The 253200-nt window shown below is 38.0% G+C and overlaps 4 protein-coding genes across 5 annotated transcripts; 2 read left to right on the forward strand and 2 right to left on the reverse strand.

Annotated features, from left to right (window-relative positions):
- Positions 1-57557: 57557 nt before the first annotated feature.
- SAP18 (Sin3A associated protein 18) lies at positions 57558-62203 on the forward strand. The gene is made up of 4 exons (XM_036747265.1): positions 57558-57761; positions 57999-58108; positions 61462-61584; positions 61827-62203. Exons 1-4 carry the CDS (start codon positions 57633-57635, stop codon positions 61981-61983), a joined length of 519 nt encoding a protein of 172 aa, XP_036603160.1. The 5' UTR covers positions 57558-57632; the 3' UTR covers positions 61984-62203.
- A 20280-nt stretch (positions 62204-82483) lies between these two features.
- SKA3 (spindle and kinetochore associated complex subunit 3) lies at positions 82484-104943 on the reverse strand. Its single transcript, XM_036747528.1, has 9 exons — positions 104749-104943; positions 103585-103646; positions 103313-103478; positions 101857-102271; positions 92147-92253; positions 89550-89734; positions 88938-89141; positions 86519-86640; positions 82484-86382 (listed from the first exon to the last, which is right to left on the reverse strand). Exons 1-8 carry the CDS (start codon positions 104849-104851, stop codon positions 86563-86565), a joined length of 1320 nt encoding a protein of 439 aa, XP_036603423.1. The 5' UTR covers positions 104852-104943; the 3' UTR covers positions 82484-86382; positions 86519-86562.
- Positions 104944-105059: 116 nt separating this feature from the next.
- On the forward strand, positions 105060-105839 carry MRPL57 (mitochondrial ribosomal protein L57). The gene is made up of 2 exons (XM_036747529.1): positions 105060-105162; positions 105288-105839. Exon 2 carries the CDS (start codon positions 105293-105295, stop codon positions 105599-105601), a length of 309 nt encoding a protein of 102 aa, XP_036603424.1. The 5' UTR covers positions 105060-105162; positions 105288-105292; the 3' UTR covers positions 105602-105839.
- Positions 105840-110619: 4780 nt separating this feature from the next.
- Positions 110620-221656, reverse strand: ZDHHC20 (zinc finger DHHC-type palmitoyltransferase 20). 2 transcript variants are annotated; one of them, XM_036747530.1, is made up of 14 exons: positions 221239-221576; positions 192074-192100; positions 169041-169144; positions 150539-150659; positions 142960-143029; positions 140571-140603; positions 140096-140216; positions 130898-130933; positions 128978-129110; positions 127532-127658; positions 123139-123225; positions 116461-116552; positions 115016-115082; positions 110620-114109 (listed from the first exon to the last, which is right to left on the reverse strand). In XM_036747530.1, exons 1-13 carry the CDS (start codon positions 221354-221356, stop codon positions 115045-115047), a joined length of 1107 nt encoding a protein of 368 aa, XP_036603425.1. In that variant the 5' UTR covers positions 221357-221576; the 3' UTR covers positions 110620-114109; positions 115016-115044. The 2 variants fall into 2 exon arrangements, with proteins under 2 accessions (XP_036603425.1, XP_036603426.1); XM_036747531.1 differs by lacking the exon at positions 130898-130933 and having other exon boundaries at positions 221239-221656.
- Between the last annotated feature and the right edge of the window lie 31544 nt (positions 221657-253200).

Here is a 253200-nt window from a genome sequence, read left to right on the forward strand (position 1 = left end):
TTGTGTTGATTAATTGTGGCCTATTGTGAAAACTTTTATGTGTTTTCTGAATTGGTTATAGGATCCTGTGATTCCTTTGCATCTTTCACATTTTTGTGGGGTGAAATAAAGCCTGCCTGCACTCACTATGTGCAAGCTTACTTTGGTTTTCACAAGAGCCAGGGACACCATTAACCACATCTTTGGAAACTGAAATACCAGATATAGTCTGATGTTTTCCAAAGTAAAGCTTGGTTGGAGACAAGAGGAGCCAAAGAGATAGTAATTTTAGGATCCCCCTTTTCAAGGCTTGGCCCAGTCCTTGTAACACCAGAATAGGAGTGATAGGCCATGGCTTAGAGGAAGTAAAACAAAATGGTAAAATGAGGCAAGATTGCAGTGAGGGAAGGGGAAAGGAAGTAGTAGTTGTTGAGTCGTTGAGTAGTGGTTGTTGAGAGAAAGGAAAGGGAATTGGTTGTGGCTGTCAAGTTGTTTAGAGGTGATAAAAGGGAGTAAATTGTGAAAAGAATAAAGTAAAAGGAGGAAAAGTATTAAGAAGTGATAAAAGGATATAAATTAGCAGTAAGAACTGTGCAGTGACTTGCACTGAGTGAGCGATATTTGTGTTTCTTTTATGGCCAAGTGACAGCTACCTACGCCCAAAATACAAACTGGCCTCTCTTCTAGAAGGGGAGATAAAGGTGCTAAAGCAAAGATTTGGTTTTTCTTTTTTTCTTTATTTTATCTGTCTATCTATCTATCTATCTATCTTTATCTATCTCACCATCAAATTAGTTTGCTAGAACAACTAATTGGCATTAAGGAAGATAGAAATTTACTAGCCAAATTTTCAACAAAAATCTTTGCACAACTGGTGATTGAAAAAATGAATATCATGAGTTAACTATCTTTGTGAGGTCTTTTTTTCAGGTATAACTGCCATTTGTCAAAAGAAACTGAACTTAGAACCAGAACTTTGAATTGCTGCATTACACAAAGTTAAACTTTTCTAGTCCTCATACCCCTTGAGTTCCACTGCTAGAGCCCTCCCTCTGAAATGACCTTCTACTTACACATTTTCCCCCTATTAGACTGTAGGGACTATTTCTTTGCCTTTCCTTTTTGTCCTCAGTGCTTTGGACAATGTTGGCACATGTTAAGAACTTAATATTAAAATTAATTATTATAAATATTTATGTAGTACCCACTATGTGCTGGGCATTGTGTTATTCACTTTACAGATCAGATGTCGTGTGATCCTCACAACCGTCCCGGGAGGTAGGTGCTATTTTTATCCCCTTTCTTCAGAGGAAACTGAAGCAGATAGAGGTTAAATGACTTGCGCAGGGTCACACAGCTAGTAATTATCTGAGGCTGTATTTGAACTCAGGTCTTCCTTAACTCAGGTCTAGTGCTCTATCTACCCATTAGCTGCTTGTTGAATGACATTGCTCTCAATACAGATATTATTAATAATATTTTTACTGAGAACAAAAAAAGTTTTTTGGCCATTAATAAATGTTATTTTCAAAATTTTATTATATCTTTGGGTCATCCTTTTAAATGTCTATTTTTGCATTTTATAATTATATACTATAATTTATGTCAACAGAAACAATTACATAAATATAATTTTATAATTGTGATAGCAATATATAATATTTATAAATAAATAACAGACGAATGTTGGAGATTCATGTTTAAACATTTTTTACTTTGGATCAGGGTGTGTGATCAAAAGGAAGATCATTTTTGTTGTTGTTGTTCAGTTGTTTCAGTCGTGTCTGATTCTCTCTGACCCCGTTTGGGGTTTTCTTGGTGAAGATACTGGAGTGGTTTACCATTTCCTTCTTCAACTCATTTTACAGATGAGGAAACTGAGGCAAACGGGTGAAGTGACTTGCCCAGGGTCACACAGCTAATAAGTGTCTAAGGCCAGATTGCCCTGACCTGTTTCCTATAAATAGGAGACTGTATTAACATAATCCATCATTTTTATACTCCCCAGACCTAACGTAGATAAACCTTTGAAGCAAATGAAAGCCCTGGAAGGATAAATCTTATGTAGGGAGCTCTGGTACCTTTTTTTTTTTTAAACATCCCATTCAGATGATGAAACAGGCCTAGAGAAATGTCAGTGTCAGGATTCAAACCTGGGTGCGCTGTCCCTTGAATTTGCTCTCACACTGTCCTCTGCCACCACCAATAGTCCCGTGTAAGTCTGGAGATACTGCAGAAAGAAGGGGAGCGGGTGGATGGTATGTCTCTGGGGTAGTGTCCAAAGTTGCCAGCAAGGTTTCAGAAAATCAGCTATTTCCCATCACCACTAGGCTATGGTGGTGCTTGTCTGATTCTGTGCCAGTGAAAACTCAGAAATAGGGAAATCAATCCTGTCCTATATTCCCAGGTTGTTCTGATACCTTTGTAAATAATAATAATACCTAACATAGCCCTTAAAGGTTTGCAAAGCATTTCACGTACGTTAACTCAGCAGTTCTCAGGTTTTTTGGTCTCAGGACCCCTTTACACTCTTAAAAGTTACTGAGGACCCCCAACCACCCCCACCTCCAATACACCCCAAGGGTGTGCTGAAGGCAACTTGAACCATTCTCAACTGCTGATTGTAAATTTTCAGTGTGAACATTTACACCAAGGAAATCTGCAGAATGCCACAAATCAGGGCTTGATTGTTTCTTTGTCTAGACTTAAGAAAGTGATAGAGAAAGTGTCATGTATGCACATTAAATTTAAAAGTGCATTGTCTGTACATTTTTTACTTTTAGAAATCCCGGTGTTGTACATTTACCAGCCCATCCCTGAGTAAATGTCTTAGTATGATTATGAAAACAATAATAATCATAAAATAATAATGATAATTTGACCTAGAGAGCCCCACGAAAGGGGGTCTCCAGACCACACTTTGAGAGCCACTGTTTTAACTAGTTAATTGGGGGCTATCTCCAGTCCTCCCGATCTCTATCTTGCCTCTGTACCCAGATGGCTGTGGAGGAGAGAGTGAGGCTGGTGACTTTGCACAGGCCTCACTCACTCCAATCCAGTTCACTTGCACGTCATGGCATCATTCTCTTGATGTCATGGTCCTCTTTGAGAAGGAAGGACAGACAACAACAACAAATTAACTAACTTTGCAATATACCTTGTGGGGAAGGTGCTCTTCTCAGCCCCATTTTATAGATGACTAAATTGTTAAAAGAAAGTAAACGATCTGGCTAGGATCACGCAGTGATCGTCTGAGTTGGGACTGGGACTCGGGTCTCAGTCAGCTTACGCTAAGTCAGCCTTCCATTCACTGCCTCGCTCTGGGTGAGGAGCTGCTCTGGGCTCCTCCAGTACGTTTACCAGCAGGAAAACTTGAAATCCAGTCTTAAATTTGTAACTTACTAACTCTCTGGCCTTGAGAAAGTCAATGAATCCTTCCGAGTCTCAAATAAGAGAGTTGGACTTGGAGCTCAGAGATTTTCAAAGGATATTGGGGAGGAGGAAGCCTGGTGGGGCTTATTTGGGAGAACATACACAGGTCACCTCAGCCAAGAAGGGGCCCGGAAGTTCCAGGGAAAGGAGAGTCGGATCAAGAGTAGAACTTTGTTCTTTTAACATATGTGATTTTGTGTATACATGTATGTGTAAGGAGGCTTGGACTATACATTGAATTAGGGAAAATTATAGATACTATAATAGAAATTCTAATGGATAATATTTAATAGTAGCTAAAATTTATATAGTATTTTAAGGTATGCAAAGAGTTTTACATTTTATTTTCACAACAACCCCAGCGGATAGGTGCTATTATCCGCATTTTACAGATGAGGAAACTGAGACAGGAAAAGGTGATGTGCCCAGGGTCACAGAGCTAGAAAGTGTCTGAGGCCAGATTTGAAAGCAGACCTTCTTGATTCCATGTCCAGCAGCCTATAGTCTGTGCCACCCATGGCTTAAAGCAAGAAGAAAAAAATTGGTTTATGTAAAAACAACGTGGTGGGGGGGTTGGGGAGGGAGAGATGCTAAGACGCAAACTGATGCATGCCCTTTCAGATGAAGTCACTGTGTTGTTCAGTTTTACTTAAGCATTTTACTTTATTTCACCAAGTGGGAGAGATCTGTGAATGTTTGTAACATAAAAACAAAACACATGAATAACACTTTAGAAAAGAGCAATAAGAATCTAGTGACATTTATAGGAACAGTTTATCATTTATGCTTAATTATCATGCCTTGCAATAACTTTCATGTGTATCATAAAATGCATCGGATAGTTTTACTGTGCATTTTATTTTATTTTATTACGATACTAAATCTCTGTTCATATATTCTGAGCCTTCGTGACTTGCTACTTATATAACTGTTTGCTCACAACTTTAAAAATTAGAAGAAATATTGCCCTACGCCAGCTCTTGTTGCTTTTCCTTTGGGAAATGCTTTAAATAAAGACATCTATTTTGAACAGAGTTGAGGTTTTTGGAGTTCCAGGCACCCTCATTTCCCTCTGTTCTTACCTTTTTATAAATTACAGCTCTGGTTCATCTGGGAGGAACAAAAAAAAACCTAACAGCCATAGCACAGTCACTTAGGAACGAAAAGCAACGTAATTTTGTAGATACAGTGCTAAACCTTTGGAGTCCAGCAAATGTGGTTTGCGTTCAAATCCAGCCTCAGAAACTTTCTAGTTGTGTGACCCTGGGCAACTCACCTCCGCCTGGATTCAAATCCTTAGTACCCACTGTGACTGAGGACTAGTTACTTAAATTCTCTGACTCATTTTCCTCATCCATAAAAGAGAGATTATACCTGTAGTAAGTACCTCGCCAAGCTGTTTTAAGAGTCAAAGAAATAAGTCTACAAAGTGCAATGTAAATTCCAGATCCCTATTTGAGGTATCTCACAAATTTTAGTGCAGTTTCAATTTTTAGAGCATAAACTCAAGCTGTCCTGACTAGAACTTCATTAAGACTTTTGGGTTACCTTGTACTGGCATGTCCACTATGTTTAGTGGCGTCTCAGAGTATAGATTATAACTGTCTTTATATTTTAGAAGAGGCAGTGTGGCTTAGTGGATAGTAAGCTGACTTGCTGAGTCAGGAAGACCAGGAAGGGTTCAAGTCTAGCCTCTGACATATAGCACTGCATCACCATGGTCAAGTCACTTGACCTTTCTAATGTCAAAACCATGTAACAGAGGGTCGCTGGTATGCATTGGTGGAGGGAGCTTCCACTTGGTTCTTTATACCCATTAAAGAACAGGTCTGAATTCAAAAAGAAAAAGGAATCATTAGCACCAAAACCTCAACAGACAGACTGAATTAGATCCCAAGCTGGGTAGAGAAGCTTTACTCTTTATCAGAACATAGTTTGTGGTATTTGAGGAAGAGTTCAGGAAAGTGGAAGAGGAAAAGTAGGATTCAGACAGAAATTAAAAGCATGAAACCAAAGTGCCAGTGACAGTTATGGGAAGTTTTCAGAGACTAATTTAGAGGTATAATAATTATAGTTTACAATTATATAGTGCTTTATGGTTACAAAGGGTTTTTCATATACATCAAACCAAGGCAACAAGAATTTATTTATTAAGCATCTACAATGTACCAAGCACTGTGCTAACTGCTGGAGTTAACTAAAAAAAAAAAAAAGATGAAAAAACAGTCCCTTCTCTCCAGGAACTCACAATGATGGGGTGGGACAACATGTTGTTGCTGCTCAGTTGTGTCTGACTCTTTTTGGACCCCATTTGGGGTTTTCTTGGCAAAGATAGGAAGTACTTTGCTATTTCCTTCTCCAGCTCATTTTTACAAATGAGGACAAGGTTAATTGACTTGTCTAGAGATATACAGCTACTAAGTGCCTAAGGCTGGATTTGAACTCAGGTCTTCCTGACTCCAGGACCAGTGCTCTATCTACTGTGTCACCTAGCTGCCCCAGGGACAACATATAAATACAGGTTAAATTGGAGATGATCTCAAAGGGAGGCAAGACACTGGCAATAAGCAGGCCTGGAATAGGCTTTGCGCAGAAAGTGGGATTTTAGCTGGGATTTGAGGGAAAGCACAAGGCGAATATAAGAAGGCAGAGAATTTCAGTCATAAAAGCATCATGCTATCATTGAGAGAACATGGCATTTGGGGTGAGAATATGTGGGTTGGAATCCTGGCTTTGCTACTTATTACTTGGAGTAAGGATGGAACAACCAGTTAATGGCTGATTGTGTGCTGAGTACCGTTCTACGTCCCTTTTTGGGGAGAACCTAGACAAGAGTCAGAACCTAGACTTACAATTGTCATTTTTGAAATTTCTTTTTAAAAAATTTGGAACTTTAAAAAATACCAAATAAAGTAGAACAGAAAAAGAGGATTATACATGAAACTGAGAATCTCTATTTCATATAGCTTTTTAAAGCAATTTTTCAATCAGGCTTCCGGGTGTGTGTGTGTGTGTGTGTGTGTGTGTGTGTGTGTGTAAAGAGCCAAAGAGTTTGAGAAAAGGAACCTAATTCCTTTGCAACAGGCCACATATTCCCAAGACTGAACCCAGTCTCCCATACATGAGTCCAGTAATGAGAGAGACCATTGTCCTCTCTACCCACACACTCCTTGTGAGTCTTTGTCTTTCTCTGTAAACTTCAGGGCTAAGCACGGGGTCTGGAACAGAGTAGATACATGATAATTGTTCATTGGCTGACACAGGTCCCTGGGCTTGAGAGTAGGCTCAAATTAGAAGCACAAAGGTGGTGAGGCGCACAGGTAGGCAACATTTGGAGCTGAGGAGTACCTTACAACCCTTGGCTCTGTTTACCCTTTTCTCCCTTCAAGGAGCCCTCATCAAGTTTGCTTCTCATCCTGGTATCAGTGATAGACCAGTTGATTGGTAGGTAGGCTGGCTCCTCACTGGATCGAGCTGCCACTGGCTCCAAGGATTTCTGTTATAGACTTTGGTGTTTGAGGGGACCACTGATTGGTTCTTCTGACATTTTGAAGTTCACAAGGTCAAACCTGGTCAGTTCTAAGTCTGGATATTCATTCACCTAAAATCAGGGAAGAGTAAACAAAAGAAATAGGTACCAAGAACTCAGGGACATTTGGCAGTCAGGTGGGGTAGGGAGGAGTAAAGTAGCTAGCTGCCCCTCCCCCTACCTGGTGACTCACAACAGTTTTTTGATTGCTTGTGGTCTGGAAGGAAAAGCATAAAAGGGCCTGGAGAATGGCATGCCAGTAGTTTTGTATGGAAGTTCAGTTTTAGTCCTATGCTTTCTGAGTCATCAGTGCTCCTGGATCTGAGACCAATTAGAAGGTTTTTAAAATAACGCTGCACAACATGAACTTCTAAGTCTTCATGACCAAAACCAGCTTCTGAAGGTCCATGTATTCGATTGGAAGCAGGCAAAGAATGTCTGTGCAGGCTTTGAGGACTGACCCTTCATTGCCGGGTCCTTAAAAATGGGCCAGTCCCCATTAATATGCATTAATACAATATTGACAGACTTGAAACCTAAAATGCAATAAGAGGAAAGCCATAATTTCAAGTCACACATTCTTACCCCAAATCTCATGCTCTTTCAATGGTAGTATGATTTTTCTGTTCCTGGAATTCTCTCCCTCCTTGTACGCCTCTCATGTTTTCCTTCAAATCCCAGCTCAATTGCATAGTACTAAGACTTTTCTCCCACAAGAGACAAAAATGAAAGAGTCTTGACTCTTACGGAATTTATATCCATTGGGAAATAGCTTATGACATATATGTGTAACTCAGATTTCTAAATGACCAGAGTAATTTTGTATACTGTTGTTTAGGTGTGATTCTGAATTGATAACTAGCTGAACATCTCTGGGCAGAGTTGGGAAAAGAGCTTGGGAGAAGAGAGAAATTCTGCATTCCTCCTTTGAGAGAAGACATTTCTGGGTCCAGGCTCTCTTAAATACCAACTCCAGACATGTGTAGAAAGAAAAGACTTTAGTTAGTGACAAAAATGTAGAGGAAAGCAGGTTCCTCAACAAATCTATGATTTCTAGCTTGCTTCCCTAGAGACTTGAGGCAATGCCCGTGGGTTAGATTAGTGCCTCTCTTGGTTGTGTGAGATTTCTGCTTATTCCTATCTAGAGGACTCATTCACTCTGTGCATTCTCTGGTACGTCCTAATCTGTAGAACTTCTCTGATTTGTCTTTGCTACCTGCTTGGTTTTATTGGGTTAATTTAACCCTCACTATCTGTGATGGATTTTTTGTGTAACTAGGTTTTTGTGGGAAGAAGTTAAGCCTATGGGTTTAAACTTGGACTTGGTTCTCCCTTTAAGGGGTAGAAATAAGGAAAGTAGCTTGAATCCCCTAGACCAGCAGATATAATCCCATTCCTGTCTCCCCTATCAGATGAGAACAGAGAGGCCAGACTCATGGCCTCTTCTTCTGCTCTCCTCCAGTCAGGAATCCTAGTCTTAGGAATCATAAGGCAGCTAGGTGGTACAGTGGATAGGCTGCTGGGTCTGGGGTCAGGAAGACCTGAGTTCAAATTCAGCCTCAGACACTACCTGTGTAACCCCAGGGCAAGTCATTTAACCTCTATTAATCTCACCTCAACTGTAAAAGGGGAAATAACAGACCTGCCTCATGAAGTCATGGTGAGGATCAAATGAGATATTTGTTGAGAATTTAATACAGTGCCTGGAACACTGTAAGTGCTATATAAATGCTTATACCCTTCTCTCCCTTGAAAAAGGGAGGGAAAAATTACAGAGATAGCTATAATACCTCCCTGTGACTGCATTTATACAACCCATATGTGCATGGGCGGCACAATCTTACATTTACATAAATAAATATCAGGGAATTTGGAGAGAGTATCAAACCATTGAAGCAATCAGAAAAGACTTCATGGAGGAGGTGGTACCTAAGCCTTGATGGAATATAAGGATAGCAAAAGATGATGAGGGAAAAGTATGTTCCAGGCATTCATATTATGCGAACGAATGGAGGCAGGAAATAGAATTTCAGGTTTGGGGGAATATTTAGTTGTCCAGTTTGGCTGGAACTTAGAGATTTTGTATAGGACCATAATGTGTGAAAAAGGCTGGAAAAGATACATTGAAGCTAGATTATGGAGGGTCTTAAATGGCAAATTAAAGAGTTTCTCATTCGTCCCAGAGGCAATAGAGAGCCAAAGAAGGTTTTTGAGCAGAGGAGTGATGTGGTCGGTACCATGCCACAGAAAGAAGATGGCAACTATGTAGAGAATGAATTGGAAAGAGAAAATTGAATAAGGGAGCCCAATTATGAGACTCTAACAATAGTTCTGGTGAGAGGTGGTAAGGGGATATGTGAATGGAAAGAAGGAGAGTGATGAAAGAAATGCCACAGAAGTAGACCCAATGGGACTTAACCAGAAATTGACTATGATAGAGAATGAAAAGACAGGATGATTCTAAACCTGGGCAAATGGAAGGATGCTGGTGCAGTCAACAGAAACAGGGAAGTTTAGATCAGGGAAGTTGATGGATTCAGTTTTGGACACGTTGAGTCTAGAAGTGAGACATCCAGTGCAATGTCCAGGTGGAAATGCGTGGCAGGCGATTGGAGAGAGTGTATACTAAAAGTCATCAGATTACATCAAAGGTTTTTGCTTTGTTCTTTGTCATTTGGATTGATAAATGTTGTAGGAATTAGCTGAAGACTGCTCTAATGTGGTACACTGTCATATTTTTAGAAACCAGATGTCTAATTATTAATTTCTGATTCTTTGAGAATAATAGACAATTTATGAACCATTATGATTGCTCTGTCCATTTCTTTCCACTCCCAAGTTTAAATACTTAAGTGGAGTTTAAAGTTCCTAGAAGAGACCACTAATGCAATCCATTTGCCTTCATAAATGTATGTTTCCAATATTTACTCTGAGAGAGAATCTGAATACATTTGGCAGTCCATTACCTGGTATTTAGATAATTTATGATATTCAATATGTCACTGTGTCTGTTTCACTTTCCACATAAAAAATTCCATCTTCATATTAAAATTTGAAAGGAAAACAATGAAGTTAGGATTTCCTAACAATGAGCTTAAATGAAGCAGGTTTCGTTCCTACAAAATGGAAAATTAGTCATTTTTTTTTGCCTTTTTCGATGATTCCACTATTATTGATAGTTACCTTCTAATTTAATCACTGGATTATACATGCCCACCCTACTAGAGAGACAGAGAACAGCTTGTTCTTAAGCTAAAATGCTTTACTGACTATCGCTATAACAACTTACTAACCATTTTGGTATCATTAATTTAGATAAGGGGGCAGCTAGGTGGTGAATCAGATAGACCACTAGGTCTGCAGTCGGAACGACCAGAGTTCAAATTTGACCTCAGACATTTATTAGCTGCATGACCCTGGGCAAGTCACTTCACCCTGTTTGTCTCAGTTTCCTCATCTGTAAAATGAGCTGGAGAAGGAAATGGCAAACCAGTCTAGTATCTTTGCCAAGAAAACCCCATGAACAGTTGTTCTACAGGATCATGAAGAGTCAGATATGACTGGATAATGAAACACCAATTCAGATTAATGGAGAAGAAAGCAAACTTTCTTTTTCCCCCAGTCCAGACGAGACCTGTGTTTCACTGGTGTAGTGAACTCCAGGGTAGAGGGTACAGGGAACTTCCTCTTCCGCTCCATATCAGCCCCTGCACTGAAATTTATAGTCTTAGAGAGTTGCCTAAGGCACTTTGCCAGGATCACACAGCCTATATATATCATAAGAGAACCCATGTCTTTCTGAGCCCAAGATTGGCTCTCCATCCATTATGCCAGGTTACCTCCAAGATATATGTGTGTGTATACACATACATATACATATATACCTACCCACCTATACACACACACATACACACACACACACACACACACACACATATATATATATATACACATATCCATATCCATATACAGCTACATACCCACATATACATACATAGCTACACACCCACATATACATATACCTACACATGTAAATATACATGCAGGCATATACATATACATACGTGCATACATGTGTGTGTGTGTGTGTGTGTGTGTGTGTGTATAAAACCTGAAGCACCAGACAAGTGCTCACTAGCGGGTTTGAGGCATGTCAGTTACCCTCAGTCTAGTTCAGCCATCTGCCGAGATGATGTTAGCAGTATGTGGCCACGTGCTATAGCTGCATGGAGCCACGGGTGAGGGCTGAGAGCCAGGTAGACACCGAAGGTGGATGAGCGGCCCTGAAAAGGGCTTGGCGATCCTCACACCAGAGGCGCTAGTCCTCCCTCAATACCCCATACACCCCAGCATCTAGCACAGTCCTGCTCATACAGTAGCCACTCAATAAATGTTCATCGATTGATTTATATCTTATGAATATGCGAAGTTTGTGGATCAGGATCATAGAATTTAGAACTGGAAGGGATCATAGAAGGCTTAGAGTTCAAATCCACTTACTGTGTGAACCTAGGCAAGTCCTTTCGCCTCTTTCAGACTCAGTTACCTTATGTGTAAAATGGGAGTAATAACGGCACCTTCCTTACAGGGTTGTTGTGGAGACCAAATGAGAGGACACCTATGAAGCTCTTTGTAAACCTTGAAGTTCTATATGTGTTAATTATTTTTAGTCATAAGATCAGAAAATTTTGCCACTTACGTACCTTAGCCAATCCAATCTCTTCATTTTACATCAGATGGAGGCAAATGGTGGATCAGTAGAAAGGGAGCTGGATTTGAAGTCAGAGAACCTGAATTTAATTTGTCTCCTAAGATTGTAGGTTCATAGACAACGCTGGAAGAGACCTTGGCAATCTTCTGGTTCACCTATCCTATTTTACAGATGAGGATAGTGAAGTCCAGAAAGAGTCAGTGATTTACCCAAAGATATACAAGTAGCAAGTAGCAGTCTGACCTCAGAAAACAGCCTCTAAATTCAGAACTAATAGTGCTTGTTCTAAAAAAAAATTATTATTATGAATTTGACAAACACCAGCAAACATCAACATTTCCTTACATGAAGAACAGAAAAGGACTCAATATGAAGTCGTAAATCTCCACTAGGCATGGCATGGCAGTTTTTTTTTGTTTGTTTATTATGTAGAATTATAAATTTAGAGCTGGAAGAGACTTAGAATGGAATCTTCTCTTGGAGAAGAAATGCCTACTATATCTAAGGCTCTGAGAACTGACAGACTCTCTTTACTGGGAGAAGAGATGTGAAGGGTTTTTTCCTATTCTAATAACTGAGGTACTAGTGACCTTCCCTTTTAAAAGAGCTTTAGTTTGGGTCTCTGAGATTTTTAAGTTAAAAGAGAGATAAAAAAGCCCTTTTTCCTCTTAAAGGGAAAAGTAGTTCCTCAGCTATGCACCCCAGTGAAAGCAAGAAACTGGAAACAAACACCACAATTCCTTACCTCAAAATGACACTGTAAATTGAGTCACACCTTTACTTGGCAATGACCAGTGGTGTCAGTGGGACAGGTGGAGGAATATTCTACAGAACCACAGACTATAAGATACACTCGTGTATCTGGGAGAGACTACATATCACATTAAGCTAAGGAATAGGCCCAGTGAGAAAAGTAGGATGACCACCTCACCAGGCGACATCAGCAGCCTTGAAGTATCAGAGGCCCCTCCATATGTGTGACCTGGCTAATAATGTTCTCTATATGTGTGTCCTGAAGTGTTCTCTATGTGAATAATCTTTCCCGCCTGTCCACTCTTTTCTGTTAGCATATGTGTTTGTGGGAGAGTATATCCCAAGGTTATGAGGAGGGGGGATTTTTTTTCCTTATTGCTTGCTTTGTGGTATTTCATTAAATAACACTGCTTTGATTTGTGTTCTATTTCTAAAAGATCAAAGTGTGAGCACCAATAGGGCCTTGGACAGAGCACCCCAAACCTGGAGTAGCTTGTCTGAGTGGATCCACACGCAAGGAGAGTGTTCCCAGAGGCTTTTACTATGGTTTTATTGTGCTGTTCCCTCTTTCTCCCCATAACATACCTACTTGTTTTTTGGACTAAACCTGTGATTTCATTGGTATTGGGAGTTTTCCAAAGAGGAAGCTGCATCTATCACCAGAGGTCAGCAGCTGCTCTGCAATTTATAGTCTTAGATCTCAGTCTTAGATCTTTACTCTCAGTGCCACAGGCATTGAGAGGTTAAGTAACTTGCCCAATGTAACACAGTATGTATTAAAAGAAGGGGGGGACTTGAATCTAGGCTTTTTATTTTAATTTAGTTTTGTTTCCCACATTCTGTACATTGGGGGAAAGATTTTCTGTGGTTAGGTCTGTTAATCCCACAGTAAACAAAGACTTAGAAAAAGTGAATATTTTCTAGCTCTTTAACTCTTCGGATGACTTTGCCTAACATCTGCCACCCACTCTTCCTAAGGAAAACTGTTATTGATATTGGTGTCAGATAGTTGGGTGAGATTGAACATAGGTAGAAGGCGAAGCTCACATTTGTCACTTTTACTATTATTTCTGGCAAACATTTTCACCAAATATTTAATCATTGGCTAGAATGAAGTTTTGAGTTGGAGATGCTAACAAGCTCTTAAATGGACAAAAGGCAATTGAAGGGAGTATGTGGAACTAGCCCCTAAATAATTAAGAGTTTTCTTAAGGTAGGAAAGTCTGATTATAAAATGGCTCATTCTTTTAACCAATGGAAGCTCATTGCACAGATAGGTGAAGATTTCTGGGGAATATCAGGAGATAGGAAATACTTTCTTACTCTATGCTTTTACTAGTTGTGTGACTATTGGTAACTCACTTAATCTCTCCAAATTTCCACTTATGCATGTATGAAAAGAGGATAACTATATTTGCATTGTCTAACCTTACATTTGCATCATCAAACCTTAACCGTCTAATGAAATGATATACAAGTGTCCCAGAAGTCTCAGTGCAGTTTTAAGCTATTAAAACTATTAAAGCTTAAAACTGTACTAAGACTTCTGGGATATCCTGTATGTTAAAGCATTTTGTTACCATAATCTGATTCTTTGAAGGATCTGTAACCTCAGTGACACATTTCCTCCCACAATGTAATTAGCAACCAATCCTAAAGTTTGCCCATCCTATGTAATTATTGTCCCTTGCCTCCTATAAATCCTCCATAGTTAGCCAACTCAATGGCCAGGGACCTTCTCAGCAAAGTATGGACACCAAAGGAATAACCAGCATGTCTATCAGTTATTCCTTGTTCTCACTTCATGACCAGCCACCTTTTATTTTCTGCTTATGTATCTTTCTGATACTAATCCTCTGTGTTGCTTCTCCTCATAATCTATAACTCTCCAGGTGAGCCTTAATTTTGTTTCTTCAGAGAATATGTTCCATGATTTGCAACTATTCAAGTTACTGAAAATCCCAATAAGAAAAAAGATTGTTAATACTATTATCATTACTTATCACTTAATCAGCTTCCCTATCTGCCTGCTACTGAAATTTGTAAAGCCCATTGCAGTCACTCTTAGGTTAAGGTGCTTTTTAAAAAAAAAGTTTAATAAGCCAAAAAATAAAAGACTGGCCTGGCTAGTGAAGAATAATGAAGAATGGAAACAAAATTAAATGACCCTAAAGGTTGTTCACATCTTCTTCGACTTAAGAAGGAAAAGCAACAGAATTCAGTAGGATATTTATTCATAGATTAAGGATTATGGACATCATGCTTAGTATTTCCTCTGTCTGCCAGCCATATCATTGAACTCAGCCCTGACCTGTTGGGACCACCCTCTCCAGGAATGGAGATTATTTATTCTACATCCTGTTTCAGGCTCTCTGACTTCTCCCACACAGCAGCTGCTCTATTGTAATTGAGCATACTCACACTTTTTCTGCCAAAGAATGAGAGCTTTGCATTATCATCATTAGAGGCCGCTGGGAGCTTGTCTGGACTAAAGTCAAAGACTGGGTTTGAAAATAATGAATGTGTATAATTACAGTTTGTCCCTTTAACACTAGTTGGCCTTTTAAGCACTGCCCAAGGAATTAGTGTATTGTTGTGGGCCTAAAGCTAAAGATGAATCAGCTTCCCTTGGGAGTGGAGACAAATTCCTCTTGATTTAATTAAATTTAAAATGTTATGATGATGGCAATGTGGACTAGTCATGGGTGTCACAGACATTCTTTGTATGGTTTGAAGTTCAGGGGCCTTAGTTTTAGTCATTTGTTTTCTACCCCTACAACTTTAACCCAATGTAGAGCTCAGTTGAAAGGATGACCTTATTTTATATTTTTTCTTGGAATTTATTTTTTATTTTAAATAAATCTTTTCTTGTTTTTTGCATTGTTATCACTTCCCTGTGACTTCTTCCCTCTGCACCACACAACCCTCACTTGTAACAAAGAGGTACAAATTTAAGCAAAAGAAAACAACAGACAGACATCTGTAACAACTGTAACAACGCATGCCTCATTCTGCACCTGTAATCTACCATGTCTCTGCAGAGAGGAAGGGAGCACATTCGACAATTAGTTCTTTAAAGGCCATATATGATCACTGCATTAACCACAGTTCTAAAGTCTCAGAATCAGAGGGAGCCAGAGGAAGTGGTATACAACTATAATCCCTGACCTAGGGAAGGCTGAGGCTGGTGGATAGATGCAGCTGGGGAGTTCTGAGCTTCATTAGGGCTAAAGCCAATCAGCTTTCCACACTAAGTTCAGCAACAATAGGGAGAGCCCCTGGGACATGGAAGAATACCAGGCTGCCAAAAGCGGGATTAAAAGACCAAGGACAGAGAAAAGGAGCAAAGCTTCTGTGTCAATTAGGAGAGGGATCAGGTCCATTTCCTCCTGGGCAAGGTCTGGAGTTGTTCAGTTGTTTTCAGTTGCGGCTGATCTTCATGACCCTATTTGGATTTTCTTGCCAAAGATACTGGAGAGATTTGCCATTTCCTTCTCCAGCTCATTTTACAGATAAGGAAACTGAGGCAAATAGGGTTAAGTAACTTACCCAGGGTCACACAGCTAAAAAAAAGTGTCTGAGTCCAGAAAGCAACCTCTAACAATCTAGTCTAAACCATACACAAAAGGAATCCCATTTACTTCTACCTAACAAGTAGTTTTTAAAAAGCTTATGTTTGAGAGACCGTCACCCCCTCCACCCCCAAAGGGGGAGAACTTGCCTCATCCCACTTTTGGAAAGCTCTAATTGTTAGGAAATTTTTCCTGACCTCAAGCCTAAAATTTCCCCTTTGCCATTTCTAATATTTGCTTCTGGTTCTACCCTCCAGGCCAAATGGAACAACTCCGGTCTCTCCTTTCCTTTATATGAAAGCTCTTCAAATAACATCCTGCTGAGTCTTCTCTTCTCCATGCTAAAAGGTCCTTTAACTGATTGTCACGTGGCACAGACTCTGGGTCCTTTGCCATCCTGGTTGACTTTTTCAGAACACTCTACCCTTCATCAGTATCCTTAAACTGTGGTCCCTGGGCTGAATTCAAAATTCCAGATGATGGCTGACAAGGGCAGAGTATAGTGAGAACATCACTTTCTTCTCAGAGTGCAGCCCATGATGAAATTTGCTTTTTTGGGTACCACTTCATACTGCCGATTCCTGTTTATTTTCCTTGACATTTTGTATACATTGTTTTCATGGTTCTGCTTACTTCTTTACATCAGTTCATTCACACTTTTCTAAGTTTCTCTCAATTCTTCATAGTCCTCACTTCTAATACCATCACCATATTTCACTATATTCACATACCATGACTTGGTTTGCTATTCAGTTAATGGGCACCCACTTTGCTTCTGATTCTTTGCTATCACAAGAAGTGTGTATAAATATGTTTATTCACATAGGACTTTTCTCTTTGCCTTTCACCTTCCTGGTGGATATGCCCAGTAGTGGTATTGCTGTGTCAAAAGGGATATCTAGATTAATGACATTTCTAGCATAATTCCAGATTTGTTTTTCAGAAAAATCAGACCAGTTCACACCATCACTATTTGTGCCTATCTTTCCATGACTTGTCCAACATTTACCATTTTAATCTTTTGTTATATTTTCCAATCTGATAGGTATGAAGGGAAACCTCATGCTGTTTTAATTTAATTTAATTTTCCATAGTTCCAAAAAGATACTAGTGAAAACTGCATGATAAAGGAGAAAGATCATTGGCTTTCGAGTCAGTTGTTGTTGAGTCATTTTAGTCATGTCCAAATCTCTGTGACCTCATTTGGAGTTTTCTTGGTAAATATACTGGAGTGTTTGCCATTTCCTTCTGCAGCAGCTTTTACAGATGAGGAAACTGAGGCAAATGGGATTAAGTGACTTGCCCAGGATCACACAGCTAGTAAGTGTCTGAGGCTGGCTTTGAACTCAGGTTTTCCTGACTCCAGGCCTGGTGCTCTATCCACTGGACCACCTAAGTTTAAATCCTGCCTTTCATCCTTACCACCTGTGTGACTTTAGACAAGTAACTAAGCCTCTCTAGGCCTCAATTACGACCTATGTAAAATGAGGGGGTTGGATTGGATGCCTTTGAGGTAACTTCCAGCTCTGAAGCTATGATTCTATGGACTTTCCCACCCCCACACCCCACTTAGTGAATAAGATCCACAAACAGCCATATATATGTGGTGGTGGTGGTGGCGGTGGCGGTAGTTCAGACATATCTGACTCTTCATGACCCCATTTGGGGTTTTCTTGGCAAAGAAACTGGAGTGGTTTGCCACTTCCTTCTCCAGCTTATTTTACAGATAAGGAAACTGAGGCAAACAGGGTTAAGTGACTTGCCCAGGGTCATACAATTAGTACGTTGTCAGAGGCCAGATTTGAACTCAAGAAGATGAGTCTTCCTGACGCCAGGTCTGACACTCCGTCCACTGTACCACCTTAGCTGCATATGTATATATGCATACATGCATGCATATATGTATACACACATATGTATCTGTGTAGATATATATATATATATATATATTTATATTTACATACTTTTTCCTTTCCTTCTTTGGTCCTCAGTGATACCCTTCTTCCTAATTCACCTAATCTTATTAGGATATCATCAGTCCTGTCTTCCTGGGCCTTCTCATCTGTACTCACACAGAGCAGGGCTTTCCAAATAATCCATTGACATATCTATGTCATGTGATAACAGCAGGTACTCCAATTTAGTGCAGGAAGAGTTCCTATGCAAACTAAAGACTTTCTTATCCAATTCCCCCACTTTATGACAAGTCCCTTGTGATTTCTTTTTCTTGTTTACTTTTCATGCTTCTCTTGATTCTTGTGTTTGAAAGTCAAATTTTCTATTCAGCTCCGGTCTTTTCACTGAGAAAGCTTGAAAGTCCTCTATTTTATTGAAAATCCATATTTTGCCTTGGAGCATGATACTCAGTTTTGCTGGGTAGGTGATTCTTGTTTTTAATCCTAACTCCGTTGACCTCTGGAACATCATATTCCAAGCCCTTTGACCCGTTAATGTAGAAGCTGCTAGATCTTGTATTATTCTGATTGTTTCCACAATACTCAAATTGTTTCTTTCTGGCTGCTTGCAGTATTTGCTCCTTGATCTGGGAGCTCTGGAATTTGGCGACAATATTCCTAGGAGTTTTCTTTTTGGGATATTTTTCAGGAGGCAATCAGTGGATTCTTTCAATTTCTATTTTACCCTCTGTCTCTAGAATATCAGGGCAGTTCTCCTTGATAATTTCTTGAAAGATGCTATCTAGCCTCTTTTTTTGATCATGGCTTTCAGGTAGTCCAATAATTTTAAAATTATCTCTCCTGGATCTATTTTCCAGGTCAGTGGTTTTTTCAATGAGATATTTCACATTGTCTTCCACTTTTTCATTCCTTTGGTTCTGTTTTATAATATCTTGATTTCTCATAAAGTCACTAGCTTCCACTTACTCCAATCTAATTTTTAAGGTAGTATTTTCTTCAGTGGTCTTTTGGACCTCCTTTTCCATTTGGCTAATTCTGCCTTTCAAGGCACTCTTCTCCTCATTGGCTTTTTGGAGCACTTTTGCCATTTAAGTTAGTCTGTTTTTAAGGTGTTATTTTCTTCAGTATTTTTTGGGTGTCCTTTAGCAAGTCATTGACTTGTTTTTCATGGTTTTCTCGCATCATTCTCATTTCTCTTCCCAATTTTTCCTCTACTTCTCTAACTTGCTTTTCCAAATCCTTTTTGAGCTCCTCCATGGCCTGAGACCAGTTCGTGTTTTTCTTGGAGGCTTTTGATGTAGGCTTTTTGACTTTGTTGACTTCTTCTGGCTGTATGTTTTGGTCTTCTTTGTCACCAAAGAAAGATTCCAAAGTCTGGGTCTGAATCTGAGTCCGTTTTTGCTGCCTGGCCATGTTCCCAGTCAACCTACTTGACCCTTGAGTTTTTCGTCGGGGTATGACTGCTTGTAGAGCAAAGAGTACTTTGTTCCAAGCTTGAGGGGATGCGCTGTGTTTTCAGAGCTATTTCTATACAGCCAGCTCTGCCACACCAGCACTCCTCCTCCCCCAAGAACCACCAACCTGGACCTTACTCAGATCTTAAGCAGGCTCTGCACTCCTGTTGGGATTCACCACTTAATTCCTCCCACCAGTTGGGCCTGGGGCTGAAAGCAACTGCAGCTGTAATTCTGTAGCTGCACCGCCCCCGGCTGAACCAAGAACTTCTTTCACTCCCCGCAGCATTTCCCACTAACCTTCTCTGCTGTCTTTGGTGTTTGTGGGTTGAGAAGTCTGGTAACTGCCACAGCTCACTGATTCAGGGTACTAGGGCCTGTTCCGCCAGGCTTCTGGTCTGGTTGGTCTGTGCGGCCCATGCTGGGCTCCACTCGCTTCCGCTCCCAGGTCCGTGTGCGATAGACCTCACCCAGCGACCACCCAGGCTGTCCTGGGCTGGAGCCCTGCTTCCCTCTGCTATTTTGTGGGTTCTGCAGTTCTAGAATTTGTTCAGAGCCATTTTTTATAGGTGTTTGGAGGGACTTGGCAGGGAGCTCACGCAACTGCCAGCTGCCATCTTGGCTCCGCCCCCTGGGGGTATATTTCTAAATTGATTTTCAGAATGTTTGTAGTAATTCATAGTTCCACCAACAGTGTATGTCTGTTTTCTCATAGACCCTCCAATATCTGTCATTTTCAGTTTAGGGAAAAAGGATCTTTGAGGTGTCGACAACCTTCCCTTCTGGCCTCTCTCAAGTTCTTTGAGATAGAACACAATTTTTTTTTAAGCAAAGTTTAAGCATAATAATTGCTTCAAAATAAATACACAATATGGGAAACTAAAAGAAGAGATAACAAAACCAAGGCTAAATTCACAAGCTTACAATGCTCTTAACGAATCCAGGTTCTATTTGGTCTTATTCTACTTGGCTCCTTTTTCTTTCCTTACTGACTCTTCTTATCCAGGTCTTGTCCAAAGGCTTTTTTTCTGTGTTGCTATTCTTTCTAGTTAGTTGGTTTGTTTTGGCAAAGTGATTGGTGAATCAACCCTCTGGCCTCCTTGCTGTTCCTCTCGTACAATACTCCATCTCTTGACTCCCAGTATTTTTTATTGGCTGTGTCTCATGCCTGGAATGCTTTCCTGCCTCATCTCTGTCCCCTAGTTTCCCTCTCTTCCTTCAAGTCTCAGCTAAAGTTCTACCTTTTGCAAAAAGACTTTCTTAGTCCTCTCTCTAACCTTAGTGACTGCCCTTCTGAGGCCACTCCAAATTTGTCCTGTACATACCTTGTTTATAGTTATTTGCATGTTGTCTCCCCATTAGATTCTGAGCTCCTTGACAGCAAGGACTGTTTTTTTTTTGCCTTTCTTTATATCTTTAGCACTTAATACAGAGCTTGATGTATGATAGGTAGGCGCATATTATAGAGTAAAAACATATAAACAAATGCTAATTGATTGATTTTCCTTTTTCCTCAACTTTGCCAATCCAATTGTTAGTGATTTAAGCATTTTATGACTATTGATAGTTTGGATTTCCTTTTCAGAAAATTACCTGTTTATATCCTTTGATCATTTATCAATTGGGGAATAGTTCATGTTCTTAATAGGTTTGAATCATTTCCTCATGTATCTTAGAAATGAGATTCTTATTAGCAAAAGTTGTTACAAACATTTGTCAGTTACCTCTTTCCCTCCTAATTTTAGCTGCATTAGTTTTGTTTATGGAAAAACTTTTGTTATTTTAAGTAATCAAAATTATACATTTAATCTTCTGTGATCCTCTCTATCTCTTGTTTGGTCATGAACTCATACAATATCCATAAGTCTGAAAGGTAATTTCTTCCTTGCTCCTCCAATTTCTTTATAATGTCATTCTAAATGACTAAGCCACGTATCTATGTTTAGCTTATTTTGATATATTGTGTGCGATGTTTACCTATGACTAGTTTCTGCCAGACTTCTTTCTCATTTTCCCAGTAGTTTTTATTGAATAATGAATTCTTACCTCAGTGTCTTGGGTCTTTAAGTGTATCAAACATTAGACTGCTTTGTTCATTTACTTTTGTGTAGTACACTAATCATCCTTTCTATTTCTTAACTAGTACCAAATTATTTTGATGAATATTGTTTTGTAATATATAGTTTTAGATCTGATATTGCTAAGGCCCCCTTCTTTCTGGGGAATATAGCATGAACACAAGTAAGCAAATATTGTGTGTGTATACATATATATAGACATAGATATATAATGTATATACATACGTATATCCCCCCAACACACATATATACACCAGATAATACAAAAGAACTTCAAGGAGGAAAGTGGGCATATAGTAGGGAGTACTCAAGCTATGCTTTAAAGGGAACTAGGGATTCTTTGAAGCTAGGTGGGGAGCTGAGCCTTGCTAGGGCAGAAAGTACATGCTGCCTTTTCAGGTACTTCCTGCCAGACAGGAGACGAAGGTCTCAGCAGCTTCTGACTGTTGAAAATTCCACAAAGCTCACTTATGATATGACAAAGACACTTGGTAGTTTCTAGTCCAAGATCCAAGTTGTATTCCGACATCCTGCCAAGTAGAATTGGCTCTCTCTATATAAAAGTGGCAGCCGGATGTGTTCACCCTCCCCACAGTAGATAACCTGGGTGGTGTATGTACAATTTAGTTTCTATAGCAAGTAAAAGTCTCTATAGGGAGGTGATAAGGTATAGTAGGAGCTTAGCATCAGAAAGAGGTTCAATCGCAGCCTTAACACTTATTAGCTAGGAGACCCAGGGCAAGCCATTTCTTCTTCCTCCAAACCTTTATCCAGTTTGGGGTAAGGGTGGGAAGGGGTTGACTTGACAGATCCAACTCTGCCAGTACGTCAGAGTCCTGGCAAGGACCAGAGAGCGGCACTATTCCACTTACCTGTGTATGAAGGACATATTTTATTTTATTTTTAGGGGGAGGCAATTGGGGTTAAGTGACTTACCCAGGGTCACATAGCTAGAAAGTGTCTGAGGCTGGATTTGAACTCAGATCCTCCTGACTCCAAGGCCTATTCACTGTATCACCTAGATGCCCTGAGGACACACTTTAAAGTTTAATCTGTATTATAAACATTTTCCCCTAAGTCTAGGAGTCTATAAGCACTTTCTCTTAAGTCTAGACAATCAACAGAACAATAACTTAAGCCCTGATTTACAGTGATTGCCAATTTCTGAGGTGTCAATGCTCACACTAAAAATTTAACCACGAAAATTTAACAATTGGCTCCAGTGAGCTAGGTGGAATTGGCTCCAGCACACCTTTGTTTTATTGCCCTGTTTTTTTTTCTTCTGCCAGATTTCTTTCCAGTTTTCCCAGTAGTTTTGGTCAAATAGTGAATTCATACCTTGTTGTCTTGGATCTTTGAATGTGTCAAACTCGAGGCTGCTGTGTTCATTCGCTCCTGTCAAGCATCCCTAGAACCCAGAGGTAGTGGGATATCTGGGCTTGAAGTCAGGTTTTGTCTTCTTTTCCTCTAACTAATAGTGTGACCCTGGCCAGGTCACTTAACCTAATTTAAATTCTTTTGTTGCCAATAAAGCTCTTAGTCTAGTGTCTGATAAATACTAGGTGCTAGTATGTAATAAGAAATTCTTATTCCCTTACCCCTTTCCCAATAGAATTTAAGCTCTTTGAGGTTAGGAACTGCCTTATTTTTGTTTTTATATCCCTGGCACCTAGAACAGTAACTATTAAGTAGGTGCTTTAAAAATTATTTTTGATTGATTGCCTCAGGCAATTCCCTAGGATTTCCTTTACTAAGTCATGGACAAGATTCTATCTCTTGATAGAGCAAATTCCTCTACCTGGGACCACTATGATCAAATTACAGATTCTCCCAGGATTCTGTATTTCTGGTGCCTTGCACAGAAATGGCAGTTAACAGGTGTTTTAGTTCGTCCAGTCGTTTTTCATTTGTGTCTGGCTCTTCACAATCCCATTTTGGGTTTTCTTGGCAAAGATACTTGAGTGGTTTGCCACTTCTTTCTCCATCTCATTTGACAGATGAGGAAACTAATGTAATCAGGGTTAAGTGACTTGCCCAGGGTAACACAGCTAGTAAGTGTCTGAGGTCAAGTTTTAACTCAGGAAAATAAGTCTTCCTGACTTCAGGCCCAGCATTCTATCTACTGTGTGACCTAGCTGCCCCAACAGGTGTTTATTTACATAAATTAAATTTCAAGATGGAATATCTACATACTTTTTACATAGGTTAGGTTGCTATTCCTTTGCAATGATATCCATGCCATGTCATGAACTGTGCTAGGATAGGGACTGTGTTTTCTCTCTTGTACCTCTTCTCATGCTGGTCCTTACAACAGCAGGAAATGTCTTTAATTAAAGAGAAATTGAATTGAGCTGAACTGTGACTTGGGCCATGGTGATTACAAAGATTAGAGCAAAATGTTACACTTCAAGGTACAAAACTTAGTAGCATCATGTTTTAGAAGAATATATAATTATCACTTCTAAGTGGAGAAAAATAGCACAGATCGTAATCATGTGGAGAGCTCTGGCCGTCGAGTCGCTGACGCTGAAGCATGAAACCCACCTTAATCATTTATTGCTCAAGTATGACTGTGGACAAGTCACTTCACTGAGGGGCTGCTTCCTCATTTGCAAAAAAGGGGGGTTGAACTAAAAAATCACCAAGATCCCTTCCAGCTTGGATGTTCTATGAGTTTGGTATTTTACCTACTCCAGTATCCCAAATAACTCCATCCTCAAAAAGGAAAATCACTGTGCTTTAAAGTTAGTGTATATTAGGTTTCACTAAACAAAGAGGATCTCAAAGGTCTGACCCTTCCACCACCACCACCAATACCACCACAACCACAACAACAACAACAACACAAACCCCAGCTTTTTTCTCCTAAAGCCCAGTTGTTGGAACTATCAGTAACGATGATATTTCAGAGGCCAGAAGTCACAATATGAATATAAAATATAGTGATGTTCAAAAGCAGACAGCTACTCTCTCGTTTTATTCCTCACCCACCCCTCAAGAATTATTTCACCATAATAATAAGTTAGCAGCTCCTTTTCCTGCTTCAGGCTGGACAACACAACATCCTACCTTTCTGCCAACTGTAGTTGTTTTCACCTGGCATACAACCACCTTTTTTTTCCTTCTTTCAGAACTGTTCTAATTTAGAATGACTTTTCTTTAACTGCAAGTCAGTAAGTGGCCTTGAGCAAAACAACTTGTACACTGGAGTTATTGTCTTTTTTCTTGGCTGGCCACTTTGCACTTTCTTCCCTGCATAATGAATACCTACTCTCTCTCTCCCTCTCTCTCTCTCTCTCTCTCCCTCTCTCTCTCTCCCTCTCTCTCTCTCTCTCTCTCTCTCTCTCTCTCTCTCTCTCTCTCTCTCTCTCTCTCTCTCTCTCTTTCATCCCCCGCCCCTCAGAGGAAAATGTTCAAAATAAGCATTTATGTGAACTTGAACCTGCCTGCCAAGAATGTAAGTGATTCACAACACCCAGCAGAGAAGCACTATTACCTAAACAAGAGATAGAGGTGACCAAAAAAGATAAAGCGGATGATTTCAATTATATAAAATTGAAAATCTTTTATACAGGCATGATAAATGCATTTAGAATTAAAAGGGAAACAATTGGGGAAAATCTTAAGAGAAAATTTATCTGCTAAAGGTCTAATATCAATGATATATTAAGTATTTATAATGTAGCCTTTATAAAATTCTGGAGGTCCTTATCCTAGCTCTTACTCACACTGACAAGTTGGAGCCTGCAGAGTAAGGTTGGCTCTTCTAGGAGTATCCCTGAGGGGATGCAGTGTCTTTCTAATGCCATTAACTCAACCCACCATTCCAGTGTATTCTCCTCAATATATAATCACTAATTTAATCATCAGTGCAGTTAGTATCTCCTATCACTGATTGGTCCATTAATTATCAACCTAGTGTCATTTAGCCGGTTGGCATCAGTTAGCTTTTACAAACAAATATTTTCTGAGAAGACATAGCAAGAATAGAAGCACAAAAAAATCCCTCCAAACCTGGGGCACACTCTCCCCTATACCCTAGTCCCTGCGGAGACTGGACTCAATTTAAAAAGGCTACTACTAAGTATTTACTCCACCATGTTCAATTCTCAGTGCTCCCTTGCTTACAAAAAGCAAATCTGATGTAAAACCACTGTTAGGCTTGGTCAGATTCCTCCCTAGCTGCCCATAAATTCTGGCATTGACTAAAGAAAAGCCTTTCTTCAATACACTGTGCACATGGACCAGAATTATTCATAAGTATATGAAATCGAAATCGGAGATTGCATCAGACTGAATATGCTACACATGGTCATAAGGACTGGAATTTCATTGGCTGGTCTACACACACACACGCACACACACACAAGTCTGTATATGTACATACATTCACGTACATACATACCTACATATCTATACATATAGATATGTATGTATGTGTATATATATATATATATATATATATATATATATATATATATATATATATATATATATAAAACAAGAGTCATTCTGTAATAGATAAAGAGTCAAAAGACATGAATGGGCAGTTCTCAGATGAAGAAATGCAAACTATAAATAATTATATCCCCCCAAATCCTCCAAATCACTAAAAATTAGAGAAATGCAAATTAAAATAACTTTGACTTTCTACCTCATACCTATCAGATTGAAAAAGATTACAATAGAAGAAAATAACAATTGTTGAAGGGGTTCTGAGAGAATTGGCACACTAATGCTTTGTTGGTGGAGTTGTAAATTCATTCAACCATTCTAGGAGAAGGCGTATATCCCAAAGGGATCAAAAATAGAAGAAAAGGACCCATAGGTACAAGAGTATTTGTAGCAACACTCTTTTTGGAGTAGCAAAATACTGCTTAACTAAGGAATGGATTAATAAATTGTGCTATATATAAAAGAATATTGTGTTTTGTGCTATAAAAATGATGAATATGATAGATTCAAAGAAACATAGGATGACTCATGTGAGTGTATACAAACTGAAGGGGACTAGGTGGCTCAGTTAATAGAGTGTTGGGCCCGGTATCAGGAAGACCTGAGTTCAAATCCTGCCTCAGACTCTTGTTAGCTATGTGACCTCATGTAAGTCACTTAACCTCTGTTTTCTTTAATCTCCTGGAGAAGGAAAAGGCAAACCACTCCAGTATCTTTGCCAAGAAAACCCCACGAACAGTCTCTGGGGTCATGAAGAGTAGGACATCACTGAACAATGACAACAACATGCAAAGTGAATTGAGCAGACCAGGAGAATAATTTCCATGATTATAATGATAATAATATGAAGAAAAACAACTTTGAAAGACCTTGGAACTCTTATCAAAGTAATAAACGAGAGCAATTTCAAAAGAGTGATGATGAAACATAGCTTCCACCTAGTGACAGAGAAAACAGGCTTCAGAATGATATATGTATTCTCAGACATGGCCAAAGAATTGATTCCTTTTATGGGGCTCTGCATATTACTTACAAGAATGGTTCTCCACCCTGGTAGATAGAATGCAGATAGCGTGTTATTGTGTTGCAACATATACCCCCCAAAAAATCGAAAATTTTTTTCAAAAAAATGCAGAGAAGAAAACAAAAAAGTGTAAAACATAAGAAAAAGAAGATTTTTATGCTACTCTGTTAAATTACATATATGTATGTATAACTGTACATTACAAATTCAGTTTCTCATGTAAACCTTTCTCGTTTTGTACGTTGAAATGTTTAAACTTGTTTACAATTTTCACAATAAAAAGAAATGTTAAAAGATAAATATCCTTCCCCACCTAGCTCCCAACCCTTCCTTGAACACAGCAAACATAGTTATTCCTCTGAGCAAATAAACTTAGCTGCTCAGAAAAACTGTGCTTTCAATTTCATACCTCCTAAAATTATTGGAATACTTCATAGTAGTTATTCTTAAAATAAGGCAATGTTACCATCACAGACAATTTAACTATTAAGCTGTGTGACATTTGCTGTCCCTTTATATTTAGATTTGTCGGGCAAATACACATAAAGCTTTTTTTATTTTATTTTCTGTAGTATGTCTGCAGTTTTGGGGTTAGATACTGCCATGTGGACAGGAGCACTTGAGTTTGGGTCTCATGATACAAAGAATCTGTCACAGCCACGGTAAACTGAATTGAAGATTATAACATACTTTTCCACTCTCTTTTCTTTTTTCTATTATAAAGACATTTATATTTCAGAAACAATGAACAAATGATTCCAGAATTCTTTTCTTGAGTCATAATGAATAACTCTTATTAGTGGAGTTCAGATCATTTTCCCCTAAAAACATGACTCTATTGCTGGTGGGTAGTTGGACTCTATGACCTCTAAGGGAACTTCAAAGTCAATGGTTCTTTGATGACCTTATATTTACCCTTTCCATATTTACCACTTCATCTGCAACTTTTCTGTTTATTCACATAGCTTTATAGCATCTGCTTATAGTTTATCACCCTCCTCTTGGCACTTTATTGTCTTCTTGGAAATTCAACTTTATACTCTTCTTCCAGATCATTTATAAAAATGTAATATGACCTGTCCTAGTACCCACTCCTAAGGGATCCATAGTATTAACACTTTTCTACACAGAGATGGGCCTACTTATAGCTATTCTTTGTTTCCTGTTTCTAATTCCTGTCTGTGATAGACATTGCCTTCATCCCATTATAATAGAATTTGCAAAACAGCCTTTGGTATGTGTCATTGTCAAAAATTTCTCCAAAGCCAAAATACGTCCATTTTGCCTAAGCCTTATTTACTTTCCTAAAGCATAATTAGCAGACTTATTTTGGGTATGAACTACAAATCCTAACAAAAATATCAGAGCTAGGATTGGAATGAATGAATAAATAAGTATTTATTAAGCACTTGTTGTGCTAAGTGATGGGGATACAAATAGAAGCAAGTTAGACAGTCCCTGCTGTCAAGTAACTTACATTCTAATAGGGAAAGTCAACACATAAGGGGAAACTTGAGTTAAAAATAGTGGATAGGAGAAGATGACTGGGAAATGTCCTGGTACAATAGTGCTGGGCAAGATAAGATGAAAGCTCACTTATCTAAGATTCCAGGGATGGGAATCTAAATTCTAGTGGGAGGTAGAGGAGGACTAGAGTGCAGGTGGCATGGTTCATAAACAGCCAGAAAGTAGTATGGTGTTCTGGTTCCAGATAAGGTAAAAACTTACCTATAAGAGACCAAGGTTTATATATTTGTACGATAAAAAAAAATGTTAGTTGAAATAAACGAGACTAGAATGATATTCTAGTTTCACGAATGACAAAGAAAAAGGGAATAATGACATACAGAGAATTATTTCTACAATCATTATTTAATGTAATTCATTACATGGGGCAAAGCCAAGATGGCAGCGAAAAGGCAGCAACTCCCCTGAACTCTCCCCCAAACCCCGCTGAACACCTTTAAATAATGCCAAAAAACAATTCCTTGAGCAACAGAACCCATAAGAGGACAGGAGAAGATTGGCAGGAAAGGTGTGTCACACCAGAGTGAGAGTGGAGCTGAGTCCAGCACAGTTTGCATCAGCACAGACTAGGCCTCAGCAAACCAGCAGTAGGTCTTGGGTGCCACTGAATCATCAGTGGCAGAGGCTGCTTCTGGAGCTTTCAGCCTATAAACAGCAAAGGGGTTAGACAACTGATCAGAAGGAGATTACAGGGGTCTCTTTGCTGGTACTGGGTGCAGGACTCTGTTGCATTGCCCATACTCAGATCTGGGTCACAGTCCTGGTGGTAGTCCCAAGGCAAGGAGGAGCAGTAGCACACTAGAGCTCATGCCCACATGAGAGTAGGGACCCTGGTCACAGTTCCAGGTTGGAAAAGAGTGTTTGTGGTTACTCACAGACCAGTGCACAGTATAGAAGAGTAGTAAACACACTTCTTCTTAGCTCATACCACCTTGGAAGAACTGAAGATTTATGTATCCCTAGAAGTATTTCTGAAAACAGCTGCACAAAACCCCTGAAGCTTGGGACAGTGTGCCCTCCAACCTAGAAGCAGGGCCCTACTTTAACAAAGAATTAAAAGTCAAGAAATAAGTTGAGAAAATGAGCAAACAGAAAAAATTCTGACCATAGAAAGTTACTATGGTGACAAAGAAGACCAAAACACACACTCAGAAGAGGATAACAAAGTCAAAGCTCCCATATCCAAAGCCTCCAAGAAAAATATGAATGGGTCTCAGGCCATGGAAGAGTCAAAAAGATTCTGAAAATCAAGTAAGAGAGGTAGAGGAAAAATTGAGAAGAGAAATGAGAGAGATGCCAGAAAACCATGAAAAATGAGACAACAGTTTGGTAAAGGAAATACCCCCAAAAATTACTGAAGAAAATAACACCTTAAAAAACAGACTAGGCCAAATGGTAAAAGAGGTACAAAAACCAATGAGGAAAAGAATGCCTTAAAAAAGCAGCTTTGGCCAAATGGAAACAGAGGCAGAAAAATTCACTGAAGAAAAAAGAACTCCTTAATAAGTAGAATTGGGCAAATGGAAAAGGTGGTACAAAAGCTCACAGAAGGAAATAATCCCTTAAAAATTAGAATTGAGCAAATGGGAGCTAATGACTTTATGAGAAACCAAGAAACAATAAAACAAAACAAAAGAATGAAAAAATAGAAGAAAATGTGAAATATCTCATTGGAAAAACAACTGACCTGGAAAATAAATCCAGGAGAGATAATTTAAAAATTATTGGATTACCCAAAAGCCATGATTTAAAAAGAGGCTAGACATCATCTTTCAAGAAATTAAGAAAAACTGCCCTGATATTCTAGAACCAGCAGGTAAAATAGAAATTGAAAGAATCCATCAATCACCTCCTGAAAGGTCACTAACCCTGAAAGGTCACTAACCCCAAAATGAAAACTCCCAGGAATATTATAACCAAATGCCAGAGATCCCAGGTCAAGTAGAAAATATTACAAGTAGTCAGAAACAGCTCAAGTATGGTGGAGCCACAGTCAGGATTACATAATATTTAGGAGTTTCTACATTAAAAGATTGGAGGGCTTGGAATATGATATTCCAGAGGGCAAAGGAGCTAGGATTACAACCAAGAATCACCTACCCAGCAAAACTGAGTATAATTTTTCAGGAAAAAAATGGACATTCAGTGAAATAGAAGACTTTCAGGTATTCTTGATGAAAAGACCAGAGCTGAATAGAAAATCTGACTTCCAAATACAAGACTCAAAAGAAGCATAAAAAGGTAAACAGGAAAGAGAAATCATAAGGGACTTACTAAGGTTAAACTGTTTACATTCCTACATGGGAAGATGATATTGGTAACTTGTAAGAACTTTCTCATTATTAAGGCAGTTAGAAGGAGTATATAAAGACAGAGGGCACAAATGTGAGTTGACTATAAAGGGACAATATCTAAAAAAAAAGTAAAATTAAGGGGTGAGAGAGGAATGTATTAGGAGAAAGGGAAGGGAAGAGGTAGAATGGGGTAAATTATCTCATATAAAAAAGGCAAGAAAAAGCTTTTACAGTGGAGAGGAAGAGAGAAGAAGTGAGGGGGAGTGAGTGAACCTTACTTTCCTCAGAATTGACACAAAGAGGAAATAACATACACACACGATGGGGTATAGAAATCTATCTTACCCCAGGGGCAGCTAGGTGACGCAGTGAGTAGAGCACCGGCCCTGGAGTCAGGAGGACCTGAGTTCAAACCCAGACTCAGAGACTTGACACACGCTAGCTGTGTGACCTTGGGCAAGTCACTTAACCACAATTGCCCTGCCAAAAAGCAAAAAAATAAAAATAAAAATAAAGAAATCTATCTTACCCCACAGGGAAGTGGGAGGGGAAGGGGATAAGAGAAGGAGGGGATGATAAAAGGGAGAGAAAATTGGGGGGAGGGTATAGCAAAACATTTTTGAGGAGAGACAGGGTGAAAGGAGAGAGAGAATACAACAAACAGGGTAGGGGGTGGGGAATAGGATGGAGGGAAATAACAGCAATAATATCTGGGAAAAAAATTTGAAGAAAGTTTCTCTTATAAAAGCCTCATGTTTCAGACATATAGAGAACTGAGTCAAATTTATGAAAATAAGAGGCATTCCCCAAATGATAAATGATCAAAGGTGTGAACAGTTTTTAGATGAAGTAATCAAAGCTATCTACAGCCATATGAAAAAATGCTCTAACTCACTATTGATTGGAGAAATGAAAATTAAAAGTATTCTGAGGCACCACCTCATACCTATTAGATTGGCTAATAGAACAGAAAAAAGAAAACGACAAATGTTGGAGGGGATGGGGGAAAATGAGACATAATGCACTTTTGGTGGAGTTGCGAATTGATTCAACTCATTCTGTAGGCAATTTGGAACTATGCCCAAAGGGCTACAAAACCAGGCATACTCTTTGACCTAGCAACACCACTACTAGGTCTGTTTCCCACAAGAGATAAAAAAAAAAACAAAAAGGGAAAAGATATATGTGTGTACACACACACACACACACACACACACACATACACACGTATGCAAACGTATTTATAGCAGTTCTTTTCTGGTGGCAAAGAATTGGAAACTGAGGGGATACCCATCAATTGGGGAATGGCTGATCAAATTGTGATATGTGATTATGATGGAATACTATTGTGCTACAAGAAATTATGAGCAGGATGATCTCAGAAAACCTGGAAAGATTTACATGAGCTGATGCAAAATGAAATGTACCGTGTATAAAGTAACAGCAATATTATAAGATGATTAGCTATGAATGACTTAGCTGTTCTGAGCAATACAATGATCCAAGATAACTCTGAAGGCCTTATGATGAAAAATGCTGTCCATCCCCAGAGAAAGAACTGATGGTGTCTGAATACAGATTGAAGCATACTTTTTAACAACTCTTTATTTTTCTTCAGGGTTTCTTTCTGGTCTCTGTTTTCTTTTACAACATGACTATTATGGAAATATTTTGCATTACTACACATATATAATCTATATCTAATTTCTTGCCTTCTCAATGAGAGGTGGGCTGGGGAGGGAGTAAGGAAGAGAATGCGGAATTCAAAGTTTTAAAAATGAATGGTAAAAATTGTTTTTACATGTAACTAGGGAAAAAATAAAATACTAAATAAATTTTAAAAAAATAAAGGCATTAAAAGGCAAAAAATATATAATCCATTACACCATTCATACTTTAACTCTTCAATAGTTTTACTGTTTCATTGATACAAGAGCTCTTTTCAGGAGTGCAAACCATAATCCAACCATGGCTTTTCATAATGTGCAATGTTCATTCATGGTCTCCCATAGATCTTTGCTCCCTCAAATCATGGTTTTGAATCTTTTTCTCCTTGAAAACCTGGTGTGGTATAGAAGTTCCCCTTTTTTCCTTAGAAAATAGGTCTGAGTACTCTTTTTTAAAAATTGTTTTATGATTTAATATTTTTTAGTTTTCGACATTGATGTCCACAAGATTTTGAGTTACAAATTTTCTCCCCACTTCTACCCCCTCCCACTCCAAGATGGCATATACTCTGATTGCCCCTTTCCCCAGCCTGCCCTCCCTTCTGTCACCCCACTCCCCCCCCATCCCCTTTCCCCTTACTTTCTTGTAAGGCAAGATAGATTTCTGTATCCCATTGCTTGTATATCTTATTTCCCAGTTGCATGTAAAAAACAACTTTTTTTGAGCATTTTTTTTTTAGAATTTTGAGTCTCAAATTCTCTCCCTTCTTCCCTCCCTACCCACCCTCCTTGAGAAGGCAAGCAATTCAACATAGGCCACACATGTATCATTATGCAAAACACTTCTATAACAGTCATGTTGTAAAAGACTAACTATATTTCCCTCCAACCTATACTGTCTCCCTTTATTCAATTTTCTCCCTTGACCCTGTCCCTTTTCAAAAGTGTTTGCTTTTAATTATCTCCTCCCCTGATCCGCCCTCCCTTCTATCATCCCCCCTCTCTTATCCCCTTCCCCCCTACTTTCCTGTAGGGTAAGATACCCAATTAAGTGTGTAAATTATTCCCTCCTTAAGTCAAATATGATGAGAGCAAGATTCGCTCATTCCCTTTCACCTGCCCCCTCTTCCCTTCCAATAGAACTGCTTTTTCTTGCCACTTTTATGGGAGATAATTTACCCCATTCTATCTCTCCCTTTCTCCTCCCAATATATTCCTCTCTCACCCCTTAATTGTATTTATTTATTTTTAGATATCATTGCTTTATATTCAACTTATCCTGTGCCCTTTGTCTATATATATATATATATATATATATATATATATATGTATGTATGTATGTATGTATATGTATATGTATATTCCCTTCAACTACATTAATACTGAGAAGATTTCGTGAGTTACAAATATTATCTTTCCATTGTAGGTATATAAACAAAACAGTTCAACTTTAGTAGGTCTCTTATGATTTCTCTTTCCTGTTTACCTTTTCATGCTTCTCTTGATTCTTGTATTTGAAAGTCAAATTTTCTATTCAGCTCTGGTCTTTTCATCAAGAAAGCTTGAAAGCCCTCTATTTTATTGAAAATCCATATTTTGCCCTGGAGTGTTATACTCAGTTTTGCTGGGTAGGTGATTCTTGGTTTTAATCCTAGCTCCTTTGACCTCCGGAATATCATATCCCACACCCTTCAATCCCTTAATGCAGAAGCTGGTAGATCTTGTATTGTCCTGATTTTGTTTCCACAATACTCAAATTATTTCTTTCTGGATGCTTGCAATATTTTCTCCTTGACCTGGGAAGACTGGAATTTGGCTACAGTAGTCTTAGGAATTTCCTTTTTGGGATCTTTTTCAAGAGGTGATCAGTGGATTCTTTTTTACCCTCTGGTTCTAGAATATCAGGGCAGTTTTCCTTGATAATTTCTTGAAAGATGATGTTTAGGCTCTTTTTTTCATCATGGCTTTCAGGTAGTCCAATAATTTTTAAGGTATCTCTCCTGTAGTGACTATGATGAATATTTACAAAATATCACTATTAAAATAATTGCAGCTATTTGAAATTGTGCTAAAAAATTTGACTAAAATGTTACTCTTTGACCTAGAGATCTTGTTGCTAAGCATATGCCCAAGAAATCAAAAGACAGAAAAGTCCTATAAACACCAAAACATTCACTGAAATACTTTTTGTGGTATCAAACAAGTAGAATCAAAATAGGTACCCATTAATTGCAAAAAGGCTAAATAATGATCCATGAAGGTGATGGTATTACCACAATGTCACATACGAAGAATTCATGAAAAGATATTTAAATTGATGCAGGGTAAAGTAATCAGAACCAGGAAAATCATACACACAGTGATTATGACAATACAAACAGAAAGACCAAAAAAAAGTAACTGAAGACTTTATAATTATAATAACCAAGTTTGACATTGAAGAAGGGATGAAAAAATGAACCTCCTTCTCATCCTTGTAAAGGTGTGGGACCACAGATATGGAATATTACATATACCAAGGGCTAGCAAACTCTGGCCAAGAGGCGCATTCCAGCCCACTAGTGGTTTTTGTATGGCCGTGAGCTAAGAATTGTTTTTATATTTTTAAATAAAGTTTTATTGGAACACAGACACACTCATTTGTCCACACTCAAGATCTAAGGTTGCTTCCAAGCTACAACAGTGAAATTGAGTGGTTGAAACAAAGACTTGGCATCCTCAGAGCTTCACACTGCTGCTTAGCACACCACAAATCTCAGTGACACAGTTGTAACTCTGCAGTGTTTCAAGTGCCAGGCACTTCGCTTTACAATGATATTTTTTTATTACCAGTACATACCATGTCAAAGCAAGAAAAGCTGACAAGAAAAAAGTTGGTTTTTTTTAAACAATTTTTGAGCTCAGGCCAACACTGGAATATTCTAAATGAGAACTGCCCTCAGCCACTATCATCAAATTCTGAATGGCTTTGGAAATTAGCTTTTGCTGCAGACTTGATAATGTTTCTTAATGAATTCAACATAAAATTACCAGGCAAACCAGTATTTATATGAGAAACATAATGCGGCAAAGTCAATTTGATGACAGCTAACATATGAATCACAAGTAATGTCCAATTATTTTACATACTTTCCATACTGTCAAAAAGCTGCAATTTTTGGACCTTGATGCAAGTGCAAAATGAATTTCCATATTTCAAAATACATTTAACTGTGCATTTGAGGAAATTCCACATAACCTTCAATTGGAAGTAACTGATCTGCAATGTAATGACATGCCAAAAGACAAATATCAAGAGAAGACTAGTAGAATTCTAGAAAAGAAGGAGTAAAAAAAACATTAAGTCAATCAAACAAGTGTTTGTGACACTTGTATAGACACACATATATATGAATGTATGTATGCATGTATATAGTTAGTAGTGACATTCAAATGAATTAACAACAAGTTCTCCATGGAACTGAGCCGAGGCACTTACATGGTGGGCACAGGCCCCACTCCCATTAACAATAGGTTCGCAGAACTCAACCTAAAATTAGGCATTGGTTCCACTGAACCGTTGCAAACTGGCTGAATCCCACCACTGAATAAACCAAGTTATGTAAATGCTAGATATTATTATGTTAGAGAATCTAATAAATTAAATCTGTAATCACTTTAAAAAGTTTGGCCTAAATGCACAGGAATAACCAAGTGGATGAAGAATGTCTTTTGGCCAAAGTATGATATACAGGCATATGGCCAACCCTTTGGGAAATTGTTCAGTGCTTTTAATGACCCTATGTTTCTCTTTCCAAAAAAGGCCCAAGTGTCTAACACCAATATTGTTCTGGTGATGGCATAAGCTTCTCCATCATGAAATAACAAAACCCAAAGAAGCAAAAATGTGAATTATTCACAAGGCAATGGAGTAGCATATGGTGGGCATGTGGAGGGCACATTATAAATTAAGAATTCCTCAGGAGAAGCCATATAAAAACTATAATTGAAGAGCTATGTGATCAGGAAGAAAAAGAAGTTAATCATGTCTCAAGACTGAAGAATAATCTGTCTGTCTGCACCTGGGGTATATAGAGCATGTCAAGAAAGCTAGAGAAAGGCCTTGAGAACATTGGGTGGGTGGCTAGTGGAGATTCTGCAGGAGGAAATAGACAAGAGTCATAAGGATGGACAAGCACAGATGGCTTCTGATCTGCATTGTTTGGATGGACTAGAGCCTAAATTTAAACAATTATTGAAGCGTATTTTAACCATATCTTGTGGGAAAACATAATTTGTCCATTAGGTATAAGCAGAGGGAAGGAGGATGAATTAAAACACATGCACACTGGCAAAACATCTGAATTCTTCCTAAATATACTGTTAGCCCTTGGGCTGTCTGTAAATAGTTAACATTTATATATTGCTCACAAAATACTTTACATACATTATCTCATTTGAACCTCAACTATAAATCACATTATCCTCATCTTACGAAAAAGGAACCTGAATCTTGGAGGGGTTAATTGACTTGCCTGTGGTCACCCATGGTCACACAGCTAGTCAGTTTTGGAAGTGAGTCTTGAACTGACATCTTTTTGCCTCTGATTATAACACTTTCCCTCAGGATACACTGCCTCTTAGTAAAAGTTTCTTCCTGTAAAGGTATGGGGATATCTGGTTTCTATTCGAGTCATTTTCACTCTACTTGGGGAAGGAAATAATTGACACTTCTTGAAGACCTTTTATCTGGTATGTAAATGATGCTTGGGTCTCCCTCTTGGATCCTATATTTTCTCCTTTAGTAAAAAGACATTCTTGTTTTTATATGGGCAAGTGCCATAATGATGTTCAAACCTAGGTAATTCAATGCTAAGTATGATGGGGTAGAAACCAAGATTCCATAAGTGGAGTTTCGACCAAGTTATAAAATAATTTTATTAGTCTGTGGAGTACCTAAAATTTCTGCAACACGCAAACAGATGTATTTTTATAGGGAAATAGCAATCCATATTAATGAATTCCAGGTTCATATTTTGGCAATATTTCTTCTTAATTTTATATTTTTGTAACTCATAGTCTATTAGTCCACTGGGAAAAATCAACTGTATGTTTAGTATGTTTAAGCAGAGGATCTTAATGTATAATATAGAACTGGTATTTTAATGGACTTTATTCTCCCCAGGGCCTAAGTCATTCACTGCCTTATAGTAAATGAAGTACTGGGAAAAATAAATTAACTCTTTCAGGGCAGCAGGGCACCATTTAGGATTGCTTGGAGGATATTTTGAGGGATCTATGATCTCATTGAGGTGGGCAGAGATGTACTAAGACCCCTCGGGAGAATCTGCCTCTTTAAAAAGTGGGACTAGTGACTATTTTAAATAAGACTATCAAGTTTTATATTAGATTTACTTTTAAAATTCATTATTTATACAATCCACTAGAACTTCCCTATCTTTAGAGGTTTTCTTTAATTTGAATTGCTGTTTTTAAGGTTACTGAGATATTTAGACAATCCTCAAAGGCTCACAATAGAGGCAGCCATGATGCAGGAACAGAGCTGCCTTGGAGCCATTGTGTCACCTCTGATACATGCTGTGTGATTCTGGGCCAATCATTTAACCTCTCAGTGCTCTAGGCCACTCTTTAAGACTCCAAGCTGTGGAGACAATGCTGACCTACACTGGTAGAGGGAGTTCTGTATATCAGTGAAATCAAAAATCCAGTTCCTATCTATAGGCCTACAGAGGATGTTTCATTAGAGTGTTTACCCAGAGGATTTTGTTTATTTGTTTAAAAGTGAACATTTATTGAAAACTCAGTTACAAAGGACATCATTTTTATTCGACAAACAAGCTGAAGAAACTAAAACAACTATACTCACCATAAAATTTTATATTTAAATGTCAATTATATATGAATAAATGTTGCTTAAAATACAAAGTTTTCAAAGAGCTCCTTTTAATCAAATCCTGTTTCCCCTAAAATTCAGAATGACCCTTTCAGTCATTCTTTTTTTTTTGGCTAAAAAGGTATCTTTCCAACTGGACCCTCCTTAGTCATTCAAAAGAGTTTATCCTAATCATCCACACAGGAAGGACCAAGTAGAGGAGAATATGTATTGCCAAGATAGGACATCTTGCTTCTCTTGCCATAACAACCACAATTTCTTTTGCCCTGGGTCCTCCTCCTCCTCATGTCTCTCTCTTCAATATTTTCTTTTTTTCAGAATGAATTCTCCTCCAACTCAAGTTACCTTCTTTTGATGATTATTCAGATTTTCCCAAATCTCTCTTTCCCAGTTTCAATTTCTGGTCTTCACAAGTCCAAAGACCTACAAATGACCTTTACATCATCCTTCTTCATTTTCAGTTCAAGTGTTTCTCCATCTCCAGCAACTTTGGCCACATAGACTTCTTCTCTGGAAGGCAGAAGTCTTTCATGACATGAAACACAGTTTTTTTTTCTATCCCAAGCTAATGGGCATATGTAAGGACTAAATCTGTGACCTTGGTGTCATTAGCACATAATCAAATTAACTAAGCTAGCCAGCTGGAATTACTGAGTATTTACTCTTTGAAGGAATAAAGCTTAAACCTTTTTCAAAGACCCTGTGATGAATGCTTTTCCTAGGTATCAGTACTTATATCTGAAAAGCAAAATTTTAAAATTGCTTCCTCTAAACATATCAGTACGCTCATTTGTTAAAAGCATTTTCAGGGCTGAGTATAACAATATCTCTTCCGGGTAATAACTCTGCTGCCTCAAGGTTTGATTCTCATAGGATTAATTTGTAAATATATGTTTCCTTTTCTTGGTAACAAAACAGGTGTTTTGCTGATAGTATTTCTAACACAAACCTTTCCCAGACAGAACCCTAGGAAGTCAATGTCTACAACTTCCATAAACTTGGCCTGCTTGCAGATATACCTGAAGGAAACCAAGTGTTTCTAAGAATCTGAAAAAAACTTTAATAATTCCCTAAGGAGGTTCAAATGTATAACCCAAAGCAGTTTCTAAAAAGAGGCAGAAAATCCCCTTGAGCCCCCTTTGGGGCTCTCCAGTTATTGAATTTGGACATATTTTCAAGAACCTCAATTTCTTTACTCAGGAAGGCACTCTTTTTGATCAAAACAGCAAGAAAAGAAAAAACCCTCAAGTTGTTAATGACAGACTGAAGAATACTCTGGAAATGTTCCCATGACATTTTTCTAATTTTAATAAGACAATCTGCCTTTTTTCTTCCCTCTTGTCCCTTTCATAATCCAAAGGCCAGGAAAGAAAAGGGGGAGAGAAAGAGATAGCTTTCACAGGGCTTATTTTCCATTGTCACACATCTCAGCATCCCACATTTACTACCATTTTGGAGGTTTTTTCCTACAGAGCACAGCAATATTGTTGTAATTATATAAAAGGAGTCTTTCTCATATTCAAATGGCTTTTGTATGACAATATGCTCCCAAACAAAAAACAACAACAACATCATTCTTTTATGTTACCTTCAGTAGGGTCAGTAACTGGGTAGTAAGTGCCTACAGAACCTCAGCCTACCAGTTTTGTTGGTGTTCAATCATTTCAGTCGTGTCTGTCTCTTTGACCCCATTTTTTTCTTGGCAAAGACACTGGCGTGGTTTACTATTTCTTTCTCCAGCTCATTTTGCAGATGAGGAAACTGAGGCAAACAGGGTTAAGTGACTTACCCAGGGTCACACAGCCAGTAAGTGTCAGAAGTCAGATTTGAACTCAAGAAGAAGAATCTTCCTGATCCCAAGTCCAGCACACCTATCGTAGATAAGGCTTTTTGTTTTCTTTCCATTTCAAGTATAACTTTTTTTTACAATCAATTTTTATAAACAATAACAAAACATTAATTTTAATTTTCATCTTGAGAACTTTTTAGTTAGTGAAAAGAAGCATGGTAGAGTGGAAAGAGCATTGTATTTGGAATTCAAGGACCTGGGTTTGAATCACCACCCTATCACTTACTATTTATGTTAACTTCAGCAAATCATTTCTCTGAGCCTCGGTTTCCTAGGTGATTCTGGGTTTAGAGTCAGAGAACTTGGGTTCTAGCCCCACTCTGCTACCTTCTACCTATGTGACCCTAGGTCACACTTGGCCTCCCTAGCTTTAGTTTACTCATTTGTTAAAAAAAAAAACAAAACCAAGCATGGGGAAGCTGGGTGGGGCAATGGATAGAGCCCTGGGCTTGGAATCAGGAAGACTCATCTCCCTGAGTAGAAATCTGAACTCAGACGCTTACTAGCTGTGTGACCCTGGGCAAGTCACATAACTCTGTGAGGACATCTGTAAAATGAACTGGAGAAGGAAATGGCAAACCACTCCAGCATTTTTGCCAGGAAAACCCCAAATGGTGTCACAAAGAGTCAGACACAACTGAACAACAAAAGGAAGGCACTGGGCCAGATGACTTTTGTGATCCCTTCTAGCTTTAATTGTGATTCTATAAACTTAGGACTAAGTGCATGGCACACAAGCAAATTCACCCATTCTCCCATTATTATTTAACAACTATTTCAGTAGTCCAAGGCAACAGAAACAGCCTCTAACAAGATCTCAACAGACTAGAATATGGCCAAAGATGAAACTGAGCAAGGGCAAGTTATTATTAACTTCTGCACTTGGTAAAAAATCAACTACACAAACATAAGTTTGGGGAGAAATGTCTAGAAAGAGGTTCCTGCATTAAAAAAAAAAAACAAACACCTTAGGAGTTTTAGTGAACCATAAATAAGTTCATTATGATCCAACAATGTGTGGTGACAGCCAAGAGAGTTAATGACATTGTCAGCTGCATTAATAGCAGTATATAGTTTCCAGTATAAGTCAGACTATATCTAAAGTTTTGCAATATGCCTAGACATAGCATAGTAGGAAGATCATTAGTAAGTCAGAGTGCATTCAGTAGAGATTGGTCAGGATTGTGAGGAAACTGGAAACCATTCCATAGGAAAATTAGTTGGAGAAACCAGAGATGTTTGATCTGTAGAACAGAAGAATTAAATTAGGCCCAAGCTATTTTACTTGGCCCAGGAGGGAAAACTTAGAACCAAAGTATAGAGATTAGACAGAGGCATATTTTGACTTAGTATCAGGACAATGTTCCTTAGAATTTCTACTGTCCAAAATGGAATGGGCTATCTTGGGAAGGAGTAAATTCAATGTCAGTTGAAGTATTTAAGCAGAACTTAGATAATATGATTATTAGGTTTGACATACTATTAGATTTGATTTAGGATTTAGGTTGGGATCTGATTAGATGATCCCTGAGGTTTTTTTCCTAATTCAAAGAATGTATAGGTCTCTTAACTAGTTTAGAAGCCTATCCTAAGGTGAGGCCTTTCTGGCCTCACTGGCAACAAAACCCTTCATTCTTTTAAGTTTTTTTCTTAAAATTCACTTTTCCCAAGGAAACTCATTTTTAGCTCATCAATATGGGCTAAATATAAAATATAATATGGGCTAAATATAAAATTCAATATGGGCTAAATATAAAATTCAATATGGGCTAAATATAAAATATAGTATGGGCTAAATATAAAAATTAGAAAAATGAAAAGATCAATATACTTTACTCAAATACTCTAACTTGCACCCTGTGCCACCCTAATCATAGGCAGAGTAGGAGGTCTGAGGTATGCTGAAGAGCTTGTCTGCCCGAAAACATCTCCCCAGGCCTGCCACTCCTTTGAAAAGTCTGGCTATGAAATGAAGGTCAATAGGACAATGGCATGATGCAGTAGCAGTTTTAAGTGAAGGCCAGAAGATTGATGATGTTAGAAAGAGATTAGATAATTGAAGGAGCAGGGTCCTGGAACGTGTTATAGGAAATGAGGCACAAATAGAGGTGGCACCCTTGACGAATAACTTTTTTTTTTTTGAAATAGGAAGAAAGGGAGAAAGCATAGGTGAAGAGAGAACTACATTAAGGTGTAGAAGATGAAAATCAAAGGAGCTTATTCCTGATAGCCATGATTTTTAAAAATATAATATGAAGCCACTACCTGAGAGTAGAGATGAAGGAAGGACGGGGGAATTGAGGATGGTGGAGAAGGTTTGAACTACCCATTTAGAAAGTATACTATGAAACCTATGAGAAACGAAAAAATAGAAATTATTGCATAGTATTGAATACAGATGAAGTTAGATAACATGAATTGTTGTGAGCCAGGTCAACACAGTACCTGATTTTTCCCAACATTGTAGCCAGGATGTAGGAACAGAGAAAGCAGATGGTAGATAGTGCTGTTTGGTGACTCAGGGGTAACCAAGGCAGCTATTTATCAGCCTGATAACAACAACAGAAAGGTCTGTTGTCTTCCTGGGACATGAATCCAAGACATAACATGCAACTTCTCAAGACTTGTCAAAACAGATGACTGCTACCCACTTCTGGCGGTATGTGTGGGCATAAATGATGCTGCCAAAAGGAACCTAGAAAATATTGCCAAAGATGGCAAAGTCTTAGAGAAAAAACTAAAGACCATAGGGACAAAGAGTTGTGCTTTTGCCACTGCTGCCCATTGACAAGTGACACAGGAAAGAAAAAACATTCATTTGGGAAGGGGATAGCAGGTTAAGAAGATGGTGTCTGAGAATATGATCTGGCTTTCCAGACCATCATGTACTGTAAAATGTAGGAATGAAAGGCTCCTGGACAAGAAGAGGATGCACATAACAAAGGCTGGTGAGAATGTATTAGTCTACTCCCTTTCAAACCTAATCAATCGACACCGGTTTACTAAGTGCTTACTCAGTCAGCTATTGTGCTAGGTATTACGGATACAAGTACAAAGAATGAAACTGCCTACTCACAATGAGCATAATATTCTAATAGGGGAGGCAGGAAATACATATAAAATAAATACAGCATAAATATAAAGTTAATACATACAAATATATCCCAAATAGTTAAATATAAGATAGTTTGGGAGGAAGAGTTCTAGCAGGGTTTGTGTGTCTGTGTGTGTGTGCCAGATAAGGAAAGATGAATGTAGAAGATGGTGCCCAAGTAGTAGTTCAAGAAAGAGAGAAGTACTCCGTGAAGAGGAAGTAAGGAGGAAGAGCTTTCTAGGTGTGGAAAGTGACTAGTGCAAAGTCATTGAGAAGGGGCTGCAAATTTAAAAAGAATGGGGGAGGGAGAAAACTGCTTTTGTATGAAGTCTGTCCTCCACATATAGCAAGAGGACAATGTGTGGCTCCAGGGGAGGCAGAATAAACATTGCTAGCCTGCTCTCCATCTACGCACTTTCCAAAGAAAGACTTTATTTCCTTCCAGGAGGGGAAGCAGTTGGTTGAGTCCAGAAGATGGCCATTCTGGTCTCTCCAGGGGCCTTAGGCTAGAATTATATTTCTCTAGCCCCTTAAATACTATTAGTCCAGGAGATGTAGTTAAGCTAAACTTTTGATTGCTGTTCATTAATGCGGAAAGGTCTATATCACAAGCTTTATATCCAAGGCTTAACTGTGTTCCCACCTTTTGTATTACAAGTCAGTTCCACAATGAACACAAAGGAAGTAGCAAAAAAAACCATTTATCCAAGTCAATATCAAAACAGAAATCAGAGAAAGCCTTCATTACATACTCCCATTGGGAATGAGGTAACAACTCAATCAAGAGAGATAGACCCAGATCTCACCTAAGTAGAAACTCCCTAAAGTCTATCTAGTGTAGCAAGCTAGGGACAGGGACATAATGAAGACTCCTAGCTCCTCTCATGTTGGCTCCTTCCCAAGAGTCTTTTCTCTTTAGCAACCTGAAGTGGGGTTGGCATTGTCCATCTTCTCTCTTGAAGCTGGAAGCCAGAAGAGCTTGAAGCAATTGGCAGAGCCTGAGGAGACTCAACAGACCTGAAAAGACTCCAAGGAACTACAGAGCATGAAAAGGCCAGTGCTCTTCTCTCCCTTGTATGAGACATTAATCACCACCAATGAGGAAAAAGTCCCATACCGATGAGCTTTGGGATTCAATTTACATAAAATAAGTATGATCACATGGATTGTTTAAATGTATCACTTGGTTTATGGGTGTCATAATGACATATGACATGGGTTATGGCCTGCCTCTGAAGAGAGGAGATCATTCAAGGACAATGTCTGCAATGCCAGCAGCATGCTAACTGAGGTAGGGGTGGGGGACGCAGAGAACCAGACAAATCCCAGGAGTACTCCTGAGACCAAGTATTCTTTTCTCCAGTCTCTGAGAAGGGTGCAGGGAGATTTATATCTGTCACATTTCAAATATCTCTCTGGTCAACAGGGCGTGAATCTGATTTCAGAAGGAAAGCTGTTTCCCTGGTCACTCTTAAGAAGGAGGGAAGTCTTAAGCTTATACTTGTCACCTTGTTGTTCATTTATATGAAAACTCAACAACTCCTTTGATTATAGATTATAATTTACCCAGATTTTATTTAGCAGGTATCTCAAACCATTTTTGCAGAAAAGATGGAGAAATGTAGGCTAGATGATGATCCAGTAAGATTGATTCAAAACTGAATCTTCTTCAAAATAATAATCTTTTTAAAAACATTTTTTGGTTTCAAATTCTCTCCCTCCTTTTACCCCTTCCCTTACCCATTGAGAAGGCAAGAAATGCAATAACCAAGTTGGAAAAAAAAGTAAGAGAAATAAAGTAAAAAAAAATATGCTTCAACCTATACCCAGAGTTCATCAGTGTTATCTCTGGTGGTTGATTTTCATTACTCTGTACAATGTTCTCCCAGTTTTGTTCACTTCACTTTGCATCAGCTCATAAAAGTCTTCCAAGGTTTTTCTGAAACCATCTTCTTTGTCATTTCTTATAACAGAATAGTATCTCATCACAACCATATACCATAACTTGTTCAGCTATTCCCCAACTGAGCATCCCCTCAATTTCTAATTCTTTGCCACCATAAAAAAGTTGCTATAAATATTTTTGTACATACAGGTCCTTTTCCATTTTTCCTTTAATCTCTTTGAGATACAAACCTAGTATAGTGGTATTGTTGGGTCAAAGAGTATGCACAGTTTTATAGCCCTTTGGGCATAGTTCCAAATTGTTATCCAGAATGGTTGGATCAGTTCACAGCTCTGCCTACAGTGTATTAGTGTACCTGTTTCTACATCCCCTCCAGCATTTGTTATTTTCCTTTTCTGTCATGTTAGCCAATTTGATGTGTGTGAAATGGTACCCCTGAGTTGTTTTAATTTGCATTTTGCTAATTATTAGTGGTTTAGAGCAGGGGTGAGGAACCTGTGGCATTGAGGCCACATGTGGCCTTCTAGGTCCTTGGGTACAGCTTTTTGATTGAGTCCAAGTTGTACAGAATAAATCCTTTTATTAAGGGGATTTGTTCTGTGAAGTTTGGATTCAGGTAAAGGGATGCCATTGAGGACCTAGAGAGCCACATGTGGCCTCAAGGATGCAGGTTCCCCACCCCTTACTTAGAGCACTTTTTCATATTATTGATAACTTTGATTTCTTCTTTTGAAAACTGCTTATTCATATTCTTTGGCCATTTATCAAATGGGGAAGGGCTCATTTTTTATAAATTTGTCTCCGTTACCTACATATTTGAGAAATGAGCCCTTTATCAGAGAAACTTCCTGTAATTTTTTTCCCCAATTTCCTTCTTTCTTTTTAATTTTGGCAGCATTGCTTTTGTTTGTTCAAAGCCTTTTTAATTTCATGTAATCAAAATGTCCATTTTTTCTCCTATGACCTAATCTATCTCTTATTTGGTCATGAACTTTTCCCTTATCCATGGAGGTGACAGGTAAAACTTTCCATGCTCCCCTAATTTGCTTATGGTATTACCCAATATGTCTAAATGATGTACACACTTTGAACTTATTTCGGTATATGGTATGAGTTCTTGGTCTATGCCTACTTTCTACCAGATTCCTTTCCAGTTTTCCTAGAAGTTTTTGTTGAATAACGGGTTCTTGCCCCAACAGCTTGGCTCTTTTGATTTATCAAACACCAGGTTACTGTGCTTATTTACTTGTATATATTATGTACCTAATCTATTCCACTGCTCAACCATTTTTTTCCTTATCCAGTACCAGGTTGTTTTGATTACCATGGTGCAGTATAATCTGAGATCTGGCACTTCTAGGTTGTCTTACTTCATTTTTTTTCATTGATTCCCTTGATATTCTTGACCTTTAGTTCCTCTAGATGAATTTTATTATTTTTTTCCAGTTCTGTAAAATAATTCTTTGATGGTTTTGTATGGCATTGGATAAGTAAATTAATTTAGATAGTATTGTCATTTTTATTATATTGGCTCAGTCTACTCATGAGCAATTAATAGTTTTTCCAATTATTTAGGTCTATCTTTATTTGTGTGGAAAGTATTTTGTAATTATGTTCATATGGTTCCTGTTTGTATCCTGGCTACCCCCAAGTCTTTATACTGTATGCAGTTATTTAAATGTAATTTCCCTTTCTAACTTTTCCTGATGGATTTTATTGGTAATACATAAAAATGCTGATGAGATATGTGGATTTATTTTATATCCTGCAACTTTGCTAAAGTTATTATTTGTTTTAATTATTTTTTAATTGATTCTCTAGGGTTCTCTAAGTATACCATGATGTCTGCAAAAAGTGATACTTTTGTTTCCTTCTTGCCTATTGTTGTTCCTTCAATTTCTTTTTCTTGTCTTATTGTTACAGTTTGTCTTATTGCTTATAGCTATAGCATTCTAGTGTAATTTTGAATAATAGTGGTGATAACGGAGATCCTTGTTTCATCCCTGACTTATTGGACAGACTTCTGGTTTACTTTTATTTTTCCTTGTTACTGATCAATATTACCCTTGGTTTTAGATAGATACTACTTATCATTTTAGAAAAGCTCCATTTATTCCTATTATTTCTAGTATTTTTAATGGGACTGGGTATTGTATTTTGTCAAAAGCTTTTTCTGCATCTATTGAGATAATTATATGATTTTGTTGTTGTTTTTACTGATATGGCAAATTATGCTGATAGTTTCCCTAATATTGAACCAGCCCTGCATTCCTGGTATAAATCCCACCTCATCATAGTATATGATCTTTGTGATATATTGTTGTAGTCTAATTGCTAGTATTTTATTTACGATTTTTGCACCAATATTCATCAAGAAAATTGGTCTATATTTTCTTTCTCTGTTTTTACTCTCCCTGTTTTAGGTATCAAAACCATATTTGTGTCATAAAAGGAATTTTGTAGGACTTCTTAACCTATTTTTTCAAATAGTTTACATAGTATTGAAATTAATTATTCTTTAAATGTATGGTAGAATTTGCTTCTAAATCTGTCTTGTCCTGGGTAGTTTTCTTAGGGAGGTCATTTATGGCTTATTCTAGTTTGTAATCCTAGCTCCTTTGCCTTGGAATATCATATTTTAAGTCTTTTGCTCCTTTATAATAGTAGCTGCTAAATCTTATATGAGCCTGACTGTGCCTCCATGGTAATTGAATGGTTTCTTTCTGGTTGCTTTTTGTTTTTTTCACCTTGACTTGAGATCTCTGGAATTTATATTATTGAAAGTTTTCATTTTGGGATCTCTTTCAGGAGGTGATTGGTGGATTCTTTCTATTTCTATTCTGCCTTTTGGTTTTAAGATTTCTGGAAAGTTTTTCTTTATAATTTCTTGAAATATGATGTCTAGGCTCTTTTTTTTAGCATGGTTTTCGGGTAGTCCAATGAATCTTAAATGATCTCTCCTTGATCTATTTTTCAGATCAATTATTTTTTTCCAATGATATATGTAATGTTTTCTCCTTTTTTTTCATTTTTGACTGTTGTTTTATTGTTTCTTGATGTCTCATGGAATCATTAGCTTTCACTTGAACAATTCTAATTTTTAAGGAATTATTTTCTTTAGTGACCTTTTTTGCCTCATTCATTATTTGGCCAATTTTGGTTTTTAAGAGGTTATTTTTTTCAATATTTTTGAACCTCTTTTACCAAGTTATTATTTCTCTTTCTACAATTTTTTTTGCATCACTCTCATATCTTTTCCTAATTTTTCCTCTACCACTCTTATTTGATTTTTAAAATTGATTTTTTTTGCTCTTTTCTTATCTCTTTCTTTAGATATTCTAGGAATTCTTATTGAGCTTGTTTCTAATCTTCATTTTTTTGAGGTTTTACTTGTAAATATTTTCAAGTTATTGTTTTCTTCTGAATTTATGATTTGAGTTTTCCTGTTACCATAGTAGCTTTTTATGGTCAGGTACTTTTTTGTCATTTGTTCATTTTTTCAGCCTACTTCTTGACTTTGAACTTTATATTAGAGTTGGTCTCTGCTTACTTCTGGCAGGGAGAGGGTGGTGACTGTCTCGAGTTTCAGGCTTTTATGCCCTGCTGTTTTCATAGTGAATTCTCTTGGCCTGTAAGTTTTTGGTGCTTTCAAGGTAATGTGACTTGGAAGTGAGGTGTGGTTACTGCTCTCCTGGTCTGTGCTTTGGTCCTTACCCAGGTAGGTCCTCTGCTTCCTCATTACCACAACTCCTCTATGCCCTGGAACTGTGACCTGAAACTGGGCAATGAGCATTGAAATTGCCAAATGGAGCCAAATCCTAATTCCAGTGCTAGCACAGTGGTCCGCTGTAATCTCTTTCTGATTAAGTGTTCAAACCCCTCACCATCTCCGAGTGCTGAGTATTTCTGGTGTCACAACTGCTGCTGTTGCCACAGCCGCCAAGGTCCACAGTTGGTGTCCCTCCCCCTGCTGCTCCAGGCCAGCCCCCACCCCATGCTATAGACCTTTCTTTTCATCCTTCTATACTGTTGTGGGCAAGAATTCAATTTGACACACTTTTTAAAATGTTGTTTAGAGAGGAACGTCGAGAGAGCTCAACAAAAATACTCCCTTTACTCCATCATCTTAGCTCCACTCCCCAAAATAATACTCTTAATGATTTGATGTCAACTTGGCAGGGGACCCTAGTAGAAGGTTCTGGGATTCTGTGCTTGTCTCTCTACTGTTGAACATTTTTATCTTGGATAAAGGCCTAGGTAGCACACTTGTCAAATTTGTGGATATCAAAGAGCTAGAAGGGAAAGCTAATATACTGAATAACAGAGTCAGGATCCAAAATGATCTTGGCTGGCTAGAGTATTGGGCTGAAACTAATAAGATTAAACTCAATAGGGATAAATGTAAAGTATTCCGTCTGGGCTCAAAAATCCACTTTGCATGTTCAAGATGAAGGGGGATGGTTAGGTAGCAGTTTGCCTAAAAACGATGTGGAGATTTAAATGGATGGCAAGCTCAATATGAGCTAGCAGTGTGATGTGCCAGCAAAAAAAAAAAAAAATCTAATTTGATTTTGGATTACATTAATAGTGCTACATTAACTACATTAATTAACTACATTATCAATTATATTATCAACTATAATTATTATTATGTTATCATTGCAATTATCATTAATCATATTAACCTTCTAGAAATAAAATGCTGTACTCTGCCCTAGCCAGATTGCCTCTGGAGTATTATATTCAGGTCTGTGCATCACAGAGGGGCAGCTAGGTGGCACAGGAGATAGAGTTCAGGGCCTGGAGTGAGGAAGAATCATCTTCCTGAGTTCAAATCTGAACTCAGACACTTACTAGCTGTGTGACCCTGGGCAAGTCATATAACCCTGTTTGTCTCAGTTTCCTCATCTGCAAAATGAGCTAGAGAAGGAAATGGCAAGCCACTCTAGTATCCTTGCCAAGAAAACCCCAAAAGGGGTCATGAAGAGTCAGACACAGCTGAAATGACTGAATAACAACTGTGCATTGCAGTATAGGAAGGGCATTCATAAACCATATGGCAACCAGAGGAGGGATAGTCAGGATGATGAAGTACCTCGATATAATATTAAATGAGAATTGATTGAAGGAATGTAGAACGTTCAAATCTAGAGAAAAAGAGACTCAATGGACACATGATAGCTATGTTTAGGTATTTGAAGAGCTATGGGAAAAGATTGCACTTATTCTGTTTTCTTCAAAAGGCAAAACCAGGATCACTAGGTAGAAGTTGTAAAGAGGCAGATTTAGGCTGAATGTCAGGAAAAATATTTTAACAATCAGAACTGTACAAAAATAGAATGGGCTACCACCTCAAAAGGAAGGAAATAAGCGTTTGTAAGTGCCTACTATGCAGCAGGCACTGTGCTGAGTGCTTTACAGGTATTATCTCACCTGATCCTTACAACAACCCTAGGAAGTGGGTACAATTATTATTCCCATTTTATAGATGAATAAACTGAGGCAGACAGAAGTTAAGTCACTTGCCAGGTTTACACAGCTAGGATGTATTTGAGGCTGGATTTTAATTTGAGTCTTCCTGACTTCAGACTCTATCCACTGTTCTAGCTAGAGGTGGTTTCCTACTCCTTGGAAGTCATCAAGCAGAGACTGAATAACCACTTACCAGGTATGAAATTCCTTTCAAATATGGCCACTGAGGTCCCTTCCAACTCTAAAACAAATTTGTGATTCTGTAGTAAGGATAATTCAGAGTTGACTTTTAAGGAGTAAGGGAGTGTAGGGTGTTGCTGAAAGTAGTTTTTAAAAGCTTGACAGTGATGTTCAAGTTGTACAGGAGAGATTGAAGTGTACCCAGAAGGGAATTAATGAATCTCCCCTATTGAAATGTAAACCTGCTCCTGGGTAAACTTAATACAAGGCATAAGAACCCATGATTAGATGTAGAAAGGATTAGTTTATATGATAAGGTAGCTAACACCTAGAAAAGAACAGGGCTTTAAAAGAAACCCCATCAATAGATTCTGATAAGCATTAGGGGTTGAGAAACTTCCCAGTTGTGCAAAGCCTACCCTGAGCAAAAATACTTGCCCAAATTCACCGCTATCATCAATAAAAGACAAATCAACAAAACAAAACATTGTTTTGCCCAAGTTTCAAAACCTTGAATGTTTTCGCCTCTATTGTGGTTGGTTAGAGTGCCCTCGTGTGTCTCTTTGTCTGAATGTCCTTGGAAATCTTTTGAAGGGCCCATTCTTAAGTTACAGAATAGAAAAGCTAGAATCCTCATTTTACAGAGAAAGCAACTGAAGTCCAGAGAGGAGAAGTGACTTGCCCTAAATTAAGCAACCTCATTAGGCCTCTCACTTATTGGAGAAGGTCACAGTTGGCAAGAAAGGCAGCATCTATTTTCTTTGTGGTCTTAAAGCTGCTTTCACTTGTTGCTGTGATTAAAGATTATTTTCAGATACATCATTGGCCAGAAACACGCATACACAGAAAATGACAATCAAATTCTCAGCCAACAGTGTCTATTTTTAATAGTTGCATCAATGACATTTATATATCTATATCTATTTGTCTGTCTGTCTATCTATCTATCTATGTATCTATCTATCCATCTTAGGGCCATGGGGAAGCTCTAAGAAGCAGAATGAGGAAGGATCTCTAGTTGTTCTAGGCTGTGGGACAGAGGGGACCCATGAAGAGGGAGCAGCATAAAAGTACAAGTTGCCTGGGAGGGAGGTATATCAGCTGAAAACTAAGAAAGGGGCACTGAAATGGGAGTTTGGGGTGAGGGGGAAACCAAAGAAAAATGTCTGTTTCATAGTTTTAAAAAAAAGCACATTTCTGTTTCTACCCTATCTCAAAATGGGAAGTTAATATGCACATATTGTCAACCAATACAATTTGCAAACAGTTGCATGGTATAAAATCACCAGGTGTAGACAACAAGATGAAACCTAGACAAATAAATCGGTCTTTGTCAGTGTAAGTACAGCTTCAAGGTCTAATCTTGTATGATTCTCTGTACTGGAGACCTTATTTTGGAAAGTTTGCCAAATACAGCTACAGTGAAAGTCACTAGGAGGTAATGACCTTTACTTTGGGACATCAGAAAATTCTGACAAATATAACTAGAAAAAGATGAAGAAAGGGGACTGGCCTCCTGGGATGGCAAGTAAATGACATGTTTTAAAAATACATGACATACTTTGAAGGAGTTCTTTTTAAAAAGCCCAGGAGTTGTGAAATCACGTGCCATTATCATAATTTTTTTCAACCCATTATACCCTTTTACTTATCTCAATTTAGGTTCCCTCAGTTCTATTAAGTGTAATAGGATTAAGATTGCCCAGAGTGAGCCAATTCTGTCCCCTTTCATCCATTTCTCATCTGTGCCAGCAAAGATGAGCTTTTCGCTTTGTTTCAAGGAGCCAAGCCTCCACACCACATCCCATGGTTGCCCTGCACATCTACTCACCTACCACCAGAAACTGATTCCAACCATGGCTCTCTCCAACACTGATAGGTGAACTTTTTGCCTTATCTGGCCCAGAAACAGGCCTCTATCCCATTTTGTGTACTCTCCTCACCATGTTCCCCAACTCTGGCACCCTCTCTACCTCCTTCCCAGCATCCCTTTGTCTGTTGTGTTTTCTCATTTTAATGTAAGTCTTGAGAGCAAGGATAATCTTGCTTCCACTTGTAGCTACACAGCAATTGCTTAATATATGTATTATCTATCTATGCCTCAAGCATTCAATCAGTATTTATTAAGATCCTACTATGTGCCAGACACTGTGCTAAACTCTGAAGATACAAAAAGAAGCAAAAGACAATCTCTTCCTTGAGGAGGTCACAATTGAATGGGAAAGACAACAAGCAAACACATATATAAACAAGCTATATACAGGATAAATACCAGTAGTGAGCATTTAGTGGTGAGATTAAAACCCAAGTCACCAGACTCCAAGTTCCTGGCTCTTTTCAAGGCATTGAAGCATCCCACATGACAGGCAATTAATGCTTGTTTTTTTTTCTATTAGGTTGAATTCCATTTATTGACTGCTCATTGTCTGCCAAGTCTCAGCCTTGGATGACTCCCACCATTTGCCACCTTCTTTTCTATACATGGGCTGCTGAATGAAGGTGGAGTCCACTACAAATTCATGTTACACAGCTTGAACTGGATCCTCACTGCTACTAGGCAATCCTATTATACTTGCCTTACCAATTGTTTCAACACTCCGGCTAGCAGCTGCCGTGGGGGTGTAAAACCAACAACAACCAGCTCACAGAATGCTGAAAACCCAGGTTCTTTTGATCTGGTTTACTAAGGAAAGCAAAGTTAAGAGGTTAACAATCTTACTTTAATCGAGCATACAAGGATCATTCACTTAGTTCAGGGGAAAAGCCAGCACCCTGAACTTCAGAGCAAATACAAACGAATTACAAACATACATTTGTAAACAGACCAAATACAATTCATAGTTATCAACATCCGGGTTCAGCCAGAAGGCCCTTAGAGCGGCTGCCCAGAGTCCTGCGCCTCCAGGAGTGAGAGCTTTAAGCAAATAACTCTGTTCTCTCTTTTCAGACATCATCAAACATCATCTGAGCCACCAGAACTTAGGCTCTTACTATTGGCTCTGGAGTTAGCACCTCCCTTCATTGGTCCCACCTGGAGCCCCACCTTAGTTACCAATTCACACCCACATAGCCTTAGCACCTAATAGATAGGGGTTTGGGGCCTGGGGTTTAGCACCTAGTAAGGCTCAAAGGCACCCAACTTAATTGCTATTATACCAACTTGCTATCTCACTCTCCACAGTGTTTCTTCTAAACCTTTTCTTCCCTCAATTCTCTCATGGCCCCCTTCCCTTTCTCAGCTGAGATCCTTGCCTCAGACTTTACAGAAAAAAAAACCCTAAGGCCATTAGCCTCTTCTCCCTCTTCCATTTCTCCTATTACTCAGGTGCCTTCCACCACTATCTCCTCCTTCACTCCTATTTCACATGATGAAGTGGCTTTACTCCTTATTAAAGTTGACCTCTACTTGTTCAAGGATCTCATTCCATCCTGTCTCCTCCAAAAGATTGCCTCCTCTGCCATCACTTATTTTTAGTCTCTCCCTGTGAAATGGCTCATTCCCTACTGCCTACAAACAGGCCCATGTCATGTTTTTTCCATCCTGAAAAAGCCTTCATTTTATCTTTCTATCCCTGCTAACTATCATCTTGTATCTAAATTCCCCCAAAAGGCCATCTACAATAGGTTCTTCTACTTCTTCTCCTCTCATTCTGTTCTTATCCCCTTATTATCCAGCTTCTGACCTTGTTTTTCCATTGAAGTTGCTCTCCCCAAATTCACCAATGATCTATTAGTTGCTGGATCATATGGCCTTTTCTCACTCCTTATTCTCCCCACCCCCTCGGCAGCCTTTGACATTTGCTGATCACTCTCTCTTCCTTGATACTCTCTTTTCTCTTAAGTTTTTGGGACACCATTCTCCTTATTCTCCCACCTACCTGACCCCTGGTTCTCCTCCTACCTATCTGACAGCTCCTTCTCTGTCTTTGTTGGATCCTCATTCAGATCTTGCCTTCTAAACTAACTGTTGGTTTCTCTTAGGGTTCTACCCTGGGTCCTCTTCTTTTCTCCCTCTATACTTCTTCACTTGATGATCTCATCAGCTCCCATAGATTTAATTACCATCTCTATACTATGATTCTCATATCTACCTATCCAGCCTTAACCTCTATGCTGACCTCTAATCTCACATCACCAACTTCCTTTCAGACATCTCAAACTGGATGTCCAGTAGACATCTTAAACTAAACATGTCCAAAACAGAACTCATTATCTTTCCCCCTAAGACCTTTTCCCCTTCTACTTTCCCTATTACTGTAGACAATTACACTATTCTCCCCGTCCCTCAAGCTCACAACTGTAAGGTTAATGGGGAATAAGATCTTCCCCGCCCATCAGTGGGCCTCATGTGGAGCCCACTGAGGGAAGTTTGCTTGCTTGTAGGAAGGTTTACACACTTTTTGCTAATTTCTAATTAGGCACTGAGCCTACTAGCTGAAAGAGTATATATTCTGAGAGGTGAGCTTTTGCTTTGGCAACTCACAAGAAGTATCTTGTGATTCCCTGGTTCAGAATCTGAGTGGCCATATGTTCAAAGCTCCCTAAATGCTCAGAGATAAAGGCTCTCTAATTCAGTGGTGGATGTAAAACATATAGCAGTATTGCCCTGTCTGTTCATCTTTATTTCTCTATCCTGTATTTTCTCTGTTTTATGTAATTAAAGAAGATTGTTGACCCATGAAACAGCTATCTTTCCTAGTAAAGCAGATCTAAGAACACGTGCTAGCAGTCATCCTGGGTATGCCAGTGTGGTTGCCATTACAACAACCTAGAAGTCATCCTCATTATCTCTCACCCTCCCTCCTGCCACTCCCCCCATGTCTTGTCTTTTGCCAAAGCCTGACAATTTCACCTTTGCAACATCTCTCACATATGCCCCCTTCTCTCCCCTGATGCTGTTACCCCTCTGGTATAGGCCCTCATCACTACATACCTGGATTATTGCAATAGCCTGCCGGTGGGTCTGCCTGCCTTAAATCTCTCTCCCCTATCTTCCATTCACCACCAGAGTGATTTTCCTAGAGTACAGGTCCAACCATGTCACTCTCTTACTCAAACTGCAATGGCTCCCTATCATATCTAAGATCAAATATAAATTCTCTATTTAATAATAATAATAACTAGCACCTATTTAACACTTACTATGTGCCAGGCAACATACTAAGCACTTTATAATAATTATCTCAATTGATCCTCACAACAACCTTGGTAGGTAGGTGCTATTATTGTCTCATTTTACAGATGAGGAAACTGAGGCACACAGAGGTAAGTGGCTTGCCCAGGGTCACACAACCAGTAAGTGTCTGAGGCTGAATTTGAATTCAGTTCTTCCCGACTTCAGGGTTGGTGCTTTATCCATATTACCACGTAGCTGCTTGTATTTGGCATTCAAAGCCCTTCATAACCTAGCTCCCTCCTACATTTCCAGTCTTCTTACACTTTACTCCCCCTTTTACTCCTGACTGTACTATGAACAAGACACTCCATTGGCTCAAGGCATTTTCTCTGGCTGTCCCCGGGGCAACTACCCCTACTTCTCGATGGAGTCAATCAAGACAGGCACAACTTGTCCCTCCCCTATGTCCTCTCAAGCCTCAATGGGGGCCAGTTGAGGCAGGTACATGCATTCCTCTATGTATTATCCGTGGATTCCCCATGGACTCCCCAACTCACTGACCCGTGCCCTGTTGCTTTATAGGGCAACAGACAAAGAAGGCATCTTACCAACATCAAGCTTACAAGTTAACTTTAGCAATATTGTCATTCTGTGCAAGTGCAGTAAATATCAATTATGTCACCCCTGTATCTCACGGCACAGCCTCAGTAGGACTATCTGTCACTATGATTCTAAGAATTACTTTCTAGGATCCTTGAGACTATTCTGGGAGTTATTATCTAACCCCTGGAAACTAGACATTCCCATGCCATGGATCCTGAGAAACTAAACTCTAAAAGGATAACAAAATCCTCCATAAGTACATGCACCAATTAGATTGTAATGTTCTTGAGGGCAAGGACTGTCTTTTGCCTCTTTGTACCCCTAGTACTTAATACAGTGTAGTGCTTAGCACAGCGTAGGAGCTTAATAAATGTTTATTGATTGATTGACATTGACCTCAATGAGGGTTGAATTCAATTCATTAACTGACCAGTAGCCAGAGGCTTTAGGGGACCAATAGATTAAAACAATTTTGGCAATGTCCTTCTATACAGAATTCTTTATTATATACATTACATGATATTATTTATATAATGTCAATTATTTTCAGTAAATAGGTTTAGGTTTTCTGGGCTACCTGTTCTTCCCAAAGAAACCTTTAGAATCGCTTGTTACCAAAGGAGAAGACCAGTTTCTATCTCTGGCTCCTTTTCATCCCAAGAAAAGGAGAATCTGCAAGAATAGAATAGCTTATCTTTCGGACTAGGAGAAGAGGAAGGTACTGACCGGGTACTGTATTCTTTCATTTGTTAAGAAACTTAGTTATAAACTCAGGTTAGCAATTCACACCTCCAGAAAAGGCTTCCGCATTCTGTGGATTTTGTTATTTTCTCACTGAGGGTGAAAACTGGGTCATTTAAAAAGGACCTGTAAGAACGAAGGGCGGGGCGAGAAGGCGGGGTCAGAAGAGTAAACGGGACACGCCCTCGCCCTTGACCCCGCCCCCAGCACTGAATTCATTTACCCGCCCCTCCACCGACTCAAGGCGCCCGGAACCGGATGCGCACGCGCCGTAGGGAGGGCCTGGTCATATCGTGCGCCTGCGCGGAAGAGCCGCCTCGCCTTGCCCCGCCTCTTCCCTCCCTATAAGTCTGTCGAGATTCTCCTCGCGAGAGACTTCGTTCATTCATGCTCGCGGCCGGGGTCGGAGGTCACAGTGAGCGTCTAGGAGGCCGAAGGAGGAAGATGGCAGTGGAGTCCCGCGTCACTCAGGAGGAAATTAAGAAGGAACCCGAGAAGCCCATTGACCGGGAGAAGGTGAGGGCCCGGGGCCGCTGGGGTTCCGGCGGAGGCGGAGGCGGGGCCTCCCTGGTGGGTGGGGGTGGGGAGCTGCGGCCTGCGGCGGGGCGGGCGGCCCCTGCTGGGGAGCTTGGGGGCGGCCAGGGGGCTCGGGGGCGGCCGCGGAGCTCGGGGGCAGCCGCGGGCTGAGGCGGCCGGGTCCGGAGCCTCCCTCCTCCCTCACTCGTGTCTCCGCTTCTCCGCCCCCGCACGCAGACGTGCCCGCTGCTCCTGCGGGTCTTCACCACTAATAACGGCCGACACCACCGAGTGGAAGAGTTCTCCCGAGGAAACGTGCCTTCCAGCGAGCTGCAGATCTACACTTGGTGAGTGGTGGTCCTCGGGGAGGTGAGGCCCCTTCCGACCCCCGCCCCAGACTGCTCAGCGCCTAGCCCACGTTACCAGTTTTATTACCGTTTTGAGGGAGCCCTCTGAGTAACCCCTGAATGGTCTGGGTGGTTTGCACCATCAGGGCGAGAAGAGATGCGCCCGTCTTGCAGAAATCTCTTGTGGCCTGTGACTTAATCAGTGTGGCCCCCTTGACCAATAATAGTAACCAAAGACGCTTACATTTGCAAAACTTTTAACATTTGAGCCTCATTAACAAGCACCTGGCACAGAGTAGGCGGTTACAGATGCTTGATTGATTGATTGGTTAACCTTTGAGGAGGTACCCCTGGTGTATTAGCATGAAGGAACCGTTTGGTTGGTTTTAAAAGTCAAAGTTGAACCCAGGTCTTCTGAACTCCAAATCCATAATTCAGTCCTCGGTCTCCACGTCACAACCCGTCCCCTGTTTTATAGATCTTAGTCCCCGGTTGTTGTAGCAGGAAAACTTATCCCCATCGGATGGAATCTTGGTATCTTTGAATATTACTGTTTAAATACTGGTTTAGTCTGGGGGTGGGGTGTTGACCCATGTAATCTCACCTGCTTCCGACTGAAGATTTAAGCTTTTTGAAAAATGTGTTTGTTTATGCTCTGGGAGTAGGGGAAAACTCAGGAAACTAGCTTTCAATTGATATAGGAATGGCTGAACAAAATATGTTATATGAATGCAATAGAATATCAGTTTTAAAGAAAAGATGAATATCAAGTATTCAGAGGGGCATAGAGTTTAATATTCTCATTTTGACTCACCAGAGTTCACCCAGATAGCAAAGGTTCTCTGACTCTAAAATTCAGCACTTCCTACGGTAGACACATAGTTCCTTTTCATCGGGAACCCAAATGGAAAAGGCTGATGTCCTTTCGTTTGTGTTTGAGTAGGGCACATTTTTATTACTTACTGAATGGAGTTAACTTTGTAGCCTGTAGTCTCTGTTCTATAAGTTTTACCCTTCCATACGTTAACTGTGAAGTTTGGTAGTGATTACTTTGTGAACTAACATTGCAGATGTTTGAAGTATTAATAACTTAAATTTTCTCAGTGTCGTGCATCTACCACAGACCTCAAAACACCTTTTGTAATTTAGATTTTTTCTTTCAAGTGTTGTTGTTGCCCCCAAAATTCATCACCCTGTGTCTATGGCAATGAGTCTATCTCACTATCACACTAGAAAACTGTGTTTAGGGGGAAGAAAAGCTGAATGTCTGATAAAAGGGCATTATAATAATGAGAGCTTAGTGGGGGGCGCTCTCCTTCTCCCATTTGTACCTATGCCCTTATGGCAGCCTCCTCTGAGTTGTTTCTGAGCAGTCTCCCTGATTCAAAATTCTCCCCCTTTCCCCACTAAGGTTATTTCCAAGTGTTGGCAGGGTTGTGGGAAGGCGGGCACAATAATGGGGTGGAGAAAAAAACTAAAACAATGCAAAAAGAGTGATCCCATTACTCCCTAGGAGGTCAGACCTGTGTAGGTGAAAATATTCATAGCAGTACCTTTTGTGTCAGCAAAAAATGAGAAATTAAGAGGTTGCCAATTGACTAGGGAATGTCTACACAAATTATATATATATAGAGAGATTATCATTTTCCTGTAAGAAATGACAACTATGAAGACTTGAAAGAAACACGACAAGACTTGTATGAATTTATGCAGAGTAAAGTTACAGCTAGGAGAACAGCATATGCAACTACAGTAATATGAATGAAAAAACTAAAAAGAAGTTGATGTGAATAATTACAATGACTAAAATTTGTCTTGAAGAGTCATTGTTGAAATATTTCTTTTTGGTAAAGGTAGGGGGACTCAAGGTGTAGACTGTTTCTTCCGCTGTTGAGCATAGTTTTGCTACTGTTTTTCTTTCTTATGGAGGGACCCAGTATTTTTTTTGAAGAAATTACATCTGGAAATAGCTGATATAAAAATAAAAGGCATCAGTGAAACTTTAAAAATATATCTTTCCTAGTGTGCTTCTGAATTAGCTGTCACAGAGAAAAGAGATCTGAAAATAACTCTCACAAAGATTGTTAATACAGGTTATTTTAGAACGATGGATTTGGGAGATAAGAAGACCTGAGTTTGAATTTCAGTCTCATCACTTAGTGCTCTGTAATCATGGTCCTCTCTGAACCTGTTGTGTCATCTATCAAGTGGAGATAAAACTTGCCGTCTAGCGATTTATCAGATGAGAACTAATTTTGAGGAATATCATAAGATTTAGAGCTGGAAGGGACCTTAGATTATCTAGTCTAACCCTGTTCTGCAGATTAGGAAATAAGCCATGGAGAAGTGTGTGATGGAATGGAAAGAACATTGAATTTAAGTCAGAAGATAAAGGTTAAAACTTTAGCTTTTTCAGCTTGTGACCTGTGTGATTATTGTGCTTTTCATTTCACCTTTCTGGGCTCCAGTTTCCTAATCTTTAAAAATAAAGAATTTGAGGAAATTGACTCTAGAAGACTGATGATGAAATCATCTACTCACCTCCTGTGACAAAGGTGGTAGCCTTGAAGTACAGAATCAGAGAGTGTTTGTTTGCTTGACTATACTTATTTGTTACAAAGGACTTTGGAAAAAAATGGCAGGGAGAGGGAAAAGATAGTAATAGTGATGGCCAGAAAGAAGAAAAGAAAGATTAGAGGGTTATTAAAGGCCTTTTTTTAAACAGGAGGAGGTTCAGAGGAAGACATAGAGAAACAGGACAGCTTTGAGAATAATGTGTTGAATTTATAATATTCTTCCTAAAAAAGCAAACTGTACATGATAGAGATTCACAATTTCATGTGCAATCCCTGTTTTCTGTTTTTTCACCATTATACAAATGCTCATGGTTAGTGTTTTAAGTTCAGAACAACAAAGAAAAATTACTAAAAGAAGAGGAGGCTTGGATTTGATAGTCTCTAAGGTCCCTTCTAGCTATAAATCTATGATTCTGAGTGATTTGCCCAGGGTCACACAACTTTAAATAAGTAGTACTGCCAGAACCTGAAATGCATAGAGTTGTTGGGAAAAGTGGTTTGTTTTTTAGGCCATGTGAACTGTATTAAAAAACGAAAAACTTCCTTCGATACACTGAGGGTAAATTCATTAATAGTTTTTCCAATATTTCTCAAACTATACTTGTGTTTAAGACCCTGACTGTTCAAAGAATTGCAAAGCTGTTTAAAACAAGCCTGTTACAAAGCAAGAACAACTTAAGATCTCTTCAATGTTTACCTTTTGTCGCTAGTTTAAAATAAGTGGCTTTAGTATTATTTGTTACTTTATTCAATTAAATTGAAATTTTCTTCACTTAGGATGGATGCAACCTTGAAAGAATTGACTAGCTTAGTAAAAGAGGTCTACCCAGAAGCTCGAAAGAAGGGTACACACTTCAATTTTGCTATTGTTTTTACGGACCTTAAAAGACCTGGTTATCGGTAGGTAACTTCTATAAATGTAGTTACTAAGCTACTGTTATTATGTTTATATATCAACATAATCGGGGTTAAAGGCTTATCCAGTGCAGAGATAAGATGGCCTAACTCATCTTTGGGGTATTTTAAAGATATGTAAGAGCCAACTTTGTCTACCAGTGAAGACCCTTAATTTTTCTACATATTCTAAAAGTAGTTAAGTATAAATAATTGACACTTTAAATAATTTGTTTCCCTTTCTGCAGAGTGAAAGAGATTGGCAGTACTATGTCTGGCAGAAAGGGGACGGATGACTCCATGACCCTACAGTCTCAGAAGTTCCAAATAGGAGATTATTTGGATATAGCAATCACTCCTCCAAATCGGGCACCACCTCCCTCAGGGCGCATGAGACCATATTAAACTTTGTTTACTATTTGTTGCATTTGTTTGACATTGTGTCAATATCAGCTCTTCTCTTTATTGCCTTTAAGCTTTGGAAGCCCTAAACCTATTTTTAAATCATCAGTTTTAAGAATTAAATGTTGGCTATGTTCTGGTCATTATCGTGTAAATATTGACAGATAAGGGGCCATGGTTTAAATCCTTGTATAAAATATAAAGAACGTAAAAGTGCTCTTAGTATTCTGATTGAAAGTGTCTTGCTAAAATATACTTATGCAATCGAACTGATTCTGTAACAATGTAACCACACTGGGGAATGTGGGATATTCAAAATACTTAAATTGCTGTCACATGAAATACAAGTCTGACAGTCCTTGCTCTCAAGTCTCACATTTTAGTTGGAGAGACTATCAGGTCCTAGATAGGAGTTACAAGGAAAGTAAGCCAGTTACAGAAAAGTCTGAACTGGGACTCAGGACTCGAATGGGTTTCAGTTTTGAAAATAAGATTAGTAGAGGCTTAGAAAGGGCAAAGGAACTTAAAGAGGCCAACCAAGGATACTGAGCATAGTATGTGGTGTGTGAGGAGAGAGGCCTTGAGAATCTGATATGAGGTGTTGGGAAGGTGGGCCAAATTATAGATGTGGTAATATATGCAAGATTAGAAGGGGACAGACTGGGTGAAGGAGCCTAGTGGACTTACTGTAGTAATTCAAGTATGGAAGACAGCATGGTTCAATGCAGCCAGGGCCAAGTCCCTCAACTTTTATGAACATTGGTTTCCATATCTAAAATAGGAGTGAGAAGTCCTGTACTAACTTCCTCAGGCTTGTGAGGAAAGTATTTTACAAACCTTAAAAGTTTTCTATACGTGTTAATTGTTATGAGAACCTCAACTAGGAAGATGAAAAAGGATCAGAGTGGTGAATATCCAGATGGGAAAATAAGAACATAAAGATGGTTATCTGGCAAAAAAGAGGTTAGATTATATGTGACAGTTGAGAAGTTTCTTTGAAGAAATGAGTGAGGGAGAGATGGTAAAATGGTGGAGGGCATGTTATATATTTAATAAGCAACTTTTGTGGGTAGTTGAGGTAGGGATAAGACTGGGGTAAGGTTTAGGGGTCATATAGCTTGGAGAGGTGGCCTTGGAAGTTGGGTGATGAAGGGACAAGAAGGAAGAGCGTGAGATATTAATAGATAACACATAACTGGAATTTAATAAGTGCTTAAGACACTGGGAGTATAAAGACAAAAATACTCCCTGTCCTCAAGCAGTTCACATTCTAACAGGAGATGTAGGTACAAAATCAGTAAAAAGTAATTTAGGAAGAGATACTCTGGGTGCTACAAAGACTTCGCTGAGAAGGTATTTGAACTGAAATTTGAAGGAAAGCAATTGCTGACAGTGAATAAAAAAAGACAGACAATATTTAAGGGCTGGAAGGGACTCTTGTTGGAGATTATTTAATTTATACCCTTCTCATTACAGATAAACTGGGATCTGGAGAAATGACTTGCCTAATGTAACATTGTAGGTGGCATGGGTAGGATTTGAGGTTCTCTGACTTGAAATACATTATTTTCCCACTCTTACCATATTGCTGCCTTCACTGTTTTCCTCAGACAGGTCTGCAGCCCAAGAGTGAATCAAGCTAGTGATTCAGGGTTGAGGTGATCATGGAGTCAGCATTGAATAGGAAGTCTTCTGTAGTGGTAGAGGACAAATGGTCTGAATGAAGTTGAAAGAAAGGACCAGGAAGTTAAAGAGCCGGTGTAATGATTATGGGTGATAGTGGTCATGGTGTAAGATTAACTGACTTTACTGTATTTGATACCTGGCTCAGGCAGTGGAGAATACTAAGACACCCTTCAGGAAATTAAAATCTGAAGATAAGACTGGAATAAATTATTGCACTACAGTGTGGTATTCCTACAGAGTGCCATTTGCATGTCATAAGTCCAGAAGAGAAAAAGATGAGATCGTAAGACTGGAATAAATTATTGCACTACAGTGTGGTATTCCTACAGAGTGCCATTTGCATGTCATAAGTCCAGAAGAGAAAAAGATGAGATCATTTGAACATCATGCATGAGCTTAAGAACAATTTGTGGAGGTGTATGTAGGTTTTACTGAAGACTGAGCAGCACCCTTGTCATGAAGCCTTCTGTTTTCAGCTGTAGTCTGAATTATATATATACACATATACCTCTTGTCAGAAAGCCTCAAGAAGTATTATTACCACTGATTTAACTATATGGTTTTGGGTCACATTTCTTTTTCCAATGGATTAAGGTAAACAGGTTTAGTGACTTGCCTAGGGTCACATAGCTAGTGGGTAGTCTGAAACTGGATTTGAACTTGGGTCCAACTGGACTCCAGGCTTAGTGCTCTGCTGCACCAACTAGCTGCCAAAATAGTTTTATTTTTCCGAAGGTAAGAGTGTGGAGGAATGTGACCAAAGGGAAACTGAGACCTGGCCAGAGCACATTAGCCTCTTACCCCACTTTCCACATGCTGCACCACCACCTCTATCTCAGAAGTTTAAATTTGCAACTTCAAAGTTTGCTCTGAATGATACTGTCCTTATTGTTGAAGATATCTTCAAAATGTGCAAAGCTTCATTATTGGTTGCCCCAAATATCAGGTTGTTAGGGGTAGAGGTCCACAAGTGGTATATACTCACCAAGGTAGGCGTAGATCAGAAAGAGCTACTCATGTTCGAGCCCAGAATAAGAGGCATTCTAACCCTGAAATACTCATTGAACACAATGGTGTTCCCAATTGGGACATGGGAGACATCTGACACCATATTTTGTGTGATAAACTACATGTGGTCCTTGAAGAGCACCTTGTGTCGTTCATGGGAACCCCCATGCACCCCAGAGCCAGCAGAGAAAAGCTGACATGTTTGAGACACACCCCAGCCATTTAACACTGTGCCAGGCTCAAGTGATGATGTAAGACACACTGTACCCAGATAGGAAGGTTATCTTCTTTTTCATGCTTTTCTCTGAGTCTGACTAGCTGTGATCTGATAGACCACCTCATAAAGATTCTGACAGAGAGGCTACTGCTTCAGTACCACTAAGAGGGAAATTAGGCATAGCATCAAGGAGAAACTGTTAGTTGCTCTAAGCTTCAAGCAGGACATGGCCATTGCTGCATCTAAAAATCAATGGAAGTTTGCTTAAAATAATAAGTAGCATCTATCTAAAACCATCAATCAGCAAGCATTATATGTAATGGGGATAAGCTATAGCATTTCCAGTAAGAAACAAAGATATCCATTATAACCATTGTTATTCAGTATTGTACTAGAAATGTTAGCTTTAGATAGAAAAAGAAGAAATTGAAAAAATTAGAATAAGGCAGTGAGGAAACAAAACTCATTCTTTGCAGGTGATATGATGGTATACTTAGAGAATCCTAGAGAATCCACTAAAACTACTTGAAATAATTAACTTTAGCAAAGTTGCAGAATAGAAAATAAACCCACATAAATCATCAGCATTTCTGTATATTACTAACAAAGCTGAGCAGCAAGAGATAGAGAAATTCCATTTAAAGTAACTGTAGACAATATGACATATTTGTGAGTCTACCTGCCAAGACAAACCCAGCAGCTATATGAACACAATTAGAAAAACTTTTCACACAAATAAAGTTAGATCTAAATAATTGGAGGGAAAAAATTGCTCATGGGTAGGCTGAGCTAATATAAAATGACAATTCTGCCTAAATTAATTTACATATTCAGTGCCATACCAATCAAACTACCAAAAAATTATTTTATAGAGCTAGAGAAAATAATAAGAAAATTCATCTGGAAGAGCAAAAGGTGCATCATATAAAGGGAATTAATGAAAAGAAATGCAAGGGAAGGTGGCCTATTTGTACCAAATTGAAAATTGTATTATAAAGCAGAAATCATCAAAACTACTTGGTACTGGCTAAGAAATACAGCAGTGGATCAGTGAAATAGATTAGGTACACAAGACACAGTGGTCAATGACTATAGTAATCTACTGTTTGATAAACCCAAAGACTCCAGATTCTGGGATAAGAACTCATGATCAGGCAAAAACTGCTGGGAAAACTGGAAAACAGTATGGCAGAAACTAGGCACAGAGCAATATCTTACACCATATACCAAAATAAGGTATGGGCACATGATTTAGACATAAATGGTGAAACTAAAAGCAAATTAGGAGAGCAAGAATAGTTTACTTGTCAGATCTATGAAGAATAGAAGAATTTATGACGAAACAAGAGACAGAGAACATTATGAAATGCAAAATGGATAACTGATTACATTAAAAAGTTTTTGCACAAACAGCCAATGCAACCAAGATTAGGAGGGAAGCAGAAACCTGGGAAACTTTTTTTATAGTCAGTTTCTCTGATAAAGGCCTCATTTCTAAAATATATAGAGAACTGAGTTAAATCTATGAGAATGTGGAACTCAAAATCATGCGGAACTGAGTGTTGTAAACTAAAAAAAAAAAAATGCTTAAGGAGGGGGGAAAGAATCTATAAGAACACAAGTCATTCCCCAACTGATAAATGGTCCAAGGATATGAACAGGCAGTTTTCTGATGAAGAAATTAAAGCTATGAAGAGTTATATGAAAAAAAAAAGGTCTAAATCACTTTTGATTAGAGAAATGCAAATTAAAACAACTCTGAGATACCACCTCACACCTATCAGATTGGCTAACATGACAAAGAAGGAAAATGATAAATGTTGAAGAAGTGGGAAAATTGGAACACTAGTTGTATTGGTAATTAAGGTGGGACCTTTTTTTTTTTTTAACTGTTTTCTCTTTTAGAATGCTGAAGTAATCAAGTGCCTTTGATTAAGTCTTACTTAAGCCCCAGGCTCACACCCTTTTGCTGATTAGGTGTGAATCCTTTGGGCCCTGAACAGGGTATAAAAGCTCAGAGGTTAGCATTTTGTCTGGGGCTCTCACGCACTTGAAGAATGTTGATGTGGAGACTGAGTAGCCGTTATTAAGAGGCCCCTCTGCCACTTCGGTCTTGAAGAAACCCAGATATTTTGTTTTGGGGCTCTCACTGGAAGAGTGGTGTGTGACTTGAAGAGACTCTGGGCAGCTGTTGTTAAGAGCCTCCCAGCTTGTAAACCCAGATGTTGATGCTTTCCTGGTAACTCTGAATTGTGATTTGAATCAGACAAGGTCTGTCTGTTGATGTTTGTAATTTCTATTTGTACTTGTCCTGAAGTTAAGGGTGCTGGCTTTTCCTCCTGAACTAAGTGAATGATATTTGTATGTTGGATTAAAGTGAGATTGTTAACCCCTTAAAGTTACTTTCCTTAGTAAAGCAGTTCAAAGAACCTGTACTGGCAGGTCTTGTTGCTGGTCTTGTTGGGTCTTACACCCCTACATCAGCTGCTAGCCAAATTGTTGTTACACTAGTGTATTGTTGGTGGCGTTGTGAACTGATCCAACCATTCTGGAGAGCAATTTGGAACTATGCTCAAAAGGCTATAAGACTGTGCATACCCTTTGATCCAGTAATAGCACTACTAGGTCTGTATCCCAAAGAGATCATAAAAAAGGTTAAAGGATATATTTATAAAAATATAGCAGCTCTTTTTGTGGTGGCAAAGGATTGGAAATTGAGGGGATGCCCATCAACTGGGGAAAGGTTGAACAAGTTGTGGTATATGACTGTAATGGAACACTATTGTCCCATAAGAAATGACGAGCAGGTGGACTTCAGGAAAACCTGGAAAGACTCGTATGAACTTATGCTGAGTGAAATGAGTAGAACCAGGAGAACACACACAATAATAGCAACATTGTGTGATAATAGACTTTGTTAGACTTAGTTCTTCTGAGCAACACAATGATCTAAGACAATTCTGAAAAACTCATGATGGAAAATGCTATCCACGTCCAGAGAAAGAACTATAAAGTCTGAATGCATATTGAAGCATACTATTTTCTCTTTTTTTTTTTGTTTCTCATGGCTTTTCCCTTTTTTCTGATTCTTCTTTCACAACAGGACTAATGTGGAAATATGTTTAATATGATCATACATGTATAGCTTATATCAGATTTCATGCTGTCTTGGGAAGAGGGGAGTGCAGGGAGAGAAGGAAAATTTAGAACTCAAAATTTTATAAAAGCAAATGTTGAAAACTAAAATTAATTAAAAATAAAGAAGGAAATTCAAGTTTCAGTGAACTACACAAGACCTGGCAGCTTCTAGTATAAATGAGAGCTCTTGCAATCTTTGGAATCCCAAAAGGCAAAAGATACAGGCTTACAACTAAGAATAATTTACCCTTCAAAGCTGAGTATAACTGGAAATGGAAATGGAATAGTGGGGTTTTTTTTTAGCATTTCTGATTAAATGGCTAGGGCTGAAAAGGAACTTTGAAACACTAACATAAATCCAAAGAAACACAGAAAGGTAAGTTTATTTGAGTATTTGGAAGGAGGTGACTGATGATGTAGTGCTAACATCTAATAGTGGGAGAAAAAACAAGTTTCCCTTCAAAATTTTAGTTTCTTCAAAGAAGAGGTTGATAAATGTAAACAAGAAAAACAGAGGGTCTGGGGGGTGAATTTGTTCTTACCTGAGGGGGAGAAAAGAAGGGAAGGTAAAAGAAGGAGGAAGAAGGGGATGAAACTTGTTATTCTCATAACTGGGATGTATGAAAAGCCTGAACAAACATAGAGGAAGAGGTGGAAAATTGGGCATCATATGAACCTCATTTTATCTGACATGAACAGAGGAGGGTTGAACCTATAAATGACCACTGTTTTTGTTTTGTAAAAATACCTCTAATTGACAGAGAAATGATTGGGGCCTGGGTGAGGAAAGGGACTTAAGTAGGAGAGCAATACCAGGGAAGGAGTAGCATCCTGAAGAGGGAACTAAAAGGAGGAAATAACTCCTCAGAAAAACAACTGACCTGGAAAACAGAACAAGGAAAGATAATTTAAGAATTACTGGAGTACCTGAAAACCATGATCAAAAAAGAAGCCTAGACATCACCTTTCAAGAAATCATCAAGGAAAACTTCCCTGATATTATAGAACCAGAGAACAATATAGACACTGAAAGAATCCACTGATTACCTCCTGAAAGAGATTCCAAAATGAAAACTCTCAGGAATATTATAGCCAAATTCCAGAGCTCCCAGGTCAAGGAGAAAATATTGCAAATAGCCAGAAAGAAATAATTCAAATAGCATAGAGCCACAGTCAAAACAACACAAGATTTAGCAGCTACTACATTAAAGGATCAGAGAGCTTAGAATACAATATTCCAGAAGGCAAAGAAATTAGGATCACAGCCAAGAATTACCTATCCTGCAAAACTGAATATAATTCTTCAGGGAAAAAATGGACATTTAATGAAAGCGAAGCCTTTCAAGCATTTCTGATGAAATGACTAGAGCTGAATAGAAAATTTAAAAGAGGCACAAAAGGGCTTTTACAGTGGATGGGAAGACTGGAGTGGGGTAGCAGACATTTGAAGCTTAGTCTCACTGGAATTTGCTCAAAGAGGGAATAACACACACACACTGAGTTGGGTATAGAAATCTATCTTAGTCTACAGGGAAATAGGAGGTAAAGGGGACAAGAAAAGAGGGGCTGATAGAAGAGAAGGTAGTTTGGGAGTGGTGGTCAGAAGCAAAACACTTTTGAAGAGGAACAAGGTGAACTGAGAGAGAGAAAATGGGGAAAATAGGATGAGGGAAATACACAGTAATCATAACTGTGAGAAAAATTTACAGCAAGTTTCTCTGATAATGGCCTCATTTCTCAAATATTTAGAAAACTGAGTCAAATTTATAAGAATACAATTCATTCCCCAATTGATACATCATCAAAGGAAGTTTTCAGATGAAAAAATCAAAGCTTTCTGTAGTCATGTGAAAAAATGCTCTAAATCACTACTGATTAGAGAAATGCAAACTAAAACATCTCTGAGGTACCACCTCACACTTATTAGATTGGCTAATATGACAGAAAAGGAAAATGACAAATGTTGGAGAGGACTGTTGGTGAGGTTGTGAACTGATTCAATCATTCTGCAGGGCAATTTGGAACTATGCCCAAAGTACTATAATACTATGCATACCCTTTGATCCAGCAATACCCAAAGAGATTTTTAAAAAAAGGAAAAGGACCTATATATATCAAAATATTTATAGAAGCTCTTTTTGTAGTGGCAAAGGATTGGAAATTGAGGGGATGCCCATCAATTGGGGAATGGCTAAACAAGTTGCAGTACATGTGATGGAATACTATTTTGCTATACAAAATGACAAGGGCTATCTATGGTTTCAGAAAAAATCTCGAAATTTGACTTAGATGGACTGACGCAAAGTGAAATAAGTAGAATGAGAACATTATATACAGCAGCATTGTGCAATGATCAACTGTGAATGACTTGGCTATTCTTGGCAATACAATGATACAAGATAATTTCAAAAGACTTATGATGAAAAATTCTATCCACCGCCAGAGAAGGAACTGATGGAGTCTGAATGCAAATAGAGGCATATTTTTATAACTTTATTTTCCTTGGTATTTTTTGGTCTGTTTTCTTTCATAGTGTGACTTATATAATATATATTAATATAATATATATAATACCAAATTGCTTGCCTTCTCTAGGAAGGGGGAAGGTAGGGAAGGAAGGGGTTTAAAAAAAAACCAAATGTTAAAAATTGCTTTTACATGTAATTGAAAAAAAATAAAATATTACAATAAAAATAAATTTAAAAAATAAATTAAAAATAAAATGCACAGAAGGGAATGGATAGAAGCATATTCAAGCAGGATAGTCTTAAAAGTAATATGGAATTACCATATGCTCTTAGAAAAGCAAATGGTATGAAATGCAGATCTATAGTTTCATATACAACCTCCTTTTTTGCATTCTGTTGTGTATATGGAAATGTTCTTTTATGGTATTTAAGTTCAGTATAATTTAAAAAAAATAACAATAGGCAATTAGTTCATTTCAATTCAATAAACATTTATTGTGTAATACATGTCAGGCACTGTGCTAGTGCTGGGGATACAAATAAAAAAGAAGATAGTCCCTGACTTAAAGGAGCTTACAATCAATTTAATGAGGGAGTACAACACACAAAAGGAATCTGGGGTAGGGACACCAGGGATTATCTGGTGTAGGAGCATCTTGTTCTATGGAGTTGAAACCAAGTAGAGCTGCAAAGGGAATGATCTGGAAAGTCCAAATGCTGCCCTCTCTAAAGGAAAACCATGGGAGAAGTTTAGTACTCCACCTTCAAGCCCTTCAGAGGGAGAGGAGGCTCAGGGAGGTGGGAAGGAGTGGGAATATCAGCATGGTGATGAGATTTTTCAGGTAGCAATTTCAGTTCACTCTTTAATCGAGTACTCACTTGTGGCATTCTTAGTGAACAGTGCCATGCTTTTGCAAGTTCATCTTTCAATACCTGCCCTTACTACCATATTCTGTACCTCTTTTAAAATTCGGCTGTTGTTTCCTCTGTATTGACATAGATCTCTTTGCACAGCTCTCCTGCCCCTTTTTATCAGAATTATTTTTTTAAGGGGGGAAGGCAGGGCAATTGGAATTAAGTGACTTGCCCAAGGTCACACAGCTAGTAAGTGTGTCAAGTGTCTGAGGTTGGATTTGAACTCAGGTCCTCCTGACTCCAGGGCCGGTGCTCTACTCACTGCGCCACCTAGCTGCCCCCAGAATTATTTTTTTGTATCTTCAGTATTTCATTGTTCATAGCAATGCAACTTATTTTCACTTCTGATTCCACAAGAAGTTTGCATTTTAAAAGAATTTATAAACTCAACTGAATCTGTGTTTGTATTTGTGAGACAGTCTTTGCTTATTCCAAGTAGTGCATTTACTATCTCCCCACCTATTTGCCAAAGAGTAAAATACGCAGAGCTGTATGACTCCGTGCATCAATTAACCCTGTTTGCCCCAGTTTCCTCATCTGGATAATGAGCTGGAGAAGGAAACAACAAAACACCCTAGTGTCTTTGCCAAGAAAATCTCAAATGGGGTTACAAAGAGTTGGAGGTGATTGTAATGACCTAATAACAACAAAAATACACAAAAATAGTGTTGCAGTTACACACCATACAGCTCTCAATTTCTCTCTTCACTTCTGCAAAGTTTTAACGAATGGGTTTGATTCCCTGCTTCTATATTTAATTCTGTCCTAGGTTCTAGGGCCATGGATCCTGAAGCTCATCATCATATGTGTGCCTTTCTGCTGGTTCCTCTTTGACATCATGCCCTGGTTCTAGTGATTGGATATTGCCTTGTTCCTTGTAATCAAACTCCTGGCTTGTATCTACCTTCTCATCTCTCTTGCTTCTCCCCCATTCCCCTTTCAGTCCCTATTCTGTACATTCAAGCCCAAGCTTCTTTCTTGGTGAGCTACCTAGTGCATTAGTACATCTGAGCCCACTGAGGCTCTGCCTTGCTCCTGTTGGTCCCTATCCTCTGTCTCCCACAAGACAGGAATAATGCCTCTGAATCCTAGGCCCTGACTATTGACTAACCTCTACTCCTTACCTACTACTAAATATCTCAAATGCTGGACTTCTGCTCATCTAGCAAGATACCTGTCTGTTGCCAGAACTTCTCAGTCCTAATTGCTTGCTTTCTTGGACTTCTGCAACTCATCCGCCAACAGGCTCCTACAGACCACCCAAGGCTGAACTTCCCTGATGATGATGACGATATCTGTCTGGGTCTTCACTAATTATCTGCTGATAAATTCTCCAGATATCCTACCTAGCTGTCTAGACTTCTTCCGATTGCCCAAAGCTGAGACCTTCCTAGGTTTGTCTAGTTTCCAATTCTGGCCAACCTCAGAATTCTTGGCTGCCACATAAGCCACAATACTGTAGAAACTTCGATGCTAAGCATTCCAGGTAGCCGATAGAACCCATCTAAATTCCCAAGTCATCATCAAAGCAAAAGAATATGAAAAACAATCCAGGATTTGGGAATATGATAGCTCCTTCCTTATTTCATTTGTTCCAAGGCCTTTTTCACTACAAAGAGGCTGAACATCATCTCTCTTTTATTAGAACAATGCAGATTTACATTTGTATAGTACTTTATAATTTTTGAAGTGCCTTATATAGTAAAGAATTTTCTTCAACATTATTATGGTAGACATAAAGAAATCTTAAAAAAAATTTTTCTCTGTATTTATTTTGGTACTTTTAAGTTTGGCACTGTCTCCCTTCCTCTCTCCCCACCCCACACTAGAGAAGGCCATAATTTGACACAGATTTACAAATATATGTAAAACCATACTATTTATCAATTCTTTCTCTGGAGGTATATAACATCTTCCTTCACAGGTCCTTTATAGTTGATTTCAGTACATATAGTACTCAGAATAATATGATGTTCTCTTGGTTCTGCTCACTTCACTTTTCATTATTTCATGCAAGTCTTTCCGGGTTTTTCTAAAATGAACCAGATTATCATTTCTTACACAATCTATCACAATCACATACCACAACTAGTTTAGCCATTCTCCTCAATTTCCAGTTCTTTGCCACCACAAAGAGAGCTGCAAAAAATATTTTATAACATATAAATTCTTGTTCTTTTCTCCCAATCACCAAAGGATATATATAGTTTTGTCACTTTTTGGGCATAATTTCAGGTTGTTCTCCAAAATGGTTGGATCAATTCACAATTCCACCAACAGTGTTTTAATGTCCCAATTTTTCCATATCCCCTCCTACATTTGGCATTTCCCCCTTCTATCATTTTAGCCAGTCTGAAAGGTGTGAGATAATATCTTGAAGTTGTTTTAATTTGCATTTCTCTAATCAATAATGATTTAGAGCATTTTTATGACTCTATATAGTTCTGATTTCTTCATTGAAAAATTGCCTGTTCATGTCCTTTGATCATTTATCAATTGAAGGAATGATTCATATTGTAATTTTGACAAAGTTGTCTACACATTTGAGATATGAGACCTTTATCTGAGACTGTCTATAAAATTTTTTTCCCCAATTTTCTGCTTTGCTTCTAATCTTGACTACATTGGTTTTATTTGTACAAAAACATTTTAATGTAGTAAGAATTATCCATTTCACATCTTGCAATATGCCCTATCTCTTGTTCATTCATTATTTCATCTCCTGTCCCTAAGTCTGATAGGTAATGTGTTCCATGTTGTTCTAGTTTTCTTATGTAACACCCTTAATATCTATGCCAGGTATCCATTTTGACCTTATTTTGGTAAATGGTGTCTATGCCCAATTTCTGCTAAACTACTTTCCAGTTTTCCCAACAATTTTTACCAAACAGTGTATTCTTATCCCCAAAGCTTAAATCTTTACTTTTGTCAAACACAAGGTTACTATAATCATTTACTACTCCCAGGTATTTTATATTGTCTACAATTGTTTTATTTCATTTTTTTGGAGGAAGAAGGCAAGGCAATCAGGGTTAAGTGATTTGCCCATGGTCACACAGCTAGTAATTGTCAAATGACTGAGGCCACATTTGAACCCAGGTCCCCCTGACTCCAGGGCCAGTGTTCTATTCACTGCACCACCTAGCTGCCCCATGTCTACAATTATTTTAAATGGGGTACCTCTTACTTTCTCTTCTTGCAGGGTTTTGTTGGTCATATATAGAAAAGTTGATGATTTATGTGGGTTTATTTTATATCCTGATACTTTGCTAAAATGATTAGTTGTTTCAACTGACTTTTAGTTGAATCTCTAGGATTTTCTAAGTGTATAATTCTATCATCTGCAAAGAAAGTTTTCTCACCTCACTGCCCATTGAGTCTTTCAATTTCTTTTTCTTCTCATATTGCTATTCTAGCATTTCTAATACAATGTTGAATAATATTGGTGATAATGGGCATCCTTGTTTTGCTCCTGATCTTACTGGGAAGGCTTCTATCCTATCCCCATTATAAATTAATGCTTGCTAATGGTTTTAGATAGATGCTTCTTATAATTTTAAGGAAAAATCTATTTATACCTATGTTTTTGAATGTTTTTTAAATAGAAATGAGTGTTGTATTTTGTCAAAACCATTTTCTGCATCTATTGATATATAGCACATAGAAATCTAGTACCACTATGCATTTATTAAAATAGCAATGTTACATTTATGCAAAATTCTATGGCAAAAAGCTATCATTAGAATCACTCTGGTGTAGCTAGTACTAGAGTAATTATCTGAATTTTACAGATGCAGAAACTGAGGCTTAGGGAATGAAAGAATAAGCATTTATTAAGTGCTTACTGTGTGCCAAACACTGTGCTAATTGATGGGAATACAATAGAAAGTCAGTCCCTGCTCTAAAAGAGCTTCCACTATAACTCGGGGAGGGATTAACTAACATACCTAAAACCATGACTAGTAGAGCAGCAAAGCTGGGACTAGTTTCTCTGGTTGTTTTTTTCAGCCTATGGTTCCTTTTCAATCATTATGCTTGTCCTGGTCTGTAGTGCATGTGTGTGTGTGTGAATTCTGCACCGGACTCTTCTCTATTATTTCTTGGTGATCACATCAGCTCCCATGGGTTTAATGGTCATCTTTGTGCAGATGATTCCCCAAATATAATTTCTAGCCATCACTTTTCTACTGAAGTTTATTTCTGCAAAACCAACTGTATTCTAGACTTTTCTATCTATATGTTTCATAAACATCTCAAAGTCACCATATTCACTCCTCCACCCACCCCTGCCGCTGCCTTATATGCCATCACCATCCTTCCAGTCACCTAGGTTCAAAACCTCAATCATCCTCAACTCTTTACTTTCACTTCTCAAGTAAATTACAGCACATCAACTCTTAAATTTTCCATCTCTATACCCATACAGCCAACAATACAGGTCAATCTCTCATTGCTTTACCCAAACTATTTTACAATATCCCAATTTGTCTCCTTTCCTCCAGTCTTTTCCTCCTCCAATGCATCTATCACACAGCTGACAAACTGTTATTCCTAAAGCACAAATTTTCTTTTCTTCCTTTATACTATCTTGCTTGGTGATCTCATTAGCTCTTATGTATTCAACTATCATATTTATACAAATTATTATCTGATTTATTTATCCAATCCTAAACTTTCTTGACCTCTAGTCTCATGTCTCCAACTGCCTATTAGATATTTTAAACTGAATGTCCCATAGACATTTTAAATTCAACATGTCCAAAACTGAGCTCATTATCTTTTCCCACAAACCTTCCCCTCCTCCTAACTTCCCTCTTATTTTCAAGGTTACCACCAGATTCCAAATCACCCAGGCTCAAAACCTAGGCATCATCAGATCGACATTTCACTCTTACCCCTCATATCCAATTTCTATAGTCAAGTTCTGTTGTTTCTACCTTTGTCACCCTCTCTCCTCTGATATAGATGCCACCCTGGTGGATGCTCTCAACACCTCACATGCAGACCATTACAGTAGCCTTCTGGCTGTCTCCCTGCCTTAAGTCTCTTCACTCAACTGCCAAAGTAGCTCTCTGAAATCCTAAGTCTGACCATGTCACTCCCCTACTCAAATTATAGCAGCTCCCTATTACCTCCAGCATCAACTATAAAATCCTTGGAAGCTTTTAAAGCCCTTCATAACCTAGTTCCCTTCTCCCTTTCCAGTCTTCTAACACTTGATTTCTTTCTGCACAACTTCTTGCCTTCTTGCTTGTCTTCCTCCAACACTACATTCCATCTCCCCATTGGGTGCCTTTTTACTTGCTCTCTCCCATTCCTGAAAGGCTCTTTTTCCTCCTCTTTGTCTCCTGGTTAACCTTGCTTCAAGACTTAACTTGGATCATATCTTCTGAAAGAAGCCTTTCCAGGTCCACTGCAATGCTATTGCCTTTCCTTTGAGATTATCTTCAATTTGCTCCGAATATTATTTTATATGTACATAATTGTTTGCATGTTGTCTTCTGCATTAGAACATGAGTCCCGTGAAAGCAGGGACTGTTTTTGCTTTTCTTTGTATCCCCAGCACTTGGCACAGTGCCTGGCATATGGCTAATGCTTAATAAATATTTGTTAATTTGGCATGACCATGTCACTCCCTAGCTTTAGAAGCTTCAGGGATTCCCTATTACCTCTAGGATAAAATATAAACTCCTCTGTTCAAACTTAAAATCTTTGACAGTCTAGCTCTACTCTATTATTTCAGGTGGATTTCATTTATTTTCTCTCAAGTATTGTAAAATCCCTCCAAACAGACTTAACTGAGTTTGCAAAATGCTTTGTCAGCCCTTTTTCATCAAACCATAGCAATATGTTGAGGTAGGTACTAGTGTCATAGTTATAGATGAACTGAGGCAAAGAGAAGTGAAGTAACTTGCTCAAGGTCACACAGGTAATGTTGGAGATAGAATTCAAATGCAGGTTTTCCTGACTCCAAATCCATTACATTACAGTGACTTATTGATGTGACTTCTACTTCCAAAAGTGAAGAAAGCAATTGTGGAACCAAGTATCTGGTCCTGTCTAATCTTGTACTTCTAGAGCTTCATATCATGGAAAATAGCCATTGGTAGATTATATGAGTGATTGTTGGAAACCTTGGTCTCAGGTCACAGGAAACCCTGTTGCCTGCAAGTAGTAAAACTGAAAGCAGCTGCTCAACTTGTTCTGAATGACTTCTGTTGTTGCCAGACTTTTAATCATGACTGTTGCCACCCCTTCTAACTCAATTACGTATTTTCCAATACTGTACCACTTCCCAGCCCCATTTTCTTTCCAAAAAAAGAACTAGCTTTTGTTTAGCTTGAGGAAGTTTTCTTTACAGCAACAAGATTGTCTTTGACTGAATGTCCCTTCCTTTACAACTCTAAGAAATACCTTCATGAAACAAGAAAATGAAAGGTAGTATATCAATTCTTTGACAATAGCTAAAGCCAAGAACCATTAGTCTCCAACTTGAACTCAATGAGCCTAGCTTGGGGTTTTTTTCTTCTCCTACAACTTAAGCCCCACTCTAGGTGAGTAACAAACTTAAAAAATCTCTAAGTAGGGATTTGGCAAGGGTTGGACTCTTGGCTGAACAGCTGGATCAGCCAACACACAAATGACCAGAAAGTGGTTGTTAACGTCCCTGCCTTGGCAAGCCATTGGAAAAACTGGCTCAGCTTGACAACTTAGTTTAAAACTTAATGCTTTCTGCTTTAGTTACTCTGTGAGCTAATTGGTTTAAGCTAGTTTCTGGTATCAGTAAATTTGTATGTATGTCTTTCAGTCTTCAATCTGTACAATATGCTTTTTTTGGGGGGGCAACTTTGTTTTTATCAAACAACTGGATATGTAATTCAGTAATCAAACATTACAATCATCTGATGTTACAAACAACTAAGATTTCTAGATTTTTTTCTCCATTTAAAAATATTTATTTAGTTTTAGTTTTCAACATTCACTTTTATAAGATTTTGGGCTTAAAATTTTCTCCCCTTCTGCCTCCCCAAGATGGCATGCGATCTAATATAGGCTATACACGTACAATCACATTAAACATATTTCCATTTTAGTCATGTTGTAAGGAATTAGAACCAAAGGAGGAAGAAACAAAGAAAATGGTATGCTTTGATCTGCATTCAGACACCACAGTTCTTTGTAGGTGGATACATTTTCCATCATGGGTCTTTTGGGATTGTCTTAGTTCATTTTATTGCTGAGAAGAGCTAAATCTATCAAAAGTGGTCATTGCGCAATGTTGCTGTTACTGTTGTGCCACACGCTCTTCACTGTATCTCTGGTCAAGAGCATAAATTCAAGGTGTCTCCACAGAGGCTTTGGTACCCAGTTCTGACAAAACCTGCCAAAGAATTCAGTGAAAGGGGACATTTTTAAAGGATATCGTGCTATTTTATTTCCCGGGGCAGGTAGGTAATGGAACCTTTTTTGTTTAGCTGCTTGGTTTGAGCAAATTACCAGAGTCAAACTGTGGCTCTAGTATTTTATCTGAAAGGCTAAATTTTTCTGCTTATTCTACAAGGTTTATGTTCGTCAGAAGCTTTTGAAATTTCCTGGTCCTGTTTGCCATGGTTATAAAATGAATATGGGACCTGGTTTTGAGTCTAAATTTTCTGGCCCTCCAAGAGAGTGTTTGAGTTAGTAGTCTGTTTGGCCTCCACCTGTTATCTCCCTCCATGGCCTTTTCCTCTTTAGCCACATGAGGTGTGGAAAAAAAGATTTGGAACTGAAAACTTCTACAAATTTCATTATCACCCCCAAGCCCCTCACAAACTTGACTGCATCTGTTCTGTGTTATGTTCATATTGTTTGGTACCTTGTTGGAAAGCAAGAGAACTCCAGAATAGTCCACAACTCCCTAAAGACATCTGTTTATTTTATGCATAGTTGATATAGCTGTAGAAATTTTAAGGTTTTAAAATAAATATCTAGATAAAATATAATGAAAAAAAAAAGGAAGGCAAGAAGCTGCTTGTGAAACTGTAGGAGAAAAAGTTAAGTCTGTGACGAAGTCCAAGCGAAGTCAAAACTGAAAATAATCCTAGGCAGTTTTAACTATTGTGCTATCTTTCTGGTTGTATGGATGACTGAATACCAGCAAGTAATTTTTTTCATGTGTTGATGTCTCCATCTGAATTAATCCTTAAGTGAGAAGGGGTAAACACTAATGAAAGTAAGAATGATCAGCCAGGACATAATCAAGAACATGGAAATTGCTGAGAAGGATTTTCATTCCTCAGATTTGTGGAAAGAGGCTAAATTTAAGCCTCCATAGGAGAAAATACATGAACAGAATAAAACAAATCTTCTGAAAATGAATTTGCCAATTATAATGGGAACAAAACTTAATTTGTACTGAATTTCATAATGAAATTTATTTTAATGACACAAAAAATGGGCTTTTCCATGTACAGGGTGTCCCAAAGCCTTAGATTTCACTGTATAACTTGCCTTTCTCTAAATATAAATTCAATTTCATTACTGTCTTAATGACATTATCTCCAATATGAAAGAGACATTTTGTGCAGGCTTAGCCCTCGAGTGGAAGGGTATTTTAACTCACTGAATGGTGTTCAAGATGATAACTAGAAGTAATTTAAATTAACCTTTCCATAAAAGTGACAGCTCTTAACGCTTTTTCTTCTCTAACTTAAAGGGGAAGCTTCTTTTAGTCCTTAGAAAACAGCGTTAGGTAAGAGCTGGTATCTTAGAAAAGGCAAGGTTTCATCCACTGAGGAATTTTTTTTGGGTGAGGGAAAAATAAATCAGTACTGTATTTTTAGAAGGAAGAGTTTCATTTGTAAAAGTGAGTCAGTCTGATTTAAGTGATCCGACTGAATCCAGTTGTTTGGCAAATTCAAACAAAGCCATTTGATTAAAAAGAAAGCAGTAGTATACTAAGGTGAAAGTGAAATACAAGCATACAAAAAAAAATTTAAAGACCTGCAACAGAGTCAGATTTGAAAGACATTTGCAAGCTACTGAATATTCAGAAAACTGAATGGAAAGGATAACATTTGAAACTGAGACAAATGATTGCAAGGAAGTTTGAATGAGCAAAATGAAAACTTGAAATTCAATTAAAAAATAACAAGGACTGCAGAAAGATGTTCTAGAAATTGGAAGAAATCCTTAAGTATAAATCAGAAGACAAAAATTTTTTAAAAACGCAATTCACTGTGTAGCAGGCATTAATAACAAGCCCAAACTAGTCTTCAATTTCTGATTCCTGAACAGCAGTGTAATAACAAGTGTGATTTTATAACTGACAGGTTGAGGGCAGGTCATGAATTTTAAGACCCCAAATAAATTCAAATCAGAAATATGCTTATATATTTTAATGGGCATTCAGCAGTCCTTTGAATATGGAATTCAAAAAATTGTTTAGGACTAATGTTCTAACCTTAAAATATCTGAATACGTTTATCAATACAGAATGTCTAAAACTATCTGCGTCCTGTTCTTCCCTTCCCACTACATGCTTTATGGCACTTTAGTTTATCTGATACTGAACTCTTTCTAATATTTTAAGTCAATTTACTTTGTGATAATGAGTAGGCATATTGTGAATACCATGCAGTTCACAAACTGGGAATATCTGGAATGTAATCAAAATGTGAAACAGACCACCATACTGTAAATGATGAATTTGGTGATTTGCTCCTTGGAAATCAGAACTCCTGAGTAAACCCCAGTGTTCTTCAAAAATTATATTAGAGTTGTAAACAAATCCCAATACATACCAGCACTAAAGGTAACAAATTTCATCTTGCTTTAAGGGAAAAGAATGAACTGCTGTGTACAGCAGAATCTCTTGGGACTACTGGTCTATAATGTTACTTTTATCCTGATAGAAGTGTTCATGTTGAAAAAATAGCAACCTAGCATACTAAGGAAAATGTTGAATGCCACCAAGGTTTCTGGAATGGCACATCCATATGAGTTACAGGTGACTACAGACTGCTAGGAAGGTCAGGATGACAGTCTAACTTGTGCAAGGGCACCATTCTCCTGACCCATTCCCTTATTATTTTGCTTCTTCCCTTAAAATGGGTTTACCACCTCTCACACCATAAGCTTGACTCCAGATCCATGGTGTACAACTGCACTCAAAAGATTTACTCCCATACGTTGCTCATTTTCACCATGATATTGTGCACATAAGCAAAAGGGGGGACTGACTGGTAGACTGATTTGCTCCAAATTTTTCCCTTTTGTCAACAATATGAGCCACCTTATTTACCTGTAAGAACAAAATAAGTGCACCCCATCAAGAGGTCTACCACCAACAGGAAAACTGAATTTACTTCACATAAATTTTAATGGAGAATCAATTATATGTCATCTGGTTAATGACACTATCTTGAATTATTCTATGGCCTGATAAAAGCATATGGAATCAAGTTTCTATGTCCTTTTTCTTTTGTTGTGCTTCTAGGAGATGTAGACATTACTACAAAGGCCTATGGGTAGGAAAAATCTTTGTCATGGGGTTTGACCAAGTCTCCTAGTTTCAAGGCTGGTCCTCCTGATTGTTTCTGGTATCAGTACCTGATATGTTGTATGTATGGTTTGAAAGTATTGTGCCTTTAAGTTGTTACTACCCAAGATTTGGGCAGCCGATATCTGGTATTGCTTGAGGTTGATTCCTGTTTTTGCTGCAGGGTTCTTCTGGACAAGGCTCTGTTTTCTGCTCTTCTGAGGATTCTAAAGCGTTTTCTCCCCAAGGTTCTGGTTGCTGGCTGTTTTGTCTTGTTTCTAATTCTTTACAGCAGTTGTGGAATTTTTTTCCCAGGTCCTAGTGGTTGGCTCTCCCTAATCTGTCAACCCTACAGTTGTTTCTAGCTGCTGGTTATTTCTACTTTAGCCACTGACTTAAGTATCATATGAGTATGATCTGGCACAAGGCAGGGTGGAGACAGAAGGGGTAATGGTGCTCTAAAGCACCCCTGTAAGGTAGTCTTGCTTCTCCTGAAGGAATTTGGGCTTATTGTTTGTATATCCTCTATTGTTCTAGGGTTTGCCAGCTTCTGAAAAGTAGCATTTTTAAGCACAGGATGATTCTAGGGGAGAAAAAGGCAAAAAAGAAGTCCCTTGAAAAATAAAATGGCAAAAAAGAAATAAAAAGTAAACATAAAAGTTACATTTCTGTGGTGTGGCAAAGAGAAAAACTGAGAGCCCGCCCAAAGCAAAACTACAATGAGTCCAGAAAGAGTTAACTATTGTCTTATTTTAAATGAAAGAGTAAAATTTGGCTTTTTTTTCTCTGTCAAGTGAATATAAGCCCATATGAAAGAAAGGATAAAAAATGGAGTTAGTTTTAAACAAAAATGGTAATTTCCCCAATTTGAATAGATTTCTTCTGTTCTCAGATATGGACAATCTGGGATCAAGTAAAGGACATAAAAATTACAAGGTGTATCAAACTAAATTTGTACAGGATTTCAAAATGAAGTTTCTCTGGCTTTTCTAATGAGTTTTTAAACTGCAAATTGGGAAATCTGAGTATTTGCAATAAAAGCTATTCTTTTAAATTTCCTCTAAAATGAATACTGTGAGATGAGCTCTCCCAAATCCTGGACTAACTTCATTTATCTCCTGTAGATGTGGGCTTAGCCTTGGAACAGAAAGGGTGTTCTGTTGCTCTTCGAGAAAACTGATTTAAAATGATTTATCACTAAATATGGTGCCCATTTTCCCAAGATCATAAAAACAATCTGTCTTGCTGGGTCTGGATATGAATGCTTCTTCCCCTGCAGCTGCAAGAAATAAAGAACACTGTGGCTAGGCAAAGAAAGAGAAAAATACTGATGTCAATTCTCCAGCAGGGGTGATCTTCCATAGGCTGACTCAAACTATCCTTGCTGAAAGAACCAGAGCAATCTCTGCTATACCTAATATTTAATCTTGTGTCTCTGTTCATGGTAGAAGTCTCTCAGTTTAAGAACCTAAGTAAACTGCCAAGGCTTTCCACACATTACACTAAAAGAGGAGGACATTAACTCCAATAGTTCTGATTCACTCTTGCCAACTGATGCTAAGCCAAATGCTGACAGGAAGGCCTGTTGTAGACTAGTGTTGGATAGATTATCCATTGGTGAAGAAGACACGCCACCCCGGAACAAAGCCAACTACTACGTCCGTGGGAATGGACAGTTACATGGGTATAGAGGATCCTACACAGATTAGACAGACCATTTATTAATTAACAAAATGAGTTCAGACAATGTTATACCTATATCTCTGACTTTCCTGGCAAAGTTACACAGTATTAATTGCATAGTAATGTAATTAATAGGTTTCATAATGACCCCAAACAAAAAAAAGATGTGCTCAGCTGATTCATACTGCGTAGTCCTTAGTATGAAAGGCGGGTCACAAGAGGAATCTCATCTCTTTTGTTGTGTCATTACCCTAGCCTGCTACCTCTCTCAAGCCTTCTGCCACCACTTAATTCTTCCCAAAAGAAACATGTCCCTCTAATGGTCCTTGATCTCTACAACGAGCACAGAAGTGATGATGGCTGCCTCCTCAGACTCACTGACCATGAAGAAAGTCCCAAAATCTATTGTTCTTGTGCCCTAGAAGCACAAAACGTGAGAAATTAGGCATCAGGACTTTAAGTCTATCTTTATTAATTACAAGAGCTTAACATTACAGAAATATTGGTAGGTAAGATGTTGCTAACTTGAAGGACTATAGTAAACTGTTCCAAATCACTGGAAACTGTTGTTTCGAGGCAAAACAAACGAAAACACCTGCTCAGCTTGCTGTAATCAACTACCCTGCATATGTTACTTGCTTCCAGAAACAGTTCAGGAGCTGTGCCTCTGCCTCAATAAATCAACTTCTCAGTCTATCATTTGTCCTCCAACTCTGTATTAACTCAATGATCTTTCAAACATCCCCATATACCATTTTTGTCTATACAAAGATAATAATACTGACTTTTGTTTAGTTTTAAGAAGATTCTTCAAAACACTAAGAATGTTTGAGTCTCTTCCCCCAAAGCTGTAAGAAATAAAGAAATGCCTTATTTAAGCAAGAAATCTCAGAGTACTGAGCCAGTTCTTCGACACTACCCATATCTTCTCATATTATGCAATTCCTATTTAGATCCTTCTGAAAATTCTCCACTGGGGGTCCACCCAACATGCTGGAGACTTGCTCTTGAACCTGGCCAGGTACTTACCAATTAGGAGAGAAGGCCTCATGGCAGAGACACCATTTCACCAAGGGCCCCAGTCATGTTCACTTTACCCTCAGCTCAATTCATTCTCTGGCCCATTCCATTTCCTTAACAGCACAGCCGTGCCCCCACCACGGATATCCTCCTAATCACATTCTCTCACTGGCCCCTGCCTTCCAGGCTCAGTTATATTTTGTCTTTCTCCTTTTGAAAGCAAACTCCTTGAGAAGAGAGATAATCTAGTTCCTTGTTTTATATGCCAAGTACTTAGCATAGTTTGTGGCATATGATAAGCACTTACTAAATTCTGTCTTTCTACCTATCTCTAGACATTGTGTGGATGCCAATGAACCAAGCGGGCTACTGATGAGTTATCAATCTCTTGTTTCATGATCAGCCCAGCTTCTGTTAAACGGCACTGACACCCTTTACACTATTTTTCTTGTTCAATTCTTCATCAGAGAGGCATTGTGATGAAGTGGATAGAGCATAGGATCTACAATCAAGAAGACTTAGATTAAATTCTACCCTGGTTGCTTACTTCCTGAGCCTGGGTGATTTACTCTACCTTTCATGAGCCTCATGTTCCTTATTTGTAAAATATGCACAATAACAGAATTTAGACCTCATAGAATTACTTTAGGGATCCAATAGGGAGAGTAGAAAAGCACTTTATAAATCTCAACTTGTGCCTCTACTGCCCTTTGGCTGGCTGACATCTTTAAGTCTTCTTCAGGGACTGCCATCCTATTACTTGCAACTGTATAGGCATCAACCGTAAAATGCTTATGTTAAAAAAGATGGACTTTTGTTTTGGGGAGAATCTTGAGGTTATTAAAAGCACTATACAACTTTCCTAAAGCAATCTAGTCCATTCTTTTCCTCTTTAGATCTAGCCCTAGCTCATCATCTATTTACAGCTCTGTCCAAGATCTACATACTAATGAACCAGCTCTATGTGCTACCCAACCATAGTCTGGAAAACAGATATGATTCACCCATTTGTTTTTTTTCCTTGTTTGGATAGGTAGGATGAACTCTTTTATGATCAACACAATGTCATACGGAAACAGGAACGTCTGGAGGATCTCACCATCTATGGGGAATCCTTCTTCCATTTGGCCTATGTGCTGAATATCATCCAGAACAGTGGCAAACATTGTTGGTAAGCATATATCCTTCCTCTTTTATATTCATTATCAGAGAGTCAGAGGTCTCTTGATTTTTCAAGGATTCTTATATGATTTTGACTTGTAAAGTGAAGCAAGTCTTTAAGGTGGCACTTTGCTCCATGAAAGCAAAATTTTCCTCTGTTTTTAACAAACAGAAAAGAGAATGGTAACTTATATTACCTACACTGTTAAATTGTAAAAAAGGTAGTTTTATTTGTAAAGCCTGCCAATTCTCTCCTCCTATCTTCATTAATTATGCCCTTAATATATAAATATAAATGCCTTCAATACATAAATTATTTCCCTAAAGAATTTGCAGAAATGGGGAAGCAGGCATATAGGTTGAATTATTGATACTTTCTCTGTCACTTTTTGGGGGAGTAGAAATAAAGTCTATGATTTTCTTGCAACTATTTGGTTCTCTCTTCTTTCAGGTTCCTTTGAGAATCTACCTCTCAAGTGCCTTAAAAATTATTTTGTCTCCTGCATGGAACTCCTCTAAATATACTAGGTTTGGTATAGCTGCTCTTCCCGTCTGTGTGTTCTTTAGTGCCATTTCATATAGTGAATCTGTTAAAAGAATATAGGGAGCAGAGTATACTGTTATGACAAATTATCAACCATAAAAAAAAAACCCAACAAACCCTCAAAAAAACCCTTTCCAAACAAGACAGTAAGTTCTTTAGAATACAATAAAATTACTTACTCTTTTTAGTAGTTTACTTTGTTGGATCCCTCTTGAGCAATATTTCATTTAAACTTGGGAAAGTGCTTTGCTGGCTTAAATGCTAGTGGAGTGGCTAATTTTGAGTCATACCTTGATAACAGCTAAAATTTGAAAACAAAACATTTTTGCTATGTTATCTGAACAAAATACATGTGAAGGGTGATTAAAAACACTTAGAAAAGCATCGACATTCTGTCGTTGGAATATTTTGGGGAAAATACTAGTGTATGTTATGTGTCTATGTACACAAAGATATGTAAATTCTGTTTGCAGTATATATGCCCTTTAGAAAAATTAACAATAAGGTGGAGAAAGTAAAAATTTTATTTGGGAGCTGGAGATGAGAATGAAGCAAGGCCTGCAATTGTGTATAGAAAGAAGGATTAGGGATTAAGACTTATCCTATGTAACTCTGAAAGCCAGAATGGATAGTAGTTACACAGAAGAAAATTTCAGCTCAGTATGAGAGTAGTTTCTAACCATCAGGCTACCGTAAAATAGAAGGTGAGGTATTAGGTTCACTATGACAGGAGTCTCCTCTCTATGAAACCATCTATAATGTCCTTATCTGGAAAGCACTCTCTTCTCTTCAGAACTTGCATACCAACTTTCTCAGTATTCTATGCACTTATCATGTTTAAATATATTAGTTATTTTGTATGCCTTATATCCCTTATTAGACTGTAAGTTCCTACTGGGCAAGGACTGTCTCTTACTGTTATGTCTTCAGTGTCTACTAAAGTAGCACATAACAAGCATGTAATAAAAGTCTACTTAACTGGAAACTGGTTGGATATGTGGAATAGAGAGCAAGGGGTAAAAAAATAAGCCAAGGTGACTAGAATGGCTAGTACCAGTAATAGAAACAAGAAAGAACAGATTTTGGGGAAGGCTACGAATCTGGTTTTGGACATTATGAATGTGAGGTAATAATCAGACATGTCTAGTGGGCAGTTGTGGAAATGGAGAGATAGAACTCATGAGAGGTCATGGCTGGAGGTTTTCAAGACACAAATGAACAGGCTTGCCAAGGGACAGTAGAGCTACTAGAAGAGGGCCAAAAACAGAGTTTTGGAGAATGCCAATATTTAAGGAACAGGAGAAGGAAACAAGAGACAGTTATGTGAGTTAATTAATAAACATTGATCAAATGCCTACTATGTGCCTGGATATGTGTTACACATTGATGATATGAAGAAAGGCAAACAAGTTCCTGTTCTCAAGGAGTTTATAATCTAATAAACAAAAACAATGTAGAAACAGAAGCAGAAAAGAGAGTAGAGGGGAGAAGGTATCTGGCACAAGGCATAGTGAAGAAATCTGGGAGTGTCACCATGTGGGAAATGAAGAGACAGCTGACCTGGATGCCCTCCTTAAATGGAAGTTCTGGGAAGAGGGGTCATCTCCATTCTTCAATTAGAAGGAGGGAACAGGCTCAGGGACAGAGGTGTGAATTCCAGGGCTGAAGTACAGGAAATATAGCTAGATGGGAAATGTTAGGCAGAAAAACCAAGAAAAGTACAATGTCACAGAAACCGAAGAAGAAAGTCTACTCAATAGCATGTCATATGCTACAGAGAAGTCAGGGAGAAGATAGAAAAAAGGTCACTGGCAACCTGAGAAAGACTAATTTCTGTCTTAATTTTCTTTTTTGAGAAAGTAATTCCATAAAGTAGTAGATGCAGAAATTCTAAGGAATTTTAAGGACGCTTAAATTTATATTGTAAGGAAGATTTCAGAGAATGAAGATGTGATTGGATAATGAAGAAACACCGAATACAGACTACTTGTTGGAGAAATGTAGCTCGAGGGAGTAAAGGGTGAAGGAAAAGTGATCAGTGAGACAAAAAATTAGTGAAAAAGAAAAGTCCAAAGATATATGAGGGGAAAAGGGAATAACTGATTAAGCAAGGATATGGAGGAATTAGGAAGTAGTGTTTTTAAGAATACTTTCTGGATTGGTCTTAGATGAAATGGAGGGCAGTTCTTAACCTGGGGTCTTTGAAACTGTTTTTAAAAAAATACTTTGATAACTCTGTTTTAATATAATTGGTTCCCTTTGTAATCCTACATATTTCATGCATTTGAAAACATGATTCTGAGAAGAGGTCCACAGGCTGCACAAGACTGCAAAATAAGGTGCAGAATCTTGAGGATAGCAGGAAAGACTGTTCCCGCTGAGATGGAAGTGAAACAGAAGAATGGGTTGATACACAGGAAAATAAGGTTGTCTATAGAAAGTAAAGGGGATAAGAGAATGAAAAAGGTGTGGAATTGTCACCATGGAAACGGGATTAGGAAGCTACAAAAATTATATCCACATTATATAGTGGATGTTTAAAAGTTTGAATAAAATAGAAATATCAAACATAATGCATGTACTTAAGAAAAAAATAACCTGGGAAATATCATCCGGAATTGTAGTTACTTCTGGAGGTGTGGGTGTTCTTAGCAGGTTTTCACTGACAGAAATCTTGGGAGGAGAGAGTTCTCCATGATGTTCAAAGCACTTAGCAGATTGTGAAACCAATGGAGTACAATCTTCTGAATCCAAACTGCTTGGCAAAATATCTGAGTCTGACGTTGGTGGAATTATTATCCCCTGTTGTATAAAAGTGACCAATACTTTTATATAATAGTAAAATTTACTTAGCAAACAGAATTAAATCAATCAACAAGTGTTTATTAAGCATCTACTATGTGACAGGTATTGTGCTAGGGATACAAATACATACATAATTATATGTGGGCACATGTGCATGTATATAAATGCTTGTGTATACAGATATATATTTACACATTATCATACAGTAATACATGAATATATGAAAGACAAATATAATAAATTCAAATAAATCCCAAATGCTTAAATATAAGGTACTTTAAGAAGGAAAGCACAAACAATTCATAATTAATTATTATTAGCAGATACGGCATATGCTGCCTCACCCAATTACACAATAGTATAGAATACACCCATCACATTATTTTTTCTAATTTATAAACTTACCTTTGTTGTTTTTTTTAACCTATCCATTTTAAAGTTTGAATGAAGTAGTATTTCTTTGTCATTGGTTGAGAGATCAAGCTCTTTTGGTTTAGGGACATTTAAAACTGGATTGCTGTTTCTAGATGGGATTTTCAAGCCAGGAGTGAAGAATACAGGCTCCAAAGGGGAATTGGCATGGTTAGCACCTAGAATAAAATGGGAAGAAAGTTATAAATATTTTAACTTTTAGGTTCCAAACTTTGACATTCTAGCACAATTAATTAGAAAATACATTTTAAACATTGATGTTTAATCCCTCCCTTCCTCTCACCCCCTTATTTTTGGAAACACTTATAAATGATGAGTTAAATTAGGTAATGAAGCTCTATGGACAGTGACAGTAAAGACTAAGTAGGTATTTATGGTTAGGGTAGCTAGGATGAATAACTGCTTTATAAATCAGCCAACTGCTTAAAATATTTATTATAATACAGGCCCAGAAATGGTGTATATATGAGAGAAATGAATCTTTTTCTTTTCTGTTTTTGGCAGGGCAACTGGGATTAAGTGACTTGCCTGAGGTCACACAACTAGTACATGTGTCAAATGTCTGAGGCCACATTTGAACTCAGGACCTCCTGACTCCAGGGCTGGTGCTCTACTCACTGTGCCACCTAGCTGCCCCAATAAATCTTTTTCTAAATAGAGTTCATAAACTGGAGAGAAAAGACTAGAGCCAAATCAAAGTCTTCTTATACCTTTTTTTATACCCCCTACGGAATTTTACACAGAGTAGGTATTCTGGGTAACTCTGTGTGCGTTAGTGTAGGGCTGGCCTTAGGTTCAGAAGGACATAGGTTCAAATCCTGTCTCCAACACATACCATGCTCTATAATCAGACAAATAATTTTAATATCTCAATGCTTCTGGCAACTACCCACCTAAAACTATAAACTGAGAGAATTTTTGATCTTTATTAGCATACAATTTCCACAATGGGATTTCCTCATAATAATAAAACCACAAGCCCAGTCTTGCCCCCACCTACAAAAAATAAATAAATATAATAGGCTCAAGAAATATTTTTAATTGGAGAGCACTAAAAATAATCAAGACAAAATCTTCCTGCTTATAGTACCTGAAAAAGTGCCATAAGTCCAAATGATATACATTGAATTCAAGAACTGTTATAATATGGTGGTGCATTCCTAACTAAGGATTTGATGATGGTCAACTTTTTATATAAGTGACCACAAATATATTCCATTTAGTCAAATGACAAGACATTCATTCAAGCTTTTACTAGGAGTAGAATCCCTAGAGACTGATGCTAGGACTTGATTTTTTTATTGGAAAGAAAAAAAGATATGGATTAGGGGTAGTAGAAAATGAAGTCTTCTAATACATAGACAATACTAAGCAATAAAATGCTGTGCCTACAGAAATGAACTACGAGAAAATCTGGTGAGGCTCTCTCTGTAGATGGCAAGAAAAGCAGGTAAAGGGTCAATACATTTGGGGAAAATAATCCCAGGTTTTTATGTACAATTACAGAATGATGCTCTCCAGTTATCAGTTAGTCTACAAGTGGGTACAGAGAATTCCCTGCTCCCATCATAAAAGCCTACAAAATGATAGCCATAACTAATTAGGAAGAAAGAGGACTGGAAACTGGTTTTTTTCCCATTCTTAGCCCTGCCTCATAGGTGGGAAGAATGTTTTGTTAACTTGTCCTGTCTTTATAAAAAATGGTCCAAGGACAGAGTACAGAGATCTCCAAAAGGAAGGTGAATGAGGAAAGATGGAACTAAGTGACAGAAGGTCAATGGAAAAAAAAATAGCCTTTTCTTTTTTCTGAGAAAGAAGGGGGGAGAATTCTTTATGTCTATGGCAGGTCCAAGGTGAGGGAGGCACACAGCAGAAGCTCACAAACTGGAGTTAAAAAAAAAACCTACAGGAGAAAGGTGATTACCTTAAAGCTTTAGGCCCTTCCCCCAGAGCTGAGGTTTGGGAAAAACAGATATAGGAAGGCTGATACACTGGTCGCTTTATCAACTAACAAGAAAGAATAGTAACAGGAAAAAAAAAATCTTAGGACAAGACCTTGTAGAAATGGGCCAGTCAGAAAGGAAAAAGGAAACAAGTAAACTAAGGTCATACAGAACACAGATTCATTGAGACTATTGTAAGCTCGGAAATTTAGCGCTCATCCTGTTTTTTTTTAATCCCCTCTTATTTCTCCATACTGTATACTTATTTTTAAGCATTTACTGTTTAAACTTTTCCTAAAGAAGGGTGTATACTATCTCTAAGAGCTGGAGAGGCAGTTATCAAGGCCTACAAAGAACCTTTTCCCTAAGCTGTCCTTAAGGGGACACAGCTTAAGAAACCTAGAAGGTGAAAAAAACAAACCAGTAGAGATTAGGAAACAGTGGCAAATAAAAAGAGGTTAAATCACTTGACCAGGATCACATAACTACATACTTGCTAGTAAATACCTGAAGGATTAAAATCTAGGACTTCCTTACTCCAAGTCCAGTGTTCTATGATAGGCTGCCTTTCAAAAATAATTTGCAAAGGTGGTAGATGAGAAGAATTTGATCCAAGTCTGTACTTACAATTTTCTTTCAACTGCTCAAGTGAGGAACCAGGAGGGATTAGGATGTTGTTGTTGCCTCCTAATTTCGCTTCCACGTTTATTCCATGAGTATTATTCTTAGACAAACTAAGAGAGGGGAAAAAAAATTATGTGACTTTTTAGTAATCAAATTTATCCATACTGTTTATCATAGAAATCTTGCACATCAATTGCCTATAAGGCAAGTTATTTTCCATTGTCTTTTTACATTCTTAATACATTTTTATCTTTCCCTCCCCAGCTAGCCTTTTGTAACAATGATTAAAAAAAATACATTCACTGTCTGACAGTAAGTGCAATATTCCACAACCCACAGTCCTTGACCCCATCAATGAAAGGAGAGAGGTGCATTTTCACTACTTTTCTCTGGGGCCTTGCTAGTTCATTATTACTACACGGCTTTCATTTAATTTATTGTCCTTACATTGTTGTAGTCATTGTGTGTACTATTTCTCCTGGGTTCTGCATTAGTTCAGAAACATTTTCCAGTGTTTCTCTGAATCCTTCACATTTGTATTTTTTTATAAGGCTGTACTATTACATTAGTATGTAACAACTAAAACAAAAAAAGTAATTCCCCTAATTCTGTTTCCAGGTCTTTCCTACCACAGTGTGGCGATATCTACTTTGGCATAAAGGGGACTTCTCTGTCTTTGACTTCCTTAAGTTATATGCTCTGAATATATACAATAAGAACACTGAATCGAAGGGTATATATAGCTTTTTTCAAGCATCATTCTAAATTACTTTCTAGCACAGTTGTACTGATTCACAGATTAAGCATGCAGTGAATCACTGGGTCTGTCTTACTGCAGCCCTTTTAACATCTGAACTCTTTCCATTATTATTTTTAACATTTTGTTGAGTGTATAAGAGGAAATCCAGGACTTAATTTGAGTTTCTCTGGTTGTTTAAAGCAATTTTATGTGGTAAATTGTTCGCAAATCTTTTTTTAAAAATAATATTCCCTCCTGAATTACATGTAAACACAATTTTTAACATTGGAGTGTTTTTTTTAAATTTTGAGTTCCAAATTTTATCCTTCCCTTCCTCCCTCCTTGAGAAGGTAAGCTATCTGATATAGGTTATATATGTGCATTCATGTAAAACATATTTCTGTATTAGTCATTTTATGGAAGAAAACTTGAATCAAAAAAGAAATGAAAGAAGGAAAGAAAGTGAAAAATAACATTCTTCGGTCTGTATCATAAATTATTTTTTATCTGGAAGTGGACAGCATTTTTCATCATGGGTCTTCTGGGATTGTCCTAGATCACTGTATTGCTGAGAATATCTAAGTCATTCAGTTGTTCACTGTACAATATTGCCATTACAGTGTACAATGTTCTCTTGGCTTTGCTCCCTTCACTCTGTAACAGTTTACATAATTCTTTCCAGGTTTCTCTGAAATCATCCTGCCCATCATTTCTTATAGCACAGTAATATTCCATCACAATCATATACCACAACTTCTTCAGCCATTCCCCAGTTAATGAATATCTCCTCACTTTCCAATTGTTGTCCACCACAAAAAGAGCCATTATAAATATTTTTGTATAAATAGGTCCCTTTCCCCCTTCCTTGATCTCCTTGGGATACAGATCTATTGCTGGATCAAAGGGTATGCAGTTTTATAGCCTTTTGGGCATGGATCCAACTTGCTCTCCTGAATGGTTAGATCAGTTCACAACTTCACTGACAGTAGTTTGTAATTCTTTTGAGAATTGTTTGTTCATATCCATGGACCATGTATCTCTTACGGAACTAACGGCATCTGGTTATATATATAATTATGTTCATTTCTTATATATCTTAGATATCAGAACCTTTTCAGAGATAATTCATTTTTTATTCCATTCAAGTGTTTTGTAATGGTATTTATTTCTTGAGTGTGTCTTGATAGACTGACTCCCAGGTATTCTGAATGGAATTATATTTATTATTATTTCTTCTAAATATTGTTATTACTACATAGAAATGTTGATTCATACATTCTTTTTCTATCCTCCCAGTTCTATTGACACTGTTGTCTCAATTACTTTACTGATTCTTTGGGGATTTCAAAATAAACAATCATGTCATCTGAAAAAAGGGATATTGGTGTCCTCTTTGTGAATTTTATGCCTTTAATTTCTTTTTTTTTCTTATTGCTATCACTAAATTATGTCAATTAAGAGTAGGAAAAGAGAGCATCCTTGTTTAATCTCTGCATTTTCTGTGAAAATTTTGAATATATTGCTATTACAAATAATGCTACCCTTTGACTTTAGATGTAAAAATATAATTGAAAAATGGCCCTTTTACGTACCCATTTTGGGGGGATTACAGGATAAGTGAATGTTATGCTGTGCCAATGGCTCCCCCTCTATCCACTGATATACCCATGTATACCAGAATAAAGTCCAAATGGATACACGATCTAGGTATAAAGGCTGATACTATAAACAAATCAGGAGAGCAAGGAATAATTTATCTGTCAGATTTATGGAGAATGGAGGTATTTATGACTAAACAAGAGATAGAGAACATTATGAAATGCCAAACGGTAACTTTGATTACATTAATTTGTAAAGTTTTTGCACAAAGCCAATGCAACCAAGATTAAGAGAGAAGCAGAAAACTGAGAAAGAATTTTTACAACTAGTGTCTCTGATAAAGGCTTCATTTCTAAAATGTATTGAGAACTGAGTCAAACTTACAAGAATACAAGTCATTCCCCAATTGATAAATGGTCAAAGGATATGAACAGGCAGTTTTCAGAGAAAGAAATTAAATCTATCTATAGTCATATGAAAAAAATGCTCTAAATCACTATTGATTACTCTGAGGCACCACATCACACCTATCAGATTGACTAACATGGCAAAACAAGAGAATGATAAATATTAGAGAAGATGTGGGCATGTTGGAATGCTAATTCATTGTTAGGGGAGCTGTGAGCTGATCCAATCATTCCGGAGAGCAATTTGGAACCCAAAGGGCTATAAAAACATGCATTCCCTTTGACCCAGCAATACCGCTTCTAGTGCCATATCCCAGAGATCATAAAAATGGGAAAAGGACCCACATGTACAAAAATATTTATAGCAGCTCTCTTTGTGGTGGCCAAGAACTAGAAATCGAGGGGATGCCCATCAATTGGGGAATGGCTAAATACGTTATGGCATAAGAATGTAATGGAATACACGTGCTATAAGAAATGATGAACAGGTGGACTTCAGAAAAACCTGGAAAAACTTATATGAACTGATGCTGAGTGAAGTGAACAGAACCAGGAGACCACTGTACACAGTGATAGCCACAGTGTGCTAGGACTGATTTTGACAGACTTAGCTCATCTCAGCAATGCAAGGACCTAAAATATTTCCAAAGGACTCATGATGGAAAATGCCATCCACATCCAGAGAAAGAACTCCGGAGTCAGAATGCAGAGTGAAGTGGACTATTTTCTTTTTTGTTTTGTTTTCTTTTTCTTTCTTATGGTTTCTCCCATTTGTTATAATTCTTCTATGCAACATGACTAATGTGAAAATGTGTTTAATAGGAAGGTATGTGTAGAGCCCATATCAGATTGCATGCTATCTTGGGGAAGGAGGGAGAGCTTATGGAAGTAAATGCTGAAAACTAAAACTAAATAAATTGAGGGAAAAATTTAATTATGTTAATTATTTTCCCAATATAGAACCTTTGTCACAGTGAATAATTTTTTGGATATACTGCTCAAATTGTTTAGCATCTGTACTTTATATTACTAATATGAGTATACCACCCATTTCCCTTTCCCCTCCACCATATCTGTTCTTTATTCTGTTTGGAAGGTTCTTTAGTTTCTCCCTATTCTCCTAGTTTTGATTATCAATCCTGTTCTGATCTTTTTCTGCTCCACTCTTAACTTTATAGTCAGCCACTTTAATGCATCCTCTACTGTCCCTTTAATTCTTTACCTTGAAAACTCTTAACTGATTCATCTGCAACTACTTCTGAGACATTGAATACTGTAAAATGAGAATATAGTGTTAAAGACAGTAAGTGGGGTGGGGTAGAGGGAGGCAGCATGTAAGGGGTGATGACTGGGCCCACAAATTTATGCTACCTAACTCAAATGGACTTAGACAGCTGCATATTAATCATCTTATTCAAGTCTAGGTGATTTCCTATCACACTTTCTACAACAGTCTTTTCAATTCCTCTTTTGGAACGCCCCCAAATACACCCTCCTCTTACTCTTAACACATAATCCTATGATACTGAGAAAACTGGGGAGAGGAGTCTGTGAAAATGATGGAATGGATCAGAAAATTCCAAGCTCAAGATTTTCCTCCATGAAAGAGATAAAACAGCACCTCGGGGCAAATATAGAGCACTAAAAATAAATAATTAGAAGGGGCAGAACAGGGGTCCTCCTGGAACAACTGGAGAAGATCTGAAGAAAAATCCCTGGATGAGGTTTGGTCCCTGTGCAGAGTAAACACATCCTAGGTGGGTTGGGAGGCTGCCTCAACCCCAGCCACAGGAACTTCTATCCCTGTCACAGTGAGGGGAGTTGGGCTTCTGAACCAGGGAATATCAAGGGAACCTTTGCTGACTAGGAATGCCAGACCCACCTGTGCTTTGGAGACATGCTGGAGGGCCAGAAGGAACCAACACACACCAGCTGGTGAATGCAGAAGCAGTGGGGTGGGGACTTCACTGGCTGTGGGCACTTACAGGAGGTTAGAGGGCTTAGTCTGGGATCAAGGTCAGAGAGGAGAACTGAAGGAGGACCTGAGGCCAAAGGCACCATCCTTCCCATGACCCAGGACAAGAGGTGATTATAAAAAAAAAAAAATAAGCTATTACCAAAAAGAAAAAAAAATGCACAAAGGACAAACAATCTAACCACAGAAAGCTACTATGAGAATAGAGAAGACCTGGGTTTGTCTTCAAAGGAGGATAGTAAAGCAAAGAAACTCTCTTCTATCCCAAAGAGTAATGTCAAAAGGTCACCTGCCAAAAAAGAACTCACAGAAGAAATTAAAAAAGCCTTTAAAAATCAAATGAGAGAGACTGAGTAAAAAATTCCTTGAAAATTAGAATTGGGCAAGGGGAAGCCAGCGAAATCATAAGAGACCAAGAGCTAATAAAACAAAATATGAAGAAAGGAAAAACTGAAGAGAATGTGAAACATCTCATTAAGAAAAACAACTGATCTAGAGAAGAGATCAAGAAAACATAAGAATAATTGGACTACCTGAAAGCTATGATCAAAAAAAAAAATCTTGATACAATAATACAAGAAATAATTTTTAAAAATTGTCCTGAAACAGTAAAACAAGACAGGAAAATAGAAATAGAAAAAAAATCCACTGATCACCACCTGGAAGAGATCCTATGAGGAAAACCCACAGGAACAGTATACTTAAATTCCAGAAACACTCAGCTCAAGGATAACAAGCAAAAAGAAAGAAACAATTTACATGTGGTGGTGCCACAATTAGAATTACACAAGACCTAGCATTGGTAACACTAAAATGCCATAGGTCTTGGGACACTATATACTGAAGAGCAAAAGCACTGGGCTTCCAGCCGAAAATCTCAAAGTTAATCATAATCCTGAATGAAAAAAAAAAGGATATTTAATGAATTGTCAGAATTTCAAGACTTCGTTAAAAGAAAAAAAAAAACAAAAAAAACAAAAACCAAAACACCTGAACTTAATGGAAGATCTGACATACAAGAGCCAAGAGAAATATAAGGTACACATCAAAGACTAATTACAAGGGACTCAATAAGGACAGACTGCTTACTTTTTATGTATGTAAAATGTAAACCGTATGTCTAAGATTGTTAGTAGTAGTTGGATAGTTCATAAGAAAGACTGAGTATGATATGACTTCAAAAAGTAAAACCATTCAGGAACGCTACAGAGAGTAATTATCTTATATGAATGAGGTGCAAGAGGAAGAACTGGCACAGAGGAATTAGATCCCAGGACTTAAAATGCTGTGTCCAAAACCAAATTTATTTCTCTCCCCCATTCAAAGCTTGTCTGCTTATGTTTTGGGGACCACAATTTCCCAGTAACCCAGGACTGTGTCACCTCTGTCTCATCTTTGCCTCTTCCTATTCCTTCACCCAAACGCCAAATCCTATAAATCCTATCTCCACAATATCTCTTGCATCCATCCTCTCCTTTCTACTCCTAGTACAAACACCCTAGTTCAGGGTATCATCTATTCTTGCCTAAATTATTGCAAAAGCTTCCTGCTTTTGGTATCTCTTCTCTAATTCATACTTCACCTTGTTTCTGAGCCTTTCCATTAGCTGTCCTCCATGCCTGGAATGCACACCTCCCTCAAAGAATCCTCTCTTCCTTCAAGACAGAGCTCAAGCACTATGTTCCATGTGACACCTCTGATTCCTTCCCACCTTAGCCACTTATATTCTCAATATCTAGGCACTGAAGACAGCTAGGTAGTAAAATGAATATAGAGCTGGGCCTGAAATTAGGAAGACTAGCGTTCACATGTGGCCTCAGATACTAGTTGTGTGACCATGGAAAAGCACTCTAACCTGTTTGCCTCAGTGTCCTCAATTGTAAAATGCGGATAATAGCACCTCCCTCCCAGGGTGCTACAAGGATCAAATGAAACATCTGTAAAAAACTTAGCATAGTTCCTGGCATATAGTAAGTACTATGTAAAAGCTAGCTATCATTATTACCTAGCACTTACATAGCCGGTACTTAATAAATGTTTGCTGATTGACTGATGCTACTTATTAATGGAGTTGTATGTTAATGCTAAAGATGCCAAGATTATCAAAAGAAAAAAATCTAATATAATTAGATGCTTATTAAACATGCAGTATGTATACAAGAGGTACATTCATCTACATATGGATTAATTTCTTTTACACGCTTTGACCAAAGGCGAGAGCAATCTTAATCCTGACAGGTTATGAGGCTTGCTCACTGATGAACCAGATACAAAGAATAGACAGATTGGCAGCACAAATTCATTACTAAACAACCTAAGATGTTCTTCTACTGAGAGCAGGTTTTGAGAACTACCTTTGCATATGAAAAACATCTCTAGCAAAAATTTTGATGACAGAGACCTTGAAATTCATTGCTGAAAATAGTATTTTTGGAATTATCTGTTTTAAAGCCTAGACACAGTGATTTCAGTTTAACTTTCTAGTCCATTCTTCAAATACCATGGATAATTAAAATCTGACTGTATCTACAATGACATAAATATACAGTGCAAATGGGGAAACATTGTGGATTAATAATAATTGAACTTCATACAGTAATAAAATGCTTTATGTGCATTATCTCACTTGATCGTCACAATTATCCTATTAAGTCAAATACCACAGGAATTATCCTCATCTTATAGATGAGGAAATGAGGCCGAGAAGAGAAAGAGAGTGCCAACTTGGAGACAGAAAGCCTGGGTTCCTGGCTGTCACCTAATAGCTTTATGACCACAGTAAACTTCTTTACCTCTTAAGCTTTAAGCACCTTACTTATAAAATAGCAGCAGTAATTCAATTTAAACATTTATTAAGCACTGGTGTTAGGAAACAGGTGAGATACAGAGTTTAAATAAGTCTTTAGCCTCATGAAACCTACCTAAAACAACTAGTATAAAATAGTATATAAGTGCCCAAAGGAGGTACAGATAAAATTCCGTGAGGTCTGAGGGGGAGGGGAACTTCTGCTATCATTTCTGAAGAAGAACTCAGGAAAGACAAGAACTGGGGAAAGATGGCTTGGAACAGGTGGGATTTGGGTTGGGCTTTATTTAAAGGATAAGGAGGAATTCAATAGGTAAGGACAGGGGACATAGTTGTGGAGGTAAACACTAATGAGATTTGGCAAATGGATAGGGGAAATGTGGGAAAGGGAAGAGCTGAGGATTACTGCCAGTTAGCTAATCTGGATGACTGAAGGACAGTTGTGCCGTCAATAAATATAGGGAAGTCTGGAAGGGAGATGGGTTTTGGGGGAACATAACTAGTTCTGTTTTGGATATGTTGAGATGTCTAGCAGACAGCTGTCTACATGGGACTGGAGTTCAGGAAAGAGACTGGGACAGGCATTTTGGAGTCATCTGCATAAAGATAACTTAAACCCAAGGACTCACCAAGAGGGTAAGAAAGAGAAAGGCTAGGACAGAAGCTTGGAAGGTGCTCACGGTGGGAGGAAGGACAATGTCAAGTAATCAAAATTATGAACATGGGAAATTATGACAAAGCAGGAGAACTATAATATATGTGACAGAAAACAAAGACACATGAAGAGCTATTAAGAGGAAAAAATAAGTTCAAATGTAGCTATCTTGAGTTTAAAGTGTCAACTTAATATCCTGCTATAGATGTGGAATAACAACTTGGGAGAGATGTTGGAGTTGTAAAGTCTTAACTCTTCACTGCAAAAAGAAAACGGACAATTTTCCTCATCCTTGCCTCCCCCTACACTTTTCCTTTAACTTCTTCATTCTATTTCTTTCTCCGCTATAGCTCCTAGACCACATATTTAGAGCTAGATGGAACCTTAATGATATCTACTCCAACCCTTTCATTTTACAAACCCAGAGAGATTAAGTGATTTAGCTAAGAATCCCCTAGGAAGTAGAATTCAGATTCAAGTTCAGGTCTTTACTCAAAATTCACTGCTTTTTCTACTAGACTATGCAGCTATTTTCAGTTAAGTCCTACTATAGAATACCCTTCCTGAAGCTACCTTTCCATTCTTTCAATCTGATACTTAGCAACTTCTTAAAAGAATGGTCTTTTATTGCCTAAAATAGAAACTAACATGTTACAAATTGTAATTTATAATTCAGAAGTTTTTAGTTGAATCATTTAAAAGTATCAATTTGATTCCTAGAAATGGCCCAATTCTATTTATGCCATGCAACAGGTCTTACACAAGGGCAGCCATGTTACAAAGATAAAACCCCACACTTGTTATGAAGTAAATTATTTCCTATCAAACTGGGTGTCATTGAGACTTGTTCTTTGTTTGTTTGCCTGATCACTTTGATTTAGCTCTGAGCTGTTCTCCCTTCCAGAAGATTTAAGGGTTAGCTCTTGACATTTTGAGGGATTTAGTGGAGCTGCACAGACCTGTTAAAGATTACATCTTTAGCAAGGTGTAGCTATACAGTATAAAGAACAACATGTTTTCTTTCTGAGGAAAAAACAAGACCTTAAGAGTAAAACAACACTGGCAGACTAAAGCTAATAAGACAACCTGAGATTTGATTTATGGATATTTCTTATTATTACAATTCTCCTCCCCTCTTTATAAAGGGTGTTAATGAAAACAGAAAGCTTTACAAGCAGAGGTGGCTGGGTTATGGTTACAGATGATGATTCCCCAAATCTCGTATGGGTAGTCTAGGATGACTTCCCAGATTAAGTGAAATCTGTAAGACTAATACATCTAATGAAACCTTTTTCATATGCCAAGTGAGATTCTTATAAGACAAGTAAATCCTTTTGGAGGGACATTAAAACAGTAAAAATAAAATTAAAATTTTAATTTCTGAAAGAAAAACAAAACAAAAACCCTCTCATTTTTCCCCCTAGACAATTACTTTAAATAAAATATAAAGACACCAGATAACTGAATCACACGAGAAAGCATGTAGTGCAAAAGTAACTAGCAACTTAGACTTTCTTAACAGATCTTCTTACCTTTTATTTTTCTGGGCATTTTTAAGCACCATTGTATAATCATTATTTAAACACATGGTATGTTCCGAAATCCCAAAGTGTTCTAGCTTAGGAGTTACCACTGCATACTCATCCATTTTTAAGTTGCATTTTGGAGTTCTTAACACTTTTGGAGAGAATTGTTTAAAAGGTGTATGCATAGCTATTTGCTCTTGCTTAGGAATATTCATTGCTGGTGGATGAATATTCCAATTTCTGGAAAACATATACTTTTCTAATCCAAAATCTGAAAGCTGCGGACTACGTGGAGGGCTCTGAGAAACATGGTTATTTTGAACAGAACCATGAGGTGTATGTTCCTTCTCTGCCTCAGACTCTGGAGAGTTTTTGCATTTAGCCTCCTCTTCTTTAACATCACCAACATTCTCCTTTATCACTGAAAAACACATTCAAAATCAGAGACGCAACAATTGTCAAACATTAATATATAAAATCTTACATGCCCAAAATAAAGAGGCTCTATTTATAGAACTGCTTAGATTAGTCTAACGCCTGCTGGTTTCAACCACAGCTTTCCCCCATTTCATTTTAAAAATGTATTCCTGCAGAAAAAACAAACGAAAAGAAATAATTACAGAGTTTGAGTCACTCTTCCTTATTTTCTGTAACTGAACACACTATTATTTGCCATGTTCTCTTACACACTATTTTAACACTTTGATCTACTTATTGGTTTATTATATAAATAAGAGGGGCAATGTGATATAACATATAGGGATCTGGACTTGGAGTCAGAGAGACCTGGGTACAAGTACTTTTTTGGACACATACTAGTTGTGTGACTCATTCATCTTTAAGACTTAAGAGTTCCTCATCTTGCATTGGTGGATGGAATTTTCCACATAGATTAAATCTTAGCTCCAGACTCAAATAAATATAATATGAATATATTTGTGTTTATACTTTAAAATATCTTGAATTACACAAGTTATTTATCCTTGTGTTCAAATAAAAGGGAAATTATTCCACACAAATGAGAAAACTGGAGCATAGAGAAAACAAGTAACATGTTTAATTACAAACAGCAAGGCAGGCTTAGGTCAAAATCCAAAATGACTTCAGGTCAAATTAGTTTTTCCTCTTTGATTGTTCACATACCTCTTTTTCAAAAGGTCCCAATATATTTTCACACCTATCATTTTATTTTGTCCCTTCAGTATCCTGTGATAGGGACAAGCTTAATGATACATTTTAATGGATCTAGGTAACTGAGTTCAGAAGTAAAATGCCTAAAGTCATAGAGCGGGATCGGAAAACTTCGGTCTTAAGTTTTTTCCATTTTGCCATACTGTTTTCCATGCTACTTAGACTTTGAAGTTTCTTCATCTGCAACAACTTCCAACTCCTTTCAACTCTATAATGCTCTATAACCCTATGATACTAAAATAACTCATTATGAAGTAAAAATTATTCAAACCTGGATCATCCATAGCATTTGGCTTATATCCATATTTCTGGAATAAATCTCTTATTTTTGTGATATCCATTGTATTCCTTTCCATCAGCAATTTGGTGTTCTTTATAAAATTGTTGCTTTCTTGCCTCTCCAAATGACTTTTATCCAGAAGACTATTAGCATCATCCTTTTAAAGGGAAAATATATATGACCAACTTTTGGTGAGATGCCATTAGAATAACTGGAGTTACAAAACTCTGAAACAAGACAAATTATTATCATCCAAGTGATACCTTTAGAGTCTTCACTTCCAAATGCAAGCCATGTAAAATTCTCATTGGGGAATCTTCAAAGTCTTTGATATAAATGGTGAGGAAGGAAAAATATCCAATGGAATCAGAGAGAACAGAAACCATAAGACATAACAACACATTATTCTAGCCTTCTATGCTTACAAGTATTTTTAAACATTTTCTTCACTTTCTCTTAAAAACACAACTTGCCCTTTCCCCACCCTCTCCCTACTCCCAATTAATCATCAAAATTATACCTTTAGAGACGGAAGAGATGTTACAAGTTCATTTAATCCAATTCGCTCATTTTATTAAGGAGGAAACCGAAACTAGGAGGGGTCAAGTGACTTGCCCAACGTCACAAAAGTAAATAATTCACAAAGTCAAGACTTGAATCCAGTTCCTCTGGTTCCAAACCCAGGACTCTTTCCACTGCACCAGGGTGCGAAAAAACGTCTAGTCTCCAAGTCAGAGGGCCCGTGTCTCCACGTCTATGACCTTCTCCAAGTCACTAACTTCTCTGGGTCTCAGTTTTCTGAGTAAAGTTCATTTCAGCAAAATGAGTTGAATGAGATTTAATAACCTAAAAGCTCTTTGTGAAGGGGCCCCCTCCTGAGTCTCCTATCTCTCCAGTCTTCTCATACTTTACCCCCCTCCACATAAGAGACCTTCTTTAAGAGACGCCTACCTACGTCCCTCACTGTGGGGGTGTGTTCTGTCTGAAATCAGTCAACAAGTATTTATTCAGAGCCAAGTAAGCCCCGGTCCTGGAGGAGCTCACAGTCGAATGGGGAAGGACGCGCAAATAACTTTTCATAAACAAGCTGTGTACAAATTAAACTAGATAGGACTGACGGAGGGAAGGCACTAGAACCGCCTCCCATTTACCTCGCATCTTGGAAAGGTATAGTAGTAGTTTGCCTACTGTCTCCCCCATTAGACTGAGCTTCTGGAGGGGGAGGGATCTTGTTTTTGCCCAGCACTTAGCACCTAGTAGGCGCCTAGTATACAAATGGTTGTTGACCGACTGGCGGACCTCTAAGGTTCCTGCCAGCTCTTTCTATACACAGAACTAAGGTAAAAGACGAGGCGCGGGAGCGCACACCGTCTCGCGCCCGGCGTCGGTCGCCCCCGAAACGCGCCCTCGCCCCTCACGTTCCTCACCCTCCTCTTCTCCGTTCAGCGCCCGCTGCAGCTGGGTCGTCTCCTTCTCCAGGGTCACGGCCAGGTCACGCAGCTTTCCGCAGAACCTTCCGATGGGGTCCATTGGCAAAGTCGGGGAGGCTCGGGCCCAGGTCGGAGCGGGCAGCAGGAATTTCAAGTACAGCCAGACCGTTCCTCCAGGAAGCTCTATGCGCCGCGGTTGGTTTGAAACCCTCCGCGCCCCAAACTGTATTGGTTCCGAGGGACAGCCTCTTTCCGTTCCGCCTCGCGCGAGACCGGAGCTCTCGCGCGAGGTGGACGAAGAAGGCGATTGGTTTGCAGGGGCGCTTAAACGTCTCGGCCGGTTTTCAACTCTGCGTCAGTCCGCTGCGGGAGCCGAGCGCTGCCTATTAGCTGAGGTTCCCTCTTCGCCAGGTAACGTCGGACCCACAGGGGCGCTTTGCCACGGCGGTCGGAGAGGGGGGAGGGCGGCGTGCGCGGCGCGGTAGCCTCTTCGAGGGGGCACCGCGCGCTCAGGCCGTTCTATCCCCTCCCCGCAGGCACCATGTTCCTGACCGCTCTCCTGCGCGGTACCCGGGTTCCCGGGAAGCAGTGGATCGGGAAGCACCGCAGGCCGCGGAAGGTGACCTGGGGGATGAAGCAGGGCATGATTCGGAGGCTGGAGATCGAGGCGGAGAACGAGTACTGGCTGAGCATGCCGTACATGACCCGGGAGCAGGAGTTCAACCATTCCCTCGCCCGCAGGCGAGAGAACTTCGAGGCCATCAAGCTGGCGCAGGCATCCAAGTTCCCCCCGCACAGGTTCTTCGAGGATCAGCTCAGCCATCTGAACATCTCCAAGAAGTGGTCCTGAGCCGCCGCCCCCTGCCCCCTGCCCCCTGCCCCGGACCCGCAGACTCGGAGCCGCGCGGAGGAAGCCTCTTGACATGCGCACAGGCCTCCTGTGGAAGGGCGGGCCTCTCCTTGGGACCCCAGACCCGGTAGCTTGAGTCTGTAAGAGGAGGAGGCGACTCTTAGGAGGTTACCCGAACCGCAGGGAGGCCGAAGTCGAAATGTTCTGGAGGGAAGAGTCAATAAAGCTACAAACTATTCTTGGTTGTTCTGTGTTGACGGGTAAAATTATGGGGAAGGGGTGAGGAGGGAAAGGAATATTGCAAATTGTAACATTTCGTTTTCCACCAGAAAATTTAAGGGTTGGTGGTTTAATTTTTTTTTTAAATAAGCCAGGGTTTCTTAACATTTTTTGTTTGTATGTCATGGAGCCCTTTGGTAGTCTGGTGAAAATTGTGGACTCCTCAGAAGGTTCTTAAAATGCATAATTATAATACCGATTTTTACAAGGGAAGTTAGTCAAATTGAAATGCAGTTATCAAAATATTTTTTAAAAAACCCACAGGTTTAAGGACCCCTAAGGTCCTGGTCTCTGGATAAAAAACGGCATTGAATTTTTTGAGGTGGCTAAAATTGTTTTTGGAAATTGTTCTTACTGAAGAAATATATGAAAATGCGTGAATTTAGGTGAAAAATTGAAATATAATAAATAACATCGTAAGATAATTAGTCTTGTCAGTTGTCCTGATTTATTTAGAAGCATGGATCTGGATATGTTAACTCAGTAAGGATATATAGAATTTATCTAGGACCATATATAATTTCTAGCATTTAATGCCACTTATGAACTGGCCCTGGCCTATCTACAGTGTTATTGCATTGCTATATCTGGAGTTGGGTTCTTGGGTTCAGTGCTGCCACTGTTTTAACAGTGTGTGACCTTTATGAAGTCACTTAGCTTCAGGTTCCTCATTTGTAAAAAGGGAGTGGGAGAAGGGCCCTTCCAAAGCCAATGACATGGCTGAAAAAAGTAGCTTCGTACCTGCTTTGTCTTGACAGTACCTTTTTAAAGTATTGTACCTCTAACTTCTCCATAAGTTATTTAATTGATGGTAAGTTTTGAAGAACTGTGGTAAAAGGAGATTTTTATTGTGAATATTGTTTCAACTTAACATTTCTGTGGTGGCATTTGTGAGCTGGATAAAACAGTTGTAAATAGTAAAGGTTTATGTTTCTAGTGGATTTTTTGGATGTAAATAAGCACCTTTGGGAGGAAAAAAAACCTTATGAATTAAATGTTTATAGCTTTTCCATATCAGATCATTAATTTGTGGTCCTGTCTCACATATCCCTCTTAAAAAAAAAAGGAGTTGGACTAGATCATCAAATAGGAGAACAGGGTATAGAAGCAAAGGAAGGAATTTGAAGAGGAAGGAGTTGTCATCAGTATCAAATGGTAACCAGAAGGCCAAAGAGGTTGAAAATTTGGTAATTGAGGTGCGTGGTGCCCTTTGAGTAAATATTGTCCATAAAGTGATAAGGCCAAGAAGAGTGGGTCATGAGTAAGTAAAGCCAGGTAAAAAGCGGAGTCCTGTCTTTGCACATCTGGTGGAAATTAGAACTAGGATGGATTGTTAAAGATTTAAACAAGTGAGCATATTTTTATTTTACTTTCCAATTCATGCTTTTTTTAAAAAAAACATGAATTCATCTTTCATCACCATTAAAAAATGAAAACACTTCCAATTTGTAGTATGGTCGAGAGAAAAACTTTGGATTTAGAATCTGGAGACTTAGCAATATCATTTAGTTGCTGTGGCAGTGGTCAAGTCACTTCACAGGTAACATCAGAACCAGTCAGGGCACTTTGCCCCAGTGGTAGATCACCTGTTTCCTAAACTGTTCATTGAGAATAATACTTTTTTTTTTGGTCTTGGTAACAGAGTTGTGTGGAAAGCACTTTGTAAACCTGAAAGCAGTATAGTAATGTGGGCCATTATCAGAGTTCTTAATATTGTGAGATCTTAAATAGATACTATCCTAACTAGATAACAGTTGTTTGGGTTTTCAGTTGGGATTTTCTTGGCAAAGATACTGGAGTGGTGTGCCATTTCTTTCTCCAGCTCATTTTACAGATGAGGAAACTAAGGCAAACAGGGTTAAGTGACTTGCCCAGGGTCACACAGCTAGGACGTGTCTGAAGCTAATTTGAATTCAGGAAGATGGTGCTCTATCCACTGCACCAACCAGCTGCCTACAATAGCTAGTATTTACATTAGCGCTTGAAGGTTTGCAAAGTTATCTCATTTCATCATCACAACCCCCAGGTTACAGAGGGGGAAGCTAAAGCATTCTTCATTTGAGTATAGTTTCTTAAGAAACGTTACTTTGCTCCTCCCCATGCTTTTCAACCTCTACTGTTTTTTTTTTAAATAAGGTAGTCCAATCCAGATCCAGTCATTGTTTCCATTCTACCTTTCTTGACTTACTTCACCTTAATCCACTTCATTGCCCCTATTCCAGCCAAACTGGCCTACTTGGTGTTCCCTGAATTTGGCATTCCTTTCCCACTGGCTTGCCGTTTCACTGGGCCTGGTGTGTACTGTTTCACCATCGCTTCAGAATTCTTCCCTTCTTCCAAGACACATCTGGGGGTGGGTGGGTGTGTGTGTGTGTGTGTGAGAGAGAGAGAGAGAGAGAGAGAGAGAGAGAGAGACCAGACCTATGGTTTCATCAGTGCAAGAAAATCTGGGCAAGGAAATTCCTTTTACTAATAAAGAGCAGCAACTGCTTGTGGCACAGTGGATAGAGTGCTGGACCTGGAGGTGGAAAGACTTCCATCTTCCTGAGTTCAAATCTGGCCTCAGACACTAGTTCTATGACCCTGGGCAAGAGACGCTTAACCCTGTTTGCCTCGGTTTCCTCATCTGTAAAACAAGCCGGAGAAAGAAATGGCAAACCACCCAGGATCTTTGCCAAGAAAACCCCAAATGGGGTCATGAAGAGTCAGATACAACTGAACAACGGCCCTATACTTTGCATTTGAGAATTTTCTGGGGTCCTGAAAAGTTGTGATTTAAGGTCCCACATCTAGTGTGTCATAGATTATAGATGTATGTTTGAAAAGACCTCAAAGGCCATCTGGTCCATTTTCCCATGAGGTTTGTAAAAGTTAAATGACTTTTTTAGTCTCACAAGGTAGTGTCAGAAGTGGGTTTTTCTGATTCTGAGTCCAGCTCTACCTGCTGAATTTAAATTAAGGTTAGGAGAAAGAAGGAAAGTGATGAAGGCCTCAGAGGACCTTAGAGCCCTCAACAGTGACTTACTATCCTGTTTCATTCCAACACTTAGCCACGAACATTCATTTATGGCTTCCTAAGAATCGAAAACAAAGAAACTTAAATCATGGGGTTTCATAGATGGTAAGGGATATTAGATCTCGATTATCTAGTTTAACCTTATTTTATAGAGTAAGAAACTGAAGCATGCAGAGGTCATGTATTTGGAGAGATCTAAACATCAAAAAAGAGCTCACTTTGTATATGTCGATTATAAGCACATTCCTCGAATAGAGGTAGCACAAGTATTATCCTAGTTGCAGGTAGGAAAATTGAGGCTCTGAGGGATAGCACTATTCACCATCACATATGCCGTGGTAGTGCCAGCACCTGAATCCAGGTTTTCTGATTCAAAGTTCAGTGTTCTTTTTTGTCATACAATACCAAACAAAATACGGCAGTCCAGCTTTAAGCGATGACTGGGAAACAAGGTCTTGTAATTTTTCTTTATTCATTTAGCTTTAGGGAGGAGGGAAGAAAACAACTATTGTTGAAACTTTACATTCTCTTCCCTTTATATTATAGTTATCCTTTCCCCACTGTGGTTTTGACATAGTGTGGGTCAGCATAAGAAATTAAATGGGATTCTTTTGGGAGTTTTTCAGAAGCTGCAGATGACACACAGGCCAGCAAACAACACAGAGAAAGTTTAGAAATTGAGAAATACGTAAAGTATGTGTATAGTATTATATGATATCAACTTTATCTTTTAACACCGTGATAATTCAAACTTCTCTGGTACAAAAATAGGACCAGAAAATTTTGTGCAGATTTTCCAGATTGGGCGGTGTTGGGCCCCTAACCCCTACTGTAGAATATATAGTAGTGATAAGTGAAACTCTTTAAAAAAAAAAAGTTCTTGTCTATAGTCAAATGCATATTATTGGGCGTAGTTCCTTTAGCACAGGTATAGCCAAATTCCCTTTGCGTTTGGTTCACAAAACCTTGGGCCCTTTTTCCAGATTTTTGAACATTTTGCCATAGAGGAAGCTGAAAAATGGGAGAGAGGGAAGTTTCTTAATTGGGAGTTAAGCAATCGATATAGAGGATAAATGAATAAGGGAACACTTTTCAAGATGAGTGGAAAACAAACTCATTGAAGGTAGGGATAAAGTGCGATGAACTGCAGTATCTGTAAACTGGGGATAACCAAATTACGTCCTCATGATAATTAGGAGTTTGCAGTCATCACTCTCCCGCCTTTATATCAGTTACTGTGTCTCCCCCAGTAAACTGTAAGCATTAAGCCTACAGAGTTGTATCTATCTTTGTACCCCTCAATCTACATCACAGTGCCTTGCACTTAATAAACTTAATGTTCGTTAAAAATGGATTAACCTTATTTTCAAGTTGATCAAACCTAGTGAGTATACATAATTTAAAATAAATTATATTTCATTTATATTATTTGGTAAAATCCCTAAACAATCAAGAATACAAGCTCTGGCAAATAAACGCTGGCAAGTTTCTGAGTATGGGTTCTCTGGTGGACTGTATGCTAGTCATTTCATTAAGAGAGGCTCATCACAGGTTGGCCTCTTGGTGATAAAATTTTTTCAGCGATAGAAATCTTCATACAACAGAAACATAATTACATGGTTGTGATATGCATCGATGGAAAGAATCCTCCATACTAATAAAACCATGGATCATTGAAATATTTGGTAAATGTGACTTTTGGACAAAGACAATATTATAGTACTTAATTTTCTGGATTTCATCTTTATTTAATAAAGTCATAGAACATAATTTTTTGAAAAAAAAAAAAGGAACTCAAAAATGATTTGTCTTCATGTTAATGTCTAAACAGCTCAAGAAGCTTAATGCAAATATTCAACATTATGTAATGGTCCAATGTTACATTTGTGAAAAACTATACACATGACTTATGATACAAGTAAAAATATGAAGAAACCCAAAACAAAATGTATTTTAAAATCTGTTTGTATAAAAGCATTTCTTAAAAAATCATTTCAAAATACAAGTGGCCATGTTTTCCTTTAAGTAGGAACAGTCTCATCTGCAACCATATACAAATATAATAAACTTGACATATTTCATGGCTCTGTATGATCCATACAGACTTAAATACAGTTCTCTGCCTCTTCATGCAACACAATATAATAATGTAAGATGAAGTCATTAGAAAAATATGGACTTTTAAAAACTTATTTAGAATTCAGGTTGAAAAATACATAATCTAGATATTATGGAACACAGATTTTACTTTTACATATTTTTAAAAATCATAAGGAAGTATTGGATATGGCCCTTATTCTGGCTAAAATGCAAAAAAAGTCATGAATTTAATACCACCTTAGAGTGAAATAATATGTTATACGCACTGCATGTATTTTGATGTACAGAATTTGATTCTGTGACCTAGGCAAAAATGTAAATAGTAGAAATCTGCAGGACTCTGTCAATTCTCAGGTCCTAACAATTTAGAAATCCTAACACTAAGCCCTTAACAAGTCTACTTTAGAGATTAGTGTGTAGAAATCCCAAATGTTTGATAGTCTTATAGGTGATACTGTAAACATGGTCAAAATCAGCTACCTTGTGGAAACAAAATTCAAGTAACCATTGCATATTGGATTTAAAATGGCAATGATAATTTATGTTACTTATGATCACTACATATGTAAAGATACATTAAAAGCAGACCCCTACATAAAGATGAACCTGGACTTTTGTAAACATGTTCAGCTGCTCTTTGGTTTCATGTAGTGATACTGATAGGGTGCTGTAGATGCTGAATGTCTAGCTAAATTTAAGAAATACTGGCAAAATGAGAATCTTTTCTAATTTGTTAACTAAAAGGAATAACTACATCACTTAGAATTCAATTTTACTTTCTTCAATTATTCTAATTGTTTTAGGTGTTCAAAGGAAAAAATGGTACTTTTGATTTGTAAACAGATAATCATTTTTAAAAAATCTATTATCTTGAAATTGATTAATAGTATTAGTCAATGCCAGAATAAATACAGATGTAGCAGCCTTCCCCAAACCAGTCTACTCACTGCCCCTGATTTCTTCAGTACTGGGTCATTAGGAAACAGGCAAATATTTAGTCAAATATTACTCCAGAATGGTGCTAATGTGACTGACATACACTAAGATCAGATCATACATGCTGGTAAGTCAAATCCAAACTACACAAGCTTACAATAACAGATGGGGTTAGAGCTTACTGTGCTAGTTTTTCAAAGAAGTAATTGAAGTAAAAGAATTTGAAAGCGATATCAAGCACCATAAAAGTACCTGCACAAATCTGATGATGAAAAACATGCAGATCAAAGATATGTCTTCCTAAATATGAAAGGCCAAACAATGGACAGAAGCACCAGCAGAATATTTCTGATTACAATCAAATCATTTGAACATTTATCTATAGATATCTAAAGTGAATGCTGTCAGATTAAACGGTACATTTGACTGGTAATGAAGTTTCTTTTATCTCTTATTTAAGACTGATTCAAATTTGAGCAAAGCCTAATAAGAATGAAGGATTAAAAAAGAACATAAATTAATACTCTAGACTTAAGAAATTGGATTTTTAAAGCTTATTTATTCCTTTCATTCTCAAGCAAGTAGATAATTTTGAAAGCTGGTATTAGTTGAAAATTCAAAAATTAGGTAAGTCATCTGAAAAGTAAGACCAGAATGTTCAATATTAATTAGTGCTAAAATATGGAATTAAATAATAATGCTTGAACTGGTTATGTCATTTTGGAAACATTTACTAAATAACGTATGTAGGCTCTTTTTTTTGGAGAGGGAGGTGGTGTATGAGATAACTTTTCTGACACCTATGTTTAGATAAATTAATAGGCTTAAACTTTTAAAAACTCTTTACCAGAAACAATGAGTAGTTTTGACTCGGGGTGGGGGAATATCTCAGATGCTAAACCTTGAAAAATAGCAGACACTATTCCTATGCTATTTCCAATTAATAAATACATGTTATATATTAATGAAGATGAACCCACAACTTGTGTGTTCCTTAGATTTTAAAAGAAACACCTCTCCAAAAAAGTTTTCATCCAACCAACATTCAAAGCTAGATTTCATTTCTTAGGAAGCGAGGAATATTGTGTTGAAGTGGTAATGGACTACACAATTTAGATTCTATATTTCCTGAGGTCAGCCAGTTTCCACCTCATTAGTGGAACAGAATAATTTCCCTTAATAATTTTCTAATTTAAATGGAATTTAAATGACACTAAAACAATTTCAATGTATTTATTACATCCTAAAAAAATGTAGGGAAAATGTCACTGCCCTGCCCTGCCCAAGTTTACTTATGTCTTGGTCCTCTACCTACTAAGTGTTCCCCATATTACTAAAAGGACATAAGAATCTTCATGCAGCAAATGTACTTCGGAGTTTCCCTACTTGTACAAAATCCCCTGAATATCTCCAGAAAACAGAATAAGGCTAAAATATCCTTTTAGCTCCACAGTGCCAGGTTTCCATTAAGCCCCTGTCACATGCTACTCTGCATGGCAAATGACTAGGACCTATGAATGTTGGCTTATTTAATGACTGTAGTCAGGTATTTGAATTCCTTCTGAGTGGTACTTCACAACCACTAATAAAAAAGGCCTTTATTAAAAATGATAACAGTATAAAACTATTTAAAAACTTGCAAACGTTCAGTATAAAAAGCAAGAATTCTCCGTAATCTTATTTCTTATATAGTACAAATCTTTAAGAGGAATGCTATTCTTAGTAATGAATTTCAGCCATGTATAGAGCTGCCTGTGCCTGTACCTCTACCTGTACCTCTACCTGTACCTACTTCCTATTATCAAAATTCTATTTGTTTTTCTGGAGTATCAATTTTTATATATGCTAAGATAACTGTGATGTTATTCATGCTTTAAAAAAATTAGACACTAAGCTAAACGTGATAAAACATACTATTGCATTTTATGAAGTAATTATTTTTAAAAAGTCAAGTCACTTTCGGAGCAGGGTAAGTCAGTGTTGCATAAACACAAATTTAAGGTTCTTAAGGCATCTGTCTTATTTCCTGCTCAGCAGTAATGTTTATGAGCATCAACTTATCTGTACAGAGACTTCATTTTCATACATCTTATGTAATATTTGATTCGTTTCATTCCACTGATCACTTCTTCCAAATAAAATAAAAAAAGAATTCAAGCAGAATATGTTGCATAAACCTATTAAAACATAAATCATTGGCACTTGATTAAAAACTTAATTTTATATTTTATTAAAATACATGAATAATCAGGTTCTGAAGATGGGCCTGAAGCTAGGTCTTCTGACTTCACATCTGCTACTCTCTCCACTATACCACACTGCCTCATAGGAAGCACACTAGAATCACACATGTTAGATAAGGGACTCCCACTCAGCCATATATATATATATGTAGAGAGAAAGAGAGAAAGGGAGAAAAGGGGGAGAAGAGAGAGACAGAGAGAGAGAAAAAAAGATTCTACCACCTCTTTCAGGACTCAATTTAGTGCTTAAACAAATTTCATTGTCAAGAAATTACTACTTATGTCTGACAAATATTTTTGGCTGCAGTTTAAACTAATTTCCTCAAATTCTTTCTTCTGGGAACATGAAGGACAGTTGATCAGCACCCTTTATATATACACCTGAGTAGAGTAAGCAGCTCAAGAACTTTATATCTTCTCCACATTAAATATCACCAGCCCTATTGATCTCATTGCTTATAATTAGTAATTCTGTGGCTCTTGTTTCTTTTCTAATTATGACTAAGATGAAAAAGGGCAAAAATTACTTGTTAAATAGTTAATGAATTGTTTTCAAACAAATAAAGATCTTAATTCTTTCTATGCAAAACAAAATTGTTCTTCTGAGTTTTATTAACCAGTTAACAAATCTTGAGGACTGAGCTGCTAGAAACAATGACGAGGTAAAACTCAGTCAAATGCTCAGGCTAGTCTACTGATCACAAAGAGAACTGCATGGATATTGCTAACATAAGCAGACATTTTTCATGATTATTTAAGAATCAGCCATTTTTTGCAATTACAAAATATGCACATAAATTCATTTCTGTAATAAAGAAACTGCCTTTGTGTTAATCTTACCTTAGTCTCATTCAAAGGTTAACAGACCATCAACTTTCTATCGAAACTGAAACATGGTTCTTTATCCCTAAAAAGCAGATTGCCATACAAAAAAAAAAGTTACTCCATTTTGAAACTAGACGGCAAACTAAATAACAATACAATAATACTCTGTTTATATGACACTCAGAGGTCTAGCATCCTCAGTTGTCCAGAAGCCAATAAACCCAGAAATAAGCAATAGCTGAAGAAATAAAATCAGATTTTTGCTAATAGTTGTGAAAATGCAAGCTATATTTCAGGATATTGCCACTTAGATGATTCAAGTCCATACGATGGTAATATTTCCCCATAAATTTAAAACAAATGATGTAGTGGGCAGGATGAAGCTGACAAAGAAGGCAAGCTTATATGAGGCTAGTACTCAACCAGAACCATTACATATCATTCCCCTCAGCCCTGTTCCAGATTTTCTCTGGACTTAAAATCATGTCTCTCCCCACCCCCCCCCACCCCCCACCCCTTTACTGCTGGACTCTCCTCTGCTCAGCACCCAGGACCTCACTAACCTGGAACACTCTAGTATGCCTCCAGTCCATTCACCTTGCTTATCCCTCCAGCTGCACATGCCATCTCCCATAGGTGAATTCCTTTTAAAGCCTCCATTTTGTGGAGGGTGCCAAGCTAATCTCCCTTCATTTCCCTCCTGGTCCTATTCCTGACTTTTCTGTAGATTTCAAAATCATGCCCCCTCTATTGCTGGCTCACCCTGCAACTTTCCTCAAGAGTCTGGGCCCTTTCTGACCTGGAAGAGTCTACTATCCTGGCAGCCTGCTCATCCCAGTATATCCCTCTGCAAGTCCCATCCCCTTCTCCCAATGGTGAGCTCCTCCTGGTATCTAAATTGTGAAGAGGCTGACGCTGGACTACCTTTATTCTCCAATCCCTATCCTCCACTTTACACAGAACTTTAAACGAACAAAAGAATAACTTAGAAAAACAGCTTTGGATGCTTTAGTTTTTCCTTTCCTTTCCCCTCCCTTCTTCTTTTCCTACTTGCCCAGGCTAGAAATGTAGCTGCTACTCACAGGCCAGATCCTTTTTCATTAGCACAGAAGCTTTAACCTACTCATTTTTCCCAAGAGGGCCTGTTTAGCTCTCAGCCTGGTGGCCTCTGGCTCCTAGGGGCTCATCATGTACATGCCAGACTTTGTGTGGAAAGCTTTAGTCCTAAAAACTCAGAACTCCCAAACTCAAGGAATCTACTGGCCCCAGCCTGCCCAACAGCAGGGATCATGGATGTGTGCCACCACACCTAGTTCAGTCTGTTCAATAATAACTTCATCCACTTATTGATAAGAGCTCATCATACAATATCAATTTTTAGGAAGAGTTTTAAGCTTAAATTTCCACTAAGGCTTTGGGACAATTACGTTTATAGAACAGAATATAATAATATGTATTACCTGATCTGACATCTTGTTCTGATCCAGTGGCCAACAAGAAATTTTTTGATTCACTAAGTGGCCCCACAGAAAAGTTTTGAGTTGATCCAGAACTGGAAAAAAAAAAACCAACAAATAATGTATTTAATCATTTAATATTCATCAATGGTACTTCATAAATTTGGTATTGCTCCCCTCACCCAACTCTGGGATAATGAAGCAGTCAGTAAGTCAATAAACATTTATTAAGCATCAACTGTGTACCAGACACTGGGCTAAGTGCTGGGGTGACAAAAAGAGGCAAAAGACAGTCCCTGCCCTCAAGGAGCTTACAGTCTACTGGGGAGACACTTGATGGAAGTAAGGGGTAAGGGTGAGTTACTAAAACAGATTGCAAATGTAGACTTTTTCACTAGCCTACCTTCTGGTTTTGATTCATGAATTATGTAACATAGCAGGGAGGGGCAACCTCATTATGTAAAACAGGGCTGAAGGAGATTGTGGCAGAAGGCACCTGAGTGATATGAGATGAGGAGAGGACAAAAGTGGGAACTCTCAGTAAACAGATTCAATTTTTTTCTGTAAAATATGAGGCAAGGTTCAGAGTTGAGAGGATGGGGGAAGAAGAGTAATGGGATGTCTGAAGAGGGATGAAAAGGTTTGGAAGAGCTGCTATAGTGAGTGGAACAGTAGTTCAGTTAGGGAAGTGTGAAAAGATTGCCTTGCAGCTGTGAAGACGCAGTTGAAGTCATGTAACATAAATTTGTAGTAGATCTGGTCAGCACCATGATTTTTCTATAGCTTCTTCTGATCTCCTGGACAACAGCCACAACCACTCAAAAGAATTTAATCTAACCATGTAAACATGAAAACCAAATGGCTGAAGAATGCCTTCTCCTTGGATTATGACATGCAATTAGAGAGACAACTTGTGGAGCTCGTTTGTGTGAATACAGATATTTTGGATAGTTGGTATAAATAGACAATGAATTGGGCCTAGAATTAAATGGGGAGGAGAGCTCATTGTGTTGCCTTTGGGAAATTGCAAAGCTTGTTTAAAGACCTCACTTTCCCAAGAGGCTCATCTTTTCAATACCGATATTCTGCCAGCATTGTTATATGGATGCAAATCATGGAATACTACACTCTCCAAAGAATTAAAAATGATTATCACTAAAAGGTTAATGGGTCTCAGCAGACTGAACATATAACAAGTAAGAAACTACAAAATAAAAACCAAGGAAGAGTTGAAAATATATAACCAAAAAAAAAAATGGTCTGGTAGTGTGGGCATAGAGGGCAATGACTGATGGACAGCTAAGCTCCACTGTCAGCCTCAAAATATTACGAGAAAGTGAGCAAGGTCTCCTGCACGCTGGGTGCAACCCCTGGGTCCATCTTCAGAGAGAACATGGACTCATGTCACATATGGACCTCTTTATTTCTCATCAGGCTATAATCTAGACTTCTCCATCATGCCCCAGAAAGCACTTCATCTTGGAAGATCACTTATGCCCTGGAACATATGCCTCAGCCCCCTGTGGCCCCTTCCTCTGATTGGGTAGCTCCTCTTAGAATCTCCAGTTAAGGAGGTCAATTCCTTCATTTTTCACCAGGCTATACCATGGATTCCTCTATCATGCCCCCAGGCCAGGTATACTACCCATCCCTTCTTCAGCTCCTTTTAATGTATTGTTTTCCTCTTTAGAGTGTAAGCTCCCCGAGGGCAGGGGTTTGCTTTTTGCTTATATTTTGTATCCTCAGTGTTTTAGCTCAGGGCCAGGCACACAGTAAGCACTTAATAAATGACTGCTGACTGACTGATAGGTCAGGCAGGTAGGCATAGGTCCTACCTGCGTTATTAGAGGGAACAACTACATCGATGAGATCGCAGATTAATGAATATTTGAGTAGTAGAACACCTGAAATGGCCAGAAGTAGATGGAGATACTTTTTGAGCAGTTTTGAAAAAAAGATATTTAGCAGTGGAGAGTATTTTGGTTACTGTCTCTTGTAATACCTAGCTAGGTTGGGCTGGGTATCAGAGCCCAGAGACAGAAGTTGAATGAGTTTACAATACTCTGGCTTAAAGAGAAGTGCTATCCACAACCAAGAGTTAACACTTTCTAAACTCTTTTAAGTGTGATGATTAACTGAAAAAGCTTGTGAAGGCTATGTTTGACTAGAGAAGAGAAGAGGATTTCCCTTGCTAAAGAGCAGTGAGGATCAACAACAGTCAAGCAGTGAGCAGAGAGGCAATATCCTGTGGCGCAGACGCTGCTGAATGGACCAGTAACATTGAAGCCTGAACTCCAGAGTTGTGAGTTACTGTAGGTAAAAGAGTTTCTTCCCTCATGTGCTTCCATGATAGATTCTTATAAGGGATGCTAATTCTTCATCATTCTTACTGAGTACATTGGTGAAAGAGTATGACTTGATTTTACAGGAACACTATGATATATTTTATTATTTATACATTTGCTTTAACATATTAGTCATTCACTCTCCAGCGGGTAATCATAATGCAACTGCCTTCTCCCTCCACTTCTGGGCCCCCCTTCTTGTCCTTCTGCCCCTATGGCCCCATTCTACTGGAACCTTCATTTGGAGGAGGGGCCCAGACCAGTCCTTGACTCTCAAGACTTTGCCATCATGTCCCTACACAGGTACTTTCCTCCTCCCTCTCCCCTACATGGTCTTCCTTTTATGTATAGTCTTCCCTCGTTAGAATGTAAGCTCCTGGAGGGCAAAGATAGTTTTTCTTTTGCTAAATTTGTATCCCCAGTGCTTAGCACAATACTCGGTACATATTAAGTACTTAAAATGCCTGTTGACTTGACATATTAGTATTTGTAATATTAATAATTCTTTTACATTATTAAGTAAATGGTTATACTTCTTGTCATTATTGTGAGTGGATGATTGTGTAAATATCAGGCACTAGGTGGATACATTTCCTTGTAAGTGACTGTGGTTGTATATTTAAAAAACACATTGGAAAGGGGCCTCAAATTAGGGGAAATGAATTTCCTCTCGACAGGAGAGTCTGCATGTAACTCTGTGGTGGAGGCCTAACTCTGGAAATTCAGAACTGTGACTGTGGGAGGAAATTAGAGTGAATAAGTCAAATCCAGGTAGAAGTAGGTAGAGTGTCTCACGTGCCTAGGTGAAAGGCATGAGAACCCTATACGATGTGGGTAACAACTAGACCCTACTTGTAGCACAAATAAGGTGGGGGCTATTGATGTTATGTGCCTTGTGAGTCACCAGTGATGTAGGTGGAAGACCCTATCATATAAGATTATCCATTATGTGAATTACATTTAAATAAAAGTGCTTCACTAGATACCTACCTATCCAAAAGCTGACTCCCTTCTCCTCACTGATTTATGCCTTGCCTGAATACACTGGCTAATTATTAGGCTTCACACACTTGATTTAAACCACATGTGTATTAGACATCTGTAAAATTAAAAAACCCATATTCCATGGTTTAAAGGAACAGAGGCTCCAACATAGAGTGGAAATAATACTTAACTTGGGAGTTAGAAAACTTGGATCTGAGTTCTAGCTCTAGCACTTACTAGCTGTATGACCTTGGGCAAGTTACTTAACGAGCTGGTACAGAAGAAACAGGTGCTGGATATTGAGTCAGACAATCTAGGTTCAAGTCTTGGCACTGCCACTAACTTCTTATGCTTTCGAAGGGCACATAATTTCAATGTAAGTTGTAGGTTCCACCATTCACAAAAATCTTTGAGCATGGCCTTAGTAACAGACCAAGTCTGTGTTTCTAGGACCAGCCTAGCTGAATACAACAAAGGCTCCTCACCAGAAAGTTGGCAACTTGCCATGTCAAAACATGGGACCACAGGCTCATATATTTAGAGCTAGCAGGGCCTTAGAGCCAGGCAAGCCTACCCCTTCACTGAACAGATGAGGAACTGAGGACCAGAGAAGTTACGTTACTTGTCTAAGGTTACATGGACAATAGGTGGTAAAGCCAGAATTTGAACTCAGGTCTTCTGATTGTAAATCCAGCAGTCTTTCCCACTGTACCACACTGAAGTGCAACAACATGAACCAAGAAAAAAATCCAAACTTGTCCCACATCATTTGTGGCCCCCTTTGCTTGCAATGATGTAGCCAAGTGGTGGAAAAGGGTGCTAAGAATCATACTCGTTAGACTGTATTATATAAACTTTAATCTAATGGTTGGTCCTCGAACTGTGAGATCCTTGACCAGGGACTAATGAGCAGATATTGCTAGAGAAGCTAAATCAAATAAACCTTGACATTCTTGCTCTCAAAGAACCCTGAGGAAGGAAGGGCCACAAATACTCCTAAGGGAGGCAGGGAGAGCAGTTGGTTATACTATATGTACAGAGGATGTACAAGAAATGATATTGTAAGTGACAGTTGACCCTCTCATATTATAGTACTGATTTTAAGTACAACTTGGAAAAAAAAGACTGTTCAGAAAGTAATTAAGATTTCATGCACCAATATCTTTTGTTTAAGATGAAGAGGTAGAGAAATTCTATGAATGACTGGATAAGACCCTTCAAATTCTAACAACAAACACCATCAGTCTTGGTGAATTCATAGCCAAGGTGAGAAAAGCTGAGGACCAAGAGGCATATAAAGGAAAATGTAGTTCATGAAAAGTGAATGAACGAGGCCAAATACTTAATAGATTACACAGAAGCCTCACGTGTTCATAAAAAGAATTGGCACATGCTAGGCACAACTAAAACAGCAAAAAAATGAAATAAATATTTTAACAGACATGAAACAATGTGCTATTGATATGGGAATTACTTTTTGATTAGCTTTCTGTGAAAGCTCTGACTACCAACTTACAAGGCAAAGCAAGGCAAGAAGAAAGATTAATAATAAAGAGGTAATGTGGTATACAATTGAAGCAACTCAATCCTCAATTTCTTAAGCAGGTAATCAGTTCTGAGAAATGGGAAATAGACACCAGAAATATTGTTGACAGGGATTACAATAATTTTATACAGAATCTTAATGGCTGTCAATGGTCTACCATAAGAACAAGACCAAAAGAACCCATAGAGTTTCTTAGTCAGCAAATATTTGTCCTACTTGCCAAGCAAAGAGAGATGGTAGATAAAGTCAACACTAGGTTAGAATAGAAACTCAATATGAAAAATCTTCAAAAAAAAAAAAAAGAAAAAAGGATGATGGGCAATCATGAGCTGTACTGCCTTATGAAGCAGGAGAATGTAAAGATCAGTTTAAAGAAAGCTTGCCCAGAGACCCAACTAAGTAAAGTCATCCCAGGGCATATCAGCATGAAAATGGCAGGATAAAAAAACAGAAGAAAAATACAAAATAGATGTATAGACCATTATCAGTCAAACATTTATTAAAGCCTTAATGTGTGAGGAACTGTGCTAAGTACTGAGGAAGCAAAGAAAAGAAAGAGTTGTCATCTTCAAGCCACTTATGTTCTAAAAGTATCTAGTCTAATAAACTGTTTACCATCAAGAAGAGTGGGATCACCACACTTGGACCTCAAGGTCACAGTGCAAAGTGTGCTTACATGGAGGTAGAAACGGCCCCAAAGAGAAGAAAGATGAGAAAAACAGTTGTAGTGGACCAAGTGTATATGGAGTACATCCCTGCTGAAGAGACACAATTGTGAGGGCACCAGATGACTGATAAGCAAAATATCTGAAAGAGAAGATACTAAAGCCTTGGAAAAAAACTTGGACCATATTAATTCCATAAAAAGATAACTATGAAAATATCCACAACTACTGACCTACATGCAAGCTGCAATATACAACTAACTGATGAGGAACTTTCAAGGATAGCAACCAAAGACATCATCAAGGAGAGGTCTGACAGGAAGAGAAGATGGGTTGGTCATGGACCCAGGGGGATGGGGTGACAGTGGACAGCCACAGAACTCCACTAGTACCTTCACAATGTCAGCAGAAATTAAGGAAAGACTCCAGCAGTGGATTAGTGCCAACTTACAGGAAGAAATGGACAAGAGTTGCAGAGGATAACAGACTTGGGCAAATGGAGGGAACTCCAAATTGATAAGATACACTGGAGTATTATTATTTGGAATGTACTTGTCATTCCACTGGTATAGGAAACACCCAGTGAGGAAATTTGTTCTACATGAGCAGACTGACACTTGCTCTACAGCTTACAGTCTTAAGGAGCTGACTGGGACATTAAGAAGTTAAGTGACCTGCCTCAGGATGTGTCAAGAGTCAGAGGTATGATTCAACTCAGGCCTTCCTGATTCCTTTATCTACTATACCATGCTGTCTCCCTTGATTTATTATGTTTGGCTAAACGCTGTATATTTATGAAGAATGCTGAAACTATTGTGGGTGGTTTAACAGACATAAGATCTGAGTTTAATAAAAGGCTATATATTTCTACATAAATAAAAGATTAACTAGTACAATCATGAATACCTGAAAGAGTTCTTGAGCACCATTCTTGACCATCTGTGCAAGGCTGTACACTCTGTACGTAAACGGTGAAACACAGTTAACAGGAAAACTTAAGTCAACTAGAACTCTTTCCTCAACTATGCCAATCAGCTGACTTTTAACATATGTATAGTGCTTAATTTACAGAACTGTACATACTACAGATGAAAAGCACCCCATTATTTACATGTACAAAAAGGATAGAAAGCTCACTCACCTCCTGGTGTGTTCATGGTGATTTGTGCCAGTAACCTGCTCTGTTTCCATCATGAGGCGAGTTGGGAAATTAATACCATCACCTAAACTGCATGATTAAAAATATTAGTGATTACTTTAAATTTTACTAGACAGCTTAAATTAAAGTGATTAGGCTTATCACCTGCCTTTGAGATAAATAATAAAAAGCGAGTAACACACACAACCACAAGTCATTCCTCAATATATAAGTGACCAAAGGACATGAGCAAATAGTTTTCAAAAGAATTGCAAACTATTAACAGTTGTATGAAAGAATGCTCCAAATCACTAACAAGGAGAGAAATGAAAATTGAAACAACTCTGACATCTTATCTCACATTTTGCAAACTGGTGAAGATGTCAACAGATGGGAACAGTCAATGCTGGGTTGATAGGAAGAAATGCACACATTGTCAGTGAATAACAACTGCTGGCAATTCACAAATGGGTACAATTTTAGAAAGCAATTTAGAATTATGTAAATAAAGTGACTATATTGCCCATACCCTTTGACTCAGAGATTCCACTACTAGGCCTATACCCCAAGAAGGTCCCTATTATACCAAAATAATTAAAGCAGAGTTTTTTGTTACAGCAAAGAATTGGAAACAAAGTGAATGCCCATCAGTTTGGGGATGGCTAAACAAATTGTGGTATATGAACATAACAGAATACTACTGTGCTGTAAAAAGTGACAAATATGATGAATTCAGAGAAGAAAGAAAAGACCTAAATGTAGTGATGCAGTGTAAAGTAAGCAGGGCAGGGCCAACAAAACAATATACATGATGACTGCAACAATGTAAATGGAAAGAACCACAAAAAAAGTTAAAAAATAAATGTTATGAAATTAAAAAGAATCATGGCTCCAAAGAACAGATATGTAAAGACCTATCATCCTACCCCTCTACTCAGGTAGGAGATTTATGAGTGTGGTACATCGCGCATATTTTTGGACTTTCTTAATTGTAGTGGTCAGTTATGTCGATTTCTTTCCTCTCTTTTCTCTGTCTTTAAAAAATATTACTTGTTATACGGGAAGTCTCTCTGGGAGGGGGAGTAGAAAGAATATAGGGAAAAAAAATCATAGTAATATTAAAAAACCCAAAAGATATTAATAAGATCTTATTTTTAAAAGGTGCAGTAGCTTCTTTCAAGTCAGGAGGACCCAAGTTTGAATCCTGCCTAAGACACTGTGTGACTTATGGCAAGTCTAAAATGAGGATAACAATTTAGCAACTGATTCACAAGTATGTTGTGCAGATCAAATCAGAATCATATGTATTGCTTTAATTTCTCTCATTATGAATGATTTTGGCCATTTTTTTCATACGGTTGATATTTTAAATATGGTTGTTGCTCATTTGCATTTCTTTGAAAAACTCATATCCTTTGATCATCATGTACTGTTTAATAAGAGCATTTGGTTTTATACACTGGAAGTAATTTCCTATGTTTCTTACATCAGCCTTTTATTAGAGATATATTATATTTGAAAATTAAGGTAAACTGAAAGACAATAGTCTGAGTATAATCAATTTATTAGTTAGTCTAGAAGTAATCAATAAACTGGGTCTATGGCCACTCTCAATGACCAAAGACTATGAGGTAGGGCTTACTAGCCTTCATATAGTTTTGGAAAGTGCAAGAGAACAAAGAACAGAGTTGAGTAGGTAGGGAAAACAACGTAATTGATTATATAGACTGGCAGCATCATGCGTGAGGACAACATGACTGGTTGCATCAAGAAGAGTGGGCTAACATCCACATTAGGCTAATAACAACCCCTCTCTGTTATTAAGGAATGCTGGATTGATTTATGGGACCCATTTGCATTCTAAGAATACTGGAGTGGACCATGGATGGCAGACTTACAGGCTCCTAGGAGAGTTTGTTAGTGAGATAATACCCTCCTTAATTGTACAAAGACAGGCAAGGATGGACAATATACCTTGTGGAAATACATCAGTCTGTAGGCCTTTAAAGATGAGGTATGGTAGATAACAGTTTTTCTTTTAATTATACCTTTAAATTAGCTCGGAAGGAAAGCTAAATTCCTGAGTTCAACTCAAGGACAGAGCAAGGTGGCTCTAGTTAGATACAGATTCAATTATAAAAATCAATATAGCATAAAATCAATTACATTGTAAAATCAATACAGTAGAAACTCAGGGTGATATTAACTTTCATCTTTTCAGATATTTTATATAAATATCTTCCCTCAATTTACAGCTTTTCTTATCCTAACTGCCCTGATTTTGTTGTGTAAAAACTTTTTAATTTCACATAATCAAAATTGTAATTTCTATCTTTTATGTTCTCCTCTTTTCTTCTTTAGTTAAAAATTCTTTCTCCTAACTACAGATATGAAGGATACCTCCTTCCCATTCTGCCTACAATGTAACTTTTCACATTTAGTGTCATTTGTCAAGTTGGTGTTTATTGTGTTATAGTCTAAGATGCTACTCTAGATTTAATTACTGCCAAACTGTCTTACAATTTTTCCAACACTCCTTGTCTAATAGAGTCATTACTACAGTAATCTTTGAGTTTGCTGGATTTTTGAACACTGAATGAGATATATATATATATGTATATGTATACATAAAATTGCATGCTTATCTAGTCTGTTCCACTCTTATACTTTTCTATTTTTTAACAAGTACCAAACAGTTTGGTGGATTACTTATTTAATATATGTTAATATGTTATATATTTTAGGTAATATTATTTGTATGTAATACAATAAATAGAGGTATGTACATGTGTCTGTTATTCACTTATTTGAAGGACATCGAGCTGCGTCCTTTTTTGTTTCAAGTTTTAGCAAGGATCACAATAGTGGGAAATTGAGAACAACATATGAAGAATCAGTTCGCTACTTTCGAGAATAAGTATTCTATTCAAGCAGTTAGGACTTTAGATGACTTTGGGGGCCATTTTGGAAGAAATCACATTATCTGAAGCTACATACAAAATCTACATCATTGCCTGCTGCTGTTGTGTCATTTCAATCATGTCAGACTCTTTGTGACTCTATTTGGGTTTTTTTTTTGGCAAAGATAATGGAGTGGGTTGTCATTTCCTTCTCCAGTTCATTTTACAGATGAGGAAATCAGGCAAACCAAGTTAAGTGATGTGCCCAGGGTCACACAGCTAGTAAGTGTCTGAGACCAGATTTGAACTGAGGTCTTTCTGATTCCAGGCCTGGCACTCTATCCACTGTGCCACCTCGCTATCCACAACACTGCCTACCCAGTTTCTTAATTCTATTTTATTGACCAACAGATTTTTTTAAAGTTTCAGGGAAGCACCGATTATGGGGCAGCAGTATTAGCAGCTAGTATTTATATAGCACTTAAAGGTCTGCAAAGTGATTTACAAATATCATCTCATTTTATCCTTACAACAACCCTGGGAGGTAGGTGCTACTATTATTCCCATTTTACGGATGAGGAAACTGAGGTAGACAGTGACTTGCTTAGGGTCACATAGGAAATAGTTATTTGAGGTCAAATTTGAACTTGTCTTCCTGATACCAGGTTCCCTCTATCCATTACAAAAAAACCATCATGCAGATTTAGCTTAATCTGAATTCTATATGATCATGATAACATAGAAATTGCTTAATCGATATTTATAATGATGACCATTAGGCACTATAAGATTCTGAAGTGTTCTTAATTTTTTAAAAATTATGTTCTATATAACTTTCATGGCAAATATATTTTATTGTCTTTTAACTATCTAAAAATTTAATTTGTGTACCATATTAACTAGATTATTTGATTAAGTAGATTACCCCATTCCTTGAACATGTTGGATAATAAGGAATTTAATAAACATTTTTCAATTTTGTGAGAACTTTAAGATGAAGTATGTAGTAATTCACATTTATGTAGCACTATGAGGTTTATAAAAGTGCTTTCCTCAAAACTACCCTATAAAGCAGGGTATCGTTCTTATTTAACAGATGAGCAAAAGTAAAGCTCATAAAAATTAAGTGACTTGTCTAAGGTCACAGAGCCAAGGCAGTAAACATTAGAGATAGGATTTAAAGTCAGGGTTTCTAGTGCTATTGCCATTACGCTATACTGCCTAAGTACAACCTCCAGTACTACCTGTTTTTCAGTTTACTTTCAAGATTAGAATAAATTCTTGGTATTCTGTTTTAGTAGTGGCTTACAGGATGCAAAGTAACAGAAAATGGAAAAGTGATATATATTACATTTTTAAATGCAGGAAATACATTTACTTCCCTTCTCCCATCCTGTATTTCAAAGGCCCATTTTTCATAATGCTTCTGCCAAAAAGACAAAGCATTTCATCAAATCCACCACTTCAGTGACCAGAGCTCAGGATGAGTAACTTACCTTGTAAAGATGGGAAATAACCAATATTTTTTTTCATCTCCAAACACCTGTCTCCAATTTTTACTCCACCCAAGAGAGAAACCATTTTTGTCAGGCCCGTTTAGAAATACAGGTGCACGGAATGCCTCTGTTAAAAATAAAACCGAGAAATTAAGCAATATATTATCTGTGATGGGGTTGACAATAAAACATTTTCCTCTGTTACATCCCATACCACAGCAGAAGAAAAACATTTTAGACAATATTGTTGAAAAAAGATGTCTATTTAGAAAAGATTGGATAGATTGAAAATATAAATAGATATGGAGTTTTTAATGAAAAATGTTTTTTAGGCCTGTTCATCAAAACAAATAACAATTATCTATGCAAATAACACAGTAGAGTAGTTCATATTTCTATAATACTGTAGAGATACAGGCATGGGTTATATATAGCCTTCTGTGGAGGATCTATAGGAAGACATGGAGGAGAGTCAAAAAAGATGAAGAGGCATAAATGACTTGTCATCTACACCACTGGAAGGAATGCTCACAAAGATGAGATCCTAGATTGACTAAAGTATAAGCTTACAAAGTACTTTACATGCATACCTCTGCAAACCATACCTCTGCTATGGTGTGTATTTTCAGATCTTATTAAAATTCTCGATTATGTGAAACTTTTATTTTTTAGGTCCTAGGCTCACTGGCCATGATAGTTAACTGGATTAAGAGTAATAGTAATACTAATGGTAGCAATTAATATTTAAAGAATTTTTAAAGGTTTACAAAGCACTCCTCCTAGCTACCTGGTGAGGTAGGCAGTATAAAGGTCATTCTAAAAATTCATAAAAAAGACCAACCAATACTAACATCATCAGATACTCACCTGTTAACACCATATAAAAACATTTTCCAAAGAGCTTCATCTGATGTTTAATTTTTTTTTCTCCTACTGCCAACATTTCTTTTTCCCTTCCTTCTCCTCATCCCCCACTTCTTTAATGGAAATACCTTCTGAAAATAAAGATCTTGAAGTCTCATTTAGAAATACTCTACCTTTCGCCAATTTTCTCAAATTAGAGAATATACCATTCAAGACAAGTGATTAGAAAATGCCCAGCTAAAAACACTGTTGAGTGTTATTTCTAATGGTTGAGTTTCCAAATTTTAATGAAAAAGTCATCTATAACCTTTTACAAAAAATCTTGAAATGAGTTTCATTTTCTTAACCTGCTTTAGAGAAAATTAACTCTAACATTATACATATTTGCCTTTGGTTTAGTATGCATTATTTTAATCCCATCATCTACTAATGCATAGTTAGCTGGTTCATATTTCTACATATAGCAAATTATTTGGAAACTATACTGATTATTTTCATGATTCTATGAGGACTTCTCTTCATCACATAATTCATAACACACATTTACCTAGGCAGTTAGTGGTTTTATTTTAATCAACTGACCTATTGTTGTTCTATTTTTTCCAACTAGCCAGAGGTGGTAGCAGAAAAGTGATAGGATGCTAATGAAGAACATAGTAGCCACAAAGAAAAGAAAAAGGACGTGGAATTGTGCACGTGTGTTTCTTAGGTTGGTCTGAGAAGAGAGAAAGAGAAAAAAAATAATTAGTTGAGAGCATGGCTGATCTTTTCATACATATTCCATTTATACCTTTTATGCCATTCTCTGGCAAAATCTTCCTAGAAACTTATACAAATATTCCAGACACAAATAATAATATAATATATTAATAAAACATATTCTGAATCCAGGAAAAGCACAAAAGGAGATGAGTTGGTCCAAATCCAATCACTAGCCTATGGAAGAGAGTTCATAATCTCATACCACTATGGATTAGTTATTTAAAACTACTTTCATGGGTTTCTAGCTTTTATCAATGAACAGTGATAACAAAAATAATAAAAAAAGTACCTTTTTGTCCAAATGGAAGAACTCAATAATTTGCTTGGTACACTACAGTGTTATGTTTGAGAACTAAGGTAAATTAAAAGACAATGCTGAGCATGACCAATTTATTAGTTAGGCTAGCAGTAACCAAAAAATTGAGTCAATAGCTTCTCTCAATGACCAAAGACCCCAAGATAGGGCTCAGCCTTAATACAGTTCTGGGGAGCACAGAGTTGGGTAAGTGGGAAAGACAATGCAAATGGATATAGGATAGACAGCCTCATGAGTGTGGGGACAGCATGACTGGTTACATTAAGAAGAGCAGGCTAGCACCCAGGTGGGGCTAATAACCACCCCTCTCTGTCATAGAGGACTGCTTGACTGATTTACAGGACCCTTTGGCATATTGTAAATATTGTTAGCAGACCTGAGTTAGCAGACTCCCTGGAGCCTAGAAAGGTTTGTTAGGGAGATAAGGCTTTCCATTATTCGTGGTACAAGGAGAGTTCAGGGACAATATATCCCTTAGAGCTACCTTTAGGACTTAAGGATTATACAAGATAACTTATTATTTTCCCAGAAGCTGAAAGTATGAGGGATAACAAGTTTTCTTTTAACTCAGAGGGGAACTGAACTTCTGTGACTTAGAAATGTTCACTGTTTGAATCTACCTGCAAGGTTAAGATAGTGGACCAGACTCCCTGGTGTCCACCTGCATCAGGGTAACAGATTTCCTTGAGGCAAAAACAGAACAATGATAGGCAGGAGAACTGAACTTTTAAACTTAGCTCAGAGGCAGAGAAAAAGAAATGTTGCTTGAGCAACCATACAAAATGGGGCAGTAATAGGATCGATTTCAGAAAGAATTAATTATAAAATGATACAGAATCAATTTAATTCCTTTAACAAAAATTCACACTTGAATCAACATCAGGTATAAGTAAGGTTTTTTCAAATTATGTCAAAAATTGTATACATGCTGCTAACTAGTGCCTGCCCTAAGCAAAACAATGAAGTTTATCTTTGAGTTCTCTTCTCCCTTCTGGCAATCCTTCTCTTGATACTAGACATTCACGGACCTCATGCTGGCGAACAACCTCATCTTTCTGTTTTCATGGGGCAACTCTAGGCCTTTCAATCCCCACAAGTTCCTCAGTACTTTGAAGTGACCGGAGAATCTAATAAAATAACCCTAAGCTACCAGTGAATGAAAATGGATGAATGTGTTTATGTTTTAAGGAAAGTTAAAGTATTAATGAAATGGAAGGAGGGAAAACCAGTGACGGAATTATTTTTGAAGCCATGAGTCTTTTGGAGATATCCCTCAAATTTTACAAATAAGGAAACTACCTATTCTGTCTATACATAAGGCTTTCTTTAAGACAAAGAGTAATACACAGCACAATAAATGTTATACAAGAAATCATGAAAGTTAACAAGATCAACTTATAAATTACATCAACAATGCATTTTACCTTAGGACAATTCTCAGCAGATTTCCTGCGGCAAAGCTTGTACAAATAAAGATAATATATTAAGATACCAATATCAATTAAAAAAACCCTGAAAACATTAATTAAGACTGGTTTGTACTCAAGGATTACTAGGTTATCTTCATCCTCCAGACAAAAGGTAAACAGATAAGAGCGCATGCGAGTATACTTTCATCTCCAAATATAGGAATATATGTCCAGGGCTCTTTAAAGGCTATTTGCTTAATTTTTTTAAATGGAGACATATGTAAGAAATAGTCTTAAATTTATAGGTACAGTGTATTAAATCTGGGTGGTTTTCTAAATGAGAACTATCATTTTATTCTAATGATCAACTGTTTTCAAAAAACCTGAGACAAGAAGAAAGAGTTGGCATTCTCTAGCACTTCCTTGATCATTCTAATTCTGAAAAAATAAAAGTCTTCCAATATGACTAATACATGATTGGATGCCAGTTACAGAGCTGCTTTTTCTGGTATCACTGGAAACTGAAGTTTCATCTAAATGAATTTCTTAGATATGAGAAATATTACTTTAAAGGCCAAAACTTGTAACATTTTTGGGTATTTTTGATGACATTGTAGCACAGTGAATAAAGCACTGCACTTGGGAGTCAGGAAAAAAGACCTGGTTTCAAATCCCAACTGTGATACTTAAAAGCTTTGTGATCATGGGAAAACCAGTTCTATTGCTCTGAGCCCCAAGTCCTACATATTATACATGGATGTTAACTACACTGGCAGGGAGAGTTCCCAAGCCAGTGAATCAAAGATCATTTACAAACTCATATACTTTTGATGGCAATCTTTCTAAGATGTACACATAATGTTCTACTTTCTTAAATTGAGGCTATTAAACAGTTCCGCTTTTTAGCTTGATAAGAACAATGGCTTTTGCCAGGATATCCTACAAAGACCCCTGGCTACCTCCTCACAAAGAGGCATCAGAGTAGGACTTCATGGAGGCACTGGAGAGTATGATGCTGGGCTATGTGGCAATTTAGACTCTATGTAACGGGACCTGGAATGCTAATCACTTATAACCAACTACACCACTGCTTTCATTGGTCTGTAGCCTCATGGGGACTAGGAAAAGCGAAGGGCAGGGACAAGGAGAGCTCTAGAGTAAAAATTCAAAGAATGGCATTGTACAACTTGTGTTGGCTAAAATCCTCCACTAAGAAGGAAGAAAAAATCCATATGTGCCCTCAAAAGACCTCTAGTTTCTTTTGGCTTGGGCAAGAAATTGAGTTGGAACAGAGGTGATCAGGTTTTGGCTGTCTGGGTTTTGGGAATTAGCCCAGCAACAAAATATCACTCCATCTTAGCCCACTCTAGGTCTGCTGTATGGAGAGAATCCCCTTACTCCTGCCTCTGGAATTTAAAAATTGGGCAAATCATTTTGCTGCCTTGTCCCTCAGTTCTTCGTCTGTAAAATATAATGCTGTTTGTCACTGCTGTTGTTCCAGTTGTGTCCAACTTTTCATGACCCTATTTGGGGTTTTCTTGGTAAAGATACTGGAATGGCTTGCCATTTCCTTCTCCAGCTCATTTGATAGATGAGGGAACTGAGGCAAACAAGTTTAAATGACCTGCCTAGGGTTACACAGCTAATAAGTGTCTGAGATCACATTTGAACTCAGGTCTTTCTGACTCCAGACCTGGCACTCTATCCACTGTGCCACCTAGCTCCCCCAAAATATGATGGTGGACTAGATAAATTTCTAAGGTCATCTAGCTATATGATTCTACTTTTTCTCCCTCAATCCTTCTCAGTTTCCTTGTCTCTTATCTTGGCCTCTATCCCCCTACCCTACCAAGTCTTGCTCTTATTGTTCCAGTAGCGGCTATGAACAATAAGGAAGTCAGCTAGTTCCCTCCTTCCCTCTCTTCTCTATCTTTATGTGCTTTCACAATTCTTTGTCCATTCCCCATCTTTCCTTTCATCTTCTAATGGAACCTTCTCCTAAGTGGCTGGTCAGAAACTCACATTATGAATAACAGTACATATAAGATTTATCCTCATGAGGCATTTCGGGGAACTTCCGCAATGTTTTTGTTGTGTTCTCAAATACAGGTATGTGTGTATTCAATTCAATTAACCAGGCACTACCATGTAAAAAGGAGTGAATATAAGATGATGGAGAACTCAGAAACAGAAAAAAAAAATCATTCTAAAAGACAATAGCTAGCAAAAGCCTTTCCAGTGTTGTACACCACGGAGATGTATTAATCCTGGGTGTCTTGAAAGTATCTCAATGTTACAAGTACCTATAGTTTTTTTTTTCCTATAGGAGACTGATAGGGATTTGTCTTCTCTCAGTACATTCTGGCAAGGCATTTTTAACTGAAAGACAACAAAGAACTGGTAAGGGGCCCAGAAATTAAAGGTAACTGGGCCAACTTTTTGCCTCAATCCAGAATCACCTGCAAATGAAGGCATTCATCTTACCCCAAAGCAGAAAGCCAACTATCAAAAGAGAAGATTCAGGGGTGGGGAAGGTGGGATATGAAAGCTATATTCAAGCATCACTAGAGCAATGTCTAAAAGGAATGGAGAGCAGAATGCAGCTTTACAAAAGGAAAAACTTCCTAAAAATGAGAGCTATCTAGACATAAAATGTGCCATCTCCGGAGGCAGTGGGTGTCTTCAAGCAGAGAATGGAGCGAGAGCTAAACACCAGGGAAACTCTGTGGTCCTTTCTACTGCTTAGATTCTAGAACTTTTGAGAACAAATATTAAGGTCTGCTATTACAATCGATGAATTTTAGAGATGGCAAGGAACCTTAATGACCACCTAGTTAAATTTCTCATTTAACAGACGAGGAAATTGAAGCTGAGAGAGATTAAGTGTAGAATATCTTTCTGAAAAATTTCCATCAAGAGAACATGGTTAATTAAAAAAAAAAAAAGCTCTGGCAGACAAATTATCTATAAAATTAATGATTCAGAATCACTCATTCAACAATGCCAGAAAAAGAAGATGCTACTGTAATTAGGTCAATGTCCTTATCTATTCCAGTACTATATCTACATCTCATCATACGCGTTTCTTCTGCAGTTAATTATAACTGGCCGGCAACAAAAACAAGCATTGTTCATTTTAACATAATGTTCAGCTCAAATTCCAAACGGTTACAATAGCTGGAAATTGCTCTGACAATTGATCATTGTGCCTGGGGAATATAATGTCCAGAGACTAAATAAAGGGAAAGCAATATGGCATATAAATATAGGACTTAAAAGGATATGGATTATACTAGAAAGATGAAGGTGGAATAAATAGGAAAAGCACTTCAGGCTCTTTGCCACTGACTGTATTATAATAATAATAGCATTTATATGAAGCTTTAAAATTTGTGAAGTATTTTATAGAGGTCTCAATTTTGCCCAACAACACTTGGAGATAGGGGCTATTATTATTCCACATTTTATAGATGAGAAACTGAGGCAGATAGAGATTAAGGGTCACCCAGCTAATACGTGTCTAAGGCTGGATTTGAATTCTAGGTCTAGCTCTCTAGCCTCTGTCATACCTAACTGCTTCTCTTATTTCTCAAATTCTTCATCTGATTAAAACTTTAGTACTTTAACCACTAATATTACTAGCTTAGGATCATGGCAGTGAGAGCTGCAAGGGCAATTTAGAAGTCATCTGGTCCGACCCCTTCATTTTCAGGATGAGAAGACTTAAGGCCTAGAGAGATGAAATGGCTTGTACAATATTCAAAGGTAAGTGGAAGCGCCAGAATTTGAACCCAAGTGTGTTAACACCAAATCCAGTGTTCTTTACAGTATACTGAATTGCCTGTTACAGATTCCAAATCTATAACATGTAGGCTAATATGGTTAGAAAGTATATTTGTAATTTACAAAAGTATTGGTGATACAGATGACATCATCTATTCCCAGCCTTCAGATGTGAGACTATTACACCTTAAAGACCAGAGCTTGTGCATTTCCTAATTGATAAATGATCGAAAGATATGATCAGTTTTCAGATGAAGTAATCAAAGCTAACTATAGCCAAATAAAAAAATGCTCTAAATCACTCCTGATTGGAGAACTGGTTAATAGGACAGAAAAGATAAATGACAAATGTTGGAGGGGATGTGGGAAAAATGAGATAATGCATTGTTGGTGGAGTTGTAAATGGATTCAATCATTCTGTAGAGAAATTTGGAACTATGCCCAAAGGACTGTAAAACTGTGCATACCTTTTGACAAAGCAATACTACTACTAGGTCTGTATCCCAAAAGATATGAACAAACAAAAAGGTAAAGGGCTTATACGTAAAAAAATATTTATAGCAGCTCTTTTCTAGGGGCAAAGAATTAAAAAATTGAAGAGACCCCCATCAATTGGGGAATGGCAGAACAAGTTGTGGTATGTGATTATGATGAAATACTATTGTACTATGAGAAATGATGAACAAGATGCTCTCAGAAAAACCTGGAAAGACTTGCATGGGCTGATGCAAAGTGAAATGTACTGTGTACGAAGTAACAGCAATATTATAATGACTTAGCTATTCTCAGCAATACAACAATCCAAGACAACTCTGAAGGACTTACGATGAAAAATGCTATCCATCCCCAGAGAAAGAAGTGATGGTGTCTGAATACAGACTGAAGCGTACTTTTTTTTTAAGCTTTATTTTTCTTTAGTTTTCTTTTTGTTTATATTTTCTTTCACAACATGACTATTATGGATATGTTTTGCATATCACACATATATATATACACACGCATATCACATATACATGTATAACTTAAATTGTTTGCATTCTCAATGGGGGTGTAGGGAGAGAAGAAGGGAGAAGATTTAGAATTCAAAGTTTTAAAAATGAATGTTAAAAATTATTTTTACATGTACCTGGGGAAAAATAAAATATTAAATAAATTTTAAAAAAAGAAAAAAGAAAGACCAGTGCTTGTGGAATATAAATAAGTACCTGCATTAGCTTGGCTCAAATGGAACACAAATATCGAATTGGAACCAAAGAAAAAGTAGAAACAGAAAAACATCTGCTTGTTGTGCTCCATTTTCCCAATTTCTAATTATTATGTGGGAGAATAATGTATATTAGTGACTAAATAGTTAAAAAAAAAATTCTGCTAATTCAGTTCGCAGCTCTGGGATTTTGATCTTACTAAAGGCAGGGACTCTTATTTTTTTAAAGGTTTTATATTCTTAGTGCCTACCACAGTGGCTAGGCACTTAATAAAAAGTCTGTGGAACCACATTAAACAATTGTTTCTGTGACCGCATTTGTCTCTAAATCTAATTGTGCAATAAACATGGAAAGATAGGCTGGAGCCAAAGTGTTAAGGGCCTTAGATGCAGTAAGATGAATTTGAGTTTTATCCTAGAGGTATTAGGTAGCTACTTGAACATGGGAATGACATGACCAGATCTGTGCTTTAGGAATTTCACTTTGGCAGTCATGCACTTAACCCGTGTTTTGCCTCAGCTTCCTCATCTGTAAAATGGGGATAACAATAGCACCTACTTCCCAGGGCTGCTATAGGGATCAGATGAGATAATATCTATAACGTACTTAGCCCAGTGCCTGGCACATAGTAGATGCCATGCAAATGCTGGCTATCATCAGCTATCACATGAAAATGAAGTAAATCAGGGCAGGGAGTGACGGAAGTGTGCAATTAGCAGAAGTGCACAAATTCAACATAGAATGAGACATCTTAGAGGAACAAAAAACATTTTTAAAAAAATTACAGGTTGTCTTTGTAAATCATATTACATAATGAATTAAATATTTATATTAATGGATAATAGTCAATAAATATTTATTAAGTGCCTACTACATGCCAGATACTGTGCTGAGGGCAGGAACTTACTGGCTTTATTGAAATCCACATTTAAACACTAATAATATTTTTAGTGATTTTTAAGTATATAAAAAGGTTCAAGGTTTAAGTAAGAGAATACTTGTAATTAAGCATGTCGACAGAGATGGAGTAACAGACTTTTAAAGTCCCATTTGGCTCAAGAGTTCTGATTCTAAAGGAAGGCTCATTTCCTAACAGTTTAAATTTTATATACAAATAGATAAAAAAAATTTTAAAATAACTATTTATTTGCTTAGCTTCTGCATAGAGCTAGGAAAAACAAAGAGAGCAAAGATTAGTTCCCATAGATTATCTTTGACAAAGTAATTATGTCTACTAAGACAGTTAATATTGTTAGTTTTGAGGCAGAAGCTTTGGTTCAAATAGTAGTTTTGCTGTCATCTGTGAATACATGAAAAGTATATTAATTTGGATTAATCTGGGGCACTACCCTGAATAAATGGAAAGTATAAATGCTTATAATTATTATGTTATCTGCATACAAATAACATAACAATGCTTGACTGTGCTTTAAAACAGAATATCTGCCATAAATTAGTGTATAAAACTATGATAATACAAAGGTCAATCAGTCAATAAACATTTATTAAGCACCTACTATGTGCCAGGCACTGTGAACACAATAGGGATACAAAAAGAGGCAAAAGACAGTCTTTGCTTGTGAGGAGCTCACAATCTAGTGGTGGATATACCAAAGAAATAAATATATACAAACAAAGAAATTTAAAAAAGGAAGCCACTAGAATTGAGGGGTTGGGAAAAGTTTACTGAAGAAGGTGGGACTTTAATTGGGAATTGAAGAAAGCCAGAACATGCCAGGCATGGAGGGACAGCCAGAGAAAATGTTTGGAGCTAAGAGATGGAGCATCTTGTTTATGGAACAGCAAAAAGGCCAGTGTCACTGGATTGAAGAGCATGTAATAGGGAGGAAGGTGTAAGAAGAAGGTTAGGAGTGGGGAGGGGAGTTGGTTGGTTATGAAGGGCTTTGAAAGTCAAGATTTTGTATTTGATCCTGAAGATGATAGGGAGCCACAGGGGTTTATTGGGCATAGGGCAGTGGGAGTGACATGGTCAGACCTGAGCTTTGGGAAAATCACTTTGGTGACTAAATGAAAAATGGACTAGAGTAGAGAGACTTAAAACAGGCAGGCTTGCCAGCAGGCTACTGAAGTAATTCAGGCATGATAAGGAGGGTCTGAATTAGGGTAGTATCGGAGAAGGGGGTGTATTTGAAAGATGTTCCAAGGTGAAATTCACAGACTTTGGTAACAGATTAGATATGGGGGGGGTAAGAGATCATGAGGAATTGAGGAAAACTGGGAGCATGGCAGTACTCTTGACAGTAGCAGGAAAGTTTAGAGGCAGAAGAAGGTGTAGGGGGAAAGATAATGAATTCAGTTTTAGACATGTTGAGTTTAAATGTCTACTGGACATCCAAGTTTGAGATGTCTGAAAAGCAGCTGGAGATGTGAGAATGGAGGTGAGCAGAGAGGTTAGGGCATGAGAAATCTATTTGAGAATTGTTAGCATAGAAATCATCATTAAATCCATAGGAGCTGATGAGGGGGAAGGGAGAAGGTGATATATATACCAGCACTTACTATGTGGCAGCCATTGTGCGAAATGTGTTTCCCAAATGTTATCTCATTTAATCCTCACAACAACCCTGTGAAGCAGGTGCTATTGTCATTCTCATTTCACAGTTGAGGAGGACACAGAGACAAATAAAAGGTAAATGATTTGCCCAGGGTCACACAGCTAGCAACGGTCTAAGGCTAGATTTGAACTCCTTACTGTTTCCCTATTCCAGGCCCAATGCTCTATCCACTACACCACCAGCTGATGAGATCACCAAGTGAAGTAGGATAAAGGGAAAAGTGAAAAGGATCCAAGAGAGAGACTCAAGGGACACCTATGGTTAGACACAGAGCTGGGGAATCTGAGACCTCAAGGCCACATGTGGCCTTCTAGGTCCTCGGGTGCAGTCTTTTGACTGAGTCCAAGTTTTACAGAACAAATCCTTTTATTAAGGGGAAAGTTTTTTGAGGATGGGGGAGACTTGGGTGTATTTGTAGGAAGTAGGAAAAGAACCAGTAGAGCAAGAGACTGAAGGTAAGTGATGACAGGGGGCTGTAAACTGTTGGGATGGAATAGGATTACTTGAACAAGTAGAGGACTAAGGCCACTTCATCATGTGAGACAATGGCAATAGCAGCAAATGGTATGTGAATGATGAATTGAGGAAGTGGGTAGAAGAAGCAGCTCATGGTGATGTTTTTCTGTAAAATATGAGAAAAAGTTGAAAGAGTGGGGGGAAGGGAAGCCATGGGAGGTTTGAGGAGGGATGAAAAGGTTTAGAACCTTTGTTGAGCCATTGTTGAGAGTGGGATGGTGAGCTGATAAAGGAGGCATAGTCAGATTATCTAGCAGTAGTGAGGACCCAGTTGAGATTGTGTAATAAATTTGTAATGGGCCCGGTCAGGATGATGGAGTGATTTTCTTCACCCTTCTTCAGCAGCAAGTATATAGGAGCCAAGGTCAATGGTGAGAACGATCCAAGGCTGAGGCTTGGCTGGATCAAAAACTCCAGAGGAGGACAGTGAAAAGTTGAACTGGCTCATCAAGGGGTTATTATGGGGAAAAGAGGAATGTGTGGCTAGTGTAGGGGGAAATGGCCTGGGAATGACCCAAGGCCAAATATTGGAGGTCATAGTGTGGATGAAGAGTAGGATTTGGTAAGGAAGGCAGAGGAAGAGGTGAAAAGTCAATAGATTCTGGTCAGATAAGGGGATCTGGGAATTCTTGAACATGGAGGTAGTGCATTTATGGGACATTACCATCTTTATATGTGGCCGTGGTAGGGTGAAAAAGTAGTCGTTAGGATGTTTGAGGGAGAGTCAATATATATGATGAAGTCCTCTAATATGAGTAGAGGAGTGGAGTTAGAGAGAGAAATTGTGAATCGGGTTCTGAACTGGTTGAGGAAGGAAGAGGAATGACCTGGAGGTCTGCAGACAACAGCTACCAGGGCTTTGATTGGGTGGTAGATATAGACTGCGTAAACCTCAAAGAAGGAGATGTTACTGAATGCTGGAGGTAGGAGAAGGCCCTAGAAGTGGCAGCGGAGAGTTAGAAATATTCAAACTCCGCCTCGTTCCATCCGGCTCACTGCAAATTTTGAATAGTAGAAACTGGTTAATAAGTTCTTACATTAGTACTGAGTCAAATGTTTAATCCTTAAAATATTATAGCAATAATAGCTTAATGAAAATAACTCTATAGCATTTAAGATTTTAACAAACTTACCGTCCAGAATTTTATAAAATATTCTAAAACCGTTGAGGTCACCAGAATACAATACAAAAGGGAATAAAATAAAAAAAGCAGGAAGTATTTGTAGTTAGCAAATCCCACACAGTTATTCACCCTGGAAAAGTAAAGGAGATAAATGGTTGTAATATAAAGATATCAATACATATTTAAAAGAAAAAGAAAAGGCAAAGTAAAGATTATACAATAAAATTACATTAAACTAAGGGTAGAGGAAAAAAAATAAGAAAATTAGATTACTGAGCTAGTAAATAAACCTATCCACATAGAATAATAGTACCACATCTTAATTCTTAAATAATCTAGATATCAGAATCATTTCAGAATATATTACTGATCATGTAGAGAAATTATAAGAATAATTTCTATTTTTTAATGAGAAAAAAATGTTTCAAAATTTAGGACTTCCTCCTTCCCCACCAAAAAAGGTTTCTGTATTTTTCATACATACCAAGGACAATGATGATCCATCTTAAGAACACATCTAAGAAAAAAAAATACAATTAAATTCCATATTCAAATTTTCATTTATAAATTCCCATACACTTAAAACTTTTTCTTTAGAATTTTATCTAAGAAGAGCATTATAATCAGCAATTTTATTGCAATACAATATATAAAACTTTCCCAGGTGAATAATATTCAGCAAACACTGTATGGTAGGCTCTGGGCATACAAAATGATCCACACCTCTGGAAAATTCAAAATGGTACAGAGGAAGAAGCTTTGGCTCTGGCAGTCAGAGGACGTGGGTTAACATCACAGTTCTGGTGATTACTATGTATATGATCTTGGGCTAATCACTTAACCACACTAGACCTAGGTTTTGGACTACTATTTATTATTGCCTTTGAAGTTCCTTTTCATTCTAGATCTATGGTCCTACAAGATCGTGTTTTGGTTATCAAGACAATTATAACCTGGTGGGGGTAATAAGCCAAGGACAAACGTGAACATGGTATGAATCAAACCAATAATTCATTCAATAGGCATTTACTAAGGGTGGATAAAAAGAAAGAGGAAATCAGCTGCAGCCCTCAAGGAGCTTACATTCTAATATTAGGGAGAAACAACATGTGAGTGACTAGGTACATACAAGATATCCAGTTTAAATGAATCTAAGATGGGAAAGCACTAGCAACCTGCCAGGAAAGGAGGATGGGGGAAAGCAGAGTGGGGTGGATAGACCAATAAAAGCTTCCTGCAGAAAGTGGGATTTGAGCTGAATCTGGAAGAAAAAGAAATTAAGGCTGAGGTGAGGGGCAGAGCCAACCATGTATGGCATAGGAAAGGGGAACAGTCAGAGCAAAGGCACAGAGACAGGGAATATAGTGTCATGTTCAAGGAATAGCTGGATCATTAAGTACATGGGAGTAAGGAGACTGAAAATGTAGGAAGGTATCTTATGAAAAGCTTTAAACACCAAACAGAGCAGTTTATATTTGATCCTGGAAGTAATAGGAAGCTACTGGAGCTCAATCAGCAGGGGGTGCGAGTGACAAGGTCAGACCCATGCTTTAGAAAAATCACCCTGGCAGGTGAATAGAAGATGGAATAGAGTGAAGAGAGACCTGAGACAGGGAGACCAGTAGAAGACTACAGATTTTATATTGTTTCAGCAATGAAGTTCTAAAAGACACATGAGTGAAACCACTACAGGGCATAAAATTTATTTTAAAGCATTTTCTTACGGAACTATAACAATTTAAAACTGTACAAATTGTAGTTTTTAATAATTTATTTGAGACCCAACTGATCTTAAAATTTACAAGTTTATTTCTATAAGTATAAGCTTCACTGACAAGGAAAAACTTGTAAATTTACTTTATCATTTGGGAAACTAAACTGCCTGGCTTTAGTGGAGCTGGTTTCTTTGCTTTAATCGAATTTTGTTGTATCTAAATGTGGGACAGTTTTTTTAAAAAAACACTATAAATTTAGTGGGATTTAATTCCTTTGAACAAAATCAACTCGTTCTAAGCTTCCTTTACTTTACATAAAGTTCAACATTTTAAACAACAGCCATGCTCAGGAGCAAGGTATTTTCTAAGAAAGCTGAGAGACAGAGTCCAATAAACATTGATCTTTAGGCTAAGTTCTGAACTGCAGCCCAGGTTAACAGTAATTAAGACAAACAAGGAAAACCATAGTAAAAACTATTACGAGTATAGGGCAGAACTGCTCTTCTGGAATTAAAAAAAGAACTGGATGAGCTCATTTAAAACAGATGCATGATATTCCAAAGGTACTTGAACAGCCTTCCTTTTTATATGGAATACTATAAGGTTTGAAGAATTAAAGTTATGGTTCACCCAAAGGGATATGGAGGAGTGAATGGTGGCATGAGTTACCATTACCAACAAAAATTGTCATAAATAATAAGAAAATAAGTTGAGGGAAATGATTAAATGAATTGGCATATTATTTGTTATACCTTAATTAACCTCAATGTTAAATATGATGTGCCAACTTATGTGCTATGAACTCTGTCAACTCTCAGAAGACCAAGAAGCCTTGTCAAAAGTCAGATTATTACAGTGTACTCATTACGCTTTTTTGGGCACCAGCCTGGAAGGGTTAAGGTAAAGTTATTAAGCACAGATTACGGTGATACATCTGAGATCTTTTAGGTGATAGGAATGATTTAGCTCACGGAAGAACCTTTGTCTAATCTTCAGAACAAACAAGTGTAATATTTACTTCTTGAGAAGTGATTGTAAACTTTTAGAACTAGGGTATAATGTTAAACTCGGTACATGTGTAACATTAACTTTCCCCTTTGACAAAAATTCTAATGCCATGCTCAGCGAGAATGAAAATTGTTGATCAAAGTTACTTACTTGTTACATACGGAGCAGTGGTGACATCGATCCGGCTTAATCAGCTGACATTTTTCACAGTATCTAATTACTAAATTCAAGAATAAAAAAGAAGATTATTAAAATAAGACAAAATACTTCTAACTTCAACAAATAAACCTGTTTAGATTTCCAAACTTATTTATGGAACAAATTACTTTTAACTGAGAACTTTAAAATAACACAAAGAATAAAAGGATATTAAGAGTTGGAAAAGGCTTTAGGATCACTCAAATTCATCTGTTCATTTTACAATTAACAATACTGAAGCTAGAGTGAAGTGAGCAGAACCAGAAGAACATCGTACACATTAACAGCGATACTACTCGATGATCAACTATGATAGACTTAGCTCTTCTCAGCAATACAACAATTCAAGACAATTCCAAGACTGGTGATGGAAAATGCTAACCACATCCAGAGAAATAACTATGGAGTCTGAATGCAAAGTGAAGCATGTTATTTTCACTTTTTTTTTCTTTCTTGTGGTTTTTCCCTTTTGTTCTGATTCTTCTTTCACAACATGACTAATGTGGAAATGTTTTTAACATGATTGTACATGTATAATTTATATCAGATTGCTTACTGTCTTGGAGAGGGGGGAGGGAAGAGAGGGAAGTATAAAAATTTGGAACTCAGCTGTCTGTACACATAATTGGGGAAAAAATAAAATACTATTAAGGAAGAAAGAAAAGAAATTAAAAAGAATACTGAAGCTAAGGAAGGTTCAACGACCTGTCAATGGTCACATAGCTAGTTGGTGGTAAAGCTGTGCCTAGAACTCAGCTCTTTTGAAGTGCAAGTGTTCTTTCTGTTAGAACACAAATGTCTGCATGATGGCTTTGGCAAAAGAAATGTATCTGAACTGTATATAATATAATCCATCTGCTTCCTGTGGGGGTTTCACTTACTGAAACCTGTTAATAGCTGAGGGTTACAGAGGCTTATTTTGTAAGAGAATTAATTACTGAATTTAGTATGGAATTTAAGGAAAAGAACTATTGTTATCCTGGGCTTTCATACTCTCCTGAGCCTATCACATGCTGCTGCCCCAGAGGCTTATTTCTTCCCCTCCCCCCAGCTCCATTAGAATGTTAGCACTGCTCCAATAGATCCTTTTGATTGCTCAAAGAAACTTAAGCTTTCTACATTTCTTTTGACTTCTGTTTGCATTTTGAAGTTCTTAATGCAGTTCTGATATTTCTATCACAAATACTTGCAAGTCCTCTATTCCATTAAAGACCTATTTTCCTCTCTAAAGGTTTAAACTTAGCTTTTCAGGGTAAGCTATTTTTGGCTGTAAGCCTATGCCTTTTAAAATATTGTATTCCAAGATCTCTTCTCATTTAAATTAGAAGCTGCTAGGTCTTGTGTAACTTTAAGTGTGGTTTCTTGATACCTGAATTCTTTTCTGGCTGCTTGCACTTTTTTTCCTTTGATCTTGGAAGCTAACATTTTAGGTATATTTCCTTTTTGGACTCTTTTCAAGAGATGATTAGTGGATTCTTTTCTATCTTTGCTTTGCCATCTGGTCCTATACATCTGAAAGTTTTCATTTGTGGTTTCTTGAAATGTAAAGACTTTTTTTTTAGAAAAGCTTCCAGGGAGTCAAGTGAATCTTAAATTATCTTCCCTTGACCTGTTTTTCAAATAAGTTGTTTTTGATACATTATATTACCTTCAATTTTTTTTCCAATTCCTTTATTTTGTTCTGATATTTCTTGATGTCTCATGGAGTAAGTGATTTGTTTCATTTATTCTGGTTTTCAGGCAGTTGGTAAATGTGTAATGTTTGCTACTTTTTTTTAAAAGTTTCTTTTTCTTAATTTCTTCTAGGTATTCATAGAGTCCTTGTGGGAAATCCGTTTTTTTCCTTTGAATCTCTGCTTGTAGTTATTAGGGAGTTATTCTCTTCTCCTCTGTTGGATTTCTAAGTATCTGTGGATCTACAATAATTCTTCCTAGTGGCTGTCGTATTTTACAATTTACTCTCCAGCATTAGTTTGTGAACTGGAGCTTTGTGCCAGGGCTAGGCTCCATCCCTTTCTGTCCTTTTAGGTGGGGTGATGGGCCCTGTTTGATCTCATGTTGGTTCACCTGGGTTCTTGTGTGGACCTCTGTTCAGCCTTCCTGGGATCTTTGAGGTTCAGATCTCTGGATGCTCAGGGTCCTCAATGGTATCTCAGGACAGAGTGATAGGGCTCCCAGGGATGTCCTAATCCGAGTGCTGCCATGCTTGACTGGTTGCTACTACTCCCAGTCACTTCCAAGGTCTCCACTGTGGTTTTATCACCCTGGGGCCTTCCTGGAGGAACCTTCTGTTCTTGTTACCACTGTGTACAAAGGTTTGCAGGTTATACATATCTCTAGCCAGTCTCTGATCTTGCTGAGAGGCTATAGCTTGTTTGCCTGCACTGGCTCTGATTTCAATGGTGCCCTCCTTTCTTATTGCCTATGGGCTTCCTTTTGATTTTTTGTGTAATTTTGGAGTGGACGAAGTCACTTACTGTAGTTTTTTGGGTTTTGCTGGAGCAGCTGTGTGGGAACTGGGGGCTGCCTGCTCTATTTGTGTAGCCATCTCAGCAGCAAGAAGTCTTTCCTTTACTTTTTTACAGCCCTCAACACTGATAACCATCCCCTTGTGGATACTTCTTCCTTCTCTGGCTTCTGTGACACTACTCTCTTCTTTCTGGTTTTCCTCTTACCTATTTATCATTTCTTCTCTGTCTTTTTCACTGGTTTCTCATTTTCTTCCTACTCCCTAAGTGACAGTGTGCTACTACACCCTATTCTCTTTTCTCACTATACTCTCCTTTGGCAATCTAATCCATTGCCACAAGTTTTATAATCACATCTATCAGTATGACTTCCACATCTATGTATACAGACCTAATCTGTAACCTGAACTCCAGTGCCACATTTCCAAATGTCTACTAGACATCTCTACTTGGGTATCTTGTCAGTATCTCAAAACCAATGTTTCCATAACCAAGCTTATCTCTCCTCCTAAATCTGATCTTCTTTAGTTCCCTATTCCTCTTGACAACACCATTGTACTCCCAGTCATCAAGACTCAAAGCCTAAGTCATTTTTGCTTCTTCTCTCAACCACCCACTACGATCAACTGTCCCGTGCCCTCTTTTCCACTCAAGTGAGCACCATCGTATTAGAGGACCCCAACACTTCTCACTTGGCCTATAACAGTATCGTCTTAACTAGTCTCCCTGTTTTCAGTCTTCTCCCTCTCCAATCCATCCTTTCACTGATGAAATCACTCCCCTGCTCAAAAAAAAAAAAGGCCCTTCAGTGGTGCCCTGCTATTTCTGTTATATACACAATTGGTAAATATCAATTCCTTATCTTGACATTTAAGGTCTTCTACAAGTTGACTCCAAGCAAGCTTTCCAGGCAGTAATATAAAATAAAGCTTTAAAGGGACTGTTTTCAGCCAAACTGGACTATTAAGTTTTCCTTCACTCTACTCTCTGGCCATCTCCTCAAAAGTCTTGCCATCCTAGAGAAATTTCTTCCCGGGAGCCTTGTTATCATGCCTGATGATAGCCTTTCCCAGACCACTATGTCACTCTACTCCCTTCTCTCCAGCTATCTCCCTCTGCAAAGCCTTGACAACTACCTTTCTATCCTAGAGAAACTTGTATTTTTGACTTTGTATCCCTAACACTTAGCACAGTGCTTGACATATAGTAAATGTTTAATAAATGATTTTTCATTCATTTATTGTCTGACCTTGGTAACGCTACTGCCAGTCTCCAAACTTTGGCCTAAGCTATCCCACAAGTCTTGAGTATACTCTGATCTCATCTACGCCTTTACAAACCCATCTCTTCTGACAAGGCTCAGGTCAGATCACGTGTCATCCATTCTATGAAACACTTAACATTCACCTTCACTATTTCCTTATACTTCCTCCCCTTGTCTCAACTTGAAAATGTTCTCTCCGGCTTCAAATTTTCCTAGACCACTTTGCCTACTCATTCTTATCTGTGTATACTGTCTCACAACCTGCCCCTTTGCCCTCATCAGAATGTAAGCTCCTAGTCAGCAGAGACCATATCTTTTTAAAATCCTTGTATCCCTAGCACCTAGCAAAGGCCTTTCCACAGCAGACACTGAATGTTTGTTCAATTTGTTCAGGCCGTCTAAACAAGACTCAACAAGTGACTGGATGTGGGTGATGAGAGAGAGGGGAAGGAATCAAAGATGACTGAGATTAACATAAGGTAGAGATTTAATCAATAACTTCTTGAATTCAAAGGATTAAGGCAACGTGAAGAGTTATTACCCTTCACATCTGGATTTTACCCTAAGAGAACTTTTTGTACACATGTAAAGCCAACCTCATTTAGCACATGGATCATCAGAGATTTAATGCTAGAAGGGACCTTTGAGATTATCTAGGTCAGTTCCATCATTCTATATTTTTCCTCTATTACTTTATAGATTCAGAACCTGAGGGAGGCTGGTTAAATGTTTTCCCCAGTATTGTCTCCAGTATTGCCTGGGGTTATCAATGGCACAACTGGAATTCAAACTCAGGTCCTCTGACAGATCCAGTATACTCTTTCCAATTAGAAGGTTTTGCTCCATTTTGTTTTACTCCAAAACAGTGCCAAATAGAATAACATACTACTGTATTTTATACTTTCATATTCTGTTAGTTAAACACAATTAACAACTTGTTCATGGGATATGCTAGATATTTCAGTGAGGTCTAATTGTATTATCTGCTTATAAAAATAAAACTTGTACTAAACTTCTTAATGAATCCCTTACCTGCTAATATTTTTCTACTCCTTCACCACCATCCATATCCCTCTCACATCCTAACCTACTCTGCCCTCCTATTTTTCATACTTAGGAGCCTGTGTTCTACTGCTAACAAATTGCCATTGCCAGTTATCTTCCTCTCGCCCTCTTTGCATTTTCTTGCAATCAGTAAAAACTGGTTCCTTCAGGAAGGCACCACATCCATGCTCAACCCTGTGGATGCTCTCCCAGACACAGTGATCCTGGAAGAGGAAAGGTATAGTTCTGACTTACTGCCATTTCAAGACCCTGCCACCATCACTTAGCAGACTTTCTTCCTCTGAGATTCACTTCATCCAGACCCAATAATAATTCTTGCAGAGTCTCATAGGGTTGTTGTAAGTAATAGGAAAACTTTTTAGATAATGTATATTTTGGGACAGGAACTCACTATTTGACAAAAACTGCTGGGAAAACTGGAAAACAGTTGAGAAAAAACTAGGTAGAGACAAATATTTTATACCATTTACCAAAATAAAGTCAAAATGGTTATAGATGTAAACATTAAAGGTGATACCATGGAAAAATTAGGGGAGCACGGAATGGTTTACCTGTTAGATATGTGGAGAAGGGAAGAATTTATGACAAAACAAGAGATAGAGAGCATTACAAGATGTAAAAGGGATAATTTTGATTATATTAAAATTTAAAGGTTTTACACAAACAAAACTAATGCAACCAAAAGTAGAAGGAAAGCAGAAAGCTGAGAAAAAAATTTTTTTACAGTGCCTCTGATAAAGTTCTCATTTCTCAACTATATAGGGAACTGAGGTAAGCTGATAAGATTACAAGTTATTCCTCAATTAATAAATGATCAAAGGAAATAAACAGGCAGTTTTCAGATGAAGAAATAAAGCTATCTATAGTCATATGAAAAAATACTCTAAATCACTACTGATTAGAGGAATAAAATTAAAACAGCTCTGAGGTACCACCTTACAACTATCAGATTGGCTAATATCACAAAAAAGGAAAATGATAAGTGCTGGAGAGGATGTGTGAAAATTGAGACACTATAATGCACTACTGGTTGAGTTGTAAACTGATTTAACCATTCTGGAGAGTCATTTGGAACTATGCCCAAAGGGTTATAACACTATGCATACCCTTTGATACAGCACTACCACTACTAGGTCTCTATACCAAAGAGATTAAAAAACAAAAAGAAAAAAGAAAAGGACTTATGTGTACAAAAATATTTATAGTAGCTCTTTCTGTGGTGGCAAAGAATTGGAAATTGAGGGGATGCCCATCAACTGGGGAATGGCTGAACAAGTTGTAGTATATGCCAGTAATGGAATATTACTATGCTATAAAGAAATGATGAGCAGGCTGATTTTAGGAAAACCTGTAAACACTTATATATATGAACTGACACAAAATGAAGTAAGCAGAACCAAAAGAACACTGTACACAGTAACAGCAATGCTATATAATGATCAGCTGTGAATGACTGAGATGCTCTCAGCAATACAATGATCAAAGACAGCTCCAAAGCACTCATGAATGCTAACTATCTCCAAAGGAACAACTGATGGAGTCTAAACGCAGACTGAAGCACACTATTCTTCATTCTTTTTCATGGTTTTTTTTGGTCTGTTTTCTTTCACAAGATGACTAATATTTAAAATCAATAATCTCAGAGGTACAGAATGAGATAAACATTTTCAGACCTGGCCCATGAGAATTTGTTTTGCTTGATTGTACTTATATATTATAAAAGAGTGAGCAATATCAAAAATATTAGAAAAGAACAAATAGTGTTAGTGAAACATTTTTAAAAATACAAGAAAGAAAGTTTCTAAGAAAGACATGGACAAGCGGGGATGTGTTGTTAGAATTTTTGATCCTATAATTAAAGTAGCTATACATTTTTCTAATATAACTACACAAATACTGAGATAAAGCACTACAAAAGGGCATTAAATGACTGAACACATCAATTTCAAGTATGATCTAATAAAAATGATTCCCCTCTTTTATTCCTCACACCCCTCCCCTTTAATTCTCTCCCTCAGCCTAAGCCATCCCAGATAGCTTGGCAGTGGGAAAAGCTCTAACACTGGAAATATTCCTTTCTTCTACTGGTGGTAGTAGGTGCTGGGGCTAAAAAAAAAATGGGAGTCCCTGCCTTCAAGGAGCTAACATTGATTCTGCAAAGAAGAAAGACTATCTTACACTTAAAGAATAGGCATCCTTCCCAAACAGGGAAAGAGGCAGGTGCAGTAGACAGAAGGCACAAGACCCAAGTACAAATTTGGTACCAGACACTTCTTAGCTGTGTGACTCTTGCAAGTCACTTAACCTGTCTGTTTCAGTTTCTTTATCTGTAAAATAGGGATCATAGTAGCACCTACTACCCAGGGTTGTTTTGAGGAAAAACTGAGGCAATATTTATAAAGTGCTATATAAATGATAGCTATTATTATAATCAATAACAACAGTAAATTATAAATCACTGAGTGTTTTCCTTTTTTAATATATATTAGTAAACGGACATTTTCAATATTTTTATTTAACAGATAAAAATAGTACTACATTGGGGGAAAGTGATAGAAAGAAAATGGGACTGCAAGAAAACTTGTCAGTGACTCATTATAAATAGATGATCAATCAAAGACTATTTTGTGAACACCCGAATGTTCATTTAGCCACAAATATGTAAATATATCTCACTATGGAAGGGAATACAGCTGAAGAGATACTATGAAAGCTAAAGATCTGTTTTGCTTACATCTTGTTGAAGTCAAAGTATAGACAGGTAACTCTTTTGCTACTCTTTTCAAAATTTCTTGTTGTACTTCAGGTCTTTCTTCCTTTTCATAACGTTCTTCATCGGACTGAGATAAAAAGAACTAAAAGAGAGAAGAATTGTTAATTTTTGATCCTTACATTAAATCAGCTACAAATGTAATATTAAAAAATAGATAGTTGCATAAAAACTCCAAAAATATAGAAAAAACTGAATATGGTTATTTCAAGTATGCTTAGGTAACAGCTGTGAAATTTTCTTTCACAAAAATGTATACTTGCAACACTAATATCAATAACAACTCGAAATTCATATGACATTTCAAAAATTTTGCATAGTTAAATTTATCCTTTTATAGCAACATAATTTTGTGCTTCTAAAAATGTTTATCATAGTTGGCTTAGTCATTCCCCAAATGCTGGATTTTTTTCCAGTTTTTTTCTTATAACATTTAGAATAAATACAAATATGTTTGTAAAAACTGGTGCTTTCTTTTAAAATATTTTCTTGTGAAATATCCCAAATATTGGGATTAAGAAATCAAATGATATGAATGAGCATTAAAACTCTCATATGATTACTCTTCAGCAAAGATTATTCTAATCTACATTGATGTCAACAGTGAGTATACTCATTTCCCCACAGCTGTCCCTAACCACTGGACTTTATCATTTATATTCATCTTAATTAATCCCCATAGTTGTTTTAATTAGCATTTCCTCAATTATTAGTGTGATTGAACATTTCCCCAAATATTTAGTATGCTCTTCTTTCATAGGATTACAGATTTATAAGTGAAAAGGACCATAGAGACTATCTAGTCCAATCTCATTTTAAAGAGGAGAAATCTGAGGGGCCATAGAAGATAAGGGATCTGCTGTGGTGTACTGGTAATGTATTTTTGCTTAACAGAAAGATCTTTCCTTTCCCCTCCATTAATAGGCCCATGTGACATGCTTCAGTCACAGGAAGCCTATGTCACATGAGTCTGAGGCACATGAGCCTGGGGTCACAAGGGTTGTGATGCCCTCTGACCCTGAAAAAGTGTAAGTGTGTGTGTGTGTGTGTGTGTGAGAGTGTATGTATGTATATGTGTGTGTATGTATATATGTATGTGTGTATGTATATTATATACATATACATACATACATACACACACACACTCTGAGGTTAGCATTTGCTTTGGAGCTCACTCATGGGAAGAGTGTTCATGTGATGTAGCCAGATGAGACTCTGGGTAGCCATTAAGGAGCCCCAGCCCCCCAAGCCCCAGCTTTGAAAACCCAGATGTTGGTGCTTCTCTCTCTGGTAATTGTGTTTGTATTGCTTTTGGTCAGACAGTTGGAAGCCCTGTCTGTTTGTCTTTGATGTTTGTATTTGCTCTGTTTATAAAATTTCTGCTTGTAATTTTTGTCCATATTTTCTCTGAAGTTCAGGGTGCTGACTTTTTCCCTGAACTAAATGAATGATTTTGTGTGTGTGTGTATGTGTGTGTGTATGTATATGTGTATATATATGTGTCTGTGTGTGAGTATATATACATATATATATATATATATACACACATATATGTCTGTATATGTATGTTTGATTAAAATAAGATTGTTGACCCCTTTAACGGTGCTTTGCTTTAGAAAAGCAGATCAAAGAACCTGCGCTAGCAGCCCTCCTGTGTGCTGGTGTTATTGGTCTTATACTCCCATAGCATCTGGAAGTAACATTGTTGTTATATATAGTTACAAAGAAAGTATCTGAGGCAGTATTTGAACCTATGCCCTGACTTCAGAGCCTGCATTCTTTCCACTACACTGTACTTAACTGTTTGCTCATGTACTTTGACCTTTTGTCCACTGGAGATAAGGCACTGTTCTTTTAGACTTACTTCTGTTTCATGTAAATTCTGGAGTTTTTTATCCATTATTCTGTTACTTTTATTTTTTTGTTTTGATATTTGTTGTATAAGTCTTATTTTTTAGATAACTTAACACATCAACCTTGTTAGGATAATTTTTTTTAATGCTTCAATTACAAAAATTTGTTTCTCCACTTGTTTAAGTATCTGCTTCTGTATTTTCCAGCTGTTTCATTTATTGTTTTAATATTTATTAATTAATGGAACTTCTGATTGTATGAATTTAATTTTCTTCTATACTGTTATATAATTTCCCCAATAACGTTTATTAAGCAATGACTAATTTCCTCACTATTCAATTTCACCAATTGTATTATATTCATTTTTCATATAGGATTAAAGATTGGAGGTGAAAGAGGCCTCAAAGGTCACTTAGTTGTGTTAGGGCCTATTTTAGTCTTGGGTTATTACCTATCGGTCTATCTCAGGGCTGTCCAAAATGCAGCCCGCAGTGAGGATTTATGCGGCCCCCCTACAAGCTTAGAAATTTACATAAATGCTTTAGTAAACGAAGCTGAGCTACCGCAGAGCTCTTACTAAAATGGCAAATCAAAATATATTGTCTCTTGTTTCAATAAAAACCTAAGATTGGATAGCCCTGGTCTCTCATTGGTATAAGATACCTCAATGTATCAAGTATTGAACAAAAGACCATGAGTGAATGTTAACCTATACATCATTCCTGTAGCATGTTTTAGAGTCTGGAGGCTAGTTCAAGAGATGTTAAGAGCCAAATCAATAATTTAGAACATGAAAAAGCTGTGAGTGACACTTCTGTTCTTTCTATGAGCCCATAATCACAGAGGCAGGGGGATGGGAATCTCTAAGAACAGGCCTAAAGTCACCTATGGATTGAGCCAGAGTCTCTTCCCACTTTCCTATCTAAGAGTCCTTTGACTCCTCAACCAATTACAATGTTAAAAAATCCCGAGTGAAGGTCTGGAAGCAGAGATTAACAGATAACATGCTTTGCTTTCTCATCGCTTACCACTGTGGAACCCCACAAAAGCAAAGAAACATTACAAATCACAGATGGGACTCTTCCTGTACAAAAGAGGAAATCTGGGAAGTCTTCTGGGGAGGTGCTACATCACCCCAAAATCTGTACAGACATGCCACAGCATTCCTCATGTTGGAGGCCTCGGTTGTAGACAATCTCCTTTAATAATTCTTATTGGAACACAGAAAGCTTGTGTGTGGATCGTCACCTTTTCCCTTTCCTATGGTACATACTGAATAGCACATATCTGGAGAGGACTTTACCACCAAATGTAGACTTTGAAATGGAAAGGAGAAACTAATGAAACACTCCCATTTTCAAAATTCTAGAAATTCACAGAGAGCCTCTAGAATGTTGTAGTGGGTGGCCCTAACTAGCTAAGGAAACTAAGGCTAAGTATCTTGCTCAAGTACCACATAGGAAGTAAATGGCAAAACCAAGACTAGGGCATTTGGATCTCTTCCAGAATTCTCTATTCTGTCACAGCACTACACAATCACATTCTCTCTCTCTCTCTGTGTCTCTCTCTCTCCTTTCTTTCCTTCATCCCTCCTTCCCTGTCTCTCTTTCTCCACAGAGAACGAGCCTCAGAATTAGGAAGACATGGGTTTTTGAGACACTCTCAGTGCCTCAAGTATAACTCAGACTCTAAATTTATAGAATAATGAGCTGCCTTAATGGAGGAAGTTTCCATAGGGATAAGTTAAAATACACAGAGAAACACATATATAGATATTTTATCACAGGAATAAGAAGCTTTTAGAAATGTTGCTTTTGATTATATATATAAAGCCTAGAAGGGGAAGTTCTGTCACCTTTCTAGCCCCACAGACTTTTCCTCTGCTTCCTCCATACATTGTTTTTTTTTTTTTAGAATCTTGACTGCTCTTTCCCTATATATATTTCAATGTTACTTTATCTGGTTCTATATGTTTTCCTATTAGTATTTCCAGCAATACTGTATTATATCTAATAAATTAACTTGGAAGGGGGTATTGTCATCTTTACCGTATGTAGTCTAATCAAGAATAAGGCATAGCTCTCATTTGTTCAATAATTACTTTTGCCATTAATGTTTTGTAACTCTATTTATGTAGGTCTCATATAGGTCTACATTCCTTCAATCAAGTCTAACTCTGATGCCTATGGAAGGTGACCCTGGATTCTCAAAGATTATGCTAGTAGAGTACAAACTCAGGAAGAGCCTAACTTAGAGGCTCTTTGAGCTAGGTACTTATACTATCTTCTTAGGACTGGTCCAGCTAAGTTCAGAGAGAGGCTGCTCTCCAGAAGGATGGATCACAAGGAAGAAAAAATTTTTTTGTCTACTAAGACATGGAAGGGCCACAATATTAGATGGGGAAGTACCCACACACTAGTGAGAGATCAACTTCAAAAGGATTGTGAGGTTTTCTACATTATATTATTACCAAAATATTCTATTTTTTGTCACTTGAAAAATATTTTTTCACTTTATCTTTCAGTTGTTTATACTAGTATGCGGAAATACAATTTTTGTATATTTATCTTTAACCTGAAAACTTAGTGAATTCAATACTTGTACTAGTATTTCCCTACCTCAAAAGTCCTCTTCTGATACCTCAAAGTAATAAAAGTGACCTTGAATCATAAAGCCTATGTCAGTAGAGCAGAGGCTGTCAGGTTCTACTACAATGAAAAGACTTTAAGTTCAAGCCTGGTGAGCATAGAGTGCTGTCTCTGGCTTCCAGCCTTTTTCAGGCCATATGTTGGGAAAGCTTGGCAAATAGCAGCACTAAGTAGGATGAAGAATGCCACCAGCATCCATATGGTCAACTACTGCGGGATCCATCTTGCCATCTGTCCTAAGATGAACTTTTAAGCCTGAAGTTTTTCTCCGTCTCAGGCTTTCAATACTTTGATAACATCTTGATGTTAACCTGGCCCAGATTTTGGTTTACACTTGCTCACCTTACCTTACCTCCAGATTTGAACTCCAATCAGGGACAGGCAGAACCACTTGCCATGCTAGGTAGCCCCCAGCAGGAGACTCCAAAGTCCATGGTGCCAAGAAGAACATTTGTCCTCAGATTTCTGCTAATCTGACAATGCTGTAAAACATTTTTGCATCTCTGAAGGCAGGACAATCAAACTCTGGCCTCACACAGACAGCATCTGGAAAACCCTAAGCACTTTCACACAGTTCATAGTGGAGAACTCACACCGGATCCCTAGCTCGTTGTAAACTGTTAAAGACCTGTTATCTTGGGATGGCCCATGGAGAAGGCCAACTTGGCCTTGTGGTATCCCAATTAGGACAGCAGGCACTACTGCCTTGCTAAAAAGAGCCCCATATTTTATCTTTCAGTGACAATATCTTTTAAAATAAATTGACAATTTTTTCTCTCACCCTAGTAACCAATATTTAAGAGAAAAAAATCAGTTCATCAAAAGTAACCGACACCATCAACCACATCTGATAGTATGTGCAATATTTCACAACTATACTCCCCAACCTTTGCACTGAAACGTATCCTCAGTGTGTAGTATTGTGGTGCTTAATTCATTCATAATAACTTTATAAAGATTTAGCCTTCATAGATTTTTGATATTCTCTTTACAGTAGATAAATCTACTCTGCCAGGCATAAAAGATGGAAGATAAAGAACATCAGCTCCTCCTGAAACCTATTGTTGTGCATCTTTTGTACTTGAAAAGGACTGATGACATCACAATGTTGGGGTCAAGGTATAGTGTGTTCAACTGTGGCTGATCAGTCCAATCTGAGCCTTCTGAGCTACCACAGGTTGAGCACAAATAGTCTATTTGAACATTTGGGGTGGAGATGTCTCTAGATTTGCACATTTCACAAAACCTTTGTACTGCTTTGCTCATAATGCATAATACTGCCTTGTGGGAATGCCTCATAGGGTGATCCTATGCCAGCATCTCTCATTTGAGTCTCACAATTGATACTAAGGTTCTTCAGAGAGACCTCGCGAGTGTCCTTTTACCACTTCTTCTGACCTCTGTGTGAGCACTTGCCTTGTGTGAGTTCCCTGTAAAACAGACTTTTAGGTAAATGTATGTTTGGCATTCAGGATATGTGTCTAACCCATCAGAATTGTGCTCTCTGTAGTAGAATTTGAATGCCTGGCAGTTTAGCTCAGGAGGGGACATCAGTATCTGGTGCCTTATCTTGCCAGGTGATCTTCAGAATCTCCCTAAGACAATTCAAGTGGAAGCAGTTCAGTTTTTCAGCATGGCCCTGGTATACTGTCCAGGTTTCACAACGGCTTTGTAAACCATCTAATACTTCTTTTCTCTCAAACTCCTTTGGAGACTCCCAAACACTGAGCTAGCTCTGGCAATGCATGATATGTCAACCTCATTATCAATGTGTACATCCCTGGAAAGTATACTGTCAAGGTAAATGAGATTATTCACAACATTCAAAACTTCTCCATTTGCGGGTGGTGCTGGGTGGTGGAGAACCCCTGTTTCTTGGTGTTAACTGTTAGGCCAAAATTAGCATAAGCAGCAGAGAACTGATTCATACTTTGTTGTATCTTAGCTTCAGAGGCTGCACTGGGTGCAAAATCATCTGCAAACAAAAAAATCATGCACCAACTCTCCCTCCACTTTAGTCTTGGCTTGTAGACTTTTCAAATTAAATAATTTACCATCAGCATGGTAGGTAACCTTGATGCCATTTTTGCCCTCTTAAAGGTATCTAATAACATTGCTGAAAATACCATGCTAAAAAGCATGGGAGCAAGCACATAGCCCTGCTTCACTCCACTGATGACTGGGAAAGCTTGAGAGCATTGTCCATTATGCAGAATCCAGGCAAGCATGCCATCATGACACTGGTATAGACAATACTGATGAACTTCTCCAAGCAACCAAATTTTTGATGCAATTTTCCACAAGCCCTTGAGTGACAGTATCAAAGTTCTCGGTCAGATAGATGAATGTTGTATACAGAGCTTTGTTTTGCTTTTGGCATTTCTCCTGGAGTTTTAGAGTAGCAAATACCATGTTGGCCATTCCTCAGCCCTTTCTGAAGCCACACTGGCTTTCAGGTAGATACCATCTTCCAGATGGTATCTACCTTCCAGCCCATTAAGGACTCTGACAAGAATCTTGTTTAAATTAGGATGTGACAAGATTTCTTCAACTGGTAGATCAATTTTTGAAGGCCTGGTCATAGCCATCTAGGGTAATTTAGTTCATGTGTATATGGCTATAAATGTATCTCTGTCTCCATAACATCTCTTGAATGTGCTGTTCTTTCCATTACACTACACTACAACTCCTCTGGTTCAGGCTTTTGTCATCTCTTACAAAAGCTTCCTAATTAGTTTCCCTGCCTCAAAGCTCTCCCTATTCCAATTTATCCTCTGTACAGCTGCCAGAGTGATTTCCCTAAAGCACAAGTCGGACCACATCACACCATCCCTGTACTAAATAAACTGCAATGGCTCCCTATTTCCTCTAGGACCAAACATAAATTTTCAGTTTGGCATTTGAAGGTCTTCACAACCTGGCCCCATCCTGACTTTCACTCCTTGTTAAATATTATTCTCCCTCACCCACTCTGGCTATTTTGGCTTTCTTGCCGTTCTTCACATACAACACTTTCTGCACATCATTAGAGCCAAAGCTGCATTTCTATCAGCTGTCTCCATACCTGAAATGTTCTTCATCTTCACCTCCACTTCGTGGAATCCTTGGTTTTCTTTCAGACTCAGTTCCAAAGCCTCTTTTCTGCACTAAGTCATCCCTTGGCTTACAAAGGGTAACACGAGATTATCTTTCATCAGCTTTGTATATACCAATATATGTGCATGTATGTTGTCTCTTATGGAATAGAAGCTCCTCAAGGACAAGGAACATTTCATTTCTGCCTTTTTATCCTCAGTGTTTAGTATGGTGGTGCTTAATAAATTCTTGTTCACTGACTTGGAAATACACACATACTGAGTGTTGCCTTTGGTCATCTTCAAACTAGTGAAGGCCCGCCCATTCATTGGGAGCAGGCCATACAACATCAGAGAGTCTTGTATTATTGAAGGGATCTGTATCCAAACCAGACCTGACATCCATGAATGGAAGTCACCTCATATCCTGATACAAGAGCCCACCTATTTCTGACCCCTGAGATCCCATTGGCAGGTCCTGAGGTACTTAATACAGGTCCTGTAGCCAGGGTGGATTCAAGAGACTTGAGAAAAGTGTTGCAAGAATTAAAAGGGTTTTCTTTATAACATCACCATTTATAATGTATTATCATCCATATTTCACAGGTAAGGAAACAAACTCACAGACAATAGATGACTTATCTCATCAACATATGGGTACAGTTTGTATTCAAGAAGTGAGAGAAACCAAAGACCCGTAGACTACTCAAAAACTCCATTCTCGTACATCAGGAATAGTTGCTTTCTTCGAGAAAATCAGAAGATAATGGACATGGTAAGCACCAAATGACATCACCACAAAAAAAGAGAGAAAGAAACCGAATAATGGAAAGGAAATGAGTAGTTACAGATGTCATTTCAGAATCAGCTGTCTGTAGAGTACCAACTGATTAGACCACAGGCCAAACTAGACCCCAAAAAGTCCTATCAAACTCTACCATCTCAGTACTCAATATATTCATTATGGGAAGAACTGGCAATGAGAAATACCTAGAAACAATGAAACACAAATAAGAGAAGTCAGTACTGAAGGCTACACAATTTTGACTGATTTTCAAATTATCTAAAAAAAAGAAAAAGGGAAAATCCAAAAGAATCAAAAAGACTGGAGATGATACTTTTATACTCAAAATGTTACCAAAACAACATCAGTAACAACCAAACTACATGTTTAGTTTCACATCTTTAAAAATCTTTATAATAATGGTTTATATACACAGAGAAGCCACCTTTGGTGAACATTTATACATCAGATCATCTGTAGTATTATATCTTTGATAGAAGGAGCAGAGAAATAAGGTTCTTAGATTTATTGTTTGCTGATTTTAAAATATTTACTTGGAAGGAAAAAATTCAATCTTAAATGCTCTTCTCAAGTAAGGTAAGATGTGACTACAGCATACTGTTGAACGATCCATTAAGAACTGTGGGAGACATTCTCATCTACAGTGTTTAAAAGTGTCATTAAGGATGTTCTATACGGTCTAGGGTTCGCATAGTTTGTCAAATGCTCCTATTTGCAGACAACACTGTACCAATTAATACTAGAAAGGGGAAGAGTTCATGACCAAAGAAAAGACAGAAAGGATCACTGAAGATAAAATGGACAACTTTTCTTACACAAAATTTAAAAGGTTTTCAGCAAACAAAACCAATGCAACTAAGATCAAAGGAAAAAGTTAACTGGGAAAATTCTCTACAAAAAATTTCTCTGATAAAGTTTTTTGTATTACACATATATAAAGGAACAGATTCAAATTTAGACTAATAAGGGTCAAACCCCAACTGATAAATGGTAAAAGCATATGAACAGGCAATTTTCAAAGGAAGAAATCCAAGTTCTAAACAATCAGGTAAAAAGCAACCTCCGAAACCTATTTTTTGTCCTCACATGACTTCCAATCTCCCTACTCTTTAAGTCTTTTCCAGGCCGTCAGCCCTGCCCTGGTTTACTTCTCCTCTCTTCCCTATCATGACCCTTTGGTGAACCAGTTCAATTCTATATTGTCCTCTTCTTGCAAGTCCTTTGCCTTTTTATCCTATTAAAGATCTTGCTCTGCCAAGCCACAAGCCTGGATTACTCCCACCATTAGCTGCCTTTGCTCCTATATACAATGACACTAGAGAAAAATCACCAAATTGTGCTGATGAGATCCATAACAAACATGTTTTGTAATTTCATCTAGGCCCTCATGACTGCTAGGCAATCTTTCTATACCTCCCTAATTAACTCATTATCCCACTCACTATGGAAATTAAAGCAATTCTGAATTCCACCACACACCCATCAAATCAGCAAAGATAGCCACAAAGGAAAACAATTATTGGACGGACTTTAGAAAACAGGGCCACTAATGGATCTGTGAATAAGTCCAGACATTCTGGAAAGCAATTTAGAACTATGCCCCAAAAGTTACTAAACTGTGCATACCCTCTGACTCAACAAAACCTCCCCTAAGCCTACTATACCCCAAGAAAAATCAAAGACAGAGGAAAAGGACCCATATGTACAAAGATATTTAGAGCAGCTCTTTTTTTTGTGGGGGTACAGAACTAAAAACTAAGGGGATGCCTACCTACTGCAAAAAGGCTAAACAAATTATGATGTAGGTACGTTCCAAAAAACATGACAAATGCAAGTGTCAGAGAAGCCTATAAATTCTTTCATGAACTGATTCAGAGTAAAGGGAACAGAACCAAAAAACAACTGACTGAACACCACTACTATAAAGACAACTTTAAAGGACTTAAGAAATCGGATTAACTCAATGACCAACCATGATAAAATATTCTGCCCACCTCCCTGAGAGACGGGAGGGATTAAAAATTTAGAATAAGACGTATATTTTGTACAAGGACAATGTAAGAATTTGTTTTCCTTTCCTTTCTTTCTATCTTTCTTTCTCAATTTGGGGAGGTAGGTGAAAGGAAAGAGCAGTTAAGAATAGGGTTGACTGAGGGGGCGGAGCCAAGATGGCGACCAGAAAGCAGGGGCTTGCTTAAGCTCCCCCCCCAGGAGGGAACACCTATAAAAAATGACTCTGAACAAATTCTAGAGCTGCAGAACCAATGAAATAGCAAAGGGAAGCAGGGCTCCAGCCCAGGACAACCTGGATGGTTGCTAGGAAGGGTCTATTGCACAAAGCTGGGAGTGGAACAGGGCTATGCCAGGACCAACCAGACCAGGAGACAGGTGGAACAGGTGTAGCACCCTGAATCAGTGAGCTGTGGCAGTTACCCGACTTCTCAACACACAAACGCCAAAGACAACAGAGAAGGTTAGTAGGAAAAGCTGCTGGAACAGAGTGAAGTCAGCTATTGCCCCAGGGGGCGGCAGAGGTGGTGCAGCTCTGAGGCTGCTTCCAGAACTGCAGCTTCAGTTGCCTCTGGCCTAGGCCCACCTGGTGGAAGGAATAAAGTAACGGATTAGAGCAGGAGTGCAAAACCTGCTTTGCCCTGCCTGAATCTGGGCCGCAATCCTGATTGGCGGTTCTTGGGGGAGAAGGAGCACTGGTGTGGCAGAGCTTGCTGTGTAGAAGTAGCTCTGAAAACAGCACTGCAGCCCCTCAAGCTTGGGACAAAGTACTCTCTACTCTACAAGCAGTCTTACCCTGACAAAAAACTCAAGGGTCAAGTACTTGGCTGGGAGCATGGCAGTGAAAACCATCTCAGATTCAGACTCCGGAATCTTTTTGGGGGGACAAAGAAGACCAAAACATACAGCCAGAAAAAGTCAACAAAGTCAAAGAGCCTACATCAAAAACCTCCAAGAAAAACATGAACTGGTCTTAGGCCATGGAAGAGCTCAAAAAGGATTTGGAAAAGCAAGTAAGAAAAGTAGAGGAAAAATTGGGAAGAGAAATGAGAGTGATGCAAGAAAACCATGAAAAACAAGTCAATGACTTGCTGAAGGAGACTCAAAAAAATACTGAAGAAAATAACACCTTAAAAAATAGACTAACTCAAATGGTAAAAGAGCTCCAAAAAGCCAATGAGGAGAAGAATACCTTGAAAGGCAGAATTAGACAAATGGAAAAAGAGGTTCAAAAGACCAATCAAGAAAATAATGCCTGAAAAATTAGACTGGAGCAAGTGGAAGCTAGTGACTTTATGAGAAATCAATATGTTATAAAACAGAACCAAAGGAATGAAAAAATGGAAGACAATGTGAAATATCTCATTGGAAAAACCATTGACCTGGAAAACAGATCCAGGAGAGAGAATTTAAAAATTATTGGACTACCTGAAAGCCAGGATTAAAAAAAGAGCCTAGATATCATCTTTCAAGAAATTATCAAGGAGAACTGCCCTGATATTCTAGAGCCAGAGGGTAAAATAGAAATTGAAAGAATCCACAGATCGCCTCCTGAAAAAGATCCCAAAAAGAAAACTCCTAGGAATATTATCGCCAAATTCCAGAGCTCCCAGAACAAGGAGAAAATACTGCAAGAAGCCAGAAAGAAACAATTTGAGTATTGTGGAAACACAATCAGGGTAACACAAGATCTAGCAGCTTCTACATTAAGGTATCAAAGGACTTAGAATATGATACGCCAGAGGTCAATGGAGCTAGGATTAAAACCAAGAGTCACCTACCCAGCAAAATTGAGTATAATACTCCACGGTGAAATAACACAAAAATCAAGAGAAGCATGAAAAGGTAAACAAGAAAGAGAAATCATAAGGGACTTACTAAAGTTGAACTGTTTTGTTTACATTCTTACATGGAAAGATGATGTGTGTAATTCATGAGACCTCAGAATTAGAGTAGCTGAAGGGAATATATGTGTGTGTGTGTGTGTGTATACACACACATGCACACACACACTATATATATATACAGAGGGCACGGGGTGAGTTGAATATGAAGTGATGGTATCTAAAAAAATTAAATTTAATTTAATTAAGGGATGAGAGGGGAATATGTTGAGAGAGGGAGAAAGGGAGAGAGAGAATGGGGTAAATTATCTCACATAAAAGTGGTAAGAAAAAGCAGTTCTGTTGGAAGGGAAGAGGGGGCAGGTGAGGGGGAATGAGTCAATCTTGCTCTCATTGGATTTGACTTGAGGAGGGAATAACATACACACTCAATTGGGTATCTTACCCCACAGGAATAAAGGAGGAAGAAGATAAAAAAAGGGGGGATAATAAGAGGGAGGGCAGATGGGGGTGGAGGTAATCAAAAACAAACACTTTCGAAAGGGGACAGGTCAAGGGAGAAAATTCAATAAAGGGGGATAGGTTAGGAAGGAGCAAAATATAGTTAGTCTTTCACAACATGAGTATTGTGAAAGGGTTTTACATAATGATACATGTGTGGCCTATGTTGAATTGCAAGCCTTCTTAGGGAGGGTGGGTGGGGAGAGAAGAGGGGAGAGAATTTGGAACTCAAAGTTTTAAAAGCTGATGTTCAAAAAAAAAGGTGTTTTTGCATGCAACTGGGAAATAAGATATACAGGCAATGGGGCACAGAAATCTATCTTGCCCTATGATAATAAGGGAAAAGGGGATGGTGGGGGAGTGGGGTGACAGAAGAGAGGGCTGACTGGAGAATGGGGCAATCAGAATATATGCCATCTTGGAGGGGGGAGGGTAGAAATGGGGAGGAAATTTGTAATTCAAAATCTTATGGAAATCAATGCTGAAAACTAAAAATATTAAATAAAAAAAGAAAACTTAATAAAAAATACAAAAAAAAAAAGAATAGCGTTGACCAAAAAAGGATAATTGAAGCATTAAAAAAAATTGCACAGAGATATCAGAGGGAAGTCTATAAGGAATCAAGGACAAGATGGACAGCTTTAAAAGTTAGATGCTAAATTCATTACATACTTAAAAAGTCAACCGTACATTACAAAAATTTTCAGTTTCATGTACAAGTCTTTCTTACTGTTCTACTATGATGCCCATTTTATATGATGTTTGTAAAAATTGGATAAACCTACCCCACACCCCATCCCCCACAAAAGATCATTCAATCTCTCTTTTAAGACCTGTAGTAATAAGGAACACAACAATAGTAAGAGGTTTATTCCAAAGCAGACTATTTTGCTTCTGGATAACTATTAACTGTTAGGACAATTTCCCTTATATCTAAAATGCCTTTCTCCAATTTCTATCCAAAAATTGTAACTTAATGTACTACCTCTGAATAGTCTCCCTCCTACTCTCCCCCCAAACAAAAAAAATCTATAACCAAAAAAGTAGAGTAAAACAAACCAACATAATAACTATATCTGGCAGTATATGCCTCACATAGCACCTGGAATCCATCGCTTCTCTTTGAAATGAGGGAAATATTTTCCATTATCAGTTTTATGTTTTGGTTACTACACTGACTTTAGTTTTGAAATCTTTTAGTGTCTTTTCTTTACATTATTGAGGTCCTGAAATTTGTTTTTCTTGCTTCTGCTTACGTTGATCTGTTCATGCCTTCCCAAATTTCCCTAAATTCTTCATATTCATGTCTTTTTACAGAGAAATATTCCATTCCATTTATTCATATGCCATTATTTATTTAACTATTCACCAACCGATGAGTATCCACTCTGTAATTTTTTAGAACTATAAAAAGAGATACTATAAATATTTTTTCCAAAATTGGACCATTCCTTCTGTTTCTGATTTCTTTATGGTATATATCTAGCAGTAGTATCACTCATCTTTCATCCTTGTTCCTAATTCTGCCCTCTGGAGTGAAGTGCAAAAAGTATAAACCTTCTTCTATATGGCAAACCTTCAAATGCTTAAACACACATATATTGTCCCCTCTAAGTATTCTTTTCTCCAGGATAAACATTTCTAAAACCTTCAATCAATGCTTATATGACATGCTCTCCAGTCCCTTCACCATCCTGGATACCCTCCTGAAAAGCCCTGTCAACAGCCTCCTTAAAATGTAAGACTTAGAATTCAACACAACAGTCCAGGTGTAGTTTGTCCAGGACAGGATACTCCTACGTTTTTAAACTATGGCCCATTTATGGCAGACTAACACCCTGCTGGCTTTTGGGACTACTATGTTACCCTGTTGACTCACACTGAGCTACCAGTCCACTATAAACCTCAGATCTTTTTCACAGTCTAGTCATACTCCTTTTTCCCTTACCACTTGTACTCATGAAATTCAGTTGTTGGGTCCAAGTGTAGGACATATCTTTTTTTTTTTTTGGATTTTTTTTTGGCAGGCAATTGGGGTTAAGTGACTTGCCCAAGGTCACACAGCTAGTACATGTGTCAAGTGTCTGAGGCCACATTTGAACTCAGGTCCTCCTGACTCCAGGGTCAGTGCTCTACTCACTGCACCACCTAGCTGCCCCGACATATCTTTATTAAACTTAATTTTAATAGAATCAGCCTACCATTCTAGCTAGCCTATTACAACTTCTTATATTTAACAGTTTCTCCCAGTTTTGTTATCATATAAGCATGCTACCTATGCCCTCATCTAAGTCACTGTTACAACAGTATAGGTCCAAGGGAAGATCCTTGGAGTACTCTATTAGAGATCTCCTGCCAAAGTAGTAATGACTGTTCTTGGGGGCCAGTGATTCACACAGTTCTAAATCCATCTACCTGGCAACCATATTTCTCCAATTTGTCTACAAAGAGGACATGAGAAAGTCTAAGTAAAGTGTATCTGTAGCATTTCTAATCTACCAGTCTATTAACCCTACTAAAAAAGGAAATGAAGTTAGTCCGGCATTTGAATATTTTTAACGAAGCCAAGCTGGCTCTTGATAATTGCTATTATCTCTGCTAGATGTTTACAAACCATATCTTTAATAATATTTTCTAGAATTTTGCTAGTAATTGAAATCAAGCTAACTGGCCTACAGTTTACCCAATCTCCTCTTTCCTTTTTCATAAGTTAGTACATTTATTTTTTCTTGTTCTCTTTTTTATAAATTGGTATATTTACTCTTATGCCTTCTTGAAACATAATCTCCACCATCTTTCAAAGATTACTGACAATGAATGGCTGGGCATTAGATCTGCTACTACTTTCAACAGTCTGAGATGTAGTTCCTCTAAGACAAGTGATTTGAATTCACCCAGGGCAGCTAGATGTCCTCTTACTTATCCCGGGTTTCAACTCCCTATTATCAATTTTTGTTGTTTCCTTTTAAAAATCATTCTCCTTGGCAGGAGAAGAAAAAAAAAAAGAAAGAGATCTCCATCATCCATTACCACTGTCCCTTCTACCCCAGGCAGAGCCAGAGGGTCTGAATTTGCCCTTATTGGCAATGAACTATAAACTTTGGGCAAATCGCTTCATTTTTCTGTGCTTTAGTTTCCTCACTTGTAAAATAAGGGGGAAGGATTAAGATCTTTTCGTGCTCTAAATTGATGACTCTATTATCTTCCTATTTCCCCCCCAATACGGCTTTATAAAGACCTTATTTTTGTCCTTAGCATTCATCACCACTCAGTTTGTTCTGAGCTTTAAAGTTCTCAATGCTGTTTTTTTACAGGACTATGCCATACATTTTTATTCATTCTCTTACTTGCTTTTGTTTCCACCTTTTATAAGTGCTTTATAAAAAATTTAAACTGGTCAATGAGAGCCCAATGCATGCATGATTCCACCTAGACAACTCCTCTTTTTCTCTCTCAATAACATAATTTCTTTTTTGTGTTGTCAGACCATCATTCCTGAGAGATTCCCATCTATCTCTAGCCAATTTACCCTGTAGAATTCCTAGCCATGAGAACTCCATCCTTTCTTTGAATACTTTGAAATCTTTTCTCTGTAAATATAAGAAGTAGCATAAAGTTCTTTCCCTTGGACCAAGACAAACATATAGTGGGTGTAACATAGGTTGCAACATATTATCAATATTGACTTGTGTATGAGAAATAGCAATAAAATACAATGTTCAAGGAAAAGGAGCAGGTTCACTCATATGTGAAAGACAAACATGACTGAACACTCCACATGAATGCACTGGGGATCTACAAACAGCTCCAGGAAAGGTCTCCAGCTAGTGGATTCTTTGTTAGATTTTAGGAAAGATCCAGGGATGATAAGATGTGGAGGGGTTATAATCTACATAGGTGGAGACCTATTCTGATAAACTCAGAGATTAAGCATCAAAAGAAGTATCTATGTGATCTGGAGCATAACTTCAACGCTATATTTCATTATTTACTATGCTTTCATTGTTATATCATGCCTTTTGTATTTTTCTCAGTTTTTCCATTTAAATTGTTACCTAATATTAGGATTGATAATCCAGTCTTTCTTGTATTATCGCAATATAGTTCAAATTTTTAGCCCATGTTGTCTTTCTTATTTTAAGCACATTCTTCATACATACCATATTACTAGATTTTGTTTTTTCATTTGACTCTTTATATTACAGCCTGTAGTTTATTCAAAATTTAATTTTATGAAATAGAAATTCAGTCTATCTTCTATCATTCATTTTCTCCACTATATATTTGTGGGCTCAATTTTTAAAAAATCTTTGGGCACTGGAGAATAACATTTCCTAACTTAGTTTACATTCTACTATTCCTAAAATTAATATACTTGAACTGACTTAGAGTCATTTCTTCTACCCTGAATATTCTTTAGTTTAACCTAAAGTCTCTGCTAATAGAGACAAGAGATTTGCTTCAGGGGTATCTTTTTAAGCTCACCTTCAAGTTCATTCATTATAATAACCAACACATTAAATTTTACTTCTTGTGTATCTTCTTCTGATTATATAAATAATCATATTTAAATTATTTTATTTTAATTGGATAAATATTATATCATTGTATATTTTGGTACAATCCAACTGAATATGTGTATGACCTTGGCCAAATTACTTAACCTATCTGAACCCTCTCTCAGTTTTCTCATCTGTCAAATGAGGGGAGTTGGGCTACTAGATACAGCTTTTAGGATCTTTTCTGACTGTAATCTATGATTCCATGGTTCCTTAACTGAATATTTTTCTGTTTTTCATAGTTCAAGCCTAATTCATAATGATCCTGTTGTTAATATAACTACAGATTAAAGGTTGGAAGGGACATTAGAAGTCATCTAGTCTACCATCCTAAGTAGCAATGGATGGTGCACTGGGTCTAGAGTTAAGAAAATGGACATTTAAATCTGGCCTCAGACAGATTTGTGTGACCCTGGGCTGACTTAAGTCACTTAACCCTGTTTGCCTCAGTTTCCTCCTCTGCAAAATGGGGGTAATAATAGCACTTACCTTTCAGGGTTGCCATGAGGATACCCCCAAAGGAGATCATATTTGTAAGGTGCTGAGCATACAGCCTAGTACAAAGTAAGAGTTATATGAATGCTTAGTCCTTTCCCTACCTCCCTTTCCTTCCTTGTAAAATAGATGAGGAAAATGAGGCTCACAGAGATTAGTCAGAGACCTTCCTATCCTACCTCTGACACTTATTAGTTTGCATAATCACAGACAAGTAATCTCCCAGTGTCCTTAGCTATGAAATAGGGATAATAATACCCACAACACTCACTTTATAGGACTTCTAAGTGAAACTTAACTTCATTCCTTAGAGAGCAAAGAACTACTTCTCATGTTCATTCCTGTCTCTCTTAAAAAGTTACCCTAAAACTTATTTGAAATTTAGGAAAATATTCGAACTATATTGTCCATACCTAAATCAACTTTTAAACAATATTATGCTCCTATAAGAGAGGCTAAAAGACACAAACTATACACATTAGTTTCTTTAACCATATCACATGACTGTCTCAGAGTAGGCCCATAACTTATATTTACAGTTTTAGTTAATCAAGCAACTTAATGAATTCAAAGACAAACCAGGTGCATTGTACTACGCTTTATATAAATGCCATGGAAAGGAAAATAATTCCTTAGTCTGTGAAAAGTTTATAGTTTTTATCAACATTAAACTTACCTCTTTGGAGGGGCAAATGGGAGGTGTAAAAATTGTTTTCCAATAGGACCACATAAACAAGACAAACGACAGATGGAAAATCACAAGGTAGACAGCTGCCTTTCCTGGTAAATAAAAATAAATACAAATAAAGTTTCAGTGAGGTTAGGTAAAAATTGCAAAACATCCAACATACTTGGAGGCTTGGGAAGTTTTCTCTGAATGAATTAAAATGTTTAATCCAGGTCACTGTAAATATCAATAAAACTCTTTTATGTGAATTACTCTTGACTCTTGTTAGGAATTTTAACAGAGGGGAATAAACATTATATTTATATTATATATAATACTTTATATATTTTTAAATTTTTTTATTTAATATATTTAGTTTTCAGCATTGATTTTCACAAGAGCTTGAATTATAAATTTTCTCCCCATTTCTACCCTCCCCCCCACTCCAAGATGGCATATATTCTGGTTGCCCTGTTCCCCAGTCAGCCCTCCCTTCTGTCACCCCACTCCCCTCCCATTCCCTTTTCCCTTCCTTTCTTGTAGTATAATACTTTATATATAATATAAATATATTTGTATATATATATTATCTATATAGCTATATCTATATTTGTGCTTGAATTTATTCATATAACATCTAGTTTAGGAGAGGCAACTGATGATTAAGGTAGATTTTGATTTCATAAAACAATTGGCAAGGCTTTTTGGAATTAAACTTCCAAAGATGATTGATGACCCATGATTACCTTGACTCAATTTCTTTTTATCCTTATATCACAATCAAAAACATTTAAACCCAAGAGCAAAAATGGTTTAATTTATAACTCGGCAATGTAAAACATTCAACTTGTGGAATTACAAAATAAAAACAAATGAGAAGCAATTGCAATCTTGTTGAAGTATCATAAAATAATCTAGTCTTTACATAGCAGAGGGCTGATCAGAAAAAAACTTCCTATTTTTCATCCCCCTTTGCAACATTAGTCAAACAAGTAAACTTACTACTCCTATTAGCATTGTTGTTATTATTATTATCATAACTGTGTTGAAGCATTTGAACATTATGCTACGACTTTTCTGATTAGATTACTACAATATCCTCTTCATTTAGGAATCTTAAATTCAAAATTATACTGAAGTAATCTTTGTCATTCTCATTGGGAAAGGCCACACACACATATTTTCAAAAGCTTATGTAATCTTACTTAAATATTAGGATTGCATTCAGTTTTGTTTTAAATGTATTCAGAATTAAAGCCTGGTCCAGGAGAAATATCAACAATCTCAGATATGCAGACAACATAACTCTGATGGAAGAAAGTGAAGAAGCCTCTTGGCAGAGGTAAAAGAAGAGAGTATAAAACCTGGTTTGAAGCATAACATCAAAAAAAAAAAAACAAACCTAAGATCTTGGCTACTGGTCCCATCACTTCCTGACAAATAGAAAGGAAAGGAATGGAAGCAGTGTCAGATTTTATATTTTGGGGTTCAAAAAGATCACTGTAGATGGTGATGGCAGCCATGAAATTAAAAGACATTTGTGCCTCAGAAGGAAAGCCACAGCAAATCTGGACAGCTTACTAAAAAGCAGAGACATCTCCTTGCTGACAAAGGTCCATACAATCAAAGCTATGGTTTTTCTAGTAGTAATGTATAACTGTGAGAGTTGAACTATAAGGAAAGCTGAGCATCAAAGAATCAATGCTTTCAAATCATGGAGAACTTTTGATAGTCCCTTGGACAACATGGAGATCAAATCAGTCAATACTTAAAGAAATTAATTCTGACTACTCATTGGAAGGACAAATATTGAAGCTGAAGTTTAAATACTTTGGCCACACAATGAGAAAAACAGGACTCACTGGAAAAGACCCTGATGTTGAGAAAGGGAAGGCGGAGGATGAGATAGAAAGACAGTGTCATAGAAGCAACAAACAGGAACCTAGACAGACTTTGGGAGACAGTGGAGGACAGAATGGCCTGGCATGCTATGAGGTCACCAAGAGTCAGACATGACTGAACAACAATAACCATGTTATGTCAGTTATTGAAGTATGTGTACAGAGAGTGTCTGGAAGCTGTATATACAGAATTCTGAAGAACTGGTCAAGGTCAGCTTGACTGGAGGGAGATTAAGAGCAGTTAGTGCTCAGAATTAACTGAAAAGGCATTTTGGAAATAACCTTTCCTCTCTGTACAGACAGCAGCTAAGTAAAGACCATAAAAGACTAGGAACTTGAAGGGAGGAGGTGAGAAGAATATAAATAGCGCAAAGAAAAGCAAGTTTTTAAAGATATATTTAGGGCTTATTATAGCAGTGAAACGGTGGCAAGCAATATTCTCTATAATTTTTTTAAATTTTAAGTTGACATGCAAGCATTAGCAGGCAAACAATAAGTCAAAATTTATGAAGCTTGAACACACATATATAAGATTTATTTTGGTAATCAAATGAAACTCACAAGGGAATTTATTCATAACCATTATTGTACTGATAATTAGGTCTAAATGGTGACTAGTGCACACAAATAATGAATATTTTTCTGCATCCCTTTTTCTTATTTTGTTGTTGTTGCTGAGTCATTTCAGTCATGCTAGACTCTCTGTGATTCCATTTGGGGTTTCTTGGCAAAGTTACTGGAGTGGGTTGTCATTTCCTTCTCCAGCTCATTTTACAATTGAGGAAACTGAAGCAAACAGTATTAAGTGACTTGCCCAGGGTTATACAGCTGGTAGGTGTCTGAGGCCAGATTTGAACCCATGAAGATGAGTCTTCCTGATTCTGAGCCCAGTGCTATAGCCACTGTGCCACCTAGTTCTCTAGTACTCATAATCAATTTAATGACTGTACAATGCCATACTTATTTAATTACTCCTCACAAACAGCCTGTCTCATACACTGAAAAAGACAAGATCTTAGTGGTAGTAGTGTAGTAGCAATTTAGATTTGAAAATCTTTCCCACCCATTAATAGGCCATGTGACCTGCTTACCACAGGAAGCCTAAGATACATGTGGTGGGAGGAGGTTCCTGACAGGAAAAGGAAGTTATGTCACAGGAAATGCTGAGAGAGCAGTTATGGCTGCCAATGGCTGCCCTTGCGATGGTTAGAACTGAACAGGCTGACTTGGCTTGAGTTTGTTATGGGGAAGACCCCAGCAGGGGGTCGGAGAGGTTTTGGGATAGCAAGGCTCCAGGCTGTGATACGGTGTTTTAAGTTCCTTGCTGTTATGATAAAGTGGGCTGACTGGCTATGGGAACTGAACATTTGGTTGTGGGATATGGTTTTCTGTGTCTGAATAAATGTTATATTTCTTTTACCTTCTTTACGGAGAGTTTCTTATACTTTGCGATACAGAAATACATAGGCATATTCACAATTATCATTGATGTTGTGTTTATTGCCTTACTGTTACAAGTAGCAAAGTAGAAAGAACACTAAACTAAAAGTTAAGGAATGGAATTCCAAATACCCTACTTACTTGGTTAAGTGACCACTGATCAAACTAAGTCTCAGTTTTTTCATTTTTAAACTGGTTAGGCTACATGCAATATCTATCTCACAAGGCTGAGGTGATGATCAAATGAAACAATGTAAAAGAAATTTCTTTGTAAACTATAAAGGGTCACACAAATCCAATTCAAGTGCTATTTATCTTACGTCTACTACGTGCAAAGAGGAAAAGTAATAAACGTGGACCTCATGGAGTTTATGACCTAATAGGGCATCAAAACATATAGACAAATAACTATGATAAAAATCAGACTGGGGTACATACATAATTGAGAGGTTCAGGAAAGGCTTCCTGGAAGAGGTGGCCCCTGAGCTGGGCCTGGAAGAAAGAGAAGACTTTTAACAGGCGGAGATAAGGGAGAAGCATAAACATGTTCCAGGCATGGGGGATGGGCCTTGCAAAAAATGGCTATCATCTAAGGAAACCTCAGTTGGAGAGGAGATATGGCACAGCAGGGAGGAATTCTTGAGCCTCAGTAGCTGCTTTGAAGCAGATGGACATGAAACTGAAATTTCTCTAGTTTATTTCTTGTCCTTAGCCAACTATTCTACCACATGCTTCCCATCTTGAGGTCATGGATTTCCACACAAGATATCTTCAAGCTCCTTTAATTCCCCCTAAGAAATGATCTTTTTAATTGTTTTTAACATTTAATAATATTTTACTTTTTTTCCAATTAAACATAAAGATAGTTTTCAACACTCATTTTTGTAAGATTTTGAATTCCAATTTTTCCTCCCTTCCCTCCCCAGCAAAGAATCTGTTTATACATACTATACATGCATAATCATATTAAACATACTTCCACATTAGTGGGAAAAATCACAAGAAAGAAAAAACAAAAACAAAGTGAAAATAGTATGCTTCAATCTGCATTCAGACTCCATAGTTTTTTCTCTAGATGTGGATAGCATCTTCTATCATGAATCTTTTGGAATTGTCTTGGATCACTGTACTGCTGAGAAGAGCTAAGTGTATCATAGCTGATCATAGCACACTCTTGCTGTACATTCTTTCTAATTAAAGGAAATTCAGCCAAACTGACCTCTGCTCCACACACAGGACACTCTGACTCCCATTTATGTCTTTGCACTGATCATCTTCTATGCCTGGAATGCACTCCCTTACCTCTGCCTCATGAATTTCTCTCTTCTTCAAAATTTAGCTCAAGAACCATCTTCTACATGAAGACTTTCCTAATCTTTTTTTATTTTTTTAATTTATTTTTTTAAATAATTAAATAATTTATTTATTTAACATATTTGGTTTTCAGCATTGATTTTCACAACAGTTTGAATTACAAATTTTCTCCCCATTTCTACCCTCCCCCCCACTCCAAGATGGCATATATTCTGGTTGCCCTGTTCCCCAGTCAGCCCTCCCCTCTATCACCTCCCTCCCCCCTCATCCCCTTTTCCCTTCCTTTCTTATAGGGCAAGATAAATTTATACGCCCCATTGCCTGTGTATCTTATTTTTTAGTTGCATGCCAAAAACTTTTTTTTTGTTTTTGAACATCTGTTTTTAAAACTTTGAGTTCCAAATTCTCTCCCCTCTTCCCTTCCCACCCACCCTCCCTAAGAAGTCGAGCACTTCAACCTAGGCCACGCATGTATCATTATGTATAACCCTTTCACAATACTCATGTTGTGAAAGGCTAACTACATTTTGCTCCTTCCCAACCCATCCCACTTTATTGAATTTTCTCCCTTGACCCTGTCCCCTTTCCAAAGTGTTTGTTTTGATTACCTCCACCCCCATCTGCCCTCCCCTCCATCATCCCCCCCCCTTTTATTTTTTTTTTATCTTCCTCCCTCTTCTTTCCTGTGGGGTAAGATACCCAACTGAGTATGTATGGTATTCCCTCCTCAGGCCGAATCTGATGAGAGCAAGGTTCACTCATTCCCCCCTCACCTTCCCTCTCCCCTCCTCCCACAGAACTGCTTCCTCTTGCCACCTTTATGCGAGATAATCCACCCCATTCTATCTCTCCCTATCTCCCTCTCTCAGTATGTTGCTCTCTCATCCCTTAATTTCATTTTATTTCTTTTACATATCTTCCCTTCATCTTCAACTCACCCTGTGTCTGTTCTCTCTCTTTTACATATATGTATATATATATATATGTATATACACATATAAAAGCACACACATATATATACCTACATACACATGCATACATATACACATAGATACATACATACATATTCACCTACATATATACATAAACATATATACATGCATATTCCCTTCAGCTACCCTAATACTGAGGTCTCATGAATCATACACATTATCTTTCCATGTAGGAATGTAAACAAAACAGTTCAACTTTAGTAAGTCCCTTGCAATTTCCGTTTCTTGATTACCTTTTCATGCTTCTCTTGATTCTTGTGTTTGAAAGTCAAATTTTCTATTCAGTTCTGGTCTTTTCACTGAGAAAGCTTCAAAGTCCTCTATTTTATTGAAAGTCCATATTTTGCCTTGGAACATGATACTCAGTTTTGCTGGGTAGGTGATTCTAGGTTTTAATCCTAGCTCCATTGACCTCCGGAATATCGTATTCCAAGCCCTTCGATCTCTTAATGTAGAAGCTGCCAGATCTTGGGTTATTCTGATTGGGTTTCCACAATACTCATATTGTTTCTTTCTGGCTGCTTGCAGTATTTTCTCCTTGATCTGGGAGCTCTGGAATTTGGCGACAATATTCCGAGGAGATTTCTTTTTGGGATCTATTTGAGGAGGCGATCGATGGATTCTTTCAATTTCTATTTTGCCCTGTGGCTCTAGAATATCAGGGCAGTTCTCCTTGATAATTTCTTGAAAGATGGTATCTAGGCTCTTTTTTTGATCATGGCTTTCAGGTAGTCCAATAATTTTTAAATTATCTCTCCTGGATCTATTTTCCAGGTCAGTGGTTTTTCCAAGGAGATATTTCACATTGTCTTCCATTTTTTCATTCCTTTGGTTCTTTTTTATAATATCCTGATTTCTCATAAAGTCACTATCTTCCACTTGCTCCAATCTAATTTTTAAAGTAGTATTTTCTTCAGTGGTCTTTTGGACCTCCTTTTCCATTTGGCTAATTCTGCCTTTCAAGGCATTCTTCTCCTCATTGGCTTTTTGGAGCTCTTTTGCCATTTGAGTTAGTCTGTTTTTTAAAGGTGTTGTTTTCTTTAGTGTATTTTTCAGTATTTTTTGGGGTCTCCTTTAGCAAGTCATTGACTTGTTTTTCATGGTTTTCTCGCATCCTTCTCATTTCTCTTCCCAATTTTTCCTCTACTTCTCTAACTTGCTTTTCCAACTCCTTTTTGAGCTCTTCCATGGCCTGGGACCAGTTCCTGTTTTTCTTGGAGGTTTCTGTTGTAGGCTCTTTGACTTTATTAATTTCTTCTGTCTGTATGTTTTGGTCTTCTTTGTCAGCAAAGAAAGAATGCAAAGTCTGAGACTGAATCTCGGTGCGTTTTCGCTGCCTGGCCATATTCCCAGCCAACTAACTTGACCCTTGAGTTTTTCAGTGGGGTACGACTGCTTGTAGATTACAGAGTTCTATGTTCCACGTTTGGGGGGGAGGTGCCAGCTCTGCCACACCAGCACTGCTCCTTCCCCAACCCGAACTGGGCTTAGATCTTCGGCAGGCTGTGCACCCCTGCTCTGATCTGCCACTTAATTCCTCCCACCAGGTGGGCCTGGAGCCGGAAGTAACAACAGCTGTAGCTGCCCCACCTCCGCTGCCCCGGAACTGCGAACTCCTTCCACTCCCGCAGCTTTTCCCACTAACCTTCTCCGCAGTCTTTGGTGTTTGTGGGTTGAGAAGTCTCATAACTGCTGCAGCTCACTGAATCAGGGCGCTAGGGCCCCCTCCGCCCTGCTTCTGGTCTGGATGGTCCACGCCGCTCAGGCTGGGCTCTGCTCCACTCCGTTCCCAGCTCCCATCTCCCAGCTCTGTGTGGGATAGACCTCACCCAGAGACCATCCAGGCTGTCCTGGGCTGGAGCCCTACTTCCCTCTGCTGTTTTGTGGGTTCAGCCGTTCTATAATTGGTTCAGAGCCATTTTTTATAAGTTTTTGGAGGGTCTCCGTATGGAGCTCACATTATTCCCTGCTTACCAGCTGCCATCTTGGCTCCGCCCCCCAGACTTTCCTAATCTTAACACCCCTTGTCTCAAACAATCTTGTATTTAATTACTTTGTATTTATTCTCTTTATATGTGTATATATTTATATAAATACTTGTCTCTCCCAATAAAATGCAAGCTCTTTGCAAGTAGAAATTACTTCATTCTTTGTATCATTAGTACCTAATACAGTACTAGCCAGCTAGTGGTTATTAAACATCCCTATGCTGTGCCAGCACTGTGCTAAGCTCTGGGCATACAAAGAAAAGCAAAGGAGAGAGTTGGTCCTTGCTCTTAAGGAGCTCACAGTCTAATGGGACATACAAACAATAAATTTGGCATTGTATCAGAGGGAAGTCACAAAAATTAAGAGGGATAGGAAAGATTTAGGGGGATTAATGTGTGGCTTTCTTGCAGAAAGTGGGAGTTTAGGCAAGACGTGAAAGATGCCAGGGAAGGTAGGAGGTGGTATATAGTAGGTGTTTAATAAATGGTTTTTGACTGACTGATCTATCCTTGGTCAAAAGTTCATCACTCCACAGCAAAGAAAAACACATCCTGCGCTCTCTCTATGCAGAACTTCCTAGCTATTGCTGGACTTTAGCCTCTAGAGAACCTAGTGAAGTTTGGGGCACTATCCCTCTAAAGTCCCTTGCAATTAACACCTCTGTGTATGTATGTCTATACACCCAAACACACACACACACACACACACACACACGCACACACACACACACACACACACTCTTATACTTACGCTGTATTTGGGGTGTCCCAAAAATCTTAATACAGTTTAAAACTATTACAGCACATATTAGGTGTTTAACAAATATTTATTTGAGTGTGACACAGTAGAGAGAGCACTGCAATGACTAAAGTTCAAATACTTACTAGCTGTGTGACTCTTAACCTTAGTTTCTTAAACTATAAGATGGCAATAATATGTACCATTATGAGGATCAAATGTGATAATATTTGTAAAAAGTGCTTAGTACAGTGCCTGGCACATAGTAGGTACTATGTAAATGCTTATTTCCTTTCCTTTCCCTTCCCCTTCTGGGTGTAATAATATATACTACCTGGACTATCTAATAAAATCTCTCATTTTCACTATATGACCAGCCTACCTAATTTTCCAATCACACATGGCCCCATTAGTATCTAGTAGCAACCTTGGTGAAGGTAGTTCAGGTAGATTATCATTTCTCAGGTTAGGAAAATAAGGCTCAGGCTCAGAAAATTTAGTGCTGGTCAAACAGAATACTTGTATCTGCATATATGCTCAGTGTTCATACTATAGCTTGTTGCTCAGTTACCATACCTGTCTGCTCATTACTTCAATAGTGCCTGGCACATAGTAGGTACTTAATCTAACTGATTTTGATAGCATCCTGTTCTTGCTTTTTTACTGTGACGTTGCATGAGCACCGATGGACTAGACAGACTTCTTCAAGTTTGGCAAATTTTTTGATGTTTGTTAGAAGAGTCCTACTGCCTTCATCTTCACAGTAAAACTAAAAGACTTTCTTTTGATAGAGTAGAAGAAGTATTATATACAATACTGCCGTTCCCCAGTATATTATTATTGATTTAAAGCCCCCATTCCATTCCTTTCTATTTTCTCAGATTATCCAGAAGGGAAGAGTACTTCCCTTAAACTATGACATAATGATTCAATGGAACTGTGAACTCACTGAGGTGGGTTATCTCCTCCATTTTTACAGATTATGACTTATAAATGTGTTCTCATCTTTGTGAGTCCTGTCCATATTTTACCATGTATCCCCCACAGAAGATGTACCCAACATCCTAGAGGTCTTTTTATATTTCAAGCACACTAAAAGCCTGTCACCAGTCCACTTCCCCCACCCTCCCCACCCCATCACAGATCTTTCCAATGATATCATTTAAGCAACATGTTAAATGTAAGTCATCATTGGAAATATGCTGCAGCCTACTTCCTTAGAGATGCAATATTCCAAATTTGCAACGATAAAGTATCACTGAGAGAATATTGGTATTTGAAAGATAGATCTTTGCACTAGGGAGCAGCTTGGGATCATTAAAAGTAGTACACAACTGCCCAAATGTACTCTAATAAATCAAAGCCATGCCATAAATGTCAAAGAAATAAAAATATCAATATTTGTTGCTATTTTGGTTAGAAGAATTATAGCTCTTTAATGCTAAGACTCACTTATCTTTTCTACCTTGCAAGGCTTGGGAAAATAGGTACATTTGGCTTATTACCTACTGGACATAGAACAATGGATCTGAGCTATGGCTCCACACCAGAGATAGGTATCAAGTCATCTATCCATGCTGAACATAGGAAAAAAAAGGAGATAACATTTAAGCCAGTTTTGCACTACCTTCACTGCTGGTTTATCCTGGTTATATCAATCCATCCTTGAGAAATAGTCACAATTTGGAAAACTGGGGGAAATGAATAACAGAGCTCTGACAAACTTATGTGATCTAGACTTTCACCCTCTTATTTCTGCGGTGTGATTATTGCTTGTGGCCCTCCTATTATACTTCTGGAGAAGGCAATCAAAGAGCTCATGAAGCATGCTAGTATTTCTCTCCTTCCCATATCTTGTGTTCTATAGGTAGATGTTCTATGGAGGCAGAGGAGGGTTGCTGTCCTTCGTTCTCGAGGAGGACCAAAATGACATCACTATGTTAGAGTCAAGGTACAGTGCATCTGACTGTGCTGATCAGACCAACAAGAGTTCAAAATGCTCTACTACACGTTGGGCACAAATAGTCCATGTGAACATTTAGAGTGGGTTCTCTAAATTTGCGCATCTGGTGTTTCTTTTGAGCTATTTTAATTCTGCTTTGCTCATAAAGCAGAGTCCTTTCTCTGATGAGGGAATACCATGCTGGGTGGTCTTGTGCCAGTATCCTCCATGTCACACAATCAATTCCAAAGTTCTTAAGACAGACCTTGAGAGTGTCCTTGTATGGTTTCTTCTGACCACTTGCACTGTGTGAGTTCTCCATAGTCTTAGGCAAGGGGACATTTGGTATTGGAACAACGTGGCCAGCCCACCATAGCTGTGCTCTCTGAAGTAGAGACAGAGTATAAAAAGTAAATGTAAGGAGGGACCTGAGTCTACATGATAGGCCATGAAAAGCTGGCCAAGGAACCACTTAACTTGGCACTCCAAAACAGAGCTCAATGCCCCATCAGCAGTAAATATTATCCAGCAGTGGGCTTCTTTATGACTTTACACAAGAACTATTCTTGAGGGCATTTAAATGTACTGTTGTATTATTATAGTAACTGAGCAACAGTGCGGTATGTACCCAAGAGCTCAGTTATTGATGGAGCATGACTTAGAGGATAAGACTGCTTTTTTATCTAATTTTTTTTTTTTTACTACATTAGCATTCATCTGCCCAAGGCTAAATAAAGTAGGGAAAAAGTACAGACCTGATATAATGGGGAAAAAAGCACTACAAGTTAGATCTATTTTTTAGCCAATGAATTTTTCAATGCCAGGGTCTCAGTGATAAAATAGAATCTTCTAATTCTCCAAAGTGAAGATTCCTATCTAATATTTCAACATTTAAAATTAACCTAAACTTTTATTTAAAACGGTATATATATTTTTGTTCAAATCATTTTTTAAAAGTCCCATTTTGTTATAGATCCTTTAAGAAATTTCTCTGGATACTCTCTAAAGGTACTTATAGTAACAAAATTTTAAAAAAAACAATTATTTTGCAACAAATCAAATTCTACCTAGCTCAAAATTAAAGCAATTAAACAGTTAACAAGAAGGAAGAAATAAAAGACTAAAGTGGGAAAGTATCCCATGGTGGCTGGAGCGGGAAAAAAGTCAGGGATAGAGAAGGTGAAGAATTTTTATTTTTAGTAACAAGGTATCTCTCTCCTCTCTCTCTCTCTCCCCCCACCCCACCCCCCGTCTCTCTCTCTCTCCCTGCCCCCCCCACTTTAGCCCTCCCTTTCCTGAGTTATCATGAATAGAGTAGAAGAAAAAGCTTTTAGAAATAGTTTAAAAGGCAAACTAAGGCTTTCCACATGATTAGTTTGAATAGCCTAGACAAGGAAACCGGCAAGGCTAAAGCCTTAAACATGCAAGGAAAAAGAAAATGGAGTACAAGTAGTTATACTTGGAGTAAGAAATGTCTGGAGTTTAAACACATATGGGAAGAAGACCCTGAGTGCACACATTCCCTGAATATGGTGGCAGCAATGCTGTTTGGACCATGTCATTTGAACCTATTAGCAGAACAACTTGGAACCTGTAATATACAATCCCAAACCACTGTATATGGAGCCCAGCAGGGGAGGATTAGTTATTATGAATAATACAATGATTGCATAACACTGAGGGTGAGAAGTCAATTTACAGACATAATCATGGTACAACTGAGATGAATATGAAAGCCTGAGCTAGCTGAGCTAGCAGATACTGGGCTAAGGGTCTGAACATTCAACAATTCCACAGCAACCCTTATGTGAAAATTGCTCCTCCAGCTAGAAGAGCACCAAAAAACCAAGGGATAGTTGGAAACTGATGCCAATGTGGAATCCAGAGAGAAGTATCAACTCAATTCAATTCGACATTTATTACATGCCTACTAGATTCTCAATGAATTGCTAAATTGAACTGAACCAACTGGATCCTTCCCTTAGGACTCCAGCTGTAGGAACAATTTTCAAGTCTGGTTTGCTATGGGGTTACTTAAGGTTCTGATATCCTTAAGCCCAATATGTGGCTAGTTCCAGCTTTAGTATGCTTTTTAACTGTGCAAAAGTTATTTCAGTGGACTGTCTTCTTACCTCCACTTTTCTGAAACCATTATACTACCTACAGTTTATTTTAGGTGACAGGAAAGAAACAAAAATTAAATGAGAAACAGACTGCCTTCACGTAGCTTATGATCTTGTGGGAGATATATCTACAAATAATAGTATGTACTAGAATGTGGTAAGAGCATGAGAGAGATGCAAAATGCTAACTAAAATATGAGGAATAAAAGCTATTTTCCTGCTTGGGAGATTGAGCAATTCAGATAATGAAGAATCTGAACCAGAATTTAGGACCAGCATTGGTGGTAGGCACCCTCCAATGAGTGGGAGAATGATCTTTACCTAAAATTTTTAATAACCATTACTTTGTTAGGGGAATTCAATTTCTCCTTGTTAAAAATAAAAAAGCTTATGGTGAGAATTCCTGAAAATAGATAGGAAGCCATAAGGGCAGAATTTCGGCCTGGATGGAAATATATATAGAAAGAAAAAACATCTAGCTGGGAAGTATTAGAGATTTGGCTGTTGAGTAAGTTTTATCACAAAAGGATTAGGAAAAGTTTAAGCAAACAAGAAGACAAAGGAAAACAAAATTATAGAGGTCCATTAAAGGAAACACATTAAAATAACTTTAAAAGATCTCCCTACTTATGTGAAAAGTGTTCCTCTTTTCTACTTCTACTTAGGTAAGCTTGTCATGGGTCTCTCTGAAGATTCAAGAAGAATTAGTTGAAGTCTGAGATTTTCTTTTAGTAGGAAGAAAGTACAGGGAGACTTCAAGGAAACTTTTTTTCTTATTTTTAATTTTTTTATTATTTAATATTTTAGTTTTCAACATTGATTTCCACAAGATTTTGAGTTACAAATTTTCTCCCGATTTCTACCCTCCCCCCAACTCCAAGATGGCACATATTCTGATTGCCCTGTTCCCCAGTCAGCCCTCCCTTCTGTCACCCCACTCCCCCCACCATCCCCTTTCCCCTTACTTCTTTCCTGTAGGGCAGGATAGATTTATATGCCCCATTCCCTATATATCTTATTTCTCAGTTGCATGCAAAAATAATTTTTTCTTTTGAGCATCTGATTTTAAAACTGTGAGTTCCAAATTCTCTCCCCTCTTCCCTTCCCACCCATCCTCCCTAAGAAGGCAAGCAATTCAACATAGGCTACACATGTATCATTATGTAAAACCCTTCCACAATACTCATGTTGTGAAAGACTAACTATATTTCCCTCCAACCTATCCTGTCCCCCATTATTCAATTTTCTCCCTTGTCCTTGTCCCTTTTCAAAAGTGTTTGCTTTGTATTACCTCCTCCCCCTATCTGCCCTCCCTTCCATCATCCCCTCTTTTTTATGCCCTTCCCCTTACTTTCCTGTGGGAGATGCCCACAGGATACCCACTTGAGTGTGTATGTTATTCCCTCCTCAAGTCAGATCCGAGGACAGCAAGATTCACTCATTCCCCCTCACCTGCCTCCTCTTCCCTCCCAATAGAACTGCTTTTTCTTGCCACTTTCATGAAAGATAATTTACCCCATTCTATCTCTTCCTTTCTCCCTCTCTCAATATATTCGTCTCTCATCCCTCAATTTAATTGTTTTTTAGATATCATCCCTTCATATTCAACTCACCCTATGCCCTCTGTCTATATATATGTATATTCCCTTCAACTACCCTAATACTGAGGAAGGTCTCATGAATTACACACATGATCTTTCCATGTAGGAATGTAAACAAAACAGTTCAACTTTAGTAAGTCCCTTATGATTTCTCTTTCTTGTTTACCTTTTCATGCTTCTCTTGATTCTTGTGTTTGAAAGTCAAATTTTCTATTCAGCTCTGGTTTTTATACTGAGAAAGCTTGAAAGTCCTCCATTTTATTGAAAGTCCATATTTTACCTTGGAGCATGAAACTCAGTTTTGCTGGGTAGGTGATTCTTGGTTTTAATCCTAACTCCTTTGAGCTCTGGAATATCATATTCCAAGCCCTTCAGTCCCTTAATGTAGAAGCTGCTAGATCTTGTGTTATCCTAATTGTGTTTCCACAATACTCAAATTGTTTCTTTCTGGCTGCTTGCAGTATTTTCTCCTTGATCTGGGAGCTCTGGAATTTGGTGACAATACTCCTAGGAGTTTTCTTTTTGGGAACTTTTTCAGGAGGTGATCAGTGGATTCTTTCCATTTCTACTTTGCCCTGTGGCTCTAGAATATCAGGGCAGTTCTCCTTGATAATTTCTTGAAAGATGATATCTAGGCTTTCCTAGATAGACCTTTCCCAGAAACCATTCAGGCCGTCCTGGGCTGGAGACATGCTTCTCTCTGCTATTTTGTGGGTTCCACAGCTGTAAAATTTGTTCAGAGCCATTTTTTACAGGTGTTTGGAGGGATCTGGGGGAGAGCTTAAGCAAGAACCTGCTTTCCAGCAGCCATCTTGGCTCCACTACAAGGAAACTGTTTTGATATAATTTAAATTTGATCACAACAAAAAAAAAAGCTATCATTTTAGGTTTGTACAATGACAGACTTTTATTGCTTTGGGCATTCAATTCAAGAAACCTCAAATTATGAGCAAGACACTGAAACAAGACAGGGACATTTACAGATAAGTACAATAAGTAAATCTCTGCCTTCAAGGAGCTTACATTTTAATAGAGGAGAGAAGATGTATACACTATAATATAATATATAAGAACAATGGAAGGTAACCAAGTAGTTTAGATAGTAGATATGGTAGATAAGCTAACAGTACCTTTAAGTACAGTGGGAGGTAACCAAGTACTTTAGAGAAGCCCATGGAGAGAGGTAGAAAGGATAATTTATCTTTTCACAAAATCACAGAACTTGAGAGTTAGATGGGACCTCAGTGGCCATGCAGTCCAAACCATACATTGGCTTTTACAGAAGAGGTAAGTATTAGCCCACACATCTGCACTGTAAAAGCATGGTTAGTCAAGGATCAAGATCATCAGACTGGATCTCAAGCAAGAGATGTAGTTCACATTCACCAAATGACAGGATATGAACCTACATCCCTTACTATAAACTCCTTCGTTTTGGAGATGAGAAATCTGAGGTCCAAAAAGGTTAAGAGACTTGTATAAGCAAATAACAGAGCTAAGATTTAACCCAACCTTTCCAACTTCAGATCCAGGGAAAGAAGCAGACCTAAGCTTTTAGCCAAAGAAGGGTGATCATAAATCTTATAAAAGTAATATCCAGGGGAAATGCACAAGGATAATAACAATAATGATAGCTAGCATTTATATAATACCTATTTATATGACAGGCACTGTGCTAAGTGCTATACAAATATTATCTCATTTATTTGATCGTCACTGCAATCCTAGAAGGTAAGTGCTATTATTATCCCTGTTTTACGGATGAGGAAGCTGAAGCAAAAAGAGGTTAAGAAACTTGCCCAGGGTCATATAGCTACTAAGTGTCTAAGGTTAGATTTGAAGTCATGTCTTTATGACTCCAGGTCCAGCACCCTATCCACCACACCACCAAAGGTGCCTAGTAGGCAGGAATTAAAAACAGTATGATATGATAAATTTCAATTTGAATGCTCCAAAGAAATTGCAGTTAATAGATGTTCTGGGTCAGTCAGGTGGTTCAGGCTTAGTTTTAGAATGAAATGAGGTACTTGTAGATCATATAACATTTTGCAAATGGAAGTTTACTCAACAACAGCATAAGAAGGATATTCGGCAAAGTTACAACAGTGGTTCATTTGGATACAGCTCTTCTTGTTCTGCCTATCAAGACACAACTTTAGATTCACTGTTCTTCATGGCAGTAGGAAGCTGTAACAACAATGTGGCTAGCAGCTGCTGTAGGGATGTAAGATCCAACAAGACCAGCAACAAGAGCTGCCAGCACAGGTTCTTTGATCTGTTTTTCTAAGGAAAGCAACCTTAAGGGGTTAACAATCTTACTTTAATCCAACATACATATATCATTCACTTAGTTCAGGGGGAAAAGCCAGCACCCTGAACTTCAAAGCAAATACAAACAGAAATTACAAACACAGACAATATAAACAGACCAAATCACAATACATAGTTATCAGAGAAGCACCAACATCTGGGTTTTTTCAAAGTGCGGGGGAGAGGTCCAGCGGCTACCCAGAGTCTGCACACCAACACTTACTGGGAGTGAGAGCCCCAAATAAAATGCTAACCTCTGAGTTTATATACCCTTCTTAGGGCCTGAAGGCTTCATACCTAATCAGCAAAAGGGTGTGGGCCTGGGGCTTAGCACCTAGTAAGACTTAATCAAAGGCACTTGATTACTTTAGCAATCTAAAAGAGAAAACAGTAAAAAAAAAAAAAAAAAAAGTCCCACCTTAATTACCATTACAGAAACCTATCAGGTCTGACCTCAGCTGGGCTTTTTATGGCTTAGATAACCAGACAGCTGTGTCAACAATTCAAGTTTTAGTCTAGGATGGACAATTAAGCTTCAAGCATGGTTTCTTGGGAAAAACTAGTCTATATGGAGCAGAAAGGTTGCTAGGACAATAAATCCACCTTAATCGAGTACAATGAACCATATCATAAGCATTATTAAAAGTGGAAAAGGATGAAGAGGCTCCTCTGGGATGATAAAAATGTTCACTCAGGACCCAGAAATATGATATGATATAATATAAAAGAATTTATAAGTCTCTTATTAAGATGCTCAACATTACAGCAAAGAACATTGAACCTAAAACAAAAACCAAAAATCAAAACCCAGCACAGTACAATGAAACTATTTCAATGAGGCAAGGTATATTTGGGGGACTAATGGGCCTAACCCAAGAACTTTTAGTGGTCTAACTAATAAGGGGAGAGAGAAAGAGAGAGAGAGAGAGAGAGAGAGAGTGTGTGTGTTAGTTTGAAAACAGCTGTGAATGAGACATCTATGATCTCAACTATTTCTAGGAGATTTGCTGGGAGCAAATTTTCAGATCAGAGAATGAGAGAAATTTCCAGTAAGGGCTGCTGAATGCCCAGTTGTTGAATGCCCAGTCTTTAAATTTTAAATGGACTAAGAGTAGAGATTGAGTAGACTTCTAGCAGAAGTCTGGGAGATGAGAGAAGGAGCAAAGAGGGGCCAAAGACTAAGTACCAAAAAATCCTGGAAAGTAATGGTCAGTTTCTTTCAAGTTTTGAGATATTTCGAGTAAGGCATTCTGCCCAGGACAGATGCCTGGGAGGGCAATGAAGCCAAAATTTCATGCATTTCTAGCCCATTACATGCCTGCTACACTTAGGAAAGAAAAAAATTAACATAGCAACCATCAACAAAAACAATCAAATAAACAGACAATACAGAGAGTTAAAATCCTACTTACCCCAAACCCTTGGTTTTTAACATGGCAGAATTGAAACAAATTAAATAAACAAAGAAATTATTTTGTTTTGAATCTCCTTACAGACTTGCTGAGGTTCAACTACTTTTGGCTGTGTTTTCCTTCCTTCCTTCTTTTATATAGTTATAATAGTCAATATATATACAGTTGAAGTACTGCTGATTTTCCTCTATATCTTCTTGTATAGGTTATTCCATATTTCTTTCAAAGCTTTGTAGGGAAACCAACACTTCAGCACATCTGAATTTTTTTTCCTGGCAGATATGTATAATAAAGGAAGGAATACAGAGTGAAGGCAAGTCCCTAAATAACTCAACAAACCCTTTTTTCTTGCTCCTAGGTTTATCTGAATGCTGATCTGGAAGCAAGTTGATGACCCAATTCCCACATAGCTCCTGTGGGGTACTGTTGGGTGGAGTCTTTAAAAACGGGTTTGGAGACAGAATGCCAATCAAAGATTTGACAAGAGTGAAAACGAATCTTCTAAATCCAAATTCAATAACTGGATAAGTAAAAAAGCAGCCAAAAGAATAAATCTTACCCTGAGGCTTCTGGAGATTTTGCTGAATTATATTTGCCAATCTAAAATTTACATACATGAATATAGATTAATATGCAATGTACTCTACAATTTATATAAAAAACTATATTTGTCATATCCTAGGACCTAGGTGGGGGGGGGGGGGGTGGAAGGGGAGTTACCTGACCGAACAAAGTAGTTCATTGCCCTAAGCTATGCACTGAATGAAAGAGCTTTAGCACTCTCCCATGTAAGTGCTAAACCCTCACTACCTGCTGTACCAGGATGAGGAACCTGCAGCCTCAAGGCCACATGTGGCCTTCTAGGTCCTTGGGTGCAGCCTTTTGACTAAGTCCAGGTTTTATAGAACAAATCCTTTTATTAAGGGGATTTATTCTGTGAAGTTTGGATTCAGTCAAAGGGCCACACTTGAGGACCTGGAAGGGGCCACATGTGGCTTTGAGGCTGCAGATTCCTTACCTCTATCAGCTATACCCTAACAATGGTAGAAGAGAATAGCAGGTGGCCTTGAAGAGACTGAAGAGTCAAAGACCAGCAGATGCCAGAGAGTGGCTCAGCAGCCATGAGACCAATAGCAAATGCAATGAAATTGATAGAAGATATCAGTGCCTATGAGGCTGGAGCTGTGAGTTGCCCTGACCACAACTATCCCTAGATGTATGCTCTCCATGTATGATCCCTGGTATAGAAGTAAAATCAAGCAGGCTTTATCAGCTAAAGCATGTACATGTAGCAGAGATGGCAAGAATATACAAGAATCAGAAACTGCTGGTTATAAAAGTTACAGTAATGCTTGGTAACCTTGAGATAATGTGGTCTATTTTGTTCTGTGACTATCCCAAAGGCTCTTGAGACAATATACTGTCTTCTGTTCTATAGTATTTCCAGGTATTCAAAACAAAGTAACCACCTAGTATAATTTTGATTGTATGTAAGCTACTTGAGTCTGTCTACCATTCAGGGTTCTTGGATCAGATTCTCTCCCAACAAGAAGAAACTAATTGCTGGGGTGAAAATGATGTAAACCATGGTGAACAGAGCCCAATACTTATTAAAATCTGTGATAAAGGAGAGGAAAGCCAGGTAAAAAATCCAACATTCACCCTAGATTTTGGGAAAGTAAATTCAAAGATTCCTTAAGAATGCTAGGTAGGATCACATGGACTAAAATATTGTAGAAGTCAGCCCAAGACTGGGCTGAAAGACTAAACATTCAAAGGGAGCCACTGCAATAAGAAAAAAAAAATGAGACCAGTCTAAAGATGCAGAGAAGATTCAAGGATAGAACAGAAAAAATGGGTGAAAGAAGAAAAAACTTTCTAACAATGACAGCTCTACCAAAGTGGCATAGGCCATCTTGTAAAATAGTGGGCTCACCCTCAGCAGAGGTCTTCAAACAGAGGCTAGATGACCACTTGTCAGGTATGTTATAGAGGGTAAACTTTTTCAAACAGGCGAGATAAGATCACTACTGGGGTCTCTTTCAACTCTGAAATTCTGTGGTTCTGTGAAACTGTAGTTTTGACTAGAAGGAAATGACACCCTAATTTACATCTGTTTTTTTATACTCTGCCAGCTAAGAGACTCAAACAGAATATTTTTATTCTGTCAAGCAATATAACATTAATATTAACAAGCAATTATTATTAAATGTCCCAAATCCTTAGGAAAAAAAAATCACAGACCTAATGCCCAAAAAAGGCTATGGAGAATATGTAACTATGAATTCATTCTTACTTTCAAATATCTCCAAAATCTTTATGAAAATAATCTGTATGTAAATTGAGGGCATGCTTGGTGAAGACATCAGAGAAGATGCAGAATGAAACATATATTTTTGGACTTGACAAATACAGGAATTTTTTTGTTTGACTATGCATATTTGTTACAAGAGTTTTATAGGTTTTTTTTTTTAAAGTGGGATGGTCAGCCCTCCTCCCTAAAATGAGAACAGAAGACCAGAAGAAATCAAATATGAGAATAGCTTTGAAAGTTATATTTTGAACTTATGATATACTTAAAAAGAAAAGTTCTACATAATAGATTTAGTTTCAAATATAATCCTTTCATGTTCTACAAATGCAAGTTGAAATGACCATTTCATTAGATGTTTCTTAGGTTTAGAATAAAAAAGTAAAATGGGAAAAAATGAATGCAAGAAAAGGGAACAAACAGACCTTGGTGAATGATTCCATAGCAGATCCTATTTTTACAATTACAATTGACTGAAATTTACAAATAAAAGAGCCCACTGGATATTTGTTGATTATAATAAAAGTATTTGACTCAGTAAAGCAAAATGCTGTCAGTCTCTCCTTTAACAAAATGCTTCTTACGCATACATCAAAGAATTATACATAATTCCTTGAAAGATTTAACAGAGAAAACTTGGTTCAGTGATCCTCTGGTTACCATCAAGTGAGGTATAAAAACAAGACCTATAAGCTTCTTTAAAGTGTTTGCCACTGTCATGAAAAGAGAAGAGGAATTTCCTATAGAACCTCAGATCCTCCAGAAGCTTTTTTGTGGAAAACATTACGTTGACTGAATCAAGCTCTAGAATACTTCAGACCCTCCCAAATGAAATCCAGAATCACTCAAAGGAATTTGCCTTGATTCACTAAGGAAAATCCAAGTGGATGAAAGCCGCCTGTTATCTAGATTATGATATGCAATTAAAGGAACAACCCACAGAACTGGTCTATCAATACATATACTTTGGACAGTCACTAACATGGATGATGAACTGGGTCCAGAAATGAACAGGAGGAGAGGTAGATCACAAGATCATAGATTTAGAGTGGCAAGGGACCTCAAAGGCCCTCAGGAAGTGACTTGAACAAAGAAATATAGGTAGGAGGGGTCGAGATGAGAATTTGAACCCAGGCCTTCTGCCTCCAGAAATAGTGTGGCCTGACTTTGTGCTTTTAAGGACTCCAAGTTTCTTCCTCAAATAAAGGCCTACCTTTTAAACAAAAACATTCCTCATGAGATACTATATGAATGAGTTATGAAATACGACAGTTTCTGAAGAATTAATCCTGTGGGTCACCCAAAGGGCAATGGAAAGGCATGAAGTGGGACTGGGTACATGACATAAAGAATATGAGAGATATTATTATAATAATAAAAAGAAGCAGTTTGGTCATGTAGTAAGAGGAGGATAAGCCTCAGCTAAAGTCCCACTTTCTGTAAAAACACTTTCCCAGTCTTTCTTATTATTAGTGATTTTCCCTCTAAGATTACCTCCAACTTAACATGTATACATCTTCTTTTTACTAATCCTGTGCATATTGTCTCCCCCATTAGATTGTGAGCTCCTTGAGAGCAGGGACTGTTTTTCTGCCTTTCTTTTTATCCTCAACACTAAGCACAATGCATGGCACATAATGGGCACTTAATTGACTGATGTACAACCTACATGTTCCACTGGAGACAGCTATGTGGCGCAATGAATACAGCACTGGACTTAGAGTCAGGAAGACTCAAGGTGAAATCTGGCCTCAGGATACTAGCTGTGCAACACTAGATAAGTCATTTAATCTCTGCCTGCTTTTTCCTGGAAAATGAGGCTAATGAGAATATCTACCTCACAGGATTGTTGTGAGGATAATATTTATATAAAGTGTAAACCTTACATAAATGCTAGTTATAATGATAATAACAACAATCATTATTATTACACTATTTCAAAAGAACTAAAGGAAATCCTCCAAATGTTGGGTTGACCCTCTGTGAATTTATGAAAGGTTATGGGAAAGAGCCACAATAAATGGGTTGTGGATCTCACCACTGGAGAGAGTAATGATGATGGGTTGGAATCTATAGCACTAGAGGGAACACACCGATGAGGTCACAGATTCAGAACATTAACAATATCTCATTGCTTTTCCCCAAACTCCTCTATTTCTATGATCATCATTTTATTTTTGGAATCTCTCATTTCTTAGTGTTTCTGAAATCTGCTTTCTACTTGTATGACATTTTGGGAAAGATTCTTCTTCCAATCTGTTCATCCTACTCGACTTTATTTAACTTTTTATTTTTATAAGTCCTTTTTCAAAATGTGATGACACTGTGACTAATAATTAGTCTAATTACTAAAGGAAAAACCTGAGTCTGATAACAGAGTATTTCCCCCCAAATGAGAGATCAACTTACATAATTATGCAAACCTAAAAGAGTTCCTAAGGTGAGTCATTTATATCTCATGCAATAATAGCATTTTTCACTGCCAAAAATAGGTTGGCCCCCAATCACAACAATTCAATTAACCTCTTTCTCAACCATGTGCCAATTAATTATTCTTTCACGACAGCTAGATTCACAATGATCTTGTTATCATCAGTCTTTGAAAAACTAAAGGACTACTACCCCTACTATATATAGTAAGAGGCTTAAGGAGAGAGAAATTAGGTTAGGTATTTATATAACTAAACACAGAGTAAGGATACTATAGTAACCTTTAAAAATTCCATTACTAATCTCCATTTAGAGAACCAACCAAATATAAATGGAAAGATGCTAAATAGGTGGGAATAAAGTCCAGTACCCAGCAGTATCATACTTTTTTTAATGTTTAACTTGGAAACATGTTTTATTCTCCCTTTAGAACAAATATACGCATTAGTATATTTACTATAGCATGAATTAAAAGGGACTATGCCCTTAACATGCCAAAATTACTTAAACTTATAACCAATTACAAAAAAATTGCTTACCTTCTTCTTCTTGTGCAGCAATAGTAACTGGAATAAAAAAAATAGTAAATGTACATTTTAGTATTCAAGAAAAGCATCAGTTTCATTTTTGTTTTTATCATCTTTTTATTTAAACAAGAAATTAAATTGTCAACATTTGATTACTTGTACATAAAAAGACATTAAGAAAATTACCACGCTATTTTCCCAATTATAAATAGGCTTGCACATTTCAAGCATATACCCATAGCTGTGACTTTTTTTAGATCTTTCTTTTAAGCAATCATATGGATAAAAGCTGTATACACTGCTTTCCCTTCTCAGTCCTTTGCAATCTGGCTTCTGATCTCATTACTAAAAAGAGCCAACTGTTTCCAAGTTTACCAAGGATCATTTTTTTTTTTGCTTTTAAATGAATATGAATTTTATTAATCACAGCAGTACTGATTTACATTTGAAAACTAGTACTATGTAAATTGTGATATGTACCTTTTATTCAGTTCACAAAAGGTAATTGCTTTTTGGTAATTCCATATATGGATTTTATACAAAAAATGTTCTACCACTTTTCCTCTTCTCATCCATCTTTCTCTACCCCCAAGATCACGCCCAGCATCTGTTGCCCGCATTGGGAATAAATGGATTAGATAATCCCTAAGGTATGAAAGTAGTGATCTTTTTTTAAAAAATGTTTTAATGATGCCTGTTACTTTCTTATATTAATTTCTGAATACATTTCTCCTTTGTCCCTTTTCTATCCAGGCATTCTTCCTTTGTTCTTAAATCTTTTTAAAATTTTATTTCTTTTATTCTGAACTTAAGAAATAAAACAGTTATTTCTAAGAACTTAAAAAGAACTTTAAAAATTAAGAGAGATCGAGGAAAAATTAGGAAACAAAAGCAACCCAAGAAAATTATGAAAAGAAAGTCAACCAATTAGAAAAAGAGATTCAAAATCTTATAGAAGAAAATAACTCCTTGAAAACTAGAATTTGGCAAGGGGAAGCAAATGACACTAAAAGATACCAAGAAATAATAAAGCAAAATCAAAAGAATGGGATCCTTCCTTTGAAACAAGGGTTTAAGAAGGTGGAGGGCAGGGGAAAGCAGATTAGCCATTCTAACACATTCTACATATCTGTCATACTCTGCACCCAATAGTTTCCCACATCTGCAAGGAAAGGAGAGTTGCATTTTTTCAACTCTTTTCTAGGGGCAAGCATTGCAGAGTTTTCAGTTTCATTTTAGTCTTTTGTTTACATGTCATAGTTATCTTATATTGTTTCCCTGCTTCTGCTTACTTCATTCACCAACAGTTCATGTATATTCACACACATATATTTTCATGCTTTTCTGATCTTCATACTAATTGACTTATGGAACAGAAATATGCCACTTCATTCATTTGCCATAATTTGTCCAGCCATTCCCCAATCAGCAATTACCTTGTTTCCAGTTCTTTTCTACCATAACAAGGCGTATAACAAGGGCTACAATAAACATTTAGGTGTCTATGGGACCTTTTTTTTCTATCTTTGACTTTGTTGGGGTCTATGTTGAGGGGTGGGATCTCTCAGTCAAACAATCTCATCATACTTTCTACAATGGCTGGACAAATTCACAGCTCCACCAACAGTGTCAGTATGCCTGTCTTCTCACAGCCCTTCTAGTATTGACTATTTCTATCTGTCAACATTGCCAATTTCCTGCACATGAAGCAAAAACTCAGAGTTATTTTGATTTGCATTCCTTTTATTAAAAGGGGTTGGGAGCAATCTTTCATATGGTTGTCAATCAAGGCAACAAGCTTTATTAGGCACCTACTATGTGCCACACACTGTGCTAACCACTGGAGATACAAGAAAAGACAAAAAGACAGTCAGTCCCTGGTCTCAAGGAGCTGAGAATCTAATGGGAGAGGCAACATACAAACAGATATGTACAAACAAAAAATAAACAAGACAAACTAGAGATAATCAATAGAGGGGAAAGCACTAGCATTAAGGGGGATCAGAAAAGGCTTCCTGTAGAAGGCAGGATTTTAGTTGGGACTTGAAGGGAGCCAGGGAAGCCAGGAAGCAGAGATGAAGAGGGAGAGAATTTTAAGCATAGGGTACAGCTAGTGAAAATGCACAGAAACACAAGGACAGTGTCATTGGATAGGAGAGTACATGGAGGTGGGTCTAGTAGTGTTAAAAAGACTCACAAGGTAGCACAGGGGCCAGGTGATGAAGGGTTTTGAATGCAGTTTGCAATTCTTCTTTTAAGAATTACTTATTCATGCATGTCCTTTGACCACTTATCCAAACAATGATCTGAATTGCTAAATCTGATGACTTTTTCTTAGTTTTCATCATTCTTGACCTTTCCCCAACATGATATTCCCTTCTCCTGGATAATCTTTCCCCTTTGGGTTTCCCTGACATTATTCTCCCCTGATTCCCCTCCTATCAGTCTGGCTACTCTTTATCAGTTTCCTTAAGGGGTAAAAATATATCATATTCATATTATTTACATTTTCAACTGGGAAAAAACTCCATTGTCTGAAATTGAAGTTGTATGAGAGAACTATACTCCCTTTTCTCAGAGTGAAAATTACATGTATATAATATTATTCTCCTTTTACCAAAATACAGATGAGTGGCATAGAACTCAGAAGTCAGGAAGACCCTGTGAAACCCAGAGTAACTTACTTAACCTCTCTGTGCCTTAGTTCTCTCTTCTGTAAAATGAAGGTGATAATAGTATCTACCCTTACAGAGTTGTCACGAGGATAAAATAAGGTAATATTTGTAAAGTACTTTGAAAATCTAGACAAATGTGAGGAATAGTGTGTCATAGTTTATATTATGGGGCTCAAAGATTACTGCAGACAGCGACTGCAGCCATGAAGTTAAAAGACACTTGTGCCTTGGAAGGAAAACTATGGCAAATATACATAGCAAATCTAGATAGCACACTAAAAAGCAGAGACATCACCTTGATGACAAAGGTCCATGTAATTCAAAGCTATGTTTTTTCTAGTAGCAATGTATGACCATGAGAACTGGACTGTAAGGAACGCCGAGCACCACAGAATCAACGCTTTCAAACTGTGGTGCTGGAGAAGACTTTTGGATAAGAAGATCAGGTTGGTCAATACTTAAAGAAATTAATTCGGGCTATTCACTGGCAGGTCAAATACAGAAGTTGAAGCTTAAATACTTTGGCCCCACAATGAGAAGATGGGACTCACTGGAAAAGACCCTGATGTTAGGAAAGACTGAGAGCAAAAGGAAGAGTAGGAGATGAAATAGGCATGGAAACAATGAGCATAAACTTGGACAGACTTTGAAAGAAAGTGGGCCTGGTGAGCTATGGTCCGTGGGGTCACGAAGAGCTGGAGGACTGAATAACAACAAATAAACATATTTGGGACAAGCATTTTAGAGGAACAAGAAAAAGGCTGAGAATGGAATAAGGCAAAGAGAACAAGTTATAGTGCACTCAGGAAACTGCATATCCTGAGTGCCCAAACGCTTATTTTCCATACAAATCTTCTTCCAGGTATGCTGTTTGGTTGCAATCTTAGAACACCACAATCATGGAAGAATCAACATTGTGACCCAGAAGGCAATGGAGAGAAGCAAGTTTGACAGAAATAAGTTTGCTGTGAGCAAGAAATGGCGCATGGTGTATCGTCATGCTGAGAAAGGGAGGCAGGCTGGTCATGTTGTGAGACTAAGGAATATGGTGGATAATCTAAATGCTACACTAACTAGTATTGATAAAATGTAATCAGGAAAATTGACCGGATCCTCTGTGGAGGAACCAGAGAAGATGGACAAGAATCACACAAGGCGAGTGAGGAAAATAGAAAGAAAAAATTTAAAGCACAAGAGAAATACTGTAGAAATCTTAATTATAACTAAAAATAATCTCTTTACATCAGATAAATGACAAATATTTTTTAAAAATTAACAAAAATCTAAGCAAAGTTTTAAGAGTATGTTATACACAATAGTGTGACAAAGCAATCATTGCTTCATTTTGGGCTGTGATTTTGATTAGCAGTCTGAGTTTAAAGGCATTTATCCCCAAAAACATAACCAACTAGATCATCCAACCTCTGGCTTAAAGACCCCAAATGAGTATGAACCAACTATCTTATAAAGAAGTATATTCTGCTTAGAGATAATCCAATCTTTCTTGTCTGTCATTTTGCTGCTCATCTTCATTTACTAAATGGAACCAATTTCAAAGAAGAAACTTTTAGCCAGATCGGCATAGCTTTAAAAAGTTTTCAAAACCCACCTATTAACAAAACAGTATCACTAGGTTTAATATAATTAAAAACAAACAAGCAAACCTCTGTGACTCTGATTTGCTCAAGTTTATACATGTTAAAGAAATTTTTTCTCAGAGAAAGTTTGCTACAATCTCTGAACTAAAAAATACCCATTATCCAAAGTACTATTAATTTTGTTTGGAAAGGCAACATTTCAAATATTAAATACCTGAAATTCCCTAATACAGAAAGTTTCTAATTTTAACGTTCCTTTGTATTAGTTCCATATTAAAACACCTATGCTAACAATGCCAGTCAAATTTTTAATCAAACTTTTCTCAAGTGTAAGATTTCTAATCTAGGTTTTTTCTAATTTTTAAGAACATTCATGAAATCTCTTTGAAATTCAACTTTCTTTTGCCTTCACTTTCTAAGGAAATATCTGGAATGTTGTGATTATTTGTTGTTGTTCGGTTGTTTCAGTCATGCCTGACTCTTCAGGACTCCATTTAGGATTTTCTTGGCAAAGACACTGGAGTGGTTTGCCATCTCCTTCTCCAGATCATCTGACAGATGAGTAAACTGAAGCAAACACGGTTAAGTGATTTGGCCAGGATCAAGAAGCTAGTAAGTGTCTGAGACCAGATTTGAACTGAGGTCTTCCTGACTCCAGGCCCAGTGCCACCTAGCTGCCCAATTTTGATTATATACAGTTGTAATAACTAATTTCTGAAATGGAAGATAATTAACACCTTCTTAACATACAATTTCACTTTCCTTTCTTTCCTTCTTCAGGGAATAATACTAGAAAACCAGTCCACTCTACAGGTGATTTTTATTTATGTTAGTGACTTTTGGATTATTAACACCATAATAACTTTCTAATTACTTTCTTCTCCATAGAATCTTCCCTTGGAACGAAGGAAAACCAACTGATACATCTAACTGAGCAACTGACTTCCAGAGGGCGAAATTCATGGGGAAGCTGTAGAAAAGCAGTGAAAATACCTAAATATGCTCAGTATCATTAGAGATTAATATAACCACGGAAAAACATAATTAAACTTGAGGAAGACAAAACTTGGGAGAACTGGAATGTCAGCATTCTTTCAGGCCCTGACTGCAAAGAGAACTCTTGGTTTTAGAATCAAAGCATAACTACCATCATAATAATAATGACAGCTGAACATGTGGCACACTCTAAGGGTCATCATAAAGCGCTTTACACACATGATCTTATTTGATACAACAGCCTGGTTTAGGTAAGTAGTACAGGTGTCATTATTCCTATTTTACAGATGTGAAAACTGAAACTCAGGTTCTGACTTCCCTATGGAGGACAGCTAAGTCTCACCGAAGTCCCTATGGTGGTCATAAGCAGGATTCAAACCCAGGTGTCTCATTCTTTTGAAAGTACACACACTGCTTCAGTGGGAGTCAGCAATACAGCTCCTGAGTATTCTGGAGCTTTATACAATCCCTGGTTTCAACTAAGGATCTTTCCTCAGTTCAATAAACACTGAGTACTTTGCCTTGAGTTGTCTGCCTTCCAAATCCCTTCATTCCCCACCTTCCCCCAATAGAGGATCTACAAATAGGAATGATGGATGTGCTGACAGATAGTATCACTACCAAACCACTATTATCAACCAACCTCCTACTAAGGTGAAGTTGGGAGTAAACAAGGCTCTAAAAAGACTAGGAGTGACAAGACATTCCACCCATGCAAAAATTTGATTATAAGATTTGATTATAAGAACAGGTGGGGGGTCACTAGGGTGGGACCTTGTCACACTATACAAATTGCTCACTTGCCTAGGGGGCTGCTGGTTTGCAGGAGGGTGGGGCCTTGCTCATGGATTGCCCCCAGCTTGAAGCCTCGTTGCAGGCCCTGTGCTGTGAGGCTGGCTATTGCTACTGTTCTTGGATCTTGCTCCTCTCCCACTACAGTGAGACAGACCTTTTCTCCCGGGTTGGTGAGCTGCTTCTCTGCCCTAGATCAATTCTGAGGTGGTTTTCTAGTTGTTTGGAGGGGAATTTGGGAGGGTTCCTTCCTTACTCTTCCATCTTGGCACCAGAAGTCTCTGACCTTTTTCTTATTTTATTGTGACCAAAAAAAAAAAACCTACATACATTTCCAAGGATGAACTACATGCAAGAAGTGGGATAAGTGATAGAAGCCAAGAAACTTACTGTCTGAAAAGAAAACGGGCTGGACATTTGGTATGAAAAGATTAACATGGCCAATCTGAGTACTGAATTGGTACTAACTAAAATGCTTTAAAAAGATAATAATAAAATCCTTAAAATGTGGACAAAGTTCTCCAACATGTTGGACAGACTTTCTGTAGAGGGCATAGAAAAGAGTTGCTGAGGATATGGTATGGATAAATTATAATCTGCAGCTCACAGATCCCACGAAGTGTAACCACAATGTCTAATGAGCAATGTATGCAGCAGTTTAATTATTGCTAACTGAACTTAGGTCAGCCTCTCCTTATGCTTAGTTAAGCAATGATTTCTTTGGGGACATAAAAAAAAACCTAACAACGAACTGTTAAAAATGAATAAGCATAAGGCTTTATTGTATTATCCTAAAAAGAATGTAAATAATCTCTTTTTGGTGACTTCTATTTCAGCATTTATTCTCCAAACTCCTCTCAGATTAGACTAAATAGGTCTTTCTAAATCTATAATTTTATCACCTGAATTACATAAAACTCTATTATAAATGTAAAGATAACAGGATCATAAATTAAAAGCTTCAAGGAATGAATCCTAGATGTCATTAAGTAACTCTCTCATTTTATAGATGAGGAAAAAGAGGTAAAGAAGTTATTAAGTGACTTACCCAGGGTCACACAGCTAGAAAGTGTCTCAAGTGGGATTTGAAACCAGGTTTTCCTGACTCTTCAATTCAGTGTCTTATTCACTATACCATGATATTGCAAAAATGAATATAAACCTCATAGAGCTTATTCTCTAGAAGAAGATAAAATACATGCACAAATATGTAATAACTATATTACATATATAAATACTCACAAATATGCAATAAATTTGACAATAACCACAATGCAGAATATATAAATGCAGTTTATCTGGCTCTTGAAGAATGGGTATTCAAGGTAGAAATAAAGTGTGAGAAATTAAGTGTGAGGAAAACACTCAAAGCTTACGGAAGAACATAAGATAAGGTAAGGAATAAAAAGCTGGATATATGCAAAGTATGGTAAATAGTCCAGTTTAGCTAGACAGCAGGTGAAGGGCCTTAAATTCATGCCACATAAGGATCAACTGAAGGAAATTGAGAAGTGAAATTAGGGAGGAAATAATGTCCTCAAGTATTTGCCAGGTTATGTGATCCCAAGTTTTATCACTATGTTTTCAAATAAGTAATACTACAAGAAGCTACAAAGGAAGCAAACAAGTGCCAAAGAACCAGAGTCAAGATTACAGAAGATAGGCAATGATTGCAATCAAGAAAACTTGGAATATGATACACCAAAAGGCAAAAAGGGTTATAACTAACAATAATTTATCCTGCAAAACTGAATAAAATCATATGAGGGGAAATTGCCTTTTATTACAATTTCAAACAATCCTGAATGCCATTTGAATTGCTGCTGTACCTTATAGATAACTAGACCTCCACAGACTATGCTATGGGAGGAGGTTTAATCCACTGTATCTAGCTAGTCTCGGATTATCATTCTTCATATTCCATCCAAGTGACTGCCCTGGACATGCTCTTACCATCAGAACTGCTACTGCATTCACATTCTGCCCTCCTCTCCAATTGGGGGTGGCGGAGGTGGGTAAGGGGTGAGGGGAGGGGGGAAGGGCAGTGTTTGTTTTAAGAGAGTAAAGGAGAAAAAGGGGAGGGAGGGAGAAATACACTAAGGAAGAAATGAGGAAAAAGTACGTATACACACACACACACACACACACACACACACACACACCCCCAAGGTAGAAATACATTAAATAGGGGACTGGGAGAGTGAAGAGGGAGGATTTAAAAGGGCAGGTGGAATTGGTTAGAAAAATCACAGGCAAATTAATGGAGACAGAATTATTTTTGCCTAAATCTTTAACATGTGTGCATACACTTGGGTAACTCCTAGCAATAGAGACATGGTCCCAGAGCTATTTCTGATACCCATCACCACCTTCCGGGCAACTCCACTGCTGTGCAGAAAAATCCAAAGCAGCTTCCTCTCTTTATTCCTACTACTCCCAGAGCTGCCTACCTCCACATACAAATACAAGTAATCCCTACCATCTGGATGGGTTGAATTTCAAATGTTCATCAGAAAATTGGCAATTTGGAATCTAGAACCATAAAACACCTCCAGAACCATCAATTCATGAATCAAAAATATAACAAGATCCTACTTTGTGCTAGACACTGGGAATAGAAATATATAGGAATCGGGGGTGGAGCCAAGATGGCAGCTGGAAAGCAGGGACTTGCGTGAACTTCCCCCCAGGTCCCTCCAAACACCTATAAAAAATAGCTCTGAACAAATTCTAGAACTGCAGAACCCCCAAAACAGCAGAGGGAAGCAGGGCTCCAGCCCAGGACAGCCTGGATGATCACGGGGTAAGGTCTATTGCATGAAACCGGGAGCAGAACAGAGCCCAGCATGAGCCACACCTGGACCAACCAGACCAGGAGCTAGGTGAAACAGGTCCCAGCACCCTGAATCAGTGAGCTGTGGCAATTACCAGACTTCTCAACCCACAAACACCAAAAAGAACAGAGAAGGTTAGTGGGAAAAGCTGCTGGGACAGAGTGTAAGGAGTTCACGGTTCACTCTGGGTGGCTGTGGAGGTGATGCAGCTCTGAAGCTGCTTCCAGAGATACAGCTGCAGTTGCTTCCAGCCCCAAGCCCACCTGGTGGGAGGAATTAAGTGGCGGATCTGAGCAGGAGTGCAGAACCAGCTTAGATCTGAGTCAGGTCCGGGTTGGTGGTTCTTGGGGGAGGAGTAGCACTGGTGTGGCAGAGCTTGCTGTGTAGAAATAGCTCTGAAAACAACAGCACAGCCCCTCAAGCTTGGGACAAAGTACTCTATACTCTACAAGCAGTCATACCCCAACAAAAAACTCAAGGGTCAAGCAAGTTGGCTGGGAACATGGCCAAACAACGAAAATGGACTCAGATTCAGACTCAGACTTTGGAATCTTTCTTTGGGGACAAAGAAGATCAAAACATACAGCCAGAAGAAGTCAACAAAGTCAAAGAGACTACATCAAAAGCCTCCAAGAAGAACATGAACTGGTCTCAGGCCATGGAAGAGCTCAAAAAGGATTTGGAAAAGCAAGTTAGAGAAGTAAAGGAAAAATTGGGAAGAGAAATGAGAGTGATGAGAGAAAACTATGAAAAAAAGTCAACAACTGGCTAAAGGAGACCCAAAAAAATACTGAAGAAAATAACACCTTAAAAAATAGACTAACTCAAATGGCAAAAGAACTCCAAAAAGCCAATGAGGAGAAGAATACCTTCCTTGAAAGGCAGAATTAGCCAAATGGAAAAGGAGGTTCAAAAGACCACTGAAGAAAATACTACCTTAAAAATTACATTGGAGTAAGTGGAAGCTAGTGACTTTATGAGAAATCAAGATATTATAAAACAAAACCAAAGGAATGAAAAAAATGGAAGACAATGTGAAATATCTCATTGGAAAAACCGCTGACCTGGAAAATAGATCCAGGAGAGAGAATTTAAAAATTATCGGACTACCTGAAAGCCAGGATTAAAAAAAGAGCCTAGATATCATCTTTCAAGAAATTATCAAGGAGAACTGCCCTGATATTCTAGAGCTAGAGGGTAAAATAGAAATTGAAAGAATCCACTGATCACCTCCTCAAAAAGATCCCAAAAAGAAAACTCCTAGGAATATTGTCACCAAATTCCAGACCTCCCAGATGAAGGGAAAATACTGGAAGCAGCCAGAAAGAAACAATTTGAGTATTGTGGAAACACAATCAGAATAACACAAGATCTAGCAGCTTCTACATTAAGGGATTGAAGGGCTTGGAATATGATATTCCAGAGCTCAAAGGAGCTAGGATTAAAACCAAGAATCACCTACCCAGCAAAACTGAGTCTCATGCTCCAAGGTAAAATATGGACTTTCAATAAAATGGAGGACTTTCAAGCTTTCTCAGTGTAAAGACCAGAGCTGAATAGAAAATTTGGCTTTCAAACACAAGAATCAAGAGAAGCATGAAAAGGTAAACAAGAAAGAGAAATCATAACAAATTTACTAAAGTGGAACTGTTTTGTTTACATTCCTACATGGAAAGATGATGCATATAATTCATGAGACCTCAGTATTAGGGTAGCTGAAGGGAATATACATACACACACACACACACACACACACACACACACACAGAAGACACAGGATGAGTTGAATATGAAGGGATGATATCTAAAAAAATAAAGTCAAATTAAGGGATGAGAGAGGAATATATTGAGAGAGGAATATATTGAGAGAGGGAGAAAGGGAGAGAGAGGATGGAGTAAATATCTCACATAAAAATGGCAAGAAAAAGCAGTTCTGTTGGAAGGGAAGAGGGGGCAGGTGAGGGGGAATGAGTAAATCTTGCTCTCATTGGATCTGACCTGAAGAAGGAATAACATACACACTCATTTGGGTATCTTACTCCACAGGAAAGGAGAAGGAAGAAGATTAAAAAGGGGGGGGGGGACGATAGAGAGGGCAGATGGGGGAGGAGGTAATCAAAAGCAAACACTTTTGAAAAGGGACAAGGTCAAGGGAGAAAACTGAATAAAGGGGGATAGGATAGGAAGGAGCAAAATATAGTCAGTCTTTCACAAAATGAATATTGTGGAAGGGTTTTACATAATAATACATGTGTGAGCTATGTTGAATTGCTTGCCTTCTTAGGGAGGGTGGGTCGGGAGGGAAGAGGGAAGAGAATTTGGAACTCAAAGTTTTAAAAACAGATGTAAAAAAAAAAGTTTTTGCATGCAACTAGGAAATAAGATATACAGGCAATGGGGCATAGAAATTTATCTTGCCCTACAAGAAAGTAAGGGAAAAGGGGATGGGGAGGAAATGGTGTGACAGAAGGGAGGGCTGACTGGGGAACGGGGCAAGCAGAACATATGCCATCTTGGAGTGGGGGGGAGGGTAGAAATGGGGAGAAAATTTGTAATTTAAACTCTTGTGAGAAATATATAGGAATCCTTCCTCTCATCCTAAGGTACAACAAAATGAGGCCCCAAGTCGTATAATTTAGACGTGTGGGAACTGACTAATTGTTGGAAACCTGGCAGATAGTGATTCAGGGATCAATAAAAATATCCTAAAAATAACATGATCTAAAATAAACCTGAGGCAATATACACAAATAGTCCATAAATTCTAGTCAGTATGCTACAGGCCCAGTGGTAAGGGAATAGGGAAGGTGACACATAAAAGAAGCTGGGTGGGGTTAGGGGAATATGGAAGATGGAAAAGTCCAGAGAAAAGAAGCCTAGAAGGTAATGAAGAAATGGCTGGCCTGGGTTTTCTCCTTAAAGGGAGGTTCTGGAAGGGCCCTTCAGCCCAAAGAGGAGGACACTAGGGCAGAGAGTACTTTCAAGGTGTAAATTTAAGTATCTGGTGCATAATGTAGAAGTCCAGAGGTGTATACCAGGGTGGGAAATGGAAGGACAATAGCTAGAACTCCAGTGTTTATTCAGCTATTAGGTTATTCAGGCTTAGTCATAATATAAATTGGAAGAAATAACTAAATAGGTCATAGCATCACAGTATCATAGACTTAGAAATTAGACCTTAGAGATCATCTGGCCTAACAGTTTTATTTTTCATATGAGAAAAATGAAGCCCTGAGGCAAGAGACTTGGCAAAGGTCAAACAGGCATCAAGTGCCAGAACCAGAATTCAAACCCAGGTCCTTGGATTCCAGACTATAGCACCATGTTGGAAAATATGCTTTCTTAAATGAAAACTGTACTTAATTATTATTGAGGCCTGGATAACTAATTTGAAATGTTTTCCTATAATTCTTCTGCAACCACCAGATTGCATTATATGGAGTGTTCCATTTTGTACTTCTATTTTCTGTTGATTAAACATAGTTGCCAATCTGTCCATGGGCATATGCTGCATATTTCTTTAATTTTAACATGGTGCTATTTATTTGCTTACAGGAATAAGTGCCTGGCACTAGTGTTCTTAAACACTAAATTCTAACATGACTTGCAGCCTACATCCTTTTAGTCAAGTCTTCTTTCTTTACAACAATAGGTTGAATAGTAGAATGATAAAAACACTGAAGTGGGAGTGGGAGTTAGCAGAACTGGGTTTTCATTCCAGATCTAACACTTAGTAGCCATGTGATCTTCAGTAAGTCATTTAACCTGTGAACCTCAGTTTCCTTATGGGAATAATAACTGCATGATATCACAGAGCTATCACAAACAGATGAGGATAAGTTCTTGGCATTCATTGCTTTTAATTTTTTAGATCTTTTTTTACACTTCAATTCTACCTTCCAACTTCTACTAGGGGGTTTAGACATATATAGTGATACTCGAACTTGCTAATCTCCCAATCACTCAATCAATCAATAAACATTTATTAAGTGCCTAGTATGTGTCAGGCACTTTGCTAAGTACTTGGTTTATGAAAAGAAGGCAAAAGATAGTCCCTGCCCTCAAGAAACTCAAAATCTAATGGGGGAGACATCATGCAAACAAAAATATGCAAAGCAAGCTATATGCCAGGTAAATAAGAAATAATTTACAGGGAAGGCCCTAGAATTAGTGGGGGCAGGGGACAGGATGGCCAGGGGACAGGGAAAGCTTCCAGTAAAATATTTTAGTTGGGGCTTAAAGGAAACCAGGTAAGTCAGTAGGTAAAACTGAGGAGGAGAGGCATTCCAGGCATAAAGGACAGCCAGAGAAAATGCCCTGAGCAGAGAGATGGAGTGTTTTATTACCGGAATAATCAGGAGCCCAGCGTCACTGGACTGAAGACACATGTGGAGAAGGTGTAAAATGACTGGAAAGGTAGGATGGCGCTAGATTATAAAGGGCTTTGAACACCAAACAAAGCATTTTTGTATTGGATCCTGGAGACAGTAGGGAGCCACTAGAGCTTACTGAGTAGGGCGTTACATGACTGAACCTGTGCTTTAGGAAAATCACTTCAAAGTGGCTGAATGACCTTTTCCTCCTTGGCACTTTATAGCTACATGCAGAGATGAAAATATCCTTGATCTTTCCATATGCAGCACCACTTCCATGTTTGTGCGCTCTAAAATTCCTTTATCCAATCACAATTGTCATTCCACTTCTCCCTCTACCTAGCAACCTCCAAACCTGTTGTTGTTCTTCAATATGATCTCCAATCCCTGGACTTCTTAGCTCTTTCCCAGGCCATCATCCTTGCACTGGCTATGTTCTCTTCCCTTCCCCATCTTGACCCCTTGTTGAACCAGTTTAACTCTATATGGTATTCCTAATCCCCTTACCCCACAGAAACTCAGCCCTGGATCTACAAGGCTGTCTACTCCTACCACCTTCTGCCTATGCTCCTACTCACGTGCTACCAAAGCTAGAGAAAATCATAAAACTATGTTCACTGGATTCAATACAAATTTATGTTATATAATCACAACTGGGCCCTCACTGTGGCAAGGAATCCTTTTATGCCTTCTAAAGATTTACTATCTCACTCGCCATAGAGGCACCTAGAAATTTTAATTCCTCCGCAAATTTCCTGTAGCTTCCCCTCCTCCTCCCATCCATTCAGTTGAGAACCTAGCCACACACTTCACTGAAAGAATAAAGGTCATTTGCCAAGAGCTCCCTCTTCTCTCTTGTCCTTTTCTAACATTCCCCAGACATTTATCTTCCTTTATCCCTGTCTCACATGCAGGTGTGACCCTTCTTGCCAAGGTAAACCCCTCTACATACACAAGCTATCTAATTTCATTATGTCTTCTCTAACAGACTGCCTCCTTTACCATCCTCATTCTTCCACTTATTCTCATTCTCCCCCTGTCTTCTGGATACTGCCCTACTACCTACAAACACGCCCATTTCCCCTCATTCTCAAAAAACCTTCCCTCGATTCATCCATCCCCACTAGCTATCATCCCATATCTCTTCTCTCTTTTTGGCCACATCTCCTGAGAAATCTGTCTACAATCAATGCCTCTATTTCATCTCCTCTCAATCTCTTATCTCTCTACAATTTGGCTTCCAAACCTCATTATTCCACTGAAACAGCTATCTCCAAAGTTACCAATGATCTCTTTAATGGCAAAATCTAATGGCTTGTTCTTGACCCTCATTCGTTTTGACTTCTCTCTACTCTTTCTCACAATGGACTGCACTCTACTTGATATTCTCTTCTCTCTGATGAAAGCTTTTGAACTAAGTTAGTAACTGTATGAGTAGAGAAAAGCAGACACGTGTGAGAGATATGAAGGCAGAATTACAAGATACAGCAACTGACTGGTTACGTGGATGTGGGATATGGGAAAGTGAGGAATCAGAGACGAAACCAAGGCTGTGAACACCTGGGTGACTCAAAACTAGGGTGCTCTTAATAGTGACAGGGCAATTTGGAAGAAAAGTAGATTTAAGGAGGAAGGTAAAAAAAATTATATGCCATCTAGATCGCAATCCACACATACTTGCTTTTACTTTGGCAGGGTATCTGCTGCAGCTACAAAGTAATCTAGGGGGCAAGAAGTGAGGAAATTTTCCTGTCACCCTTAGTGCTGCTGCAGTTAGTTTAGATTATAAACTGCCCTGAAGGGCCAATTCTGGGCTGAAAAGAGAAAAAGGAGGAAGAATGTGGGAGAATAGGGTACAGCTGAGGGATAAGAATGGGTATGGTTGTGGTTGAGACAAGCTTCATGACTGGCCATCCTATCTAAGATGTATTCCCATTGATAGGGATGGTGCCCACTTTGAAGACTCTTGATCTAGTGGTATCAGCTTTTGCTCCCAAATTGGTGTCATCTGCAAATCTGAAGAGTACTTTTAACCAAATCATGGATAAAAACGTTAAACACAAAGCCAAGCCCAGATTCCTGGGACACTCCACCACAGACCTTCTTTTTTAAAAATGTAATTTATTTTATTCTAAACTTAAGAAATAAAACAAGCACTTCCATAACATAGTAGAATAGAAAAAAAAAAGTTTGTATGTGAAACTACAAATCTATTAATGTACAACTTGCTATTATTCCTTTTAAATATATAAAAGTTAACCTGTAATTTTCTTTTTTCCCTTTTTTCTCCCCCATCCTGCCCCCAAGATGGCTACCATTAGATGTAAATATATACTTACATATTTATAACTATTTTGTACATACTTCTGTTTATAAGTTATTTCTTTGGATGCAGATGTCTTCCTTCATATGTCCTTTGCAGTTAATTTGGGTATTTATAATAGTCAAAATGACTGAGTCATTCAAATTGTTCTTAAAACAATGTTGTTACTGTATACAACAATCTCTTGGTTCTGCTCATTTAGCTCTTCAATATTTCATGCAAGATTATCATGTTTTTCTAAGATCGTCGAACTCATCATTTCTTATAGTAGAGTAGTATTTCATCACAATCATAAATGACAACTTGTTCAGCCATTCCCCCAACGACAGGTATCCATACAGTAATTTCCAGTTCTTTGCCACCACAAAGAGAGTTGCTATAAGTATTTTGGAACAGCTGGGTTCTTTTCCTTTTTCCCTAATCATCTTAGGAAAGAGAGACCTCCTTCTCAAAAGTTGAGTCACCTAACCGTACTATTTTGTTTGCTTCTATTTATTGCCTAGCCCCCATCTTTCCCTCCTTTCTCACAAGAAGATCATAAGAATGTCTGTCAAATATTTTGTTAAGAACTAGGTAAACTGCATTTAAAGTATTCCCCTTATCTACCAATTTAGGAAGCCTGCCAAAAGATCGAATAAAGTTAGTCTGGTACGACCTGTTCCTGACAAAGCTTCTTAGTGATCTCTGCTTCTAGATGTTCATTAACCATCTGTTTTAACAATATGTCCTAGAATTTGACCTCAGAAATTGAAGTCAAACTCAATGGCCTAGAATTCACATATCCCATTCTTTTCCCCTTTTTGAAAATCTGGACATCTGCCTTTCTCCAATTTTAGAGCACCTCTCCCTGACCTTTTCACAGTTCACTGAGAATAAACAGTAGCTCAGCAATCTCTTTGTCAGTTCTTTTGGCACTGGGCCATGTGACTTGAATTCAAGTGCCACCTCTCCTTATATATCTGTTTTTCCCAATGCTAAGATCATTCTCCTTGGTACAATAAATAGAAACAAAACAAAAAATCCAAAACAAACCTAAACAAACCTGAGCAGCTCTACCTTCTCTCTATAATTAGTCATATCATCTTAAGTGGCTCCATCCTTTCATTGATCCTCCCACTCAACAGTATTTGAAAAAACCAAAGCTCTTTTTCATCCCTAGGTTTCCTTACCAACATCAGCTCATTCTGACCTTTATCACTTCTGAAAATATTCTAAAAGTTTTATTTTATATTCATCCCTCCATCACCTGATTTCTGTTTGTACTTGTCTTTCCCCCCTTACTTAGTTGTTTTTTACTTGCATCACACAGATTAATAATAGCTGACATTTGTGGCCTTCTTGCTTTGACAGATCTTTTTAAAAAAATAATTATCTTTTTTAATATCACCTCCCAGAACAACATCCTTATCAAGAAACATACAAAATAACAACAAAAAATAGTTAAGCAAAACTAGTCAACATGTAAAAAAAAAAAAAGCCTGACATATCATGTTTGTTCCATAACTATGTTATCCCACATCTGAGGTACCTTCCCTATCTCTTCTTTGGAGCCAAGCTTGGTTATTATAATTTCACAGCATTCAGATTGGGCAGCTTTGTTGCTGTCCTTTTCATTTACGTTGATGTAGTAATTATATATGTGTGTATACACACATATATGTATACACACACACATATATATATAAAATATGTGTATATTATATATATTCAAGCGTATGCAAAGCCTTTCCTTTTATTATGCTACTTTCCAGAGAAGTTGGACTAATTCAAAACTCCACCAAAGCTTCAAATTAACAGTTCATTAGTATGTCTTTCCACAGCCTCTTCTGCGATATTTCCTTCTTTTTTCATCTTTGCCAATTTGCTGGACATGAAGAGAAACATCTCGGTCTGTTTATTAGTGATTATGGAACACTCTTTCACATGGTTATTGACAGTTTGGAATTCTTTTGAGAACTGTTTGTTCCTCTCCATTGACCATTTGCCACTGAGAATACGTAGATGTACTAACAATCTAAATCTGTGAGTTCCCTGTGGATCCATGTCAATTTCTCTAGAAAACAACCCCTTCTCTTCCTCACTGTAACTGTTTCTCTTTGTGTGGTCAGAATATTTTTCTTGAAAGTTTCTTATCCATCCCACTGACTTCTCTTGTAAAATTTCTGTCCATGGGATTTCCATCTAAGCCATCTAAACCAGGAGTGCTTGTGTCATGGACCCCCTTTGGCAGTCTGCTGACATCAGAATGTTTTTAAACACATAAAATAGAATTCACAGGATTACAAAGGAAACCACAATTGAAATAGTTATAAAGATATTTTTTTAAAACAACTTCAGAGACTCAAGTTAAGAAACTCTGCTCTAAACTCATTGAAATTCAGCCTCCCAAAATCTAAAGGGTCTGTCCAACTACTCCTGGCTTAGCTCTGCTCTATCATAACATCTAAAGAAGAAACAATCACTTCCTCTCTCTCTCTTTTACATCTTCAAAACCAATCATATTTCCATATTTTAGAAGTATGTATAGTATATTTTGTAAGAGTGGCATAAGAGAAGCATCAGTTTCTTTTTTTTTTTAATGGAAAACATATTTCCATATTAGCCATACTTTTTAAAAAAGCAAGAAAAATAAAGTGAGAAAATTATACTTCAATTCACACTTAAGAAGTCATTGGTTTTCTCGCTGAAGGTGGCTAACATTTTTTCGTCATGAGTCCCTTAGAATGTCTTGGTTCGTTGTATTTGATCAGAGTAGCCAAGTCTTTTACAGTTGTTCATCATTATAATATTGCTATTACTGCACAATGATCTGGTTTTTCTCATTTTATTTTTTATAAGTTCCTATGGGTCTTGCCAAGTTTTTTTCTGAAACCACTCCCCTCATCATTTCTTATAACACAGCAGCACTCCATCACAATCATATGCCGCAACTTGTTCAGCCATTCCATAACTGATGAGCACCACCTCAATTTCCAATTCTTTGCTACCATAAAAAAAGCTGCTATAAATATTTTTTTTACATACAGTTCCTTTTCCTTTTTCTTTGAACTCTTTGGGATACTGACCTAGTAGTGGTATTGCTGGGTCAAAGGGTATGCACAGTTTTATAGCCCTTTGGACCTAGTTCCAAATTGTTTTCCAAAATGGTTGGCCCAGTTCACAACTAAACCAACAGTTCATTAGTATCCCAATTTTTCCACATCCCCTCCAAAATGTATTATTTTCCTTTTCTGTCATGTTAGCCAATCTAATATGTGTGAGGTGGTACCTCAGAGTTGTTTTAATTTGCCTTTCTCTAATCAAAAGTGATTTAGAGCATTTTTTTCATATGACCATAAATAGCTTTGATTTCTTCTTCTGCAAACTGCCTCTTTATATCCTATGACCATTTATCAATTAGTGAATGGCTCTTATTTTTATAAATTTGACTCAGTTCTTTGCTGAATATATATTTGAGAAATAAGGCCTTTATCAAAGAAACTTGCTATAAAAAATTTGATATTACTTCATTGTCTATAGTACATTTTGGCAAAATGAAGTTTCCCTGATTATCCCTTTTAACTAGGTCTATTTTTGCTTTTGCTTTGTCTGAGATTATGATTGCTACCCCTGCTTTTTTTTTTAACTTCAGCTGAAGCATATTAGATTCTGCTCCAGCCCTTTATTGTAACTGTGTGTGTCTTTCTGTTTCAAGTGTGTCTCTTATAAACAACATATTGTTGGATTCTGGTTTCTAATCCATTCTGCTGTTTCCTTCTTATGGGTGAGCTCATCCCATTCACATTCACAATTATGATTACCAGATATTTCCCTCCATCCCAATTCCCTATGTTTCTTCTTTCTCTTTTTATCCTGCCCCTCCTCAAAAATCTATTTCCTTTTAATTACTGTATCTCTTAATCTGTCCTCTCTTTTGTTATCCCACCCCCTTTTATCCCCTTAGTCTCCCATTTCCCTACTGGGTAAGTTACATTTCTATACACAAGCTGGTGTGTTAAACACCCCCCCACACACACACCCCCTTCTTTGAACCAATATGGATAAGTGAGGTTCAAGCTTTGCCTGCCACTCCCCCATTTTCCCCTTCATTATAAAAGCTCTTCCTTGTGTTCCTCTTTAGAAAAATTTCCTCATTCTCCCAGTACATCCCTCTCTTTTTTTGAGATCATTCCAACATAACTGACTCATACCCATGCCCACTTCTATGTAAACTGCCCTAATAATTCTTAGAAGTTACATGTTTCATCTTCTAGTAATCACTTTCCACTACAGTTTTTAATCATTTCTGCTCCACCAACCAGTTTTTTCTTTTTGATGAGAGTTTAATTCCCAGTTAAAATTTCTCTGTTTGGGTCTTCTGCCTTTCAAATTATGAAATTAACATTAAACCAAGTCAAGAAATTAGCTCCTCTGATTCTGGAAGAGAGGGATACCTCCAGCAGATACCTATCAAGTTGCCCAAAATTGCTACAGTCATCCTCTGTGTCAGACTCATGACTTGTTTCTTAAACTTCTCACTCTCCTTCTCTGTCTGGCTGGTTTACAGTATGCTCTAGTGACACTACTGCTTCTGTTGCGGCATCCTTTGATCTTTACCCAAATGTCCTCAACTATGATTATTCCTTCCTAGATTTCCTCATACAAATATACCTTCTTAATATACAGTGACACTGTTTCTTTTTGAATAAGTTATATCCTTTCAGAGTAATGTTCTGATCACAGGTCTCTTCTCACCAGGATGAGATGAAACCTATAAGGTCAAATTTACCTCCTTACATGAGGTTCTCCTAATTTATCTTGCTTGTTATCTAGACTCTGAATTTGTATATAGGTATTTGACTCTTTTATACTGATCCCTTTCTTGGATTTTAACTCCTGTGAATTTTCACATATCTCAATTACTATTCTTATTTCTATATTGTAGTTACTTTTTAAGACATCTAACTTGGTAAACACACATTTGCATTTGCATGCCATTAATAATAACTCACACTTTATATATAGCCAATTAAAGTTTACAGAAAACTTTTCTCACAACAACCATGTAATATAATTACCATGTACATTTACTTAAATTATTATGGACATGTTATTGTGCACACCTTTATTTGTAGAACAGGAAGCTCAGAGAAATTGTTATTTGCCCAAGACCACAAAGTTAGTAAGTGGTAAAGTTCTCACATGAGCCCATCTCACTGATAAATCTAATATTCTTTACTTTATATATGTGCTGCCTTTTCTATGAGTGACAGTCTATAGGTTAAGAATGAATTAAAAAACAATTATTTATAAAGTACCTACAAAATGCCAGGAAGGCCCTTTCATAACACAGAATCTATCACATAATGGAGAAGATTCAGTAGAGTGGAAAAAGCAGGACCCCAAATAAATTTCAAGTCTTTATTACTATTTCCTATGAAGGCTGCTGATCAAAAACTGGGTCTTTAGTGAGTCAAGACTGCTGAAGTACTGTGAAAAATTAAAAAGTATAAAGAAATAGCAAAATTTATCCTTAAGGGTCTTTTCAATGTGTGTTCACATAAGTATGGTGTGAAGATTCCCAAGAATTTCCAAAAGAATAGGTTCTTCTGGAGTTCATCTTGGTCTTGGTCTCTATCTCTTGTGGCTGTCATATGGAGCACAGTTCCAATCCAACTAAAACTGATGACAAGGGCTTCCAGCTACTAACTCATAGATGCAGAATCTCAGAATTAAAAGAGACTTCAGAGGTTATCTGATCCAACTGACAAATGAATATTTATAAATCCCTTCTAAAAGATCTACAGCAAGAGATCATTCAGCCTCTGCTTAAAAGATTTCAATTATGAAGAACCTAGTACCTCCTTAGACAGCTTGTTCCATTTTTAGGCAACAAATTTATTAACGAGCTTGTCCTTATATCAAGCTAAACTCTACCTCTTTGCAACTTCCCCCTACTGTTCCTAGTTCTACCCTCTGGGAGTACACAAAATAAGTCTAACTCTCTCTTCACATAATACTCCTTGCAGCACTTGAAGACAGCAGTACTGACTACACCAAAGTATTTTTTCCAGGCTAAACATTCCCATGTCACTATGCTCTAGGTCATCAACTTATTCCACTTCTCTCCTAAGTACCAGTACCAGCTCAGGGGCATTATCCTTTCCACAAGGACCCTCTGGCCCCATCATCAACTTTCATCAGTAGGCATAAAGACATGCAACCTTTTCCAATCAGATCATTGCTTTCACTGCACTCCTCATATACCATATTTATTCCCATAGCCTCAACTGAATTTCAGAAAAAATTTCTTTCACTGTTTTTTAAACAGGGTTCTTCTTTTGTTCTTTAGAAGCCTTCACTTACCAACATCCTTTAACACAGCAAAACAAAATCTATACCCATCTATTTAAAAATATAAGTTCTATAGCAAAATTTTCTTTCTCAGTATTTTACTGAGCTTTCATTTACTGCACATCATTTGTTGCACATTCCTATGTTAAAGAAAAACAACTAAATTAATTTTAAAAGTCTCTTTAAAAAAGTTATCTTATCAAAAAATAAAATTGCTCTGAAAAGTTACTCCTAAATGTTAATTGCTCATGGGTAAGCCAAGCCAATATAAAAAAATGACAATTCTACCTAAATTAATTTACTTATTCAGTGCCATACCAATCAAACTACCAAAAAGTGATTTCATAGAGCTAGAAAAAATATTAACGAAATTCATTTGAGAGAACAAAAGGTCAAGAATATCAAGGGAATCAATGAAAAAAAAGTGAAGGAAGGTGGCCTAGCAGTACCAGATCTCAAACTCTATTACAAAATGGTAATCATTAAAACAATATGATATTGGCTAAGAAACACAGTGGTGGATCAGTGGAAGAGATTAGGTACAAAACATATTATGTACCAGTAGTAGATGACCATAGTAATGTTATATTTGATAAACTCAAAGATCCAAGCATTTGGAACATGAACTCAACATCTGACAAAAACTGCTGGGAAAAACTGTAAAGCAGTTTGGTAGAAACTAAAACATAAACAACATCTCACAGTATATACTAAGATAAGGTCAAAATGGGTATGTGATTTAGACATAAAGGGTGACATCATAAGCAAATTAGGGAAGCATGGAATATTTTACCTGTCAGATGCATGGGTAAGAGAAGAATTTATGACTAAACAAGATAATAGCATTATAGGATGTAAAATGGATAATTTTGTTTATATTACATAAAAAGGTTTTGCATAAACAAAACCAATGCAGCCAAGATTAGAAGAAAAGTGGAAAGATAGGGGAAAAGTTTTACAGCAAGATTCTCTGATGATGGCCTCATTTCTCAAATATGTAGAGAACTGAGACAAATTTATAAGAATATGAATCATTCCCTAATTGATAAATGGTCAAAGGATATGAACCAGCAGTTTTCAGAAGAAATCAAAGCTATCTATAGTCATATGAAGAAGCGCTCTAAATCACGAATGATTAGAGAATAACAAATTAAAACAACTCTGAGGTACCATCTCACATCTATTAGACTGGCTAACATGACAGAAAAGGAAAAGAATAGATGTTGGCAGAGATGTGGAAAAACTGGGACACTAACGAACTGCTGATGGAGTTGTGAACAGATCCAATCATTCTGGAGAGCAATCTGTAACTAGGCCGAAAGTCTATAACACTATGCATACCCTCTGACCCAACAATACCAGTGCTAGGTCTATATCCCAAAGAGATCAAAGGAAAAACAAGGACCTATATATACAAAAATATTTATAGCAGCTCTTTTTGTGGTGGCAAAGAATTGGAAATCAAGGGGATGCCCATCAACTGGGGAGTGCTTGCACAAGTTGTGGTATATGATTGTGATGGAATACTATTGCACTATAAGAAATGATGAGCAGGATGGTTTCAGAAAAACTTGGAAAGACTTATATGAACTGATACAAAGTGAAGTGATCATAACCAGAAGAACAATGTACACAGTATGAAGATCAACTGTGAACGACTTAGCTATTCTAATCAATACAATGATCCAAGACAGTTCTGAAGGCCTTCCAGTTAAAAATGCTATCCACTTCCAAAGAAAGAACTGATAGAGTCTGAATGCAGATTGAAGCATAATTTTTTTGACTTTATTTTTCTTGGATCTTCTTTGTTTTTGGTCTATATTTTCTTTTGCAACATGGCCAATATGGAAATGTTTTACGTGACTGCACATGTATAATCTATATCAAATTGCTTGCCCTTCTCAAGTTGTGGAGTAGGGAGGGAAGGAGAGAATTTGGAACTCAAAATTTTTTTTAAATGTTAAAAATTGTTACTACATATAATTGGAAAAAAAATGAAAAGTTACTCCTATCTCAAGCCATCCAAAAACAAATGTATATCTTGTTTAAAATTAGCTTGACATACTGCAACAAGAGGGGTTAGCAAGCTCTTTTGCCCTGAATGTCACCAAAGAAGCCCAAGGCATAAGAAGAACATGACAAATTCTATTTTCAGAAAAAGGCACGGAGAGTAGGAAAAATAATCTGAACTATGGAGACTTTGGGTCCACTAAGAATCTACTGTATCTCTTGTAGTTCTGCAATTCAGAAACTAGCTGAAATATCACAGTGAGACTGAACAAAAGTAGGTCATATATTGCTTTTGCCATTATCAGTATTAAATGGAAGTTGGCGTTAGGTATTGGAGTGGGAAGGAGCCTAATAAGAGAGATAATACTAAACAACTTTGTTCTGGAGGGACTTGAAACCATCCTACTAACTTTTAAAAGACGTGACTAAAAGGAATGGGGTAACTTTTTAATTCATACTATATCCTTTCTTTTTTTTTTCCACTTTAAAAACTTCTCTCTATTCAAACAATAAGGAAAATATTAACCAAGTCTAAAGTAAAGGACAAGTTCTGTATTCTTGGTATAGGCTAATTCAAAGAGTGATATATGGAAAGAATTTTTACATCCATTTGACAAATTAGAAGTTGTTAAAATATTTTATTTCTGAAAAAAGTTTTCTACAAAGGAATCACAGGATCATAGATCTAGTGCTGGAAGATGACTTAAAAGGAGATCTAATCTGACCCCCTTATTTATTTTGACAGATGAGGAAACTGAGGCCCCCAATGTGACAAAGTGCTTTGTCAAAGATCAAAGAAAGTAATTTGCAGAGCCAACATTCAAAAGCAGGCCCTCCAACTCCAAAAAACTGTGTTTTCTCCCCTGCACCATGACATTTTAGAGATATTTAAATGACAGACCATTTCTAGTTCTGTTCCAGGGTTTTCTTGCCTTGGCAACATTTAAGAATAAGTATCAAATTCTTGATATTCTTTATCTCAAGAATAAAAAAGCACTGTCCTATGCTATGAGAACAAAAATTTCTTGAAACTCCAAGCTTAGTCTTATTAAGAGAAAGGGGAAGGGAATAAGCATTTATTTATATCATGCCTACTATGTGCCAGGCACTGGCACTTTTATAATATCATCTCATTGGAGCCTCACAACAACTCTTCGAAGCAAGTGTTATTACTATCTCTATTTTATAGTTGAGGAAAATGAGGCTGACAGCTTTTGCTTTGTCTGAAATCATGATTAATTTTCCTGTTGTTTTGCTGTTCTCAGTTGTGTCTAACTTCATGAATCCATTTAGGGTTTTCTTGGCAAAGATACTGGAGTGGTTGGCCATTTCCTTCTACAGTTCATTTTACAGGTGAGCAAACTGAGGTAAACAGGGTTCAGTGACTTGGCCAGGGTCACACAGCCAGTAAGTATCTGAGGCTGGATTTGAACTCAGGAAGATGAGTCTCCCCGACTCTAGGCCTAGCACTTTATCCACTGTATCACCTTAGTTGCCTATATCATACTACTGATAATACCTAAGTTCATCTGGGCTTTTTCTTTTTCTCATCTATAAACTGAAGGAGATTTACTAAATTATTTCTAAGCTGCTTTCCAGCTAGCTCTAAAATGTCTATGATTTCAGAGCTGTCAAATGATGGTACAATCAAATACGAAATGACTTCAGAAGAGGGCAAGATCATGGGATCACAAATTGAAAGTTGGAAAAGACCTCAAGGATCATCTTGACCACCTTCCTTAACAGCAGGGCCTCTCTTTTCTATTTGTGCATAGTAACCGCTTAATGCTCCATTCATTCATTCATTCTGTTTGTTCATGGCTTCAAAGAAAAGGTGAAACTTTAGCTGGGCCACAAAGGATGGGGAGGATTTAGATAGGTGAAGTGGGAAAACGAACACAAGAAAATGAGGGCAGGTAAGGAGACAACATGAATAAATCCCTCAGACACAATGTGTAAATTGTATTTTGGGGAGAATGAACAGAACGGGTTTAAGTGGTGATAAATAAAGCAGGTTATGAAAATAACATTCTAGATATAAACTAAGCTGCTTCAAAAAGAATTTTAGATATTAAATCCAAGCTATTATACAACAATGAGACCAATTCTTAGTGATATGATAAATGGACAATCAAGTACAGGAAAAAAAATTCAACAATTTTAAAATAGCACAAAGAATCCTGGCCTACTATATAACATACATGTAGGTTATAAGATTTCCCTACTGCCAAAGTAGAAAGATTACCACTAAGCCATTCTAATTTCTAAGTCATGCTTATATAATTAATATCGGCATATTGCAGAGATGGATCTGACATCCTGGTCACATAAGTTTACTTCAGGCCCTCAAACAAAAATGTATAATTTTCCTCCCATGCCTTATATCTTAGGAGTGGAAAGGACAGCTCTGCAATTCTAAAGTGGTGGTTTACCTCTAACAATCTGAAGAACTTCAATAACTTTTAGTGGTACTACTTGCCATAGGTCCCAATGTTAATGAAAAAACTTTCTTTGAAGAGAAGTAAGCAAGCAGAAGAGCGAGAGGGACAAAGAAAAGAAATCCCGGAGCCCAAAAGCAAATTACAGACAGTTCTCTGCTTATGAACGTACTTTGAAGTTAAACAATCACATTTTCTCTTATCTTAATTAATCCCTTTTTGCATTAAGTGGACCTGATCAATCACTAGTCTAGAGATATGTGTTTCTTGACTAAATTTATTTTATTCAGAGCTCCTTTATAACTGCCCCAATTGTGTTCCTCCTCTGGCTGCTGGTATACCAGGAATCCTCCCTCCCTTTTACTCTACTCCTGCAGCCTGGGAAATGGGATGCTGCTATGGTCCTGCACAAGAAAGGGGAGGGAAGGGCTGTCATCTCCCTGCACTGAAGGAATATGCAGAAAAAAGGGAAAAGAAGCAAAGGAGATGTGTGCCTGATGTTCTGACCTGGACTCCCCAAATGTGTTTTCACATAGAGGTTAGGTTCTAGGTTAGTTTATATTATTACAGGTACTCCCAAGAAGAAAGCCCAACAAAAGCAACAGATAATGAAAAAGAGCACTCTGGAAGCTCAGAGTCCTCATCCATAAAATTAGGGGGTCAGGCAAAACAATCTCTAAGGTCCCTTACAGGAGCATGGTGCAGTGGAGAGAATACTGGATCTGGCATCAGAAGGCCTGGGCTCAAATCCCAGCTCTGCCAGTTATTAGCTATGTGACCTTGGAAAAATCACTTCTCTTCATCTGTAAAATGAAATGGTTGAACTATATCTAGTCCAGTGCTAAATCTATGATCCTATTATCCTATGACCTCTAATAGCCTACAAATCTAAGTCTGTTTAACCCATTACGTGGCTAAAGTAATAACATTATGGAACAAATAATATTGTTGATTAGTATTGAGGATACAGGCAACCCCCAATTTAGGAAGTATTGGGTTTCTAAAGTTTTTTGCAAGTTTGTTGTTTGGAACTTGGCATTTTCTCCTCAACATCTCTGAAGATGATAATCTTCAGTCAGAGGCTCGTTAGCATAGTACCTTGCACATAGCATAAATATTTGCTGATTAATGACTAATTCCCTCCAACCATATTTACAGCCAAATTAAACAAATGACTTAAGAGTCCTAAAAATGAACCAGTCACACAAAAACTCTGAAAAAGGAAATATGAATTGTGATCAGAAGATGCCACCCCCACCCATCATCATGTACATATAAAATATTACCTTAGCTATAAAATATGTTGTATTATATCACAATATAAACATCCAATGAACATAAGGGAGGGAGGTCTATCTGGCTCATTTCTCAAACTTCTCCAAAATGATTCTATAGAATAGTTACAGAATTCAAGCTTCAAGTAAATGTAGTTTAATCACACCTAGAGGCCTTTTTATTCTTACCACCTTAAGCTGCCTTCAACAGAAGGAAAAGAGTAGAAGTGACACCTCCAAGTTATCATTCAATACTTGATTTCCCACCAAATCCCAGTTTCTTTTCTGCCAATTTTTTTTTTGCAAGTCATAACTACTTCCTACACGATCTCAAAAAAACAAAACAAAACACAACACCAGAAAGGCCAGATGAGATGCTCAGAAGAAAAGAACACGAATCTTCACATTTGGGGGGGGGGCGGGGAATCAGTCTTACAAGCATTGATTAAGCACCTTCTCTATAGCAGGCACTGTGCTAAGCACAAGGGATACAAAGGAGAAGGAAAGGGAGAGAAAGTAAGAGGAAGAAAATTTATTAAGCACTTATGTGCTTGGCACTATGTGCCAAGGACTGTACTAAGCGGTGGGGCTACAAAGAAGGAGAGAGGGAGGGAGAATGGGAGAGGGATAGGGTAGAGGAGCGGAGGGAGAAGGAAGAGTTTATTAAGCATTTACTATGTGCCAGGCACTGTGCTAAGTACTGGAGGAGGGGGGGAGACCGGGGGGGAGACCGAGGGGGAGGGAAAAGAGAAGAGAAGAGAAGAGAAGAGAAGAGAAGAGAAGAGAAGAGAAGAGAAGAGAAAGCATTTATTAACCACTTACTATGTGCCAGACACTGTGCTGAGGGCTGGGATACAAAGCCAGAGAAAGAAAGAGGGGAAGAGGAAAGGAAAAGAAGGAAAAGAACTGAACATGTGTTAAGCACTTGCAATGTACCAGGTACCGTGCTTGAAGATGGGAACGCAAAAACAACAGTCTGTATCCTTAAGGAGCCTACAGGAGACGATAAAACATAAAGGGGAACTGGAAGCGGGGAATGGGGGAGATGCGCCGAATGAACCTCAGGCCGTAGCTCCTGAGGACCCCTCCGGGGGCATTCATTCATTCATTCCTTCAACCTCTCTGCCCAGACCAAATCTATTTCAGGGTCCCGCAGGAAGGCTCCAGGAGGTTCCCGGGACCGCCCCTGGGCTGGAGCTTCAGTAGGAGTAACACAGTAAAAACCACAAGGAAGAAGATGAGGGTGACAATAATAACCACTCCCCATCCCTAGCCAGAGGGCGAATCACTCCCCCACCCCGAAGACTCGGAAACAGCCCCCAGATTCCAGCCAGAGGGAGAAGACAAATCTCCAATTCCTGAAAAGCTCAGCCGAGTGGGGGTGGGGGCCGAGTTTCTTTTTTCCTCCGGCGGTGGGGAGTGTGGGAGTCGTCTTCCCCAGTCCGCCTTCCTCTCTTTTCTCCCCCTCCTCCTACCCCCTCCGCCCCTCCCCCTCGCTCTCCAACCCCGGGCCCTCGGCCCTGGTACTCACAGAGGCAGAGCTCCACCACAAAGGTGTAGTAGGACCAGCAGATGACCACTGCGATGAAGAGCACGGGCACCCAGGCCGCGGTCCACTGGCAGCAGCGGAGCAGCCTCCAAGGCGTCATACTGGGCTGGCGGGACAGGCAAGCCCGGGGGTGCGTCCTGCCGCGGACCTGCAGTCGCGGAAGCCTGGCAGCCTGCAGCTCCTCCCCCTCGTCCTCGTCCTCGTCCTCGTCGTAGGGGAGAGCCCCTTCTTCTTCCTCTTCTTTTTCTTCTTCCTCCTCCTCCTCTTCCTCCTTGGCTGTTGTCGTCGATGGCGTGGCCCTTCCTCGCACTGACCTCTTACCCCGCCCTCCCCCACCCCCCATTCCAGTCCCGGCAGCCGCGAGCTCCAGCTGATCTGCGCGCCCGCCGCAGCCGGCTGAGGGGGTGGGACTAGGGCCGAGGCCGGGGCCCGGGTGGCCTCTGGTGGGAGGGGGGAGAAGAGGAGGAGGAGAGAAAGAAAAAGAGAGAAGGGGGGGAAGGGAGGTCGGGAGACGGAGAGGGGAGGGGCCCCGCGCGGAGGGAGGGGGCGGGACCTGCAGGGAGAAGAGGGCTGCGAGCGCGGCGGGGGAGCAGCGGCAGCTTAGGGGTGGGCTGGGGAGGAAGACAACAGAGTCTGGACTACGGTCGGTTCCGAATGCTCGAGAGACTCGCTCCATTGGGTCTTAGGGTCGAATTCCCACCCCTCGCTCCGCCTCAGTGTTGCCTTGCACATGAGCGCTCGTAGGTTTTTTGAACTGGTGTCCTCGCTCGTAAGTGGGTGGCGGGAGCGGGGGTGGGAGAGCACCTCCCTCTGCAAGGAGTAACCTGTGACAACCTTTACTGTGTATCACAAATACCTCCCAAGGGGCTTAATCTCATTTCACTCAGTTGTTTTCAAAGATCTTTCTTTGGAGAGTGGAAATGGAGATTGGAAGGATGGAAGAAATCTTGGTGGAGAACATTATAAAGAAAGTTTTAAAACTCTTATCAGCTTGAGTCCCCAAATTCAAATTGTAACTCGGGAGGCAAGAAAATCAGCAAATTGAAACTTGACTGGAATCTTGCAGATTGGCTCTGATGGAGGGAGGACCAGAACCTCCCAAATCTGATTATTTTAGTGTTGGAAAGTCTTGAAGTACGCAGGCTGTGCCTGTTACCAAAACAGAAAATTCTAGGGAACACTGAGATGACATCATAATACAATGACAGAAGTAGGTAAGGAGATACTCCAAACAGTATTTATATAACACCTCCTGTAGTGTAGTATGTAAACTTTTTGTATTTTATTTAGCTTTTGCCTACTTCATCACTTCCCCCATATTCAGTTGGTGGCTAAGTCTTCAGGTCATTTTTATCATATATCTAATACTTTTCTTGGTCCATATAGCCTCTACCCTAATTCAGGATCCCATCATCTCTCTTGTCTCCTACTGCAATAGCTTCCTGGCTGGTCTCCTGACTTCTAGTGTCACCTTTCTTTAAACAGCTGCCAAATTGTTATTTCGAAAATGTATATCTATCTGACTACATCATACACAACCCCCCATCTTCAGTGGCTTCCTGTTATTTCTAGGATAAAATACAAAATCTTCAATATGATATTTAAAGTCTTCCACAATTTAGTTCTCACCTACGTTTCCAGTCTTATTTCATATCACTCCCCTTCTCATCCTTTGTTGCAGTCGAATTGTTCTGGTAGCTCTCTTCCTCACATGAAACATTGCATCTAATACATATCTGGAATACACTCTCTCTTCACTTTCCCTAAAAGCATAGCTCAGGTGACAACTACCATACCTGATCTTTTCCTGATCCAGTTATTAGCACTTTCTCCCTCTTAAAATTACTTTGAATACCCTTTATATTTGCTTATATACATTTATCTTCTTTCATAGAATAGAAGCTCAACAAAGACAGAAGTTGTTTCTTTTTTCGAAACATGTATGGTCTATGTTGAATTGCTTGCCTTCTCAAGGAAGGTGGGTGGAGAGGGAAGAAGGGAGAGAATTTGGAACTCAAAGTTCTAAAACCCAATTTTTTTTTTAAAAAATTGCTTTTACATGCAACTGGGAAATAAGATATACAAGCAATGGAGTATAGAAATCTATCTTGCCCTACAAGAAAGTAAGGGGAGGGGGAAAGTAGGGTGATAGAAGGGAGGACGGACTGGGGACAGGGGCAATCAGAATATATGCCGTCTTGGGGTAGGGGGAGGGTAGAAATGGGGAGAAAATTTGTAACTCAAAATCTTGTGGAAATCAATGTTGAAAACTAAAAATATTAAATAAATAAAATTTAAAAAAAGAAGTTGTTTCGTTTTTGACTTAGTATTCTCAGGACTTGGTGCAGTGCCTTATTCACAGTAACCTTTATTTAATAAGTGTTGAATTCAATCGTCATGAAACAGACCTTCCTCATTTTGCTGTGATATCAGAGGAGAAATAGCTAACTATTCATTCTGGCTAAGTTCTAAATACTATGAAAAATGCTCAAGACATGCCATATTTTTCCTGAGTTTAAATGTCAAAACTGATGTCAGGGCATATAATGAACAAAATCCTTTCATATTTGAAGTCATAGCTTTTTCCTAAGGCTAGCTAGAGAAAAGGGTTATTCTTTGAGACACAAGTGGGGCAGAGGCAAAGAACAATAGAAGACGAGATGTTATACACATCTTAGGAAGATTCTAAAGATGACCAAAATAAGGTAACAGACACTGAGAGCTGCTTTAGAACTGAACTGCCAAGCATTCAAACTCTACTGCAGAAAGTACAACTCTGATGGGCTGGCATGTTGTTCAAATGCCAAACATAGGTTTGCCTAAAAGACTATTTTCTGGATAATTCATACAAGGCACTTGCCTTGCTCACATGTAAGTCAAAAGCATTACAAGAACACTTTCAAAGTCTTTCTGAAGAACTTTAGTATGAGGCAATGAGTTCTATGAGCACAGTAGAGTTGCAGTAGCACAAAAGAAATGTGAGATGCGCAAATCTAGAGACATCTCCATCCCGAATGTTCAAATAGACCATTTGTACCCACCCTGTGGCAGTGCTTTCTAAGCTTGTATTAGATTGATCAGCGACAGTCGTACATACTGTACCTTGAACCCAACATTGTGATGTCATTGGTCCTCTTGCAGTATGAAGAATGAACAACAATCCATCTGTAAAGCCTTCTAAACCTATCTCTGGCTGACCTTGTGAAATGTGACTTTCTCCATGAACCCTTCCCTGACCCACCCTACCTTGAGCTCATAAGATCACAGACTTGGAAAAGAGGTCCATGAGCCCAGCTTTTACAGATGAACGAAACTGATGAGGAAACTCCTATGGCACTTATGATATTTACCATTTATAGACTCATAGACTCAAAGAAATTTAGAATTGGAAGGGAGTTTAGAGATCAACTAATCCGACATCTTTATTTTACAGAAGAAAAAATTGATTCCCCAAGAGGGAGTGACTTTCTCAATGTTATAAATGTGATTAGTAGTAGAACTTGATAGAAAATTCAGATCTCTGGATTTCTACTGCTACGCTGCCTTTATCCTATGACATAGTTTATGTCTTTGTATTTTCATTATTTGCATATATAAACTATTTTGCTCAGATGGTTGTAGACTCCTTAAAGGCAAGGGTGGTGTCTTATTTCATCTTATTTCATATTTCGTCTGTGTTGCTTTGCACAAATGTTTGTTCAGTGAGTGAACTCACCCACTTTAAAAATTATTCTCAGTCGGGGCAGCTAGGTGGTGCAGTAAGTAGAGCACTGGTCCTGGAGTCAGGAGGACCTGGGTTCAAATCCAGCCTCAGACACTTTGACACACTTACTAGCTGTGTGACCTTGGGCAAGTCACTTAACCCCGATTGCCCCTGCAAAAAACAAAAAAAAAAAAATGAAAAAAAAATTATTCTCAGTCTACTGCTAATGCTGTCCTAGCCATAGTTTCTCTCTTTCCCAACTTTTATTCCTTGACTTTTCCCTCCCCAAGGAGAGTGATAGGGAGATCAAAGCCTCAACAAAATAGTTACAGCCTGTGTAGATTCGGCCCTCTTAGACTTACTTAAATGATTCCCAGTATCTACAATGCTGTCCCTCTACTTGACAATCTTCTTAATGAAATCCTAAACATTTTTTTTAACTAGAAGGATTAATGGCAATTGAGACAAAAAAATTTGCTTTTTCTTTAAAGTATTCTTATATTCTGGACCTTCCAGTGTGTTAAGGCAGCTGGTGGTTCAGTGAATAGAGCATCCAGGTCTGGAGTCAGGAAAACAAGAATTCAAGTCCAGCCTCAGACATGTACTACTTGTAAAATGGAGATAATGATAGAACCTACTTCCTAAGGTCATTGTAAGGATCAAATATAATAATGTATTTTTTAAAGCAGCTAGCACAGTGCCTGTGGTGCTATATAAATGCTAGTTCCTGTCTCTCAAGTCCCAGCTCCCAGTCAGTAATATCTTTTCCTTTTTAAACCTCACACAGCACTTGGTCTACAATTGTTCACTTATGGTTTTATCACACTCATTATAATACAGCTATTTTACATATAATTATATATAATTTATTTATGCATAATTTTATATAACGCAACTCTCATGTATACAACTCTTTTTTTTTTTTTATTTGGAGGGAGGAAGGCAAAGTGTCTGAGGCTGGATTTAAATTGAGGTCCTCCTGACTCCAGGGCCAGTGCTCTATTCACACTACCTAGCTATCCCATTTATACAACTCTTTAAAGTTTGCGAAGCACTTTACAAACTATCTCATTCCATAGAATAGTTCTTTCTGGGTATATTTAAACCCCTCCCCATTAGACTGCGAATTATGTGAGAGTAAGGATTATGTGTCAAGGCAAGAAAAGTGGGACTTTTCACTGTTTTTTCTTTTGGAGCGCTTCTCAGCACTAAGGCAATCAAGTGCCTTTGATTGAGCCTTTGACTGAATCAAGAGTCTTTGATGACCTGCTTAAATCACAAGAAAGCCTAAGTCACATGAGTTTGAGTCACAGGGTTGTGATGCCCTCTGACCTTGAAGAAGCGTGTCTATATACTCTTAACTTAGCATTTTGCTTTGGGGGCTCATTCATTTTGCCTTTTGGTATATCATATTCCAAATTTTCTTAATTGCAATTATTGCCTATTTTCTGTAATATTCGACTGGTTCTTTGGCACTTGATTGCTATATATATCAGCATACTGCAGAGATGGATTTAACATCCCAGTCACATAAGTTTACTTCAGGCCCTCAAACAAAAATGTATAATTTTCCTCCCATGCCTTTTTTCTTGGGAGGCGAAAGATATAGGTAGCTGTTAAGGAGCCTGCCAGCTTTGAAAAACCAGATGTTGGTGCTTCTCTCCCTGGTAACTATGTATGTATTGCTGTGGACAGACAGAAGCTCTGTCTGCTGTTTTGTGTTATTTGCTCTGTTTATATAATTTCTGCTTGTAATTTCTGTTTGTGTTTTCTCTGAAGTTCAGGGTGCTGACTTTCTCCCCTGAACTAAGTGAATGATATATGTATGTTGAATTAAAGTGAGATTGTAAACCCTTTAAAGTTGCTTTCCTTAGAAAAGCAGATCAAAGAACCTGTGCTAGAAGCCCTCCTGTGTGCTGGTGTTATTGGTCTTACACCTCCACAGCAGCTGCTAGCAGCATTGTTGTTACAATGTCATATAATTTTTTAAAAATTTCCCCTAGTACCTAGGTTAGTGTTCCACACATAAGTCTTACTTAAAGGCCCTAAGGACCAGTAATCTCACCAATGTAAATAACACCTCTACTAATGTATATCACTGTGCTTCTTTAATTTAGCTAATGGTCTTCTAGAGTCTCTGTGGCCAAAAAAATTCACCACCCCATTACTTGGTAATAATCCTCTCTCGAACTAAGGTGGGTTAGTGCTTAGGTGACAGCCTTCAGTTCACCTCAAGGTCTCTCTGAAAAACTTTCATATTGATTCTGAGACATGGAAGTCCATTCTCAAAGTCTTTCCAGCACGGCAGGATTGGCCAGAGCTTGTACTCTAGTGGCATAGAGAACCCAAGTTCACCTTCCATACCATTGTGAAGCATCAAGGAAGAACTAAAGCAGAGGTACATATGGTAGGCATATAATTAATATTCTACTAAGTTATTGAAGTTTCAGCCCTGCTTGTCTTGTGCTTTCCTCTTTATATCATGTAATAATGAGTCCTTACCATACCATAGAACTACAGAATTATGGAATCCTCTATTAGGAAGAGTCCCCAAGAGGTCATATGGTCCACACTCTATCTGAAGCATGAAACTCAGTTACTCAGTGGAAATAGCACTTGGATACAAAGTACTTAGAGACAAAGGATCTAAACGGACATTCCAGATCAGCAACTTACCACCTGTGTGATAACTCATTCAACCTCTTTGGTCTGCAGTTTCCTCACTTGTACAACAAAGGAATCATACTAATTGAATGACCTCTAAGGCCCCTTCTAGCTCTTTAATTTATGATGCAGTGATCCATGAATTCCTACAATAATCAACCAACCTCTGCTTAAAGACCTCTAGTAATGAGGAACTTATCTCTCAAGTCATCTTATTCCATGTTAGATTGCTCTGTTAGGAGTTTCAACCAATCTTTAACAGCTAGTATTGGTCCTGATTCTGAGAGGCAGGCAAAATAAGTCTCAATTCCTCTTCAGTAAGATCAACCTTCAAATAATTTAAGACAGTTAAGACAACATCTTAACTTCTTCAGGTTAAACATCCCCAATTCCTACAATCCATTTTCATATGGCTTGGCTTCCAAGATTTTCCTCACCATCTTAGTAACCCTCTTTTGTGCCCCTTCTGGACAACTAATTTTCTTTCTAAAATGTAGCACCTGGAACTTAATGCAGCACTCAGATGTATTCTGATCCAAGTAGAAGAGAGCAAGAGTAGCTCCTTCCTCATTTTGGACACAGTCTACCTGTTAATGCAATCTATAATAGCATTAGGGCAGCTAGGTAACTCTACTGGGCCTGAAGTCAGGAGTTCAAATCCAACCTCAGACATTTGATAGCTGTGTGACCCTGGGCAAGTAACTCTGTTTGCCTCAGTTTCCTCATCTGTAAAATGAGCTGGAGAAGGAAATGACAAACCACTTCAGTATCTTTGCCAAGAAAATCCCAAATGGGGTCAAAAGAGTCAGACGTGACTGAACAACAACATGATAGATTAGCTTTTTATTTGTAATACTATACTTTTGATTAATATAGAATTTGGAGTCCATTAAAGTGGGATAATCTTCTGCCCTATTAAAATGCGAGCTCCTCAAGAACAGAGACCATGTTTTTGCCTTTTTTTGATCCCTCATGGATAGAAAGTATTTAATAAATGCTTATTGATTGAATGACAGTAAAATAATTCTCTTGTTTTGCTCACATTATTATTGGAATATATTGGAAAACATGATACAAAAGTAAAAAATGAAAAAAAAAACTTGTAGACCATACAGAACCCTCATACTATATATCTTGAATACTTCGTTAAGAATAGTGTCAATAAAATTTTTAAAAAATAAAATAAATCTAAAAGTGCTATGAAAAATGAACACTTTTTTAAAAAAAAATCAGTAGGCAGAGTATATGATGAACACCAAATAAAAAGAAAACAAACCTGATAATATTGGAATAGACTGGAAATGAATGATTTTCAAATGAGGTGTTTGCATAGAATCAAACCATAGACTTCTTTAAGTAAACATAAAAATCAATTTCATATTAGAAGAAAGAATAAGATTTGACAAGGCAATCCCAACCATACCAATTTAAACAAATTGTTGATGGCTTAAAATGGGAAATGATTAAAAAACAGATGTTAACACAGACTGTCATCATTTCTTCAGGAACTTTATTCAATGTAAATCAATTGCCACAATAAAAATTGACACCTTAGGCAGCAAACATTTGATTCCTTGCCAAACATAGAAACTTGGCAACCAAGGACAACAGCAATTTAGAATATAAATTTATTTGTAAACTTTTAGGGGAGGATGGTTGCAGATTACAAATATTATTAGATCATAAAACAGTAAGAAGCAGCGGGAGAAAAATGGGGAAACCCCGGCAACCAAGTTTATAGATGGCAAGAGACTCAGTTAAGCCCCATAGAAGTCTACTAAAGACCTTCATGCAGGTTGATATCCATCAACCTCCAGAGCCTTTATTTCATTTTTTTTTTTTACCTTTTGCTTCAATAAGTCTCTGATTGTAGTAGTTAAGGAGTTATTGGCTCCTTCTTGGAGGGATCCCTAGATTTGGAATATCTTTTGATGCTGGTCAGTGAGGGATTTTTTGGGGTTGGTGTTTTTTTTGTTGTTCTTGATTTTCGTTTTTTATTTACTGATCTCTAGCACTTTAGTTCCTGAATTGGGGCTTTCTACCATGGCCAGGCTCTGCCTCATGTTGTACTTTTTGGTGGCCAGCTTTGTTTAGCCTTACTCTTGGTTCCCCTTGATTCCTGTATTGACTTCCATCTCCCACAGTTAGACCCTTCTGATCTTTAAGAGTTGTAATGTTGTATCATCATGCTCCTCTTTGGTATCTAAGGACACTATTAGGGACCTCAAAGTACATCACACTGGTCACTGGTTCCTCCCTGCTGCCTCTTCCTGAGGCTTCCAAGCTCCTCTCCCTGGAGCTTTCTAACCTTTGTGGAGCTTTCTGATTTCCCTGGGGCTTTCGTGGAGTAACCCGCTCTCTTGCTATCTTAAGAAACAGCATTACAGGTTACAAATGTTTTACCTCTGGTCATTCTCAAAGGCTACCTGTATCAGTAAGGCAACTGTCACAATATTGATGGTGACTATGAATATGCCTGTATAGTTCTGTATTGAAGAATATAAGAGACTCTCCATATAGAAGGCAGAAGAAGTGAAACATTTATTCAGACACCAGAGGATCAAATCCCAAAACCAATAACTCCAATTCAACATAGCAGCAATTATATCCCAAAAGCCCACTTTATCATAACAGCAAGGAACTTAAAACACAGTATCACAACAGGGAGCCAAGCCATCCCATAACCTTCCCCTCTGCTGGGGCCTTCCCATACACACTCACTCATAAATCCTAGCTGTCTGCTCACTTCCATCCTCTCCTCCTGAAGTTCTGATAGCAAGCTTAATGTCTACCCTACATACATATGTATGTGTGTGTGTGTGTATGTGTGTATATATATATATATATATGTGTGTGTGTGTGTGTGTGTGTGTGTGTATGTATATACCCTTTTTAGAGCCTGAGGGCTTTACAACCCTTGTGACCTAATTAGCAAAAGGGTGTGGGACTTCCTACAACAAGCCTTTCTTAATCAAGCTTCCCTTAACTAGCTCTACCCCAGACCTGTTAATGGGATCAATGGTCCGGGAAGATCTTTAATCACATTAACACCACACTACCTTGTGCTGATGTTGGCCTTGCTGGTAAGAATACCCTTCCTATTGCCTATGGGCTTCTGGCTGGCTTTTTATACAGTTTGGAGGTATAAGAAATATCTATAATTTCTTGATGCATTTCTTTTTTCAAAAATTATTTTTAACATTCTTTTCTTTTAAATTGAATTCCAAATTCTTTCCCTCCCATCCCTCCCCTGCCTACTGAGATGGCAAGCAAAATCATATCAATTATACATGTAAAATCATGCAAAACATTAGTTATATTGCACATTAGTTATATTGCAAAATAACAACAACAGTAGCAGCAGCAACAATAATAACAGCAATAAAATAAAGCCAAAAAATAAAGAAGGAAAATTATACTTCAATTTGCACTCAGAATTCATCAGTTCTGTCTTTGGAGGTGGATAGCAATTTTCATCATGAGTCTTTTGGAATCATCTTGGATCACCATATTGATCAGAGTAGCCAAGTCTTTCACAGTTGATCATCATTACAACATTGTTGTTACTGTGCACAGTGATTTCCTGGTTCTTCTCACTTCCTGGTGCGTCAGTTTGTAAAGGTCTTACCATGCTTTTCTGAGACCATCCACCTCATCATTTCTTATAGCACAACAGTACTCCATCACAATCATATGCCACAACTTTTTTAGCCATTCCACAATTGATGAGCATCTCCTCAATTTCCAATTCTTTGCTACCACAAAAACCTTCTATAAGTATTTTTGTACATTTAGGTCTTTTTCCTTTTTCTTTGAACTCTTTGGGATACAGACCCAGTAGTGGTATTGTTGGGTCAAAGGGTATGCACAGTTTTATAGTCCTTTGGGCCCAGTTCCAAACTATTGTCCACACGGTTGGACTAGGTCACTACTTCACCAACAGTTTGTTAGTATACTTATTTTTCGCTCATCCCCTCCGGCATTTGTCATTATTTCTGATAGGTGAGAGGTAGTACCTCAGAGTTGTTCTAATTTGCATTTCTCTAATTAATAGTGATTTAGAGCATTTTTTATATGACCATAGATAACTTTGATTTCTTCTTCTGAAAACTGCCTCTTTATATCCTTTGACCATTTATCAATATGGGAATGGTTCTTATTTTTATAAATTTGACTCAGTTCTATACTCAGTAAATATTTGAGAAATGAGGCTTTTATCAGAGAAACTTGCTGTAAAATTTTTTTTATCTTCATTGTCTATGGTACCTTTTAGCAAAATATAGTTTCCTTGATTACCTTGTTTAGTTTTTGCTTTGCCTGAGATCATTATTGCTTGTGTTCTTCAGTTGTTTTTAGTCATATCTGACTCTTTGTTACCCCTTTTGGGGTTTTCTTGGCAAAGATACTGGAATTATTTGCCATTTCCTTCATCAGCTCATTTATTTTATTTTTTATTATTATAAAATAGCATGTCACGTGCATAGCAGAACATAAAAGAAGATTCAAAATACGTAACAATAAATTTTCATTTCAAGAAACCCGTATGATAAATACCATACATGTTGAAAGCTGTCCTTTTCTTGGCTCCCTTGTAATTTTTCTTTTGTTCTCTGCTGTGCAGTTTTTACTTTGTTCTTTTTTCACCTTCCCTCCCTTCCCAGGCTACAATTAAGTGTAGATATATTGTTATACAAATATAGATATATACATACACATATACATATACATATATAGATATATACTTTCCCTAACAAATTCTCCTGATCTTTGTTTTTATGTTTGTGCATATCTCTTGTTTCCTATCCCTCTACTTTACTTCTACCTGCTCTCCTATTACTTAGCCTGCCACTCTCTAAGGATCCCTCCCCTATCCTCCCATTCCCATTGATCTAAGCACACTTCTATAGCTCCCTTTAACCTATTCCTTCTCCCTCCCCTCTAGAGATCCCTTCCTTGTCTTCTCCCCCTTCCCTAGCCCCTTACTCTTTTATTTCTTTTTTTTTATTATTTTGTTTTTTGCTTTTGGAGGGGGGAAGGCAGGGCAGTTGGGGTTAAGTGACTTGCCCAAGGTCACACAGCTAGTAAGTGCCAAGTGTTTGAGGCTGGATTTGAACTCAGGTCCTCCCGACTCCAGGGCTGGTGCTCTACTCACTGCGCCACCTAGCTGCCCCTACTGTTTTATTTCTTCTAAATTTAGAAAACTTTTATATTCTTCTAGATATATATGTACTGTTGTCTCTTAAACCTATTCCTGATGAAACTAGGTTACCAGCACTACCGGCCCTCCTCCCCCATCTAATTCGTCTTTATTGATTCTTCTTGTACCTCATTCATATAAAAAAAATTACTCTTTTTAGCTGTTCCTAAATGGTTTTATTTTTAAGGTCATATCATACTCAGGTCTACCCCAATCTTTCTTATGAACTACCCAATTGCTAATGACAATCTTAGACATATGTACATTTTACATGTATAAAAAGTAAATGGTCTATCTTTATTGAATCTTTTGTAATCAGTCTTTAGCATGTACCTAATGTTTCTCTTGGCTGTTGTATGTCAAATCTTCTATTAAGCTCAGGTTTTGTTTTTTTTAAACAAAGTCTTGAAAGTCTGACAGTTGATCAAATATCCATTTTTTTTTCCATTCAGGATTATGCTTAACTTTGCTGGGTATGATATTGTCAGCTGGAGCCCCACTTCTTTTGCTCTTTGACATATAGTGTTCCAAGACCTGCAGTCCTTTAATGTCTCTGCTGATTGGTCTTGTGTGACTCTAATTATGGCATCATCATATTTAAATTGATTTTTTCTTATTGCTTTTAATATCTTATCTTTGAGCTGGGGGTCAGCTCATTTTACAAATGAGGAAACTGAGGCAAACAGGGTTAAGTGACTTTCCCAGTGTCACACAGCTAGTTAAGTGTCAAAGACCAGATTTGAGCTCAGGAAGATGAGTTTTCCTGACTACGAGCCTGACACTCTATCCACTACACCACCTAGCTTCTCTTTTTTACTTAAGCTGAAGCATAATATATTCTGCTCCAATCCTTTATTTTAGTTCTGTGTGTAGCTTTCTGTTTCAAGTACATCTCTTGTAAACAACATATTGTTAGATTCTGGTTTATCCCTTTTACTATCTGCTTCTGTTTTATGGGTGATCTCATTCCATTCACATTCATAGTTATGAGTACTAACTCTGTATTTCCCTCCATCCTATTTTCTTCTGTTTATCCTTCTCTCTCTTTTTATTCTGTCCCTCCTCAAAAGTTTGTTTTGGTTCTGACCACAACTTCCTTTAATGGCCCTTCCTTTATCCCTTCCCCTCCTTGCATGTCCCTTATTTCCTTCTCCTCCTACTTCCTTATCGGGTAAGTTACATTTTTATACACAACTGGGTGTGTACATATATTTTCCCTTTTTTAACCAATTTTTATGAGAGTGAGGCTCTTTGCTACCACCCCCTCCCATTTCCTCCTCTACTATAAAAGCTCTTGTTTGCCTACCTCTTTTATGTAAGAAAAATTTCACCATTCCATCTCTCCCCTTCCCCTTCTCCAAATGCATGCCTCTTTCTCACCCCTTCCAGTTGAAGAGCCCCTCATCTTGAGCTAGAAGGTAGCCCATAGGTCATCTAGTTCAACCTCCTCATTTGGATTTGATGAAACTGAAGCCCAAGTGACTTGTTCCAAGTCACACAAGTAGTAAGTGGCAGATTTGGGATTTAAACTCAAACTTGTGACTCCAAATTTAACACTTTTCCACTGTATACCACAGATCGTAACATCTCATTATGCTCTTAACTACAGTTGTTCAGCCAGCTCCCAAATGAGTGCTCCCATCCACTTTGTTTCCAGTTTTGTTTGTGAATATTTTGGTATATATTCCAAAGAGTACAGTGAAAGGGATGGGAAGATCTGGGACTTCAACAAGGAAGGGAGGTGAAGAGAGTGGTATGGCAGAGGAAGATGAGAGAATAGATGACTTACCCAAAACATACAAGTAGTAAGTCCTTTGACTTCAAATCCAGGTCTCCATTACACCACATTGCCACCTCCAGCTTGTGTGCCAAGTCCTAAAACAGTTTTTAACCTTTTTTTTTTTTTAATATCCTGAACCTCTTTGGCAATCTGTGGAAGCCTATGGACCCCTCCAAGAAGAACATTTTTAAATGCATGAAATAAGATACAAAAGAGTATACATATACACATATTTATATATACATATAAATAAGTACATGTGTATGTATATATAGATATGTGTGTGTGTGTGTGTGTGTGTGTGTGTGTGTGTGTGTGTGTGTGTTGTATATGCTGTGTAGCCAGAGAAAGCTACATCTTTGAAACTACCAGAGTGGGACAGTGTTGCTCTCAAAGGGTGATGGTCCTATTTACCCATCGTGGGATCCATGAACTAAGCTGGTTGGGGAATTTACTTCCTACCCACACCCATCCCTTAATCCCTTTGGGTTTGAGAAATGGATTTGGGATTTTTGTCTGTTTTGTTTGTCCTTTTCAGTTATAGGTACAGTAAGTGAAGTCCTAGAACCCAGGAGCTTGACATGGCAATTTTGGAGGCTGGGTCCCTGGCTAGATGTTACTGTCAGTCCAGTGAGGACTGGAAGGAGGCTCTGAGAAGCCAGGGTGCCAGGATTCAAGCCCAAGGGGCTTTGGGCTTGGAATTTGAGGGGACTGTGATATATAGGAACTGAATTAAACTGTGAACCTAATCTCTCTTCCTTCTATAGAGACTGAGATGATATAAAGGGAAGATTATGTCCCACAGGTATTGGGAGAATGCTTTTTCTTTTCACTATACCTTTCAAGGAAATATTCCTTTGTAAATGCTAACCTCTTAAGTGGCTGAATGGAACTGGAGTGCAAGGGGTGCATAAAATTGGGAGAATATCATCTGTGGGGGCTCAAGCCAATGGTAGAGAGATTAGACACCCAAAGGTCCCTTCGAGGGCATAAGAGAGCCCCAGGGGAGGAGTGAAATGTAAGCTATCTGGCCTTTGGGCAACAGAAACCAGGGTTATCACTATTACATGTATAATCCTTGTTCCTCACTATTAAAGAGAAGCACATTGCAAATACTTACTATTGATTATGTTCTGGAAATGGAATCTGAAATTTGCTAGCTGTGTGTGTCTCTTCATTTTTCATCTTGCTGTACTACCTTGTGTCTTCTCTGACTCCTTCTCAACCACGCCTCACTCCAGGACTGTCCCCAGCCACCAAGTCTAACTGCCTCCCATTTCAGCTTCTTTTTGTGTGTTGTCTTCTCCCATTACATGATAAGCCCCTTGAGGGCAAAGACTGTCTTTTTCTTTTTATCCAGCACTAAGCACAGTGTTGTCTGGCACATAATAAGTGCTTAATAAATGTTTATTGATTTAACAAATAATTGTTGGTTAATAAATGATTGATTGTGTGACCTAAGAAAAGGATGAATCCCATGTGATCCTCTGTGTGTTTCTCCATGCTAAGAAAATGTTGAACCTAACCCAAAATGCAAGATACCCTTACTCTGTGAAACCTGCTTTTCTAAGGAATGGAATTAAGTGCTGAAGCTTTTCTGTATGGTTGGACTTTTTTACTGAGGAACGATTCTAAATTTTCTGCCTAATAATTTCCAGTACTCTGTTTGAATCTCCCTTATGTCTACTGTCTACGTTCCTGTTAGATTTAGAAAAAAGCTTTTCACTTTGGTGGTTTAACTTGCTTTGCCAGAGAATATAGCCTTTTATTTAGAAAACAGATAAGGGAATTCTGAAGATTAGAGTGTGAACCTATAGCAAGAGCTTGGAAAATGCTTGGGTTTGCCTTTCCTGGCAGGCTATACAGAGTACACACAGATAATCTTTGGCTGCTTCTAGCTGACCATGTGGGAACTTCGGGGCTGCTTTCAGCCATGTGGTGACGCATTGCAAAAGGACATGGTATTTTAGTATGATGCGATAGATCTTGAATGGACCCTTGATCAATGAATGCCTCCTGAGAGTGCAGTAAATAGAGTGCTGAGCCAGAAATCAGTAAGACCTGAATTCAACTACGGATTTATATACTTAATAGCTGTGTGACCTTGGACAAGTCACTTAACCTCCACCTCAGTTTCCTCAACTGTAAAATGGGAATAATTATAAAACCTATCCCCCAGGGTTGTTACAAGGATCAAAGGAGATAATATTGTAAAAGAAAAAAAAGGCACTTACCACAGTGCCTGGCATATAGTAGACCCTATATAAATGCTTGTTCCATCCCTTTCCTTCCTTCTTCCTACAGGATCTGGCTGGTGCTCTCTTAGCAATAGCTTTTGGCAGTGACACAATTTTATCCTGGTGAGGTGTGGGGAAGGGTAGTCTGTTTATTCTTGTCTTATGGTGGCCCCACTGCCTCTCCCCATGTCAAGTATGCATTCACCTGGGAGGGCTCAGAAGATTAGCAAAGATGGCAGAATAGGAGGAAATATTACAGCTCAGCTTTCCCTACAACTACTCCCACAAAGATCTAAGATCAAATCCATCAGTTTTCAAGAAACCTAAGGAAAAACTAGAGTGTTTCATTTTTTAAATAACCAGGGCAGGAACTATGGAATAAGGGTGGGCCAGCAATGCAGTCAAAATCAGAGGAGGATCTTGGGCTCAGCCCCCAGGCTCAGACTAAGACTAGTCCAAATTGCTGTCCCTTCGACATAGCTCCATCTTGATTTGTTAGAGAGCCAGTGAGTGTGAGGAGAAACCTAATCCCTCTAATTAGAGGCCAGGCTTCTGTAGCAACAATCTGCTAGCAGCTACTATGGCTGTGTAAAATCAACAACAACCGGTTCATAGAGGGCTGCCAACACGGGTTCTTTGATCTGCTTTTCTAAGGAAAGCAACTTTTTAAGTGGTTAACAATCTCAGTTTAATCAAACATACATATATCATTCACTCAGTTCAAGGGGAAAAGATCAGCCCCCTAAACTTCAAGGCAGATACAAACAAAAACTACAAACATCAACAGTACCTGGTCTGATTTAAATCACAATTCATAGTTACCGGAGAAGAATCAATGGGTCTGGGTTAGCAAAGCTTGGGGGCAGTCACAACAGCTTGCCCAGAGTCTCAACACTCCTTGTGTGAATGAGCCCCAAAAGTCAAAACACCAGCCTCGGATCTTATACACTCCCTGTGGCACTTGAGGCTCACCATTTAGAGTGTAAGAAATCAGTGTGGGAAAACTCCAACCACCAGCACCACATCATATACAAATCAATGACTCCCATTTGTCTTAGTGCTGAGAAACATTCCAAGAGGAGATCCTACTTTACCAGCCCCATTCAAACAAAGGCCAGAATCATTAAAAACATTTAAGAGAAGAACAACAAAAAGCCTCACCATGATTACCATTACAGTTTCCTCAGAACTGTACCCTGTCCAAAAACTGTAATAGTTGAGTCCAGGACAAGGAGTTGTATAGGATTCCATTCTCTGTGGGTCCAGATGAATGGTCTCTCTGTGTGCTCTATAACCCTGTTACATGCTGAATGAATGGATTCAACTACTTGAAAATATTTAGGAGAAGGAACATAAAGCTTTACCAAATAGATATAACACATAAAAGTATAGTTCAATTTCCTATTTGAACTGAATTAAGACTCGTCAAGAGAGAAAAAGCCACCCAGGGAAGAGAGAGGAAAAGAAGACAAAATAAAGGGAAACCAAAAAAAAAAAGAAACCAAAAACCAAAAAACAAGGGGGAGATATTCAGAATCTCAAGGATACAGAGGGAAAGAAAATTCCAAGGCAAAGAAGAAAGGGATAGAAGCGGGGAATGGAAAGTGGAAGAGACAGTATAAAGTAGGAGAGACCTCCTATTGATCCCCACCCACTTCAATTCACCCTCACCCAATCACTGTCCTTCTGACTTGATGACTCCTCTCTACTCCTACCACAGAACTTGCCAAAATTGGCTTCCTGAAGACATCAGTGTCTTCATACCCCAAAGGTCTAGTTCTTAACTCATTTGAAGCAACCCTGATTTCTCCTTTTCTTTTCTTTTTTCCTGGTACATAGCATAGTGCATTTTACCTAGTGGATACTTAGTATATTCAACTAGCTGCCATGTACAAACTCACTGGACTAAATCCTGAGCATACAAAGACAAAATTAACACAGTATCTGTCCTTAAGAACTTATATTTTTAATGTCCCTTCTTGGCACATGTCCTCATCTTGCACTTACAGGTCCTCAAAGGACAGCTGACTGCTACTCAGCATTTTAGAGGCAAGCAATCCTGAAAGGTTGCATGCCCAGCCTTGTAATTCCTGGGGCTGTATTGGTGTGTCAATAATCACACAGTTGCCCCATTTAGATTAGAGTAAGGTATTTATAGAGATGGTGTGGCAGAAACAGTTGATTCAAAACATTCCTTCCCCACCCTCCAAACTAGATGCAATCTCCCATAAACATGCACAGTATTCACAGGGAGGTTGCGCTTAAATTTGAAGTACTATAATTGTGAGGCACCTGTGTAGAGAACATGTATGACAAAGGGCTACCTCCCAACTTCTGACCCAGGAAGTCACTTTTCCCCCTTTTTGGGGTCGCCATAAAGTTCTTATGTGTGGCTCTTTATTGGGTGGGCCACTCATTCAGCCTCCCAGGATCTGTACCTTTCTTGAATCAATAGCCCATACTTCTCTCTGCCTTGAATTGTCACACTCCTTAAATCTGTCACAATCCTTGGTTAAGTGTCTTTCTTTGAATTTCTTTCTTTCCTTTTAATTAACAAACATTTATATTCTCTCTCTTCCACCTCCCTGCCTCCACTGTTGGGGGAAAAAAGAAAAACAAATAAAACCCTTGTAACAAATATGCCAAGTCAAGCAAAACAAATTCCCATGTTGGCCATGTCCAAAAAAGTGTGTCCCATTCTACACTTTGTATCCATTACCTCTCTGTTAGGAGGTTGGTAACATTCTTTGTCATTGGTACTCTGCAATCATTGGGTTGATAAGAGATCTTAAATCTTTCAAATGTGTTCCTTTTGACAATGTTGTTAAATAAATTGCTGTTTCGCTTCTGCTTATTTTACTTTTCATCAATTCATACAAGTCTTCCAAGTTTCTGTGAAACCATCCTTTTCCTTTTCTCCTCTCCTCTCCTCTTCTCTTCTCTCCCCTCCCCTCCTCTTCCTTTCCCTTCCCTTCCTTCCCCTCCTCTTCCTTTTCCTTCTCTCTTTTCCTCTCCTTCCTTTCCCCCTCTTCCCTTCCTTTCCTCTTTCCCTTCCTCACCTTTCTCCTCCTCTCCTTCTCTTTTTCTCTTCTCCCCTCCTCTGTGCTCCTTCCTTCCCTTTCCTTTTCTTATAGCACAATAGTATTTCATTATATTCCTGCACTATAATTTAGTTGGCTATTTCCCAATTGAGAGGAATCCCCTTAGGTTCCAGTTCTTTGCTACTGCAAAAAGTTGCTATATTTTTGTACATATGAATCCATTTTCTCTTTCTTTGATCTCTTTGAAGTATAAGCCTAGTAGTGTTATTGTTGGAACAAAGAGTATGCACAGTTTAGTAAATTTAGGGGTTTAGTTCCAAATTGCTTTCCAGAATTGTTGGACCAGTTCACAGATCCCTCAACAGCATATCAATGTGCCTATTTTCCAACAGCCCCTCCAACTTTTATCGTTTTTTTTTTTGACAACTTTGCCAATTTGATTATTTGAAGTGGAACCTAGAGTTGCTTTAATTTGTGCTTTTCTAGTTGTCAGTGATTTGTAGCATTCAATCATATTGTTGTTGATAGCTTAGATTTCTTCCCCTGAGAACTGTCTCTTTATGGCCTTTTATCATTTAGGGAATGGTTCTTATTCTTATACATTTGAATCAGTTCCTTATATATGCTGGAAATGAGATCTTCATCTGTTGAACTTGCTGCAAAATTTTCTCCCTAGTTTAACTTTCCCTTCTAATCTTAGTTGTATTGGTTTTGTTTGTGCAAAAGAAAAAAGTCCTTTTTAATCTGCTGTGATTTTTATATTTCTCTTTTGATTATGAATTCTTTCTCTATCCATACATCTGAAAAGCAATTTCTTCATAGTGAAATCATGCATGAAATCATCCATTTAGAGTTCACCTTGGTGTATATTGTAAATGTTGATTTAAACCTAATTTCTGCCAGACTGCTTTCTAGTTTTTTCAGCAGTTCACGTGTGTGTGTGTGTGTGTTTGTGTTTGTGTGTGTGAAATTTTGAATCCTTACCCCAGTAACCAAGTTCTTTGAATTTATTGAACATTTGGCTACTGTGTTCATTGTTTTGTACTTAATCTATAATATGGACCTATTTTTTAACCAGTACCAAATTGTGATGATGATTACTGCTTACTAGTAGTATAGTTCGGGATTTGATACTGTTAGGTCCTTTTTCTTCTTAACTTAACTAAAAGTTGTTTTCTTTGAGATTATTGATTTTTAGTTCCTCTAGATGAATTTCATAATTATTTTTTCTAGTTCTATAATGTAATTCTTTAGTAGTTTCATTGGTATATTGCTCTATAATTAAATTAATTTAGGTAGTATTATCATTTTTATGATATTGGCTTGGTCTACCCATGAGCAATGAATATTTCTCTAATTATTTAGATCTTTTTAAAATTTTTCGGTGGAGAGTGTCTTGTGGTTGTATTCATATTGTTCCTGTGTGTATCTTGGTAGGAAGACTCCAAAGATTTTATTCATTCTGTAGTTGGGATTTCTCTTTTTATCTCTTCCTACTGGGTTTTATTTGTAATACAAAGAAAAGCTGATGATTTGTGTGAATTTGTTTTATATCCCACAACTTTGCTCGTTATTATTTTAATTAATTTTTAGTTGACTCTTTAGGGTTCTCTAGTAAATCATCATATCATTTGCAGAAAGTTGTACTTTTGTTTCCTCCTTGCCTATGCTTATTCCCTGGATTTATCTTTTTTGTCTTACTGCTATAGCTAGCATTTCTAATACTATGTCAAATAGGGGTGGTGATAATGAAAATCCTTGCTTTATCCCCGAGCTTATTGGAAAGGCTTCTTCTTTATATAATGCTAGCTCTTGGTTTTAGATAGATACTTATCATATTAAAGAAAGGTTCAATTATTCTTATGTTTTCTAGCTTTTTTTAAACAGCAATGAGTATTGTATTTCATCAGAAGCTGTTTCTGTATCTATTGATATAATAATGATTTTTGTTAATCTTATTATTAAAATAGTCTAGTGTGGTCATAGTTTTCTTATTATTGAATCAACTCTGCATTCCTGGTCATTGTGTATAATCTTTGTGATGTGTTGTTATAGCTTGTTTGCTAATATTTTATTTAAAAATTTTACACCAATGTTCATTAGGGATATTTTCTATTTTATTTTGAACCAATGTTTAGGAATCAAGTTATTTGTATCATAGAATTTGGTAAGATTCCTTCTTTTCCTATTTTTGCTAACAGTTTATATAATATTAGAATTCATTATTCTTTGCATGTTTGAGATAATTTGCTTATAGATCCATCTGGTCTCTGGGTTTTTTTTCTTTGAGGTTAGCTGTCTTTCCCCATCTGTTGCAGATATCTCCACTGCTATTGGCCTCTATAGCTCTGTTGGCTACTGGTGCTACTGGTGCCATTCACCCTGGAATGATGAAATGGAATATGAAAATAGGACCTCTGAGTTACTCTGGATCTTCTAAACTCATAAGGTCAGTTCCTGGACATATTCTTCTTGAGACTGCTGCTTGGTCACCTACTCAGAGAAACAAATACAAAAGAAATAGAAGTTGCCATTTGTTTGTGGCCACAATTAGTGGAGTGGGAAACAGATAGCCACCTTCCCACTATTGGGCTCTCGGGGAGGCTGCTCAAAGCAGCCTTCCTGTTTCAAAGCCAAGAATGAGAGAAAGAAAGAGGAGAGGGGAGAGAGGGAAGGCAGGGAGAGAGAGAGAGACAGAGAGACAAAGGGAGGAGAGAGAGAGAGAGAGAGAGAGAGAGAGACAGAGAGACAGAGAGAGAGACGGAGAGACAGAGAGAGAGAGAAAAGCAGAAAAGCAGACAGGCTGACAAAGAGGGAGACAGTCATCATTTCTTCAGGTTCTGTAGCCAAAAAGTACTAGTCCCTTAGTCAAGCATGGCTGGAAACAGGTTTAATCAAAGGTTCTATGTGATTTCTTGGACTGAAACCAGGCTGGGAATATCTTTGGATGCTTTATAGACTATGTCATTCCTCCCCCTACTCACACCCTGACCCCATTCTACCCTTATTATGAATTCTACTGAGGGATTACAACAGGTACAAAGATAAGCAAGTATACAGATAAGTAAAACATATTTGCTGAATGAGTAACTGAATGTACAATATATGCTATCACTTTTTCATTTCCAAGGAAACCAGGATCAAGTGGTCCCACTGATTGTCTCCTTTCTTCCTCTCTTTGATTGTTGTTGTTGTTGTGTTTGTCCTTCCTTTTCAGAGGACCATGGTATCAGGGAAATGATGACTTGCAATCGACTTTGATTTGAGTGAGGGAAGTCTATGCCAGATCACCAGCCTCACTTCTCCTCCAGAGCCATCTGGATTCAGTGACCAGATATTCATCAGGATGACTGGAGATGGCCCAGGATGCACTAGGAGACCAATCCTGTCTTTGATAGAAAAGAGCTTTATCTTATTGGTTTTAGAATCCTTTGCAAGGTGTCCCTCTGATGGCAAGTGCGCACACAGGACCCCTAGCTCTTCATCACCATGCTAGAACCCATTCTATCCTAGCATCCCATGTGAAGCCAGAGACAAGTGTTCCACTACTCCATGACTTTTCCAGTTCAAAGATCAAATGTTTTGACCAGCATTGAATTAAAACCACTATCCTGTGCTCTTAGGCATTTTCCTTTGTCTCCACTGCCACCACTGAATGTTTCTAAAGCCAGCAACTATCCCTCTAACTCTTCCTTGCAACTAAGACTTAGTTATCAAAAGAAGGGTTTATTTGCAAGAAGGGGAGGGTTAATTCACAAATAATACAAATGGTACAAAAATTGGAGTGCTGAAAAATAATTTGGCAGGAATTGTTGACTGCCCCCTCCCCAAATTCTTGGGTCTCAAATAGTATTTCATCCCATCATTGGTCCAGTGCACTCATCCATCATTCTCTTATCAGAAGCAAATTTAAGATGTTCCCTCCTTCTTGATGTCCTTGCCCAGAAGAGTGCCCCAAGGTGTCATTGGCTTTATCATACATTTAGATTCTTTGGTAGGGCACTGTCTCAAGGCCAATAAGTTTTAGTTGCTGCAATGCTTTCCAGAATTCCTGGTTTCTATAGTTCTATACCACTTTTTTATTATGTATTCAAGGATAACACCTGGCATCATGGATAAGTCCTTTTATATCCACCTTGTTAGCTACCCTTAATTAAAATCAGGGGACACTCTACTCTTAATGCAGTTTGGGGTTGCTGGGAACCCCCAAATGTAGGGGTACAGGGCTGTGTCTGCTTGGAATGAATTCACACACTCAAACCTTCCAGTCAAGTGACAAGGTTTATTGTAATGCCAACAGAAGCAGGTTAGATTCTTAGGGAATCTGCAACTTAATGGGGTTAAGACTGATGCTGATATACAAAAGGACAGTGAAAGGATCTATATGGGATTAAGGAGTGGTAAATAGTCTGGAATGGGCCAGGTACAACAGTGAAAGGAATAGTAAGTAGTCTGGGATGGGCCAAGAGCAACAGTGAAAGGACTGTCAAGTAAGCTAATTAGGCAATCTAGGTGGGTTGGGTGGGTGGAGGTGCCAGTGATCTGGGCTACTGAAATGTGTGGGAAAATTCAGGAACTGGGTTGCTTTCAAAGACATGGTCTTTTCCTTTTAGGGGTCCAGGTCCCATCACCCCATCACTTTGATACTCTTATTTTCTCCCAGCTAATTACTACATGCCAAGATCCCAAAACTTAGATCTGAAGCCATCAGCATCCTGGAACTTCCGAAAAGAAGAGAGCATTTCAGAAATGAGGGAAGGAGTTAACAATGAGGGAAGGAAGGGAAGCCATCTTTGGAGCTGTCACACCACACCATTCTGGGAAACTGTTATACCAACACTCCAATTTAGATGCAGATTTGGAAGCTTACAGCTTTCCACTTTTGTTTCCAGACAGTTGTGAAAAAAAAAAAGCAACGTACATAGTATATATTTTAATAAAACTCTTTTGGAATTTAAGTCTTGCATGTGGGTTTTCTTTTCTTCTCCCAAATGAGGACACTTGGATTCCCATATAATCATTTATTAAGAAAGGCATTTGCCACTAATTGAAAGAATTAAAAAGGATTGCAGAAACTAATCAGGTTCTCCTTATTTTAAAATTCCTTTAACTCAAGGATTTCTCATTTCAATCATTATGGTGAGTGGCCCTAATTTGGAAGTCAAGTAGCACAACATTGCCAATCTAGACGTCATCTTGGAGCCTCAATGGCCTACTGACTGTGACAGGATACAGGCTCTGGAAACCCTGCTCATCCCTAACTCTTCTTGAACTTTCCCATATGGTAAAGTCTCTGGTGTTCACCTGAGGCATCCCAGTAATCCTCTCAACTGGCCTTTCGTTGTGGCCTACACCCAATCTCCCAATACTCTGTTGCCCAGCCCTCCATTCTCTGTTACCTCCAGATCACCCTTGGCTGCTTCTCACCCTTGATCCTATCTAGACCCCATCCTCTTGTTCCAGGCATTGGACCTTCAGTCATTCCAGCTTACTGGCCACTCCCATCAAGATCCTCCCTGGACTCCTCCTCCTGTCACCCCAGACTACCTGGCCACTCCTAGATCCTTCTCACAGTCTTTCTGTATATAAGACCCATCTTATTTCCATTAAAGTGCTCAGATTCAATCTGGCCGGCTTGCATTAGCAATACAAATGCTTAGATTCCTTAAGAGTCTGACCAATGCTGAGATTTCCTTAAGACCTTGCTCACCTCTATCAGTGTTCTAATAAACCTTGTCTTTGGCTGAAAGAAGGCTTGGGTTGAATTCATTTGGGCAGGACCCACGTGTCGCTATTTCGGGACCCCAGGACCCCTAAACCAAACCTCAAAAACTGCATTTTAAGTCATCAAGGGCATGCTGTGAAGATCTCAGAAAAACAAAAATGATACCTGCCTATGTCTCTGTTTAGGTTGTTAGCTGTTGCTCGATGGAACTGTTTTCACACACACCCTATTTCCTCCTGTGCATCAGGCATGTACTCTAAGATTTCTCTGTTCTCTAAGTTGTTTAAAAGTTCTGATTTTTTTTAATACTTGGAAAGCTGCCTCACACTTGACATAGAATTATGATCGTTTCTAACAATGTCTTATATGTGTTATAACACGGTTTAGGTAGAAACAAAAACTAAAGGAAGAGGTTCTCACTCCTCTTCTGGCTCCCACTTTTGGAATCTGAGGCTTTCTGGCCAGATGTAGCCACACCTTCTTCTTCCCACTCGTTCCTTTTCCTTAGTCATGACCTTCAACTTAGCTTTCGCTGCACATGTGTGTGGGAAAAAGGAGTGAATCAGGAAATGTGTCAGCACCCCACATTTGTCCCAGATAGCAAATTGTGCTATGGCTTGTTTTAGCATGAGGGTGGAAATACCCAGAATTTAGTTTATTTTATTTTTTGAGGGGGGGGGATGTTTATCAAAACAAATCACTAAATAAAAATGATAAGATTTTTCTATTTATTATTATTATTTTGCTCAAGCACTTCTAGTCATGGGCAGGGGCAGAATAATTTCTTCCATTCTGAGAGGGAAGATTTGTCCTCTCTGTCTCTTGATCCTTCTGTATCATAAGCCATTTCACTGGTTCTTTTTCTCTTGCATTCTCTCTCCCCTCCTTCCCATCTCCAGGTCCACAATTAAGGATATACACATTTAAAACACCATTAGGACTTATCATAATTCTATATTGAGTGTGAGACAGCTTTTTAGTTACTACAAAAATCAGGACTTTTAAACAACTTAGAGAATAGAGAAATCTTGGAGTAACTGTCTGATGCACAGAAGGAAACGGGATGTGTATGGAAAGTTAATATACTGAGTTGGCTTTTCACAGATGTCAACTCTAGTTTGTCCTGCCCACTGCCTCTTCTCAGGGGTTTGAAAAGGCAGATGGAGACAATGGGTGCAGAGAACTCAAGCTGCCTTGAGCCCTTAATATTAGTCCCCATTCAGAATGCCTGCTGGATATTCTCTCTGTCTCTGTGTCTCTCTCTCTGTGTCTCTGATTCTTGGCTTTGAAATAGGAAGACTGCTTTGACCTGCCTCCATGACAGCAATGCCTTAGCTTATGTTCTTTTAACTTTCCTAAAGGGAAAAGTCTGGAAAGGGTTTCAGGCTGGAGAAATTTTGTTTTTGATATTTCTAGAGAAACTAAAGGGGATTTTTAAAAAAATGCATCCAACTTGTAACCATAAATAAAAAAGAGATAAAGGTGGTTAGTTCAGCAAAAGTAATTAATACATTGGCCATGTCAGACAGTACTGTATATGAAATTTTCTATACCCATAGTACTCTATTCTTTCAAAGAACAGAGGAAAGTACCTTTTCCTCCTGTTGTTGGTGGGAACAAACCCACCACATGTCTTTCAGTTGAGTTGGGGCGGTACTTGAAATTTTATTTCTTTTGAAATGGTGACATTCCAGATTGTAAACAAAAATGTGCCACATCTTGCTTCTACTAAATAGCTGCTGTGGATGAATAAAGAGCAAATTGTTGTTAGTTCTAGAGGAGAGGGGGAAAGGGCTGGAGAAATGCCATCTCTATTCTTCAGCTTATCACAGGGAATGAAGTCCTTGAAAGGATTGAAGAACTTCAAGGAGAAAACAAAGAAGATAAAGGTTGTTAATAGGCAGAGGTGAATTCTCACTTGTGTAAGGAGACTGATGTAACTCAGAAAAGGAAGGGGAGAAGGATGGCCAGATATTTTTATTTGGTGCTAACTAATGGAGTTTTTCCTAGGGGTGGGGTGGGGGAGAGGAGATGTATTGTCTCAGGAGGAAACAAATTTTAGTACTACAAAGAATTATGATATACATTCACAGGTGCCATCATAAGACAAGTCATTTGACCTTACAGTCAAAGGAAAAAAGATAAGTAAGGAGCTTAATTACTCCCTGCTGAAGAGTAAATTGATGCAGCCTAAAGTAAACAGTAGAAAACTGTCTTTAAACTGTCTTTCCAGGATATATATTGTGATGGAGAGATTCCTGAGACTTGTTACACCTGACTCATCATGTGGTGACAAATGATACTTGTCAGATAGAACCTTCAAAGTATTGCTCAAGCCCTTAGGGTTATATATTAGGAAGGCAGAATTTATGATTTCAAAGAGAATCTCATATGTGCCTGAAAGGTTCGGAACCACAGGATATAAGGAATTCTCTAGGCAGAAGGCAGGAGAACTAAAGCATGTATTTACACTCCACAGTAACAGGCCCACAAACCAGTGTCCCCATTTTGATATTTTGATCAAAAGCTTCCAGGCCCAGTAAGTCCACCTCACAAGAGTAACCAGGATGCCACAGAGAAGCGAGATGGTATAAGGCAAAATCGTATACATGCTTCCCCTCTACGGTAAGAAGATTACCCACTGGCCTCCAGTCCTTACTCAACACTCCTTGCTCCACATGGGTCAGCTCTGCTACCGGCAGCTCAGCTTCGGCTGTAGGCGTCTCTGGCTCCAACCAGAAAAGAAAAAGGGATCTTCAAGCTGTCCTCTCCCCTCTTATAGAGTTTTCGATATCCTCGAGCGCCACCTGAATGACCAGGGTGATTGGTTCCTGAGTTGGCCCCTCCCCCTAGTGTAGACCAGGTTAACACCCAATAGGGCGTGTCTCTGGAGTTAACACCTCCCCTCAGCCAGGCCCATGACTCATCACACAGGAAGTTCTCCCGTTTCCTGGAAGAGAAGCAGCAGCAACCAGCAAGGTAAACTGAGTCACTCAAGGAAAACAAAGGCCACAGGTTGTTAGGTAATGTTTTCATTACTCTTGCTAATTGAAGGCAAAGACTACAGAAGAGAAAGACGGATTTGGGTAATGAAAGGCTAACTGAGAGCATGGATAACTGAGTTTGGATTTGTGAATTACAACTTCAAATGATGGGCTAGGGATGGAGTCCACCTAGAGTGGGCTAGTAAATATAAATTTTCCTAGACCTTACAAATCTAATCAAGAAGGCTTTAAACGGAAAAAGAAGGGAGGATAAAGCTGCCTATGTATAACTGCCAAACCAAATACCGTAAATAGTCATGGCCACGCATATAACAGAAGAAGAAAAACAGAAGAAAAGAGGACTAGTACTTCACAAGGAACAATATTTGAGAAGAGAAATAAAAATAAAAGCCACAGCCTGGCTTTTGGATCTAGACAACTATACGTATTATGAACAATAAATGAGAAATAAAGATTCTAAAGGAAGAAGGCAAATTTAATTTTATTGATATCCACAAGACCTGGTAGAATGGGACTTATGTCTAGAATAATTTTCTGAAAGGAAATACCTTTGGATTGGAAAGAGTAAAGAAAAATGGTTAATAATTACAAGCCATTAGGTATGTGGAATGCCCTCAATGAGTTCAAGTCAACAGTTCCAGTTGAGCTACATCCGAGGGAGGTAAAAGAATTGGCCAATGTGATTCCTGCCAAGGAGAAGAGGAGCCGCAGAATCAAAGAACAATTGCATGGAATTTCCAAAAAATAGGTGAGGATAAAATCAACAAACTCGAGGCCGGTGATTTGAACTTCATTCCCAGCAATCAATCAATCAATGAACACTTATTTATTTTTTGGTATTTTTTTTTGGAAGGGCAATTGAGGTTAAGTGACTTGCCCAAGGCCACACAGCTAGTACATGTGTCAAGTGTCTGAGGCTGGATTTGAACTTAGGTCCTCCTGACTCCAGGGCCGGTGCTCTACTCACTGTTCCACCTAGCTGCCCCTCAGTGAACATTTATTAAATGTCTACTATGTGCCAGATCCATTTCTAAAAATTGGGGATTCAAAAGGAGGCAAAAGACAGCTCTGAAGGAGAGTACAATCTAGCGGGAGGGACAACATGCAAACAAATATATGTAGCAGTAGAGAGGGTAGGCCTCAGGTGTAGGGAGGCCTGCCAGTGTGATGAAGGGCCTATCATTGTGTGGCTCAAAGGGAGGCAGAAAAGACATCCCTGGCCTCTTTTCCCTCTACCCTTCTCCCAGGGAGACTTTCATTTGTGCTAGGAGGAGAAGCAAGAGGTTGGGGTTGGAGACCACTCTGCTCTCCTCAGAGAAAGGCTAGAAATATATTGACGTGTTTCCTCCCAGATTGTTAGTATAGGGGAGATCATCAAGTTACATCTAACTTTTGATCACTTAGTCATTTCTGGAAGGAAGAGTGACCCTAAGCTCTATGTCCAAAGCTTGACACCTTTTCTACCAAAACTCGGTTCTCTGATGAATATACAAAAAGAAGGTCCCATCTTCTGTCTTCTATCTTCCCTCGATATTAGAAGCCAGGAGTGCCAAAAGATGGTATGTCTTGGTGGAACAGTCAGGAAGCTAATATCACTGGATCAAAGACTAAATACTGGAGAGTAAGACTGGAGAAGACTGGAGAGCTAGATGAGAGCTAGGTTATGAAGGACTTTGAGTGCCAAACAGCAAAATTCTAGACTATCTTATTAAAGGAATGGTTTGTCTGCATATCGAAAGGAAACTGAACAAGAATAGTTTTAACAAGGTCAAGCTAGATTATCCACAATCCTTTTTTTGACGGAGACATGCCCATTAGAACTAGATGGGTAACTCATAGAAATTCTGTAAATATCATATCTCTAAAGTTTGCCAAAGATTTCATTATTTTGTGAACTAGATGGAGCAAGAGGGGCTACATGGTTTGGGATTGGATAAACAGAAACACAGACCCAAAGAGTAGTTATTGATAGATCAGAGTCAACTTCAAGGAGTTCTCCAGTCTGATGCCTCAGGGATCTGTCCTTAGTCCACAGGCTGTTCAATATTCCTATTAAGAATTAAGTCAGAGACTATATGCTTGTGAAATTTGTAGATGGGGCAAAGCTAGAAGGGACAACTAACACACTGGATGAGAGAGTTAGCATCTGGAAAGAGCTTGTTGGGCTAGAATATTGTGCTGAATCTGATAAGATGAAAATTGATTTCATCGATAGTGTAAAAATCTATTCTTGGATTAAAGAACAACAACTTTACAAGGGGTGTGTTTGAGTTAACTGCAAACTCAAAATGAGTCAATAGTGTGATACAGCAGCCAAAAATATCTAATCATAGTATTTAGAGCTTAAACTTCTTTAGCTCTTTAAGGCTTACAGAACTGCTTTCCAAGGTTTTAGCCCCCTTATATAACTTTTATTTTCCTTACCAACACTTTCCTTTAACATTCTAAGGTTTATAAAATGCTTTTTCCTAAGGTTTACAAAATGTTTACTGTGATGCAGGTTTTAACTATTTCCATATTGCAGATGAGGAAACTGAGGCTCAGAAAGATGAGATCATTGGAACATAGACCTAGAGCCATCTCAAGGGCCATCTAGTCCAACCTTCTCATTTTAACAGTGAGGAAAATGAGCAAGTTAATAGAGCTAGTAATTGTACCCCCAACCCCTGACTCAAATGGTCCAGGGTCCTTGCCTTTAGATCATGCTGTCCATCTGAAAACCTAGCTATGGTTGGTATACCCTGGCATAAAGGTTGGAAAACAATGATTAATTATATGGCTTCAATAGATTGGACTCTGGGTGGAAGTATTGCAGTGTGGTGCCCCATTGATGCTGTTAGAGGTCCCTATATTTTTTGGTTTTATTATTTTTTGATGTCTCATGGAGTTATTAGTTCCTATTCAGTCAATTCAAGTTTTCTTTTTGTTGTTTAATTTTAATGTATTTAAGCATGAACATCTCATTTATCTAGGTTAGAAATTGACCCATTATTTGTTCATATGTTTTCCCCCATATGTAGAAGAAGCATGGCATAGAAATCGTGGTCACGTACTGGTCTTGGAATCAGAAAGACTTGTTTAGAAATCCTCTTAAACACTAGCTATGTGAGCCTAGGCAAGTCATCACTTCTCTATACCTCGGACAGCTCCTGAGGACTTATCTACTAAGTTGTAGTGCTCAAGGAGGGGGAAGAAGACCCCATCCAGGGAATTCTATCGAAGCAAACGTATTCATATACAGGAATGCCTTGGAGATATTGTGGGTTCTGTTCCAGACCACTGTAATAAAGCAACTGACTCAATAAAACGAGTCATATGAATTTTTTGGTTTCCCCCTGCATTTAAAGGTATTGTCATACTATAATCTATTAAGTATAATCTATTAAATTATGCCTTAAAATGTACATATCTTAATTAAAAATGCTTTATTGCTAAAAATGCTATCATCTGAGCCTTCAGTGAGCTGTAGCCTTTTTACTGGTGGAGGGTCTTGCCTTGATGTTGATGGTTGCTAACTGCTCAGGGTAGTGGTTGCTGAAGGCTGGGGTGGCTATTTCTTTTTTTTTTAAATAGTATTTTATTTTTTCCTCAATTACATGCCAAGACAATTTTTAGGATTCATTTTTACAAGATTTTGAGTTCCAAATTTCTCTCTTTCCCTTCTTTTCCCCGCCTCCTCTTCCTAAAATGGTAGGCAACTTGATATAGATTATACATGGCTATTATGTAAAACATTTCCAGATTAGTCACAGTTGTGAAACAGATCAAAAGGAAAAAAAAACATGAAAAAGTATAAAGTAAGTGAAAAAAGTATGCTTCTGTCTGCCTTCAGAGTCCACCAGTTCCTTATCTGGATTTGGATAGCATTTTCCTTCATAAGTCCTTTGGATCATTGTCTTGGATCATTGTGTTGCTGAGAAGAGCTGAGTCATTCATAGCTGATCATCACACAATGTTGCTGATGCTGTGCATTATGTTTTCCTGCTGCTCATTTTACTTTGCATCAGTTTGTATAAGTCTTTCCAGGTTTTTCTGAAATTTGCCTGTTCATCATTTCTTATTGCACAATAGTATTCCACTACATTCATATACCCCAACTTGTTTAGCCATTCCCCAATTGATGGCCATCCCCTTAGTTTCCAATATTTTGCCACCACGAAAAGGGCTGCTAGAAATATTTTTGCACATTTAAGTCCTTCTTCCTTTTTAATGATCTCTTTGGGAAACAGACCTAGTAGTATTGCTGGATCAAAGGCTATGCATAGTTTTATAGCCCTTTGGGCATAGTTCCAAATTGCTCTCCAGAAAGGTTGGATCAGTTCACAACTCTACCAACAGTGCATCAGTGTCCCAATTTTCCCACACCCTCACCAACATTTATCATTTTCTTTTTTTATTATTTTAGCCAATCTGGTAGGTGTGATGTGGTACCTAAGAGATGTTTTAATTTGCATTTATCTAATCAAAAGTGATTTAGAGGACTTCTTCATATGCCTATACGTAGCTTTGATTTCTTCATCTGGAAATTGCCTGTTCACATCCTTTGACCATTTATCAACTGGGAATGGCTTGTATTCTTATAAATTTGACTC

This window comes from Trichosurus vulpecula, chromosome 2, assembly GCF_011100635.1.
Source record: "Trichosurus vulpecula isolate mTriVul1 chromosome 2, mTriVul1.pri, whole genome shotgun sequence".
NCBI lineage: Eukaryota > Metazoa > Chordata > Mammalia > Diprotodontia > Phalangeridae > Trichosurus > Trichosurus vulpecula.

Coding starts and splice junctions, on each gene's coding strand:
- SAP18 (XM_036747265.1), top strand. CDS start 57,633: ATGCTCGCGGCCGGGGTCGGAGGTCACAGTGAGCGTCTAGGAGGCCGA. Junction 57,762..57,998: donor AGCCCATTGACCGGGAGAAG/GTGAGGGCCCGG, acceptor CCCCGCACGCAG/ACGTGCCCGCTGCTCCTGCG. Junction 58,109..61,461: donor GAGCTGCAGATCTACACTTG/GTGAGTGGTGGT, acceptor TTCTTCACTTAG/GATGGATGCAACCTTGAAAG.
- SKA3 (XM_036747528.1), bottom strand. CDS start 104,851: ATGGACCCCATCGGAAGGTTCTGCGGAAAGCTGCGTGACCTGGCCGTG. Junction 92,254..101,856: donor AATGCCCAGAAAAATAAAAG/GTAAGAAGATCT, acceptor CCCCTCTCTTAG/TTTGTCTAAGAATAATACTC. Junction 89,142..89,549: donor GGTTAAAAAAAACAACAAAG/GTAAGTTTATAA, acceptor TTTATACAACAG/GGGATAATAATTCCACCAAC.
- MRPL57 (XM_036747529.1), top strand. CDS start 105,293: ATGTTCCTGACCGCTCTCCTGCGCGGTACCCGGGTTCCCGGGAAGCAG.
- ZDHHC20 (XM_036747531.1), bottom strand. CDS start 221,599: ATGGGGGGTGGGGGAGGGCGGGGTAAGAGGTCAGTGCGAGGAAGGGCC. Junction 192,101..221,238: donor TGTGGTGGAGCTCTGCCTCT/GTGAGTACCAGG, acceptor TTTTTATTCCAG/TTACTATTGCTGCACAAGAA. Junction 123,226..127,531: donor TTATTTCCCATCTTTACAAG/GTAAGTTACTCA, acceptor TTAATCATGCAG/TTTAGGTGATGGTATTAATT.